This window comes from Schistocerca gregaria, chromosome 2, assembly GCF_023897955.1.
Source record: "Schistocerca gregaria isolate iqSchGreg1 chromosome 2, iqSchGreg1.2, whole genome shotgun sequence".
In the NCBI taxonomy this organism is placed as follows: domain Eukaryota; kingdom Metazoa; phylum Arthropoda; class Insecta; order Orthoptera; family Acrididae; genus Schistocerca; species Schistocerca gregaria.
Genome location: NC_064921.1, coordinates 54,245,593 through 54,464,685, shown reverse-complemented (window position 1 = coordinate 54,464,685; position 219,093 = coordinate 54,245,593). Strand labels below are relative to the sequence as shown.

General features: G+C 40.1%; 1 protein-coding gene across 3 annotated transcripts; it reads left to right on the top strand.

Annotated features, from left to right (window-relative positions):
* The first annotated feature begins 36,832 nt into the window (after positions 1-36,832).
* On the top strand, positions 36,833-202,520 carry LOC126336295 (F-box-like/WD repeat-containing protein TBL1XR1). Of its 3 annotated transcripts, none has more exons than XM_049999828.1 (11): positions 36,833-36,999; positions 108,699-108,844; positions 127,158-127,302; positions 139,421-139,562; positions 139,664-139,802; positions 147,198-147,359; positions 156,440-156,622; positions 166,743-166,945; positions 188,562-188,727; positions 196,923-197,024; positions 202,310-202,520. In XM_049999828.1, exons 1-11 carry the CDS (start codon positions 36,942-36,944, stop codon positions 202,337-202,339), a joined length of 1,476 nt encoding a protein of 491 aa, XP_049855785.1. In that variant the 5' UTR covers positions 36,833-36,941; the 3' UTR covers positions 202,340-202,520. The 3 variants fall into 3 exon arrangements, with proteins under 3 accessions (XP_049855785.1, XP_049855787.1, XP_049855786.1); XM_049999830.1 differs by lacking the exon at positions 36,833-36,999 and adding an exon at positions 105,264-105,574; XM_049999829.1 differs by lacking the exon at positions 36,833-36,999 and adding an exon at positions 105,264-105,639.
* The last annotated feature ends 16,573 nt before the right edge of the window (positions 202,521-219,093 follow it).

Here is a 219,093-nt window from a genome sequence, read left to right as displayed (position 1 = left end):
GAAGCAAAAGATGTTAATGAGAGGCAATTGCACTCGACGAGAGATGAATTTTTAGATTTCTGGCGACAGGCAAGTCATTCGAATGCTCGAAGTTTAGTTCTGTAACACCAGCAAGCAAATTAGCAAAATTCAATGGAAACCTGTGAAGCAGTTATACTTGCCTGGCAATGATATGTCTTCAGTCAAGTAACGTAAAACATTGTTTTCTTTTGGAAATAAACTGGTGAAACTGACATGCATTTCACAGATACGTTACTAGTCATTGTAGATATACATCACATTGTTCAAAGTGGGAGCGTTTTTCCTTACTGCTTCGTAATTCGCCGTCCTATACTATATTTTCTAACTAATAAAGTTAACAGTGTCAGTGAATTATCTACTGACCATACTAAAGTGGTATTAAGCTGCAATGACTACTCAAAGATTACTTGAAAAATTTAGTCTGGCATTTGATACGCACAAAAGTGAATTAAAAACATTAACACATGTCATGTGGTTGGTTCATGAAGCTCTATCAGCATCTGATGGAGAATATTGTCGAACTGTTACGTGTTCAGTATGTACTGTTTTCTGTCTCCTGATATCACACAGTTCAGAACTGGAGCCAGAAGAGAATTAACTGAATTAATAGAGCGGTTTCGATCTTCCTATCAGACATGCTTCTAACAGCTCGTCACTAGACGTTCAATACCATGGACGCTTAGGTCCTGGAAGTGTGATATACTCACTGTCAAGAGAGGGGAGATTCAAGCATGTGCATTCTAACTTCCCGCAGGAAGCAATAGCGAGGAGTAAAGGAATGATAGTCCACTTTGTATAATTCCTTTCCTGGAATAGTTAATTTGAGCTTGTTCTTTCATCCCTAACACACAAGCGAGCACTTGGTTAAATGAGCATCTAAAATAAGGACGCTAGGCTGGTGTTGTCACAAGACCATCACCGTTCGCTATGTGGCGCGATTTGTGTCTTGAATGCCGAATATACGAAAGTGTTAAACATTCTGTTCCGTCATAACATTAAGCGCCCGTACGTCGGCCTGGAACGTAACAGCAGAGAAGGCTGTGATACGACGTCAGCCAATACGATGCTGACTAGGTCGACACCACAACAGGAGCGGCACCTATACAAAGAGAATACAAGCGCCGCTCCAGCTAGCCTCAGCCGCACTAGAAGAGCCGCAATAGAAGATGAGCCGTGATCCAAACGATTTAGCTATGACTTGTGATCTGTATTAATTGCTTGCATGGAAATTGTATATATCTTAGGACATTGAATATTTGCATGTCGACAATTGCTTGCGACACCTTGCTATAAAAAGCCAAAGTTAAGTACAGGTTGTACATAAACACTTTCAGTTATTTATTGCACAAGAATTAAACATTGTACGGATGTCATACATATTGCATTTTGAAGATAAACTCTGAAAGTTTTTTATACAAACATTTTATATGCAAACCATGAGTGACCTGGCAATGTCAATACAGTAATCGAATTCTTGCCATACCCATCCCAGCATGGCATCGTCGACTGTGTCTGCCCCCAGTACCTGAGTGGTCAGCATGGCAGACTGTCAATCGTAAGGGCCCACGAACGATTCCCAGCTGGGTCAGAGATTTTCTCTACTCAGGGACTGCATGCCGTGTTGTCCTAATCATCATCATTTTATCCCCATCGACGCTCAAGTCGCTGAAGTGGCTTAAAATCGAAATACTTGCGAACGGTCTACCCCAACGGGAGGCCCTAGTCACACGACATTTACATTTTTATCGTCGACTGTGGCAGCTGCTTCCCATATTCTCTCCCGAAGGTCTGCTGCATCACATGGTAGAGGTGGTACATTTAATGTGTCCCCATAGGAAAAAGTCACATGGAGTGAGATCTGGTGATCGGGAAGGTCATTTCATGAAACAGCTATCCACTTCTGTAGCATGGCTGGTTCATAAATGTGGCAGCTGTTGAAAGATGAACAGAGAGTCCGATTGTATTTGAGGCATCAGCCATTGCTGCATCATGTCCAAGTGGGAATATCCAGTGACAGTGCTCTTGGCAAAGAAGAATGGCCCGTATAGTTTTCGACGTGACAAGGCACAAAAAAAAAAAAAAAAAAAAATCACCTTTGGGAATCACGCTCAAATTCAGTGTGGATGCTTTGTATCCCAGATTCGACAATTATGCCTCTTCACTTTCTCATTAGTGTGAAAAGTGGCTTCGTCGCTAAAAATTAAGTGATCAATAATGCCATCCTCATCCTCATTCAATTGTTGCAACTGCGAACAAAACTCAAACCACTTCTCTTTGTCGTCATCATTGAGCTTCGCACTAGCTCCAATTTGAATTGTTTCATTGACAGCTTCTGTCATAGGACTTTCCACGCTCTCATTGGAGCCATTTCGAGTTCACAGGATGCACGACGCACCAATTTCTTTGGATTCCTTATTAATGTCTGTCGTACAAGCTCCACATTCACTTCTCTCACACTGGGACGTCCACTTCTCTTTGCTGGGCACAAGCAACCTGTCGTAACAAATTTTTTGTGCCAGTGGTAAATGGCTTCTTACCATACTTGGTTCTAAACATTGGTTGAACAGCTGCAGCACACTTGTTTTGTCGAACTCCAACACACAGAAAGCTTGCTCTACACTTCAACTCGGCATGTTCGGCGACTAGTGCTGACTAGCGGCAAATTAACAAACTGTGCTGTGACGGTACACATGAAAAAACTTCCAGGGTTTCTCTTCAAAATGACATATGAGGGTAGAATGAAAGGAAAATTTCCCACTTTATCACTACCTTGCAGATGCTGTGTCCCATTGCTCGTGTGCTGACTATAACACAATGGTCAAACTCACTTCAGTCTTGATAAGCTGCTATTTTAGCGGCAGTAACCGATCTAAAAACTAAAAACAGTGCCAGACACTTGTAGTCTTATATAGGCACTGCCGACCGCAGTGCCGTATTCTGTCTGTTTACATATCTCTGCATTTGAATATGCATTCCTGTACCAGTTTCTTTGGCACTTCAGTGTAGATCCATATTTTGTTTATGATTGCCTTTGCTGCAGATTTCTGGACTTGCGGGTTGACTGTTGTAGGACTCCCAACAATAAGAAAGGGACGAACTATGCAAAGAAAGCAGCTACTCTGGCAGCAGAGCACTCGTGGATTGCATATGGTTTTATTTTAAGCTATGCGGTAGCTTGAGTCACTCTGATGTACACTCACCAGTCGTCATGCAGACAGTGAAATAACGTTCAGAGTAAATACACTTAGACTGTCAAAATTGTATCAGTGTGTGTGTATGTGTGTGTGTGTGTGTGTGTGTGTGTGTGTGTGTGTGTGTGTGTGTGTGTGTGTGTGGGAGGGTGGGTGGGTGGGTGAGTGGGTGCATTGAAAAATGCATATATTGTGTATGTAGTTTAATTTCTCAAAGTATTTGTAACTTTTGACGAAGTGTAAATGGATCTCTTTGATGCATGCAATGGAGTTGCATCTGGCTGCTGCAAAAACGAACAATTTATGGAGATAGGAACCTGCCTACTTTAAAATGGAAGTGTAAATGTGCCTGTCCACATAGAAAAAAGGCACATGGAATACTGCTGTGTCTACCTAGTGTAAAACTGAATACTTTATACAGCTATGTGACTGCATTTTGTGAAATTAATTACTGTTCAGGGTGTAAATGCACCTCTTGTTACCCTCTCTGTTTACCACACTGCACTCAGTCATTCACCAACCTGCCCACAGCAGATGTTTAACTTTCCAGTACACAGCCACATGAGAGCATCTGATGTACTGCTAGTTGGAATACCATATCATGAAATTTGGAATTTAGACACAATAAATGCCAGTTCTCTCCTGCTACGAACTTTGCATGTTGACTGCTCACAGCAGTGGTGTACATCCCATACTTGACACATCCTGAATACTCTTCCAGCGATATCCCTGAACCATGTCGTTTGCAGTGGTTTCTGTTTTCCCTTGGTTTATTTCTGTTTGAAGTTTCTGCACTTTCCTAGAGGCCATTGCGGAGCCTCTATGAGCGCACTGCTAGCGCGTTCGCTGCGAGGTGGCAGTCTGCCATGGGAGGGCGGACGAAGAGTGGAGACGAGTACTTGGCCCTGCACGTCCTTTATGGAGCGGGACGCTCGGTCCCTTTATGCTAAGTCTGGATGGGCTCAAAAACCAGGGGCGTGAGGGCACATGAGGCCATAATTCTGTGGATAACATTTGGTTTCCGTTCATGGACTGGGGAAGCTATGAAATATGTCTGCGGCTGCCAATAACCTCCAGAAGGTGGTGTCGTCACTGAAAGTAAGATTTTTCATCTAGTTAGTGCGACGGTCGTCGTCTGGCGGGGCCAATCTCCTGGTGTTGTGGGAGCTATTTATAACTGTGTGGCAACGTTTCTCTGCTTTGAGTTTGTGATCGGAAATTGCCTTGCATGTGTGTTACTGACCCCCTGCATGATCGTGTATTTGAATGCCATGCTGACTTACTTAAGGCGAGAGTCGTCAAAAAACCATTTAAAAAAAAATGGCTGTGGACCTTCTGCAAGCCTTTGTTTTCCCATAGACGATGTAGGTCACTATGTGGATAAGCACATTGTAAAATGTTTAAATAACCTTGTACGGTCTGGCAGAGAGATAGAGTGAACTGTGGCCAATTAATTTAATGGTTATCTGAATTGAAAGATTATGTTAGTGTTCGCTAATATCTGTTGTGTTTTAGTACGTAGGCATATTTAACTTTAGTCATTATTATTATGTATATATTCTGTGTTAAGGAATTCTATTTAATTACATTTAAGGCAGTGTTAGATTTTCTATTTGGTAATCCGCCTAGCAACGACTGATGTCGGTTGCTCGGTCTGTCTGAAATGTTGAGTCTATTGGGTGGAGACTGTTGTGGACTTACTCTCCTCAGCTCTGAATTCCCGTATTGATACTACAGTGGCAGTCCTGCTGGAATCTCATTTGCAGAAGTTATCAATCCTTGTGAGCACAAATAAAGCTACCTTTGCCTCTGTAGTTTTCGTCCACTGGCCAGCAAGCTTTGGTTAATGATGAAAAATCGCCAATTGGTCTTTGTCCAACCTAGTGGCTCGTGTTAGACGAGTTCCCTTTCCAATTCGGGTAAATTTTTCCTCCTCCTGGTGGAGCCATCATGCTTCCTGAGACCTGCTTGGGTAATAGTTCCCAGAGCGTCTATTGCCACTCAGTATTCCAGGAGAATGAAATAACAGGTTAATTATTTACTCTACCGTTATGCCCAAGAAAGGCGAATTACAGTAGTTCTGGATAACCCAAGTATTGTACACTATTAAGATACTTCTAGGTTTGGAGAAATTGCTGTTTGGTAAAATTTAGCTCTCTGTGTCGGTAATCCGGCATATTCCACAATCCGATATTCTTATAGAACTGAAAGATTTGATTTTGACACATTTGCAGACATGACTTAATTACTTGCTATTGATGTTAATTGCTTTAAATGAATCTTCTTTAATTTGTGGTTATAATTCTTAATGAGTGATCGTCATTAACGGTGTAACATTTAATGTACGTCTGATTATCCCCTATGTCACCTAGTGACTTCATTCAGAGGCTGAAAAGGCGATCCATGCTCAAGTTTATGGGACTTTATTGACCGCTGATCTTTATCGTTTATGGTCTCAAATATATGTTTGTTGAAAAGGAATAACCATAGATTGCTACTGTTTACTAAGTAATTCTTAAGTTGTATAGCAAATCTTATGAGTGCAAATATCCTCTAATAGTTACACTTGCTTGTTCTGTGGTTTGCACTGAAGGGTGTGATAATAAAGGCAAAAGCTAAAGTGAAGCATTGGGGCTAATTAATCATTTCCCTTATCATTACCTTTAAAGAAAATTGATTGTTTGTCGCTTGTTATTGAAATTGTCTGGGAGAATAGTTTATTGATTGACCCTGTAGAAAGAGTATATCAATCCCCATCATGCCCTACAGTTGTAAACTTTCAGTAAGGTAGTGCAATTGCATTTCTTCTTATTTGATATCTAAATTTTTCTGAAGTTGGTCACCACACCTATATCAAGTTAGATGTTGACAGTATATTAAACTGCTCTCATGCAAATCTTATAAAAAAGTAGATTAAAGTCCCAAATTCACACTAAGTAGGAAGTGCTCTAGTGTTCAGAATGGTTCACTTCCTATAACCCACGGTGAATGAGCAAAAAAAGTCACCTATTTAGAGTAATTGTTCTGAGATTACAGTACAAATATATGTGTGACTAGTTGATCTGTGCAAATAATTCACACTCTATCCTAAGCAGTTATCGATAGGCAATATAGTAATAGTGAAATAAGTAAATGGGAAGATTTATTAATAAAACATATTATATTTTGAATAGTAGTAACAAGTAGTAGTCTCCCTGTAAAAAGATTGTCACATTAATTTTACTTTTTATATGTTGTGATACAGTGTCAAAATCTATAATGAAGAGTCCAGGTAAGTTGGTGCAACTCCTGTAGGAGGATGTAAACTTCCTACCATATAATACAGCTACCTATGTTTCCAGAATGAACACTCTGCAGCTTAGTGTGCGCTGATGTGAAATGCCCTGGCAGATTAAAACGGGACATTTGCCTTTCATGAGCAAGTGCTCTACCAAGGTCCTGAGTTCGAGCCTCTGTCCAGCGCACTGTTTTAATCTGCCACAAAGTTCCATCTACTCATGTATTTTAAAACAAGATTGACCACTGCAAGGAATGTCTAGTGAGTTCACCTGAATTGAAGCAAATACCAAAGAACTGTTAAATTTTGTAATATTTTCTAGATAGCTTTTAGCATAGTCATCATTTCATCATTCTACTCTATGAGGTTTCGAAGCTCTTCACAAACTTTATTGGGGTGGAAGTTAACCTTTCCCTTGTGTAAAGACATAGTAGCTGAAATGTAACTGAACTCGCTCGCAAACAACCTTGCAGAGCCGTGAACATACATTTGGACCATATTAACAACACTGTGTGGTTGCACTTCATTGTCTTTAGGGAGCAGATGTGCAGAAAAATAGTTTCCTGAATTTTATGTAGTTGTCTTCTTGTACTGGTATTTTGATGGAGATGAACGGGGTAAGTTAGTGACAGAATGTCGTTGTCTTACACTAATACACTCCTGGAAATGGAAAAAAGAACACATTGACACCGGTGTGTCATACCCACTATACTTGCTCCGGACACTGCGAGAGGGCTGTACAAGCAATGATCACACGCACGGCACAGCGGACACACCAGGAACCGCGGTGTTGGCCGTCGAATGGCGCTAGCTGCGCAGCATTTGTGCACCGCCGCCGTCAGTGTCAGCCAGTTTGCCGTGGCATACGGAGCTCCATTGCAGTCTTTAACACTGGTAAAATGCCGCGACAGCGTGGACGTGAACCGTATGTGCAGTTGATGGACTTTGAGCGAGGGCGTATAGTGGGCATGCGGGAGGCCGGGTGGACGTACCGCCGAATTGCTCAACACGTCGGGCGTGAAGTCTCCACAGTACATCGATATAGTCGCCAGTGGTCGGCGGAAGGTGCACGTGCCCGTCGACCTGGGACCGGACCGCAGCGACGCACGGATGCACGCCAAGACCGTAGGATCCTACGCAGTGCCGTAGGGGACCGCACCGCCACTTCCCAGCAAATTAGGGACACTGTTGCTCCTGGGGTATCGGCGAGGACCATTCGCAACCGTCTCCATGAAGCTGAGCTACGGTCCCGCACACCGTTAGGCCGTCTTCTGCTCACGCCCCAACATCGTGCACCCCGCCTCCAGTGGTGTCGCGACAGGTGTGAATGGAGGGACGAATGGAGACGTGTCGTCTTCAGCGATGAGAGTCGCTTCTGCCTTGGTGCCAATGATGGTCGTATGCGTGTTGGGCGCCGTGCAGGTGAGCTCCACAATCAGGACTGCATACGACTGAGGCACACAGGGCCAACACCTGGCATCATGGTGTGGGGAGCGATCTCCTACACTGGCCGTACACCTCTGGTGATCGTCGAGGGGACACTGAATAGTGCACGGTACATCCAAACCGTCATCGAACCCATCGTTCTACCATTCATAGACCGGCAAGGGAACTTGCTGTTCCAAGAGGACAATGCACGTCCGCATGTATCCCGTGCCACCCAACGTTCTCTAGAAGGTGTAAGTCAACTACCCTGGCCAGCAACATTTCCGGATCTGTCCCCTATTGAGCATGTTTGGGACTGGATGAAGCGTCGTCTCACGCGGTCTGCACGTCCAGCACGAACGTTGATCCAACTGAGGCGCCAGGTGGAAATGGCATGGCAAGCCGTTCCACAGGACTACATCCAGCATCTCTACGATCGTCTCCATGGGAGAATAGCAGCCTGCATTGCTGCGAAAGGTGGATATACACTGTACTAGTGCCGACATTGTGCATGCTCTGTTGCCTGTGTCTATGTGCCTGTGGTTCTGTCAGTGTGATCATGTGATGTATCTGACTCCAGGAATGTGTCAATAAAGTTTCCCCTTCCTGGGACAATGAATTCACGGTGTTCTTATTTCAATTTCCAGGAGTGTAGTTACTGCTGAGCAGTGATTTGGTATTGTCTGCAATTGTGTTGAACTTCCCTATCTTTCTGAACTTGAAGCTGTCTTTGTCTCGTATTTCGTCTTCTGTGGTCTGTCACACATTCTGGTGCTGTGGATCGCCCTCTGATTGGTGGTCCGCCTGTCTGTCTGGATTTGGGCCCATGGAAATGAGGAAACTTGAAATACAGAAAAAAAGTTAGCAGACATTTGGAAGTATTTGGTTTTTTGAAATTGTACAGTTTCTAAGAAAAAGTAATAACAAGTAAATATACCTGGCAGTAAATGTTTGGTTTACCTTTTCTGTTGAGGCAGATTAATCATATTGATATCATTCAGTTTATTCGGACAGAACACACTGCTTGTTTGAAGAAAGTGAGCAACTCAACTGGTGTTGTTCATAATACTAAAATTAGACTGTCAGTAGATGGATGAAGCATCCTAAATATTTCACATCGACACCTATGAGGAAAATTTCATGATAGACTACCCTTGCATATGAAATGTAACCAATTGCAAGAGCTGTAATGTATGTTAGTTAATCAGATTACTTGTAGACAAAATGACTGTCGGTTTAGATCGTTGTGACATCTAATTATGCGAATTTTCTCGTGATCATTACATGAGAAGTCTGTGGGAGCAAGTACTATAACGATCAACTCCTCTTCGAATGTAAGCTTTCTAAATTTCGACAATAGACCCGTCCTTGATCCACAGCGCCCCTGTTGTAGCCTATGCCGCTGAAGTTCTTTGAGCATCTCAGAGAGGCTCTGAGAACGAGTAAATGATCTCTGGAAGATCGTATCTATTTCTCTTATTAATGCTAAAAGTCCCAAGCTGATGAATAATATTAAAGAATCAGCTGAAGAAGTGTTTTATAGGTCACTTCATTCAACGGCGAATTACACTTGCTTAAGATTCTCCCCATAAAGCCCAGTCTGACATCTGCTTTTCCTTGTATTTGTTTTATGTGCTCACCCCACTTTCGTTTCCTCTGCGTGGTTATTTCTAGGTACTTTACAGCAGGTACTGTTTCCAGCGATTTATTCTCAAAGGTGTAGTGCAACAGTAGTGGGCATCTTCTTCTTCTATTTTTGAGAGATACGTTACATTCATTTATGTCTTGGATAAACTTCCAGTACCCCAGCAAACGTCGATTTGTCACGGATCTTCCTGTATTTCACTACATCCTTCTGGCACAACACCGTTCCCATAAACAACAGCATCGTCCACAAATTGCTTCTTGGAAGGTCAAAAGTGATCAACTATATCATTGATATTCCGTGTGTCCGTAGTTAAAGTTCCACTTCCAAAACGCTGTAGAAAGAGAACCACTGCTCAGAATGACGTCAAATTTGAACAGTATATTATTGTCGCAGGGGGCACGATCATGGAACAACAAAAAATTAACGAAAATTAACGGAATCACTACCAGTAGATGTTCTAGTAAGCGTCTTAACATAAATAGGGGCGTCTCCAAATGTCAGACAAATCGCACTTAACTGCTATGATCTGAGTTGCACATTACACGATCCGAACTATTCAAGAACCATGACTGCACGAGTTCAGCAGTAACAGCTGTGGCACTGTTAGATAGATAAGCCCATTCACCACGCAAACTCGTACCACATCAGATGGAAAAAAATCTGTTTTTAATTGTCCTGAGGCCAAAAACAGCCTAAAAAGCAAACTGACATTGGTTTTTAATCGTCCTGGGGCCGAAAACGTTGTACAAAACGATATGACATCTAACTGTCATGAGAGTGGCGCAAGACATTTTCACTATGCTGCCACAGTTTTCTACCACAAATTGAAATCAAGAAACAACATTTTTAACAACAGATTTCCAAGTGTCTCAGATATGACATTCAGAATGCACTGTGCAGTGCGTGTCTTCAATTCACCTATGTTCATAACCAGGCCACTGAACACAACATTTCAGGTAACACCACAGACAAAAGTCAGGCGGATGAAGGACAGATGTTTTGTACACCCAAACTGTAGGGAAATGACGGCTGGTAATTCTACCATTTCTGAGATATCTCTGCAGCAGCCACTTCATTGGCTGTGCAATGTACGGAATAGCGCCATCTTGCTTTAAAATGATACTATCTGGACATCCAAGCTGCTGAAGGGCTGGAATGACTCTCGTAGTGTTTACTGATGACGTTACAGGTATCAACATGTGCAGGACGCATCTCCTCAAAGAAACACGGCCCTAAAATAAACGATGGCGTCAATCCACACTATCAGATCACCCTTCTAAAATGAAGTGGTAGCAACTGATGTGTGTATGGACTTACCGTTGCCCATATTCTGCAATTCTGTGCATTGACATGTTCTTGAGGATGAAAATGGGATTCATATGTCCACTAAATGTTCCATGGCCATTCATTGTCCATTTCCCTGCGAGCAAGATACTCCAGAGGAATGTTTGCCTTGTCGACAGGTCAGCAGGAAGCAACGTCTGACTGTGGGTTACCTTGTATGGATAGCAATGCAGGATGTTCCATAGGATTTCATGCACCATACTTACAGGCATGTCTAATGTTCGGGCATTTCCTGTGCACAACAAGTTTGCATAACACCTCTCATCTCCTCCTATATTGCTGTAGTTACATCTTCAACAGACATCATACCAACTACTTTCCTCTCTGCCACATTGCACTTTAAAATAACCTGTTATTTCAAATTTTGCAGTCATTCTCTCTAGACCCTTAGGAGGCACTGGACCAGTGCCTTTTTTCGTACCGTTGAGTGTCCAGAACTTTTCCAGTGCTACTGGCTTACAGTCACCAGTCTTGTAAACGAACCTTACCAGCATTGCGCAACCCTCCTTGGAGACATGGTCGGCGTCTCGGACGCAAGCTGAGAAACGGCCTATTGATGTGCACGTTCTGACGCTTACAGCACCATGTATTGGCAAAATGTTCATTAAATTTTTTCCATGATATTTTCGCCCTGCGTTAATAATATACTGAATTGGATGTCATTCTGAACACTGGTTCTCTATCTAAAGCCTCTTGAAACTGGAACTTTAATTATGGACACTCTGTATATTGTAAATAGAAGCAGTTCTGTAATACACCATTGGGGTACTTATGAAATTGTCTTTAGTATTCTCAATTGTTACAATAAGAACAATGTGTTGAATTCTATCCCAAATGAAGTCCTGTAACGAATCATTAATTTTGTCCAGTACATGGTACCTCGCATTTTTTTAAAAAATTTGGAAATTTGCGATCAGGTCTTATGGGACCAAACTGCTGAGATCATCGCTCCTGAAGCGTACACACTACCTAATTTAACTTAATCTAGATTACGCTAAGGACGACACACACACCCATGCCTGTGGGCGGACTCGAATCCCCGATGGAGGGAGCCGCACGGACTGTCACAAGACGCCTTAAGGCCATGTCCCATGTGAGCGACGGATGTGAGCGACAGCGCGCGACAGATTCAGATGACAAAACACAACCGCAGGTGTAGTTATGGAAGTGTCCTTAGTGAGCGTCATCTGTGTCGCTGTATGTCTCCCGCTGCAACTGGCGACGTTTGAATTCAGACGTGTTGGAATCTTGTCGTTGCAGCACGCACCACACAGAGAGACAGTCACATGTCTTCTTGGTAACGCAGTGGAGCGGACGCGACGGCAGTAATGAATTACTTGACATCCGATTTTAAGAAAACTATTTGGTGAAAAATTTTATTCTTCCGCAACCTATAGCTTGATGTCCTTAAATGATAAAGGTCGGAATTTATTTTCGTTATTCGTCATAGTTACTGTGCTGCACGAAATTGGGTACATGACTACACGAAATTTTGAACAATTTGCAGAGGTAAAATCACATTGTGTCGACTTTCCGTATAGTTCATTATTATGTATACATTATTATGTATGAAATGCAACCAATACATATAAATTATATTTAAAGTTGAGACCGGAATGATATCTCTTTTCGTTTTTGAGATATTGGTTGTTATATCCATGGACGGGTCGCTAGCGTCGAGTCCGAACCATTCCTGCGCTTCGGGAATCAAGTGGTCGTAAAAATCATCGTATCTCATAAAAGGTTCAAGATATCGAAACGACGCTTTTTGGGAATGACAGCACGCAGAAAGGACTATTTTATCATATGATTAACACTCGATATGTTTTTGTAAACGCGTGAGCAGAGCGAAAACAAGACTCCGTATAACTTATGCCATGAGGTTTTGTCCAAATTTTTATAGGCAAACGAAGTGATAGAAACAGGTAAACAGGGTATCAAAGTGACCAGAATGGGGGTCTAGTTTGGCAAGAAAATATTTAACTGCTTGAAAGTAATCACGGTAATGAACGAAAACTTAATTAATAAACTGAGGAAAAATTGAAATATTTCATGAAAAGTTCCTTTAAATGAAGTGTCAAAAATGTCATCTGTTCAAGACATAGCTATTTTGCACAAAAAAGATACATTGGTGCGGTATTTAAATGTCAAAAAGACTTCCTTCGAATCAAGTACGTCAGGATGGCAAACGAGGAGTCAATAAGATCATGCTTTCTGAATGAAACTTGAAACTAAAAATAAAATATAAGAAATCATTCAAATATTTTCTGAAAGTATTTGTGTTAAAGAAATATGTATACCAGAAAAACGTTCTATGTGCCTTTGAATGATGCTCGAAATCATGAACAGAAAATAGGTGCACCAAACGTTTCCCTAATATTTTTTATTTCATACTTTTAAACAAATCATTACACAAAACGTTTGACTTTCTTTTCAAAAATTTTGTAAGCTTTACTTTTACAGACTATTTAGAGTAATTGAAACGCTTGGTGTCAACACTGACTGCTGATGAATTACGTTCACAACATGAAATATCTGTAAAATTTCATGGTTCATTGTAATTTATTAGGAATTAAATGTGTGTGGTATACTGGGATAGGTGCGAAGATCAAGTTCTTTGGCAAGACCTTGAAAATATACTTAGCAATGCTGTGTAAATAGTATACATAAAACTTAGTATAGAGAATCGTAATTGAGTCAGTAAATATATAAGAATTTCCCAGAATCGAACTCAGGGCTTTATGCTCGCACATAATCACGAACAGTGTGCGCTACCCCTATTCTACAGCTATCTGTTGTACATATATGTCACACTTTCATCTTATGCTTGTATTCAGAGTAGTTAGTCATGTAATAATTATTCTTCTACATTTATTGGCTGTTAAAAGTTCTTGATCATGTAAAAAACATTCGTATTTAATTTATTGATGAGATAGTTGAATGCTCCTCTGCTAATTCACATGCATTCAAAGAACTTGTCTGGTGATCTTCGTAGTTGACGATACTTGTAAATTTCATGCAGAGCATTCCTTTTTGCTTTGTTTTCTTAAGTAAAACTAATTCTGTAGCCTTATTCTCCAGCTACAGTGTTCTGCAGGTTAAGGACACCGTTTTATAGAAACAGCTGGTTGGCTCTAAGCAGTCATCTTGTAGCGTGACATGATCGCTCGCACGCAGGACACCCAAGGTTCTCGCCCATTGTTGCTGCTAGTTGCTGGAGTGTCACGTATCCAGAAGTAGCTCGCTGTCGCTCGCTTCTGCCCCTCACGTAGGACACGGCCTTAAGACTGTGCGGCTCCGCGCGCCGCCCGCTTTTTGTTGATTCGAAGGCAATGCAGAAGTCAAGGCGTCAGCTTGGGCATCATCGTGTGCAGGTGACTGGCTCTCATTGGACAGGCAGAGAGAGCTGAGTCTCTCAGAATCCCTGTTAGCGAAATCCATTTTCGGTTTTTGCAGAGGACATTCTCGTTCTCCAGGAATGTCGCAACGCACAATTGTAGAACATGAGTGAAATTTTCACTCTGCAGCAGAGTGTGCGCTGATATGAAACTTCCTGGCACATTACAACTGAGTGCTGGACCGAGACTCGATCTCGGGCTGACGCCTTGTTCCCGAGTTCGAGTCTCGGTCTGGCACACAGTTTTAATCTGCCAGGACGTTTCATATAAGCGTAGAACATGTTTCAAAATTCTACAACAGACTGGCGTCCACGATAGAGACAGTACTTATATGCAACTATCCTACAGCCTTTCTAGAAAACAGGAATGACCTGCGCTTTTTCCTAACCAGTAGATACTCTTCAGTGTTCCAGCGACCTACAATACACTATTGCTGGTAGTGGAGCAAGTTCTTTGGCACGAATTCTATAGAACCCCACAGGTATTTCAGTCAGTCTAGCTGTGTTTCCACTGATGAACATTTTTAGATGATTTTTCTGTTCCGCGATCGCTTATCTCTGTATTTGAAATTTCGTTATTTGTGCATTGGTTGAAATGAGGAACTGTATTATGGTCTTCTGCAGTGAAACATTTTCAGAAGATCCAATTTAGTATTTCCTACTTCGTCCTTCTCCCTGTCATCTGTATAGAAGCCAACACAGTTATTGACTGTCTGAATAGATGATGTTGATCCGCTTACTGACTCCACATAAGATCAAACCATCTTAGAATTTACAGTCAGATCATTGGGCAAAATTTTGCTTTTTAATTTATCGAATGCTTTTCGCGTCGCTCTGCCCACACTCATTTTGGTCTTATTCTCAGTCTCTTTTCCCTGTCGCAGTAAATTTCTCACATAGCTATTGAACCACGATGTGTCTGTTCCATTTCTCACGAACTTGCTCGGCATATACTTGTCCAATACACTTGTAGAATCCTTTTGAGTTTTACCCAGTTGTGCTCTATACCTTCACCTTCAGAGCTCTATATTTGATGATAACTGCTTCGATACTCTGTAATTTGTCTCCTGACACTGTTTCTAATCGCCCCTTTTGGCATGTTACACATACCACAAAATCCTCACAAAAGTCAACATTTAGACCTGCCATTTTAGTTGAGGTGAAGAAGCAGTGACTAATGGCGGCAGACCAGAACAGCTGTTTCTGTACATATGAACCATGTTGGCATGGCATACTTGTAAGAAACATCTGAAACCGATAAGAGATAGAATTAAATAAAGCTTTTCAAAACTCAAAACAGTGGTGGACTCAACATTTCGTATCCTTTACACTGCTTGACAACTGCTAAGGAACAACTTATATTTGCTAAGGAACAATTGCCAATTGCTACAGAACAACTGCCAATTGCTTCGGAACACCCGACCTATGGCAATAAAAGGAAATGTAGAGGGAGGTAATTTTAACTGCTGCGAAGCCTGTACACTAACACTCTGTATGCATTCGGCAGTTCATTCAGTATGGTGCGTGAGGAAAATTGTTGTGGATCCAATAAATTCGGCATTCGGTCATTTGAGAGCCTACCATACTGGACGATCAGTTGGATGGCTCGAAGCCATTCAAAGCATCACTATTGTGACCATAGTAATGGATGTGAACAAAAGTGCTATCTTGAGATTAAAAAAGGCCACTGAAGTTGGAAACGCTATGCAAAAGCATATCGGTGGTCATGATGGACCATGACACTCCAAGAGGTTTAATATATAGCCCTAGTGCTGAAAATTTATTGACATCTGACTCCTAGGCACATCGCTACAGACCTTGCAACTGCCACCAGTACAGACGAGTGGTGGAACCATTTTGCAACAATTAAATTAGGCTAGTTTGTATGCTTTGAAGCCTATTAAATTCATCCCACCTAAACCAAGCCATCATCGACAGATAATGTAACACAGTATGTTAGATGCAATATGTGCTACATTAACCAAATCATAAGAATTGATTTACTACAAAATAGCTTATGCACACCCCAATCACAACTTCTGAAAATTCTACAATACGTACTTCTATTGCCGTCGATAATACACTAAAATTCTGTGTGAAGTATTCTTTGACAGTAATAGTAAATCATAAAACACTGATTTGCCACAACACTCGTTAACTGCCGAAAGTTATGAAAAATATACTGCTGCAAGTGTCCACAGATTTTTAAAAAATAGACTTGTATCTCCTGTAATTATGACATGAAATTAGTTAACAAATGATTTTAAACGAGAATAGGCCTAGTGTTGCCAAAAATTTCTAAAAGAGCACAATTAAATTTAGGCCTACAATAGTACAAGTTTACTGTGACACGCACAAACATTTGAAATTTTACAGTTTATCGCTATACATTTACACTAAAATATTAGAACCTTAAATTTCGAATTGGCACTCAAATCTGAGACACATTGACTCTTACAAAGAAGAATTCAGAGGTCGGTTTATATATGTAAATAAATGTGTGAATGGTATGGCTTTTTTTTTACTTAGTTGAATCTGTGACGACTTCTATAATTATGTCCCAAAGATTAACTCTGCAGCATCAGTTTGTCTGAGTTAAAATTGCGAAAATTGCAGATCACCAACAAAGTACATGTTATGCTTGGAGCAGCCATTTCAATGGAGCTTCAGAAATCAGATATATTTATTGATCACCCATTTTATTATATATAATGATACCACAAAAAATTTAAATAATACTGTCTCTATACAACTCATACATTAAGTACATAAACAAAAGTAAATCATACAGATAATCAAATCATAACCCAAACAAATTCTAAGTTTACATTATAGCCAGTGACACATGATTATATTTAACTTAAGTTTTGGATCTCCTCAGTCATAAAATTTATGTACTCATCAACACTGTAAAAGCTTTAACTTATAAGTATTTTGTTAAGCTCAATTTTAAAAATGTGCAGTATTTTTTAACTCTTAAGGGAAGTGCACTGAAAAGAATTTTGGGAGGATATATTACACTTTTTTGATGCTGGACTTTCTTATGTACTTCTCTATGGAAGTCAGTTGTTTGTCTACTTTCATAGTCATGGCAATCACTGTTGAATGAAAAAAGCTGGGTATGGGATTTAAAGAAGCATATACTTTCATAGATATAAATAGAGGGAAGAGTCGTAACTTTCAGTTCTATGAATATTTCCCTAGAGGACTTCCTGGGTGCAATCTCCTTTAGAATTATTATTGCCCATTTCTGAATAGTAAAGGAGTGTTTCCTAGACTTGAAAAACCCCAAAATATGACACTATATCGCAGTAGGCTAAGTATGAATGCATAATAGGCATCCATCACTGTTTCTTCACTGCACGAATTTTTGGGGGTTCTTAATATATAACAGCATTTACTTAGTTTATTGTTGAGCCATTGTATATGTTTATCCTATTCAAGATACTCATTTAAAGAAATTCCTAAAAATTTAGTATTTGAAGATTTTAGTATTTCCTGCTTGCATAACTTCACTATTATGTTAGGGGTTACTTTATTTGAAGTATGCCTGCAATTCATCAATAATGGTTTCTTCTTATTAACAAACAGATTGTTTTCTGTAAACCATTTCACTACTTCTTCATTCACTATTTCTGTTTATTTTGTGTAAGTCAGTCACATTCTGAGCTTTAACAAAAAGACTACTATTGTCAGCAAACAGTACGCCTTCAGCGTGTGTAAAATAACTTGATAAGTCACATATGAATATCAAAAACAACAGGGGTCCCAACACCGATCCTTGGGGTATTCCGTGAGTAACTTTCTCATGTCCAGAAAAGAAGGATTTACCATCATGGATTATTTCCACTTTCCGGTATCTGTCAGATAAGTATGATTTAAACCACATATGAGCAGTGCCACAGACTCCATAGCAGTATAATTTTTTAAGCAAAGTTTTATGATCAATAACGTCAAATGCCTTAGATAAATCTAAAAGCAATCCAAAGTTTATTTCATTATCGTCAGTGGAATACAGAACAAGTTTCAGAACATTACATACAGCAGTTATGGTTGACCAATTTTTTCCAAAACCATTTTGTTCATTGGCAAATATTCCACATTTATTCAAAAATGCAGAGAGTCTTTCATACATTATTCTTACAAAAACTTTGGGAAACAAGGCAACTTTGATAAGCGTCTGTACTTTTTTACATCATAAATATCACTATTTCTAAATACTGATTTTATTACTGACAGCTTAAGTTCTCTAGGGAAAGTACCAGTGCTGAAGGAAACATTATATCAAGGATGTGTAGGTATATGATGAAAGGAGCCTAGAGTGCCGTAAAATTAAGATTTATTAAAAAAACAAAAAATGAAGCACCGAGCAGCCAGAGAGTTGGCAAAGACGTTAATTATGAATGTGCAGTAAGGCACAGACAAATAAAAGGAAAAACACTCAATTTTTGTACTGTCTTTTTTTTGCTCTTACCCTCTCTCTCGTATGTAGAAGGATGATGAAGAAGTGCGATATTAACTATGAAGTACTGAAGCTCTCTGTATCGTCTGTGTGTGTGAATAATATTATATTGATCAACAGAATCAAGTATTTTTTTATTGATATAAGTGAAGAACATACAAAGAGGATTTTCTTGATAACGAGAAGCGCAGGTGTTCTTGGAGTCTCCCACCTGCAGCTAGTTGGCATATAAAGCTGTACTACTGTAGTAGGCATGGGCTTCGTATCTATCTTTGCCACAATAATGCATTCACTTTGCTGTTTGTAGTAGATTACCCGTATTCCTATTTTCCTATTCATTATTAAACCTACTCCTGCCTTACCCCTATTTGATTTTGTGTTTATAACCCTGTAGTTACTGACCAGAAGTCTTGTTCCTCCTGCCACCGAACTTCACTAATTCCCACTATATCTAACTTTAACCTATCCCTTTTTAAATTTTCTAACCTACCTGCCCAATTAAGGGATCTGACATTCCACGCTCTGATCTGTAGAACGCCAGTTTCCTTTTTCCTAATAACGACTTCCTCTTGAGTAGTCCCCACCCAGAGATCCGAATGGGGACTATTTTACCAGCAAAGGTAGGTTGGCTACGCAATTTGCTTGGATGGTTACGCTTGGTAGCTCCTCTTTTGATGTAGATAGAAACCTTTTCAACATGATTCCCTTCCTTGAATTTTATTTGTGAAAAATTTGCAGAAAATTTTCAGTGTGATACATACTGCCAGTAAAACATAAAGAACTGTGACACAATAGTTCACACATCATAAAAGACGTAAAACAGGCTTTGACATCAAGTGAATTGCATTTATCAAGTGTAATGGTTAGCATATGAAATTTTTAACATTTTGGTGAGAATTTTATATTTTGCATATTCATACAACAGGACCGAAAAATATATGCCAATTGTTGATAACAATAGCGAAAACGCAATCAGCCAAGATGTTGTAGAATTGGGAGACCGAACAATTGCAGTTCTGGCGCCCTACATGCCTACTACAGAGAGTTTAAGTAGATCAGAGATGAGTTTCACCGGAGTGACAAATGATAGTGACGCTCCACAGCAGAACAACCTTGATGACATGATGTTTACAATTGATGAGACAATGTCACACATCCCCTATAGTTTCATACCGCTCATGAATGAAATATTGGAGAGCGATTCCAATATGAATGCATTTCAAACACCACTTGGCCACAACACAAACATTAACTTGGGAAGTACAGTGGGCAGCAACGTCAGTGGTACAACTGAAGCACTACTATGGCTATTATTATCTAACATAAAGGTGAAATTTGATGACATGAAACACAATATGAACATCAATTTCAGTGATATGAAACAAGATATGAATACGAAAATTGATAGCTTGACAATCTGAACACCGCCACACAAACTCTAAATACAAAGAAACGACAACAAAAACAGGTAATCAAAGTTTTGGAAGATAACGACTCAAGCCAAAAATTTTCGCACTGAAATCGGCGAACACTTGAATGATACGAAAACATAGTTAAAGCATGAAGTGCTTCCTGAAATTAACAGTAACATTATGGAGTTACTAACCATCACGATCGAGTAGATCAACAGATAAAGAAAATCATAGATGCAAATACAAACCTTGAAGCCACACAAAACCAGTTGTGTTCCACAGTTAAAAAGGTAACCACTGTCGTGAAGGTGTACCGCAGGCTGTAGAAGAGCTTACTTTAAGGGTAGCAAAATTAGAAGTTGCCTCAGTGCTAAGAAAGAGAGAGGGAAGATCAATGAAAATTTGAGTGATATCATTCATCAACCTGAAGCAGGCACGTTAGATAAGGGTAATACCATTGCAAAGAAATTAATAACCGATTGCAAGTTATACACATATGTAGTAGAAAAGGCTATGGAGAAAAAAGAAAATGAAATCGTGAACAGGGTAAATATTAATCTACAAGCTGTGGAAAATAGGATATGCAATCTTTTAGAAGAAAATATTACCAGTTCTCGAAAAATGCATGTAAATAATACACAGGCTACAGTGAACAAAGTAACAGTGACAGTTATAGATTTCAAAATGTAAACATACCCACAACTCCAATACCGGAATAATTACCAGCCAGATTTACAGGTAACTACAATAACAACATAAATACGACCGAAAATGCCATGTGTATATCAACTACTCTAGCAGATGAAGGATTGCTGAGATATTGACAGTATCCTACATTCACTGCCAAATGAATCCCATAGTATTTATCAGTGCTTTTCGTCATGTATTTCCACACAACAGGTCGGATGTACAGAAAATCAGATTTGTCTTGGGATATACGCAAGGTGATTTGCTTTTATGGACAACTGAAATGGCTGAACGTTGCAGCACTTATATGCATTGCGAACGAGCTTTCCTCGACAAATACTGGTCTGAGGCAGTGCAAGAAAGACTCAGACATGAGGTTTACAACCCTGCACCATTCAATGGCAAATACGGTACTCTATGTGGATACTTTAAAAAATACCCGAACAAGACACGCTACTGGACGAACCCGATGTCACAGGTAGACATGTTAGACATATTGAACAACTCCAGATCATGAAAATGATAATTTTCTGTCACTGCTTCATTCTATCAACTTATTTTCTAAGGAAAGACCTGTACCCAATGGAGGTGGTCTTCAGTCCTGAGACTGGTTTGATGCAGCTCTCCATGCTACTCTATCCTGAGCAAGCTTCTTCATCTCCCAGTACTTACTGCAACCTACATCCTTCTGAATCTGCTTAGTGTATTCATCTCTTGGTCTCCCTCTACGATTTTTACCCTCCACACTGCCCTCCAATACTAAATTGATGATCCCTTGATGCCTCAGAACATGTCCTACCAACCGATCCCTTCTTCTGGTCAAGTTGTGCCACAAACCTCTCTTCTCCCCAATCCTATTCAATACTTCCTCATTAGTTACGTGATCTACCCATGTAATCTTCAGCATTCTTCTGTAGCACCACATTTCAAAAGCTTCTATTCTCTTCTTGTCCAAACTATTTATCGTCCATGTTTCACTTCCATACATGGCTACACTCCATACAAATACTTTCAGAAATGACTTCCTAACACTTAAATCTATACTCGATATTAACATATTTCACTTCTTCGGAAACGCTTTCCTTGCCATTGCCAGTCTACATTTTATATCCTCTCTACTTCGACTGTCATCAGTTATTTTGCTTCCCAAATAGCAAAACTCCTTAACTACTTTAAGTGTGTCTTATTTCCTATTCTAATTCCTCAGCAGCACCCGTCTTAATTCGACTACATTCCATTATCCTCGTTTTGTTGATGTTCATCTTATATCCTACTTTCAAGACACTATCCATTCCGTTCAACTGCTCTTTCAAGTCCTTTGCTGTCTCTGACAGAATTACAATGTCATCAGGGAACCTCAAAGCTTTTATTTCTTCTCCATGGATTTTAATACCTACTCCGAATTTTTATTTTGTTTCCTTAACTGCTTCCCTTTCATGTCCCTCTACTCTTATAACTGTCATCTTGTTTCTGTACAAATTGTAAATAACCTTTCGCTCCCTGTGCTTTACCCCTTCCACCTTCAGAATTAGAAAGAGAGTGTTCCAGTCAACATTGTCTAAAGCTTTCTCTAAGTCTACAAATGCTTAATCTAGCTTCTAAGATAAGTCGTAGGGTCAGTATTGCCTCACGTGTTCCAACATTTCTATGGATCCAAACTGATCTTCCCTGAGGTCGGCTTCTACTAGTTTATCCATTCGTCTTTAAAGAATTAGCGTTAGTATTTTGCAGCTGTGACTTATTAAACTGATAGTTCGGTAATTTTCACATCTGTCAACACCTGCTTTCTTTGGGATTGGAATTATTATATTCTTCTTGAAGTCTGAGGATATTTCGCCTGTTTCATACATCTTGCTCACCAGATGGTAGGGTTATGTCAGGACTGGCTCTCCCAAGGCCGTCAGTAGTTCTAATGGAATGTTGTCTACTCCGGGGCCTTGTTTCCACTCAGGTCTTTCAGTGCTCTGTCAAACTCTTCACACAGTATTGTATCTCCCATTTCATCTTCATCTACATCCTCTTCCATTTCCATAATATTGTCCTCATGTACATCGCCCTTGTATAGACCCTCTATATACTCCTTACACCTTTCTGCTTTTCTTTCTTTGCTTAGAACTGGGTTTCTATCTGAGCTCTTGATGTCCATGCAAGTGGTTCTCTTATCTCCAAAGGTCTCTTTAATTTTCCTGTAGGCAGTATCTATCTTACCCCTAGTGAGATAAGCCTCTACATCTTTACATTTGTCCTCTAACCATCCCTGCTTAGCCATTTCGCACTTCCTGCCAATCTCTTTTTTGAGACGTTTGTGTTCCATTTTGCCTGCTTCACTTTCTGCATTTTTATATTTTCTCCTTTCATCAATTAAATTCAACATATCTTCTGTTACCCAAGGATTTCTACTAGACCCCATCTTTTTACCTACTTGATCCTCTGCTGCCTTTACTACTTCATCCCTCAGAGCTACCCATTCTTCTTCTACTGTATTTCTTTCCCTCATTCCTGTCAGTTGTTCCCTTATGCTCTCCCTGAAACTCTGTACAACCTCTGGTTTAGTCAGTTTATAAAGATCCCATCTCCTTATATTCCCACCTTTTTGCAGTTACTTCAGTTTTAATCTACAGATCATAACCAATGGATTGTAGTCAGAGTCCACATCTGCTCCTGGAAATGTCTTATAATTTAAAACCTGGTTCCTAAATCTCTGTCTTAGCATTATATAATCTATCTGAAACCTTCTAGTATCTCCAGGGTTCTTCCATGTATACAACCTTCTGTCATGATTCTTGAACCAAGTGTTATCTATGATTAAGTTGTGCTCTGTGCAAAATTCTACCAGGCGGCTTCCTCTTTCATTTCTTAGCCCCAATCCATATTCACCTACTACGTTTCCTTCTCTCCTGTTTCCTACTACCGAATTCCAGTCACCCATGACAATTAAATTTTCGTCACCCTTCACTATCTAAATAACTTCTTTTATTTCATGATACATTTCTTCAATTTCTACATCATCTGCAGAGCTTGTTGACATATAAACTTGTACTACTGTAGTAGGCATGGGCTTCGTATCTATCTTTGCCACAATAATGCATTCACTATGCTGTTTGTAGTAGATTACCCGTATTCCTATTTTCCTATTCATTATTAAACCTACTCCTGCATTACCCCTATTTGATTTTGTGTTTATAACCCTGTAGTCACCTGACCAGAAGTCTTGTTCCTCCTGTCACTGAACTTCACTAATTCCCACTACATCTAACTTTAACCTATCCATTTCCCTTTTTAAATTTTCTAACCTACCTGCCCAATTAAGGGATCTGACATTCCACACTCTGATCTGTAGAACGCCAGTTTCCTTTTTCCTAATAACGTCTTCCTCTTGCGTTGTCCCCACCCGGAGATCCGAATGGGGGACTATTTTACCTCTGGAATATTTTACCCAAGAGGACGCCATCATCATTTAACCATACCCTAAAGCTGCATGCCCTCGAGAAAAATTACGGCTGTAGTTTCCCCTTGCTTTCAGCCGTTCGCAGTACCACAACAGCAAGGTCATTTTGGTTTGTGTTACAAGACCAGATCAGTCAATCATCCAGACTGTTGCCCCTGCAACCACTGAAAAGGCTGCTGCCACTCTTCAGGCACCACACGTTTGTCTGGCCTCTCAACCGATACACCTCCATTGTGGTTGCACCTATGGAATGGCTATCTGTTTCGCTGAGGCATGCAAGCCTCCCCACCAACGGCAAGGTCCATGGTTCATGGTGGGAAACAACAACATAGTTACCTAAATCAGTCAGTAAAATGTGATCTAAATACACAATAAGCCTGGTACACACAACAGCGAAATTACATACCCAGAGGTAATGAGTAAAGAAATGGGAACATAAAAAACAAAAGATTTTGAAGAAATTTCCAAAACAACAGGGATAATTTTAACAAATGAGCCAATTACAATTCACCATCAGAAGGCCAAATGCCAAACATGAATAGAAACGGTAGCTCAGTTGGTAGAGCACTTGCCCGCAAAAGGCAAATGTCCCGAGTTCGAGTCTCGGTCGGGCACACAGTTTTAATCTGCCAGGAAGTTTCATATCAGCGCACACTCTGCTGCAGAGTGAAAATCTCATTATGAATAGAAACAGTCAGCCGAAGCAGCAACCGACATGTGGCAACAATGCCACACCTTATGCTATACCGCATCCGACCTTTGGGCAGTAAAATAGCTGCACAGCCACTAACGACACAAACTGGCGAAGTACCCACACAGTGAAATTAACTGAAATTTGTCCATGTAACGGATTAAGTCACACTATGCCATCGGAAAACCCCAACCGGTCGTCGTTAAGCCCCAGGCTATTCCCCAGGCTATTGACCTCTCAGGGAGTGGGGACAAGGCAGAACTATAAACATGTTTTATCAGTTTTGCCAAACAAGGTGACACCAAAGATGATTTGTATCAGCATGAGTTACATATAGTAGACAAAGTCAAGGAAGAACAAGTACAAGCAATCATTAAGATGAAATTATTTAACATTGACTCACAGTTATTTTAGATACCAGTTAAACTACTAACCTAATGTCATATGTATTTTTTGTGAATTGAAGAAGAGAGGTAAGTTCCCAACATTTCCTGTCCAAAATGCAAGGTGCACACTGCTACAGGCAGTAAGACTAAATTAGATAAACATCAGGCACTTACAAATTGAACATTTTACAGTGAAGAGCGACTTCCTTATAATTGACAGACTTATAATTTACTGTCTTATTGGTATGGACACGTTTAGAATATAGAAGACGCGGATTGTCATATACAATGATAAATGCAGCTTCCTTTTGTAAGGGATCAGATAAAGCAACTACTACTACTCCTATTACTACTACTACTACTGCTACTATTACTACTACTACTACTTTTCTATTGATTTAGTCAGAACAAATTATGAAAGTAACAAAAACAAACTAGAGTCAATCTAGTGGTAAAATATTCCTTTCCAGTTATATATTTCACAAACAAATTTGGTACTGAACAAGAAGCAAACACTGAGGTTAGCTACATAATGGTAGAGCAGAAACGAAGTGAATCTCAGGTAGTAAATAAGATGCAACAACAAGAACGTTTTAGCTTGTTATTTAATGTAATGTCTTCAGTAAGGAGCCCGGATTAATCAAAGACTATGAATATAAATTTGAAGTCCATCCACATGAAATGTTTTGTGTAACATCATATCCTATTCCATGGGCAAAACGAGAGGCAGTAAGGGAAGAGATCAATTGTATGATTAAAAGGGAAATTATACAACCTTCATTTTCACCCTATTGTAGTGCAATATTACCAGTAAGCAAGCCAGATGGTTCTGTAAGATAAGATCTCGATGACAGATGTATCAATAAGATTGTAGTAGCAGTATACATAAGAGCAGACCATTTGGATGAACAGCTTAAAACGTTGTACAGTATGAAATATTTCGTATACTCAATGTCAAAATGTTATACTGGTAAATAAATCTCCACCAAGAAAGTCGAAAATATACAGCATTTGTTTGTGGTGGCATAAGTTACCAATTCCGTGTTCTCCGTTTTGGACTGAACATTAGTGCAGGAGTGTTTATATTGGACAAGGTTTTATGACTAGAATTGCTCAGCAAAGTCCCTGTTCATGTAGACGACATGATAATAGCCACACCCACTTGGTTAGAATATATCATGCTCACTGAACAGGTGCTTCAATGAATTGCAGATTACGGAGTAACAACCAATTTCAAAAAGTCTAGTTTTGGTAAGGAGAAAGTCAGATTTTTAGGACATGTTGTGTCAGAACAGACTACATTACCTGATCTGAAGAAACTTGATGCCATACACAAATGTTGAGCTTCAAGGAACAAAAAACAACTGAAGGCCTTTTTAGGACTACTTTCGTTTTTTTTGTTGTTCTGTACCACAACAACTGATGACCAGTGATGCATTGCTCAACTTGCTACGAAAAAATAGGCTTTGGCTATGGGATGATAAGTGTCAAGAGAACTTTAATAACATAACTTGCATTAGTCAATGCAAGCATTCTTAGCCACCCTTACATGTCCAAGGATTTTCGTCTATGCACTGAAGGTAAGGAAGTACCCAAGGTCATCAGTTTTGCAAGTCATGCGTTATCAGATGCAGAAAGATCTTACCCTGTGTCAGAATTGGAAAGTTTAGCGGTAATATGGGCATTTACGAAGTTTGAATATTTTTTGTGGGGCAAGAATACCAAAGTTTACTATGACCATGAATGCCTGTCATTTCTTTTAACATGTAAACTATTGCACCATAGATTAACTAGGTGGCATGTATGTTTACAAGAATTCAATTTCGAAATCATTTATATTCAAGGAAGTGAGAACATTATTGCAGATGGCTTGTCTCAGAACATTATTAATGCAAGGTACAGCACAACAGTCGGATTACGATAAGTTTTTGAAGCAGATGAAAATTATAAAACAGCAAGATCGCAGATGGAGTAAAGTCATGGAGAAGCAAAATGAAGGTGGAAAGGTAACTAAATGGTAACAAACCAGGGCATTTCGTTTCATAGGAAACATGAAAAATCTAATAAATGGTGTATGTGTATTCCTGAAGATTATGTCGCCGACTTTATAAGACACACACAAGAAGTATGGGGACATTATGGAATGAGCAAATGTACTGCAAAAATTGCGACATTTTCTTATTTTCCAAATTTGAGAAGGTAGGTCCTACAGGTATTAACAAAGTGTGCAATATGTCAAAAGTCAAAAGAGTCCAATGTGTCGAAATATACTGAGCTACACTCAACACTCATAAAAAACCCTCCAGATATAGTATTCCTGGACAGAGCTGGTCTCTGTCCAGGAAGTAAAGGAGGGGTAAGATGCATAGTAGCACTATATGATATTTTCTCGAAACATGTCAATATGTATTTCATCAAAAATGCAACAGCCACAAATATCAGAAGGAGAATTGAGGGAAATTATTCGAGAAGAATAGGTCAACCAAAGGTACTACTAACTTACAATGTTTCATATTTCGTTTAGCAAAAGTGGAAACAATTAATGACCAGAGAGGGTATAAAGCACATGTTAGTACGCCACATTTACCAAGAAGCAATCTCAGTAGAACGAGTCTTCAAAGAATTTAACCGGTTTATTAGGACATACACACCTCACAAACATACCCACTGGGTAACATATGTAACTCCTTTCACCCAAGTTGTCAGTAACTACATTCTTCAACAGGTTTCACACATAATGAATTGATGTTCCAGACAAAACAAACGAATGAGTGGGAGTCGCTCATACCAGAGGTACCCACTATAGAAATGACACTAAAAGACAAAGTCAAACAAGCTATAGATGCATTAGAAAACAGGTCCGAGTATAGAAGTAATATTTATAACAAGAAACTGAAACGTATTAGACAATTTTTTTGAGGGGCAACGAGTCCTCTTTTGCGTGCATCCTAAATCGACAAATTGAATAATTACTCTATTAAGGGCCATATTTACTTTCCAAAACACCATACTCTACGACATACAGATTAGCCTATGAGAAAACAGGGAGAGACAAGGGTCTCCACCCTCACAAAGGTATAAATGTCTTTATAGAATGAATAAGTGTGGTAACATTTTTTTTTATGACAAGATAATTGTACATAGTGCACACAACTCTAAGTGTAATTATTCTTGTGGAGCGTATTTTAAGATAAAGTAATTTGTATAGGCATAAGTGATGCTTTTGATTTGTGTATGTAGACACAAAATTAACAGGAATGAGAAGTAACACACCACTTCATGTGAAGGGAAAGTATAGACAAAATTAGCATACGGCTCATCTGTCTGCACTCATCAATACACGCTGACGTCACTAGCAGGAGAGGAGATATTGAACTGTGTGCATACCTGACAGACTGGCTGAAGGCGCAACCATAATAGGAATGCAATGTTTACCTAACTTTAATGCAAAGTAAACGGAAATACTACGCAAATACGTCTACTGTCTAGGAACTATTGATATGTATACACAGAGATTTAATTAAGTACTAAGCTGTATACAACATATTTACAACCAAAAGGAAGCATTATGAAAAATTATATGAGACGTGTAAGCTAAGTGCTAACGACAAAATACCATGAGAGATGTCAAATATGATCATAATGGGTAACAGAATAAACGAATGTCTATGAGTTTACACGAAGTCTGAAAATATCTGGGGATGTATGCAATGATCAAATGTTTCAGAGGCCATCGAGCTACGAAATGCAATTAGTTTTAAGTTAGTTTTAAGTTTTTTCTTTCAGTCACCAGTGCATCATCACGGTGCAGAAAAAGAGATTTACGCCGAACGTAGCAGGTACCAAGTGAAGAAATGGGCCGCACCTTGAGTAAACAATTTAGTTATAAGGGTAATAATACGAGGCATGTTTTTTAAGTAAGTATCGTTTTGCCACACTGTGGCTGCAGCGCTGCAGTTGACATTCTGTGCATGCACACTGGGTACCTACATCTGTTGTCAACGCACTGACGCCATTACAGTCTGATTCTCCCTTGTTTACGTTGTGTTCTGAGTGTTTAAGATACCTCCGATAATCGCGAGTCCCGCCGACTGTGAAGTACTGGCTGTTATGAGATTTCTTAGTGTTAAAGGCCTAAAAGCGATCGACATTCATCATGAGATCTGTGCAGTTTACGGACAAAACATTATGACCGATGGAATGGTAAGAAAGTGGGTGAGAGCATTTAAAGATGACCACACAAATGTCATGATGAAAATGGAGTGGGTGTCCTTCAGTCGTTAATGAAAGTTTGTCGCAGGAAGTGGACAATAAGGTGAGAGAAAACAGACGCTTTGCGATTTCCTCCTTGTGGGATGACTTTCTTAATGTTTCTGTGTGGTCAGCATCTTCAAGACGACGATGAAATCAAAACAGTGGTGATGCAGTTGTAAGTCGGGTGGCAGACGTCTATGAAGGAGTGTATTCAAAAACTGGTACAACGTTATGATAAGTGGCTCAGTATTGATGGAAATTATGTAGAAAAGTAGACTAAGGTACAGGCTTTCATGTAAAAATAAAATTTTTCAATTTCAAAACGGTACTTACTGAAATAGCACGCCTCGTAGAAAGGTCATAAGGCAAGTGAAAAATGAAATACATGTAGTCGCAGTGTGTCTTCATGACAATTGTCAATACCTGTTCGCTACAGAGTATATATAAACATTTAAGCATGAGATTTTACAAAAACCAGTTAACTTCTTTATCATGTCACACAAAAGCATGAACAATGACGTTTCCAGGTATTTGAGAAAGATAAGTATATGATGGTTAAAAGTCATGGTTCACACTAAGTTACATGTGAATTGAAGTAAACAGCACTAGCACATGAAACAACATGACACTTTGTCAATGATTAGTTGGTACACATTATCTTAGTGAACCAATGTTCCTTGGCAACTGATCCTTGACTGTACGAGTAACATTTCCTCATAAATTCTCGAACCAGTAGATGAGTATTTCCCTTCTTCCCTCCCAAACAAAGGAGGCGGCGCCGAGCATAGTTATTCCAGCTATGCGCAATGTTTTATTCCTATTTCCAATGTTTTTCTCTCTCCTCTACCTAAGAAAGAAATGAGCTCCCATAAGTGGTAAAAGCCTATCTATAAAATGAAGCAAAAATGCTTGTATTGTGTCATAAAAATGAGATATGTAGTTAATTTGTGTATGTGATGTGAATAAAGATATGCTGAAGCTCACAAACCAACTGTAGTAACAGAACCCAGTTAATGAAAAGTTTATGACATTTTAAAACTTAAGAAATCTATATTTAAAGTATAAGCGATGGATGGAATGTCAGCCATAGGTATGAGCTATCATGTTATGTATCTTGTTGTAACTCAGTACTTATATAAATTTTCATTGGAAGCCAAACTCTATATGAAAAAATGAACTTTAATGATAAGCAATTTACACAAATTTTAGGATGTCTATATGTGTCTTTAAACAAGTGGACAGTCTAGTAGGGTAACATCATGTGTGTGTGTGCAATGAGATAATTTTTGAGTATCTTGGTTCACAGCACTTGGTACATTGACAAGTAAAGTATAATTGTTCGAGCTGGTACTTACCTCAGCGACAGATGCTGTTGGACAGGGTGCCCTCCACTGAAAATGCTAGTATGGCAGGTATTAATGACGCCTGGACCGTAAAAGTGGAGATGTTCTGCTACAGCGTCGAATTTTGAACAATAAGCACACACCCACTGCACCCAGAATGAAGACAAACGACGTAGCAATTCTTCAATATGTGACACTCGGGTGTTAGTGTGACACTCCGTGTGAAATGAACACTAAGAAAGCGAGTGCACGCATGTGTGACAACAGCATCTAACATGTTGATTGTTGGTAACTAGTTCTTGCCGCCAAATCAGCCAGTGCGCCAGCACGAAACCTTTCAGCAAGAATGAAGCAAACTGAACATTCTTGTTAGCACACTAAATTTAAATATGTAATGGACTCTCATATTATGTATATAATCTTTTAATTTCTTTTACAGTTGTAACAGACATAGGATACGCTGATATGTCCATTCCATTAAACAACAGTAAATGGCATCGATCCCTATTAGCGAATGAAAATACAAGAAAACACTGAACATCTCCATACCATGTCAACGTACAGTATGGGGGAAATTGTATAAGTACTTGATGAAAGACCCCCAGGATGCTGCAAAGTTAACATTTATTTAAGAACAAAACAAAAATGAAACGCCGATTGAACAGAAGCATTAGCAAATACTTGTATGTTAGTTATGAATGTGTGGTAAGGCGCAAACAAACGAAAATACATCCTTTTTTCATTCTTGTTTTTGTACAGTTTTTTGTTTTAGAGAGATACTCTAAGACTCTCTTATATGTATAACGATGATGAGGATGTTCGATTTTAGATATGAACTATTACGATCTCGTTGTATCATACGTATTCATGAATAATACGATGTTAAAAAAGAGTATCAAGCATTTTATTTATTGAAGTGAAGAGGAAAACTATAGGACGAGGATTTTCGTGATTACTACAAGCTCCAGTGTTCCCAGAGTCAGCCGCCGCCTGCAGCTTCAGCTAGAAGGTTAGTAAAGTGCGATCGCTAAGAAAAATTAAGATAAGGACAGACATTTTAATAAAGCAATCACATTCAGTCATATTTGTTTAATATTTTTTTTATATTACACTTCATGGTGGATGGGTTTCATATCCAACTATTTTTAAACAATGCCCTAAAACGGGGTAAACACATGATTGATATTTAATAATTTCCCAATCAACACTGTTTTTATTCTGACATAAGGGCTAAAAGCAATGTTTGAACTGAGGAATGAGATATTGTGTGTTTTAAAGGAGAAAAGTCGCTCTCTGGCAGAATTCCAGAAACACAGATCTTCTATTCATAATCCCTTACCTCAGTGATATTTTTTAGAAACTAAATATCCTTAACACTTCACTTTGACGTAATCAGGTAACTGAACTATCTGGGAGTGAAAATATGAAGGCGCTCATGAAGAAGTTAGAACTGTGGCAAAACCGAATGGAAAGTGCCATGCTAGATAAGTTCTCTGCTCTAGAGTTACTGTTGGAGGACACAGATATTCTAATATTTCCAGTGAAGATAAAAGTCTACCTTCTTCATCATCCTGCAGCACTGACAATTTACTTCTAAAAATATTTCGTTGTCGATTTTGATAAACTGAATTGGATTAAAGGTCCATTCAAACATGCCCTTGGGCCATAGTGTCTAAATATAAAAGATCAAGAACAGTTTGTATTCTTACTTGTGATACTTCACTGAACAGCAGATTTAAGAATATGTTTCTTGGAATTTTGGACACATATATACAAGGAGTTCCCGAGTCAAAAAGCAATGACGATTCTGATTCATTTTGCAAGAACATACTCATGAAAGCCTAGTTTTTCAGCGTTGGTAGCTATGAAGTTGAACTACCTTTAAAAGCTAAATGTGAGCAAAGAACTGTGAGTCGCTGTATCCTCTATGCTTTGAGAAAATTTATTTTCAAAAGCAACCTTATCTGCAACAAGAAAAATTATAATTTGAATTTTTAATGCCCGTGTAATCATTATTTGCTGAATTGTAAATATTTTAAATGTTGCTCATTTTGAAGTTTTCAAAGAGATGGAAATGTGGTAAAGATAAAGAATATGTTCCATGTTTTCGTTATAATAATATATGTTGCATAAAATCCTTCTAAATTGAATTTGGTAAAACAGAGAACAAGGAAAACAAAATATAAGAAAAATACTATTTTTGTTATCAAAATCGGCTGTGGAGGCCCTTGATATTATTTTTGCACATGAAAGGGGGGGCAGAGGCAAAAAACGTTTAGAACCACTGCCATTAGTGGAGCAGCCAGCGAAAGACATGTGTACCCCATTTAGACATGGCCTGGGAAACTAGACTGCCAATCTGTTCTGAAGCAAGCGTGTTGGTTATGCTTCAAACCTATAAGTTTTATATAATGACTTATGCTACCCTAAAAAATTCTGGATTACTTCCCCCAGTTATCAGATCTCCAGGAGAGGGCTGCTTTGGCAGACCTATATAGAAACATACTAATGTTGGAAATGCCAGACCTCTGTCCATCCACACATATAACTACCAGTCACTTGTGGATCACCGTAACACTAAGTGAAACGGAGGAGCAATTAGAAAAAATCAAATGGTCTGTTGTTGACCTGAGTTAAGAATGTTTTAAAGGGGAACAGTGTGTAATACAGAACTCAGGTAGCGTTCTATACCAGTGAGGCGAATCTGATGGAAGAAAAAGTGTTGTAAGGTTCCTAATAAAGACGAGAATAATTTATAAGATATCGTCAATAGACCAAACAACAAGTAGAACAGCACCAACTTTTATAAAAATATCACAGACATACAAGTTACAACTATTGCAAACCTAGGGTCGTACTTTATGTTATTCTGAAAATGTATTAGAAGTGTTTTATGAGAACAGAAATTCTGAACATGTAGACAGGACTGTCAATTTTAACTTTGATTTTGGGGGCATAAAATCCCAATGTTCGGGGTGTAAATCACAAAGTTTGCCTATAAAAACAAAGATATGTTTATGTATGTTGCCTTGGAATATATGAGAGAAAGGAAACCTGCAAAACGCGTTTTCAGTTTGCTGAAGAGTAATTTGTTCAATATGAACACATCTTTGGGGACATAAATCTCAAAATTAGCATGAAAAACAAGGAGATATTTCTGTAGGTTGTGTTGGAATGAGTTAGAGAAATGAAAGATGCGAAAGGCTTCCTTAGTTACCTGAAGAGAATAATTTGTTCAAAATGAACACTCTTTTTTTAGAAATGGTGCAATAGATAGTAGATATCGTAAAGTCCGAATTTTGAGACTCTGAATGAAACTGATTTTAGTATCACAAACCAGAACAATGTACTCAAAAATATTTAAATTTTAAACCAATTTAATTCTGATAGAGACCATAGACTGGTAAGATCGAAAATGGTCATGACCATCGATCAAGAAAGAAGGAGACTAATATTTGTGAAAAAACAAAATACTAACATGTATAAATTAGGTGAAAAACAAAGATAATGCATTAGGTCTCTTCAGATGAGGTTAGAACAGCCACCAGAAGAAAAACTTGTAGCAATGACAATGAAAACTGGAAAAGAAATATAGGGATCAATAAAATTTACTAAACAACGACGGAAGTTATTGTCTGAAACCCGTACCTTACTGTTAAAGAGATGGAATATGAAAATCAAAACCACCGTTGACAAAATGAAACACTCAGATCTATTTAAGTGTATAATAAATCAAATCAAAGAAAATCTGATAAGATACAACGGAAAGACCACAAAATTAGCACTAGAAGGTAAAGAGAGCTGTTATAAAGTTAAGCAAAAGTTTATAATTGATGGAAGAGAAATAACTGCAGTTGACAGTGATAAATAATGCAGAACGCATAAGGAAGAAATTCTTGAGCATACAAAGCATTTCTGCAGTAAACTACATAAAATAATTCATGGACCACTTAGAAAAGACATACAGTTGGATATAATGAAGTACTGGAAATCCCAAAAGAAACAAGAATTGCTGTAAATGAAATGCAGAATAGTATAGAGGGGGTCATGGTGGTTCGACAATTGAAATACTTAATACTGACAAAGAAACGTAAACCTATCTGGCTAAAGTCTTTGAAGCATTAGAGATTTGAGGAATTATCTCCTTATAAGTTTATTCCCTGTTATGTACAAACCTTTCACTAAAGTATTGATTTATCGTACCACTGCTATTGTGAAAAACGTACAATACACTGAACAAGCCGTATTCCACAGCGGTTATAGTGCATTTGACCATATATGCACAATGCAGGAATTAATTAGTTGAGTTAATGAATATGAAATGTGATTCATTGGAAGAAGGTAAAATAGGGTGACCCTACAGCCCTGAAACTTCTTACAGAAGTCCTGGAGATGACTGTCTTCAAAATTATTTGGAAGCAGAAGTGAATTAGAATAAATGGGAAAAGGCTCAGTGACTTGACATTTGCTAACAAAGTACTAAGCTTAGCAAATCATATGATGGAACTGTAACTCTCCATATAGGATTTATAACATAAAACTTCCTGGCGGATTAAAACTGTGTACCGGACCCGAGAATCGAACTTGGGACCTTTGCCTTTCGAGGGCAAGTGCTCTACTAACTGAGCACGACTCACGCCCCGGCCTTCTGTGAACCTTGCAGAACTAGCACTCCTGGAAGAAAGGATATTGCGGAGACATGGCTTAGTCACAGCCTGGGGGATGTTTCTAGAATGAAATTTTCACTCTACAGCGGAGTGTGCGCTGATATGAAACTTCCTGGCAGACTAAAACTGTGTGCCGGACTGAGACTCGAACTCGGGACCTTTGCCTTTCGCGGGCAAGTGCTCTACCAACTGAGCTACCTAAGCACGACCCCATCCTCACAGCTTTAATTCCGCCAGTACCTCGTCTCCTATCTTCCAACATACCTCTCGAACAGCTCAGAGAGTTCTGGCAAAGGTCACTCCGCCGACTCACTAAGAAGGATCGGAAAAGAAGGAAAGACATAAATGCAATGGAAAGAGTTCAAGGTGCTGCCAAAAGATGAAGACTCTAAAATGGAAATGAGCAATACATCTTGGACGAAGAAATGAAGGAAGACGAACAAAGACAGTACTAGAGTGGATTCCAAGAGAAAGTCGAATACCGCCAGGCAGACCAGTCGATCGCCGTGATAAAAAGCTGAAGAAAGAGTAAGGATTAAAGAGGCTTAAGATTAAAGAGGTTACAGCTCATAAAGGCTGAATAGTGTTTATGGTATATATGGTCTACGGAACAAGTAAGTAGCTACAGAAGGAAAAATAGTTTATGTGTAACCTTGTTTATTTTTATCATGCCTTGCTGAGAATTAAGGAATATGTTTTTCTTTTGAGGCTTAATATTAAGAAAAATGTTATTTGATGAGAAATGTTTACGTAAACTGAAAAGTAGTCTAAAATTCATGATACATTAAGGAATATAATTCTGTATTAAGTAAAATAAATCTGTAATACCTTTACAGCTAGACATCTGCAAGATTTGGGCATACGCAAAATCATTTTGTGTTGAATAAAGCTTTATTGCTATTATTAGTGTTATTAACTTTAGCAGTGCAACTATTTATTAACTGATGCAAAACTCTACTGGATAAATACTTTTGTTGTTTTAGTAGGATTATTTTTGCTTATAATTTTACGTTTTGATGTCAGTTTTCTTACAGAGTCGCCCTGTATGACTTAAAACATTAGTATACCTTAAAATACGTGAATTTATATAAAAAGTGAATGAACTACGTATTATGCACGTTTTTCTGCAGTATAGGTCACCTCTTATGACTTTTCGGCTCCTCGAAATAAACGTATTGGTAAACATCTTTGGATTCAGCAACATTAGTAAACTAACTGACTCTTTGGCTCTAGTATTTAATGTTTGTGTTTATCGGTTGTGTTCAAATGAAGTGAGATATACGATACAATGAGTTTTTCAAGTGACGAAGTGAATTTCTTGGTGTACCGGTATCTACAGGAGTCAGGTAATCTTTTCTTATATTTTGAATTAATTTTCTGCAGCCACTGCTTAGCGGTTTGTGAGAGTATGACAAATGAAAAGAAAATCAGAGAATGGTTTGGTATATCTTCAAAAATCCACTAGGACGTATTACCATCGGAAAAAAAATCAAACGATTTATCTATATACAGAAATTTAAAGTTGCAACCATAATTTTCGACACACTTTCCTTTCATGTACCCATTCACGGCGGAATAAATTTAATTCAAATATAGAGTGAGAAGTAACTACGTGTGTAAAGGAATTGTTTATCCATGAGGGCAGTGGGGAGGTAAACAATCGTAGGGCAGTTAGTGCCAATAACAGCAGCGATACTGATAATTTATTTTGAATAAAAATTCTTGTAACTGGACCAGTTGTTATTGTCACAAATGTTTTCTTATTTTTCGCTTGTAAACTGACATAACCTGTTCAGGTGTCCTATCAAATATTGGTATATTGGCCACTTTTAACTACTGTGTAGAGGCCCGTGTTACACTAACTTAGCTCAAGAAATTGTCAAACTTATATTACAGAGACATCGATGTGGGTCAAAGATTAACAATAATTTTCAGCCATATATCCATTTCTTCAACTTAATTGCCCTTATTCATTAATTGTTGTACTACTCTTCGGCTGTTCACCATTAAAAAAAAAAAAAAAAAAAAATTACATTCAGTCACTAATCGTGATTAAAAAAAAAAAAATCAATGCACGGTACTTATCAAAACCCGGGGGCTCATCTTTGGCTGCTTAGCTATCAGCTTATGTTATTTATTTATTTATTTTTAATTCTTTTTTAGAGATAATCATTGCTCTATTTACAGAGTGGTTCCAAAGGTTTTAGATACAATGTAGAAATACTTAATTTGTTTCACAGCATATTCCCACAAAATATTTAAATGTGGTTTGTTGTCGGTTTTGTGAATGTGACACAGTCATGGCAGTATCTGACTAAATGGGCAAAATTAATAAACCAGTAACTTGTTTCGCATATACCGCACCCTTTACTTTGTGGCATCGAAATGAATTCAAGTATGAGTAGTTTGTAGGTAATTTATGTAATTCATTGTTCAAGATTAAGTTTGTGTAATTTTGCAGCAACATAGTTTTTTTGAACACACTGTTTGGGACAGGCAGTAACACGTGAAATTAAATAGTGGAAAATATATGCTGCAGGAACAACAATATAAAATAGGATACATTGCTATTTACCAAATAGAGGAGACATTGATTGGCAGGAAGTCGCATTAAAAGTACATTTCAAAGTAGACTAAGCTATTGGAGCCCCTTGCACAAATCCTCCTGGTGGATTAGTGTTGAGGTCTGGTGTGCCGGCCAGCCTGTGGATGGTTTTTAAGGCAGTTTTCCATCTACCTTGGCGAATGTGGGTTGGTTCCCCTTATTCTGCCTCAGTTACACTATGTCGGCAATTGCAGCATGAACACTGTCTCCACATATACGTACACCATAATTACTCTACCATGCAAACATTTGGGGTTACCCTCATCGGGGGGGGGGGATGGTGTGAGACGTTCCTGGGTTGAGGGGGGGGGGGATGCCCACTGGGGGCCGAACTGAACAATAACCCTGGGTTCGGTGTGGAGCAGCAGTGGGATGGGTGGATTGCTGTGGCCTGATATGGGGTTGTGAACCACTGAGGACTATGGTGGGACGAAGCCTCTCTATCGTTTCTAGGTCCCTGGTTTAATACACAGTACACACAAGCTATCGGACAAAGAGTTTCACAGACGTAAAAAAGTCCACACACACACACACACACACACACACACACACACACACACAAGTGTACATATAGTCACTGTCATCTCTGGGTGCTGTGGCTTAACAATGGTAAGCAGCAGTCTCAGCTTTCAGCTGAGGTGATTAGTGGGAGGGATGGGGTTACAGAAGAGACATGGGGTGGGTAGGGGGAAGAATAGCATGTCAGATATGGAAAATTGTGCAACAATGTGATGGGGACAGAATGGAGGGCTGTTATGTGCAGTATCAGGTGGTGTGGTGGGCTGGAGTGGGAGCAAGGGAGGGGTAGGTTAGGTTGAGTTGGGTCTAGCTGTCGGGGCTATAGGAATGACATCTGTTGTAATTATAATTCCCACCCATGAAATTCACAGAAATTGATTGATGTTGGTGGGAAGAATCCAGATAGCACAAACAAAGTCACACACACCATATTGGGTAGCATGATTGGCAACTTATTGGCCTTACTGTCTCTTGACCACCAAGGATGTTTCTCGTTTCAGGGACTGACCAAAGATAAGTCTCAATCCATGTAGATAACATGATTGATTTGCTTCCTGTCTTGAGGTATCTGAGTTATGTGTAGAATGCTATTCTGTGGCTGTGCAGGGGATGGGAGGTGACTGTGTGGGGGATATAATTTCTCGACAGTGTGGATAGTAAATTTCGGTCTGTGATTGCCTCAGCAAGAAGCTTGGTGTATTTAGAGGTGGACTGCTCATCACTAAAGGTATATGGAATGGACTTCTTGGTGTGAAGTGGGAGGAAGCATCTGAAATGGAGGTATTGTTGGTGATTGGTAGGTTTTATGCGGCCTAAGGTACTGATGTAGCCATCTATGAGATAGAGGCCGATATGTCAGATATAGCTTGATGGGCTGAGGACAATAAGGTGAATGGGGTAGACGATGTTGAGGTTCTGGAAGAATGTGGATAGGGTGTCCTCACACAAGGTCCACTGAATCTGAAGCAGGTGAGGAGTTTGGGATTGTGGGTGACCAGCAAGTATTCCTCTAGATGTCCCACTAATTGATTGACATAGGATGGTACCGTGCGTGTACCCAAGGCTGTAGTGTGGATTTGTTTGGATGTGATGTCTTCAAAGGGGAAGTGATTATGGCTGGGGATATAGTTGGTCATGGTGACTAGGAAGGAGGTTGTACATTTAGTTAGTTGGACGTTGGAAAAGGCGGTGTTCACTGGCGTCGGGGCTATGGTATTTTGCCACCCATCCTAACTACCCAGTTTCCTCATACATCTCTATACCATACCTATCCCAACACCTTACCCATGGCTCATATCCTTGCAGTAGACCCAGGTGTAAGTCCTTTTCCATATGTCCTTCGTCTACTGCCTATGCCAGTCGTGTCACAGGCATCTGATACCCCATAAAAGCCAAGGCCACCTGTTAAAGCAGTCATGTGGTCTACAAATTTAGCTGCAACCACTGTGCAGCATTCTAATTATGCTGTCTATCCTCACAGATGAGTGTTGCCAAACTGCCAATGAAGCAGCTGGACCATCCAGTTGCCAAGCATGCTGCCCAACATGGTGTACTTGACTTCAACAACTGCTTCACAGCCTGTGTCAGCAGAATTCTTTCCAGCAACACAAGTTTTTCTGAATTGTTCAGATAGAATCTCCTCCATTGATTCTTCAGTTTCTGCTGGCATACTTCATTATGAAAGAGTTCATGGGTGAGCAGCCGGGTGTTAGTGTTCAACGGGCGCAATATTTTTGCAAGCGACGACATTGCCTTCATCAGGTGCACTGACGAACTGATTGCCGAGGCGCTGGCACTAGGCTTTTATCTCCTACCCTCTAGGTGTTCCAAACGCGGTCCACACTCAGGTGCAGAGCTTCCACCATATGTTCCGTTTGCAATTTGCATCCAAGGGCATGTGATGGTGGCATCTTCTTAGGATATCTGCCTTTTCTTGATGTCAGTTCATGGTGGGATGTCTTCTTTCTCCTTTTAAATATGCCAAAATATTGTGCCCATTGGACACTAACACCCACCTGTCCACCCATGAACTCTTCTGTCATGAAGTATGCTAGGAAAAATCGAACAATCATGTCACATACCTTTACAGGGAGGAGAAGTATTGCTACATGAAAAGGCTTGACAAGCTGCATCACCAGACAAGCCATTTACTGAGTGCATTTGCATTACCATGAAAAGTGTGTGCTGTCGAACTTCGCCAAGATGACACATCACATTGATTCAGCAGCAGCCAGAAGAATCAAGAAACATGCCAGCCTAGGCATGGTTCGTGAAAGAATATGTTTTGCTCACTGTTGCCTGGACTCAACTAACAGAGAACTTCACAAACTCCTTCTACAGCTGGCCAACCAGGTCAACTCCTGAACGTGGGAGTGGATTGACTGTGTCACATGAGCAGACTCTGCACAAAGAAAGGCCACTGTGCGTCAGACATCAAAATTAGAGCATTTATCAGATCTTCTGAGGCTCCCTGCAAGACTATCATCAATCTCACGGACAGGCAACTGGATGAGGACACGCTCGCAGTTCTTTAGAGAGAACTCAACTTTGCACCAACTCCTAAATCCGCAGCTATCACAGATGTCATCAGTGCAGTGGAGCAGACGGCTGCATGACTTCCACCTGAAGTAGTTGAAGAAGTATGTTGTGAAACCTGTTATGCTCTCACACAAACTAAACCTGTGAAACCAAACATCTGTACCAGGGGGAGGCCGGTCATATGGGAGCTACGAGAAGATAGAGATATCATAGTTTTACCAGCCAACAAAGGCAACTCAACTGTGATCTTATCTCATCAAGATTACATTGAGAAGGTGCAGGGTTTGCTCAAAGACAGCGCATATCGGAAGATCAACACTGACCTTACCAAGCTACGACAGAGAGGATGTGTTCCACCGATATTTCAGTCTTCTAAATGTACACAAAGTGGGAGTGACTTGACACGCGATTGTCAGCAACATTAGTGCTCCAATGTACTCACTTGCAAAATACATGAAGGAAACACGCGTAGCCCTTATATTGGTAAATGTCCACATCATATTCGCATCTCAGTTGATTTTGTTGGGCGTCTAACAACTTCAGACTTTGTGATACAGACAGCCTTGTGAGTTTTGATGTTGTCTCTCTCTTCAGAAGGGTGGCTTTGGAGAAATCCTTTTAACTTATTGGTCAGAAGTTTGGCACAGAGATGACCAATCTTTTTACGCACATCCTGACATCAACATATTTCCTCTTCGACAGTGGGTACTATGAGCAGATGGATGGAGTGGCCATGGAGAGTCGACATTCACCAGTTGTCACCACCTTGTTCATGGAACATTTTGAGGAGAAAGCCCTTGATTCAACACAGTGGAAACCTATCTTTGTCTTCCACTATGTTGACGATTGTCATATGACCACATGGTAGAGACAAGCTGAATGGTTTCCTCATATGTCTCAGTTGTGTACACCAGAACATCAAGTTTACCATGGAAGTCGAAGTGGATGGAGTACTCCCCTTTCTGGATGTCCTGTTTAAAAGAAGAGCAGATGACACATAGGCCACAGTGTGTACCATAAGAAGATGCACACCGACCCCACTTACATGCAAACAGCTGTCACCATCCAGCGCAGAGGAACAGCATCCTCAAAACACTGGTCCACTGTCTGACAGTGAGAGCCTTAACCAATAACTTGAACATCTGAAGGTCAATTTTGTGGAAAAATGGCTATATAGAGAAGCAGATCTGGAAAGCTCTACATCCCACACTGATTGTGCAAAAGGAGGAAGCAGAAGAGGTGCCTCAGCAGGATGGGGACTAGCATTCCATTCTGTGGTCCTTTATAGGGAAATATAGGTCGAATTCTTCAAAAACATCAAGTAAAGACTGTCTTCCGCCCACCGATTAAGACACAAACACTGCTTGGTAATGTCAAGGACAATCCAGGACTACGGAAATCTGGAGTCTACCAGATCCCCCTGTGAATGTGGCTTGACTTACATAGGTCAAATGGTGTGCACTATCGAAGATCGTTGCTAAGAACATCAATGGCACACCAGACTGCAGCAGCCTAACAAGTCCGGATTGCTGAACGTTGCCACTTGGAATTACACAGTATGAATAATGACCGTACCAAGGTTCTGACACAGACGTCCAAATACTGAGACTTTTTCATTAAATAATCTACTGAGATTAGAATACGGTAACTCCTAATCAGTCGAGATAGCAGTTACATCCTTAGTAAGGCCTGGAAGCCTGCTTAAAATCTGATTAAAAGCAGAAAGAAGACATCCCACTTTGAACTGATGTTGAGAACAGGCAGCGATACTAAGAAGACTATGTCAGGACACGCCCATGGGTGCGGACCGCGAACAGGACGGATGCAGATGGTCCACACCTGGGCAAAGGCCACGTTCGGAGCACCTGGAGGGGGGAGGGGGGGCGGGGGTGGAGGATATAAAAGCCTGGTGTCAGTGCCTCGGTGGCACTGTCAGAGCACCTGATGATGGCAACGTGGTCGCTTGCTGAAATATTATGCCCTTTGGACACTTAACACCCGGCTGTTCATCTGTGGACTTTTCGTCATATCCTCCATTCTCAGAAACCCCATGGCCTCCTCAGTCCCTATTGCAACTTGCTCTTATCCCTATCCCCATTTGTGTGTGTGTGTTTGTGTTTGTTGTCAGTTGTTTATTTGAAGTCCAGAAATCTTAGACTGTATAACCATGGGGTTATGGGGCTAATTGCAAAATGTTAAATGCATTTGTATTTACACCTGCAAAGAACAGAACATGTTAAGTAATTGCGACAATAACCTAACATTTATCTTCAGCGGCTAAATAAACTGAAATATACATGAAAACAAAATAAACTAAAATATACCTGAAAAGTCATCAAACCTCTTGTGCCAAATACAATAGTAGCTAAGGTTTAGAATTGTCAAAAGCCTCATTCTCTATTTTAATATACTTAAATATAGAAAGACTCGTTTATTTCAATAAACTAAAATATAGAAAATATATCAAAATAGATCACATTTCATATGAATGCAAGCACATTATGTCTTTATAGCTCTATGAAACAGTGAAATTCTACCTTAAGCAGGGGGCAAGTATAAAAAGTAATTATTGGCACTGTTGACCACTGTGTACACAGTATTTTTATGACTTTTATTTTCTTAAGATTTAAGTTTTGTGTGGGAGAGGATGAGCTTAATAGTTAATGCAAGTGAGCCTTTAGGTACTCAGCAACAGAATGAAATGTATGTTTCATCAGCAAATCTTCCACTTTTTGAGTGAAGGTACTGCTTTTATTTATACCTGGTTGTTCCCAGCCACACATTGTTGTTGCTTAGTCTGCTTAAGTGGAAAAGAAAGAAAAGAAAAAGCAGACATTTCTAATATGTTTGAGGTATTTGTTGTAATCTCCTTCTATTCTCTCCCACTTGGTCCATGTCCTCCTCCTCCCTCTCTCTTTGTCCATATCCTCCCCCTCCCCCTCTCGCTCTTTGTCTGCATCCTCCTCCTCCCCCCCCTTTCTCTGTCCACCTCCTCCCCTCTTTCTCTCTCCATCTCCTCCTCCCCCCCCCCTCCCTTGACAGCCCATCACCTCCTCTCCCTTTTCTATGACCAGGCTCTCCCCCCTTCTCTCTCTCTGTCTTTTGTCTCTCTCTCTCTCTCTCTCTCTCTCACACACACACACACACTCACTCACTCACTCATCTCTTTCACTTTCTGTTAACATTTCCTCCCACCCCTCTGTCCATCTCCCTCCTGTCAGGGTTGGCTAGCAGTATGTTACTGTTACAGATGTGACATTGGTCTTGTAACAATATGTATCCACATTAAACATTTGCAAATGTAACTTCAAGGTGTATTGCAGCCAGAGCTATATTGAACATATCTATAAGTTATTTTCCTTTTCCACACTTAAAGGTTACTTTTGTGTAACAAATCTATAAACACCTTGTCTTAAAACTATGTAGCCTATATCTGTCCAATTCTTCATAAGAGTATTGCCTAATAGTAAATTGGTAAACTTTGCAAGTTACTTGGCAATAATGTTTCCTTATTATGTATTGCATATTTATTTGTATATTATATGTATTGAAAATAGGTTCATAAAAACAAATGCCTATTCGCATGCAACATTGTGTCAAAATTTCTAAGCAATCGGTGAAGAACTTTCAGAGATTTACGACTTTGAACAAATGACTATGTGGTGTTTTGCTAATATTGTATCCCCTTTAGTCTTATATATGTGTTTGGATGCCATATAGCACTCCAGTAGTTGTTGAAAAACACACTTGTGTTCAAATGCAACACTGTTTCAAAATTTCAAAGCAATTGGTGAAGAAATCATGGAGATATGTGATTTTGAACAAATGATCATTTACATTTTTATTTATTCTAGATTGATGAGGGGCAGTGCATTAAAAAGCAGGCTTTAGGCACTAGAAACTATATCTGGAATGTAAATATAGGGATCTGGCAATATATTATTTGAAAATGGGTCTGAGGGCAGATCGTATTGATACACTCATTATCATCTTCATTATTCTTCTTTTCCATGAAGACTATTTTTATGTAATTTATCTACAAGAAAGGGATGCCATATGCTAATACTGAGTACACTAGCCAATTATAAACAGTTCATTAGTGTTTATATCGCATATTGCCTGAGAATTCTGAATGCGTAACAGAGACTGCTGAGCCTGTTTAACAATTTTGCTTTGGTGGTCCGACTCTCAACCCAGTCTTTCAAAAACTTTTGTTTCCATTAAAATTTCTGTGCCATCAACTTATGAGTGTTCAGTGATGTGAGCTGATGGTCTCGGGATGGCTAGAAGAGCATATGAGCTGTCTAGTTTGTGTTTAGTTTGCAATGGAGCATGAGAGGAGTTTTTCAATTGTATCATTGATTTTGAGCTCAATTGCAGAGCTGAGTCCATCGTTTAGATCAAGTTCATGTCATCTGGAAACAACATAAGAGACACGCAGTGTCCGGTCATATTAACATGACTACCTGTCAGAAGTGTGAATAACCATCTTTTGCAGTGGGGACTGCTGGATTTTTGCAGGAAGAAAAGTAGTGGGGTTCTGGGAATTACAAACAGAGATGTGGAGTCATGCCGACTTCAGTGCAGTGGCCAGTTGCTCTAAGTTCCTTGGTTGAGGATCCATGGTACGACCAGCCCAATCGAGGTGGTCTCAAAAATTCTCGAATGACTTTAAATCCGGGTGTTTGGTGGCCGGAGGAGTACGGTAAACTCGTCCTGGTGCTCTTCAAACCATGCACATGCTCTGTAAGCTGTGTGCCACTTTGCTTTGTCCTGTTGGTAGATATCATTGTGTGAAGGGAAAACAAACTGCATGTAGGGATGAACAAGGTCCCCAAGGACATTCATTCTGCCTTTCAGAATGGCAATATCACCATTGGAATACCACAAAAACATTCCTCAGACTATAACACTCCTTCCTCTGGCCTGGATCCTTCAGAGAATTGTTGCAAGGTGTTTGTCATCTGTCTGATGGAGCATAAAATGTATTGCATCTCAAAAGCCCACCTGTTGCGGTTGCAGTACTGACGTGCAAATTCTAGCCTTTGTTGCCAGTGAACAGCAGTCAGCATGGGTCCATGAACCAGGTGCTGGCTGCGAAGTTTCAACAGTTTATCCTCAATGACCATTCAGGATATGCAGTAACATATCCTGAATGGTTGTTGAGGACAAACTGTTGGTAACCCCTTGGTTTACCAATGGGACTGCAGCATAGAAGATACCCCATAGAGACACTACATAAAAATCCAGATTGCTGCTGTTGTAGTTTAATGGTGTATTTACTGTGACTGATTCATTTCAGCGAGATTTCCATCTTCAGACAATCTTTGGAAGTTAATTTTTTTGTTAATTTCATGATAATGTTGGATAATCATATTATTGGATATACAGATTTGGTACTTATTTCCATATATCATCAGTGGTCAATGTCGCTCTGTATTGTATTACAGTGTGGTGTAGGTTGAGGATTCCTATGCTGTAAGCTGTTTTAGATCTTGCTCCTGTTATTAAATGGCCCTTTCTTGTAATTTTTATAATCTGATATTTTATTGTTAGATTTGACAGTTGTGGCAATTGGCCAAATTTGATATTTTTTTACCATTGCTACGGTATGTTGATGTTATCATTTTGGGCTGTATGCATAAGATATTGAGACAACACGAGCATTAGCAAATGTTCAGCCACTTAAAGAATGATAACAACAACACAGAACCTAAAGGTTTAACAGTGAATGTAAATGAAGAGATAGAAATCTACATTTGCATTGTACGATGCCTTGGTGAGATTTTAAATGAAGAAACAAATTTAAAATGTAACCATTTCATACTTTTTTTTTAAGTTACTGAACAGAGTTAACAGATAAACACAAACAACTCCCCACAGCAACGTCAGTTACAAATATTGGACATACAGCCTGAAATGATAACATCGACATACCTTGCGAAGGAACGTGCCCCCCTTCTTGCAGCGGTGTATGCTAGGTCTCTAGAAGAGTGTAGTGTTCCAAAAGATTGGAAAAGGGCACAGGTCATCCCCATTTTCAAGAAGGGACGTCGAACAGATGTGCAAAACTATAGAACTTTGTTCAGGTATAATGACTTTTCTGGACACTAGAAATCTACTCTGTAGTAATCAAATGGGTTTCAAAAAAGACAATCATGTGAAACCCAGCTTGCACTATTTGTCCATGAGACTCAAGAGGGCCATAGACACAGGTTCCCAGGTAGATGCCGTGACTTCCGCAAGGCGTTTGATACAGTTCCCCACAGTTGTTTAATGAACAAAGTAAGAGCATATGGACTATCAGACCAATTGTGTGGTTGGATTGAAGAGTTCCTAGATAATAGAATGCAGCATGTCATTCTCTATGGAGAGAAGTCTTCCGAAGTAAGAGTGATTTCAGGTGTGCCGCAGGGGAGTGTTGTAGGACCGTTGCTATTCACAATATACATAAATGATCTTGTGGATAACATCGGAAGTTCACTGAGGCTTTTTTGCAAATGATGCTGTAGTATATCGAGAGGTTGTAACAATGGAAAATTGTACTGAAATGCAGGAGGATCTGCAACGAATTGACGCATGGTGCAGGAATGACAATTGAACCTCAATGTAGACAAGTGTATTGTGCTGCGAATGCATAGAAAGAAAGATCCTTTATCATTTAGCTACAATATAGCAGGTCAGCAACTGGAAACAGTTAATTCCATAAATTATCTGGGAGTAGGCATTAGGAGTGATTTAAAATGGAATGACCATATAAAATTAATTGTCGGTAAAGCAGATGCCAGACTGAGATTCATTAGAAGAATCCTAAGGAAATGCAGTCCGGAAACAAAGGAAGTAGGTTACAGTACATTTGTTCGCCCACTGCTTGAATACTGCTCACTGGTGTGGGATCCGTACCAGATAGGGTTGGTAGAAGGGATAGAGAAGATCCAATGGAGAGCAGCGCGCTTCATTACAGGATCATTTAGTAATTGCGAAAGCATTATGGAGATGATAGATAAACTCCAGTGGAAGACTCTGCAAGAGAGACGCTCCGGTATGGGCATTTGTTGAAATTTCAAGAACATACCTTTACTGAGGAGTCAAGCAGTATATTGCTCCCTCCTACGTATATCTTGTGAAAAGACCATGAGGATAAAATCAGAGAGATTAGGGCCCACACACAGGCACACCGACAATATTTCTTCCCACGAACAATACGAGACTGGAATAAAAGGGAGAACTGATAGAGATACTCAAGGTGCCCTCCGTCACACACCGTCAGGTGACTTGTGGAGTATGGATGTAGATGTAGACACAGCAATTGTAGCCATATAGCTTATGTGGTCAGTCTGTTAGATCTGATGATAAAACACCAAATTATAAAAGTTACAATAAAGGACCATTAATAACAGAAGCAAACCATAAAACAGCTAACAGCAGAAGAATCCTGAACCTACACCATGTTGTAATACAATATAGAGTGACAGCAACCACTGATGATATATGAATGTAAGTACCAAATTTGTATATTGGAGAATATAATTGACCAACATTATAATAAAATTATAAAAAAAACCATGTTATGCAACTTCTGCAGATGGTCTGAAGATGGATCCATCACAGTATATACATCATTAGACTATGATAGTGACAATTTGGATTTTATTACATAACTGCACGTTTGTACAGCTGTCATTCATCCCTGTTATCTGTGTCCCATGGCACACCAGAGTTGCCTCAGCACTGGTTTTGGATAGCACCATTTTCCCATGCACAGTGTACTTTAACCACAGTGGCATGTGAACAGTTTACAAACTTATCCGTTTCAGAAATGTTTCAACCTTTGGCGCTTTTAGACATCAGATGCATTGCTCCATTTCCGCATTACAACAACAACTGCACTGCTTCCCGCGTTCCCTGACACGTTTGATACATCTCTGTATCCTCATAATTACTCGGCAATTCACTGTTAAGTGCCTAGCTGAGGGTTCATTGAACCACCTTTAAGCTACTTCTCTACTGTTCTGCTCTCGAATAACACACAGGAAAAATGAACACTCTTCCCGTGTGAGCTCTGATTTCTCTTATTTTATTGTGATTACCATTCTGTGGGTTGGCACCAACAAAATATTTTCACACTCTCAGGAGAAAGTTGGTGATTGAAATTTCCTGAGAAGGTCCTGCCACAATGAAACACAACCTTTTTTTTTTTAATGACTGCCACCCCAATTCGTGTTTCATATCCATGATACTCTCTCCCTTATTTTGTGATAATACAAAACAAGCCTCCCATCTTTGAACTTTTTTGACGTCCTCCGTCAATCCTATCTTATGCAAATCCCACATCAGAAAGCAGTATTCCAGAAGAGGGTAGACAAGCGTAATGTAAACAGTCTCTTTAGTAGACCTGTTGCATTTTGTAAGTGTTCTGCCAATAAATCACAGTATCTGTGTGATCGTCCAGTTTAGGTTCCTGTAATTGTAATCGCTAAGTATTTAGTTGAATTGGCAGCCTTTAGATTTGCGTGATTTACTGTTTAATGGCTAGTTCTGGCACCACTATTAGAAAACCTTCAGTCTCAAGATGTGCTGCACATTGATGAGTTGCATGGCTTTTGAGGTGGAACAGTCATTAGCGGGCAACCTTTAGGGAACCTGCAGCACCTCAGCTGTATAAGACTTACCTGAGCACACTGGGCTCTGTCTGAGTTAACCCTTAATTCACTAGCTGTTCGTGGGACTGACATGGAATCCTCAAAATCTTCTTCTTGTCCCACCTGTTCCCAAGGTGGACACGTCAACACAGACAATGTACATTGTGCCCGTATCCACCACAAGCACCTATACTTGCACGTATATGTACTAAGGGGAAGAGTAAGGACAAAGCAATCCAGGCAGCTGCAACAGAGGACCAACAACAGTTCCGTAGTGAGCATCTAGAAGGCATACGAAAAGCAGAGTGCCTCTCAACGCCCCTCCCCTCCCTCCCCCCTCATCCTCAAGGGGACAGGGTGCAGGGAAGGGGTCCTGATGGTCAGGTCGAAAGCTATTCTGGACACTATCAGACATCATTCTGGCAGGTCTGACTGATGAGGAGGACATTGTGGACTTAGATACCTCCAGGTCCAGGCAGTCCCTCCACTCCCTGATGCTCTACAAGTGCTTCACCTCCCCACTGCAAAGATAGGGGTAAATTAAAACCACACTGATGAAATGACTCCCATATTACAGTGGAACTTGAATAGGTTCATGACTCTTGTGGAGGACAGGCATGCCCCTTGTACTTGTTTTTACACATTTTAAAGATACAGGTGTTCCTGTGGTACAAGTCTATATCATATACCGCAAGGAGACCTATTGGGGGAAAGAGCCAAAGGAGAGGTTGCAGTGTTTGTCAATAATGTGCACAACTCCTCTGCCCTCCCTCTGGGTATTGACCTGCAGTCAGTCACAGTTGAAATTCGTGGTCATCAGAGAATTACAGTTTTCTCCCTGTATTGGCCTCTGCTAGATGCCGTAGACTCAGAGGCTCTCACAGATCTTATGGAACAATTCCCCTGACCATTTCCCCTCCTGGCAGATTTCAATGCCCATCGAGTCTTGTGGGGCTCGACCTCTACTTACCCTCGGGACAGGGTTTGGGTAGCTTCATGATGTGTCATGAACTGTGCATTATCAATACAGGTACTAACACTCATTTCTGTACTGCTACTGGGTCATTCTCAGCCATCAACCTCTCTTTCTGCTCTTCTGCCCTCATAGACTCTGTTGAGTAGGAGGTCATTGATGACGTTCATTCTAGTGATCACTTCCCTTTCTGCATTCACCTACTGGATGGGCAACTACATGAAGATAAGCCACTGAAATGGATGGTCAACAGGACCAACTGGATACTCTTCAGCCAGCAGGCTGTGTTTGAACACTGTGACAGTGTCTGAGGGCAGGTGGACCACATCTTACAAGTGATCCATCATGCCACTGACCTATCCATCCCAAAGATCATCTTAGGGGGCGACCCATGTGTTGATGGAGAGATGAGTGCTGTTCAGTAATCTGGGGCAGGTGTGTGGCTCTTTGACATTTTAAGTGCCAACTGACAGCAGACAACCCAGGGCCTTTCGAGTTGTGAGGGCCAATGATCGATGCGTCGTTAGGGAGAGTAAGACAAGGTCATGACAAGCGTTCCTGGACTCCATCAACCATTCCACTTCTTCAACAGAAGTATGGGAAACCACCCAGAGGATCTCCAGTTAACACTGTTGTTTACCAGTAACAGCAGTGCTGAAACAGGGGCGTCTCCAAAGAACGCCCGGAGACATTGCTCAGATGCTGGTCGAGCATTTTGCAAAAAGTACTGCCAATACCAATCATGGTCTGGCATTTAGTTGCTACCATGTGACCGTAGAGAGGGGAAAATTAGACTTCGGATCCAACAATTATGAGACTTACAACTACCCTTTCTCCACATGGGAGCTTGAATCAGCTCTGTCTGAGACTCATGAAACTGCGTCCGGTCACAACCAAATCTAGTATTGCATGCATTGTCATTTGTCAGTGGCATTAAAGGAAATCCTCCTTGGATGCTTTAATCTCATATAGCAGACAGGCAGCTTCCCCATCTTGTGGAGGGAGGCACTTTAGATATTTATCCTCAAAACAGGGAAGGACCAAGTGTCCCAATAATTATCGAAGTATCTCCTTAACAAGCTGTGTAGCAGGGACCCTGAAGTAAATTGTTAACTGTTGTCTGGTCTGGTTGTTAGAGACTAGGCAACTCCTTAATCACTCTCATTGTGGATTCCAGAGATTTCGGTCTGTGCTAGAGGCAGCTATTCAGCAGGCTTTCCTACTTAAAGATAACTGTATCGGCATATTTTGCGATATCAATAAAGCGCACTATACTACTTGGAGACACTGTATTCTCGAACAACTGCATCAGTGGGATTTTTGTGGACACGCCCCTATCCTCATATGGTCTTTTCTGTCTCAGCAGTTTTTTAGGACCTGAGTCGGTGACTCACTGTCAGATTGTTTTGAGCAGGAGAATGGTGTCTCTCAGGGCAGCGTTTTCAAGTGTTACCCTCTTTGCCCTAGCTATAAACAGTATCACGTCTACAGCAACGAGTTCTGTACACTGCTCCTTATTTTTGGACTTTTTTTCTGTTCCCCTGCAGTGTTGGAACAGTTGCAACTTACAGTGCGGAGTTTAGAGGAGTGCGCTGCAAAGATGGGTTTTCAGTTTTCTGCAGATAAATATGTGTGTGTGCGTTCATTGTAATCATTCTCATCGTATTTTAATTTTCCTGAGTTGCATATGAGTGACACCATCCTGGATTTTAGGTACTCAGTTAGGTTTCTGGGCCTCATTTGTGACTCCAGATTGTTGTGGTTGCCACACCTGAGAAACCTGAAAGCGAGAACCCTGAAGGCACTGAACATCGTCAAGTGCCTTAGTCACCGATCTTGAGGAGTGAACAGTGCTGTCTGCTACAGTTTTATAGGGCTTTCATGTGTGCAGGGATCAGCGAGGCCTTCTTAATTGAAAATCAATTATGCCATTCACCCTGAGGGGACTAGACTGGCCATGTGTGCTTATAGGACCAGTCCCATACCCAGTCTCTGTGCTGTGGCTGGGAACTGCCACTCACCACCCAGCAGCAGCTCATCATGATGTGTCAGGCATGTAAGTTCCTTACAGCTCTGACTTCACCTGCATTCCATGTTGTTACTTGCCCCCTCTGGAACTGTCCACGAGCCAAAATACAATTTGGGATTCACGTGCAGCGTGTGCTGGAGTCAGTGTGGAGCAAGTACAACCCCAAATCCAGAGTTTAAACCGTCTGCCCCCCTGGTTACTGCAGAGTCCCAGCATAGTTTTAGTTTTAGTGCAGTAGAGGAGAAATTGCAGTCCTGCCTCTGTTTTTAATTTGATATTTACTGGCATTTTATACGAGCATCTTTATATGAGCACCACAACTACGTAGCTGTCTTTACGGATGAGTCTAAAGAGTGGGACTCCATTAGTTGCTCTGTCATTTTCCTGGAGCATCTCCTCAAGGTCTGAGTGACTCAAGAATTTAGGGTCTTTGATGCAGCATTATATGCAATGTTGTTGGTTCTGGAGCAGGTGTGATGTTCTTCCAGTCCTAAATATCTTGTATGTTCTGATTCTCTTTGTGCCCTTCACTGTCTCCAACATTTGTATCCAGTAGTTGAAGTAAACCAGAATACCCAAGATGCCCTCCTCCAACTAAAAGGAAGGAAGTGCCTCTCTGCTAGAAACCAGGACACATGGGTATTGTGGGGAACAAAAGGGCGGATTGAGCAGCCAAGGATGTGTGTTGTGATCCTCAGGTATTCCGGTGCGCTGTTCCCCCCGCATGCTGTCACTGTGTTGTTGAGGTAAAAAGTCATACATCGATGGGAAGATGAGTGGCTGGAAGTGACTAACAACAAGCTCCGTGTAGTAAAACCCACAACTCGGCCTCGGTGTACTTCCTTCCAGCCACATTGAAAGGATGAAATCCTTCTTACTCGTCTTCGTATAGGCCACAGCCCTATGACGCATGGCTTCATGCTCTGGTGAGAGGACCCTCCAATGTGTGGTGCATGTGGTGTGCAGACCACTGTATGCCACATTTTATTGGATGTGTTTTATTTTCCGACTAGCAGGTCATGGCGAATTTGCCGATGGATCTGCTCTCCGTTTTAAATAAAGTTCATTTTCAACAAGATTTTAGAGATCAGCCAGTCACATTTCCCTATGCTTTTCTTTTAGCTCTTCTGTGTTTTGCTTCGTCTGTCTTTTAATTTCATGTATAGCTGCTTTCCTTCCTTCTAATTTGTTTTAGCACATGTGAAAGAGAGTGACTGTGTGATCATTTAGAGTTTATCTCCACATTCATTTGTTTTGATAAGTATAAGGGCGCTGATGGCCTCACCGTGTCCATAAGATCCAACCACATGTCCAATCACTCACTGTGTTGCCTGATCTCAAGAACACAGTGCTCAAAATTTTTTTAATGATTTTAGTGAGTGAACTGGTGACCTTCTCTGACTAATATCAAGTAACAACCAATTCCGGAAGTTCTGCGATATTATGAAGCCAGTACTGTTCTTTAGTTTGTAAAATAGGCTACTCTTATTTCATCAGCCCCCCAGAATTCTTACCACCCTTTTGTGAGTTTGTGCTTGGCTAGCACAGGTCCCCAGCCATTACAGCATCTTTTCCCTGCCATGCGGCATGTCTGTCCTCCTCCTATTCTTTTTCTGCTTACTGGGTGGGGGAGGGGGGCATGTTTGGCTTGCTTTTGGGAATGTGTTCTGAATTTTCAATAGCCTGACATCAGGGCAGTCCCTCCTCTGTTTTTTCTTTCTACCTTCTTTCATTCTGAATCTCCAATCCTTCCTCCAATTTGGCATTTTGTTTCTTCTTCCCCACTGTGCCCTCCTGGAGGCCGGCATGCGTGCCTACCACATGACAGGTGACAGGGTATCCCACAATTCCCAGTCCAGGGTCGACAACTAGGGTTCGCACATACGCCCTAGAACAGGCCAAGCCCAGGGAGGGGCTACTGGTTGAGCTGTGACCTTCGCAAACTGCCAATTGGTCCCTGTGTGTCAGGAGTGGGGATGTGTGTGACCTTGGTGTGAACAATCGAACAATCCCCTAAGGCCGATAAGTCCCACCTCAGAGGGGGGACCTCCAATTGTAAGGAGTGTGCTGTCGGAGACGCTGGCAGTCGTGGGGGATTTTCTCACAATGAGGATCAATCCAAGTGAAGTGATCCAATGAAAGTTAATTTGGTTGCTTGATCATTTTTAAATATTTTGGTTTTCTTATACGTGAATATCCCATAATCGAGAAATTCAAAACAGTTTTTAAAAAGTTTTACCTTGCACCGTTAGTGAATGGCGGCCATTTTTATTAGTAAGTGCACGACGATTTTTCGGTTTAATTTGAATATCTCTGCCCTGGATAAGTTACAACATTGCAATTGACATGATTGTTTTTAGGAAAGTCTCCTCTACAATAATGTTAATTACCTAAAATACCCTAAATTAAAAAACAACCAGTCAGAATGTCCTTCAAAGTTTGGTATTGAAAATTTAGAAAATCTGCTTTTTAGATCCTTTCACACTCCGCTATTTTTTCTGTACACTGTTTACTTGGGTTAATTATATGTTGCGAACAAATGAGATTAATTATTATTGTACTGGAATGGCTTTGTATTAAATGAACAGTTTTGTTACTGTAACTCAATAGAATGCACAACATATCCATCTCTGCTACAACTATAGTAAAAATGTTCTGAAATTATTTCTGTTGTCAAAAATAATGAAATTACCGTATGCAGTGCTTAAAGAACCTCAAACCTTGCAGTGGATTGATTATTCATCAGTGCCACGGCTAACACTAGAGCATGAGAATGTCATTATTAACCAGAAAATGATTTTTCTATAACTTTTACCAATCCAGAATTTTGCATCGCATGATTTCCTTTTGAAACATGAAAGTATTTTAACTTTGACACTGTTAAAGTTTACAATATTAGCAGTTCGCGTCCGCCTGTGAAAAACAACGTAAAATCTGCTGCTTCATACTCTGATCACGAACTGCTGTAAGAAATAAGTTTAAATTCACTTTTTACCTGACCATTTATTGTGGTATGATTGCCCTTATTATCAGATTTGAATCTGCTGTGGCGGCGGCCTGTTCCGCACCACAAATTCTACTTAAAAAGCTGAAAATGTCTTAAATAAATGGGTAAAATATCAGGCAAGCTTTCTAATAATACTTTGCTAGTTCACATTAAATAACTATATTTAAAACTCGAATAATAACAAGTTCTTGCACCTTTCTATATATTCAGCGCCTAGTGGTGTCCTGCTTACCTTCTTGACAAATGAAAGCTACCTATGTGTTAAACATTGCGTCACAGGTTCCTCCTCTCTATGTGACTCTAAGACGACGACGACAGTGACATTATTATCCTTACACTACTATTTATACAATGGCTGATTGTCATGAAATCTCTGAGTTTTCCTTTACTAATTCTTTTCTGTGGCAGTTTCAGAACTCACCGACACAGATATTATTTCACAAATCCAGTACTTAATCCTTTACAAATACAAAATATAACATAATTGTCTCTATTCTATTATTATTCAGAGTCCATAGACGTAATCAGTGCCTGTATATAAATAAAATTGTAATTGGTGATATGAATATAATAGAGGGAAACATTCCACGTGGGAAAAATATACCTAAAAACAAAGATGCTGTAACTTATCAAACGAAAGCGTTGGTATGTTGATAGAGACAAAAAACACACAAACACACACACAAATTACAAGCTTTCGCAACCTACAGTTGCTTCATCAGGAAAAAGGGAAGGAGAGGGAAAGATGAAAGGATGTGTTTTAAGGGAGAGGGTAAGGAGTCATTCCAATCCCGGGAGATGAAAGACTTACTTTACGGGGAAAAAAGGACAGGTATATATATACACACACACACACACACACACACACACACACACACACACACACACAGGTACACCGGCAGGCATATGTAAAGACAAAGTGGTTGGGCAGAGATGTCTGTTGGGGCCGAAGTACAGAGGCAAAGATGTTGTTGAATGACAAGTGCTGTACAAGGGGAGGCAACTTGAAATTAGCGGAGGTTGAGGCTACAAGCTATCAGGGTAGTGTTCGACAAATTTCAATCTAACTTGTGACTATTGATGAACGATTAGCAACGTACTGAGGAAATTGCCCTTTTAGTGTTTATATGAAGAGAAAGCCTGGCAAGTATGGCATTAAAATTTGGGTTTGTGCTGATGTGAAGACATAATAGTTATTACGGATACAAATTTACACAGGAATGGTGGACAATACTCGGGAAGTGAATCGAGGACAGAGAGTTGTTTTGGAGCTGATGGAACCATTTCTGAATAATAACCATGGTGTAACAACTGATAATTTTGTTACCAGATTTCCATTGGCTGCTGAACTCCTAAAGCGAAACACGAGATTTGTTGCTACCTTGTGTTCCAATAAGAAAGAGATTCCGAAGGAATTCTTGCCAAACAGAAAGAGAAAAGTACACTATTCAATGTTTGGTTTTACAAGTGACTTGACCCTAGTTTCCTATGTTCCAAAGAAGGGAAAGGCATTAATACTACTCTCTACTCAGCATATTGAGAGACAAGTGAGTGGTGAAGAAAGTGAACACAAACTCGAAATCATATTGCACTACAACAAATCCAAAGGTACTGTAGATAATAGGGACAAAATGACAAGAGAATATAGTTGCGTTAGAGGAACGAGGTGGTGGCCACTAAGAATCTTCATGGAAATGATAGATATTGCAGCACTGAATGCATATATTCTGTACATTCTAAGATGTCCTGAATGACAGAAGAATTACCAAAGCCGATGTAACCTCTTCACGACTGAACTTTTGGACTCAGCAAAGGCAACATTGAAGAAAGAGCCTAAAATATCAACGGTCTTCATAAAGATGTACAAAATGCACTGAAAGCTTGTGGTATTGCAATTCCTACAGCAGTTATCCAGATCCAGTGTTCCTAGTTACCAACGCCACAACGATGTGAAGATTGATAGAGAAACGAAGATCGGAAAACAAGATTCTGTTATGCAACGTGCAGGAAACCTGTTTGTAATATACACAGAGAATAAACTGTTACTGTGGTGTGCATGCAGTGAAAAAATGTACTTGACTGAAAAGTTGAAAAAAGTCTTGCATTATTTTATTGCAGTGACTGTTGAGGTACATAGATTACTAATTTTCTGTTCATTGAGTGCTGAATTTAGTGAAAGATATAATTTTTTTTGTACTTTGTATCTGTGATCTGATTAAATACTTCTAATAACCTGAAAAGCTGTTTTTCAATACTAAATAAACCCATTCAATGGAAATAACGAAATCTGAGAAGAAATATTACAATAAAACACAAAACTCTTTTGGGGTAGTCCAAATACCCCCCATGGTAAAATAGAGGTGTGGAAAAGCTTGGTAACGGGAGGATTAATTGTCACTAGCCAAGTTCTCGATTTTGGTTTGATTTTATTATCACGGGGTTTTTAGGCACTCCGATTTACCTCCATGCACACTTCTGTGGTCTCCCCAGAATTCGAATAGACCACTTGCAGTTCTTCAACAATGAGATTTGACCCACTGGGGTAATTTGTCTTTGAAAGTGCTGTATCCGTGTTGATTTATTTGGTCTGGGTTTGTGACTGAAATTGAGATTTCAGTCTGGTTAAGCTCAGCGTTCCACATCTGAGTTTTATAGATCAGTGGCCACTAACATGTGGAACAGACGCTGTAGGGATACCGCCACTTATCTGTGGAACCGTCGTGCTCTTTGTCCAAATAACCTAAGACGATAGCTTTTACAGTATTCCAAAAGCAACGTTGCTTCTTCTGCCAGTTCTGCCGTATTGATGTTCTTCATCTCCGTCTTCACTGCCGTTGAGGTCTTCACCGTATCTCTGGCAAGGAGCCCTCACAAGATACTATCACCCAGGCCAGGTGAACCAAGGTTTTTTTGCAAGGTGTTACTCCTCCCCCTGCTCCTCTTTCAACCGGGCTTGGGACTGCTATGCCGGAGTTTATTATTAAATTATTATTTATTTTTAAATTTTTAAATTATTTTAGTTAATTAAAAACTACACTCATGCAAAAGCACATAAAATATTCTACACTCTCTGTGAAGTATGTACAGCCACTCTAACAGAGGTTACTGAACAGACTGACTACAACAATCCCACACCCGTAGATGTAGTGGGGGTACACAGTTCCTGTAGAGACTTGCCACTGTCTGTTAGGCTCCTGTACAGACACTGTCTGCTGAGCTCCTGTACACACTTGTCTGGAGGACTAAAGTCACGTACAAATCTGTAGCCTTCTCAACAATAGAGAAATTTCACATGTTTATGTTTTACTTTTATCATTTTGAACTTGTAATAATGTAATTGAGAATAAACCTAGATGTAAATGAGCAATTTTTTAACGTAGAACTAAAGCAAAAGCTCCTATTGTTCAATATTTTATTACTAAAATAAACAGTACTAACAAAATATAGAATGATAGTGTTACATAAATATAGGTTACAACTAAATTTTAATACAGTGAAACAATAAACTATTTCAATAGGCCACAACCATAAGATCAATTGTAGTGTAATGTGAATTATTTCATCATTTTCAAAAATTCACATCTTTGTTCACAGTCAGATATCAACATTGAAATTTTTACTGTACTTTGCTATCATATAGGTGTACAAAATGCGCAAAAATGTAATTTTTATTTACGGTTCCACCATAGATAACTAGCCCCAAACTTTAAAATAAATAAAGGTTTTTGAAATTTCAAAAATTTGTAAGAAGTTAAGGAAATATTTGTCAGTGTTCTTGCTCTATTTAAGGTTAATAGTTCATGATATCCATCAAGAGAAAATAAATACACAATGATAAATCACCCCTTGGTTATTATTTTTGCATCTAAAAAGTAGATTTTCTAAGTTTTCAATACCAAACTTAGTTGGTCATTTTGACTGGTTAGTTTTGAATTTAGGGTATTTTGGGCAATAATTGAGATCGTAGAGGAGACTTCCCTAAAAACAATCGTGTCAATTGCAATTGTTGTGACTCAACTCACTGCAGAGATATTCAAATTAATGTTAATGTCTCCAAATTGAAAAACTGTAGTGTGCTTACAAATAAATGTGGTCGTCATTCAGTAACAGTGCAAGGTAATTTTTTTTTAAAACTGTTTTGAACTTCTCAGTTATAGGTAACCATTCGTAAAAAAATCAAAAGATTTAAAAATGGTTAAATAACCCACATTGAATCACTTTCTTATAGATTGATCCATGAGCTAATCACCATTTCAGTCTACATCTGCTAAATTTAAACGGAACGCGGCTAAAGATTCCAAGACTCTCCCAGCTGCACCTTGGCTCCACACAGTATCATATACTGAAGAAGGTCAGTCCTTTGCTAAGATTAATCCATCTATTATTCAGAAAGGTGCCGATGCAGTTGTGGCAATGTGAAATCCTATTCTCGTTTACACAATGGCACTTTGGCTTTGGAGACTAATTGTGATTGTCAAGCACAACAACTGCTTGCAGCTTCCCTCCTCCATGGCTATCCTCTTTATGTGAATGCCCATTGAACACTGAATTCTTCGCGTGGTGTTATTTATGCTAGGCTGCTCGATTACCTGACTGAGGGAGAAATCCATACCTACCTCTCTGATCGGGGTGTCACTGTAGCGAGTTGGGTCATGAAAAAGGTTAATGCACCCTTAGTACCTACATGCACGCTTTTTATCATGTTTGATAGAGTAGTGGCTTCTATCAAAGATCAAAGGCGGCTGTGAAGTCATCATCGTCTGTCCATACATCCTGAACCCAATGCATTGCTACCTGTGTCAACATTGCAACCACACTCTAATTTCCTGCCGAAACCTGCCCAGATGTGTTACTTGTGGTAGGAATGCTCATGAGGGTGATTGCTTGCCTCCTTCTCACCGCTATATTCATTGCAGTGGCAACCGTGCAGCCTCATCCAGAGAATTTCTCATGTTTCTCAATAACAATCCCTCCAGGAGACTGGCGAAGGAAAAAGTGCCTTACCCTGTTGCTCACAAGTTGTTGGGTAGTCGAAAGCTCTGTGTTTTATCATCGGGCACTTAGAGTGCCGTTCTTGCCACACTTTGCTCCACGAAGGACAGGGCGAGACAGACTTGCGACCTCAAATTCAGCACCTTGGTTGTAAAATCACCCTCTGTCACAGTAGCATCCCCATCTCTTCCTCCTCCAACTGTGTAACAAGCCCCCGAATTTTCGCTTCCGGTGGGGAAATCACATGCTACACAGTTGACAGGCTAGAAAGGACAGAAGGAATACTCCCATAAAGACTTTCTACATCCCTCCAGCCAACAAACATCTGGGTCTTCATCTACCAGTCACAGAGGCTCCAGGAAATCCAACAAATGCAAACAGTCTTTTCCTTCGCCAATTCAGAGACCCTTTTCAGCAGTGTCACCATGTGATACCCTCACCTGCTCAACCTCAGTTTCTCAAGTGCATACTGCCAACCAGTTTCTGCCGTGGAATCCACAGGCAGACCCAGTGCGAATGCTGACACCTCTGTAGATCCTATGGAGCAGGATCCTCCAGCCTCTGCGCCTTGTAGCAGTGAGTCATCGAAGGCTGGCATTCAGCAGCCGTCGATGTGAGAAAACTTCATTTTTTTCCCTCCTCCCCTTTCCCCATCATGACTCTCCAATGGAATGTCCACGGTGTTAGATCCAACAAAGAGGAATTACGGCTGTTGGTGTCGCAATATACACTTGTTTTCTGACTCCAGGAAACTAAATTGCTTGCTTGCGACTGCTTTACCTCTCTCTCATTTCTTTCCAGTCTGTATGCTCGGAGCTTCCCACCTTTGCTCTATGGGAATTAGATCATATTCTCACTTCATCACGATCTTCTGCCCCAGGGATGGATGATATTTGGGCAAGCACTTTCTCCTTTGCATGTACAATTGCATTTGGGAAGATGGCACATTTCCCAGACGCTGATGTGAAGCCACTGTCATACCCATATCTAAGCCTGGTAAGGACAAACACCTTCCTTCTAGCTACTGCCCCACTTCTCTCACCAGCTGTTGTTTACAAGGTGATGGAATGTATGATTATGCCCAGCTGGTGTGGTTGTGGTGGCTCGAGTCTTGCGATTTACTAACCACTGCACAATGTGGATTTCAAGCAAGCCATTCTGCAGATGACCATCTAGGCACTTTGTCAACCCATTCATGAATGGTTTTCTGCAGAAATAGCAGACTGTGGCCGTGTTTTTTGATTTGCAAAAAGTGTATAAAATCTGTTGGAGGACTGGTATCCTCTGTACTTTGCACACGTGGTGCTTCTGAGGCTGCTTACCCCATTTCCTTCAGGAATTTTTGAAAGCGTTATTAAGGTACATATTCACCAATTTAGTATCGGAAAGCAACGTGGAGGGTAAAAATCGTAGAGGGAGACCAAGAGATGAATACACTAAGCAGATTCGGAAGGATGTAGGTTGCAGTAGGTACTGGGAGATGAAGAAGCTGGCACAGGATAGAGTAGCATGGAGAGCTGCATCAAACCAGTCTCTGGACTGAAGACCACAACAGCAACAACATGGGTTTTGCCTTGTTGGACACCTTTATCCAGGAAAATGGTGTGCCTCAGGGTTCCGTCCTGAAAGTTGTCCTATTTGCTTTGGTCAGGAACCCTATAGTGGCCTGTCTCCCACTAGGTATCTCTGGCTCCCTTTTCAATGACAATTTTGCGATAGTGGTGCTTTTCCACTGAGAAAACGGTTTTTATGAATTTCTGGCAGCTCAGTGGTTTTCTTCCATCATATTTACACTTTGGGCCTGTTGATCTTCCGTTTGCCTGGCCACCCATCCTATGACTACTTCTTTGATGATTCCTTTAACTACCAGTAAGGGTGGAGGGGGGGGGGGGGGGAGGGTGTCCCTCTTCCCTGTTACCTCCTGGAGTTTGCTTTTGGCTATTGCTCCAGCAGCTTAACTTCGCACTATGTGCCCTTTTCATCTTGAATTTGTGTGGCGGCCCGTGTTCACCTTGAGGGAGCATTTTGATGCCTATGTGGGTCCCTGCTCATGTCGGACTGATGGGAAATGAAGCTGCTAACACTGCTGCCGAGGCTGTAGTGCTTCCTACCTTGGCCCGTTAGTTCTTCCATTCCTTCTGATGATCTCTGTGTAGCCATTTGTCAGCCGGTGCAGTCACTTTGGCATCACTACTGGTCTTCCCTTCACGGGAACAAGCTCAGGGGAATTAAACCTCTCCCAGCTGCATGGTCGACCTCCTCTCGGCCCTCTCACCTAGGTTGTGTATTGGGCACTCTCGTTTTGGCCATCGGCATTTGTTAAGTGGTGATCCCCACCACTTTATGCTCATTGTCATCAACCTTTGACAGTTCAGCTTTTTTTAACCATTCCTAACCGAATGCCCTTTTTTTAACCACTTAGTTTCTAATGTATGTTTGCCATCTGAATTATGTTACTTATTATACATTAGAGCAATATGGCAAAGGACATTGTCTCTATTGTGTATTTTGTGGACCTTCCTCCAAGAGGAAGTCCTTCTTAGCTCTCTTTCCTTCCATTGATTGGGCTTAATGCTTTGTCGCTTTTAATTCTTTTTTCGTATTAGTGTTCCAAGGTTCTGGCGTGGGCATGTAAGACCTTAGTTGTTTTTGCACCATAAAACAAAACAAAACTTATTTCATCAGCTATAATCCATTGTACCGTAAGCCATATTACATGTACGTTTTTGAGTTTGTTAAGACAGTACAGCAGGATTGCCCAGAGCTGTATGGAAACACATAGTTTATAATAAACATGCGGTGAAGAAAGGAAATTATGATTATAAGGCAAGTAATGGAATTCATTATAGCAGAACTTAAAAATATTTTTAGTGAATAAAAAAAGATAAACAACTTTAAAGATACTCTTAAGATCTCTAGCACTTATTAGCCTGCTTTTTTATTCTGGGATTTGTTTTGTTAAATCCAGTGTAGCCATTATTGTAATAAGAAAAAGCAATAATTGAGGAATATAAATTTCAGTATGAGCACGTCAGAATGTAAATGAATTTCTTTTATTGATAGCTGGCTGCAAACCAACCCATCAGTATGTCATTAATCCATCTGACTTCATTTCACACCATTAATACAGAGAGATTAAGTGCGAATCAACATATAAATGACATGTCATGAGATGTGATTAAATTAATTTGCAATTTTGACAATCCATTCTAGAATGAGTGAAAATTATGTTGCTGCCAACAAGCACAGTGTGCCTCACAAAGAAGGGTCATTCCATGTCAGTTCAACCAGGGGCTCCAGCTCATAGTCTCAGATTTGACTGAAATTCAGTACACTAATTCTACCATGTGTGGAACACTCGTGTAAAAAGTATAAGTTTCCCCTGCCAATTAGTTCCAGAATTATGACTTGTGGAAGAAGATGGCGTGACCCAGAAATTGCAACCCGCATCTGGCAGTCTACCTTCAGACCCAACTTCAGGTCTTAATAATTTTGGAACTATTCTACAAATTCAGTGAAATTTTTACAACCCAGTAACATCCATTTAGAGAACACACTCCATGAATCAAAACACCAACAACGTATTTCTGAGGGAAAATAAAAATTCGAAAATGTCATTAAAAAAATGGAATATGTTAAAAGGTACATATTGTAGGTGCCCAGTATACCAAATATAATTCACTCAAAAAGGGTATACATTTTTTGTGGTAAGCTTAATGTGGCCTAAACACACACAGAACTCATTGTGCCCATATCAGTCACAAAAACGGAGTTACATTCACACGAAAATAAAAAAATTTGAAAAATTACCTGAAAAACATTGGTTTTCGAAGTTTGGTAGCACAAAAGGGACAAGTGATGTCCAAACAAAATTACAAACACCGCATAAGTAGACCATATTATAATATGTGGCAAAATTTCAACTTGTTATTGCAAGACATTTGTGTACAATGGAAGTTGACAGATGCATTTGGTGATGTGGCCATTGTTCCACAACACAATTTTGTAAAAACATATTGTAAACTGTTCTGCCTCTTCTCATCCTCTCCCACAACTGTTTAATCACCAGGCAACAACATATAGACAAATTAACACAACCTATCATTAATGTTTACTGCACCTTAACTGCTAAAAACTAGTAGATTGTGCTGCGAACAGAAGTTCTCCCACACTTTAGCTACTGTACTCTGTACATTGAGTGGCAAATTGTACTGTTTTCCTGCCACTGTGGTTAGGAACTGGAACATGTCATAAGAATATGTTCAAAAGATATCCAACACCTGTCTGCCAAACGTGGCCAATGAAATGATCTTGCTGGTTCTGCTGGTGCCATGAAGTTCACAAATACATCACCTTCTGCTTCACAGCATTCTGCAACACATCCTAAGTACCACGTGTCATCATAAACAGCAATAACATAGCAACCTGGCTGTATGTTGCTGCTTTTGCTTCTGAATCCTGAGTCAGACACACTGTGAAGACACACGTTGTGCATGAACCTATAGTTATAATCGGACAGTCTGCTCATCTGCACATTGTCTGAGTCCATTGGGGAGAAGTGATGATGGCTCCTTGTGCCTGCAGCAGTTTTAACGTGTTCTAGTCTGCTTTTTAGCAACTCTTCGACTGATTTCACCTCATCTTTCGAAACATAGAATGATTGTATGCTAGAGATATTTTTCTGTACCCAGGTAAATAATTGAAGAGGTGTTAGAATGTGACCTTCTGTAGGGTGTTGCTGACTAGCTCGTAATGCTATGCGCTTAATGGTAGCACCCATACCATCACATACATTTTTACAATGACTTTTTGCAAAAAAATTCCATTCTGCGTGAATCTCAAAATCATGGTAATGCATGCATAAATTTTTGATTCGCCACTATAGTAAATCGCAAATGGCCCGAGAGTTGCTTGACTGTTGTGCCAATGATATCCTTGGGTGGCTTCTTGAACTATAAATGCATAATTTTCAGAAAAGTCTAGTCTTACTATAATTTCAACTTGTTTCAAATTATCATTACAAAACTGGAGATAAGCCAATTGTGCTGTTGCTGTGAAGCTGTGTGTGGTCAGTTTGTCCATTTTTTGACAACACATTTCAACAAAATCTTTCACTGTACTTTGCTTTGTTTCAAGACTTGAGTGACTGTAGGAGGTTACAAGATGACTTGGACAGGATTTGCAATTGGTGTAAATAAAGGCAGCTAACTCTAAATATAGATAAATGTAAATGAATGCAGATGAATAGGCAAAAAGAATCCTGTAATGTTTCAATACTCCATTAGTAGTGTAGCGCTTGACACAGTCACATCGATTAAATATTTGGGCGTAACATTGCAGAGCAATATGAAGTGGGACAAGCATGTAATGGCAGTTGTGGGGAAGCCGGATAGTCGTCTTCGGTTCATTGGTAGAATTTTGGGAAGATGTGGTTCATCTGTAAAGGAGACCGCTTATAAAACACTAATACGACCTATTCTTAAGTACTGCTCGAGTGTTTGGGCACCCTGTCAGGTTGGATTGAGGGAGGACATAGAAGAAATTCAGAGGCGGGCTGCTAGATTTGTTACTGGTAGGTTTGATCATCACGTGAGTATTACGGAAATGCTTCAGGAACTCGGGTGGGAGCCTCTGGAGGAAAGGAGGCATTCTTTTTGTGAATTGCTACTGAAGGAATTTAGAGAACCAGCATTTGAGGCTGACTGCAATACAATTTTACTGCCACGAACTTACATTTTGCGGAAAGAGCACAAAGATAAGATAAGAGATATTAGGACTCGTACAGAGGCATATAGGCGGCCTTTTTTCCCTCGTTCTGTTTGGGAGTGGAACGGGGAGAGAAGATGCTAGTTGTGGTACGAGGTACCCTCCGCCGCCACGCACCGTGTGGTGGATTGCGGAGTATGTATCTAGATGTAGATGTAGTAGATCCATGTGTGTCCATTGTTTATAAGAAACAAGTTCATTGTCATCCATAAGGAGTTCACCATACAGTTTGTTATTCATGTGTTCTGCAAGATTTGCCTTACCAAGACACTTTTCACACCTGTGTATCATGCACTGGTAGGAACTGATGTCACACACTAGCAGCTTCAGTGCACCTTTGTAATCCAGACCAGAATTCTTTATTGCAGCAAACATCAGTTTAGCATTTTGATGGGTCTCACATACACAAACATTGTGTGTGCCCTTGCACTTACAGGCACAACCCATTTTGGCTGAAGATTGAGAAAAGATGATAGACCTACTTTGGTATTGGGATACGTTTCCTTGAATTCTACATATAGTTCTGATATGTTGCATAGCAACAGCCTTTTTTGCGTCTGTACACGTACATTTCACGTTTTCACCATTACATAGTCTTTTTTTCCAGGCATTATTTGGCTGTAGTCATTATTTTCATAAGACTCCGACACTAGCACCTTTATTTCTGAACTCAATTGCTTACCCTGAGCCTGCTGAAGTTGTGGAAGCACTCCTTGGGTTGCTTTTATTTTCCTAGCTTGCTTTACTATATATGTAGAAACATTGAATTCTTTTGCAGTGTAGTCAATAGACCAGCTGGAAGGGGCAAGGGTAAGAATAGCTACTTTTTTTTCTGGCGAGTGGATATGGCACATTTTTCTTTCAAATCATGCACAATTTTGTCCAAATCAGAGCATTTCTGGCAGGATTTCTGTTCCTTTGGAGCAGATGGTTCTTCCTCTTCCACCATTAGTGTGTCAGCTATTTTGTGTTTTAATTCTGTTTGAGCTTCTTGTAGTTTTCTTCTACCATAGCTGGGCCTGTCCCTTTTCCCAACTTTGTGTGTCTTCATGGGAGACAAACCAAGAGCAGTCACTGAAGTATTTAATTGCTCACCTGCTGTGGTTGTAGGTGGCTGATACTCGTCACCACTGTCATGTAAATTATCAGAATATTCTTCATTTTACCGGGAAGATAACTTTTGTCCTGGTTTCACCTTAAGTCCCATGCACTGATTCACTTCTGATACTGATTTTATATCAGTTTCTCTGAGGCTACACTTCACTGTCTTCTTATGAATCCGAAATGGATCAAAACAACTTCTTTGTAGGAAAGAATACTTATCCAGAAACACTTTCATATGATGATAACAAACACTAAAGTTTCCTGGAACAATACTTCTTGTGCCCACAGGGTATATAACCCGGATCTCCATAGCAACAAATCTTGGCCCCATTCATCCAGATCATACATTACAAAGTGAATGACACATTTTGTTCCATATGTTGTTTTATGACATTCAGATGCTTGTACTCTACCAATACTGCAACTTGTTTGAACAAAAGCACCACTAGTACACTCTTCTGCCTCCATACTGACTTTCCACAACAGTACTGACCAGTCTGAACGAGAATCTTAAAAACATGAGTAAACTGTAATTGTTGCTTGTTTCCTTTGTTGTTCCTGCCTAACAATGACTCATTCTGTCCCTGAAAACTACCATTGTTTATTTTTCTGTTGCCTAATGGTTCCTAACAATTGCTGCAGCTTTATCTGAAACAAGCTGTTTGCATCATCACTATTACTTGCTAAATTGTGTTAAAAGAAACATAACAAAATACATCTCTGTCAACATTTATTGTACACAAATGCCTTGCAATAACACGTTAAAATTTTCCCACATATTATATTATGGTCTACTTACACAGTGTTTGAAATTTTGTTTGGACATCACTTGTCCCTTTTGTGCTACCACATTTAGAAAATCCATGTTTTTCAGGTAATTTTTCAAATTTTTGTATTTTCATGTGCATGTAACTCTGTTTGTGTGACTGATATGGGCAAGATGAGTTCTGTGTGTGTTTAGGCCACATTAAGCTTCCAAAAAAAAAAAAAAAAAAAAAAAAATCCCTTTTTGAGTGAATTGTATTTGGCATAGAGGGCACTTACGATATGTACCTTTTAACATATTACATTTTTTTCACATTTTGGAATTTTTATTTCCCGTCAGAAATATGTTGTTGGTGTTTTGATTCATAGAGTGTGTCCTCTAAGTGGATGTTACTGGGTTGTAAAAATTTCACTGGACTGTGTGGAATAGTTCCAAAGTTATTAAGACCTGAAGTTGGGTCTGAAGATAGATTGCTAGATGCAGGTTGCAATTTCTGGGTCCTGCCACCTTCATTCACAAGCCATAATTCTGGAACTAATTGGCAGGGAAACTTAAAATTTTGTACATGACTGTTCCACACTTGGTAGCATTGGTGTGCTAAATTTCAGTCAAATCTGAGACTTTCAGCTGGAACATTTTCTCAAATTGGTTGAATTGACATGGAATGACCCAGAAGCTACTGATATGTGGCGCAGTGTATTACTTTTACTCGTGGCATGGAAACAGGATAGACTATACCAACTGACCCATTGCGCGCAAATAAGAGAAAACTGAGTCATCATTGGTGCCATCCTTCCCAAGGCAAATGGGAAATTCCTGCTGGATACAGTTTTCTCGCGACATCTGTGATACATCTGACAGTCGTCATTTGCCATATAAAAATACGTGTACTGTCATGAAAGGTGCCTAACAACAGTATGCAGATGTTTTGTGATTACAAAAATATGTGTAATAAGAGTTATGAGGGCAACAACATCAGTGACCTTGAAAATAAATACTATGTTTATGTTGTGTGGGAATAATCTCCTAAATGGTTCTTAATGGTAGATTTACAATTTTCATTTTCTTTGTCAGAATTAACAAAGGACTGATTCATGTCATCTGCTGTAATATTGATGGAACCACAATTGGCTTCATTACTTTAATAAAAAAACGTGCTTCATAACTGTCCAGAACACCTTGCGTTTGTGCTGTTAGGACTCGTTGATGTGTCATTTACTGTTCGTGTGTTTTATGTTATCTGGCTCTATCTGTTTCTTGACTGAAGGCGCTTGCTAGTAATTGACCAACAATTGTCTTTCAAAGCTTTTTGACACTAGTTTACAGATGTGAATCCACTGTAACAGAGACAGATTCGGTGGTTGCTATGGAACTAGAAATTAGAAGACTGCGCAAAGGTACATCGAGACATATTAATCTATTAATTTAACTGCAAGAATAGTACAGTGATACAGGATCTTCTTTGTTTTGTAATTGGTGTATGTGAAGTAGCATCTAGTTTCTGATACTGTCAGCTGCAGTTGATTTATGACGACATTATAGGTCACCAGAAAAGCTTGGTACTGGTTGTTGGGTTTGAACCATAACATAATGATGTAGTGCGTGACATGTGGGTGTTATATTTTAAGTGTAGTATGTGAGAAGAGGACATTTTATAACAGGTTTGTTGCTTGGATGGTGCTCTTGAATGTTGAATTTTGATGTCAGAAGTACTTAGTTGTGTTGTTATTTGTAAAAGTTTGTTCTGTGGGATAAGACACCATGGATCCCAATTTTAAATATAATACTCATATGTTGACACTGGTGATGCCTGGTATGATCAGTTTATAGAAGAGTGCAGTGTTTTAGCAGGCTACATCAACCACAGTTTCAATGCATTATCAATTATGTATACTATCATCACAAAAAATATAAAGTTTTCTGGTTTTTGTTGACCATTATAAAAACATACTTTCTAAAGAGATAGTGGTGTGCAAATAGGGTCTAGAATCTAAAATCCTAGTTCAGCACTGTCTTGGAAAACGTATTTCATATTTTTAATGTATTGAGTCATTTACCAGGTGTAGGACTATGAAACTGGAATTTCCCTGTAGATGGTGCTCGCCATCAGCGAAGGGCCTGTGAGACCACATCTGCACGCGATCTGCTTCCTGTAATAGCTGACAACATATGTCAACACACGATAACTCAAGTTCTGCACATTGGTATATGTTTCAAACCCTAAACATGTTGAGTTTTGTGCCTACGAACTACAATTTGCGGACAGCGTTGGTTTTCTGTTATCATTTGAAGAAAACTGCTACAGAATCACATCAAATGCCTGTCGAACCTTTTGTTGAACATGCTCCTGGGAAAAAACAGTGTTTCAATTGGTTCAAAAAATTCAAAAGTGAGAAACAATGAGTGCGGGAAACCACTGAAAAAGTTTGAAGACAAGAATTGCAGGCTTTATTAGATGAAGGTGATACTCAAACTCAACAGGAACTTGTGGAACAATTGAATGCGATGCAGGAAGCCGCTTCTCTTTGTTTGAAAGCTATAAGAAAGCTGCACTAAGTGGGAAAATGGGTTCTGTGTGAACTGAATGAAAGACAGCAAGCAAATCGAAAAACCACTTGTGAAATACTGCTTGCCAGTAGCAAAAGAAAGCCGTTTCTCCATTGAATAATGACAGTTGATGAAAAATAGATATATTTTGAGAAAAGCGTCTTAAATTGTGAATGAATCCAGGCAAACCATTGACGTCCTCTGCAAGACCAAATCGCTTTGGAAAGAAGACAATGCTCTGTGTTTGGATGGATCAGAAGGGTGTCATCTATTATGAGCAGCTAAAATCTGCTGTTGACACTAATCACTACCAACAGAAAATGATCAGTTTAAAATGACTGGAATATGGAAAAAGGCAACGCAAAGTCATTTTGTTCCATGATAATGCCCCATCACACACAGTAAAATGGGTCAGGGAAATGATTGTGGCATTCAGCTGAGAAATCCTAGGGCATGTGGCTTATTTTCCATACTTAGCTCCACCCGATTATCATCTATTTGCATCACTGGTACATTCTCTTGTTGAAAATGTGCAAAAATGGCTCTCTGACTGGTTCGCTTAAAAAGAAGAACGTATGGCATTTATAGCCTGCTGGAGTGGTGGGAGAAATGTATAAATACCAATGAAGATTAGTTTGAATAAAATATTGTTCATAAGTTTCAAATAACAGACATGTAATTATTGCAACCAAATTCCAGTTTCATTCTTGTACACCTGGTAAGTTTATTTAATTTTATTATCTTGAGCAATATCTGTTTAAATTAATAGTAATAGTATGGAAAGGATAGTGTGCTACTTACCACATAGAGGAGGTATTGAGTTGCGGGCATGCACAGTAAAAAAGAAGATTAGAAATATTTTCAGCTTTCCATAAAGTCCTCCTGAAGGAGCTGGACTGTCACACATTCACACAATAATTCGCATCTGCGTGCTCCCCCCACCCCCCTTTCACACATACACACACACACACACACACACACGGCCAATGACCACTGTCTTGGGTCAACAGGGCCAGACTTTAACTGTGTCTGACATGAGAGGCAATCTAGTGAGGTGGGTGGGGGTGGATAGATGCTACTGCTGCCTGTGGGAGCATGCCTGGATATGGGACGGACAGGGCAGGGCTGCTAGATGCAGTAGAAGATAGTGCTGGGGAGGGAGGAGAAGGGGCAAGAGAGGAGAAAATTATGGAAGAGGGAAATACTTGTAGGTGCTTTTGCAGGACAGAAGCAGGGAAGGTGATAGGCAGTGGGAGGAAGAGATTAGCAAAGGTTGTGTAAGGTGGAGGGGGGTGGGGTACAAGAACAAAGGATATGTTGTAAAGAGAGTCCCCACATTTGTAATTCAGAAAAATCCCTGATGGCACAGGCTGCGAACCAATAATTAGAGTGAAGCACATCGTGTTGGCTGTTCTCCATAGTGGTAATAGTTTTTTGCCATTAACCTTGCCAATTAAACTCAGTCCAAAATTACTGTTGAACTCACCCTTGCTCAGTTTACTTCTCCATCCATCTGCCATCCATCCATAATGCCCACCAAATCTCTCCTTTAAGTTATCAGGATTTCTTAAACTAGAACCTTGCTTCACCATCAGTCCCCAAATCTCTCAATATGGAAACAAATCTCACATCTGCAGAAAGAACCACAACCAGCCACCTAAAAACTGATCTCGATCATATAATCCTACCTGCTGATAGAAACTCCATCACTCTGGTACGAACTACACGGATTATGTGGCAGAAGGAGTCCACCAGCTGTCACACATGTCCACCTACAAACTCCGCCATAATGATCCCATTCTTGAAATCCTGCAGGATCTCCAGTCCCAAATCCTTAAACCCAGGATGTCCCATTGTAGATTGTTGCCGTGTCCCAACGGAGAATCTCATATCTGCAGCCTATTACCATTAACCTACCCTCCTGTATAAAAGACACTGACCATTACCTGCACCAACTATTCACAATTCCTGTTCCTTTACCACATTGCTCTCTGCTCACCACTGTTGATGTGACTTCTCTCTATACTACATCCTCAGAACCCTTGGCCTCACAGCTATTGAACACTACCTTTCCCAATGGCCGACAGACTCAAAAACTGCAGTATCCTTCCTGGTCACTGTGGTCAACCAAATACTCATCAATAATTACTAGTGCTGTGAAGGCATCACGTACAAGCAAATCAGTGGTACAGCAATGAGCACCTACATGGCACTATCCTATGCCAACCTATTTGTGGGCCACCTTGAGGAATCCTTCCTAACTACCCAGAATCTCAAACCCCTCATCTGATTCAGATTCGATGACGACATCTTCATGATCTGGATGCAAGGTGAGGAATCCCTATCCACATTCTTCCAGAACATCAACAACTGCTCCCCCATTATCTTTGCCTGGTCCTCCCCAGTCCAACAAACCACCTTCCTCGATGTCAACAACCACCTCATGGATGGCTACATCAGTACCACAGTTCTCATCAAATCCACCAACTTCTATTTTGACAGCTACCACCAATTCCACACCAAGAAATCTCTTCCAAACAGCCTAGCCACCTATAGACATATCTGCAGTGAAAAGCAGTCTCTCCAAATAAGCAAAGGGTCTCACTGATATCTTCACAGGCCAAAATCAGCCTCCCAGCCTTGTCCAGAAACAGATCTCCTGTGCACTGTGTCAACAGTCTCCTACCATCTATTACATGCCCACCCTGTGGCCATCATGGAGCACTCCTCTCGTGACTCAGTATCACCCAGGACTGGAGCAACTGTGTCATATTCTGCAGCAGGGTTTTGGTTATCTCTTATTCCGTATAAAATTTAAATATCTACCCCATTCCTCCCACAATGGTATTGTGCCACCCACCCAGCATACACAATATTCTTATCTGACCCTACTCCACCTCTGCACCAAACCTATTGTCTCATGGCTCATCTCTGTACAACAGACCCAGATGCAAGACCTATTCCATGCATCCTCCTACTACCAGTTACTCCGTTACTGTCAGTGGCATTTCCCACCACATTAAAGGTAGGGCCACCTTCGAAAGCAGCCATATGATCTGCACAGTAATCTGCAATCACTGTACTGCATGCTACATGGGCGTGACAACTAACAAGCTGTCTGTCCGCATGAATGGGCACATCCAAACTGTGGCAAAGAAACAGCTGGACCATCCATATGCGGAACATGCTGCTCAGGATGATGTGCTTGACTTTACTGCTTCACAGTGTGTGCTATCTGGATTTTTCCCACCAACACAAGCTTTTCTTAATGAAGCAAGTGCAATATATCCTTCATTCCCATAACCCACATGGCCTCAACCCTTGCTGTTCCCTTCTGTCTGCTACACACCAACAAATTCTGTTTTCTTCTTTACTTCTCCCACTTCCCCCCTCCCTAGTACAGCCTCTCGATGCTGCACCTAACACCACAGCCTTACATGCTCCAAGAGGCAGCAGTAGCATCTCCCCCCACCCCTATGCTGCTATCCTTCAACCTCCCTGCGCTAAACTTCTTCCTTACCCCACTACCTACCCCAACTAGACTGCAGCTCACGTTAGATGCAGTCATATTCAGGCCTTAACACCTGCAGACACTGGCCATGTGTGTGTAAGTTGTTGCTGTTATTGTTGTGTGGATGTATGAGACTTCTACTTCAGGAGAAGAACTTTGTTTAAAAACTGAAAAGATTTGTAGTGCTCTTTTTCGTTGCACAATTCGGTGACTCAGTGCATCCTCTGTGTGGTCAGTAGTAGTGATTAGCAATATGTCTTTTTCCCTGTTGTTGTTATTCCATTGCGCGACCGCTACTCGAATCCTGCTTCTGGCTGTGGTGTCCATAGGTTAGTTAGGTTTAAGTAGTTCTAAGTTCTAGGGGACTGATGACCTAAGAAGTTAAGTCCCATAGTGCTCAGACCCATTTGTGAACCATTTTTTTGTTATTCCATCCTGGACTTTCCTTTGTTTAAAATAATAGTTATAGTCAACAGAGAACTGTTGAAGAAAACTATAGTACAGGTCAAAAACATTGCAAATGGTCAGCATAAACTTGTAATTAATTTACATCATTTAGTTGCTAAAAATTGTACATTATTTTCTTTGGAATCTTGCAACATAGAACAGTTTTCTTGTGGTGTTTACCATGTTTGTATCTTCAACAATCATTGAAGATTATTGTTCTTTTGCTCATGTTGTTGTACCTTTTTTTACTTTTAGTTGGCCTTGACTTGTATGTATATAAAATTTACCTTTATCTCCATGTGATTGCTTTGCCCTGAAGTTGTGTTTGAGAATACTGTCCATGGATTAACACACAGGCTACTGCAGTTCTGTGGTATTTGTAGCTGTTTCCTCAGTGTGACGCTTTATGAGCTGTAGTCCCAATTTTTGAAGATTTTCTTCAAAAATTGGGACTGCAGTTCACAAAGCTTCACACTGAGGAAACAGCTACAAATTCTTATTGGGCCATTCCATGTTAAGTGGTCAAGTTGTAGAGTTGCTCCCCACTCACCCACTTCAGATTTTTTTCATATTTGTTGTGTATATTTATTAAATGACCAAGGGAAGATTTATGAAAAGGTTAGCTAGGTGCTTATCATGCAGGGGATGCATTTTAGTGACAGATGGACTCACTGAAAGAAGACTGCGAGATATTATTTAGTATCGGTCTGAATTCGTTGACAGGTGTAGAAGATAAAACCCACACACTTTCACCCATGGCCAATATTATATGTAAGTGTTAAGGCTCAACTGTGACAGTGTCTGAGGTAAGGTGTGATCTTACCGCTTATGGGTGTTAGGGGCACAGAAGAGGTGTGGGGATGCTGGGAGAGTGTGCATAGATGTGAGAGGGACAGTATAGTGGACTGCTAGGCACGCCATTGGGACGCTGTGTTGGGGGAGGAGGCAGCAGGGAGAGGGAGGAGTGCAGCAACTGAAAGGACTATAGAGGCACACTGGTGGAATGGAAGGCTTGTGTAGTACTGGAGTGGGAGCAGGGAAGAGCGTATAGGCAGATGGAGGACAGCGAAGCGCGAGGCCAGGGGCTGCAGGAACGAAAGATCTGTTGGAAGGAGAGGTCCCAGCTCCGAGCTGTGTAGTTTCGAAGAGGTGATGATGTTAGGAAGGATCCAGATAGCACAGGCTGTGTACAGTTATAGAAGTCAAGCAAATCATGTTCAGCTTGGTCGGCAACTGGGTGTAACATATGCCTCATGGCCACAGTTGGACAGTGGCCACTCATGCAGGTAGACACTTGCTAGTGGCCATGCCCATGTAGAACACCACACAGTGGTTGAAGTCAAGTTGGTACATCACGTGTCTGCATTCATTCACAGATGGCCATACCTTAGTTGGGGCAGGAGATAGCTATGATGGAACTGGATAGGTGGTGGTGGTGGGGATTGCGGTGGTCATGGTGTAATGTTAAGCTCTCTCTATACAGGTTAAGTGTTTTCGTGGACTTACTCGTTGAAGAATGCTGGTTCTGCTTTCTTACAGTGCCGATGTCTTCTGCTAGCACCGGATGCTTCTGTGAAGATTTCACTGCTAGGAAGGGGAAATTTTCACTCTCTCGCTCTGTCTCTTCTTATTTAAAAATACGCTACTCTTGAAATATCATTCAATGCACCAGAACATATTTATTTCCACTTTTTGCAAAAAAACAACTCCACTTTATGACGTAAGCCCACACATTACTGGGCACCCAGGATCAGTTAATTTTTGAACACAATTAATACATAAGCTTTTATTGTGGCTGACTATCCATGTCCAGTCTACGTACTCTGAACAGCAGTTCAGCGTCTAATAAACAGTCACTATTTCGAGTCTCTCCATTTGTTTTTTAACAATACATTGCTACATTACTCTTTGCAGCTGGCCACTGAGCTTCCGGGCTGTATTTGCATATTTTTGGCAGGTCACGCTGAACACTTGCCAGTGCCGACGAATTATCTCCCTTCCAGTTTTGCCTGCACAAACAATAAATGGGTGCAGTATCCCATGCTCATCCTTACGCCCTGCTTTAAAATAACACGTGTTCGAAACGACTGGAACACAAGTGTCTCCAGACTTTCGTAAAATTCTGGGGCACTACAGAGTGTATAGAGCACATCTTGCATGTAGAAGTGTTGCATGCACGTGAGCCCTGGGGCAAGTGATTGAAGAGCGTAGGTGGAGCCTTACACATAACTTCTACTCATCTTCTGTCATGCCAGTGCACCTGCATAGTCCTTCCCCCTTCACCTGTATAGTCCTTCCCCCACCCCCACCTCTGCCCTCACCCGCCTCTGCCCCAGTCCCCCACATCCGTGGCCAAGGGGTTGCCACTCTGCAAGCTCAGGTTTTGTTCATGTTTGGAGTGCAAGTTTGCTAAACAACCAAAGGTAGATTTACAAATTTATAGCTCCCAAATTTTAATACTTTGTGAGCAAGTGGTTCTTATTGAAGGCATGCAAAAGTTGCTACGGCATTTCAAAAATTTTAGCACTGTTTGAAATACTGTAATTCAGTAGAGAATGGTGGAAAAGCTGCAGAACTTGGCAAGATAGCTGAACAGTTTAGTAGTTCACATTCTGTAAGTTTTATTTCATTTGACACTGTTTTTGCTGCAAGTGGCACTCAAAGCTGTCAAAAAATTTGGTTGTAACAAAATTTCTCCATAGTTGAAGTTGCTTGGCCTATCCACCTGGTTGGTTGAGAAACTTCTCCTCTTGTGACCTTATTGCCTAGTAGTTCATTTATAAAACTTGTAATATTTATCATTTTTGAGTTCATAGTTTTTGAGATAGTGTAGATGGCGTTTGGTATCCCCATTCCCAAGGAGTCACACCTGATGTACGGGCAAGTCTAGCCACAGGTGGGAAACTTTTTCAAGGTTACCAAGCCGGCTGTGAGGTGCTTCATTACAGGTTCCCAGTTCTTCTGAGGGCCTCTTAAACAGATTCACAAGCTCTTGAGGAATTTGACAGAGTTTTATAAGCCTCATATTTGGGTATCTTTAAGGCTCCCAAGCTGATATACTTACAGTCAATAAAAATGGCATTAGTAATGCAGTAATTTAATTTTTTGTCAACTGAAGTAAAAACTAGTTCTGAGAAACAGTATTGCCAACCCAATGTTGTTGTAGATGGCACCAGCAGATTTTTGATAATGTGCTGACCATAGATAAATCATGTTTTTTTTTTGAACTGGTTGGTGAAAGAATCTCAGAGGACCATAAAGATAGAAGACATCTGTAAGCGCATCATTGTCCTCATGTGGGATTTCAAAAGCATTGCCAACCTACTACCAGTTATCATATATGCATGGGACTGACTGCCCTCGCTTCATAGTTAAAACCATAAATTCTGAGTCATCACTTTTTGATAGTTTGGCAACAAACGGCAGGAAAAGTCCCCTGACAAACCAACCATTTGAATTGTTTTAAAATGAGTTGTAATAAACTGGTGATTTTCTTGTGCTCTAGCAACTTTTAAAGCCAAAGAAAACCTTTCTTTTCTGATAAGCTCTGGCTGATTCAATGTGAGGCTGAGGCTTCCCAGCATATATGAATTAAATTTTATTCACGTTTTCTCACAGAAAGCATGTGTAAATCCAAAGGTGTGTGAATTTAGTTTTCTGTGGGCACTATAGGCTAGCTTGCGTAGCCAGTTTTTATACAGTACCCCCACTTCTGTCACATGCTGATTTTCCTTGACTTATTGCAAAAACTTTGCTGTCTGCATTTACAGTGACATCTATGAGGTGATAATGTACTGGATTGCAGACCCATCATTGAAGTATACAACTTTCTGCAGATTTGTCACTTTTTGTTTCCATAAACCTACTCAGTGGCTTGACTATTTTCCCAATTGAAATGGAAATGAGCATTTGGCATCCTTGGCCGGGAGGCCCCTTATGGGGCAGGTCCGGCTGCCTTTGTGCAGGTCTTATTGCATTTGACACCACATTGGGCAACCTGCATGCTGGGTGGGCATGAAATGATGATGAAGACAATTCAATGCCCAGTCCCTGAGTGGAGAAAATCCCCGACCCAGATGGGAATTGAACTTGGACCCATAGGACGGCAATCTGTCATGCTGACCACTCAGCTATCAGGGCGGACTATTTTCCCTGTGAAAATCTTGTACTGCACCATTGGCAACAAAGGAGTAATAATTCACAGAATTTAGAAAAGCCTATTTTTTTGGCTGTGATTACTTTGATAAGCACTGGAAGTTTCTTCCACATGCTTAGCAACAGTCACTCTCTCTTTTTTTATGCATAAATTCTGACAGCAGTATAATCGTTCATCCCACTGAAGGGCCTACTTAACTCATAATCCTTAAAAAGTATAAGCACTTAAGCCTTTACTGCATCAGAAAGAACTTCTTTTTCACTAGTGCTGCTAGTACACCCTTCCACTTTTCACATCTAAAGCTTTTTTAACCGTTCTCTCAGATCATAGCGTGTAGGCTTTCACGGCCGGCATCGTCAGTAGTTAAAACTTCCGGGCTGAGAGGCCGTGGTCGAACAGTAGAACTTCTTCTCCCTGACGTTTCGTTGCCAGCTGCGGACAACATCTTCCGAGGCGAGTCTACGACTGGCTACCAAGCCGCGGAGGTCCTGTATATATAGAGCGGGTAGAGGGCACCACCACTCGTCACGTGATGTCAACAGTAAAACTATCTCTGACTGGCGTCATTACTCTCGATCGAAGGTAATCGATTGTCACATCTTTGATGCAAGGTTGATCGCCATATTTTATCTAACTTCAAGCCTTCTTCTTTCTTGTTAAAATCTCTATCGCCTCTCTATACATACGTGCATGATAATGCGATGTCTTAGCTAGCACGCTTGTCTCGCTAAATTTTATCTCATGGTCTCCGTCTTCGAAAACATGTTCTGCTACAGCTGACTTATCCGTGTGTCCCAATCGGCAGTTCCTCTTGTGTTCAGTCAGGCGAGTATTGATACTTCTTTTAGTTTGTTCCAATGTAAACTTTCCCACAACTACACGGAATTTTGTAAACACCCGGAGTAGCTAAAGGGTGTCGTGCATCCTTCGCCGATCTTAAACATTCACTAATCTTCTTAGTTGGTCTGTAGGTTGTTTCAATTCTAAACTTGGCTAACACTTTTCCGATACGGTCCGTAATATTATGGATGTAAGGAAGAAAAACTTTCCCTGCTGAAGGTTGTTGTTTTTGCATGTTTTCGGACATTTTCTTTCTAGGGTGGAGTGCACGATCTATCTCCTTATCAGTATATCCATTTTTCCGAAAAACTGTCCGCAAATGATTTAGTTCCTCTTGTAAATACGCTGGCTCACAAATTCTATTGGCCCTGTCCACCAGTGTTTTGATGACACCTCTCTTCTGCCTGGGATGATGATTTGAACTCTTATGAAGATAACGGTCGGTATGCGTATCTTTTCTGTATACTTTGTGACCAAGAGTACCATCTGCTCGTTTAATTACTGAAACGTCCAGAAAATTAATCTGTCCATTACTCTCTGTCTCCATGGTAAATTGAATTTTTGAATTAATGCTGTTCAAATGCTTCAGAAATTCGTTCAGTTGCTCTTCTCTGTGATTCCATATCACAAAAGTATCGTCCACATACCGATACCACTTCAAAGGACTTTTTCTGGCTGACTGAAGTGCCTGTTGCTCAAAAAATTCCATAAAAATATTTGCAGCGACTGGACTTAGGGGGCTACCCATAGCCACTCCATCAATTTGTTCATAGAACTCATTATTATACTGGAAATAAGTCGTAGATAGGCAGTGCCGGAACAAGGCTACTATATCAGTAGGAAATATGTCAGATATGTAAGCCAGAGTTTCGTTCACCGGAACCATAGTAAACAAGGATACAACATCAAAGCTAACAAGGATATCACTGGGGCTTATAGTAATCCCCTTCAGTTTTTCGATGAAGTGCATGGAGTTCTTAATATGATGATCAGTCTTTCCGATAAACGGTTGTAGCAATGAGGCAAGATATTTAGCCAACTCTTGAGTAGGGGATCCTATAGCACTCAAAATCGGCCTAAGAGGGACATTTGGTTTATGTACCTTAGGTAACCCATATAATCTAGGAGGGAATGCTTCCGTTTTACAAAGATCTTTTTTATCTGCTGCAGGAATAGAAGACTTTTTTATTAGTTGGTTAGTAGCTGTCAACACTTTTGTTGTAGGATCTTTGTTCAGCTTCCTGTAAATGGTAGGATCCAAAAGATCGTCGACCTTCCTGTGGTAATCCTCACTCTTCATCAACACTGTAGCGTTTCCCTTGTCAGCGGAAAGTACAATAATACTCCTGTCCTCATTGATCTCCCGTAATGCCTTCTTTTCTCCTTGGGACAAATTACTGCTAGGTGGCTTAGCTTTACGTAATATCCTTGCTGTCTCCATCCTAACTTCATCCGCAGTGTGTGATGGTATCAACCGAATCCCCGCCTCTATATTAGCTACAATATCTTCCGTTGGAACCTTCATTGGAGTAATTGCAAAGTTTCCTCCTTTTGAGAGAACAGAAATTTCATCCCTCGATAATTCTTTTCCGGACAAATTTACAACCGTTCGGGAGTTGTCTATTACCGGCGTTTCCTGTCTATTCCTCTGTAGATTATCAAACTTTTTCTTCTGCCTATTAGAGGAAACTTCTGCAGTACGTTCCATAGATCTAAATGTTAGCCCATCCACCTTATTCCAGTCACAAACTTGCATCGTATTACTAATAAATAGATGTAGATTTAATAATTGACTGCTGGTTACCGCTAGTCCCCAACGTGTTTGATGGATCCATTCTCGTAGAAATGCCAGTTCCATGCGTGCATAAATACGGGTAGCTTGCGCTGAGTGGAACAATCTTCTCACCTTCAGAAACTTCGGAACTGTACCGGTGTCACGGCAACGTAGCAAGAAAGTGAGCGAACACAGCTGCTGAGCCTACTTCTTACGTAGACTCTCCAATCGTCGTACCATAACCGACATGTCCTCCCCGTAGAGGTGTTGAATCATAGCGTGTAGGCTTTCACGGCCGGCATCGTCAGTAGTTAAAACTTCCGGGCTGAGAGGCCGTGGTCGAACAGTAGAACTTCGCTGCTAATATTTTTATGGAATTTTTTGAGCAACAGGCACTTCAGTCAGCCAGAAAAAGTCCTTTGAAGTGGTATCGGTATGTGGACGATACTTTTGTGATATGGAATCACGGAGAAGAGCAACTGAACGAATTTCTGAAGCATTTGAACAGCATTAATTCAAAAATTCAATTTACCATGGAGACAGAGAGTAATGGACAGATTAATTTTCTGGACGTTTCAGTAATTAAACGAGCAGATGGTACTCTTGGTCACAAAGTATACAGAAAAGATACGCATACCGACTGTTATCTTCATAAGAGTTCAAATCATCATCCCAGGCAGAAGAGAGGTGTCATCAAAACACTGGTGGACAGGGCCAATAGAATTTGTGAGCCAGCGTATTTACAAGAGGAACTAAATCATTTGCGGACAGTTTTTCGGAAAAATGGATATACTGATAAGGAGATAGATCGTGCACTCCACCCTAGAAAGAAAATGTCCGAAAACATGCAAAAACAACAACCTTCAGCAGGGAAAGTTTTTCTTCCTTACATCCATAATATTACGGACCGTATCGGAAAAGTGCTAGCCAAGTTTAGAATTGAAACAACCTACAGACCAACTAAGAAGATTAGTGAATGTTTAAGATCGGCGAAGGATGCACGACACCCTTTAGCTACTCCGGGTGTTTACAAAATTCCGTGTAGTTGTGGGAAAGTTTACATTGGAACAACTAAAAGAAGTATCAATACTCGCCTGACTGAACACAAGAGGAACTGCCGATTGGGACACACGGATAAGTCAGCTGTAGCAGAACATGTTTTCGAAGACGGAGACCATGAGATAAAATTTAGCGAGACAAGCGTGCTAGCTAAGACATCGCATTATCATGCACGTATGTATAGAGAGGCGATAGAGATTTTTAAACACCACAATAATTTTAACAAGAAAGAAGAAGGTTTGAAGTTAGATAAAATATGGCGATCAACCTTGCATCAAAGATGTGACAATCGATTACCTTCGATCGAGAGTAATGACGCCAGTCAGAGATAGTTTTACTGTTGACATCACGTGACGAGTGGTGATGCCCTCTACCCGCTCTATATATACAGGACCTCCGCGGCTTGGTAGCCAGTCGTAGACTCGCCTCGGAAGATGTTGTCCGCAGCTGGCAACGAAACGTCAGGGAGAAGAAGTTCTACTGTTCGACCACGGCCTCTCAGCCCAGAAGTTTTAACTACGTTCTCTCAGAGATACTAAATTCTTCCGATATTTTTGTAATGGTCCAACTCCTTGCTTCCAATGTAAGTATCTGAATTAGCTGAACATAAGTAGAATAGAGCATTTTTTTCTTTCACAGTGAGTATAGTCAGAACAGTTCATGCACTCCGGTTTACCTGAGCCTGCTGCAACCCATCAGGGTGAAGCCATTAGTATATGCTGCTTGGCTATGTATTAAGGTTTGTGCCTGAATAACGTTGCATTTCATATAGCTTTTTAAATTTTGTATATTCTCCTTACAAATTTCAAGAGATGAAGTTCTAAGAAAATACAAACTGTTATTGAACTTTATAACATGCTTCCGTTTGCACGTCTTCAGGTGAAGCTGAAGCTGCATCACTCTGATATGGAGTTCCATGTGGCAGTTTAAACCCAACGTTTGCCCAGTTTTACCCACCTTGATGAAGTTTTTCAGCTGGTTTTGGAATTTCATTAATGTGTGTCAATTATTTTCATGATTCTCCTTCAGAAAAGGATTACTACAGCATGATCTTTCCAGAGGTTCAAATTATGTCAGTGGGCTGGCTTTATGGTGACGGCATATTCTACATTTATCACTGGAAAGATTGTACAATACTTCCATTTGTGTAGAAGAATAATCTTCCAACAGTTAGTATCCTTTTGCTGGAATTATCTCAACAAATGACAATTTTAAACATCCAAATTATAAAAGAACTCTTTGGAAAATCTCCTTCACCTGTTGAATGCATCAAGTATTCAACAGTAGCATTATGTCACCTGATGAAACAAAGTTCGATTAAATTTTTAAAGTTGATTACTTTTTGTTGATTCCAAAAAGTTGAAAACTTATAATGTTTCATGAATATTCACAGTATTTTTGTTCCATATGAAACATCACATGCTTGAGGGTAGAAAAACCAAGACTAAACATAATTATCCACCTGAGAAATCAATTGATGATTCACATCTTATTGCAGTAGCTTATTGTTAATGATTATTGTATCGCCTATCTTACCAAAAACAAGAGGTCAGAAAATTTGGCTACCAACATCAATTATTGCTATATGATATTTTGGGGAATCCCTAAGAGCAGGCGTTTACAGTTTTGCTAGTACCACAGTCCACAAAACCTCACTGTGGCTATGTAAGGACCACAAGCGAAAAAAGAAAAAAAGACCTTGCATTATTATAGCAGAACCTCACATAGCGAGCATAATTCATTCCAAAATCTTACTTGTAGTGCGAAACACTCGTTAAGTCAAACAATTTATATCATATAAATTAGTGTAAAATATGATAAAGTGTTCCATGTAGAAAAAGTACTAAAAGTTTTATCATATTCATGCCATTTATTCAAAGAAAATTATACATACAATATAATGCACTTTATTATTTGTGATACATAACTAGTACTTTTTTACTAGGAAGCTACACTATGTGATCAAAAGTACCCGGACACCTAGCTGAAAATGACTAACAAGTTTGTGGCACCCTCCATTGATAATGCTGGAATTCAATATGGTGTTGGCCCACCGGTAGCCTGGATGACAGCTTCCACTTTGGCAGTCATATGTTCAATTAGGTGCTGGAAAGTTTCTTGGGTAACGACAGTCCATTCTGCACGGAGTGCTCCACTAAGGAGATGTATTTATGTCAGTCGCTGAGGCCTCGCTTGAAGTCAGCATTTCAAAACACCCCAAAGGTGTTTCTAGGATTCAGGTCAGGACTCCTGTGCAGGCCGGTCTATTACAGGGATGTTATTGTCTTGTAAACACTCTGCCACAGGCTGTGCATTACAAACAGGTGCTCGATCGTGTGGTTTGTCACTCCACACAACATTTTTCCACTGTTCAGTCATCCAATGTTTACGCTCCTTACACCAAGCGAGGCGTCGTTTGGGATTTACCGGCGTGATGTGTGGCTTATGAGCAGCCGCTCAACCATGAAATCCAAGATTCCTCTCCTCCTGCCTAACTGTCATAGTACTTGCAGTGGATCCTGATGTAGTTTGGAATTCCTGTGTGAGGGTCTGGACAGATGTCTGCCTATTACACATTACGACCCTCTTTAACTGTCGGCCTGTATGCTTTTGTGCTGTACGTGTCCCTTCACGTTTCAATGTCATTATCACATCAGAAACAGTGGACCTAGGGTTGCTTAGGACTGTGGAAATCTTGCCTACAGAAGTATCACGCAAGTGATACCCAATCACCTGACCATGTTCGAAGTCCGTGAGTTCCGTGGAGCACCCCCTTCTGCTGTATCACAATGTCTAATGACCACTCAGGTCACTGATATGGAGTTAGGTGGCAACTCAATGCACCTAATATGAAATTGCTTATCTCATTTACCCATGTAAGGAGCAATCTATCGATGTCATGCAGAATATGAAACCGTTGTTTAAATACTCTTGTCACTCATTTCTTTGAAGTATTGTCTCCTTAATCTTGTCCTTGTTCGTGTGGTTAATGTAAGAAGTTGATGTAGACTGATTGTTTGTGCATGCTAAATCGGCAATGATTTTACATTTCATTTGTAAGGCATTTTCTTTCTCTTATGATAGTCCTCGTCCGACTTTATCATTGGAGATATGTATATGAAGGTTATTAAATTTGCACACAAAAAAAACACTATGTGAACACAAGCTTAGAAAAAATGTGCCAGACGCTGCACCAAGATGTTAGGAGAAAGAGCACTAAAGACATTGTTCATATGCTGCTGCTGCTGACTATAAAAGTGTTCATATTGTTGAACGGTCCCCTAACTACACGAGAACTCCTGCTGATGTCACACTAAACTGTAGTCACTTGTTATGCGAAACATCACTTGTGAAGCAAGTCTTTTTTGTACAATTTGTTTTGCTCATTATGCAATTTGTGCATTATTAAACAGGGGGAAATTCAGGATGGAATGTAACAGTATAATGAAAAGTACCAAACAAGAAATCGCTGGTATGTTGATAGACACAATAAAAAAAACACACACACAAATATTTAAGCTTTCACAACCTCAGGTTGCTTCATCAGGAAAGAGGGAAGGAAAGGGAAAGACGAAAGGATGTGGGTTTTTAGGGAGAGGGTAAGGAGTCATTCCAATCCCGGGAGCGGAAAGACTTACCTTAGGGGGAAAAAGGACAGGTATACACTCGTGCTCGCGCGTGCGCGCCCACACACACACACACACACACACACACACACACACACACACACACACACACACACACACACACCTATCCGCACATATACAGACACAGGCAGACGTATGTAAATGCAGAGGTTGGGCAGAGATGTCAGTCGAGACCAGGCCTCAGCCTCCGCTAATTTCAAGTTGCCACCCCTCGTACCTCACCTGTCATTCAACATCTTTGGCTCTGTACTTCCGCCTTGAATGACATCTCTGCCCAACCTCTTTGCATTTACATGTGTCTGTGTGTGTGTGGGGGGCGCGCGCGCGTGCACACGCACGCGCACAGAGTGTCTGCCTGTCCTTTTTCCCCCCCCTAAAGTAAGTCTTTCCGCTCTCGGGATTCGAATGACTCCTTACCCTCTCCCTTAAAACTCGCATCCTTTCAGGTGCCCTAGATATCAAAACTTGTCAGCTAGTTCTGTCCTGTTGTCATTAATTTGCACAATTTTCCTTTTGATGTGGTGGTTGCTGCAGAATCCTTCAGCATATTGGAAATTTGAATATAACAAAATTCCTTGAGATAGAAAAGCTTCTGTTGGTGGATTTAAAAAGCATCACTTGTGCAAAACTCATCTTGCCCTTTTCTCACACAAAGGAAAGGGCAACAGGCAAGTTCCATTTTCATAGATTTCAGAAAACTTTTCTCACATTGCCATCCTACAGATTGTTAACAAAAGTTTGAGCAAGCAGAATAGATTCTTCAATAAGTCACATGAATACTCTCTCTCTCTCTCTCTCTCTCTCTCTCTCTCTCTCTCTCTCTCTCTCATTTTTTTTTTTTTTTTTTTTTTTTTTTTTTAAAGGTAATAGAAGTTGGTAAATTGTTCTGGGCTGTTAGTGTTCATCAGAGCCAAATGTATCATCAGATGTGCCACAGGGAAATGTGATAGGACCCCTCTTGTTCTCTTTACACACAAACGATCTTCTGGGAAGGGTGAGCAAGCATTCTTATACTGTATGCTGACAATGTTGTAGTGTACTGGAGTGTGTCATTGCTGGGTAGTGGTAAGAACATAGAGGGTATCTTGGATAGAATTTCTTTTTGGTTTGAAGAATAGCAACTTCTTCTGAAGGTGGAAAAACTTAAATTGATGCAGATGAGTAGGGAAAACAACCTGTAATGTTCAGTTGTTGTGTTGTGTGTTGTGACACAGTCACATAGATTAAATATCTAGTCATAATGTCACAAACTGTCACAAAACAGATTGAACTCACAGGTCAGTTGTAGGGAAGGCAAGTGGTAGACTTCAATATATGTGGCAGAATTCTAGGAAAGTGTAATGAGCTCCTGGACACATCCTGAAGCCTCTAGGGATGTGTCCCAGCCGCTGTGTCATCCTGTGCCTTCCGGCATATGTGGTCAGCACACATGTCCAGAACACTGCTCTCCTGGTCATTTTGTAGACTTTCCATACTGTGGAGCCGCTACTGCTCACTCATGTCGCTTCTCAGTTGACATCACGAGGCTGAGTGCACCCTGTACCATTCTGGCCACCAAGGAAAAATCCTTGGCAGCATTGGAAATCAAACCCAACTCTTCCTCATGACAGCCATCTATGCTGATCACTCAGCTGTGGAATTGGACACTCTGGGAAAGTGTAGTTCACCTGTAAAGGAGACCGTTTATAAATCACTCATGCTGATCATTCTTGAGTATTGTGTTTGAGATCCCCCAACAAATTGGAGAAAAGAAAAATGTCAAAGCAATTTAGAGGTGTGCTGCTGGGTTTGCTACCTGTCGAGTTTATCAGCACACGTTATAGAAGTGTTCCATGAACTCAAACAGGACTTGCTGGAAGGAAAGAGACTTCCTTTTTACAAAGCACCATTAAAAAAGTTAGAATATGCTAGCATTTGCGACAGACTGCAGAATGAGTCTGCGGCTGCCAACATACATCTTGGATAAATCGTGACTTTTATGGAAGCAAAAACACAAGTCACTTTTTCTCTCTCCATTTGTGTGTTGAACAGGGAAGGGTATAACTAGTAGTGACACAAGGTTCCTTCCGCTATGCACCCTGTGGTGGCTTGCATAGTATGTACTGTACCAGTACAAAAAGGTGAATATACTCATGTTTAAAAGAAAGGTGGGGACCGGCTGCCCCAGTTTGCCTTTCTCAGCACCTGTAAAAAGTTTCTCAAAAATTTTGGGTTGCAAATGTTTGCACTCTCTTTCAAATGCAAATCATATCTCACTCCCACAAGCTCTTGTAAATGTAACTCGCTCATATCCACTAGCCCAGTGCTGTAAGTCACTCAAACCCACCCACTCCCACTTGCACATTCTCAGTCACTCACTGATTTGTCCCCAACTCATTGTCATTATCTCTTCGGGTCTCTCTGTCACTGTCTCCTGTAAGACAGCCACCATCTTCTTCATCCTGTCCTACTGCTGCTGTCTACTCCGTATGTCACTGCTTGCATCCTGCTCTCTCTTATTGCTATTATCTCATTCATTCCTTCTCACTGCTGCTGTCTCTTCATACTGTCATTTTCTCTCTCTTCCTCATAGTCATCTCATAGACTAGGTCTCTCATTATCACTGCCTCTCACCCACTTTCACTTTCTCCTTCTCTTTATTTCTCTCCCACTGTCACTATCTCCTCCACTCTTTTCCTAGCATTATTCTGTCACTGTCAACTTTGTTCTACTACCTCTCTCTCTCTCTCTCTCTCTCTCTCTCTCTCTCTCTCTCTGTCTGTCTGTCTTTGCCTCCCTCGTTCTTCGTTCTTTCTATACCACAACAACTGTGTACTACCTTTCAATATTTATTACTTTTCCTCTCTTTCTCACTGTCACTGTCTCTTTCTCTTTCAGCATAAAAAAGTGCAAGTATGTTTACAATCGAAATTATTTAGGGGAATTTTTAAAGGTACTGAGGAAAGTAGAATGAGGCAGCTGGTACCTGACTTTTCAATCAGACTCTTTAAACAGGAGCATATTCTCTGATAGAACCATTTCTCCTCTGGTTCCCTTCTTTCCCGTGACACAACAGGACATTCACTCATATGAAAAGAACTTTACGGGTCAGAAAAATTTTGATAGTTTATGTGAAATTGAAATAATGCAAATCTAATTTTAACCTGACACCAGATTTTATGTGCTCAAAAATTTTGCACATGCTTCAGCACTACAGCATGGAGTTCACAGAACCCTTCTGATGATAAGGGAGACTGAAACTTACTGGCAGATTAAAACTGTGTGCCGGACCGAGACTCGAACTCGGGATCTTTGCCTTTCGTGGGCAAGTGCTCAACCAATCACAACTCACGCCCCGTCCTCACAGATTTACTTCTGCCAGTATCTAGCCTCCTACCTTCCAAACTTTACAGAAGCTCTCCTGCGAATATCATTCTGGATAAGGGAGACTCTTTACAGATATTTCTCCTTGCTACACCATTTTGTAGACGCATTACACTGGATTTTATGCACATATTTTACATTTACAAGCAGAATTTGAACCTCTCTGCCTTGGAAATGGATAAAGATATTGAGAAAATTTTGAAGCTCGTCTGAAGATTGGAATCTTAAGAATACCTCTTTGCTATGCATAGTTGTTTTCAAATATGTGGCTCAATTTTGGTCCCAAAAACCATGTTTTTGAAATGTTTCTTGATAGTTGATCAATATTTTTGAAAATGGGAAGATGGTGCTTCTAGGTAAATGCCTAGAGAATACAACATTAAAATTTGAGCAATTTGCTGCATTAATTTATTATTTAGTTTTTGCCTCATACCAGGTTTTACATACATATTTTACTTGTAGAAGTGGGTTGACTTTGACCATCTGGATCTCAGAATTGGATAAAGATATTGAGAAAATTTTCAGTATTCGAGATTGGAAACTTAGGAATGTATTGTAAAAGTTTCAGCTGTTTGCTGTCTACAGTCATATTGGAATCTACAGCTTGGTTTTGGTACAAAAAAATGGTAAAAAAATTATTTTTTTGGGGGGGGGGGGGGGGGGGGGGGGGAACGGGGCGGGGAGTCTCTAAGGAATGGCCCATGAACTAAAAGTGCCACCATAAGACCCATCGTAGATCACATCAAATGCAAAAAGAACCAAATGATTCTCTCCATTTTGCTTAAGCAGGAGGTAGTGTGTAACGTCCGTAATTTGACCCTGTACTGTAGGATAGTGACCCTAAGATGAACCTCCTGTTTGGTAACAAATGGTACCTAGCCCGAGGGCTAGCCATAACACTTTACCATATCTTTCTAATAACAACAGAATCTGAGGTATGCATCCTGGAAGAATACCTTTTTTATGCTCAGCATTGTGAAACGTGTTGGGTAGTGCATGCTGTCACATGCCTAATGATGAAGATGTACTTACACACTTTAGTTTTGTTGCATTGATTTTCATGTCACTTTCAGACTTACATCATGATGTTCTTCAACTAATTGTTGGTGTTTATCTGCACTTAAGGCAAATAGTAAAATATAATCTGCTAAACAAAGGTGACTTTGATATGGTTCAGGTATTCAGAATTTAGAACTACCTTGAGATTTTTATTATAAATTATGCAATTAAAGCATAAAGGTAAGTACAGTTTTATTTTCTGCTCATAACACATGAATTTACATGCATGAACAATTTCAATGAGGTAACAACATTATTATTGTGCACAGAGAAGTTTTTTGCACTATTCTACAACAATTTAATTTGTACAACAGGTCAGTAATTCACTCTATTGTGAAAAGTAGTTTTTATAGGCAAATTAGTACTATCCTTATTTGTAGGATAGGGTTGTTGCTTACATTTTTATTTGTGTTAGTTCCAAGTTATTTAGACATTTATGGATAATCCACTGCTTAATTCACTTTTCTAAAGAACCTCCAGTAAACAAGTTGAGATTGTTAAGCAACAGATTAAGAAAAACAGCTCCTTCAACATACAGGCTTTTTGCTGTTGATATGTACCTTCCACTAACCATGTGGAAGTCTGTTTCACACCTCGTATTGTGGTTGTGAATCTGTATATTCCTTTTTCTGATGTTAGAGTCTTCTTTGACTAACATAATGGTTTGTAACATATAGATGACATAAATTACAAGAATGTTAGAATTAGTAAATATGCTATTCCAGGATATGTCTTGTTTCACATTCACTGTGATCCTCAAGGCTCTCATCTGCATTCATATTAGTTCTGAAGGATCCACACACCGCCACCCCTACCCCCACAGTATTATTTCATAACACTAGAAAGACTATACTAATCCAAAATACACAGTCATTAATGTGTGGCAATAATCTTCATAATAAATAGACTGGATGTTATTCTGTTTGCAGACATGTCAGTCTGCTGCTACTGTGAAAGTCACACACATGTATAAACCCAAAAATTTGCATGCTGCATAGGTATTTGATATAGGCCCGTCACTCTCAATTTTTTTAACCATTTGCTTCAAAGTTAATAATATTTGCTTTTACTATGTTAAATGTTTAAGTTGTCACTTTCAAAGTCGGCTTTTGCTGTTTCAATAAAGCCTTGAATCTCTTCAATAAGATTGTGCTTGCTGTCAGCACAAGAGACACCAGATGTATCACTGGCATACAAAGTGATCAGATGCTTATTATGCAGAGAACTTGTAAAATCATGTACGAAACATATGAACAGGAATGTAACTAAAATATGTTCATAAGGGAAACCAAAATGTGTATTTCTAATTATTTATAGTATTCTCTCTAGTACTTCTTTATTACCCTACATAATATCTACACACTGCTGTCTGTCTTTTAAATATGTTCCCAGTAATTGCACGAGTTTTCCAGTTACACCACATGATGAAATGCGTCTTGATGTACTCTGTCAAAAGCTTTTGGGAAGGTTAAGAATTTGCTGCTGCTTGTGTCTTTTTCATTTATTTTTGAAGTACTTAATGGACAATTTGCACTATTGCTGATATGGTGCTCTGCCCACTTCTGAAACCATGCTGGAGATTGCCTAATATGTCAGCATTGTTGTTATGTTTCATAATGTTCCAAGAGGCTTTTTATCAGTAGCTTCTCAATCTTTGTGCTGAGTGTTGAGATTGGGGCAAAAGGGCTGTTACTCTGATCATACTTCTTTTTCTCCTTTTTGTGAAAGGATTTGACGAATGGCAGTTTCAGCTTCTCAAGGAACACATCACCTTCAAGGACACAGTTCACTAGGTGGATTGGGATTTCGTTTACTCATGTTTACATTTCTCTAATAGAAATGAAGAATCTCATCCAGTTGTGCTGGTGTTTTGTATCTGAGGCTATCGATAAGCTACAGTGCATCATCAGTGCGTATTGCAGGTAAAAAAAAAAAAAAAAAAAAAAAAAAACACACACACACACACACACACACACACACACACAGACACACACACACCTTTTTAAACTGTCTCATAGTTTGATGATGTTCACATCTGTCAGCACCTTCATTCTTTGTTGTTGGAATTGTTACATTCTTCTTGAAGTCCGAGGGTATTTCATCCATCTGATATATCTCATATAGAAGTTGCTTGCATTCAAGTTGGAATAGTTTTGTCACGGCTGACTCCCCCAAGGATCTCCAATAATTCTGGGGGATCGTCGTCTTCTCCAGGTGATTCGTTTTGAGTTTGGTCTTTTAGAGCTCTTTCGGATTCTCCTCAAAGTATCAGTCACTCACCTCATCTTCATTTACTTCCTGTTATCTTTCTATACTATTATCTTCAAGTTTGTTTTCCTTATATGTCTTCCACCCTTCAGCCATCCCTTCTTTGCTTAGTATGGGCTTGCCATCCGAGCTCTCCATATTTATGCAGGTACTTCTCTTTTATTCAGAGGTATCTTTTATTTTTCTTATACACTGCATCTGTTTTTCCTCTAGTCTAGCAAACTTGTACATTCATGCATTTTTGGTATAGCCATTCCTACCTGACTGTTTTGCACCTCCTTCCAGTCTCATGTTTTAGATGTTTTTGCTTTGTTCATTTTTAGATTGTCTGTTTTCCTCTATTAGATTCAATAGCTCGTATGTTATTGATTCTCCTGAAAACTTATTATTTTTGTCCTTGAGAGGAATGATCTCTTTAACAGTATTTATTTATTCCGATACTTATTCTGTCAGGCCATTATTGCTGGATAGTATGTGAACGTGGAACTATACCCGGGCTGGTGAAACATGTCACTTGACAGCTCGTGTGTGGTTGACTACACTGCGATTATGAGGTTGCAATAGCTGCCACCGCCCATGCCCACAACTCCGAAGTATGTTTTGTAAATGTAAGCTATCGTATTTCTGTTTTACAAGGACTGCTGTACGACATAAGCCCCTTAACTTAGTTTACATTTTTTGGGAATCTCTTGCCCAGTGCAAAATTCCAAGCAGCTGGAAATAAGTGTGCAGGTGACTCGTGCATGTAAGATGGGTAAAAGAATGGACCCACGCAGTTACAGACCAATAGCTGTAAAACAGCTTGCTGCAGATTTCATGACCGTTTCTCAGTTCAAATATAATGAATGCAAATGTCAAATTATGTTTATTGGGAGAATTTTAGGAAAGTATGGTTCATCTGCAAACAAAACCATATATAGAACAATAGCACGGCCCATTTTAGAATACTGCTTGAGTGTTTGGGAAACCTACCCAGTCAAATTAAAGGAAGACATTGATGCAATTCAGACGTGGGCTGCTAGATTTATTACCATTAGGTACGATCGACATGTGAATATTACAGAGGTGCTTTGTTCACTCGGGTGGGAATTTTGGAGGGAAGGTGACATTCTTTTTGCAGAACGCTGTTGAGGAATTTTGAGAACTGGTAGTTGAAGTTGACTGCAGAATGATTCTACTGCTGCCACACTTAAGCAACATGAAGCTAAGAAAAGAAAAATTAGGGCTCATATGGAGAAATATAAACACAAGAACCCTTCTAGGAAAATTTTTAGAAACAAAACAAAAGTTTTGAAAATTTTGCTTTTTTGTCTGTTGTAGCATTGTCCAGCAATTTACATGATTAGGTGTTACACTCAGTAAATCATTATTGTTGATGGTTGCACTGCAACAGGAGCAGTTTGTGAGATAGAGTGGGGAAGAAGACCTATAAAGCCACACAACAGAGGTACAAAGGGTTCTGGTTCATAGTGGCACAACTTATTTATTTTCCTTGGCAACAGAGCTGCAACTCCAAAATGATTAAATGCAATGTTTGAGATATGTTTTTTACACTATGCCAAAATGTGTTATGTACAAAAATTGTATTACATGAAAACATTCTTCCTCCCACAAGAATAATTATTAGTCCATTTTAGCCAGTTTCAGCCATACTGCAATTTCCAGGTGAGAAATTTACCATACACTTTAACTAGACCTACCAATTGGTACCAGCTTAAGAAATGAAACTGATGATTAGGGCACTAATTAATGTTGCCTCAACCTCTGGTATTGTACTGATGAATGTATACTTGCTGCATCCTCAATTATCAGGGTAGTGGACAGATTAGAATGGAAAGAGAAGTCAGCAAAGAACATTGCATATAACTAAAACTATTTTCAGTGACCTTTTATTATGTAGTTTGGTTACAGTATCCCATATTTTCTCCCATAACATTTGTATCTGTTATAGCGGGTGTTTCACTAGTAAGTAGCCACAGGAAAACTTAAAGAATTCTTAATGGAAGGGGATATGAATCCATATTTGTACATAACAGACCTTTAGGGTTGAGAAATGAATTTAGGTTACAAGAGATGCTGGAAGTGACCTCCCCCCAACTGTATGCACAGTTCAGTATGGCGGTGCATATTCATGAATGTTGGTGTCAGAGTGTTGGGTATTGAGTGCCTCAATTTCATGGTGGGTGTTTTCTCATAACTTGTCAATAGTGGATTGTTTGTTCTTGTACACATTACCTATAAGGTGAACCCACAGAAAATAGTCTGGTGGGCAGGTCAAGTCAGGTGACCTTGGGATGTATTGGAAGTCAGCCTGTCAATGGAAAATGATTCCTCCACAGCAATTCTAGCTGTAGATGTGTGGCACATTGCCCCATCTTGCAGATACTAATTCCTCATCATGTACATGGTTCACATATTCATTAAACAATATCGGATCCACTCCATTTCTGACAGCAGACTAAAAAAATTGATGATGCACCATTGTGATAATCCACAGAACACTCTAACCTTCCATGAATGAAGGGGCCCCTCAGCTACTGTATGGTGGTTGTCACTACTCTATAAACATGCGTTTTGTAAGTTCATGTATCCTGACAAGTGTACCATTTGTACTGCCATAATCCTGACCTTTCAGCGTTAAATTGCCAAACCAATGGCAATATAGTAGGTGTTTATTATGGTCAGACTGTATCATTCATGAACAGTTGTTAACTTTTAGGGATACAATCTGCTGCCTTAACAGCTCTCAGATGATGCTACATTATATTCCTGGTTCCTGTGGTAAACAGTGAAGAGACTTTCTGGCTGACAGCAACAATCATGCCTTTACCTCATCCACGCTCTCTTCTGATAATTGCAGTCATCTCCTGCCGTACAGATCCAACAATGTATACTTTACTGTAGCTTCGTTACGAAGCATGGATTCCAGTATTTAGATGGCTTAAGTCAACCATCGAAGCTTGTCGCACACATTTCCTGACATTTCATAAAGGATCACTGTTTTTCAAGAAACATGTGCTCGTCCACAGAATATCAATGCATCACAAGAAACAAACAGTATGGGAAGAAGCAAGCTAGTAGCATGGAACACTAAAACATAAGACCCACACACGGCTTGCAGAACCTCGTTGTTGGCGCATTTTGCAGATGCTTCCATGTTGCCAAGTTACGTGAGAACATTAGCCATGAAATCTGATAATGTGGGAGCAACATTCATGAACATGCAGCTGTGTATACAGATGAGGAGGAGATCACTTCCAGCACCTATTATAATGAGCCTTCATTCCTCAACCATAAAGGTACATCATGTACAATTTTGCTTCCATATTTCTTAAGATTTTTATAACACTTTTCCCACTTTAAGTGCAGGACATCTTGTACTTTCCCGCGATGGAGCTCTGATGATCCAGTGTAATGTTTTGTTCTGAGTGAGCTGTAAACTTGTAGGTTGGGTATTTGACACCATACCCCACATGATAGATTTTATTAACCCTCATCACCAGTTTTGTAACGACCTCGTCGCTAGTGCTGTGGAGGCCGAGTTGCCACTGTTGTTAAGGTAGGCTAAGTTTGTGAGTTCGTGATATGGCTCCTGATGCTACACTGCTAAGACAATTTCTCCCTGCCACTGTTAGACAGCTATGCCCCAGGGTCAGGTAACAGAATAGGAGAACAAAGGTTCTACAACACCCCAACATATTAGTGACAAAGTCTCACAAATGAGTTAAAAGGTTTACTTATCTTTGTGTCTTGATGTGCAGTTTGCAGGACTGCTTGTAATATAACACAAAAAAGGCGCTCAATGGCCAAGTGCAAATAATCATAGCCAAACTTCACAGTACATAGCAAGTGCAGTTTACAACAACTGTCTGTCCACTTCTAAGATTTCACTAAATGACATTCCCTGCCTAAACCAGCCCTGAATGATGGTCTATAACCAAGTGGGCTACAGCTGCTATTCTGAGTTCTGAGTAGGCTTCTGTCTGTTGTCGTCTGAGTAGGCTTCTGTCTGGACTGTACTTGGCTGGCAATTGGCTGAGGCAAAATTGATATCTTCATCCTCAGTGTTGCAACTGGTGCTGGTGGAACTCACATAAGTGGCAAGCCTCTATGGCACTGGCACCAGCTCGCATCTTCGCACCTGTGGTGCTTTTGGCCTGGCTGTGTCTTGTTTGGATGACACAGCAGTGACTGTCAGCTTGTATAGTCTTATCTTCGTTGTCATTTTCAAGTCTGTGCTGGTGATGAGAAGAGTGGTATGAGGGTTCTTGCCATTTGTAAACACTTCAGCATTTGCTGTGGTGTGAGTCTTCAAATAAATTTTTGTATTGAGGAGACGTGGAGATATTTGAGTTTTGGGCCACTGGAATGCTGTATTGTTGACATATAGGTTTCTTGTTAATTGTTTCTTGTTGTTGGTGAAATGTTGACTGGTTATGTTTTTTTGGCATTTAGTTGAACTTTGTTAAGTGGACACCATCTCTTGACAGCTGTAGATTGTCTTTGTAATGTACAGATTTTGATGAAGTACTGGTGCATACCACTGTACCATTGGTGAATTGAGCTAAGTTAACTCCAGGTATTAAAGGAAAATCAGTGATACAGAAATTAAAGAGTATTGGAGAGTAGACCGATTCTGGGGACATGCTCGATGATGTGGTCTTCACGTCCAAGATTTTCTTTTCACTTGTCGCCATTATTTGCTTGCTATCTTTATAGAGCAGTTGGGATTTGATGTTTGAGTGATCAGCTCTCTGATAACATGATTTCTCCTAGTCGATGAAAACAGCACATCCCACTTGAGTATTTCAATTTGAATTCAAACTGTTCCATGTGGATTATTTTATCTAATAGCAATGTTGTGTGTATGTGGGATAAGCTGAGTTTTGTCAGTATCTTGATCATGGTATTGTGAACCTTGTTGGCCTGTAATTTGTGGCTTAAGATCTTTGCCCGGTTTTGGTTTAGTTACCATCCTGGCTGTTTCTCATAGTGATGAGAAGTAGCATTGCTGGAGGATTTTTTTTTTTTTTTTTTTTTTAATTTAGATCCTTGTTACTAATGAATTAATGGTTGTTGCTTCAGGTGATAATTTGTAATTCTATCTGTTCCTGGGGTAGACTGTCATTTTTTTAATTTTTGACAACTCTTTCAACTTTTCCAAACATTTATAGTTAGTGTTGGTGTTGGCACTGACACAGACACAATTTCCCCATTATTGGTTCATCCTCTTTCTTCCTCTAGACTTCCTTAGACTTTTGTAGTGTTTCATGCCATCTCACAAAATCTGGTGTACTGCTGATGCTCACTGTCTTCCCAACATGATATATTGACATCAGAACTCGGCTTCATCAGCTGTCTCAGAAAACACCTGATGAAGACGTCAAGTTACAACATTGAAATATCATGTGGACCACCAGCACTACACTCGATCCTATGCAATGGTATTTGAGTTATTGTTAAGCAGTTCATAGGTAAGCATGTGTGGTATGAATATTGAATGTTTTTTGTTCTTGGGTGCATTAATGTCTTTTGCATACTGCCATTCCTCATTGGAATCTACCAAAAAAGAATCCATCTGATCTTCCATTTTCTCATGTGACTGTTTTGTTAGTTTGTGTCTTAGTTCCCACATTAGTTGGTGTATTTCAGATCTGTTTGCTGAATGTCCGTATCACTGCCATTATTTTCAGAATCAGTTCATCCTATGTTCTAAAAGTAGATGCGATAATTTCTTTTCATGTCTTATAAGAGAGTTCAGGAGTTCTGTTGGATATCAGCATTGTCCATGAACAATATTTTGACAACATAATTCATTGTCTTGTCAGGTTCTACCTGAGATTGCTAGTTGAGTGAAACAGAGCCAGTATTTATACTTACTGCCTTCCTCCTCTGTGGTCAGTTCTAGGTGTTACATCTGCTGTTCATTCCTACTAGAAACATCCAGAGACATTCCATGTTCAGCCTGGTGTATCTTTGCACAAGCAAGTGTTGTGTGTACAGTGCGATGCATCTCCATGTTCGCTTATAGGTGTTCTGCCTATGGTCCGTTCCCACTAGAAATGTCTCGAGATGTTCCGTCTTTGGTCTGGTGCAACTAGCTATGAGCTGGAATTCTGTTTTCAGTCCAGTGCACCTGACAGCGATCTGCCGTTCTGTCCTTGATGCACCTAGTTCTCTGTCTGGAGTTCATTCCTCATGTACATTGCGCTGTTCGTCTTTCTGTCCCGGTAAAAACTGGATGGACACCATGTCATAACTCTTTTTGTTGGTTGGCAGCTCTCTATGTTGATCTGTTAGAAGCTAATTTCTTCATGTCTACATAATTAGAAACTCCTGTATTATGTATAGTTTGTCTTAAAAATGCTAGTCACGTTCTTCCTCAGGTTATCTGCCCTTGTAGTGTTGCTTCTAGGACATCTACAAGTAAAAGATCGTGTCATGTTATGTCACCAATCCAAACATGTGGTTTTCATTCTGTTGCTGTCCTAAAAGACCTTTCTTTGCTACTTCTTTGTAGGACTTCCTGGTTGAACAGAAATCTTCAGCACCATACCCCAAATGAGTCAAGAGATCATTTCATTTTTGTCTATTGCCCATGTTTCAGAGCTGTACAATGCTGTGTTTCAAATGCAGCTCCTAATCACCTTTTTCCTCACATCAGTGCTTATGTTGTTTGAACAAAATATTTTTGCTTTATTCCTGAACATTATTTATGCTTCTCTATTTTTTTGTTTCTTACTTATTAGGTATGTGTATGATTATATTAATTTTGATGTTTACTACTTCTGGTTCCTTGGAGCATCTGACTTTTTCTGTCTTCTTCGAGTTAATTTCCATTTTGTATCAGTCGCTTAGCACTGTACCCATAACTTTTAAAATTCTTTTGCAAATTGTTTCATCTGGAGCTACCACAAACCTAAAATTTATATTTTGTGACTCAGATACCAGTGTGATTGGTCTCGGAAACTGACATGCGGACGGGAGAGCAGTGTGCTGACTACATGGCCTTCCATATCCACATCCGGTAATGCCTGTGGGCTGAGTATGATATGGTGGCCAGTCGGTACCATTGGACCTTCATGGCCTGTTCGGACGGAGTTTAGTTTAGTTTAGATACCTGTGCAGTATTCATTGCACTTGTTCATTGTAGGTTCTATGTAGATGTTGAATAGTGATGGGGACAGATTGCATCCACGTCTTAATACATTTTGAGAATTCTAATTATTTTTGCGTAATGTTATCTGTACTGTCACTATTTGCTTGTTGTATATATCTTTAATTATTCTACTTTCTCTAGAGCAGTTCCATAATCTTTAGAATTTTCATTAATTTGTATCAAATGCTTTTCTTAGCTCTGCGAAAACTATGTAAGCTTTTCTGTTGATACGATCTTCAGTTACAGTGTGAAGGTATAAGATAGCTTTTCTTGTGCAGGCATAGGATAGCTTTTCGTGTGCCTGTGCGTTCAGAACCCAAATTGGTCTTCAGCTAAATTGGTTTCAGTTTTGTTTTGATGCATCTATGTATTATTCTTGTTAATATTTACAGAGTGGTAGATAGAATTATCGAAGTCCTGTGATCTTCACGTATGGTTGTTTTGTTCTTCTTAGGAATCATGATATTTTCTTAGTCTTTTGGGATAATATCAAATCATTGCTTAAGACATATATCACACACTTTAAGCATTTCGTGTAGGATCTTCTTTTCTAGCTGATTGTTTCAGATTCTTATTTTGTAATTTCAGGCCCCATTTTCCAAGTGCTCTGCATTTCTTCCTCATATTCTTATTCTGTTCCATTAAATGTTCTGGCTTGTAGAACAACTCTTCAATATATTGTTTCCATCTGTTAGTTACATCCTCATTTTCTATAAGAATCCTTCCCCTCTTGGATTGGATTAAATTTCTGTATTGTTTTCATTTTCCAAAATGCTGTCATATCTGATTGAGTGCCTTTTCTGTATTTCATTTTTTGCAGTTTTCGTTAATTTTGTCATGTGACTTGCACCCAACCCTTTTAGGACTTTATGTTTCACTGTAAATTATGCTTCTTAGTATATTGTATTTCTGATTTACTTTTTCCCCTTCTCACTTCCTTCTTTGTGGCGTCAGTGCTATTATGTGATTATTAACCCATGGTTTCCAGGGTCTGTCATGTTGCAGACCAATAGTTTCTTTTGCTGCCGCTTTACTCGCGATTTTAGGTCTTTAGATTAGACTCAAATACACCACCACAAAAGTTGTTTGACCTCTTTAGCAGCGGCTTCTGCAGAGGGAATATGTGGCAGTAGTCTATTATGATCAAGATCTCGGCACACTTGTGTCGACTGTCTCTTCTGTTGGGAATCATGTGCTTTAGTGTGAAGGTTTCCCCATTCCGCCTTAATGTAATGTAAAGTAAAGATGGCTTGCTGTGGTGTGTCATAGGGGGCGTTCATACACGCTTGCTTTTACGGCCAGTGAGAGATGCATTGGTCAAAATCTGCACGTGCAGGTTAGCGAATTCTAATTACACAATGAAACCCAAAAGGATTTATAATAGGAGTCAACAACACTGAATTTTGTTTAAGCCAACTAATTATTTATAGAACAACTGAAAAATAATCGGCGAATGGTAACCTTACATCAATTCGAAATAATTAATATTTAATATCATGAAACTGTGTAGTACAGTAAGTCGTGAGGCAAGTGAATGCTAATTCCAATGTTAAATAATTATTACGAAATAAAAATTAAGTCCGTCAGTGCACCAAAAACTAACACACAGTGCAACAAATAATATGCAAGTTCACATATATTCCAAAATTAAAAGTCAAATCGATAACCCAAAATCAAATACCTGATCGCTTCTAAAATGTTCTAAGTCACGCGCAAACATGACAATGCTACAGAATAAGCCAGAGCACAGCCACAATTGAGATGTCCTGTGCTAGTACGTGAAAAGTTGGCGAATGAACTCAAACTGCGCTTTTGAGAAACGCGATAAATCCCTTGCCTCCATGCGAAGAGGTTAAAGCGTAAATGATTAGGATCAACTCGCCACCCAGAATGTAGTATGACGTCAAACACTATCGAACCCCAAAATTGTAATCGTCCACTATCCAGATGTAATAATGATAACTTTCTGGTGTATAAACAGAATGTCTATAGGATAGCTTTTCTTTCCCGGTCATTTCCCTGCTTCACATAATAATATACGTTTGACGACTTGAGTTACCAATATCAATATATGTTACATGTGCTTCCTCGAACGAAACAATATATATACATTAATAAAACCTTTCCCCCCTCCAATCATAGGCGTTTGCACTGTCTAATGCCCTTTATTTACGGCCGCTTTAATAATCAAGAAAGCTGTAGATATTCTTAAATCCCCTCTCCGCCTCCCCCTTGCCCACATTCTCTGGGCTGTATTTGAAGGCTAATTCCAGGAACTACTGTAAGGATTTTGATGCGTTTTTCATTTATAGGTAGACTGATTCACAAGTAGGGTCAGTTGCGTAACCATATATAGGTAACGGCTACGCCCCTACGTCGTCCGGCCCCTTGCAAAGCCGCAAGTTGCTACTAAAGCAATTCAATTTTTTAAACTTGCATTACCTGAAATCATACAAAATCATAGAAAATAGATATTTGGTATCTCGAACTACCTTGATTCCACCTTTACTGTGAACGCGATGTACTGACACATTTGCATAACCATACATTTAACATATTTGTCATATGGTGACTTTTATTATGAATGAGTTGTTAACAGCCTGACATTCTGAGTCATTAGCTGACTTACCAGCTACCTATGGATACCTCTTATGTTGTTGTAGCTTAAAGCTATTAATTTTTCTTTACATTCAGTTCTATTTGCAATTGCAGTTTGTGTGTATCTTCCGTAAAAGTTGTCGTATAATGATGAACTAAACTGCAGTGAACTTGTTTCGCCTCTGCGATATCTACGGTGCCTTTTTTTCCGAATACGATGACCGTAAGCTGTGGAAAGGAATTTGAGCAATCTTATTTCGGTCACATTCCTGGCTGCGTCGAGCGTCCGCCATGACGGTGCCATCCTTTTCGCCGGCGTAGTTGTCACCTGACTCATCAGCCCCCTCCACTGCGGGGAAAAACCCAGCCGCGCCCGGCTCGCTCTTTTGCTGCAGTTGCTCACCCCTTCGTCTTTCACCTCTGGGAAGAGGTGAATCTTTACATTTTCTTAATCTTTTCTGCCTGTTTGAAGTATAATACCAAACTGAGGACCGTTTTCACAAAATACAAAAACTACAAAATTTGCAGAAGTAATTTATGTATGTATTCAAAATGAGACACGTTCCACATCATTACGAAGTGTCGTATTCATGATCTATGGAACAAGTATTAATCTAATCTAATCTAGACTGCTACATGGATTTCATGCCCGTTTAATCATGCGCACATAACTGTGAAATTTTTCCAAGTCGATATCTACAAAAATGAGTTTTGCCAGTTCTGAATATAGTCATTTATTGTTAATTTTTGACAAAGTAGCATCTGCGTCCCAATCAGGGCTACAACTACATGTTTTCTAGTAATGTACTTGATACCATTGCAAAGGAATTCAGAAAACTTTAAACCATAATCTTACCACCACACTATTATGAGGTTCCGAGCCAGCATGGTAAATGAATGGTTCCGGAAAAGGGATGACATGCGTACTATTTCAAGCCCAGTGCTGCTAATAGATTAACAAAATATCCGAAGCCAGAGTTTTTATTTATTTTCTTTAAAAAGAAAAGGCAGTGTCATCGGAAACGTCGAAAGAACATACATTTCCTCTTGATCATTATTGAAACGAAGAAAACTAACATAGATAGTTTTTAAGGACATTGATCGATCAGCTGTTGTAAAACCATGATAGTGGCAAAGATGCTGACGATGTAAAGAAACTGAAGAGATTTTCTCATACATCAACGAAAGAAACCCAAGAGTCCTATGGAAGGGCCTAGTGTGAACATGACAGTTAAAGTGATGAAGTTCAGTGCCTTAATGAACTAATTTATTAAATTATTATTTGTTCAGTGGTTTAAAACAAACTAGAACATTTCATTCTGGAAACTAGAACATCACTCCAATGAAATATATTACAATGAGATATCTAGTGTCGGAAAAAAAGGAATTTTCCATTTCTTTTATTTGCAACTGAAAGTTGTTAGAAATGTTTTTCCTGTTTAAGTAATTCTATAATATGTGCTTCCTGATTTGTTGTTGTTGTTGTTGTAGATTTTGACTATTGTTAAAACGTTCCTCAGTTGTCTGATTTATGAATGATGTAAGTTTTAATTATATCCTTGAGGTTAGTACTGAGGACATTTTGTGCTGTTTCTTCAGTGTTATTTGGTCCGTTTTCTCTAGAAAAAGATGTCCAACTTTGTCTTTTCAAACTTCGTCATATGCATTTTCTTTATTTACGCACGCATGTTTAGACAACTGTGTGTGCCTTTCCGCGAGTATCGACACACACACACACACACACACACACACACAGAGGTGTCAAAACATGTCTTAATACACAGAGATAGAATACATGTTTTTTTTTTTTTTTTTTTTTAAGGTCGAGCTCAAAAAATTAGATTTATTTCTCAAACACGTCAACAGGATCTTCCAATCCCAGCAAGCAGAGATGACAAAGTCCGTTTGTTCTGCATTAGTTGTCTCAGATTTTCCGAATTTTGAAGTATGTTAGTGGTCCTTGGGTTCCCTGTATTTCTAGCGGTAGGTTGGTTCTGATTGTTCATGAGTTGTGTTGGGCTGGTAGTGGACGGTGGCTTTGTCGTTCCGTTGTTCGTTCCAATTGTCTGTCTCGACTGCATTCTTTTGATGCCTTCTTGGGGCAGCTGGCAACCGCGCCCAGAGCCTGGATGCACCCCGTGACAAAGGACGCATTTCGGAGCTTCGTATGGGCGGAGCTTGTGTTGTGACGTGTTGAGATACCGTAGTTTGAGGTAGTTCGTCTGGGTCAAGATGGCTGTCTTGTAGTACTCTGATGTGGCTCCGCGTTTCTTCGTGGTAAAGTGATTGTCGGTGGGCGATATTCGTATGCGCAAGAGCCTACAGTATTTAGGAGTATTGCAATTTTTTTAAAATCGGTGGATAGTGTGAGTTTTACGCTGTGAACATTTAGTTTTGAGGTGAGATCGTTCGCTGTCGCTCAACTTCCGGCTGCGGGCCTTGTCAGTTCTCGCACGTCAGACGCCATCTTCGCCTCAGTTGAAGCCTAGAGGCCCCCAGCGTCAGGAAGCTCGACCAGCTAGCCGCGTTCCCCGTCGACCACGCCCAATCTGGTGAGCGCCTTCGCGTCGCCGCCCTCCATTCCAGTGTTAACCGGTAGATTTGAGGAGCGAGAACTGTAAGTGCCAGCACTACTTCCTTTTAGTGAATTTTTGCCGTCTGCTAGCACGGCCAATCGAGACGACGACGGCAGTAATGCTAAGGAGATCATCTTACTAGCTGTAGCTTTAGATGTAGACCTGTGTGACTAGGGATTCAACCAGACCTGTTTTGATGACATGGTATAATTTATAGAGTAGAATTTAGGTACTTTCAAGAAAGTTACTCCAATCGTTTCACAAAGATAACAAAAGGCAGAACTTGAGTATTGTTTCAGTCTAAGTAATTGGAGACAGCCAGGACGAAAACAGAGGCAACAGCAGCAGAGCAGAGCGACACCGTTTTTGTGAGATCTAGAGACAATAAAGATCGAAAAAGAGACGAAAGAAATGTTTACGTTTGCCAAGGCTGCGAAAGATTAAAATCGGGACTGTGAGAACTGCAAACAGTACCTTTAGCATTACAGTTCCAGAAATTAAAAAAAAAAAAGAAGAAACTGTCAGAAGTGGAACGTGTGTGAATGGGTGCGTTGGGTAGCGTCTGAGAGTCGTGTATGTACATAAGTACTATTCTCTGCTGTGGATTCTGTCTCTTTGGGAAGAATGGACTCTGTCACAACTCGCCCACTAGACCGCGAGAGGCAACGCCTATGGTAGGGCTAGTTGCCTTGTACAGGAGAGACAGGAATTGGGTAGAACTAAGGGTGTTATACTGAACCATCTTACCAACGAATTTGAGATACTGTCTTTCACTGAAACTGAAACTGAGCCAGTGAGACTCGCTTCACGTGTTGCCCTGTGTCAAGAGGAGGGCGGCAGTTCGAAACATATGGTGAATAGTGGTACCCGTTAGGAAAATGAAACAAGGTCCACTTAATGTTCGTCTTTTGAATCTGCATCTCTTGTCCACTCTTTTCGCATTTGCAGTTACAGAATACGGGTTCCACATTTTTGCAAACACATTTTTTCTTTTTTACTTAACCATGTTTCAGCACCTCTATGCCATCGTCAGTGGGTTTTTGTTTATTGGAAACTGTAGAAAGTGAAAGTATTTTAACTCATAACTGATTTAACAAAGTGAGACCTAAGGAAATTTTTCTGCGTTTTGATTCTTGGCGTGATTTTACATTATATGGTTTTGCAGGACCGACTGTATGGTGACCTGCACTGATAGATTGTCATCTGCAAATCAAACGATGTGAATGTAAATTTCATCGGCGAGTTAACATGTATCTTGATTTTTTTTTTTTAAATGCGGTTTTGGCGTTTCGAAATGTTTTGCTTATATAATTGTTACTACTCAGTTTTTTTTTTTTTTTTTGTATCTGATCTTTCTTCTTTTAGATTCCAAGGACACACACACACACACACACACACACACACACACACACACACACACACATTAATATAATTTTTTGTGAAGTTTGTTTCTTTATAAACGCCTTTTTACTTCACAAAAGCGGTGAGCACTATAGTTGTGTTTCTTAATCCCGTTGGTGTTCTTTTGTTAGTAGTAGTAGTAACGTTTACAGCATTGTAGTACCCCTTATGTAATTACTGCTGTGTCATGCTATCAATTAATTCATTTATCTGTTTCGAAGTGAGTAAAGAAGTAATTTCTGAACTACTGCAGATACTATCTACATCACGGAGAAGATATTTTCTTCAGATATTTAGCATTTATTAGGTGTGTGTCTCATGTCTATCATCAGCGACGTATGGGACAAAGCATAACACATTTGTGCTGTGGGTGAACAGCGTGAGGAATCTGTAACTTCCACTGCATTAATGCTACCAATTGAGAAAAAGTGCCGGCTGATGTGGCCGACTGGTTCTTGGCGCTTCAGTCTGGAACCGAGCGACCGCTACGGTCGCAGGTTCGAATCCTGCCTCGGGCATGGATGTGTGTGATGTCCTTAGGTTTAAGTAGTTCTAAGTTCTCGGGTACTGATGACCTCAGATGTTATGTCCCATAGTGCTCAGAACCATTTGAGAAAAAGTAATGGTTGATAATTTATGTAATTATTATTAGAGCCTTATAAAATTATTATAATAGTAGTGATCTCTTGAAAATCATTTAGTTTAGTGACTGAAACGGAATTGACTCATTTAGTTTTTACATATCAGAAAATTTCATTTTAACCCTCAGGGGTGTAATCACCCCCAAGTTGGGAAACACTGTCCTAGGGGCTATATCGAGCAATGTGGCACAATGGTTTTTGTGGCACTGGACATGTACTTAAGAAGAGCAGGTTTAAATCCCTGTTTGGCTGTCCAGATAGTTGATGAGCTGCAGATTCTCAAAATTGCATAATGTAAATGACAAGATGGTTCTTTCAAAAAGAAACATTTGATTTATTTTCCAGGCTTTGCCCTGTTTTAACTTGTGCTTTGTCTGTAATGACCTTAGTTGTTCTTTCCTACACTGTTGAATGAGAAAGCTGTTCAGCAGTGGGACGGAGGGTGACTGGAAGGCAAGTTGTGGAAGTAGCAAGCCAGGATGAGGTAATGGGCGGTGGAAGTAGCAAGCCAGGATGAGGTAATTGGACATGGCTTTGTGCTCCCATATGTAGCAGGCAAATTTCAGTACACCACACTTAAATTGAGTAGGTTAATTGTATTCTGACTGCCAGTCAGTTGTATATTTAGGGGGGGAAACTCCTCTCTGTGACAAATGTGATGACACTTAAAATTTTGTGCAGTGTCTGGAGTAAACCTTACCCCTTTAGGAAGATATCAGTGTGTGTATAGCAGAGTGCCTGACTCATCCATTTATTTATTAATGATTGGTGTGTGTGTGTGTGTGTGTGTGTGTGTGTGAGAGAGAGAGAGAGAGAGAGAGAGATGATTTATTGATTTAAATATGAGACTATAATTTTCACTATTGTTACATTTGAATCACTGACTGTTACCTGGGCACAAATCACTGCAGAAAGCTTAACATTGATCAAAGTAGTAGTGAAGGGCTGTATGGGACCTCATATTTACTAACTAAATATGTAGTTCCAGCAGAGATTTTTGAAGTGTGCACCTGTTTTCAACAATAGTTTGTTAACTAAATGACATTTTGTTTTTGCAGGATTTCAACATTCCGCATACACCTTTGGCATTGAATCACACATAGCACAGTCTAACATCAATGGTGCACTAGTACCACCTGCTGCATTGCTCAGTATTTTGCAAAAAGGACTTCAGTACACAGAAGCTGAGATTAGCATAGGAGAGGTAAGCAGTATTGTGTTAATATGTGGATTAATTTCCTGGATTATTAAAATTATATAGTTCCCAGAAATACCTTTGTGTGTTTCTGATAATTTGTTATTGTATAAGCACTGTAAGGTATGGACAAATTTTTTCATTCTGTTCGTTAATATTTTTATTGAGAACTCTAATAGATCGAATGAACAAATGATAAATGATGAACATCTGAGGAAGCTCAACTAATTAATTCTGGCCATGTTGGCTTCTTTGACTTAGGGTAGGCATCATGCCACTCTGTAAATGTACATTAACCACTAGGCTGTATATGTACCCTAACCACTAGAAAAATTATGATGTACTTAACACTCAACTATTGGTTGTGTAAGTGACAAGAAGGCAGGTGGTTCACCATTTTAATTGTTGACAGTCCCTCACCTTGGCTAACTATCCCATACTTGTCAGCTGAAACAGGCTCAATTAACAACTGGGTAATGTCACCTCACTCTCTATCATTAATTGAAAATTGTGCTTGTGGTCCAGTCCAGCGTCGTTGAGCCACTAGAAAACTGTACCTTGTGAGAGCTTCTGGAAAGAGCACCAGGAGGTTGAGAACTTGAATATAATTAAAAATGGTAGATGATAGAGTACTGTGATCACAGAAAGAAGGACAAACAGACCATTACCTCAGAAAGAGGAAGAAGTAAGGGAAATGGAAAAAAAAATTATTGTAGCTACAGCCAAAGAGGAGCAGATAAAATCTAAAATACGAACACTTTAACCTGCCCATAACCCAGAATTTATCCCTGTTGGTGTTTTCCATTGGTGGCATGCTGGCCTGCATACTTCATGTTCAGACTCCAAAAACTGGTTCTGATCCGTACTTTGTTAATCTATGGCTTCGGCCCCTGGTACCTTGCTCCACTCTCCTTAGGAAACTGTCAGAACTACATCCATTCATTGTCAATAGTAGAGACAGTATACAGCCAGAATAAAATGATGAGGATGCATTTGTAATATCATACCTGGTGCATACTTTGATACCTAAATCAGGTATCCCTACCACATTAACACTACAATACCAGTACATATCAGCACAAACACTTGTTTGTAGGTGCTTGAGATAAAAATTAGTTATAGTTAAAATGATACCACTACAAATCCCTTTTCCTAGTCATAGCACATAAAACAAGATAAACACAGCACTACCCCCCCCCCCCCCCCCCTGCCACCAATGAATATTAAGTACGGATATACTCCGGTTTGACTTAACCAATACGGGAGGTTCCTGTACAATAGCTGCAGCCACTTTAGTGAGGTATCTCTGTCGAGAACAGACTAACATGATTCCTGAAGTGTGATAGCAGACAGACGTATTAGTTGATGCAGGGGAAACAGTCTGGTTGATTGCATAATCTGTCATTGTAATGTTAACCGGTAAGTCCTTGCTGTCTTGATACTGTGAATGGATGTAAGCATGGGGGGACTATAAGCATTACATTTCCTAAGGGAATGCAACTCTTCTTTGGTGATCATGGCATCATCGTGGGTAAAACATTCTTATGGTATAATGATCCTCTATTTGATTGTCTGGGGAAGTTGGGGGTGAGTTGTGTGGGCATGGGATATTACTCAGGAATTTCTTGTCATCAGGGAAAAAAAAAAAACAATTCCTGTAGATAGACTGAAGTGAAGTTACATACAGTGGAGATGAATGCAGTGTCAGGAAGAACAGTATTTCTGGCCAGGTAAGTACAGAGTTATTAACATAGAACAAAGTCGTGATAATACTGAAGAAAGTCTAATAATGAATAAGGAAATAGAACTGCAGATGTGCTACTATAAATAACATAGTGAATGCATTTTCACAGCCAGAATATGATCGTGTTGTGGAAAAGCTATGTTCATGACAAGTAATGGATTGTTATTGGTACTCTGTGACCTTCAACGATTTTCCACCCTAGTATATGCATCGTGCCCTTTACCTTCTGCTCTTTTGGTCCACAGAATAGAACAGAAATGAAGGCAAAATGGTTCATGAGGATTTGGAGGAGGAGGAGGAGGAGATTTAGTATTTAACATTCCATCACCTATGACGTCATTAGGGATGGAGCATGAGCTCAGATTAGGGAAGGCAATTGGCTGTGCCCTTTCAAAGGAACCATCTCAGCATTTGTCTGATGTGATTTAGGGAAATCCTGGAAAAACTAAATCAAGATGGCCGGATGCAGGTTTGAACTGTCATCCTCCCGAATGTGAGTCCATTGTGCTAACCACTGTGCCACCTCGCTCGGTCATGAAGATTTGCATGAAGCTTCATTACACCAGATATTTCTTCAAAAACGTCATCATACCTGAACAACATTTCTTTGTAACTACAGTTTGCATCTGTTATCTGAACAAAGTGACTCACTTATCTTGTACTCTTTTGCTATTTTCACATTTGTGACATCACTTCTGTGTGAAGTGGCATAAAATGGGAGCCCAGGAACAGTTCTAACCATTTGCTCTCTTATTACAGTCTGTAGCAGACTTAATGGAATTAGTTTCTAAATCTAGGTCCTCAATACGCAGAATAAGTTTACCTGCAAAGAAATTGATTTGTGCCTTTCCCCCCCTCAAAAAACTAGACTCCTGCAATGCATTCCCCCAACAAAGCCTATGATATGACAAATATAAACTTTATCCACAAATTCTAATTCCATCTAGGCCTACAGCTTGACTGTCTTTGATAGGGCGCTATCTGCTCCCACAATCCAGTCTTCACACAGAATAAAATGTTCAAGCTCTCTTAAATTATGACCATGACATTTGTAAGAGTTTGAAACTTTTCAGTAATAGAATATATGGGCTCTGTAACTATTCCTAAAATTTTAAAAAATAAAAGAAGTAATATGCAATTTAACTTGTCATTGTAAATAAGACAAGCTCCAGAGAAGATTCTTTCATTACGTACACTGATGCAAAATGCAGAAAGATAATCCGACAAGCTTTGTCGAATTTGATTACATTGCCAAATATAAGGATCCCAATTGCAGTTGGTTTAGACTTTTCAGTTAGTAGTTAATCTTGCTTGGAGTCACATTTATTTCTTGACTGTCACACATTATTTTCATTTATGACTCATTAAAGCACTCCCTAAACACACAATAGATTTTGTGCGTCGCAACTGATTCAGTCTTGTCTCCTTTACTTCTTTTAGCAAACATTAGAGTTGTAAAGCTATTGGTGGAAGAATCTTCGCAAAAATTTATTGGAATTGTTGAGATTTTTCAGCTTCAAAAAATCCCAAATTGTCTGTCTTGAATCTTATATCGAGACAGGTTACAATCAAGTAATTTGACTTTCCATTTAAGGAGCTGAAACAACTTTCTAATTCAGCTGTCAAAAAATTTCCCATGTGTGGTCAGTGCTTTTTGTACTGTCTCACCCTTGTCTAAATACTTATTTGATGCTGCAGCATCTGGTATTATTTGAATTTGCAGAAGGGACCAGATCTTGTATTTGTTGTTTGTTCAAAGGACTTCAGAAGATTGACAAAATGCTCCATCAAACACCACTGGCGACACATCAAATTCCTAAGCAGGTCATAATCAAACAACTTCAGAGACATACCCTCTTCTTGTTCCAACAGGTGCTCTGCAATATAAAGGGTGGAAATTACACGTTGTGCTGATACCTTATACCAACTGATACTCTGAACAATGTTCCTCTTTTTGAGTTGCCAACAGCGTTTCTTGAGAGAATTGCAAATGATTGCAGTGCGTTTCGAGAGATCTACCAGTAGTGATTATTCTTGTAACTTCAACCTGGACCTTCACTGACTCAATTACAGACTCCTGCAGTGAATGGATAAAGCAGCTGACAGCTTTCATGGTGTTTGCACCCGTCATGAGTGAGCAATTTGATTAGTATCCCAGCAGTCCATTTTACAGCAAGGTTACAGCAAGGTAATGCTTGTTCTAGGAGACTTGTAACTCTGGTCTGTTCTGTGATAGATAAAGGCATGTTGTCTAGTGCAATCATTTACGCTATTAAGTAACAATATTTGTGCCATTTGCACCTCAAAGTTCTTTCCTTTCAAACAGTTCTGATATAGTCAGTTGCTTTTCTATCAGTGCTGAAGGCAAACTAGTACGGGGGGATACTAGGTACAGCTAAAGATGGTGTAGGTGCGCAACAGCAGGATGTTTATTAAATTGCTTGGCATTTATCTAGATGTTTTGTTTTCAAATGTTTTTTCACAGCTGAAGTATCTACTACACAAAAGTAATATTTCATTGGGTTTAAGGTAGGTTAGGTATTTTCTATTAGTTTAAATGCAGGGCATTTCCATGCCAAGTGGTCTAATTTTGGAAAAATTTCCTGCACAACCATTACATATTTTTCTGAAAATTTTATGCGAACATTCACACATGTTCCCAGAGAATGTAAGTAAAGTTTTACTTTCGTAATATAAAACTTGCAGAAATAGTCATTTGTTTGAACCCATAGTGCAGCTTTCAACAGTGCATCCCACAGTTTTTGGCTACTTCGAAACATTACATCTCTGGCAATATTTTCTTGAAAGAACAAAACTTGTATAACTTTTTCAGCTCTCTTAAGCAAAGTAGTTAAAACAAAGATTTTTTAACCTATTTTCATATGGGTAATTTATTCAAAGTTGACAGGAAAAATAGATGCCTGAAAAAATGTGAAGTTTAGCTTTTTATATCTCTGGAAGTAATTGTGGGATAAACCTTAAATTTTAACCCTGATCACTTACCAATACAAGGTCTTTGATTATAAGATCTTATTCTCTTACTGCTTTCCATTGTTTTACAAATTAAGGGCAATTTGACAATGTTCATACATTCCAAGAATTGATATTTTTAGCCTTCTTTTACAAAAACCATTGTTGTTAGGAAGACCGTGTTTTAAACCACCTAAAAATCTATGCAATACGACCATATAAGCCACTAAAAGGCAATGACAAGGTGTAGGTGCTTTGAAAATGCGAGCATATTCTGCTGTACTCAAATTTTTCATATTTTATTATGTTCTACAATTGTTTAGTAGTCTCTGGGGAAGGTATTACCAGAAGTCCTGATGACTAGGAAGTGAAATTGAGTCAGAAGAACTTAAATAACTACAAAAAAGGGATGTCGTTTATCACGACTCATCATGACATTTCACTCTTCTTCTTCTTCTTCTTCTTCTTCTTCTTTTCTTTTTTTTTATTGTAGTAACTACCAAATAAACTGTTTATATAAACTTCAGAATTTAACTGTGCATTACCAAGGCACTGTAGATCATGTTAGTAAAAGTGTTGCATAATAGCTGCAACACACCGTGTATAAACTGCCTTCAGGTTTTACACTACTGTCACTTTGTATAAATTCTCGTCAAGTTCATAGCAGTTTGTCTGCAGTCTTTATGAGTATGCCTTTTTATTGTGCGCAGCCATTGGTTTAAAAGAGTTTGCAGAAGACTCTTTTTTGTAAAGGTGGGCTAAAAATACTCATTTTGGCATTTTTACAAATACTGTCAACTTTGGTCTCAATTTGTAAATTACTGGAAAGCAGGTGGAGAATGAATTGTATAATGTAAGATCTTGCATTGGTAAGTTATTAAGTGCAAAATTTAAGGTTTATCTCACAATTACTTTCAGAGATATAAAAAGCTAAACTTCACAATTTTCCAAGTGTCTATTTTTCTGGTTGATTTTGCTTAAATTATCCATCTGAAAATTGTGTAAGATATCTTTATTATTATTTTAGTAAAGAGAGCTCAAAACATTTTACAGGTTTTGTTTCTTTCAAGACAATATTGCCAGAGATATTATGTCTCAAAAGGTGCCAAAAACTCAAGGGTGTACTGTTGAAAGCTGTGCTATGGGATCAAATAAATGACCAAATCCCTGCAAATATTCAATTCAGTTTTTATCATCACATAACATGCCTTATACAATCAAAGATTGTGACATAGGTGATTTTTCAGTTTTACACTATATATAATAATACTAAAAATAGACAATAAACTAATAATATATATGGGGTAACATCTTCAAAGGGGTATTTTAATTACAATTATAATGCATTGTTGACATTCACTAAATCTTCTACACTATAGTAACATTTATCTTTCAGATGTTTTTCCAGGTCTCTTTTGGTACCTTTTACATTTAATTTCATGCCCATATAGTATGGGTTTTTTTTCATATGATTTTAAACGGTGGGTATGTAACATGTAGCTCGTTCTATATGTAGTATCCTATTGATGCAAGAAGAAGTTGCCCTCAAAAAGTTGTGGATTTCTTTTTGTGAAAGTGAGAGTTTCATAGATGTATATGCTTGGAATGCTCATTAGATCTAGTTTTACAAATAAAGGCTTACAATGTTGCTTTGGTTTTGCTCCCACCATGGCTCGGATAATTCTTTTTTGTTGTCTAAAATCTCTAAGTAAATTTGTTTTTTCAGACCCCCAGAAAATTGTGCTATACCTAATGACTGAAACAAAATATGCATTATATACAGTTTATCGTACAGCTAAATCAGTAACACTATACAAGATATTCATAATATATACAAGGCTATTCAGTCGACCCAGTATGTTGTCCACATGGCGACTCCATAACAGATTTTTATTGACTAATACGCCAAGGAATTTGACACAGTCTGCAGTCTCTAATTTTTTTGTCCTTATACCTTATTTCACTTATAGACTGTGCAGATTGTTTTGTGGAGAAATGAACAATTTCTGTTTGTGTAAAATTTAATGTCAAGTTATTGTTTTTGACCCATGCCTCCACTTCCCCAAGTGTTTGTTCAATATGACGAATTAGGTCTACCTCATTTTTACAACAAACTGCAGCTGTTGAGTCACCTGCATAGAGGGTAGTATCAGACTGGACCTGACATGGCATATCATTAATATAATACAGAAAGAGTAGTGGCCCTAATATTGAACCTTGTGGGACACTTAATTGAGTGTGTTTCCAGCCAGAGAGAAATTTCTTGCCGGTGATGTTAATAAGTCCTTTTTGTTTTCTGTTTGCCAAGTATGATGACATCCAGCTAAGAGATTTGCCTTGAACACCACAGCGTGCCAATTTTTGGAGAAGCAGGTCATGATTTACTGTGTTGAAGGCTTTGGACAGGTCACAAAAGATGTCTGACACACACATTCTGTCATCAAGACATCTGCTGACTTTTGTGACTAATTTGTTTATTGCATGGATTGTGCTGCGGCCTTTTCTGAAACCATATTGATTGCCTAAGATAATGCTGTTAGATGAATTGTGATTTTCAATCTGATCACATGCAGCTCTTTCAAATATTTTTGATAAAATTGGCAACAGTGAGATTGGTCTATAGTTGCCCAATTCACCTTGTTTGCTTTTTTTATGTATGGGCCGAACTTCTGCATACTTTAATCAATGTGAGAAACATCCCTCATCAAAAGATTGGTTGATTATGAAAAAGAGTGGATATGCAATCCTGTGACGGACTATTTTTAGTATTTCAGTGGGGACTTCATCCCACCCCGCAGATTTTGAATTTTTAAGGGACATTATGATTTTGATGACATCTGAGATGGAAACATGAGAAAACTTAAAACATGGGCAATTGCTGTCTGTCATATTGGGCGTTTTTTTTTTTGGTGGTGAACAGTCACCAAATTTGTTACTGTTTATGAAAAAGTTATTGAATGATTCACAAATGGCACTGGATTCTGTAACAGCTCTACCATTTATCACTATTTTAGAAGGGGATTTTCTCTCTGCCTCACTGCCAACTTCACTTCTTATAACAGACCAAACAGCTTTTGATTTGTTTTTTACATTTGAAATGAAGTTATTATTTGCAATATGTTTTGATAGTTTAACTATTTTGTCGAATGTTTTTTTGTATACTTAAGAAGTTGAGGGCTTCGATTTATTTTTGCCTCCATGTGCAGTTTCCTCTTAGTAGTACTAGACACTCTAATTCCTTTTGTTACCCAGGATCTACTTTTTTGGGACCTGGTCCTCACTGTTACAAAAGGGAAGCATTCATTGAATATACCCAAGAATTAAGTTAAAAAGTTATTGTAATTGTCACTTGTGGAAGTGTGTTTGCTGACTGTCCACTTGGTTTGGCTTGGTTTTTTGCAAAATACTTTCACATTTTCTTGACTGAAATTCCTACATGTTTTTGTTGTGCAGACTGAATTTAGCTTTGGTAGTGATACAAATAGTGCTTTATAGTCTGATACTCCTAAATCTAGAAGGAAATTTTCTTTTACATAATAATTATAACTACTTACAATATTGTCAATACATGTTGCAGAGGTTGCTGTAATTCTTGTATACTGATCAAAATTGAGATTTAGCCCATTTGTGGCTACCAGGTTCTTTAAGTGTGAAGAAAATTTGTCATCAGTCCTTACATCTATGTTGAAGTCAGCTCATATAACCACTTTCTTGTACAGTTTCTCACTTTTTAATTTATGTAGCAATGTATCAAACTTATATAAAAATACGGAGCTTATATGGTACCCAAGGGTGCAATATATGCTGATAATTAATATGTTATACACTTTAAGTTCTATACAACAACTTTCAAATGTACCTTCTTCATTCAGATGGCTAAAATTCTGTCTAATGTCATAGTCTGCCGTGGAATGAACTAGTATGCAAGAGCCTCCATACCCATTGGCCTTACAAAAGCTGGTAGCTAGTTTATAACCTGTAAGTTTATTCAGGAGACAGATATTTTCAAATTTTAGCCAATGTTCAGTAAGGCGTATTACTTTCACAGATTGTTTCACACTTTCTAGCAAAATTTCTATATCATAAAGCTTCCTGATCATTCCTTCATACAGACCTATGATGCTTAAGTGCATAATGAAATTACTACTGCATATATTATTAGGTAGAGGGTCTTTAAAACTAATGTGACTATAAAGTAATGGAACGTCCACCTGAGTGTTGACTGCTTATTCTGGATTCATTGTATTGGACCAAATTCAGAAAGAATTGGCCCCTTTCATCAGTTTCCCTGTGTGTGAGCATCTGGATGATGAGTAGGTACAGTTTTCTTGATGATAATTTCAATCTCTGCTGTATCTTCTGAGGCTGGTTCTGGCACCGTCTCATCTTCTGGATGGGATGTTCCTGTTTCAGCTGGCACTGTGGCTGTGACTATGTGTGTGAATTTGAAATTGTTTTTCCGTTTTTCATTTCCTTGGTCGAAACTGGTTGCATGGCAATTGATTTTCTTGTAATGTCGTCATCTTTTTGTATTAATTTCGCTAGCATTTTGCCAACATATGACTTGCCAGCGTTATTACACTCCTGGAAATGGAAAAAAGAACACATTGACACCGGTGTGTCAGACCCACCATACTTGCTCCGGACACTGCGAGAGAGCTGTACAAGCAATGATCACACGCACGGCACAGAGGACACACCAGGAACCGCGGTGTTGGCCGTCGAATGGCACTAGCTGCGCAGCATTTGTGCACTGCCGCCGTCAGTGTCAGCCAGTTTGCCGTGGCATACGGAGCTCCATCGCAGTCTTTAACACTGGTAGCATGCCGCGACAGCGTGGACGTGAACCGTATGTGCAGTTGACGGACTTTGAGTGAGGGCGTATAGTGGGCATGCGGGAGGCCGGGTGGACGTACCGCCGAATTGCTCAACACGTGGGGCATGAGGTCTCCGCAGTACATCGATGTTGTCGCCAGTGGTCGGCGGAAGGTGCACGTGCCCGTCGATCTGGGACTGGACCGCAGCGACGCACGGATGCACGCCAAGACCGTAGGATCCTACGCAGTGCCGTAGGGGACCGCACTGCCACTTCCCAGCAAATTAGGGACACTGTTGCTCCTGGGGTATCGGCGAGGACCATTCGCAACCGTCTCCATGAAGCTGGGCTACGGTCCCGCACACCGTTAGGCCGTCTTCCGCTCACGCCCCAACATCGTGCAGCCCGCCTCCAGTGGTGTCGCGACAGGCGTGAATGGAGGGACGAATGGAGACGTGTCGTCTTCAGTGATGAGAGTCGCTTCTGCCTTGGTGCCAATGATGGTCGTATACGTGTTTGGCGCCGTGCAGGTGAGCGCCACAATCAGGACTGCATACGACCGAGGCACACAGGGCCAACACCCGGCATCATGGTGTGGGGAGCGATCTCCTACACTGGCCGTACACCTCTGGTGATCGTCGAGGGGACACTGAATAGTGCACGGTACATCCAAACCGTCATCGAACCCATCGTTCTACCATTCCTAGACCGGCAAGGGAACTTGCTGTTCCAACAGGACATTGCACGTCCGCATGTATCCCGTGCCACCCAACGTGCTCTAGAAGGTGTAAGTCAACTACCCTGGCCAGCAAGATCTCCGGATCTGTCCCCCATTGAGCATGTTTGGGACTGGATGAAGCGTCGTCTGACGTGGTATGCACGTCCAGCACGAACGCTGGTCCAACTGAGGCGTCAGGTGGAAATGGCATGGCAAGCCGTTCCACAGAACTACATCCAGCATCTCTACAATCGTCTCCATGGGAGAATAGCAGCCTGCATTGCTGCGAAAGGTGGATATACACTGTACTAGTGCCGACATTGTGCATGCTCTGTTGCCTGTGTCTATGTGCCTGTGGTTCTGTCAGTGTGATCATATGATGTATCTGACACCAGGAATGTGTCAATAAAGTTTCCCCTTCCTGGGACAATGAATTCACGGTGTTCTTTTTTCAATTTCAAGGAGTGTATAATGTAGTCGATATTTAGTAAACAAATCTCTTGCATCAGGAAGATAAAAAAAAAATGTTACATTTTGTTGGGACTTGCATATTTTGTAGGACTGTCTGTTTACTTTTGCAAGCTTCAGATTTACGATGGAATTGTCTTGCAGATTGTCTCTGTGAGGCAAACTAGTAACTGTGATGTTCGGAACTTTCAGATCAAGTAATGTAGTTTTAAACACTGGGTCACATGTTTACACTCATTTCTGTATACATCATTACTTCCACCCATGATTATGATGGCATCATTGGTGAAAGTAAAACTTTACTTATGGTCATTTGGAATGTGTGTGAATGTTTGTACCAAATTTCATAAAAATCAGTGATGGTCTTCTGGGAACCTTTAGACCACTTTGCATGGAATACCCCTGGTTTCTTACAACAACATTGCACAAAAACATCTGTACATCCCAAGCAAGTTAAATTATACTGAGTATTTTACAAATATGATATCTACTTAATGATGTGAATCAGTAAACCTGAGGACAAACACCTTGATGATTGTCATAAAAAATTCAAAACAAAAGAATGAAAGACAATCTAATGCTTCAGTAGTAGTACATACCTCTCCTGTTTACGTCTCAAAGGAAAATCAGCACAACAAGCAAATGGCTCGCTTATTATTGTCACTATTTATATCAAAATAATCTCAAACAGGTGATCTTGCCTTTACTGATGAAAAATAAATTATCTTGCAATTAACAAATTATTTCTAGTAGTAGCCTCAAATAGCAAGAAGTGAAAGTGATAAAATTTGCAACTGTTCAAATAGATAAGTCAGGCAATCAATATGTTATTCACTCACTTCACTCATGAATGATGATGCTTGAATATACCTGAATCTATGTGCTTGACTCATCCTTCATGGCAATGTTTGGCTGGATATCTGGCTTATGGGATGGCTGGTATCCAGTACCTGGCCAGACAGCTACCTCTGTCTCGAGGATTTATTCACTGTGAATTGAACTACTTTTCTTTTATTGAGTAGGATTTTTTACAAGGCATCCAACTTCAGTTGCCACAAGTTCCTGGTAATTACCACCTCACCACAGTAGTTTCCAAGTATATCATCTTTTAAAGGTCATGCAAAATAAAGTGAAGTCTCTTTAAACTTCTGTACTCGTTTTTTGAGGTAACAAGAGCAGAAAATTGGGCAGCAATGACTTAAAAGCTTGAAAGGAGCATCCCAGATCAGGAAAAAATGGTAACTTTGATTTATAATTATTCATGAAATGTAAATGGGTAGATAATTTTTGTGGTTGGAAGCATTGGGCATTACCTTGCTTAAATGTGTAGTTATCTGTATATCCGTTGCTTGGATCAGATTTTGCACCAACTGATCTTTCACTTGTTCACAAGTTGAAGGAATATCCAGGTGGAAAGGCTGTTACAAACAGAGACTATGCTAATATAATAGAGAGAGTGGGCAAAGCATTTATTTGTTTGTGTTGCCATTAAAAATGGGGGGAAAAAAAGCTCAGCTTCTCAAGATGTTGGAAATTGCTGGCAATCAATCCTAAAAGTGATCAAAAGTTTTAAATATTGAAGTTAGTACAAAAGTATAGTGCTTTAAAAATGTTATCTATGTTTAGTCATTGCTAACTCAATGCAGCAGGTAAAACATCATAAATGTAGCAGGTTTTAGAGTGTTGTCAGTGTAAATTAAAAAGACATCCACTTGAAATGTTTTTACTGAACAAAGTTAATGTAAATTGCATCTAATTTTCTGTGTGAATCAGATTTTACTCTTGTCAGCACATAGTGAATAACTGCAATCATATACATTATTTATTTGTACTTTTTACTTGCAGCTGCAATGTGGTTTCATCAGTTGCGGTATCTCTAGAGAGTACTAATACCTATAGCATACAATGTAACACTAACGTACACAGTTAAAACAATGAACATAGATCCAGTATGTACATGGTTTCATTTTCTGTTTGGCTGCCATAAATGAGTTGTTTTTACTAAGGGAAAGGCAACCACTCACCAAAGGTGCCCCCACCAGCTGACAGGGAAAGGAAAAAAAATTGTGTACTTGTATGTTGTTCTTTCAAGAAAATGATTTAAAAGTCAGTATTAGGTATGTTTTTAACAGAGTTTTTTTGGCCTTTTATAAATCACCATATGTCTTACAAAATATTAAAAATTGCCCATACTCCGAGGTCTGTAAACCCTCCCGCTCCCTCCAAACTATTGTGTGGGTTCCCTTGTCAGTCATCCGTAGCAGATTGATGCGAGGAGCACAGTAACATGTAACAGAAAACAATATTTGCACTAGCAGCTTTTGAGCACTAGCACTTATTCCAGCAGTAGTACACACAACCACACACACACCTAAATGCACACTCTCGTGGCCACAGCAAGACTAATTATTGATATGTGATTATTGTTGAAAAGTTGCCTGAGCTGATGGAGGTGCAGGTGGAGAGTAGGTGGGAGAGGACACAAGGAGCAGGAAGTGGGGAAGAGGCTGGTCTTCAGGTAGCTGACTTCATGATCACAAAACAAGATGAAAAAAGTGCAAGGGGTACAACAAGCAGAAGTGTAAGAAAGAGCAAGAAGGCAAAAAAAGGGCAGGAGGTAAAGGAGAGAGAAAGGTGAAGAAAGGGAGAGGGGAGAGAAGGGGGCCGAGAAATGGGAAAAAAGAGAGAGGATGAGAAGAGGGGGAGAGAGGGAGTGGGAGAATGGCTGCATGAGCAGAAGTGAGAGAGAAAAGGGAGAATGGATGAGAAGAGGGGGGGAGAGGGAGAGGAAGAATGGCTCCATGGGGACGAGGAATGGTGGGAGAAGGCATTGCGTAATCTGGACAGCAGAAGAGTGATGCGGGCAGAAAAGAGTAGGGAAAAAAATATGATAATGCTCTGTCTTTTAAGTTCACTGTCTGTACTAGATAGTTTCACTTGAAAAGTACCCTGAATTTTTGCAACTCCGACCCAACTAATTTTCACGTTCTACCAGGTTCAGACATACAACTATTCATGAGTTAAACATTCTATCATTTAAGTGGTCTTCTTCGAAAGAAGTGCTCGCCAAAGTATTCTGTATAGCGCACGAAACATGCCTTGCGGAATTGCTACTATGACCTGAAAGTACACACACTCATACTTTCAAACTATTTAATTTAGAAACACTAAACTTTCATTAAAATATTCGTAACTCCAGTCACAAGGTATTTGAACTGCAATTAATTCACTATTTCTTCCATTTTTCAGAGTATTTTTACGGAGCTATGTAATATGGAGTTATCAGTAGGTCGGTTAGCAAGTGTCTCTCTCAAACTATTCTACTTACTGCCCACTCCGCTACATTCGCTTGGGAACAGCTTAATTCTGATTGGATGTTGATCCAAGTGACTAATCATAGTGTTCCTTCCAGATCATTCTCGCACCAATACTTGCCTTATCCAATCAATAATTTGATAGTAATTAACATCATTCAAACTTCAATTTCTAGTACATTGTTTAACCAAAATAAGTGAAGTAGGAATTATTTTCCGAATTGATAAATAAACTTATTCCTTCTCTAACTTTCATTCTGGCTGCTTTTATACAAAAGCAAGCTCACACCGCTGTACATCATGTGAATCATGGTTGCACCATAACTTTCCCAAGGTCTGTTTGTACAAGGTTTTATGAAAAATGATGTCTCAAGTTTTAACGTATGTCCCACATACACTCTATCAATCATTCTCACGCACTCACACAACAAAATATAATCAAATAATAATTTCGATCTATTTCTGTATTACATAATGCACAGTGACTAAAGTGTTAAAAAAGAAAATTCTAATTAATTGATTTTTATGCACTGATAACTTTGGAATGGCTTCAAATGATAATGCAAGTCAATCTTTATTTGTTCCTAACATGGTTTTAAAAAACAAGCATTTGTTTTAGGAGTTTTAGGTGATTTTCTTTATCTCTGGCACAATAATAAATAAAAATCTGAAATTTTGACAGCATCGCTCCATTAATAACAAAAGGCTGTGTACCAAATTTGAACAAAATCGAATAATAACTAATATGGATTATTTAGATTAGTAGAGGGTATGAACCTTCATATTGACTGACTGTTATGCTATGCAGTTCTTATGCAGGCAGTGTCAGCTGTGCTGTGAGCAAAGAAGGGAGGAGGGGGGAGTGGAAGAGGGGAAGAAAAAGCATAGCCATCCTGCAGCCACTGTACCAAACGGCTGTGTGCCTTACTGCAATGAATGTCATCTTATAATAACTTGCCACATTACAGTCTATCACCTGTTTCCATGGCAAAATGTTCCTTCCTTACAGCCTTGGCATCAGTGGACACCACATCTGTAGTGGAAAATAGTATTTGTTGAAATATACCAATAACCATAATAGAGCTTCGCAATCAGACAAAATCCTATCCAGCTTATCCATAAACAAGTCTCCCATGCCATATGCTCCTCTGACATCAGTAGACCTGTTAACCACCCATCATTAATACTCCTGATCACCCAGCATCAGCCTGGCCTTGGAAAACTCAACCACATCCTCCACCAGGACTTTGGCTGCCTCACACGTGCTCTGAGATGACCGATATCCTTCCCAAAGCGATCTTCACCCCCCCCCCCCCCCCCCCCCACCCAAAGTAGAGTTCTGCTCCTTGTCCATTCCTACTCTCTGTCCTGCCCGCCATGGATTGTTCCCTTGTGGTCAGTCCAGGTGCCAGACCTGTTCCATACACCCAACCACCACGTCCTACAGCAGTCCAGTCACAGGCAGTGCCAACCCAATAAGTATGGCCAAAAGTGAAAACAGTAATGTTACACAGTATTTCAGCTATGCTATTCTATTTGGGCATGACAAGTAACCAGCTGTCTACTTGCACAAATGGCCACCACCGAGCTGTGGAAAGCAACAGCACTAATGGCTTCAACAGCTGCTTGACTGTGCAGTCCATTTAGATAGTCACTTACAGCACAAGTTTTTCTGAACTATGCAGGTCAGAATTGTCTCTCTAGCATATCCTGAACTTTTACAACCCCCGTGCCCCAAATCCCCAGTAACCTCTTCCCACTGGTTCCCCTTGCCTTGTCCCATCCCTCTTCTGTCTGCACCACTCCTTCTCTTCCCAGAAAATGTAATGCCTTCTCCCACCCTTCTTCCTCCCCCCACCCATTTGAGCCTCCTCCATCTCCCTCTGTCTCTCTCTCCTCTCCCATTTTTCAGCCCATCTTCCTTCTCTGTCCTGCCCCTTTCTTCCTCTCCATCTTCACCTTTTTTTTCTCTTCTGCCCCCTCCCCCTTCCTTTTTCCCCTTCTCTTTCTTCCTGCATCTGTTTTTGTTGTACACTCTGTAGTTTTTGCTTTCTGTTGTGCAGCCATGAAGTCATGTCTGAAGACTGTGTGTGTGTGTGTGTGTGTGTGTGTGTGTGTGTGTGTGTGTGTGTGTGTGTGTGTGTGTGCGCGCGCATATGCGCGCGCATGTGTACTATTGCTGGAAAATGAGCTAGTGCTTGAAAGCTAGTGTGAATGCTGTTTTCTGTAGTGTGTTACTGTGCTCCAGGCATCAATCCACTCTATAGGTGAGTGCTTGCTTTTCCCTTATTTAACATATTGCTCCATCCAGGAATTTCCATAATTATTGTAAATTTTACCAAAGGTAAGTCTTATGCAAACTTTAGTAGTCTTAATAAAATTGTCTCTGCCTTCCAGCAATGTCAAGTAGTTTAAAATCCATGAGCTTTCGACTGAATGCTCCTCGGGTATAGTCAAATGGTGACTGCCATATGACTGCTGCTGCCATCCTTATACAGTTGCACCACCTTCAGTGATGTCACTTCTGCTCACTCCAGTGCTGTTATGGTAATGTTGCTGCGCCTTCTGATGGCTTTGTTCCAAGCCGTGCATAGCTGCAGGCTGCCGACTTTATTAAGGGACTGTTTTAACCAAATGGGTGGCATCATGATGGGGAATCCATTACTTCCTGTCAAGCCAGCTTGCTTATGGAGTATGTTGAGGACGTCACCCTGGACACGGTTCCTGCAAAGCCTAGTTGCTTTTATCATTACGTTGACGACACAATCATGGTCTGGTCTCATGGATGTGAAAAGCTGGGAGGATTCTTGGACCACATCCACAGCATCCATGACAACATCAAGTTCACGATGGAGGTAGAAACAGATGGTGCCTTGCCTTTTCTTGATGTTCTCATCTGCCATAAAGAAAATGGGTGTCTCAGTCGCAGTGTTCGCTGGAGACCCACCCACATGGACCAATATGTGGATGCTACCAACTATTGCCACCCTTTGCAGAAGAGTTCTGTTTTGAGGATTGTGATGGATAGAGAAGAAGTCATTTCCGACACCGAAAACCTTCCAAGGCAGCTGAACCACTTACGAAAAGTATTCAAGGGAAATGGGTACAACAACGGCCAGCTTTCACAGGCTGTCTTGCCAAAGAAACACAAGTAGAAGTTCCGTGAGGACAACACTGAGATGGTTGTGGTTTACTCATTTCTGGCTCAATAAGATGAAACATTAGCTGACTCCTAAAGAGGTATAAAATTGATTTTGTCCTCAGGATCCCAGCTAAAATAAGACAACTGGTGAGTCCTGTGAAAGACGATGTAGGTCTCAGAATGACAGGAGTATGTAGAATACCCTGTGTGAATGGACAGTTTTATGTAAGACAGACTATGTGCTGTTGAACACGTAGAACATGACAGATCTTTCCATGTATGGTATTGCGAGAAATTAGTGATAGGGGAATATGCTCTAGAAAATGGGCACAGTATTGCATTGCTGAGACATCTGGTATTACATGGATTAATAGTTTCTGGGACAGTGTCATAAAAGAAGCAATTGAGATAAAAATTCCTTACAACACTCTCAATAAAAATGCCGGCCTGTAGATACGCACAGCTTGGAACCTGACCATCAGAAGGTCAAAATGCGTATGGCAAGCACACAAGAAAAACATTACCATATGTAGCGCAGGAGCAAATGCCAGTGATGTTACTGAAGGCAGTGCAAAGGCAACAGCAATCATTAGACAATCAGCACTTGACAGTGGCCAAGGAACACTTTGCCGAATGTTTGTGGATTTTAAACCACTTGATACACCTGGAATTCTTAAGAGAATTTCATCAGCATAATTCACCACGAAACTACGCATTCATATATTTAGTTATCTTACTGTTGGATCACTTTTGTACATGCCAGTGGTGCCTGACTTTTTATATTTTAATTTAGTACAATTATTATTTTAAGCTTTCACACACACCACCACACAAACACCCAAATGTACACGCCTGTGGTAGTGACGAGACTGAGACCATGGGTGTACTACGGGTGTACCACAGGCATGTACATTTGGGGGTCTTTGTGGTCGTGCGGGTAAATGTGTACTCTACTTGAAAAAGAGCAAGAGCTCAAAACATAGTGTTAACTGTTTTCTATCACATGTTTCTCATTGCCACCCACCAGTCCTCTATAGGTAAGGTTGCTTTTCCTTTACTTTTAGATCGAGGAATTTCCATTATTGTTGTAGAATTATTTGAAGTTTCACATTACCTGCAATAATTAATTAGGTCTCAATTCTATGTTCAGGACGGGACTGAAAACCGAATGGTGGACAGCCTGTCACTTATTGATGCTGTAATGCCAGATATTGTTGCTACCCGCCAAAATCAACAGAATCAGCAGAAGCAACAGATTGTTAAAACTGAGATGCCTGACATGAATGGTGAAGAGGGTAAGTATACAAACTACGTATCTTATGAGCAATTTGGACATTATCATGACCAGTGAACTGGAAGGTTTTATATTGCGGACAGGGAGAAAGTGAAGAATCTGGTCACCTATAAGCTGCTCAAAAGTATTTTGCAATACACTCAAGACTTGCATAGTTTGTGTCTCTGTTTTTTCAGTACTTTTCTGACCACAGGAAATCACCACTTATAGCCACATGTGTAGGGGAATAGTAATCCTCAATTCTTAGTGCTGTGAACGGGACAAAGCGGTTTGTGTATGTAGTTCATTCTGCCCATGCTGCAAAAGGTCATTTTGAACTTACACAGTGCACATGTTGTCACTTTATGGCTATATGGTTGCCGGAATGGGACGTTGCCCATTAGGTTTGCATAAATGATGGTGCACCATTCGAACATGTGGTCACTGTTGTGAGACACGAGGCATTGGAGCGGTTGCCTGCAGTTGACAGCACCAGATGATGCCCACAGTTTTTAAATTATGGGTCCTAAGGTGTCCCAAGGATATGCAGCAGAACTGCAGGCAGCATTTTGGGGGGAAACTGGAAACGCCTAACTTACCGACATGATCAGTATAGAGCCTAGGCATCCACTACGAAACTCTCCTTGACTATGATGTGTGAAAGACAGTGAGCAGAGAATATCTTGAATGGAACATGGATCAGTGGTATCATATTGTCATTGACCGTGAGTGCAAGATTTGTCTGGTACCTGATGCTATCATAGAAGTGTGGAGATGGTCAGGTACCAGTACAACCCTTAGCAGGCACGTAGTTGTAGCAGGGAGGAGTGTTTAGTCATGGACTGATACCGTGTAAGGATGTCGGGCATCTTTCACCATTATTGATGTAATTAGATAACAGTGTGTTATCAGTGCAGGACCCTCCAACCTGTTGTCTAGCCCAGTATTCAACATTTGGCAAGGCTTCACCATTCAAGATGATGATGCATGATCACATTGGGTCCACCTTGTGTACACAAGTTTCTGTGAGGCAATGGCTCGCAGGATCTGCTCACATGAACACAGTTGAGCCTATTAGGACCAGCTGAAACTTGCAGTATAGTGCCACATTTTTGTAGTGTATTTTCTTATTTTAGTAAGAGGGCAACTGTAAACGTATCAGGAGATCTGCCCTGAATATTAAATGACACGGAGAGTTTAGTGTGTTGTAGAGTCTGACACATTCATTTTTTACTTTGGCATCCAGGCAGCACATACATCTCATTTAGTATTTATTGCATCTCTTTTCTACTCTTACAGTCTATACATTCAGCAAGCATCCAGAAACCCAAGCAGTTTGTGTTCAGGAAAGTAAAATAAGAGCTTCGATGTATGTTGAGGTTTGCAGACACGGCAAAGAACCTAAAAGATCAGTTCAGCATAATGGATTGTGACTTGAAAATGGATTATATGCTGAATTTCAAGAAAAGTAAATTAAGGTTAATGGATTACAGTTGAATTAAATCATGTGATGCAGGGTCATAGGTGAGTTTTACTATTTGGACAGCAAAATAACTGACATTAACTGAAGTAGAGAGGATGTAAAATACCCAGTGGCAAGAGCAAGAAAAATATTCTCGAAAAAGAAGTTTGTTAATATAAAATGTAAAGTGTAAAAAAAAATTCTTTTCTGAATGTGGTAGCGAAGTGAAGACAGTAAACAGTTCAGAAGAGAACAGAAGTTTTGTAATGTGATGTTACAAAAGAATGATAAAGATTCAATAGGTAGATCGTACAGCTGAAGAAGAGCTACTGAATTAGATTTGGGAGATGATAAATGTATTGCATAACTTCACTAAGAGAAGTGATCAGTTGACAGGACATCAAAATAGTTAATTTTTTATTGAGAGAAGTTGGGGGGGGGGGGGGGGCAAGAGGGCATAAACATTTTATAGACAGACCAAGGTGTGACTACAGTAAGCAGGTTAGAGTGGCCGTAGGTATCAACAGTCAGGTAGAGATGATGAGGCTTTCACAGGATGGAAGACTGTGGAGAACTGCATCAAACCAATCTTCGGGCTGAAATCAAGAACAGTAATGTTTGGTCTTAGTTGTATTCAATTTTACGAAGGCGACCTTTTATATTTTTTGTTAGGAGGCACCATGGGTGCCATGGGATATGACATATTTCTGACATCTAGAGCCAGTATTATCTGTCACAAAAGAAATTTATTCTGTGAACCACAGTCCATAGAGCACTTCAACCATCAGACACAAGAGGACTTCGCTAAAGTACTGTGACATAAACACATTTTCAAAGGAATCGGACACTCGAATTAATAATCTAGGATGAACTGCAGTCAGAAGTGATTGTGCCTGTGAAAAAGATAGAGACACAAGAAGAAAGAGGAAAACAATAGGTCACATATTTGTACTATACTGGCTTGGTCTCTAGAAAAATTGGTGGGCTTGTGTGGCAATACACAGTATACAGGCTTGTTACACATGAATTCATTACCTATATTTTTATACATATACGATTTTAGTTTTGAGTGCAGTGCTGTCATCTGTTAAAGAGCACTCAGTTTCTCGACAAGTATTTAAGGAATATTATTGGCATAAAACTTTCTCCAATTTCATGGAAGAATGTGGCTGGAATGATGAACATACCATCAAAATTTTCTGGTGAAAGTTTAAAATTGAGGTGGACATTGATGTTATTGGAAATGCATGGACCGACATCACTTCAAAAATGTATGACCATCCTATGGAAGGATTTTTGGCTGTTTCATTGCTAAATTTTTAAGTGCATAAATTTTGCATTAATATGCAATTCAGGAAAATAATGATTATTTTTGGTAAAGATACTGAGAAACTGTTATTTTAAGCTTAGTATGTGAGTAAACAAGAAACTATCCCCAAATTTAAGATAAAAAATGACTTGGGTACGTGCAGCAATAACTATAATGTGTAATGGGAATAACATTGTTAAATGATGTGCACTGTAGGAAGCTCAGCCATCAGTGATGATCTGCTCGTGTCTAATATAGGAGAGAGTAACACCAGTTAAATAAACCTGGGCATGCATAGGTGAGTGGTTATAAATAAGGGACACTATAGCATCAGAGTGGGCTATACTTCTAGTGTCAGTCATTTTGAAAAAAAGGGCATGTTGACTAGGTGCAATACACACAGAAGTTGAAAATGTGTTAACTTTTATAATGAGTAAAAATTTCTCCAAAAGAAGGAAGGTAAAAGCAAATACAGGAGGAAGTGTAATGTTTAGGATACCAGGCACATCAGTAACACAGAAAATAGTTTGACTACTGTTGGGTTTAGTCACAAAAATAGTTAATATGAGGCAAAACAGGATGGGTAACTAGATTGAAGGATAGATAAAGGGGTTGCCTTGAGTTGATGGTGAGTACATCAAGATGAGATTGGAGTATGAACGAGGCACGAAGACAGTGGAGGAAGGGACCAAGTAAAACTGTGCTGGCAACAGATAAGATGTGAGTATTGGAGAACTTGTACCTTTAGAGACCAGAGAACAAAGAGAAAAATGTCTATGGTTTGTTGACAGTCTCATTTATCCTTCTTCCTGCTTGTTTTCTTGTGTATATTACGCAACCTCCCTTGTTCAGTTAATGTGATCATTGAGCAATACGCAGTGGGGAAAGGAATCATTTAATTCACTGAATCCATTGTGAAGATAAATTCCTTGTAAATTTAGAACTGACCCTTCATGTGGTCTGAAAAATATGTAAGGCCTTGATTGTGGTGGTAGGAATGTCACGGAGTGAGCAGAGAAGAATGTTGTAGGAGGGAGAGACCTGTTGAAAAGTAGTACTAGGAAGCGGAGTTCAAGAAAACTGCTGATGCATAAAATTATTCCTCTTATTAAATGCTAACACTCCCCCCCCCCCCCCCCCCTACTCATCCCTTAAATTCTGCTTTCCATTTACTGTTTTTTCCCTTCCGCTCCTCTTGCATTTTGAAACCGAATTTTGCAATATTAAGCACATAATATGATATCCATTTCTCGCCTGCAGTGTATTAATCCTCTGAGGTCCTGATACAGCATATAGCTTAGATAATTTTTTGTGTATGTGCTCGTACTAAATAGGGTTAAAATTTGAGAATAGACCTGAAAATCCTTTTATTAAGGCAAAAACGTACAGTCAATACGTATAAAGGATATTTCTTTAAAAATGAAGTCTTAGAAATAGATGATGAGTTCAGTTATCAGTTTCTTAATGTTGTTCTCTGAATTTCAATCATAACTCAACACAGTGGCCTGTAAACAGAATTGTTGCTATGTGGCCTGTAAACAACAGTACCACTACACCAGTCAAGTTGTTCAGCCATATCCAGTTAGTAGGGAATGGTGAGACTTGTCATGCTGAAACATATATTGATTTTTTTTTACCACTGTTGGTTAACTGAAACACAGAATTGTAGCCACTGACACAAACTAGAAGTCACTTAAACAAAAATCACGAAAATAGTTGTTTTTCTTGCTTGCTGCTTGCAGTGAATTCTGATCACCTGTGGAAATCACGAGCTGTTGGTATGGTGAGTGTTGTGCACATGGTCAGGAAGTGCAGCTGACTTGTGGCAGCATTCACTAAATGGGAATATCGCTGCTTGGTTTTGGTGAAAAAGGCAAACTAATATTTGTTTCTCTGTGATGCACTTGCTTCTAATTTATGGTACATATTTTGAAACATATTGTCCTCAAGCTAGTTCAAATTATGAAAGATATTCTGTACATCTGCACCTACTCCACAAGCCACTTTACACTGAACATTGTCTCCCCTCACAGGTGATGGTGAACCATGTGTTTTTTGTGTGCTATGGACACACATAACAGATACCAAATGGAGCCATCAATAGAAAACTCGCATGAAGACTATGTGATATGCAATTAGCTTCAGTTAGGAAAATAAAGCAAAACAGAATGCTCTGCATGAAATTTACAAAGGGAGGAACCTTCATGGAGAATTTCATACTTTATATCATAAACTACGAATATCACCAGACAAATTCTTCGAATACATGTGAATGAGCAGAGTAGCTTTCGACTCTCTCATCAACAAATTAAAGACAAATGTTTTCTACACGATCAAGAACTATCAACAGCAGATAAATGTGGAAGAATGAGTGACTACTGTAAATACAGAGGAATGAACATGGTATCCGAGAGCTCTTTGTTGTGTAATGGTAGTGTGCCCTGTTTGCAATTGTGGTTGACATAGGGACCTGAATTCAGTTCTGTCTACTTCTTATGTTTTAACTGACTCAGCTACAATTATTCATACGAAGTTTTATGGGTACTCATTTGCATTGCATTGCTAAGTAAATTTTTAAGGTCCTGCCAAAGTACGAACATAATTCATCAGCCAAGCGTTTCAGCTGATCTAAGTAGTGTGCATAAGTAAAGAGTACAAAATTTTTGGAAAGAAAGTCAAATGTTTTGTGAAATGATTTGTCTAAAAGTTTGAAATAAAGAATATTAGAGAAACTTTTTATGCACCTCATTTTCTGTTCATTATTTCGAGCATAATTGAAAGGCACGTTGAATATTTCTCTCATATATTTATTTCTTTTACACATATCATTTCACAAAATATTTGACTGATTTATTTCATTTTTTATTTTCAAGTTTTATTCATAAAACATACTTTTATTGAGGCCTCATTTGACTTCCTAATGTCTTCTGTTCTCAAAAATCCTAACTTTGGTACTTGATTCGAAGGAAGCCTTTTTGACATTTAAATATCACACCAATGTATCTTTTTATGTGCAAAATAGCTAGGCCTTGAACAGATGAACTTTTTGACACTTCATTTACATAGCTTGCAGCAGCGTTTCGTGAAATATTTAAATTTTTCCTCAACTTATTAATTACATTTTCCTTAATTACCCTGATTACTTTCAAGCAATTAAATATTTTCATGCAAAACAAGACCTCACACTGGTCACTTTGATAACCTGTTTATCTCTCTTTGTTTGACTATGAAAATTTGGAAAATACCTCGTTGTGTAATTTATAGCAAGAGTCTTGTTTTCGCTCTGCTCACACGTTTGACAAAAACATATCAAATATTAATCGTATGATTAACTAGTCCTTTTTTGCATACTGTCATTTCAAAAAAGAAAGGAAAAAAAAACGTTTTCATATCTTGAGCCATTTATGAGATGCGACGATTTTTACGACCACTTGATTCCCGATGAGCAGGAAAAAACTCGGATGCGTGATGAGTGACCTCTTTGCAGATATAACAAGCAATATCTAAAGAACAAAGAGATACCATTTCACTTTCAACTTTAAATACAATTTAGATATATTGGTTACATTTCATAAACAGTAATGTATGGCCTAATACGACCTATACAGAAAGTTCACGCAATGTAATTTTACCTCTGCCAACTCTTAAAAATTTTGTGCTGCCATGTACTCAGTTTCGTGCAGCACAGTGACTATGATGAATCATAAAAATAAATTCAGACCTCCAACGAGCAAAGATATCAAGCTGTAAGATGTGGAAGAATCAAATTTTTTAACTGAACAGAGTTCTTAAAATCAGATGATAAGTATGATGCTGCATATCAGCTCCCCATCTTTGCTGAGAAGAAATCCCATAATGTAATGGTGTCTTATCCCTTTCGATGCTGTGGATGTATGTACATGGCCTGCTACACTTGGCCCCAGGTGCTGTGGATGTGTACGCAGGAACTGCTTGTGTTTTGCTACAATGCTATGGATGTCTTAAGCCGCCGACTTCTCATAGCTGCAAATGAGTTACTTCCATACATCGTGGAATAAAAAGCTTTTGAGTACTTATTATACAACAAATGTGTGTACCTTACTACATACAGTCATTTGCACAATAAATAAATAAATAAATAAATAAAATAAAATAAAAAAATTGCAATGTGCAAGGATGTGAATGAATGGGCATGTCGCATGTGACTGCCAATCAGATATAAAACAAAGTAACCTGTGAATGAAATTAGATATTTTGTTCTGCTGTCAATTTTAAATAAAATTTTGATATCTCATCTATGTTTCATTTGCTGCAGTCTGTGAGCTGAAGTCAACCGTAAACGAAGTTTACGGAGTTAAAATTTCGTGCATTGCTTTGCTAAATTTGTTGCAGAGCAATAACTATGGCCTGTGATGAAAATATAAATTCAGTTCTTGATTGACAAAGATATCAGATTGTAAGATGTACAACAATCTATTCTTTTTCACTTACTGGTGATAGTTTTTGTAAAATCAGATAAGTATTTCATTAGCAGCCAGCAGGCCCACATGAACAGAACTGGACACATCACATGCGCCCATCCTTCAGATGTAAAACCCAATAGTTCGAGAATGAAAAGAATTATCGTTCCGCTGTAAATTTTAAATAAAATTTCAATACTTTGTCTACGTTAAATTCACTCCAATGTCGAAGCAGAAATCAACCATATGCAGAGTTTAGGCAATGCGTTTTTATTTCTGCAAACTCTTCAAACTTATGTGCAATGTTTTACTTGATTTGATGCAGCACAGAAACTATGACAAATAACGAAAATAAGTTCAGTTCTTTATTTAGTGGAGTTACCAGTCTGCAAGATGGACAAAAATCAGTTTTTTTCACCTAATAGTTTTTGAAAAATCGGAATGTTCTCTCTCAGCACAGGCGCTAGCATTTGGCGAGCAGTACAGCCATAACAAAAGCTGCCCTTAGTGTGGAATGCAGAGAGCATGTCTGTAGAGGTGGAAGGGTTAATCCACATGATTATAATGATATAACCATTAAAGCAACTGAAGCAGTAAATAGATTATAGTGTAGACAGATTTTGACTTTAGTATATAGATATGTAGATGGCCGATAATGTTCTCTGTAAAGTTACATAAAAACAGCAGCCGGATAGTGTAACAGGAAGCGCAGTGGCGTTTCTGGAAGTATCCGCTTATGTAGTGATTAGTACATATATCAGTATGAATAGATTAGCAGCTGTAATAGTTCATTGTCAATATACAGAACTTCTGGTCAGGTTAGTACAATGTTATCAACACTGAACCAAATAGGGGGAAAGTGGGAGTATGTCTGATAATGAATTAGAAAATAAGAGTGTGGCTGAGCAGCTGTGAACAGCATACTGAGTGCATTGTCATAGCAAAGATAGAAACAAAGCCAAAGCACAGTAGCCAAGTTTACATGGATACTAACTCTGCAGATGACAGCGTGTTGTACTGCGGGCTTGACAATGTCATATCATGCTGCACTACATTCACAGTGGTAAATAGAAATCTAACATATTTTAAAATGATAGACATGTATTGTACACTATAAGAAAATTTGAAGTCTGCTGGACAATTACATTATCAAAATTACTTATAGTATAATATTTTTTTAAAAAAATTATCACCCTTTTGGAAAAGTAGATTTGGGTTGGCAGTAGGATTCACCCTCTAAGTTCCCTCATAATCATAGGTCTCAAACACAACACATGATACACACACCCATTACGGTCACCTAGACCTAACTGATACACTTAAGGGACAACTCACACACACTGTGAGGAAAGGGGCAATTGTGTGTGAGGAAGATAATCCCGTCCAGTTATGTGGCTCGTCATGGTCTTCCAGCCAACATTACCATATCATCATTTATATTCATTTTTGCTGGTTTAGTTCACTTTTAACCCACTTACTTCATTACAACCATTTGCCATTCCAGTGTTTTTGTAGCTCTCTCTCTCTCTCTCTCTCTCTCTCTCTCTCTCTCTCTCACACACACACACACACACACACACACACACACACACACATACATATATATATTGGGGAGTGGATGGTTGGCAGCTTAGAGGGAGGCAGCTGGTTTCCCATCGAGGAATGTGGAGGGGGTGGTGGCAAGCACATGTGCTAGGCATGGGAGCATGGTTGTCAGAACTGGTGGGGAATGACACACTCAGAAGATGACTTGGGGACATGGATTAGAAGGGATTGAAAGGATGGATGAAGGTGAAACTGTTGGATGAGGGGAAGGGGGCGGGGGCAGTGCGTTACCAGAGATTGAGGCCAAGCCAATTACAGGAGTGGAGGACATGTAAGGAGAACTGTCATGTGCATAATTCAGAGAAGCTAGTGGTGGAGGGAAGGATCCAGATGGTCAGGTGACCTGAATTGTGAAGCAGCCATTGAATTTGAGCATGTTGTGCCACCTGGTGGTTAACTTTATTCTTGGCAACAGTTATATACTCATCCTGGGGTCAGCCAGTTGCTATTTGTACTGACATAAAAAGCAGTGCAGTGTTGGTATATGACATGGCTGGTGTTATATAGGTGGTCTGGCCACTGATGGGATAGGATAAGCCTCTATAGAACGCGAGTAGGAGGTGTTGAGTGGGTGGATTTGGCATGTCTTGTACCTTGCTCTGCCACAGGAGTATGATTCGGTGGCAAGGGGTTGGAAATTGAGTGGCATAGGGATGAAATAGGACATTGTGTTTGGTTGGGCAGGTGACAGAACACCACTTTAGGAGGGGTGGGAAGAATCTTGGGTACAATGTTCCTCATTTCAGAGCACGATGAGTGATAATCAAAGCCTTGATGGAGGATATGTTTCAGTTGTTCCAGTCCAGTTTCCAGTCCAGTGTGATACTGGGTGATGAGGGGAGTACTCCTTTGTAGCTGAGTCTTGGTGATGGTGATGGGAGGATTTGAGGGTGTGTGAGGGTATGGCACAAGAAATCTGTTTGTAGGCTGTATGGCACAAGAAATCTGTTTTGTAGGCTATGTTCATGGGGCCTTCAGCATACTGGGCAAGGAAGTTCTCATCACTGCAGATGTATCATTCAAGGGTGGCTATGCTGTGCATGAGGGGAATTTTTTGGTGTGGAAGGGATGACAAATGTTGATATGCATGTACCTTTGGTGGTTAGTGGGTATAAAGTGGATGGAAGTGGGGATGGAGTTGTTGGGGAAGTGGATTGTCTGCATCTGGAAAAGTTGGCACTGTGGGTAGAGGAGGACCAGGTGGAGCAGTTGAGAGAGCTACTGTTGAGAGTGTGAAGGAAAGTGGACAGGGTGTCTTGGTCCTAAGTCCAGATCATGAAGATATACCAGTGAACCTGAACCAGACTAGGAATTGCGAGTTTTGGGAGGCTACAAAGGATTCCTCTGGATGACCTGTTAACAGGTTGGCATTGGAGAGTGCCACCCCTCCTTGCCATGTTCTTAGCGGGCTGCTTCCCCGCAAAGCTGCTGTCGAATCACCCCCAAACCTTCTCACTGCCTCCTGCCTTTCTCCTTCAACCCACCCCACCTGACACTACACCCACCACAACTTAGTTTACCTGTCTACCTGCTGAAATGCAGCACTTGCACTGTTTGTACAGCAGGCACCATCTATGGGCATTGGTGTGTGTGTGTGTGTGTGTGGGGGGGGGGGGGGGGGTTACTCTTGATTGAAAAAGGATTACTGTGAAAACTAGTAAGTTTTCTTGATTACTCTGGAAGGTAGTAAGTTTTCTTTCTTTCTTTCGTCTACTTGTTATTGCCTTCATGCTTTCATAAAGCTGTATGCTTGTTGTCATTTATGCAATGCATGATGTTTCCGTAACTGATTTGTGTGGGAACTGATAGTTACTTTATTCCCAAAAATGCACAAATCCATCTTTCCTTCCAGTAGCCTATACTTTTGCTATGAAAGCAGGAAAAATTGGAAATACGGACTAAAATAGTGTTCTTCGTGGTAAAGAAATGTTTTTGATATGGACCAAGATGTGCGGACAATGCACAATAACACAAATTTGTGCCAGATGACTTTTTATTTGACAGGATGTTAAGCACTTATCTCTGATGTGGGAAAAAGTCTAGATTCCTGACAGGTTGCTCTTTTGTCAGTGGGAAGGTTGTTACGTGTGCTTCAAAGCTCATGTTAACTTCTGACATGTAGTTTATTTTAAAATTGTACTCATACATTTTGTTTCAGTTGTACCATCTCATTTGTTCAATAGAAAAAAATTCTTATGTAGCTATCAAACCCACTAAAAATGAGTTTCTGGTTTCTGCCTGCCCCTGTCAGGATTGAGACAAATGAACCATAAAATACTGTTTGGTGCAGATATATTTGTATGTTGTTGGTGGTGAAAATTAGTGATGGTAGTGATGAAAACAGCATGAATAACAGTTACTACTACATCTATTACTGCTGTGAATACAACATCGACCTTCTAGTCATTCAGAGATAACTATGTTTGGAGCATAGCTTGTGTGGGTGTGAAACACAGATTATGGGGAAACAGAAATGAAAAAATTAGAAAAATTTGAATTATGTGGTATTGCATGAGACTATTGCAAGTCAGGAGGACTGAATGAGTAAAAAATGAAATGATGAAAGAAATCAGCACAAAAAATTATGTAATATAAAAGCTAAGAGCTGAAGAGAGGTAAAGTTTGGACATGTTGACTCAAGTTGCTGTGGAAAACTACAGTGGGACATATGGGGGAAGCAATGAACAGTGGTTTAAAATCTAAAGATGAACATATAAGGCAGATTGTTGATGATGTAAAACAGAGCAGTTTTGCTGATGTAAAGAACAACTCTCTGAAGTGACAAGTGCATCATAACAATTAACAAAACAACATACAGTTGGTGTAATTGATAGTTATGGGTAAGCTGTGGGCCACAAAGACCCATCCTGTAAAAAATCTTTCTGCTAAACACAGGAAACACTACAGCAACTATAACTGTGTTAATAAAAATACATATATTCATTTATTTTTTGGGTATTTGTTCATTTTGTAGCATGATTCCGCCAGCTCATTTTTAATGTACTTTTCGGCATGAGTGTTCCAATAACTTCCATTTACTTGTCTCTTTCTTCACAATACATTAATGTAAAGTTCACAGAACAGTCACTTTTTCTGAAACATCTGTTGTTAACTAATGTTCCAAATCTCACGAATGTTTTGTGTAGTCTATATGTAAAAGGACATGTCAGTTGTATTCAGGTCTCGGTGCACACTTTTATATTTCCAGAGATTATTTTCATTTTCAGATTTTAGGAATGGATCCTATTGCACAAACATTGTACTGTCTGAGATGTGATTTTTCAGTTTTGTTAGTTGTCACACTTGTCTAATTTTTGATTCACAGCCGTAACATCAAACGTTGCTGAAAACATGGAAGTTGATGGGAGCATTGAAATTCCACCAAGCAAAGCAACTGTATTAAGAGGCCATGAGTCTGAAGTGTTCATCTGTGCTTGGAACCCTACAACTGATCTTTTGGCTTCTGGGTTAGTGTTTTCAGTGGGTTACAATTTTTGGTAATAACTTTTCTGTCATTATGGAAATCAGTAATTTCAAATTTGTCATTAATCATTTTGTACCCTTTCAGGTCAGGTGACAGCACAGCTAGGATATGGGATATGAGTGACAACTCATCATCTCCAAATCAGCTTGTTCTGAGACATTGTATTCAGAAGGGAGGAACAGAAGTACCAAGCAATAAAGACGTCACATCACTTGATTGGAATGTATGTAAGACACATGCTCACTCATACATAAAGTGTGTATTTCTTACTTTTAAGTAATATAAAATTTTTCTGTTGTTACCTGTATTGAGCTGATGCTTACTGTGCTCTTCTACGAGATGCTTTTGACATCTTTCAGAACAATTTTTGGACTGTTCTATTGTTTGAAACTAAAGTTTTGTTGATGATACCATAATCCTTTCTGTCCATCTCCTCCATCCCCCACTCCATCTCTTTGCGCCTCTCTCTCTGTCCATTTCCTCCTCCCAATTATTTCTATAAATCTGCTCCTCCCTCCTCTGTCCTTCTGATCTTCCCACCTCTGTCCACCTCTTCTTCTCCCCTCTAATTCTACTTCCACCTCCCCCTCTAATTCTACTTCTCCCTTCTCTTTGTCACTTCCCTCCCCCCTCTCTCTGTCCATCTCCCCCTCACCCATCCATCCATCTCCTTCTCTCCCCACCAGATCCATCACCTCCTCTACTGAGCGAGGTGGTGCAGTGGTTAGCACACTGGATTCGCATTTGGGAGGACGACGGTTCAATCCCGTGTCCGGCCATCCTGATTTACGTTTTCCTTGATTTCTCCAAATCGCTCCAGGGGAATGCCAGGGCATGGCTGACTTCCTTCCCCGCCCTTCCCTAATCTGATGAGACCGATGACCTCACAGTTTGGTCTCTACCCCTCAAATTAACCCAACCCAACCCATCACCTCCTTCCCCCTCTGCCTGTTCGTCTCCTCCCCTTTCCTTCCTGTGTCCATCTCCTCTTCACCCCTCTCTTTGTCTACCTCCTCCTCTCCTGTCCTCCCTCTCTATCCATCCCCTCGCTCTCCTCTTCCCTCTCTCTCTCTGTCTGTCTCCTGCTCCTCTTGTCTGTGCCTGTCTCCTTCTTCCCTCTCAACATCTGTGCCCATCTTCTCCTTCCCCCTTCCCCCCCCCCCCCCCGCCCCCCCCCCCGCCCCCCCCCCCTTCCAGTATCACATTCATCCCAGTAGGAGCCTGGCGGTTCTTACCCCAACAGTGTTTCTTTCCAAGTTGTAGCTAATACGTGTACCAAATTTACTTGAAATTGTTCTAGAGGCTAAGGATTAGCTTTACCCATGGCTTTGCCTGCATACGTGCATGTAAAATGTATTTGGTATATCTTTAACACACTACACATGAATTTTTGCAAATATTTCAGCTGTATGTCTAGTGAATTTCACCCTGCAGTTTAATTTCCAGGCAGCTTGATATTTATGGCATCGTATCTTCTGAACTATGTGCTATATGAAAATATAAATTTGCAAGTACATCCATTGTTGGCTACTGTTTGCAAAATGTGTTGTGAATAGATTTACTAGTATAGTAATCGTGCTTCATGTGGCAGTTTTACTGCACGAAGAGCGGAAATGTAGTAAGCAATAGTTTGTCGTCAGTGAGTAAAAGTTTCTTAAAGATTTTAAATGATGTGTAAAGTTTGTTACAGATCTCCTGGGTGCATCTGTTCTTAAATACTGGATGGCTAAAGTATAATAGGTTTTTGTATGTAGTGGGCTGCACTGCTATGGTAATGGAGAGAGTTAGGGAAAGTAAACAGTTAAAAGAGTAAATGTTGCAGCTCACTGAATAATAGAAGCACAATGTAACTGTGCAGGTTTGTGTGGGGGTGGGCAGCATTGGCGGGAGGGGTTGTTGTGCACTCTGCAGCTCCAAAAAAGGATTTGCGTGAAATCTGTCAAAGTTCTCAGTATTGTTTATGTGCCTTTCATTTCCTCAGCACGTCCACTGCTGTACTGTTACTCCTTAAATGATTATTTTTCGTATTGATAGGAAGGTCAGGACTACCATCTCCATTGGAAATGTGGATAGTAAACCACTGTGAGTTTCAAACCACGCTACAATTCTTGACTCTTTTTGTTGGCATTATTCAGTGGGAGAATGAAATCAGTCTGCTGTCCTTTCAAAAGCATATTTAATGTGCCCTTGGGTATTTCAAAACACAACTGTAACATCAGGGCTTCAATTCACTATCAAACTAGCTCTACTCTTGTTGTCAACATGCCAGAAGTGTGTGTGTGTGTGTGTGTGTTTGGGGGGGGCATATTTTAATGCATTTTAATTGAAATTTGTGGGTTGATAGATAATAATTGAATAAATAGTAATCCATAACAGATTTATCCAATTTTCCAGAATTGGATCCATTGGCATTTTTGTCTTACCACTGTTACCTCTGGAATGACAACTTTTCATTTCTTTACTATGAAAATAAAGCTGAACTAATATTGTGAAACTGAACATGATAGAAAACGGTCAAATTTCAAGTAATTGCAGAAGAATGAAATATTGTATAACTGAAGTGCCTGAAGCCCCATCAAACTGACGACAAATGGTGCTGTTGTCTGTAGGAAAGTTGCAACACTAGATGACTGTCTTTAACCAAGATGGTATTTTGGCTGTTTCATACTTCTTGCTTATCTTGACTACTGTCAAGCACATCTCTTCTGTTGGACAAGTGCTTATAGCTTTTAAGATGTTCATTACAGAGGCCATGTTTCCTTTTGCATTGAATGATCGTTGCTGTCATATACCTGAATATTGACTATCCTTCTGGAACTTTCCAATGTCTCCATGTAGTCCACATATACAACTGTAGAGTCTCTTTTTATTTCTTCCTTGTTATTCTTATTATTTGTCAGGCATGGAGAGCTGGGCTACATGCGTTCTTCCCTTGGCTCAGAGGATGAGGTACAATAATACATCCCTTACTCACAAGAGTTATTTACTGACAAACATTTTCTTGACAACAGTGCATTCAGCGGACTTCAACTGGTTGACTTGACTTGCTTGATTCAGTGCTTCCATAGCAACACGTCGTAGTGGCCTCGGTGCTGGCGGCGGCGAGAGATGCTAACGTAGATTGTAAGGAATGCCCCAGAAACAGCAGCTGACGACGGCCGCATGTGGCGAGCACTGCTTACGCGACAAGACTGTGTGCCGGCGAGTGAATTGGCTTGCAATTCCGGGCGGCTGGCCGGCCACTGTGATGACGAAAGTTGCCCCGTGCTAGGAGCGAACCCGTGTTTTCAGATTCGGCGGCTCTGGGCGGCGTCCATTGAACTGGAGTTCTTCCCAATTCACTGGTGACTTCACTGGTTCGGCCGCATCCTTTCGTCCGAACCAGTCACCCGGGTTATTCACTATACGTCTCCCTCTGTTGCTATTGGTGAGACTTCGACTTTAATGACTTGACTCAGAACGAAGACTTGACTTCTGTGACTTACTGGCGAAGGGACGACATCTTCTTCTTTCTTCGTAAGTCGAGGTAACTAGACGCTGCTATCAGGTTCGATGCTATCCTAGACGCTGCTATCAGGTTCGATGCTGTCCTATGACCTCCATAGCTGCCGCTTCTTCTTCATGCGTACCGTCGGGAGTACATCAACACGCCCAGCAAACGTCACGAGGCTTCCGGAACATGACAAGCGTACTCCATAAGTTGACCAGCACTTCCAGCAGACTTCGAGCAGACTCCCAGCAGACTTCAGAAGAAGCTGCAAACTTCGAGAGCAAGCTGCCTCTTTCCGGGGTATTTATTTCGTGTTCCTGCTGACGGGGTGACGTTTGTAGCACAGTGACTGACCTCTGTGGTTCGATGCTAGAAGGTTCCCTAGTGTATCGTACACGTGACTTATGCTGGCTCCTGATCCGTCTGCCCTGCTTTCCAGCGAGGCGGGCAATGTCCTCCGGACGACACCCCCAGTAGACTGCTGACTGCTTGGTTCGCATACTCGATCGGCCGATTACCTCTCCACGGTCCTGCTCCACTTCCGTGTCTCTGCTAGCGTACTTGAGTCCCTGTAACTTCCTTCACCAAGTCTTTACTTAATTTTATAACTAATATGTACACATACAATCACTACACCTATTACACAACCAAGATTCTTTCATGGTCCTTAATAGAGTGTTAAGTGTTGAATGGTTAAATTTTACTCTGTGGAAAGTTCCAATAGGTATTTTCCTGTAACATTCCTTTGCCTCAGTTTCAGTTCTTCTTCTGGTTTTGTTTCACTTCTTTTTCCTAGTATCCACTCACTAAAAGAGCAGTTGCTTTTGTCTTATACATTTTTTCACTCTTATCATTTTGTATTGAGTGTAAGAGGCATATTATGTCATGCTGCTGTGTTGGATGTTGACCTCGTGCCTGTTTTGGCACAGTACTATGTTCACTACGCTATTCATAGTAGCTCATCTGCGTTCCTATGTTTTTAATTCATTATTAAACCTATTCATGCATCACAACCATTTGATTTTGCATTGATAACTCTGTACTCACTTAACCAGAAGCCTTCCTTTTCCTGCCACCTAACTTTTCTAATTCCTGCTGTATCTAACATAAACCAATCCAGACTGGACTCGCGTTCAGGAGGACGACAATTCTAACCTGCGTCCCGACATTCTGATTTAGGTTTTCCTTGATTTGCCTAAATCGCTTCGGGCAAATGCCGGGACGGTGCCTTTGAAAGGGCATGGCCAACTTCCTCATCCTTTCCTAATCTGATGGAACCAATGACTTCACTGTTTGGTCCCCACCCCTGAATCAACCAACCAACCACCCAACCTAAGCCAATCAATTTCTCTTTTTAAGTTCTCTAAATTACCTACCCTCACCTTTGTTTGTCAGTAGTGCAAATCTACACCTACATTTATACTCCGCAAGCCACCCAACGGAGTGTGGCGGAGGGCACTTTACGTGCCACTGTCATTACCTCCCTTTTCTGTTCCAGTCGCGTATGGTTCGCTGGAAGAGCGACTGTCTGAAAGCCTCCGTGCGCGCTCAAATCTCTCTAATTTTGCATTTGTGATCTCCTTGGGAGGCAATATATTTGATACCTCATCCAGAAACGCACCCTCTCAAAACCTGGCGAGCAAGCTACACCGCGATGCAGAGCGCCTCTCTTGCAGTCTGCCACTTGAGTTTGCTAAACATCTCCGTAACGCTATCACGGTTAGCAAATAACCCTGTGACGAAACGCGCCACTCTTCTTTGGATCTTCTCTATCTCCTCCGTCAACCCGATCTGGTATGGATCCCACACTGATGAGCAATAATAAAGTATAGGTCGAACGAGTGTTTTGTAAGCCACCTCCTTTGTTGATGGACTACATTTTCTAAGGACTCTCCCAATGAATCTCAACCTGGTACCCACCTTACCAACAATTAATTTTATATGATCATTTCACTTCAAATCATTCCGCACGCATACTTCCAGATATTTTACAGAAGTAACTGCTACCAGTGTTTGTTCCGCTATCATATAATCATACAAAAAAGGATCCTTCTTTCTATGTATTTGCAATACATTTCATTTGCCTATGTTAAGGGTCAGTTGCCACTCCCTGCACCAAGTGCCTATCCACTGCACATCTTCCTGCATTTCGCTACAGATTTCTAATGCTGCAACTTCTCTGTATACTACAGCATCATCCGCGAAAAGCCGCATGGAACTTCCGATACTATCTACTAGGTCATTTATATATATTGTGAAAAGCAATGGTCCCATAACACTCCCCTGTGGCATGCCAGAGGTTACTTTAACGTCTGTAGACGTCTCTCCATTGGTAACAACATGCTGTGCTCTGTTTGCTAAAAACTCTTCAATCCAGCCACACAGCTGGTCTGATATTCCGTAGGCTCTTACTTTGTTTATCAGGCGACAGTGTGGAACTGTATCGAATGCCATCCAGAAGTCAAGGAAAATAGCATCTACCTGGGAGCCTGTATCTAATATTTTCTGGGTCTCATGAACAAATAAAGCGAGTTGGGTCTCACATGATTGCTGTTTCCGGAATCCATGTTGATTCCTACAGAGTAGATTCTAGGTTTCCAAAAACGACACGATACTCGAGCAAAAAACAGAACAGATCGACATCAGAGATATAGGTCTATAGTTGTGCGCATCTGCTCGACGACCCTTCTTGAAGACTGGGACTACGTGCGCTCTTTTCCAATCATTTGGAACCTTCCATTCCTCTAGAGACTTGCGGTACATGGCTGTTACAAGGGGGGCAAATTCTATCGCGTACTCTGTGTAGAATCGAATTGGTATCCTGTCAGGTCCTGTGGACTTTCCTCTGTTGAGTGATTTCAGTTGCTTTTCTATTCCTTGGACACTTATTTCGATGTCAGCCATTTTTTCATTTGTGCGAGGATTTAGAGAAGGAACTGCAGTGCGGTCTTCCTCTGTGAAACAGCTTTGGAAAAAGGTGTTTAGTATTTCAGCTTTATGTGTGTCATCCTCTGTTTCAATGCCATCATCTTCCCGGAGTGTCTGGATATGCTGTTTCGAGCCACTTACTGATTTAACGTAAGACCAGAACTTCCTAGGATTTTCTGTCAAGTCGGTACATAGAATTTTACTTTCGAATTCAATGAACGCTTCACGCATAGCCCTCCTTATGCTACCTTTGACATCATTTATGTTCTGTTTGTCTGAGAGGTTTTGGCTGCATTTACACTTGGAGTGAAGCTCTCTTTGCTTCCGCAGTAGTTTCCTAACTTTGTTGTTGAACCACGATGGGTTTTTCCCGTCCCTCACAGTTTTACTCAGCACGTACCTGTCTAAAATGCATTTTACAATTGCCTCAATAAACTCAAAACAACAGGTCAAAGCACTTGGTAGACCAAGATTCAAATCAAGCAAATTATTTATAGGAAGTAACAAATAAGCAACACACTGAAAAGAAAGTTATACAGATTAAGAATCTGGTCATTGAGCTAGTTTATGTTTTTCTGTATTTAGGGCAGTTGAATGCAATAATTGGATAAAAACAGGAGTACAAATACCACATTGATGAAGGGGGTGGGGTGTGAGGAGTGTTTCATGGTATAAGTGTCTTAGGTTGATTTCTTTTAGTCTTCTACAAACTACAAACATGCCACCTTAATACTGCACAAATCTATGACAAGTGAGTATTTGAATTGTTCACCTTATATAAGCACCTCATATTATATCATACATTGGAGAATTGGGGTATGAGAGACCAGGGTGATGCAGATCTCAACAGATTCCTTTGTTGACACAATAGCCATTTTGCTGAGTCTCACTGTCAAGTCATACAGTTGGTTCACTGTGAACCATTTCAAATGTCATGTGTCATTACGAAAACTTTAACATATGGTGTGCAAAATCATACAATATAAAGTCGAGGATAGACCAAAAAAGGGAAGGAAAGGTTACATTACTACTTACCACATGGAAGAGGCAACCATAATGAAAAATAGTACTGTAGAAGAAAGCTGAAATATTTGTAATATTCTGTAATATATGTTGGCTGCATCTACCACATAACATTTAACATTTTTTTTTGTTCAAGTGATGAGTATTTGCTTCTGATCAAATCCTTTCAATTTTCAGTGTGATGGGAAATTGTTAGCAACAGGATCATATGACGGTTATGCTCGTATCTGGACTACAGAAGGCCACCTAGCTAGTACATTGGGGCAGCACAAGGGGCCCATTTTTGCCCTGAAATGGAATAAGCGTGGAAACTACATACTAAGTGCAGGAGTTGACAAGGTAACAGTAAAACATTGTTGTATGTAACTTCTGTCTTCCTCTCCCTTGCCCTTTTTTGCAATTTGATCTATAATTGATAATTCCGTCACGAGCATCTTCCGTGGATTGCTAGAACGCACATTGTCTACAGTGACAACGCACATTGTCTACAGTGACATGTAAGCTGTATGAAGCAGCCTTGTGTGCTTGACAAAACATACATTACAATGTGTATTGTATGAGGTATCGTTCTACAGCAAAGACTGGCAAAATACTGAAAGAATGAGTGCTTGTCTACATCTATGCATTGTCTTTAAATTCCCTGTGAGAAGGTTGCGAAGAGAGAAAGACACTAACATTCAATTGATGATTGAGAGTCAGTTTGGGCTTGACAAAAGTTAAGAAGGAAATTGGCCATGAGTTTTTTTATCTATTAATCCTGACAATTGATGTAAGTGATTCAGGGGAATTGTAGGAAACTTAAATGTAGATGGCCAAGATGGGTATGGTTCTGCAAGCCAGATACATGTAATAGTGTCGGGCACTGTCAGCAAGTGGGCCACTGTACGTGGATCAGAATAACAAAGTGATTGACTATTGAGCACGAAAGGGGAGAGATGGTGTCAGTGTGCCATTACATGACTTCAGTAGTAGCAGCTGTGCAGTTCCACACAGAATAGGCACATACCTTTCCCATTAACTTATAGCATTGAGTTCATTTTTCAGGATCATAATAGTAGTATCACTTTCCTAAGTAATTTCACCTTTTGCTTCCTACATTCTGTAAAATAAACATACCGCACTGAGGACGTGAGGTGTGACCAAATTCATTCTCTGATTTTTTCTTGCTACTTTGTTGTTCTGATCCATATATAGGACGGTAAGCCATTCCCCCCAGTAAAGTAGTATCTTGTCAGGGTGAGATCTGTTTTACAGATCTTGTCTTTGTCTCAACTGTTAACATACATTATAGACAGTGGTCCAACTTTGAGGAGCAGTTTAGAAGGAGGTAGCAGCATACAACAAAGTCATTGGGAATCCTAGCCCAAAATGATTAGTGGGGTTAGAAGCCTTGAATGTTAAGAATAGGTGTTGTAACAAGTCGTCACACTGGTTAAAATAATGCCCAAAATGACAAAACATAAGAAACAATGTACCTCTCGTAACATCCTTAAATGTTTTTAACTAATTTTAAAGAAACTTCGTTGCTTTAATGTTTTATACACTGATGTTGAATCAATAGTGGAAATATACCCAACAGATAGAATGCCTCAGAACAATGAAAATACTGTAGGACATTCAGAACAAGCCTTTGCATTGGCTGGTGAGACATGTTCCATGATTACCTTTGCAGACAGGAGGACCCACCAATACATAATGCATGCAATATAATTCTTGTCTGTAAAGTGTGTTTTAACTATATGTGTGTTATTTCAAATTAGAGATTTCCCAACACTTGCCATCAATTTTTTCTGAGTGCAATGCAAATTCCGCAAATGTTTAAAATGTCGTTTTGTGTCAGGAGTCCTCCTTATGCTGTTTGAACTAATATTAATTTACAGTGGAGTGAGTGGTTTATCCATTATAAAGTGATGAACCAGTCACATTAACCTGTAGTGCTGTTATATGTTTAATCTCTTTGTAATGTTCCCTTTTTTAAATATGAATTTTGTTTGATACATATTAATGTATTTGGTTATGCAGGAAACCATATGCAACATGATGATTCTAAGTTTACTCTAAAAGATTTTCAGAAATAGCTGCAACCAGTCACCTTTTGTGGAGCCTCAGTTTTTATTACACCTGGACCAGTTTCAGGTCACCCAGTGACTCATCATTGGATGTTATCCAATTTTAATATCACAGGCCAACCAAAAAAAAAAAAAATTTGAAAAACTTTTTTTACTTTGACAGTTGATCTTATTGATTTTTATGAGCTGAATCCAAATCTAGCCTTAGGTTTTTTTTTGTATCACCCATAGTTCTCGAGCTGTATTCTTTTTATTAAATAGTATAAAAATCCTATGCTATACGGTAAACAGGAATATTAATGAAACACTTTGTTACAATATAAGCATGGTTTGTATTTACAGTAAGCTACTTAAAACAATGATATGTGTAAATAGAAGTTTCACTTGTCAGCTGGAATTGGTTTGTATTTTCTTTCTCCTTTTTCTTTGAAGCTTCTTGAGTACCTTTTTCTACAATGAGATGCTTGCTGAACTTCTCGGTGAAGTGACTGACAGTAATCCCCCATCATATTGGTGTTCCAGAGGCCTTGGTAGCGTTTTTCCATCACATTAATGTCCTGGTGAAAACACTCTCCTTGTTCCTCTCTAACATCTCCCTTAATGTCGGGGAAGTGATAAGGTGACTGTTCAAAAAATGAACTTTCAGGCTCATTAAACATCCGAAAGTTTTAAACTTCTTTAACATTATAGCTGTAATTGAAACATATTCTGGGTCTTTTTCATGTACTAAGAACTTAGTAACGACTTTCTTGAATGATACCCTTGCTTCTTTCTCATTTAAGGTTATTGTGGATTCAAAGTTAACATCAAACATCAATTTTCTGATGTTAGGTCCGAGAAAGACACCTTCTTTTAGTTTAGCTTCTGAAAGGTGTGGAAACTTTTGACAGAGATACTTAAAACATCGTCCATCTTTAGGCAAAGCTTTTACGAACTGTTTCATTAGGCCTGACTTCATGGTGTAGAGGTGGTAGGAGTACATTTTTTGGCTCTACAAGGTTTTTGTGTAGAATGTTCTTCTTACCAGGTTTTAAGGACTCCCTCACAGGCCAGTTGTTTCTGCTCCAGTGGTGATCCCTAGCCCTACTGTCCCATTCAACCAAGAAACAAGGAAGTTTGGTAAAGCCACGTTGTTGACCAAGGAGCATGTATATTACTTTTTAGATCGCCACGTATCGTCCAACCACCAGCAAAAAGTTTTTTCATTGTCGGCCTGTGTAATCGTTTTTAGCATTTTGGGGGTGATGTAACTTTGGTAAGACTACAGAAATTTTATTGCAGACAACAGCTCCCACGTGCTTTGCAAGATGCAGACAAATTGGAGAGTATGACAAAGATGGTGTTCAAAGAATTGCATTGGAGCAAATTGTCTTTGGTCGACACTCACATTTTTTAAAAATTTGCTCCAATGCAATTTGTTGAACACCAGTCTTTGTCGTACTCTCCGATTTGTTTGTATCTTGTAAAGCATATGGGAGTTGTCTTTAGTAAAATTTGGTTAGTCTTTTTTGTAGTCGCATTGATGGCAGAAAATAAAAATAGTGATTAAATTACATTAACTATTACAACAGTAACATGTATTCAGTATTATAAAATTAACGTTCTCTTTTTTCAAAATCAATAAAACTAACATTGAAGATGTTATTTATTCTACAATTTTTGGCACCAAAATTACATTACACATGTTAATTCTTGCTTACTATATTTTGTTTATGAACTAGACACCAGTTATTAGTGCATTGGTCACTTCATTTAATGATAAATGTTAAGATATGTGGGCACTTGGGGGTGCTGGTATAGGGGAAATAGATTGTGTGTGTGTGTGTGTGTGTGTGTGTGTGTGTGTGTGTGTGTGTGTGTGCGTGCGCGCGCGCGCGCGCGCGTGCGTGCATGCGTGTGTTAGTGCTAACAGAGTAACTGCTTAGTTTTTTCAAGGTTAATAACTTTTTATAATTGTGAAAAGATTGGTTTTCTAAGTCACCTTGCACATTTAAGATGGTGTGTGGTATTTTATAATTATGGGTCTACATCTACATCTTCATGGATACTCTGCAAATCACATTTAAGTGCCTGGCAGATGGTTCATCGAACCACCTTCACAACTCTCTATTATTCCAATCTCGTATAGCACGTGGAAAGAATGAACACCTGTATCTTTCCCTACGACCTCTGATTTCCCTTATTTTATCATGGTGATCGTTCCGCCCTATGTCGGTCGGTGTCAACAAAATATTTTCGCATTCGGAGGAGAAATTTGGTGATTGGAATTCCGTGAGAAGATTCCGTTGCAATGAAAAACGCATTTCTTTTAATGATTTCCAGTCCAAATCCTGTATCATTTCTGTGACATTCTCTCTCATATTTCGCGGTAATACAAAACATGCAGCCTTTCTTTGAACTTTTTCGATGTACTCTGTCAGTCCTACCTGATATGGATCCCACACTATGCAGCAGTATTCTAAAAGAGGACGGACAGGCATAGTGCAAGCAGTCTCCTTAGTAGGTCTGTTACATTTTCTAAGTGTCCTGCCAATAAAACGCAGCCTTTGGTTAGCCTTCCCCACAACATTTTCTATGTGTTCTTTCCAATTTAAGTTGTTCGTAATTGTAATACCTAGGTATTTAGTTGAATTTACAGCTGGGTGAAAATATCCACTCCCTTGTCTACAATATGAAGGATCTGTAGGTGTATATTGTTGTGATTCTTCAGTTTCTCACAGGATATTTGCTGCTCATAATGTCTAATGGGCACTGTATTTCGGTGATCAGACACGTTGTTGTCATCAGATCATCAGATACACTGGTGCACTGAGCTCCTGAGGGTGCATGACCGACCTATATTCCCTCCCACCGTAAGTCATTTCCTCATGGTCAGACATTTGATGAGAAGACTACCAACCTTTTCAAGCATGTCCTATCCTCTATATATTTTCTGTTTAATGGAATATACTGTGAGCAAACTCAGGGAGTTGCAGTGGGTGGCTCACTCTCGCCTGTTATTGTGAATTTGCATGTGGAGTACTTCAAGGAAGAGGCCATGACATCATCCAAATGGAATACCACTTGCTTCTTCCATCATGTGAATGACTCATTCATCATCTGACCCCACAGAAAGGACAAACTCCTCAACATTTTTGTACATGTGAATCGATATATATCGCAACATCAAATTCACTATGGAGACGGAAGAAGTTGGAAGACTACCATTCCTGGATGTCATGGTCAAGGGAAGAGCTAATAGAACCCTCGGCCATGGTATGTATTAGAAGAAGACACACACTGATCTCTATTTGCATGTATGTAGCTGTCACGATGCTGTGCAGAGGAATGGGGTACTAAAAATGCTAGTGCATAGGGCACACATCATCTCAGATGAAAAGAGTTTGCCCCAAGACTGAACACCTCAGAACTGTGTTCCGGAAAAAGGGATACTCAGAATAGCATATTAAGCATGCTCTTTGCCCAACCACTACTGTTCAACTTGTGGAGATGGAAGGAAACACAGATGAAGAGAGAGCCACAGCCTTTATACTGTACACCTGCATGATATGGAGAAACTCGATGCATACTGAAAAAGTACTGCAGAAGAACTGTCTTTTTCCCACCCAATAAAACATGGTCAAAGATGACCTCAGTTTGTGGAAGACCAGGGTGTATCAGATTCCTTGCCAATGTGGGAGCACATTTGTTGCACAAACAGTGCACACTGTCGAAGGTTGATGCCGAGAACACCAGCGGTACACTGGACTAATGTACCCCAACAAGTCAGTGGTCACCGAGCACTATTTATCTGAGAATAGTGCAATCAAATGTGAATGTACCAGGATTTTAGTGCAGATTTCCAAATACTGGGAAAGTGTCTTTAGAGAAGCCATTGGAATTGGTGCCAGGGGTTATCTTATCAGTTGGGACTGCGGCTATAATCACAGCAATGCTCAGGAATTGGCATTGTGTCTTATTTAGATGACCCTTAGCGAACAATGATCTGATGACCAGGTTACTTAGAGCAACTGTATTGATACTACCAAAGACTCTGATACAAGAATGTCCCTGACTGCCGATGTGCACACTTGTATGTGATCCTCGGAGGTAACTGCTTATAGTGGGAGGGGATATAGGTCGGATGCACAGGCTCAAGATCTCAGTTCGTTAGCCCACCTGATGATGGCGATGTGTGAGATCAGTGAAATATTGTGATTGTTAGACACTGTGGACTGGTAGTGCGCCCAGGGACTGTACAAGCATCATATTTTGCTGTTTGTCTTGTGAAAACTTACTTCGACTTCGTGTTATTTAAATGGCTGTCTGAGTTCATATGTGATATTGTCACTTAGAAGAAGGTGTAATTAGATGAATGATGAACACTAACTTCACTCAATGAAGGTTTATTCAGCACTTGCGCATACAAGAGCACGAAGCGAACTGCCTCTGGCCAGAACACATGCAGTATATATACAGTTACAGAACATTTGTGGATACTTCTAGAATGTACTTGAACCGAACATAGAAGTTAAAATTTTACATTTCAGGTGAGTTTTGAACTCATGACCCTCCATGCAACAGTCTAGTATCATAAGCACTACACCATTTTTGAAGAATGGCAAGTAGCTTCTTCTGTTGTTCCTTCATCAATTCTGGTGATAGTTGAGGTAGAAGATATTGTCCTGTAGTGGTAGTGCTAATTTTGGCCACAGACACAGTATGGGAGGTTTCTATGACACTCAGCTGTTCGGCAATTAATGGCTCAGCATTTGCTACACACATGCATATTGGAAGGATCTGTGGTTCTCGATGACAGTTAACTATCCACAATTCACCGAATCCATTTTTAAATGAGATGATAGAGGTTGGGATGACCAAGTTATTCTTCAGTAATATGCTTCTCTTACATTCCACTACAAGATCCATGGGTTGATGCATGGCATGACACATGACAGTTACTTTTCTAGCGCTGACTGCAGGAATGATCATTTCATCCAGCACACATTGTCTACACACTCAGATGCGCACCTTCCTGTCCACAGTATCTCATCTCGTCTAGCATAATCTTCGAGCGACTACAATCTATAATTGGCTGAGAAGCTTTCAAAAATTCCCATCAGAGAATGACATCATGACTACACTCTTGTAAGACGATGAATTATAAGGGCTGTGTATGGCCACTAATACCCACATGAATGACACATCTTCCTGTAGGTTTTATCTATTTCCCATTAGCCACCTTCAGCAGAGATGTTTTGTTGTCAATGAATACGGTTTTCTGCAACTGGCGATGGTACTTCTCCGAAATGACTGAATATGATGCTCGAGAGTCCACAAGAGCTTGGGCTGGTCGGCCATCCATGAGGATATGTACGTAGTTTCCTATAATTTTTGTAGTGATCGACGGAGGATTTTTCTCTTCAGTAGCTTCACCTCCAAGGAAGGTTGCACTCTTTAGTTTTCCAGGTTACGGCGGCTAGGTGGTTGGCTGGAGCTTCTAAAAAGCGATGGAGGCATTGATCGGTGTGTTGGGGAGCGTCCTCTCCAGCAGCTAGCTTGCGGCAATGGTGACCTACGCCGTCCTGCACCCACATCTTCTTGTTTATCTTCATCATCCCAGAGTTGGCATCAGCTAAGGTCTGTCTGCTGGTTTGTTATCCTGGGTCCTCCAGACGATAGTCTTCCTTAGTGCCCAAACAGGTTCCTCACGCCACATTGTGGACATGTAGCTTTCCCTTGGTCTCAGCTTTTTCACTGTTTTGAAGGGAAATGAAGGATGAGAGATTTGGTTCAATGTCTGTTCCATTTCCTCCCTTATGACCTCTTGAAGTGTCTCTGTTTTTTGCTCGCCGTGCAATCCAAGTGCCTCCTGGACTTCCTTTTTCACTATCTGACAAAGAACACTTGTGAAATCAGTTCCTTCACAGACATTGATACAACATTTGTAAGCTGTTCAAACTTCTTGTGTAATTCTTTTTTGATGCAGTGTCTCGATATACAGGCACCGTTTTATGAAGTCATCTGCTGTCGAAACCTCCTTCAGGAGTAGGGCTTGATCCATGTCCTCAGCAACACCCTTCATAAGATGTGCAACCTTATCTTCCTCCTTCATTCTAGGATCCACAAGATGTCTTGAATGTAGGATACTGTCGTTTCTCCTGGACGCTATGCCCTTCACTTTAATTTATCTTCAGCCTTGCACTTATGTCATTGTGTGTCGCCGAAGTACTTGCGCAGTTCCACCTGGAATACTTCCCAGCTTGTGAACTTTTCCTTGTTGTTCTCAGACGATTGCTTGGCAGTGCCCTCCAAGTAGAAAAATAAATTAGCCAAACACACGGTGTCATCCCATTTGTTAAATTTGGCTATACACTCACATACCTTGAGCCACTTGTTTGGATCTTGGCCATCATCACCAGAGAACCTGGAAGGATGTCTCACGTGGTGACACACAGTTGCTGTCATCGTAACGTCCTCTTCTTCTTCTGTCTCCAATAGATTGTGATCTGTTGAATATGGCCACGTAAACGGCAGCTCTGTTGTGGCCTGATGGGAGCCACTGTGTCATTGATAATGTGCGCTATCACAAGATCCAATACCCAGCGTCTCCACCGGAATGATGTCACATAGAAGAAGGTGTAATTAGATGAATGATGAACACTAACTTCACTTAACGAAGGTTTATTCAGCTCTTGCACATATAAGAGCATGGAGCGTACTGCCTCCGGCCAGAACACATACAGCATATATACAGTTTCAGAACATTCCAGTTCAGTGATTCTTGACATTTGTGGATACTTCTAGAATGTACTAGAACTGAATATAGAAATTAAAATTTTACAGCTCAGGTGAGTTTTGAACTCATGACCCTCCATGCAACAGTCTAGTATCATAACCTCTAAACTGCAGTGACTTTGCTACTCAGCTTCTTCTGCGACAGTATTACCGTAGAAAGGCATAGAGACATATTTATTTTCTTCTGCTGCTGAGGACTGGTTTGCTGGTGCTGTTTGGCTCAAATTTTTATAATTAATTTGTCAGCTATGGATGGATTATAAGAATTGTTGCTGGATATTATTTTTAAAATATTTAGTTCTTTAGACTTTGTAGTGGGTTCACCTTGAATTTTGTTTATATGTTTGAATATTGATTTTAAGAATGCCAGTTTGTGTTTATTTAGGTGGTATGTTATGTTACACATTACATGTGATGTGGTGGATTTGCATTAATTTGGAGTTTGTGTTTGCTGTTGCACCATGTAATTAATTTAATATTGTGTTAGGTGTAAACTGCACTTTGCAACGTGTGTTATTAAGTTCCTCAGTTAAGCTCTGTATTTAAGTGGTTGTTAACATGTTTGCTCCACAGACAACAATCATTTGGGATGCAGCATCAGGACAATGCACTCAGCAGTTTTCTTTCCACTCAGCTCCAGCCCTCGATGTGGATTGGCAAACAAACACAAGTTTTGCATCATGTAGTACAGATCAGTGTATACATGTGTGCAAACTGAATGTGGATAAACCTATTAAATCATTTCAGGGACACACTGTAAGTCTTACAATACAATTTTTTTTATCATTGTGCATGTACAAAAGGAGTGTAGCAGAATGTCTGTATGGTTTTAAATGAATCATTGATACATTTATCGGTAAGATTTTCATCAATTTATCCAGCATTTTATGCCTTTATATCTTGCAAATAATATACAGTATAGCAAACTTCTATTGTAAGTATTGCTCAGGGCTAGTTCTATAAGATTATCTGTGTTTTTGTAGTTCTGTACTATGGCATCATCAAGGACACCTCTGTGTAAGAGGGCTTGGATATCCTCAGTTGCTGGTTTTAAGGGAAGACGGTGGCAGTCTTGCACTGATATTTTTGTAAATCCATATCTTTGCCATTTTTTGTTCAATCTCATTGAAATTTTGCACTCTTATGTATAGAGATCTAATATGATTTTTTTAAAAAATACAGAATTTTTAATAACAATCTAATGCAGTGAGATAATTTTGAATTTTTTATTGCATTATTATTTTAAGGTACACTTTTTCATAATTTTGAGGCAAGTTTGACCAATTTTTTTAATGGTAAAATAATGTACACTAATAGGTGTACAATTAAGTGCAGTAACTTTTTGGTAAATTAATGCTATTATTTTTTGTGATATTTAGGATTCGATCATTTTTTACAAACTTTTCAATATATTATCAACCACAAAACTGTGTATAATATATTGAATAAAATTTTGTTCCACGTAAATGTTGCTTCAAAGTAAAAGAATAGGCGTGCCAAATTTCATTACAGTCCTTCGAGTAGTTTCTGATATGTGTTCCTGAAAGCAGAAAACCTTAAGTTGCAGAAAAATCATTTTGAAGTGTGGAGGGAAAAAAAAAAAATCTATCATACCTTAGCTAAAACTGCCCATATCCATGTTCTATTTCTTCCTCGTCATCCTCTACAGCTCTTTTAGCTTCTCTGCTCCTTTGCCTAGCAATTTTTTGTATGTTCTGGGCTGAAGTCTCCGCCTTCGCGATTCTTTGCTTATTGATGATGTGCAGTATCTGCTGATTGAAGACTCCAGGTGTAAAGCCCAACTTGCTGAGGATGTGAAGTCTTGCAAGACTCCCATCATTAAACACTGTTGCAGCTTCCAAAGCAGAAATCTTCACCACCAAATTGGAAACAAACACAGTCTTTGGCCATCTTTTCCAAATAAGAGCATTGAAACTTTCATTTGGGTTCTGTGTTTTCCCATGCAGACGTTTTTTCGGCAGTTCTGGTCAAGCCAGTACTCTAAAAGTTGGTGTAATGGCCATTGAAACCTCATAAGGAAGGTTATTTTTATGGGTATAAGCTTCCCCATGTTCCTTAAGTTTCAAAAACTTGCACCATTCATTAGAACAGAGGCCATGTTGAGGTGTAGTGTCTGTCGACATGTAATGAAACCAAATGGCCCATACTGCTTTCCTCATACTGTCCAAGCTTGTGAGGTTACTTCTAATTGCAGCACCATAATAGACTTGTAGGCTGTGAAATCTCTTCTTTGTTAGTCTGTTTTTACTTCCCAGTGGCTTCCCATCCTCTAGTAGCTTGTCTTTTATTGTCTGCAACAAGTCTTCGGAGTCGTCCACCCATCCTCTTCAGAATATGGCCTAAGCACTCCAGTTTCTCAATAGTGCAATCTTTTCAATAGGGCTGACTTCCAACTACATTCTTGAAAGCACTAGAGTCTCCATCTGCTAAATACTGTATCTTACTCCATACTTTTTCAAAGATCTATGGAAAATGAATTTCATACCTGCAGCTTCCATCCCACCTCTGGAGCCTGCATAATTTCTGCTACAAACAGCTTTATGGGCTTCTTGCCTTTTTGTTTCTTTACCTACATCAGTATATTTCTTGTGCAAGGAACATGCAGAACAATATTTAGACATCACCTCTAAGTCTAATACTTCAGTGTTGACACTAATGATTGTTGAAACTCCATGCAGTGAAGTATGCCCCCTCTTCAGCCAGGAACTGTCACAGGAAACTGCTATATCATTGCTATTAGTTGCTTCACAATTTTCTTGAATTGCCCCCAGGACTGCCATTTTCATGCTCTCTTCACTTACTTCTGCAACTGCATTGAGGAGAGCAGTATTCATTGCAGAAAATTTTAGGGGAGGACCAGGCATGTTCATAACGCCACATAAAAGGCTTCCATCATCTCTTCCAATCACTATACTTCTTAGTCCATAAGCAAATCTGATATTGGCTTCATAGATTCTATTACTGACCTTTGATGTCTTGAATGGTCTGTCAGCATCACAGTTTTGACACAAAATGTGCAATGTGCAAACCAAATCACCTCTCTTTCCATCATCAACCAAATCCACATTTCCTCCACATACAGAGCACTTGCAGGCTTTTCTAAGTGCTTCTGCCACCATTTCCAGATCCACATTTCTGAAACCTGTATTTCTGTCTTGATTTGTTTTATCTGACACAATCCCTGTCCCAAGTTTTATTTTAGATGCACTTTGAGACAAGCTAATGTTTGCATCTGCAGGCCCGACCCTAACCTCAATGTCAATTGCACTGAACAGCACAAAACTTGTTTAACACTCCACAACCTTCTATACCACACTGATCGAACCAGAAAATAGCTCCACAACCTTCTTTACAACACTATTGTTATGTATACAAAAAATCACAACCTTCTAAAGCTATATTTTCTAGGTTCACAGGCCAAATTCTGCAATAAAATTTTTCCTCCATTTGGTGCATTGAAAAGGGGGCTTGACGCATTATACTGCTTAGGGTTTTATTTTTTTTATGCCATTTGTAGTTCCAAGTTTCAAGGAAAAAAATTGGGATAATAATCTCAATTATATTTACTAGCAAATAAACAAATAAAAATAATTTCTAACTTTTTCATTATTTCTGCCACTGTCTCCCCTTAAGTATTGATACAAAATCTCATCACACTTAGGTGACACAATATTAACCGTAAAGATTTGTAATTGTGTTGTGTCTCATTTCTGCTTCAGTACTTTCTGTGATTTCAGTGAAATATTGTTGCAAGATGGTATGCCGACATCAGTGTGTGCACAGTTGATGAATGAAATATAAACTTCCCTTGCTATTTGTTTCAATTTATACATGATTGACAAGGTAACAATTAATGCTAATTAATACTGTCTACAGTTAGACATCAGTGGCACTGAAATTCCTTAGCTTCTGGCTGACCAAACTGAGTCCTCATTTCATACAACATGTGTATGTGTCGTAGTCGCCACCATTCCACAGTATTTGTCTCGATCATGAGAATGCTGCAAGTCTCAGTAAAGAAGCTTCGTGGCTGCCAAAGTGAAGCAACCAGTAATGAGCAATCTCTGCAGCACTTCATTCCTACATTGTTTTCCATTAGACCTGTTTGGTACGCCTAGCACACACCTGAGAATTGTTCTAAGATATGTTGTATTTCTAAGCAATCTCCTTTAGAGACTGACTTTCTTTTCAAAGTATTCTACCATTGAACTGAAGTCTGTTTTACCCACGGCTAAGTCTATGTGGTTGCTACATTGATATCCCTACAATTCATTACACCCAAGAAACTGTTTGAGTTGACTGATTCCAACTGTGACTTGAAACTTGTTTTCGTTTTGTGAATTGCAAAATTCAAAGCAAGTTGCCAATCTTTGTACCACCTGGAATCTTTATCAAGATCCGGCTAAGTATTTGTGCGTCTTTCAGTTAGTTCCTCATTATAGAGAATTACAGCATGTGTGAAAAGTCTGTAGTCACCGTTAATATTGTCTTGAAAGTCATTAATATACAACATGAACAGCAGGGGTACCATCACACTTACTTGAGTACATGTGAAGTTCTAAAACTGCTAACACACTGCCGAATATAACATGCTTTGCCCTCCCTACAAAGAAATCCTCAGTCTAGTCACTTGATACCACTTAGAGTTGTAGTTTTGGTAACAAGCATATGTGTGGTACTGAGTCAAATGCTTTTCAGAAGTTAAGAAATACTGCATCTATGTGACTGCCTTGATATATGGCTTGCAGAAAGTTGTGAGAAAACCATGAAATAGTTTTCACACAACTGATGGTTTTGAATTCGTAATGGTTGGCATTCTGTTAGAGACATGTCATTGAATTTGCGCTCAGAGTATGTTCTAGGATTCTACAACAGATAAATGCCGATGAGATTGGATAGTGGAAGACTGTGACTTTAAAGTCAACTTCTGAGATGAGATCATCTTTCCCTTGACATCTTCCCCAAAACATTGGCCGACTCACAGCAGCATTCTGTCACCCACCAAATCTTTGTAATATCCTCGTAAAACATGACATTCTCAGATAATTATCCTATCCCTGCAATCATTCCCACTGTAAATTCTGCCCCATTGCACTCAAGTGCTGTTACAGTCCCACCATCTAAATATTTCAACATCAAAGGTAGAGCAACACATGAAATTATAGATGTTTACAAGCAACATGTCTTCACTGCCTGTATTTTTACCATATTTATAAGATGAAGTTTTTCCTAAATTTGTCTTTCAAAAAATACGTCTTATACTTGCAGATTAAATTATTGCTGCTGAGGTAAACAATTTTACAGATGAAGCTTTTGCTGTTGAGGTTTTGTACAAGTTTCTTTTGAAGAGAAATGAAGGGTAGAGATTAGCAAAAACTTTTGTTTTAACCATCTGCTGGGCATGTTGGAAAAGTTACATGACAGTTCATTTGACTGGGGCACTTTATTTATTGTTGGGTTTTGCCATTATTTCCTTGTTGTAACATCAAATTGTTATATTCCACACTGTTTTTATTATTAGTGGATCACATATATGAAATGAAAATTTGGTTTTTATTTTTAAGGCAGAAAATTCATCATTATATAATTTGCACACATTTTGTTTTACATTGCTTTTTGTTACAATAACATTTTTTTATTTTTCACAATTACATATTAAACATTATCAGGACATACCATTTTATTTTGTCTTTTTGAAGATAACTGATGTATTTTCTTATTTATCAGTTTTTGCTATATCTATAGAGATCATAAGACAAATAAAAGAGAATGAAAACTTCAGTTCAATGAGATAACCTATTGTAATTTTACTGTGATAGAAATGGCCTTGTCACCATGACACAGTAGTCTTATGTTGATGTAAGGATGTACAAGCTGTCACCCTAACTGCAACAGGAACTGCCGCCTCTTATGATTTGAAGTCAGACTTTGTGGGTGAAGATGCAACCTTTCTCTGCCTCGTGATGACTGGGTGTTGTGTGATGTCCTTAGGTTAGTTAGGTTTAAGTAGTTCTAAGTTCTAGGGGACTGATGACCATAAATGTTAAGTCCCATAGTGCTCAGAGCCATTTGACCCTTTTTTTTTTTTTTTTTTTTTTTTTTTTTTTTTTTTTTTTTTTAAGCGATTCCAGCAATGTTGATAATATTATAGAAGAGTACAAGAGGCCAGTGCTTGGTGTTGTTTCATATAGGTGCCCACAAGTTGACACAAGGTGTCAACACCCCCCTTATGTTTGTTGTAATGCTCTATTACTTTTGGCTTCTTTTTGTGACCAACTACAGTTCATGATGAGTGAAGAGAGGAGTCAAGTGTAACTGCTAATGACTTCTTTGGTACATATGATACTAGTGCTACGGAATAAGAGATTCCAAACACAGAGGGATTTACTTCTCTCGAATGATGTGGCTGCCTCTCCTTAGGAATTTTGATCTTGTTTTCCTTAGAGCTCCGACATAGGTGGTGTTCATTACCAGCAGTTCTCTCACTAAAGGTATGCTACTAAAAAAATTGTAAGCTGCAATGTTGTGGCCCTTAGTGAATCATTTTGCCGTTAGATCTCTTATGACTCTGGAAACCTGATTTACTTTTCTCTTTTGGCCGGGTTGCTTTCCCAAGTAAATTTATCCGTTCAGCGGAAATGCATTTTTAGAATCGCAAGCCCACCATATTTTTATACCGTATTTGGCAGGGTTGCTTTTCACATATTGTCGAAATGGACATTTCCCTCTAAATGTAACAAGCTGTTCATCATCAACAGTTATGTCAAAGCCTGAACTGTATATGGAAGAAAGCTGTGTAGTGAGCATTTCCTAGATGTCTCTAAATACAGCTAATTTACTATGTGTCCTACAAGCTTCCCTTGTTTCCTCACTGTCCAACCTGAGAAAACTTGTGATAGCTTGAAAACTTTTTAGGTGCAGTGTTGCTCTGAAATTAGGTCTGCCATATTCTTCGTTCCACTGATCTGTAGGCTCCAGAAGATACAAGCAAACCAATGATCGCCTCTAATTCTTCTGCATCTAGTTCCTTCCATACCTTAGGTGTACTACTAGGATAATCTTCATTCCACATTAGTACACTCGCCTAACCTCTCTGTTAGTTTCCCTTACCACAACGGACACTATTTCTGGGGTAATTAGATGCTTTAGGGCTCCTTTTATTGAGTTAGGGGTACGACTTTAGGACCAGGTTTATCATGAATTATGAGATGGAGTTTGGCACTTAGTTGGAAGCTCTTTGTACCAAATCATTCCATTTTTTCCAGTGAAATAACCTTTCATAGTGTTGTCATTACTTACAGTTATATCATTGTCACTGTGAATGACGTCATCTTAAGTATCTTCCTCTTCCCTTTCCATTACATCACTGCTTTCCTCCACTTCACTATCTGAGGGCAAGTATTTATCATCATTCAGGTCATAAATACTTTCATTCTCTACATAAACATCATCCCACATCTCAAGAAGATTTTATCAGCTTCTTCAGCCCGAACAAGTTTTTCATCAACCCTAAACAAAAAATTAATCCTATATTTAAATTCTAACGTAAGTTATATGAAAATAGTGTTTCCTTCTATTCCCACAGTTTTCATAATTTTGATTGACTTACATAATAATGAAAAGACATTTCTTTCTTTATATGAATACTACCATACATGTATGCAAAAGTGGAAGACTTGAAAACAAATACTGTGCTTACGTAATAAAGCCACCCATCATCCACTTCCTTCGCCTCAACAACGCTATCTGAAGCTTAACAACTGAGTAGCCTTCATTGTTAATAAGTTCTGCCAACTTCAGCCATTTTCTGGCAACACAAAGTCAGTTAAACCAGCTGGGCTCTTTGAAGACCCCAAGTGCCTATTTTTGTTGATTCCTAAATTAAGACATAATAAATTAAAGAAATATTTAATTAATGGTATTTAAGCATAGTAGCCATAATTATGAGAGAGATTCAGGGACCATGAGTGTTGCAGATCCAGTAAATAATGAAGTGCAAGAAATGTAAGTGGTATGGGGTCTAAAAAGACACCACATGCCCAGTGGAGGGTTATAGGCTTGAGATTTCCCAATACACAGAAGTGCTCGATACAGTATCGATCTCATTTGATCAGTCATATGACATTTGACTTGTGGCACTTGTGCAACTGATGGATATCTGAGAAACTATAAACTAGGCACTACAACAATCTAATGCTCTGCTTAAAAAATTGAAAATTGTGAAATACAGGAGAAAATAGCATTAAATTTTATCAACTCACAAACTTTTGAAAAGTTCTCATACATGTGTGGATATTGTATTTATGCTGCTTTTTAAGTAAAGGTAAAATTCAGAAGTGAAACTCTTGTCCATTCAGAAGTGAAACTCTTATCGTTCAGAAACCATTACATGATTCCAAACCCAAGTCACTGTTTTGTTTGGTTATAAGAAATTAATGATTTATGAAGCGTGTTTCAAATGGAAATTCAGTAGGTGTACACATATTGGAATACTGGGGGTAACACTATCAGCTTTTAATCAGCTTTACAGCAAGATGGTGACATTCGTAGGAAACGAGAAAAAAAATTAATGCAGAATTAAACGTCTAACAAACTAAACAAATCACATTAGGCTGACTGCAGTTGTTATCACAAAAAGAAATTATGATTTTAGGACAAATGAGAGTTCGAGAACTGAACTGAATCCTTACTGCAGTCTTTAATTTAAGTATTAGTTACTGGTGTTACATATGACCTGCCCTCTAGAAGATACAGCTATCTGTTTTTCACTGTTGTCAAAGCACAGCACTGCAGAAATCTTGTAGGGGGAACAGTGACATGAGCTTAGCTAAGAACTATTGTGAGTGTGGAGATGAAATTGGTGAGTGGGCAGCAAATTTTGCCTCGCTGCCAACTATGGGAATCTATGCTGTGTACTTTGGCTTTTTATGAACATTTACAATGTTCAAACTGCAGTTTGCTCAAATCCATTTGACTCAGAATAAAATTGATTGTAATATTAGCCAAATACTCAACAATAGCTTACATTTCTGCAGAAGATGCTAAAAGCTTAGACTGAGGCCAGTGGTGTATGTACGTGTTTTGTGCTGCAATGTTGTTAACCCTCGCCATGAGGTATGATGCAAATGATGGGGGTGTGTCAGCTGCTGGTTCTATACAGCCAGTGAGAGAGTGACAGACAGATGATATGTTTTTGTAGCAAAAGACATTGTAATATTCTCACATATGTATAGGAATGAAATCCACTGTGTGTTAAAACAACAAAACATATTTGGAAGAAACAGACAAATATTTGTGACAAAGCAGATAAAAGTTTCACAGCTGCCCTGTTAGGACGATGGTGCTGATGATTAAAAATAGTGGTACCACAGGTGACAGACTAAACAAAACAGACAGTGAAAATAAAAATTAATGTAAACAGTTTCTTTTATTTATTTTATTTCTCTTTGTATTATCAAACTGTAGACAATCAATAAATGGCATAAGGTTAGTATAGGTGTAATGGTAACTTTTACATCAATAAAAATTTGTAATTTTGATTTTTCATAATATGTTAAAAATAAATTTTTTGTACTCAGGTAAATACAATATATTGGAATGACCCCCACTAATCTGGCAGAGTACATTAATGGGCACTCTGTACCCAATTGCTGAATGTTTTCTACGTCATAATTCAAGGGACATGAGTACCAGCCCCTCCTGCATGGACTATTATGATTCTACCATCCTGTACAAATTTCTCCAACTTCCTGTCCAACATATCTTTGAGCTCAGCAGCTTTCTGGCCTTACCTTCCATGGCACTTTTCTGGACTTACATTCGATAGCACCTTTCTGGACTTGCCTTCCATTAAATGGCTAAATGCAAGTGTTGGTTTCAGTTGTAGGTTACTTGTTTAATTTCTTATATCTCTCAGCCTGGTGTAAGCATTTCCAATTACATATAGTACATACAGCTGCAATGCATGAATGAACTAGAGATTGTGGAAGTTAGTGTTTTGTTTGTATTGTTAAGTAGAAGCCTGGAACGAAGGAGAAGGGAGAGGACAAGAAACAATATCGGCACATGACTTGCTTCTCTTCAGGGTGTAGTTGAGCCAATGCACCTGAGGCACCAATCACTGTTGACAATATCACATGTTCACTAAACGTAACACTGTCGAGACGCTGGGAATTTAATATTGTGCTTTGACACAAAGTTTGTTGACAAGCTGACTGCCTCTGTGCTGAGCACCACCTCCCTGATTGTTTGTTAGCACTCTTGACTGTGGTGGTGGGTTAGTTCTTAGTAATATCAAGAAAGTGTTATTCAGCATTGTGTAGTACATTTTCAGGTAAAAGTGTACAATTTTATCTTTGCTTTTGATATATGGATGTTATTTTCATCTGTGAAAATCGGTAATAGAATCTGTACATCAGGATCAGGGAATATGACCTCCTCCGTGACATCTTAATACATAATATTTACTCTGTTGGTTTTCTTTCTAAATTTCTAATCATTTCTGCTTTTCAAAATTGTAGTACGCACCTCTGAAAATTTTCTAAAGTTTCCGGTTGTGACTTATCCCATATCTTCAATTAAAATAATTGTTCATTTTGGTGTTTTGAAGTACTGTTACATATGTCTGTAACTAGTGTGCCTGAGTACTGGAGCATCCAGCCTGTAGGATAGTTGCCAAATACTTTGTTGTGGAATATAGGAAAAATAAGTTGATTTAAACTACTTCTGGTCATTTTTGTACCCATATGAAATGTTCATTATTTATTTGCATTAGATATGTAAACTATAGTCATAAATATTTACTGTTACCAAAAAGTGTATGATGTCGTGTCTGTTCCATATTTTCTGATTTCAGAATGAAGTTAATGCTATTAAATGGGATCCTCAAGGAAACTTGCTGGCATCTTGCTCAGATGATATGACACTGAAGATATGGTCCATGAAACAGGACACTTGTGTCCATGACCTGCAGGCACATAGTAAAGAAATCTACACAATCAAATGGAGCCCCACAGGTCCAGGGACATCTAATCCCAATATGAACCTTATTCTTGCAAGGTAATTGCTTTCTTTTAATAATAAATGCAGCACTGTGTGTCAACTTCCTCAGTATTTTGTAGGACTTTTTGTTATATTATTTGTTTTAACAGTGTGTTTGAAAAGAAACTCTGATTCCAATGATGTACAGGGTGAGCAAAGCTGTTGCATAAAAATTAAGTCCCACAGTTTGTGCTACTCCATTAAAATCACTGTATTCTACCACAGAAAGATTCATACATGTGTAGTAAACAAGAAAAACTACATTTAGGAAAAATTTTATGATTTTTCAGATAGGGGATACAAAAATATCTCGTGGAGATTCAGTACATGTGATGGTCAGTTGTAAATCAAACTTCACAGTAAGGTGGCACTTTCACTAACTTGTAAATGCGGTAAATGGTAACCTTTGGTAAAATGTTGGAAGTGGCCAGTTTTCAGCTTATGTCACCTTAACAATAGTTATTCCTTTCTCAGTATTGTGGAAAGGAAAGTTGCCACCCACCATATACTGGAGATGCTGAATCGCATAAAGGCTCCACCACTGTTTTTTTGAACTGCAAGGATTATCTGGCAGAAACTCTCAGCCAGCTGTCAGATACATCCACTACAAACCTTGCCACAGTGACCCCATTCCAGAAATCTAGCAGAACTCCAATCACTCCTCAAATCCTGAGGCCCATCCCAGAACCTCTCCGTGGAGTCCATCTCTTAGCGCGCTCCTAAAGTCCATAAACCCAACCACCCACAATGCCCCATTGTGGCCAGTTACTCTGCCCCCATTGAGAGAATCTGCTCTCTTAGACCAACACCTTTAACCTATTACCCGGAATCTACCCTCCTGTATAAAAGGTACCGACCATTTCCTCTACCGACTCTCCACAGTTCCTGTCCCTGTGTAACATGATGCCCAGCTCATCACTATTGATGCCACTTCTCTTTACACTAACATCCCTAATGCCCATGGCCTTACTGCTATTGAACACTACCTTTCCCAGTGCCCAGTGGGTTCCAAACCAACTACCTCCTTCCTAGTCACCATGACCAACTATATCCTCACCCTCAGTTACTTTTCCTTTGTAGGCATTACCTACAAACAAATCCAGGATATGGCTTTGGGCATCCACATGACATCTTTGTGATTTGGTTTGAGGGTGAGGACGCCCTATCCACATTCCTCCAGAACCTTAACAACTTCTCCCCCTTTTGATTCACCTGGTCCTACTCAACCCAACAGGACACCTTCCTAGATGTCGACCTCCACCTCAGAGATGGCTACTTCACAACCTCTGTCCATGTCAGACCCACTAACCACCAACAATACCTCTGCTTTGACAGCTGCCATACCAAGTTCCATACCAAGAAGTCCCTTCCATACGGCCTAACGTCCCACGGTCGTCGCGTCTGCAGTGATGACCGGTCCCTCTTGATATATTTTGAGGGTGTCACTGAAGCCTTCACAAACCGTAATTATCCTCCCAACCCTGTACCAAACCAAATCTCCTGTGCCTTATCTTTCCAGTCTGCCACCACTTAACGAAGTCCCTCTGTCAGGCCACAGAATAGGCCCGCAGTATTCCTGCCTGTCGTAAGAGGCGACTAAAAGGAGTCTCAAACTTTTCGGCCTTGTATTTTGGTCCCCTGTTGGGTTTGACCTCCATCTCTCAAAATTTTCCGAAGAGCGAGCCGATTGGGGAAGGGCGCCTTACTTGGTACATTGTGTCCATCTTGCGATCAGACCTTTCGCCAGCTTATACATCGTTGAACTGCAGTCCTGTCTGCTCTCCATCTCTTGGGCGTGACTCTTTTTCTGCATGCAGATAACACCTTGCACTGTGCAGTGCCTCTTTCTGCACCGACGGCGACCATGGGCCACATGTTACCTAACCTCCAGCACGGTAGCCAGTCCATTGTGGTGGGGCCGCCATGTACCCTGTTGGTTGTAGCCCCCTGACAACATAGGGATCGCTCTACTGATGCCTGCGCTGTTAACTCCCCATGTATGCCAAGGAGTAGATGCCTATCCTCCTGGGGTATCGGGACTCCCGGCAACGGCCATCCTGCCAGGTGGCTCTTGCCGTGGCTGGGTGGCGCCCGTGGGGAGGGCCCTTGGTCGGAGTAGGTGGCATCAGGGCGGATGACCCGCAATGAAGCGTGGTACATCGTCTCTCGCTGGTGGCCAGCCGCCAGCAGTCTCTAAGCGTTCTCGGGCTCAATTTAACGCTCAGAAGTACGATCCGAAAACGTTCCCCTTCCTGGCCACACCGTGGGAGGAACGTAAGTCTCAGGATGGCAGTAGCAGTTATTCGCCCCGCTTCTTAGTTTGTACGAGGGTTGATGGGGAGTCTTTTCTCTCCACAAAGCCTCAGTTCTTCTTCGAGTATTTAGAGGACAAGTTTGGGGAGGTGGAGGTCTTGTCAAAAATGCGCTCTGGGTCAGTCCTGATACAAACGGCATCCTTTGCCCAGTCACGACGGTTACTCGCTTGTGACAAGTTGGGGGATGTTGCCGTTACGATCACACCCCATAAGAGTTTAAATATGGTCCAGAGAGTTATTTACCATAGGGATCTTCTTTTGCAGTCTAATGAAGAGCTGCGCGCCAATTTAGAGCGCCGAGGTGTACATTTCGTCCGGCGTGTTCATCGGGGTCCGAAGGAAAATCAGATTGCTACCGGTGCCTTCATCTTGGCCTTCGAAGGGGATACATTACCGGAAAAAGTCAAGGTGATGGTCTACTGATGTGACGTTAAGCCCTATATCCCTCCCCCGATGCGGTGCTTTAAGTGCTGGAAGTTCGGCCATATGTCTTCTCGCTGCACTTCCAGCCTCACATGTTGAGATTGCGGACACCCATCACATGCCAATACTCCATGTGCCCCGCCTCCCATCTGTGTCAACGGCGGGGAGCACCATTCACCTTGCTCGCCAGACTGCCGAATTTTCCAGAAAGAGTGTAAAATCATGGAATACAAGACCCTGGATCGACTAACCTATACTGAGGCCAAAAGGAAATACGACCGACTCCATCCTGTGAGAATGACATCTTCCTACGCTGCTGCTACAACACCTGTGGTAGCCTCGTCTGTTTCTCCAATTGTGGCCGGATCGACGAGTACTACAACTCCTCCTGACCCCTCGCCAGTGGGGGGCTCTACCCACTGGGTTGCTCCTGCGCCACCTACCTCAGGAGCAACACCATCCCACCCATCGGGGACGTCCGTCCCCACTTCTAAGCCGGAGAAGTGTCCAACTTCTTCGGCTTCTCACACTCGCAAGGGGTCCCTTGGGTCCCTCCCTTCCCAGGTTTCCGCCAGCGAGAAGCCTGACGACCGACAATGGCGTAAGTGCCCGCAATCAGCTGGTCGTAGGGCTTCACGATCCTCCTCCGTCCCAGAGACTGAATCGGTGAAGCTCTCCCAGCCAGTGTGACCCAAGGGACGGCGTGAGAAACCCAAGAAGAGCTCTCAGCCCAAGGAACTCGCGGTGGCAGCCATCCCACCGCAACCTTCCAGCTCTGCGCCTGAGGATGTGGTGGAGATGCTGGCGTCCGCTGAGGACCTCGATCTCGCCGGTCCATCAGACGCCATGGAAATCACTATCACAGGTGCTAAATCGGAGGCAGCAGGTGACCCAGCGGCGTAATCTCCCTTCCCAGTCCCGTCACGCCTTTCTCAGCCATGGACAACACCATCCTCCAGTGGAACTGCAGCAGTTTCTTCCACCATCTAGCTGAGCTCCGCCAACTTATCAGCCTTCACCCTTTCCTCTGCATTGCTCTGCAGGAAACTTGGTTTCCGGCAATGCGACCCCCGCCCTCCGTGGCTATCGGGGTTGTTATAAGAACCGGGCAGCCTATGAAAGGGTGTCTGGTGGCGTCTGCATCTATGTCCTGAACTCTCTTCACAGTGAGTCTGTACCTCTCCACACACCTTTAGAGGCTGTCGCTGTTCGGGTGTGGACGCCACAGGCTGTTACCATCTGCAATCTTTACCTTCCACCGGATGGTGATGTTGTGTAGCATGTCCTGGCTGCTCTGATAGCTCAATTGCCTCCACCTTTCCTGTTACTGGGCGACTTTAACGCCCATAACCATCTGTGGGGTGGGTCAGTGGCAACAGGTCGAGGCGCCATCGTTGAGCATTTATTACACGTGAGGCAATACTGACCATACGACTTATCTTAGAAGCTAGATTAAGGAAGGGCAAACCTATGTTTCTAGCATTTGTAGACTTAGAGAAAGCTTTTCACAATGTTGATTGGAATACTCTCTTTCAAATTCTGAAGGTAGCAGGGGTAAAACACAGGGAGCGAAAGACTATTTACAATTTGTACAGAAACCAGATGCAGCTCGATCTCTCGATCTTAAATGATGGTGCCTTCACACACTTCAGTGTGGCGCATGGCACATACTCCGCCATTGACCTTTCCATCTGTAGCCCTAGCCTCTAACCGTCTGTCCAATGGAGAGTGCATGACGACCTGTGTGGTAGTGACCACTTTCCAATCTTTCTGTCACTGCCACAGCATCAGTCTTCTGGGCGCCCTAGCAGATGGGCTATGAATCAGGCTGACTGGGACTTGTTCTCTTCCACTGCTGCTATTGAGCCTCTCTCTAACGATTCCATTGATGCAGTGGTTCAATCGGTCACCACCGGCATCGTTACTGCCGCCGAATCTGCCATTGCCCGTTCTTCTGGGTCCCTTCGGCGACGGACTGTGCCTTGGTGATCGTCTGAGATTGCTGAAGTGTTTAAAGCTCGCCGGTGGGTGCTCCAGCGTCACAAGCGACATCCCTCAATCGACCACCTTATCGCCTTCAAACGGCTGCGTGCGCGAGCCCGCTGCATTATCCGCCAACGCAAGCAGGAGTGCTGGGAGCGGTATGTGTCCACCATTGGCCTCCATGTCACTCCATCGCAGGTCTGGGCCAAGATTCACCGCCTCTATGGCTATCGGACCCCTGTCAGTGTCCCTGCGCTCTCACTGAATGGAGCAGTTTGTACTGACTCCGACGTCATTGCAAACCGCTTGGCAGAGCACTTTGCTATGAATACCGCTTCTGCCAACTACCCCTTGGGCTTCTGCTCCATTAAGGAGCGGATAGAATGTCGGAGTCTTTCTTTTCGCACTCACCATCCTGAATTGTACAATGTTCCATTCAGTGAGTGGGAATTTCGAAGTGCCCTTGCCGCTTGTCCTGATACCACTCCTGGGCCAGATAGCATCCACTCTCAGATGCTGAAACACCTTTCAGTGGACTGCCAGCGATGCCTCCTCGATCTTTACAACCGCATTTGGGTCGAGGGTGAGTTTCCGTCGCTATGGTGGGAAAGTCTTGTTGTCCCCATTCTGAAACCAGTGAAGAACCCTTTGGAGGTGGACAGCTACTGTCCCATTAGCCTCACCAACGTTCTTTGCAAGTTGCTTGAATGGATGGTGAGCCGGCGCTTGAATTGGGTACTGGAGTCTCGAGGCCTTCTGGCTCCGTCTCAGGGTGGGTTCCGTAAAGGCCGCTCCGCCGCCGACAATCTGGTGAGCCTGGAGTCGGCCATCCGTACTGCCTTTGCCCGTCGTCAGCATCTGGTTGCTGTCTTTTTCGACATGCGGAAGGCGTAAGATGCGACATGGCGTCATCACATCCTTTCTACGCCTCATGGATGGGGTCTTCGGGGCCCTCTGCCAATCTATATCTGCAATTTTCTGTTGTATCGTACCTTCCACGTGCACGTCGCGGCCTCATATAGTTCCTCCCAAGTCCAGGAGAACGGTGTGCCACAGGGTTCCGTTCTCAGTGTGTGTGTGTTTTTAATACTTATTAACGGGATCGCTGCAGCCGTGGGAAATACTGTCTCCGCTTCTCTGTATGCTGACAACTTCTGCCTTTACTACAGCTCTATTGGCATTGCAGCTGCTGAATGTCAGCTACAGGACGCAATTCGCAAGGCGCAGTCTTGGGCTGTAGCACATGGTTTTCAGTTTTCCGCAGCCAAGGCATTTCTGCCGGCGACGCACTGTTCACCCGGAGCCGCGGCTTTATCTTGACGGCGAGCTTCTTACAGTGGTGGAATCACATAGGTTTTTGGGGATTGTTTTTGATGCCCGGTTGACTGGGCTGCCTCATATTCGGCAGCTTAAACAGGCGTGTTGGAGGCATCTAAATGCTATGTGATGCCTGAGCCACAGCAGGTGGGGCGCCGACCGATCTACTCTCCTACGGCTTTACCAGGCGTTAATCCAGTCCCATCTGGACTACGGGAGTATGGCGTATGGCTCAGCATCTCCATCTGCGTTGCGGGTGCTGGACCCAATCCTCCACAGCGGGATACGCCTTGCCACTGGTGCCTTCCGAACCAGCCCTGTGGACAGCATACTTGTGGAGGCAGGTGTCCCTCCACTGCGGTTACGATGCCAACAATTACTGGCTGCTTATGCTGCCCATGTTTTTAGCTTGCCCGGGCATCCAAATTATCGTGTCCTCTTCCCGCAGTCAGTCGTTCATCTGCCAGAACGTCGGCCCCGGTTGGGTTGTCCGATCGCCGTACGTGTCAAACAGCTTCTTTCCTGGCTTGGGTATTTCCCTGTTCCACCTCCTTTCCGGGCCCCTCTGCGTACACCCCCGTGGTGTGTGCCTCGCCCTTGCCTTCGGCTCGACTTGGCACATGGCCCGAAGGACTCAGTCCCTCCGGAGGCCTTCCGATGCCGCTTTTATTCCATCCTGGCCACGTATCAGGGCTCTGGCATTGTCTATACCGACAGTTCGATGGTTGCTGGTCTAGTCGGTTATGCACTAACTCTAGGGGACCATTCTGAACAACGTTCGTTGCCGGCTGGCTGCAGTGTTTACACTGCTGAGCTGGTCGCCATCTTTCATGCCCTAGAGTATATCCGCTCCTGCTCAGGTGAGTCCTTCGTTATCTGTAGCGATTCCCTGAGCGGTTTACGAGCTCTCGACCAGTGTTTCCCTCGTTCTCGTTTGGTGATGGTAATCCAGGAGTCCCTGCATACTCTCGCCCGTAGCGGCAGGTCTGTGGTCTTTGTTTGGCCCCCAGGCCATGTTGGTATACCCGGCAATGAAACTGTTGACCGCCTGGCGAAAGAGGCCACCAGTGCGCCATCTCTGGAGATTGGCCTCCTGGCGGCTGATTTGCAGGCAGTTCTCTCGTTTTGGGATGCTGAATGGCGCGGTCTGACCACCCCTAACAAACTCCGTGCCGTCAAGGACACGACGACTGTGTGGCGGTCATCCATGCGAGCCAACCGCAGGGACTCAGTCGTCCTTCGTCGGCTCCGCATTGGCCACACCCGACTCACGCACAGTTATTTACTGTGTCGTGAGGATCCCCCTCTTTGTTGTTGTGAGGCGTCCTTGACGGTGGTCCATATTCTGTCAGAGTGCGCCCTTTTAATAGTGCTCAGGCAGACTTTTGCAATGCCTGACACGCTTTCTGCTCTTTTATCAGATGACTCTGCCATGGTGGACTTGGTTTTGTGTTTTATTCGGGCAGGGGGTTTTTATACTTCAATCTGAGTGTGTGTGTGTGTGTTTTTTTTTTTTTTATTAGTGTTGATTCTGGCTTTTTGTCTCTGATTTTAAACTGAGCTTTTAAAGTGTTCTTGGTGGTTGGCTTTTCCTCTTTCTCTACGGTCGGCCAACCACTGTCACACTGTGTGTTTTAATTTGCTTTGTCTGGTCTCTGTCGGAGTATTTCATGTCCTGTTTCGTCTGCTGTCTTTCCTGTTGTTCGTTTTTTATTCTCTTCGGGTGGTTTTAGTTTTTATGGAACAAGGGACCGATGACCATAGTAGTCTGGTCCCTGTAATCCCACAAACCAACCCAGTACCACCGAGGACTGGAGCAGTTGAATTACTTTTTCCGCCAGGGTTTCAACTACCTCTCGTCGTGCCCTGGAATGAGAAATGTCCTGACCACTATTCTTCCCTCCACTCCCACAGTGGTATTCTACCGTCCACCGAACCTACACAATATACTCGTCCATCCTTACACAACCCCTGCTCCCAACCCCTTACCTCATGGCTCATACCCCTGTAGTACAGCTAGATGCAAGATCTGTCCCATACATCCTCCCACCACCATCTACTCCAGTCTGGTCACAAACATCACCTATCCCAACCAAGGCAGGACTACCTGTGAAACCAGTCATGTGATCTAAAAACTAAGCTGCAACTACTGTGTTGTATTCTGTGTGGGCATGTCAACCAACAAGCTGTCTGACCGCGTGACTGGCCACCGACAAATTGTAGCCAAGAAACAAATAGACCACCCTGCTGCTGAGCACACTGCCAAACACAACATATTTCATTTCAGTGGCTGTGCCATTTGGATCCTTCCCACTATCACCAGCTTTTCTGAATTGCACAGGTGTGAACTTTCCTTGCAGTATACCCTTATGTTCCCGAGACCCTCCTGGCCTCAACCTTCGTTAGTCATTGTCCTCTCCCATCCAGCCCCTTCTCTGTTCCCATTCCAGCACCACACAGCTCTCATTTCTCAATCACATCCAGTCTTTTTACTTCTCTCCTTTTCAGCTATCCCCACCTCCCCACTGCTCCTCAACTAACCTCTTAGCTGCATTGTTCTTTTTCCAACCCCCCTCCAGCAACACGTCACTGTCCACCTCCCCCTTACCCATCATCCAGTCGCCACTCTCATCATGCACTAGTTCAGCTACTAGTAGTGTGGCCTCAGGTGCCTGAGACTGCAGTCTTGTCTATGAGTTGTGTTTGCGTGAGTGTATATGTGTGTTTGTCATCTGTTTTTGACGAAGGCCTTGCTGGCAGAAAGCTACATTTGTGACAGTCTTTTTGTTATGCCTGTCTGTGACTCAGCTTCTCTGATATATATGGTGAGTAGCAACTTCCCTTTTCACAATATTGTTACATTCCATCCTGGATTTTCCATTGTTTGATTATTCCTTTCTCAGCTAAATGAATCTAAAGATTTTTTATTTTTTTTATTTATTTATTTTATATATATATATATATATATATATATATATATATATATATATATATTTTTTTTTTTTTTTTTTTTGTCATCAGTCTACTGACTGGTTTGATGCGGCCCGCCACGAATTCCTTTCCTGTGCTAACCTCTTCATCTCAGAGTAGCACTTACAACCTACGTCCTCAAATTATTTGCTTGACGTATTCCAATCTCTGTCATCCTCTACAGTTTTTTCCCTCTACAGCTCCCTCTAGTACCATGGAAGTCATTCTCTCATGTCTTAGCAGATGTCCTATCATCCTGTCCCTTCTCCTTATCAGTGTTTTCCACATGTTCCTTTCCTCTCCGATTCTGCGTAGAACCTCCTCATTCTTTACTTTATCAGTCCACCTAATTTTCAACATTCGTCTATAGCACCACATCTCAAATGCTTCAATTCTCTTCTGTTCCGGTTTTCCCACAGTCCATGTTTCACTACCATACAATGCTGTACTCCAGACGTACATCCTCAGAAATTTCATCCTCAAATTAAGGCCGGTATTTGATATTAGTAGACTTCTCTTGGCCAGAAATGCCTTTTTTGCCATAGCGAGTCTGCTTTTGATGTCCTCCTTGCTCCGTCCGTCATTGGTTATTTTACTGCATAGGTAGCAGAATTCCTTAACTTCAATGACTTCGTGACCATCAATCCTGATGTTAAGTTTCTCGCTGTTCTCATTTCTACTACTTCTCATTACCTTCGTCTTTCTCCGATTTACTCTCAAACCATAATGTACTCATTAAACTGTTCATTCCGTTCAGCAGATCATTTAATTCTTCTTCAATTTCACTCAGGATAGTAATGTCATCAGCGAATCGTATCATTGATATCCTTTCACCTTTTATTTTAATTCCACTCCTGAACCTTTCTTTTATTTCCATCATTGCTTCCTTGATGTACACATTGAAGAGTAGGGGCGAAAGGCTACAGCCTTGTCTTACTCCCTTCTTAATACGAGCACTTCATTCTTGATCGTCCACTCTTATTATTCCCTCTTGGTTGTTGTACATATTGTATATGACCCGTCTCTCCCTATGGCTTACCCCTACTTTTTTCAGAATCTTGAACAGCTTGCACCATTTTATATTGTCGAACGCTTTTTCCAGGTCGACAAATCCTATGAACGTGTCTTGATTTTTCTTTAGCCTTGATTCTATTATTAGCCGTAACGTCAGAATTGCCTCTCTCGTGCCTTTACTTTTCCTAAAGCCAAACTGATCGTCACCTAGCGCATTCTCAATTTTCTTTTCCATTCTTCTGTATATTATTCTTGTAACCAGCTTCAATGCATGAGCTGTTAAGCTGATGGTGCGATAATTCTCGCACTTGTCAGCTCTTGTCGTCTTCGGAATTGTGTGGATGATGCTTTTCCGAAAGTCAGATGGTATGTCGCCAGACTCATATATTCTACACACCAACATGAATAGTCGTTTTGGAGCCACTTCCCCTAATGATTTTAAAAATTCTGATGGAATGTTATCTATCCCTTCTGCCTTATTTGACCGTAAGTCCTCCAAAGCTCTTTCTTCTAAATCGACTCCTGTTTCTTCTTCTATCACTTGAGACAAATCTTCACCCTCACAGAGGCTTTCAATGTTTTCTTTCCACCTATCTGCTCTCTCCTCTGCATTTAACAGTGGAATTCCCGTTGCACTCTTAATGTTACCAACGTTGCTTTTAATGTCACCAAAGGTTGTTTTGACTTTCCTGTATGCTCAGTCTGTCCTTCCGACAATCCTATCTTTTTCGATGTCTTCACGTCTTTCCTGCAGCCATTTCGTCTTAGCTTCCCTGCACTTCCTATTTATTTCATTCCTCAGCGACTTGTATTTCTGTATTCCTGATTTACCCGTAACATGTTTGTACCTCCTCCTTTCATCAATCAACTGAAGTATTTCTTCTGTTACCCATGGTTTCTTCGCAGCTACCTTCTTTGTACCTATGTTTTCTTTCCCAACTTCTGTGATGGTCCTTTTTAGAGACGTCCATTCCTCTTCAACTGTGTTGCCTACTGCACTATTCCTTATTGCTGTATCTATAGCATTAGAGAACTTCAAACGTATCTCGTCATTCCTTAGAACTTCCGTATCCCACTTCTTAGCGTATTGATTCTTCCTGACTAATGTCTTGAACTTCAGCCTACTCTTCATCACTACTATATTGTGATCTGAGTCTATATCTGCTCCTGGGTACGCCTTACAATCCAGTATCTGATTTCGGAATCTCTGTCTGACCATGATGTAATCTAATTGAAATCTTTCCGTATCTCCCAGCCTTTTCCAAGTATACCTCCTCCTCTTGTGATTATTGAACAGGGTATTCGCTGTTACTAGCTGAAACGTGTTACAGAACTCAATTAGTCTTTCTCCTCTTTCATTCCTTGTCCCAAGCCCATATTCTCCTGTAACCTTTTCTTCTACTCCTTCCCCTACAACTGCTTTCCAGTTCCCCATGACTATTAGATTTTCGTCCCCCTTTACATACTGCATTACCCTTTCAATATCCTCATACACTTTCTCTATCTGTTCATCTTCAACTTGCGATCTAAGGATGTCAGAATGTAATAAAAAACAAGACATTTTGTACATTGTTTCAGCTAAAAGTTTTATATTTTCTGATGAGAAGGCAGTTCATATCAGTTCTCTTTGGTAGAATATTCTACCCATTCTCTTCAGCAGTGGCCAGTCATGTAGAGTGATTAGTGGAGGATGGAACTCACATGAAAAAGTTGTATTGGCTGCAGCAAAGCAGTACAAAATATGGCTGTTTTCCACATTATTCGGGATAAGATATACACAACAAGAATAATGTGGGATGTACTATAATCCGTTCATCATAAGAATAAACCTGATGAAACTAAACACAAACGCGATGATTGGTCAGAAGCTGTAGCACAGGTACACTGGTGTTGTTATGCTCTTGGAAGTAGGTCCTACTTGTGTAAGAGGCATCTTATTACTAAGTTATGTTACAGATATTCAAATGTATTAACAGCCATCAGCATTTTTCTGAATCGCGCTTTAGCTACATTGTTTTTATTTCAAAAATTGTTTACAGTCATAGCCTCTGCATGGTTGTAATCTGATTTTCATGCTGTTAATGCACAGTATGAAAATGGCTTAGGCTTCTTTCTGTTTCGTAGTGAGACGCACGCGTGGAACATGGTTAAAAAGTACCGAGAAATAGGCTGTTCTTAATGTATTTCATAAATTTATGGAGATATTCGGCTTTGAAGTTTTCCGAGCGTTGTATACAATGCAGTTGATGAATTATTCATATTGAAAATGTAGTGTAGTCATTAGCATAATGGAATGTAAGCCAACTGTGGTTCTTTTCGTGCATGGATTGAAATCTCCCTGGTGTCACTTTTTATTTCTCATTCAATTTGAAATGCTTACATCTTGTAATTATAAAATTCATCGCAATTTTTTTATGAATAATGCACGTCTTCTTGTTTCTAATTACATATTGGACACTAAATTCTTGTTTCCATTTCAGATGTTGTTGTTGTTGTTGTTGTTGTTGTGGTCTTCAGTCCAGAGACTGGTTTGATGCAACTCTCCATTCTGCTCTATTCTGTGCAAGGTTCTGTCCCAGTACCTACTGCTGCATCCTTCTGAATCTGTTTAGTGTATTAATCTCTTGGTCTCCCTCTGCGATTTTTACCCTCCACGCTGCCCTTCAATACTAAATTGGTGATCCCTTGATGCTTCAGAATATGCCCTACCAATCGATCCCTTTGATCTAATCTTCAGCATTCTTCTGTAGCACCACAATTCGAAAGCTTCTATTCTCTTCTTGTCTAAACCATTTATCGTCCATGTTTCACTTCCATACATGGCTACTCTCCATACAAATACTTTCAGAAACGACTTCCTGACACTTACATCTATACTCGATGTTAACAAATTTCTCTTCTTCAGAAATGCTTTCCCTGCCATTGCCAGTCTACATTTTATATCCTCTCTACTTCGACAATCATCAGTTATTTTGCTCCCCAAATAGCAATACTCATTTACTATTTTAAGTGTCTCATTTCCTAATCTAATTCCCACAACATCGCCCAATTTAATTCGACTACATTCCATTATCCTCATTTTGCTTTTGTTGATGTTTATCTTTCAAGACCATGTCCATTCCATTCAGCTGCTCTTCCAGGTCCTTTGCGGTCTCTGACAGAATTACAATGTCATTGGTGAACCTCAGAGTTTTTATTTCTTCTCCGTGGATTTCAATTACTACTCCAAATTGTTCTTTTGTTTCCATTACTGCTTGCTCAATATACAGATTGAATAACATCTGGGAGAGGCTAAAACCCTGTCTCACTTCCTTCCCAACCACTGCTTCCCTTTCCATGTCCCTCATATCCATTTCAGATACAAATTCTTAATTATCAATGTTTTATGAAATTCTGTTCATAAAAGTTGTTTAAATTAAGAAAACATAACAAGTGATTCTTTAAGGCAACAATGAGAAACCAAATCCTCTTCTGTGGCCACCGTTTTATACTGCAGTGGAAGATAAGTATCGTAGAAACATGAAAAACAATCATTTTCACAACATTGAGCACATCATACAAATGCTGCATTTTTACATTTGCTACTTTACCATTACAATATGAACCCAACAGAACTGACTTGGAGCCAAGCTACGGGATTTGACCCGAGAAGTGACAAGACTGTTAAGCTACCAGACATACTGGAACTAACACACACAGCTTTTTCACACATCACTGGTGAATGCTGGTGGGATATAAAACAGCTCGTCATAAAAAAGAAAAAAATGCTGTGCCTGATTGGCTTAATGGATTCTGTTGTTGATGGGCTTGTTATCAATGTAGCAGGTAACACTTCCAGAACTGCAATGTGTTTCACAGATTCGGATAAGAAAGGAGCTAATAGATTACCAGATGACTGACTTGTAAGTAATACCTCCAGTGGCTTCAGTATTTAACTACACGGTGAAATCCTTCAATTCTGTCTTGAGCTACACACAGCTTATGCAGAAATTTTACTGTGTGGTTAAGTCAGGCATTTTCATCATTGCCGTTTTTAATTACAGTAGCACGTTAGATAAAAATGATAACATGTTGCAGTTTTCATCTAGTCATCTAAGGAGCATATTGTGGGAGATTCTAAGTGTATTATTTCATTCTGCTTAAAAATTAAATGTCATTCAAAGCTGTATAGCTCCTCTGCTCGTCTCTTTTTACGTGTGAACTGCAGCTGGCCACATCACTGCAGGCTAGCTGTACCCGCTGACCAGCCAGTGCTGTCCATGTTAAATGTGCCTGTATAGCTGTTGTCCCGTATTATCGCCAAGTCGATGTACACGTAACGCACAGCACAAAATGTACCCTTATTATCATAGTTGATAGTATTCGAGACAGCTTGGCTGCAGTCCCACGTGAAATGGAAATCCAATGAGGTTCCAGCAAACACAGGTTTTATCTTATGATGAACGGATTATAGTTGGAATCACTAAGTATTTTTCATACTTTGATCAATCGCAGGGATACAATTTGTGCAGCAAAGGTTGATGACTAGAATGATGTAAAAATGGTTCAGATTATTTTTTGGATAGTATTAAACAAAAACATCCAAACTATGTAAATAGGATGGTTGTCCTACGAACCACATTAGAACAGATTAAAATGTATTAAGGAACTGTTCTTGGCATATACTGTCTCACGCACTGATGATGGAGTAAATCGGAGATTGGAATATACTGTTGCACATGGTGCTTATAACACTATACCAACAGAACAAATAGTCCTGTCACTAGAAAAGCCATGTACAACACTAATATATAGGGAATTGCATGTAGTGTACACGTCATAAACATGCCTACTGTCCACAATTTTCACACAAAGTTACACCTTTTGCAGGATTTGATTATGATGTATGGCTAATGGCTATGGAAATCTGACTATTAGTTCTTTTCCTAAGAATTTTCTGGTTGTTAGAAAGAAACCCAGTAAAAATGGAATGATACTGAATGTAGGACCTTTCTGTACAAAGTTCAAGTTCATCAAGTGGTTTGTCTATGGTTGCCAACCTGTCTAGACAAAGAAATTGTTAAGTTTCAGAAAAGCAGAAGAAGTAAATTTGGCCTACTTTCCTGCCATTACCTATCAAAACTTCACAAATAAATATAACTTTTCAGGTGTGGTTCTGAGAAAGAAACAGGAATCTTTTAGTTACAAATTAAATACTGAAATATACTAATAGCATAATACACACATTTAAATTTATTAAGATACTTTGTTTATGCCTTTGTCTTAACAAATGATCTGTCAAAGCCAAAGGTAGGGTGTGGTCACACTATATTGTCATTCAGTAATTTTATAGAACCATTCTCCATCATCACTGAGCCACATAAGCATTTTTTTGTAAGAATTTATAACTTACTGATTTCATTTATAACTGAAAGAATTTTATCTTTACTTTACTCAAAACTTATGCACGACAAGTTCGTATTTTCAGCAAAACTTATTTACTTTCACTTTCACTTTTCTTATTACCACAAAGAGAATAAGAATATTAAAATCATTAAATTTGCCTGAAAATATCTATTTAAGTATTTAAGAGAAATTTCATCTTCGGACTTGTATTCAGTTATGAAAATTAGTGCTTGTACATACTGAATAAAGCACTTCAAATGTTTTACTCAGAATATCAAACACTGGGAAAGGGCCTTATATAGGTGAATGACTAGGAATAAAATAACAAGGTGAACCAAATTTTATGTTTAATACAATAATTATTCAATAACAGTTAATTGTGAATTAATGTTTCATGCTTCTACATTTCTAATTATACACAGTACGTAACCTGTTGGCTGTAGTCATTGGGTGTGGTGGATAGCAATGGCAGCTACTCTACCCATAGTACAGCATACAAGTTTCTTGAAGTATGGGCTAATTAATCCTTCTTGGCGACATTTTAATGCCCATAACATAGCCCAACATCTTGTATCAAAGTCGAAATAATTCAGCAGTCATCATCCGAGGCTATTGAGCAGTAATTTCCAGACAAGGCATCGCTCTGTCCGAGTGTTGCCTCTTTCACTGCTGCCCACAGAGTGTGTGCTCTCGGCCCCGCTCACTCTACAGGTAGTGTGCCAAAAATCCAAGCCACCTTTTACGCTTCTCACAATAACTTCCGTACAGTACAAAAGTACTCCATCTTTTACGTAAGACATATCATACACATCATCCCTAAGCATATACCATTTTATAGAAATGACAGCTTACACAAATATATAAAATTATTTACATGAAAATTTTAGTTCATTAATCCATGACAGAATATTATTTAGTAACTTATACATTTCACATATTTCTTTACATAAATTACAAACATAGCAAAGTGCTATAACATCACATATATCACACTTTCCGTAGTCTTTGCACATCAGTTATATTATTACAGATTTAAAACTCAAATTTTTTTTGTAAATTAGATGACTAGTTGAATAATAGTGTTATATACTGGATTGGAAATGTTTGTAGAAACACATTCAGTCTGAGTCTAGTAACTATCACAGTGTGGTGTTCATGGTGGATGGTTGGATGCCAGCAAAATGGTTCTGGCACAGAGCTAAAGTTTGAGAGAATTGAAGGTTGTGCTGGTCTACTGGAACCCTGGACCAACACTTGTGGATAAGATGTCCACCTGATAGAGTTTATCTCATTGCGACAACTTTGTAAACTTGTTTACTGTGAAAGTAGTCCATAGGTATGTTTGTAGTCTGTGAATAGTTGAAAGACTTGGCTGCTAACAACTTCCAGGGCATGTTAGTCTATATTGCTGACATTTTGTCTATGTCTTTGCATATCTCACATCCTTACATGTGCTTCCTCAACCTCCCCTTTTCATAAATGGTTTGTAAGTTGAGCACTGTAAACAGAAGTCTCGCATGAGTATGATTAATCCTTGTGCTGTGAGTTGAGGAAATATAGTGTGCAATCATGTTTCACTCTGAGATGGAATTTCTCTCATAGTTTTCCACAGTTTTCGGTAGTTACCATCGTACTGGCTGAACCTGATCCTTTCACTGCTTCCCAGGTGCGTTGCAGATAATTTTGTGATGTCACAAGTGAGGGTGTAAACGTGAAAATGTTGTCTTTTGTTTGTAGATATCTGTAACATCACTTTTTGGAAATAAGTTTTCTGCTGTCGTTAACATGAGTTCACCGTTTTTGGCACCATATCAAACTGAGTAATCTAGACATATGTAGTTCAGTCGATCACTCTTCACTGCTAGAGCAGAACCCTAACTTAGTCTAATTCAAGAAGAAAGCAAAAGTATGTGCACACATTAAGGCTTGGTCACAACAGTACAAAGTGTAGGAAGAGCAGTGTTCCACACCACCATTAGTCTGGCAGCAGCTACTAATAATATTCTGTTTATTTTCGACAGTGGGTGAGCAAAAGTAGGGACTGACTATACAATTGCTATCTAGCAGTGGGGACTAACTGAAGAGGAAGGAAGAGTTGTGCTTGTAAAATATATTGATGTGTGTAGGAGGACTCAGCTGTAGCATGTTGCTAGTAGAGTCTGCGTAGAATAAACCAGTAGATGCGTGGTCAGCAGGACACGTGGGGGAGCGGTAGTGGTGGGGCTTAAGGGCGGACGCTGCAGGGAAAATCCTGAGTGTCCATGCCCATAATTTCATGGTGACCATTCAGAAAGATGTGTCACATCTGCTTGGGTAAGTATCTGAAAAGAATTCCACTGAAAATGTAACAAAAGCAGTGATCTATTTTCACCTGATTTGTTAACTATATATAACTTTCAGAGAAGTGTAGTAGGTGGCGAATTTTTAGTAAAACGTACACATTTCTCTTGTTACCATTTTAAAATTTGCTGCTTCTGCAAAATCATAGTGGAGTTTACGCAGTTTCACCTCACTAACATGTTGTGCAAATCCAAATGTAAGAGAATTACTTTTATTTGGTGAGGGAACTGAGGGAAAGTAGGCTCAGTAGCTTATGAAAAAGCACATCCTCAGAACAAAAATAAAGGTTTAATGTCTACACTTATGTTGTTCCAAAATCTCTAGCATTTCTTGTTTCACCAGCTATTGATGGCCCTGTAAAATTACATTCTTTGATCAGAAAAGTCAGTAGAAAAAAAAAAAAGTCAGAAGAAAAAGTTAGTGGAATAACACAGTGGATAATGAAGTTTTGCATAGTAACCACATGGCAAAAGACTCTTCTTTTTGCATGATATAAATTGCCAAAATCTCATTTCAATATCTCAAACCGTTCATGAAACATGAGGAATGTTGTGGATATTGCACTCTGGCTTTATTGCTGTGTGATACATCAGACCAATTTTCTTGAGATTGGTGACAGAGATCTCCAGCCAAGTCTAAAGAAAAACTCAATATGTTAGTTATTTCATAAGCAGCAACATATTATGTAATATACATCAAATGCAAAATCATAGCAACACCTACTTTTCATTGCAAACTTTTTGAATTTTGCAGTGTTTGTCTTTCATGCAAATATCACAATAGTTATGAACATTAATGAAATGTTTGGCACATCATCATGAAGGACACATATAAAGCTATAAGTAACACAAAAATGAATTTTTTTATTACGAAATGGTTTCTGTAAAATCATTTTAAAGGGCAGGGTATGCACCTCAATTCTGTCATCACCAACCAGCCGAAAGGGGGCAAACTTTGTGGCCCTCCCCTCCCGAACAAATCAATGAACTCACCCAATGCTTCGGACAAAAATTGGTTACTGCGCATTGCACACCATTTCCTGTGCTGACTCTTAATAGAGGTAACATGACATGTTACACAAATAACTGTGTGTCAGATTATTGTGTGTGTGTTGCATGTTCATATCTCAAGAGTATGGAGGAATTCTGCAAAAGCCTGCACAGTTATGAGAGTTACAGCACAACTCTGGGGAAGCAGTAAAGGAATTCTTGGAATCAAGAGGCTGCCAGAGAGTGGTGTGCTACTTAGGAAGCAGAACCCTGCACTGTTTGGATGCACCAGATAGTTGTTCTAGCAGGAGATGAAAATGTAACTTTCCAGTGTGCTATAGAAATGTTTATTTTTGAAAAAATGAGCTTGCATGAAATAGATAAAAGCAAATGCTATAGAAACTGCTATTCACACCAAGCACTGTGAGACTTTTTCACTATAGACGAGACAGCAATGCAGTCCATCCTACCAAAAGGTAGCTTGTATGCTTAAGCGATACAGACAGCCATATTGTAGGGAGCAACTACAGTAGAGGCACTTATCTCTGCAGACGTCAGCCAAACCTGTGATTCCCAATGAATGACAATAGCCTTTTCAATAGTTGCAAGGTCAGCAGTCTGCATGATTGACTGACACATCCCCTTAACATTAGCTAACACCCTGCTGTGTTTGTACCGTCCCCTTAACATTAGCTAACACCCTGCTGTGTTGGTACTGACAACAACTGGAAGCATGGGGAAACCAGAGCTATTATTTTTCCCAAGGATTTACAACTCTACTGTGTGGTTTAATGATGGGTAAAATATATTGACACTTATTTGGTATCTGGGCAGGGATTACTCAAGTGGATATCGTCATCTGGAGGAACAAAACTAGCACTCTGAGTGTCAAGAGTGTAGAATGTTTGATCCTTTAATCTTACAGATTGGCTAGGGAACTTACAAATTTAAATGGATGGGTCGAAGTTACATACAATGACAGTGCGTGACGCATGGTGGCAGGAAGAGGAGACATGAGTACAGGCTTGTAAATACAAAATAAGAACAAGGGTTATAAGGGAGAACATCTAATAATGAGTGAGAAAATAGGGGTGCAGGTGAGCTACTATGAACAGCACGTTGAATGTATTATCATAGCCAAGATAGCCAAGAAGCCATCACCCAACACAGTAGCACAAGTTTATATGCCAACTAGGTCCACAGATGTGGAAGAGATTGAGAGAATGTGTGGATAAAATAAAAGGAATTATTCAGATAAAGACCTGTAGACATTGGGAGATTTCAGATTGATTGTAAACTATCTGATCAAAACCATCCATACACCTATTAGACATTAATATGATAAGGGGGGTTTCCACACTGCACATTTACAACGGCTTGAACTCTGGTGAGGACACTTTCAGTGATGTATCTGAATGTCTGTGAAGGCTTTCCAGGCCATTCTTCTTTTAGAGCTGAAACCGAAGAAGGTACTGATGTTGGATGCCTAAGACTAAAACAAATTTAAATTTTTAACCCACCCCAAAGGTGTTCCATTCGGTTCAGGTCAAGACTCCTCCAGGCATGCCAGCCCATTTCAGAATGTTACTGTCCACATACCATTGCCCCCCTATATGCTGCTTTTTGACAGTGTGTATTATGTTGGTGATACAATCAATCATCATCGCATCTAAAACTGTTCCTGTACTATAAGCTGTGCACAATACTGTAAAATGTGTTCAACCTTCCACGTTTAGCTTTTTCTTGAGTTTAGTAAGGGGTCCACACCTTACCCACAAAAAACACCTCTATACGCCAACGCTACCTCCTCCATACTTCATTGTTGGCATTACATGTTATGACAGGTAACATTCTCAAGGCATTTGCCAAACCCAAACTTTTCCTCTGGATTACCTCAGGATATAGAATGGCTCGTCACTCCAAATCACTCTTCATGCTGTCTCATGTGTTACTTCGCAGTGACTACAAAAATATGTGGCTGTGAGTAGCTGCTTGACTGTTATTTCTCATTGTGTTCAACCCCGTATCCACAGTCATTGTGCTAGCTGATCTGGTTGTAGCACATTGGAAGCCACAAGTGATTCTTTCTCCTTATTTCGTGCAATTTTTATGGTCACCTTCCTGAAAGCACAACGGTCCGTGCCCATCAGTAAATGAGATCTGCCTGGGTATGGTTTAGCTATCGTTGTTCCTTCTTGTTTTCTCTTCAGTGTCACACCACCAAAAAACAATACCTGAACAGCTCTAGAAGGGTTCAAGTGTCTTTTGACCTGCAATAGGTCCCATATATTTTGACATGCCGTCAAGTTATATGGTTGACGCCAAAGGAAAGAATGACGTAGGTGATCTTGCATCAGGAGGTGAAAAACACCATTTCCGTCATGCTTGCTTGCACAGCAGATGGACATAAATTACCCCCATTCACAGTTTTCAAGTGAAAGACTTTACTGAAATTGTGTTTCCAAAAACTGTAATTGTGCGAGCAAACAAAACTGGTTGGTTTTTGGAGGACATGGTGCTGGAATGGATTAGGCGTGTATGGAATCGTCGTCCTGGCACACTGCTTGGTTTTCGCAAGTAATCTCTGGTTTGCGGCGTACCCAGGCCATACAACATCTGCAGTAAAACGAGAATTAATGGAAAGCAAAACGGACTTGGCAGTAATTCCAGGTTATTTTCTTTGTTCTAACAAATTAACATGCAGAGATACTTTTGTGTTGTCTACATAACTTCTTGTTAAATAATTTCTTAATAAAGAAGGACAGCCTGCTCTCTCACCTCGCATCCCCACCTATTTATTTCAATGTGGATGGCATGGCCATTGTATGCACCTATTGTTTAGAGTTATTTTGTGAATCACTTTATAATAGCCACAATTAATTTATTATTCTTTTCCAGTGCTTCATTTGATTCGACTGTGAGACTCTGGGATGTAGAAAGAGGTGCTTGCATACACACTCTTACAAAACACACAGAACCTGTTTACAGTGTGGCTTTCTCACCTGATGGTAAATTTTTAGCATCTGGAAGTTTTGACAAGTGTGTACACATCTGGTCAACTCAGGTAAACAAAAACTTCATTTCTTATTATGTATAGTGAAAATACTGTTATTTCACTCTGTATCTGAGAATGCAGGCATTAGCTTGGAAGAAGGTTGAATATTCAAAATCCATACAATGTTAACTGCAGGAAATTTCCATTTTCTTTTCCTTTTTTTTCTGTTGGTGTCTGTGCACTGGCTCATCATCAAAATTTATTTTCTTGTTCTCATACCACAGAAATACTGTGACTTCTGAATTGTTTATAACAGTGCTCTTGTTTTTTAAAATCATTTTAATGTTAATTACAAAACAAGAACTCATTTTAATCACACCAGAATGTGAAACTTCAGATGTAGGTACATTTTATACTACATTTCAGTACTTTTTTATCACCCAAACATTTTCATTTTCGAGAGTATAGTCTTGCTCCAGTCAGTTAGAAAATAAATGTGTGCCTCAGCCAACCTGAGAATTAATCAGATACACATCTTTTTGTTTAGAACTACTGCACAGTGTCGCAATTTTGGAAGAACTTCCTACACAGTAAACATAAAATTGTATTGGATGTCATATCAAACACCTCTCAGCCATGTAATTTCCAAACTTATTTTATTTGCCTACTGTTCAGGGACTCGAAGATTGCATAGTAAATTGCCGAAACTGGTACTCTAATAAAATGTTTGAAAATTAGATGGCTGAAAGGTGTCTGATTTGACATCCTGTAGCGAACAGCTGAGTCCTGCTACCATCTCTGAAAAGATGGACTTAGAGAGACTTGAAATTGTATTATTTTAATCAAACCTATGAACCAAATAACAATAACACAATAATTCCGTTTTACTTAACAGCTTGGTGCAGATCTTTGTTGAAAGCCACTTCAGCACCTTGTGTGTCGCTAACCTACCCCATTAATGGTGACCTAAAATTTTACGTGGAATTGGAACCATGTGTTGATCCTGGCAAATCCTCATATCATTGAGATTTGAGGGCTGGGTTAAAAGTGACTGAAATATTTCAAGATCTGATTCTGTTCCATGACCTTTCAGTTCCCAGGCAATTGCCTTGCTGTTGACCACCAAGCCCTATTCTTCCAGATATTATATAAACAGTGTGGTGTTGTTGATCATGTAATATGGATGATTGTTAGTTATACATAATAGCAATTTGATGGTGCACTTCCCATGGGGATCTACTGTGCTCTAACACCAAAGCTGTGTCTATGCTTTTAAATCTGGAACATGTTATTTCTTCTGCAGTATATTTCGAAAGTAAACATTGTGTGCACTAAGTGATGTTTAACATGAATTAATTTGCCCGTACTTCATGTACATAAACAGCTTGTACAAATCAAAGATGTCACTACTTTGCAATTTAGTAACTGTTTTTTCCCCTGTGTTGTTATTAATATATATTTTCCTATTTTTCTTTAAATGTTGTGCATGTCCAGGGCAGCTTGTTGAACTGTGGAACAATTGCTGCTGCATCTGAACAGGTATTTCGTTTTGGCAAGTCACCACGACCACTGTCCCTCAATATGGTCCTGCTTATGCACAGTAAAGTAGATCAGCATACAGTATCTCACCATACATATATTAGTTTACACTGATATTTTCATAATATATAAATTACTGATGTTGGATTGTCATTCATCTGTAAGACGATGAAAGGATATGCTTCACTCCACTGGAGTTGTAAGAAGCTGAAAGGATATGCTTCACTCCCCCACCTAGACATATGAGCTCACTATAAGGTGTTAGTACATGCTCTAAATATGAAATTTTCTACCATTAAATACTTCATATGAGAGTGATAATACTTTTTAACATCTTTCTGTAGAGAATTAGACAGAACATAGACAGTATGATAGTGATTCTCTTCATGATCATTATCTTATATATTGATTGCTGATTTTACTTTTGGGAGAGGGATCCAAGTCTACAAACAATATTATTTTCCTTACTATAGTTTCCTAGTGTTAATTAGAAATTTTAGCAAATTAATGACATGTATATTGAGTACAGAATAACATACTTTACGCATCAACATAGCATGTTTTGACCGTAACAAATACATGCATGCTTGTCCACAGGAACAGGCACTGCGGTGACTATAGCCATTGTGAAATACATTAAATGAATTTACAATTGTGAATAAGGACGGCCATCAGATGTGTAGACTGGAATAACGAAAATGAAAATTTGTGCTGGACTGGGACACAAACTCGGATTTCCCACTCCATTGACATCATTCCATTCTATGACTGATAGTTGTCCTTGTGAATTCATTTAATGTATTTCACAATGGCTATAGCTGCTGTAGTGCCTGTTCTGTTGGACATGCATCCATGTCCATCATATTTATTTGCCGATACTGGGAAAGTGACTTTCAAGTACAATTGTCTGACCTGTTCGGGAATATACACAATGGATATATGAGTACAGCTTGTAGGGACATGGTTGATGACGTGTGGAAGTATGGGTCTGGCCATGAGTCATGCACGGGTATTTAAATGGTAAGGTGACCGCTTGCAGTATGCAGGAAAAATGGGTTCGTGTCCCGGTCTGGCACAAATTTTCATTGTCATCATTCCATTCTACAGCCGATGGTTGTCCTTATTCATAATTGCGAGTTCATTTAATGTACCTTCAAGTAATTCTCTCTAACAGCATGCAGGAAAAACAAATGCTCATTTCTTTCTGCGTGCGCTCTGATTTCCTGTATTTTGTTATGATCATTTCTCTCCATGTAGGTCAGCATGATAAAAATATTTTCGCATTCGGACGAGAAAGTTTGTAAGAGGAGCCCGCCCCATTGAGAAACACCTTCATTCTAATGACGTCCACCCCAAATCCTGTATCGTCCTTTACACTATCTCTCCTATTTCACGATAATACAGAACGTGCTGCCCTTCTTTAAACTTGTTCGATATACTCTGTCAATCCTGTGCGGTAAGGACCACACACCAAAAGAGGACTGGCAAGTGTAGTGTAGGCAGTCTCCTTAGTAGACCTGACTGGCAAGTGTAGTGTAGGCAGTCTCCTTAGTAGACCTGTTGCAAACAACCTAAGACAGCTGCTCAGATTGTCTCCTAAATTGTTTCTATAGATAAGGAACAACAGAGAGCCTCTAACACGATCTTAGGGAATGCCAGAAATGACTTTTGTTTTATTTGATTACTATCTGTCAGTTGCTACAGACTGTGATCATGAATCCAGTTGCATAACTGAGACAATATTTCATAAGAATGCAATTTGATTACAAGCTGCTTGCAAGGTATGGTGTCAAAAGCCTTCTGGATATCTAGAAATACAGAATCAGTTTGAAATCCTTTGTGAATAGCACTCAACACTTCATGAGAGTAAAAAACTAGTGCTTTCTAAATTGGCGTTGGCTGTATTTCAATAGACCATTCTGTTTGAGGTAATTCATAGTGATTGAACACAGTGTATGTTTTGTATTGCTTTTCTTGAATACTGGTGCGGCCTGTGCAACTTTCCTGTTTTTGGGGATTGATCTTTCATTGAGCGAGCAGTTATATATGATTGTTAAGAATGAAGCTATTGTGTCAGCATACTCTGAAAGGAACCTAATTGGTAGACAATCTGGAATGGAAGACTTTTGGTAGACAATCTGGACTGGAAGACTTGCTTTTATTAAGTGATTTAAGTTGCTTCACTACTCTGAAGATATCTAGTTCTAAGTTACTCATGTTGATAGCTGTTCTTGAGTCTGCGCTAAATTTTTAGCTTCTGTAAAAGATCGCCAATGGTTTTTAACTTAACAGTCGCATGCCTTCTAATGTGAACTTCAGTAATCAAAATAAACCCTTCTTACAGGAGTAATGAGGCCTATCATGCTCTGGCTGCCATGTAGTTCCATGAAAGATTTTATTTTGACTTTAAGCTTATTTGGTGAAATTATATTTTGAGGACATGGATATCTTAAAATTGTCTCACAACTTCTGTATTACTTTATTACTATTCAAATCACCTTTTTGATCTATATAATCTCTGCTGTACTATTTCAAACATTTCAAGCAGTATCTTTATTATCTTCATTTTTAAATTTCCAGTTATTTTACAACTGAGGCTACATTAATTTTGCAACATTACAGTAAACCACACAGATTAAACATGTAATTACTATTTCAAGCATTATATATAATTTTCACCACATTCCTCAGTCATATGTTGTTCACATTTGATGTATACTGTTCTTCTGACCTGACGGCTAATGGTAGGGTATTCCTGTATGCTTGGGCACAACAGCAGGTAAATGTGCACAATAGAATGATGACTCGCTATTGTCGGCATTTCAGCATTCCTGCCAATGGTGTCATTATCGCTCTTCTATGTTATGTCGGAAAGAGCTACATCTTTCACCTGCTCCTGGTTGCTTTCTGTTTACGAGTAGTTTGAATAGACACCATTTGATTTCCTAATGTACACAAGACAAATTACAAACATATACAGGGTCTGGCAGGAAGACCACCCGTTTCTGGAGAGGCTGCTTTTTGAGCTGTGATGGGGATACTCATGTGAAGGGGGTGTGTGCCATTTTCAGTACGTGCCATTGCTTGGCTATACGAGCATCATGTGTTTTTTTGGAAGGAGTATACTTGTAATGGTGGTTCTGTGATTGCTACTCAGTGGGCGCTTTGGATTTGGTGTGGACTTGGGTGACATGATTCTGTTCCTGATAGAAAAACCATTCGAGTTTGGGTTTCAAACTTTAGAACATCAGGTTCTGCACTGAAAAGAAAACCTGGCTGACATTGGAGTGTAACAACACCAGAACATGTGCTCCATGTGAAGCATCCATCCAGCAATCTCCAAAGTGCTCAGTACCTAAACATGCACCTGCCCTGGGATTGTCTAATAGAGATGTAAGAAGAATCCAGCACTGATATCTTCAAATGCAGCCATACAAAATTATGGTTACCCAAGAATTAAGAGAGAGATATTTTGAAACTCACTGAGCTCTTAGTGAGGAAATTCTTCAGAGCGTTCCTCATGGCACTATTTTGATTTCTTCTGATAAGGGCCACTTTCACTTGTCAAGTACCGTAAATAAACGAAAATTCCACTACTGGGAAGTAGAAAACCCTCAGGCATGACATCAGACCACTTAATGATTTGGTGTGTTGTTGCTGGATTTGGTGTGTTGTTGCTGGATTTGGTGTTTGAATTTTTTCGAAGATGATGGTGTAACAGTAAGGGGTAATTCAAAATATCACTGTCACATGATAAGAGATCTTCCTCTGACCTAAGTTAAACCAGATTTGTTTTGGGGGCTGTGAAGAGGGAGAAGCCTGGTTCCTGTAAGATGGCGCCACCACTAACACTTCTCGGCATTATCTAGAAGTTTAGAATGCGTTCTTTCCTGTATATGTTCTCTCTTTGTGAGGAGACATTCCCTGCCCCCCAGGGTCACCCAATTTATCGCCTTGTGATTTTTTTTTTCTTTCTGTTGAGACACTGACAGGCTCAAGTGTACATTGTAAAGACTCAAGCACAAAATAAGGCCCCAAGAGTAGATTATGTGCCCTCAGTATCATTGAGCTCCATGGGAGGATTGGCCATGACAAAATTACCCCACCTGGTATGCAGGGGCATATGAGACAGGTGAAATGACCTCTGCAAGACGTATGAGACATGGGAAATGACCCCAGACTTCAAAAGTAAGTTGGAGTGCTGGCAAATATTGACATAACCGAACCTTCAGCTTAAGGAGTCATAGATGAAGAACATAAACATGAATTATTTATGCAAGAATGGAAGAACTGGTAGTCACTGACTTCAGGGAGTATCAATTTTGATTTGAGAGAAATATATGAACACACAAGGCAGTATGACTCTGTGACTTATCTTACATAATAGGCTGAAGAAAGTCAAACCTATTTTTATAGCATTTGTAGTTTTAGAGAAAGTTTGAACTATCTTGATGGGAATGCACTCTTTGAAATTCTGAAGGTAGAAGGTATAAAATACAGGTAGTGAAACCTATTCATAGCTGTTACAGAAACCAGACTACAGATATAAAAGTCAAAGGACATTAAAGGGAAGCAGTAGTTAACCAGGGAGACAACCAGAGTAGTAGCCTGAAGCATTTTCTTTTTTAATTGTGTATAAATCTGTCAGGCCCATATACACTCCTGGAAATGGAAAAAAGAACACATTGGCACCGGTGTGTCAGACCCACCATACTTGCTCCGGACACTGCGAGAGGGCTGTACAAGCAATGATCACACGCACGGCACAGCGGACACACCAGGAACCGCGGTGTTGGCCGTCGAATGGCGCTAGCTGCACAGCATTTGTGCACCGCCGCCGTCAGTGTCAGCCAGTTTGCCGTGGCATACGGAGCTGCATCACAGTCTTTAACACTGGTAGCATGCCGTGACAGCGTGGACGTGAACCGTATGTGCAGTTGACGGACTTTGAGCGAGGGCGTATAGTGGGCATGCGGGAGGCCGGGTGGACGTACCGCCGAATTGCTCAACACGTGGGGCGTCAGGTCTCCACAGTACATCGATGTTGTCGCCAGTGGTCGGCGGAAGGTGCACGTGCCCGTCGACCTGGGGCCGGACCGCAGCGACGCACGGATGCACTCCAAGACCGTAGGATCTAACGCAGTGCCGTAGGGAACCACACCGCCACTTCCCAGCAAATTAGGGACACTGTTGCTCCTGGGGTATCGGCAAGGACCATTCGCAACCGTCTCCATGAAGCTGGGCTACGGTCCCGCACACCGTTAGGCCGTCTTCCGCTCACGCCCCAACATCGTGCAGCCCGCCTCCAGTGGTGTCGCGACAGGCGTGAATGGAGGGACGAATGGAGACATGTCATCTTCAGTGATGAGAGTCGCTTCTGCCTTGGTGCCAATGATGGTCGTATGCGTGTTTGGCACCGTGCAGGTGAGCGCCACAATCAGGACTGCATACGACCGAGGCACACAGGGCCAACACCCGGCATCATGGTGTGGGGAGCGATCTCCTACACTGGCCGTCCACCTCTGGTGATCGTCGAGGGGACACTGAATAGTGCACGGTACATCCAAACCGTCATCGAACCCATCGTTCTACCATTCCTAGACCGGCAAGGGAACTTGCTGTTCCAACAGGACAATGCACGTCCGCATGTATCCCGTGCCACCCAACGTGCTCTAGAAGGTGTAAGTCAACTACCCTGGCCAGCAAGATCTCCGGATCTGTCCCCCATTGAGCATGTTTGTTACTGGATGAAGCGTCGTCTCACGCGGTCTGCACGTCCAGCACGAATGCTGGTCCAACTGAGGCGCCAGGTGGAAATGGCATGGCAAGCCGTTCCACAGGACTACATCCAGCATCTGTACGATCGTCTCCATGGGAGAATAGCAGCCTGCATTGCTGCGAAAAGTGGATAAACACTGTACTAGTGCCGACATTGTGCATGCTCTGTTGCCTGTGTCTATGTTGCCTCTGTCAGTGTGATCATGTGATGTATCTGACCCCAGGAATGTGTCAATAAAGTTTCCCCTTCCTGGGACAATGAATTCACGGTGTTCTTATTTCAATTTCCAGGAGTGTATTTCATACCACAGTTGTGACACAAAACCTTATAAACTCCTGAGCATTTTTACTTGTTCTTGTTATTTTGTAATTTATGTCATATTTGTGTTTTGATGTTATTTGTCTTTTGGAAGGTAATTTTAATATTATTTTTTGAAATGTGTGTATTGTTTTGTGAGACATTCTTCCTATATGTTCTATGGCTGTAAACTGCACTTTGTTTTATGATGAGGTGCCCATACATTGTTTTTCTTGTTCATAATTTTGTGGCCTATAAAACCTTGACCACTGTCTGATGCTGCCCTTAATATTCTCAAAACACAATGGAGATCACTTGCAGCATTTGCCTTGTAGGTATAATTTTTGGGCAGACTTTGTAGTCTATAATGATGCTTTGTCTTCTTTTATCTATTAACAGAGACCTCTGGAGATAGATATTAGCGATCATCTCTAAAGTTTGTGTTAATGTTGCAGAAACACTAGTGTGTGTGTGTGTGTGTGTGTGTGTGTGTGTGTGTGTGTTTTTTCACATGCTTAATTTTTTATGTTTAGGCAGCTAGTGTAAAGCTTTCCAAATATTTCTTGTACAGTTGATACTGTTGGTATTCTGCCTGTTACATCTTACTGGTTGTTAGAAAATTAATTAACTTGCTGCTTTTGTTTTGCAGACCGGTCAGCTTGTCCACAGTTACAAGGGGACGGGAGGGATATTTGAAGTATGCTGGAATTCAAGGGGTGATAAAGTAGGAGCCAGTGCTTCTGATGGAAGTGTAAGTATTGAAGTTAATAGTTTTTGGTTGATACTATAGTACATATAAGGGTAAGAAAAATCACAATAGCTACACCTGTGAAATTATGAAAAAAAGAAAAGAAACAGCAAGGTGTAATTTAGTTCCCCAGCTTGTTACTAGCACTTTGTCATCAGAAACAATTTCTTATTTATTTATTTATTTGTTTTTAAGGATATATTTCTTGTCTGCTGAAAGGAAACTTGATTAGCCAGCTGAAAAGAAATTTATGTAACTCAACTTGCAGGTGAAAGAATCTCTTAAGATAGTAAAGTTATATCTGAGGGAAAATGCAGATATAACAAAATACCTGAGAGGCGAGAGTGATGGGCCTTAACCTTGTTTGCAGGAAGTATTTGGTCTAGATTGAATCATATTCATGAGTTTTGGTGTGCAGTGTTTGGAAGATTATAATTTTCTAACAAGTGCAACATATGCTTATTCATAAGCACCTCCTGTGTTTCAGAAGTTGACTGTATGACAACTATAAGACACACAGGAAATGGACACACATCAGTGGGCAGAGCATTTCTCTAGGTTTTTGACTCACATTACAGGTGCTCAATATGGGCACTATTTGTGACATGGGAAACAATAATACGGTAGTCAAACTCTTGTTGCACATGTCCCAACACCCATGGTTGATAGCAGCAGCCCCAGTAATTATTCATTCGTGCAGCTCTTCCAAATTAAGGCAGGAAAACATGATCTTTGACATAAGCCCATAAGAATAAATCCACGGAGTTAAGTCAGTTGACTATGGGGGCCACTGAAGAAGAGGTGAGTCATGATGATAAGCTGAGACAGTTTAGCATTGAGGTAACTATGAACTTCTGAAAAAGAGTGTGGTGGAGCACTATCTTGATGCAAAATGAAATCTCCACTGTGTTGCTGTAATTGTGGTACAAGCATTGCTGGAGCATGTCCAGGTACACAAAACGTGTCACATTTTTCTCCACAAAGAAAAATGATTCATAACTTTTTGAAGAGGACATTGCACAAAAGACATTTACTTTAAGTCAACCACACATGAGTTCCAAAATATTTTATGGATGTTCTGTGCACCAAACACCTGATCTAACCTAATCTTATGATGATTCACATTTCTAGACACATGAAATGGGGCTTTGTCACTGAAAACCTGCTTTGTGAAAAACCGTATTCCTCAAGTCGCCGCATCACGTCAGTGCAAAAGTTGAAACATAGCTCATGGTCTTGAGTAGTCATCATACATAGCATCTGCCTCTGCTCACATGTGTCATCAATGTCTTTGTGCTCCTAACGAGTGTTTTCCGGGCATGCTTCACCTTCTCTGCTGACAGTCCCAGGTAGACTGTTTGGGCACATAAGCAGTAGTCTCTTGGGATGCATTGTTCCACTCATGGATTGTTTTGTATGTTGAAGCTTTTACCTGAGTTTTGATAGGAAATTATTGCTGAAATGTCACAATTGACTCATATTTAATGATTTATGGGACACAACACATTCATTGATCTGTTGTGTACCACATTCTGGAATCTCAGCCCCCTGGTGGTGCACCATGGATCAATGCCATATAATATATTGTGAATCAAATACTGTGCTCTATCCACCAATAAGTGCCATTTTTTAATATGTCTTGTAGATTTTGTGCAGCTGTCTTCTCTAAACCCAGGAGGTATGTATCAGTCTGCTGCATAGTTCTCATAGCATTCAGAAAGTAGACTACATTGCACTTACAGAATTCTGAATCTTACAGTGCACAGTGTTCCTTAGTACAATGCCTATGAAAGTATTAGTCACTCAGCGTTTCAGTGTTTTTAATAATGCTCCTGATATTCTTTCATTAGATTAGTATTTGTTAATTTAAATAGCATATTATTGGGGCATTTGTGTGTCAAGTTTGCAATACAGGTCTGAGCACTCTCTAAACTAACCAGATATAGCCTGTAGCAGCCAGGGACTCTTAAAATATGATTCATCTGTTTTACGGACTGCTTCCTCTCTCCTTAATTTCAAATTTTTGTAGAGTTTTTTTCTTCTAACTGAACTGTAGAAGCACTCTTAAGAGGAAAAAGTGGCCAGTTTGAAGAGTGTTTCAAAACTGGAATTTGTTACACTCAAGGCACATTATTTTCCATGGTGAATATTTATCCTGGGTTAAAACAGTACTCCATATAGGATTTACCACTCAAGTTGCTAGAGTTTTCTGGATACCATTTTTCTTATAACCTAATCATTTAATTGCTGAATAATTTCTATATGTTAGTATATTGGTGGTCAAATGTGCATAGAAAACAGAGTAGGATGATTGTGTATTATGCGGTCTACAAGTATAATTAGTGATCTCAGATTTTATTCATATTTTGTGTGCAGATTCACTACACTATGAAAGGGGAAGATAAAAATTTCTAACCCATAATTTTTGCTATGTTGGAGTTGGAGCAGCATTTTCAGGGAAGGGTAACCAATTGCAGTGATAATGTTTCAGAAATTTTGATTAAGTTTTAAAGTGCTGTGTTCACTGAGTAATTGTGGTAAAGCTGCAGAGTCTTATAAGTAAATAGTGAAATACATTGTGACTCTATTAAAAAAATTGAGCAAGTTTTAAATACCTTATTTCAGCCTATACCTTGAAGAAGACATGATGACAATAAATGAAAGATTCAAGAGCGGTATTAAAATTCAAGGTTAAAGGATATCAGTGATAAGATTCACTGACGACTTTGCTATCCTTAGTGGAGGAAAGAATTACAGGATCTGTTGAATGCAGTGGTGTCCTAATGGGTACAGAATATGGATTAAGGGTACACTGAAGAAAGATGAAGGTAATGGGAAGTAGCAGAAATGAGAGTAGTGGAAATTTAACATCAAAATTGGTGATCATGTAGTAGACCAAGGAATTCTGTTACCTTGGAAGCAAGTAACCCACGATTGGTGAAGCAAGGACAACATAAAAAGCAGATGAGCATAGGCAAAGAGCATTCCTGGCTAAAAGAAGTCTACTAGTATCACACATAGACCTTAATTCGAGAAATAAATGTCTGAGAATGTACATTTGGAGCATAGAATTGTATGGTAGTGAATCATAGACTGTGGGAAAACCAGAACAGAAGACAATCAAAGCATTTGAGATGTGGTGCCACAGAAGAATGGCACAAATTTGGTGGGCTGATTAAAATTAGGAATGAAAATGTTCTCTGCAGAATCAGCGAAGAAAGGTACATATGGAAAATGCTAACAAGAAAAGGGACAGAATGACAGGACAGGTGTTAAAATGCCAGGGCATAACTTCCATGATATTAAGAGTGATAGTGAGTAAAAACTGTAGGAAAGACAGAGATTGGCATACATCCAACGAATAATTGAGGATTTAGTGTGCAAGTGCTGCTCTGCGATGAAGACTTGGTAGGGCCTATGTACCCATTGATTGAAAGATAGCATGAGTCACGTAATGAGGTATCTCAAGAGAATTACCACATTCATGCCAATGAGTGTAGATTATGAAAACAATAATCGTGTGAAACTGAACTTGCACTTTTCTCACATCACATCCTAAAATCCTGAAAACAATGGATCAAGAAATAAGGTGGACGCAGTACTTTTTGACTTGCAGTACTGCACTAACATTTATTATTAACACAAGTACAAGTATGTGGGTATAAAAAAATTTTGTGACTGGATTGAGTATTTCTTATAGAGCAGGACACATCATATTGTCTTGGCTGGAGGATTGTTGACACAAGAAGCGATATCCTCAGACATTTTTCATACAGTGACCTACTATATGAAAAAAGATGCACAAATATCCAATCAAACTTGCTTTAAATGGTCTGAAATATGCAAAAAAGCAGTATCATATGACTACACCATCAGTGAGTTGCAATTGGAATCAGACGATTCATACAAATATGTGAGTGTAATAATTTGTGGGACTATGAAGTGGAATGATCACATAAAGTCAGTCATCCATAATTCACGTAGCAGACTTTGGTTTATTGGCAGGATAATGTGCAAATGTAGACAGTCTACAAAGGATACTGCTCAGGTGTGTAGAATCAGGTACCAAATATGACTAACATGGAACATGTCTAAAGAAGAGTTCCATGAATGGTCACATGGTTAATGCTGTGGTTTCAGATGTTCTGCCAAGTTGTCATTTATGGTTTCTGTACAGTATTTTGACAGCCAACCAAGCTGACTTCACCATGTGCTGCAAGTTTTGCTATTATGTGAGCTCACTGCCTGGACGCCAACCTGGTGGAGCCATCCGGAAGCACACCATTAATTAATCACAACGAGACAACATGGGAGATCAGGTCATGTGTTTGTTTGACTCATGGGAGAGCATCACAGTAATGCTGAAAAATCGTAAAGTGGCAGACTTTTGAAGACAGGTGTCAGCTATCTTTTGAAAGCATCCTTCTAAAGTTCTTGGAACCAGAGTTGAAGGAAACAGTGTAAGAATGTAATACAGCTCCATACATATCATTCCCATAAGGACTGCAAAGCCAAAAGTAGGCTAATTATGGTACATGCCAGCGCGCGTGCGCGTGCCCATGCACATGTGCACGCACGCGCGCGCGCGCACACACACACACACACACACACACACACACACACACACACACACACACACACACACACACACAAAAGTAGCCACTCTTCTCACACCATAGGCACTTGGAATGGGCGAAATCTCTAATACTCAATACATTGCTAAGTAATCCCTGCCGTGTACTTAATAGAGGTTTGTGAATTTTTGGCAACAAACATCAGAACTACTAGAAGTATTCTTGAGAAGCTCCTCTTCAGTTAATGAATCTGTCTGATTTTCAGAGGAATAATATGGAAGTTTGTTTAAGTTTTTAAGAGTCAGTTACTTTTTCTAGTGTCAGATGACCAAAAAAAAATTGCAGTTTTGATCAATGCACATTGAATTTGTGATACATTTACTACTGCTTTCTACCAAAATATGCTCTGAAATATTGTGGTTTGCAAGGGACACTTTATTGGATAATTGCAGGCCTTCTCGGAAATATTTAATATTTTCTTGAAGAGAAAGCTCTTTTGAGATGAGAACACACATGTGGATAGGCCAACAGTTTTAGAGATTCAAGGATTTAAAATTCATTTAATTTGGTGATGTTGTAAATGAAATACAGGAAATGCTAACCTGATGAAAATTTTATATATAAATTGTGCTATAAAATAGCATAGTTAGTGACATAAATGTTTTTTCTTTGCTGTCAAGAAAAAAGCTAACAGAACTTTTTGGTTCCTTTCAGGTCTTTGTGCTGGACCTCCGCAAGCTTTGAGAGAAAACTTCTTTTTTAAATTAGGTACTAATGGACTCTGATCAGTGTTTTTATATATGTGCAAATGTCTGAACAATAATGAGAAACAAAAAGACTTTTTTATGTGTCAGTACGTTAAATGTTACATATATGGTTTGTGTACTGTCCAATTAGTTTACAAAATAAAGTACCTTTATTTTTAGATACATTTCTGATATTCTATTCCACCATCCTCCTTATAAACAGAAACAATAATGCTACAGAACTGAGAGGTAATTTCTTACGGGAAAAATCCATTTTAATACAATTCTCAAAGCGTTCAGAAATAAGACTGCACAGCACTTACAGAATTCTGTGTCTTTTCTAGAACAGTGACTCCAGTATGCCACTTATGAAATAATTATTCACTTAAATTATTGTTGCATTTGTGTGTCAAATTTGCCAACACAGTTACAATAACTCTATAAAGTATAGACATAGGCTGTAACAGCTAGTGACTCTTAAAATATGATACGTCTGAATTATGATCATCATATTAAGAGACTTAACTAAATTTTTCTGCCTCTTTTACAAGGGCAATGGTCAAGATGGTAGTTGTGATACAAAGCTGAAAATACTTCTTTAAGTGCTGATGTATATTTTCTCATTAAATTCTATATAGAGTATTGAGCATTTAAATTACACAATGTATCTCATTTTAGATGCAACTGCAATGTGCAAGCATTGGAGTCAAATGCCAAGCACTGCAAATTACGAGGTGGTGGACAGCAAAAAATGAAGCTGCTGAGAATTTACTACCCTTGTTACAAAACTATGTCTGTAATAAATTTGCTAAGGAAAACTATGTCTATAATAAATTTGCTAAGGATGCACTTGAAAAACATGAAGAAATATTCTTCACCTACAATATTTATTTTACAATAACACAGCTTGGTGCAGTGCCAAAGTATTTGTAGTAATTTATCAATAACATGTATGATGGAGAGAAATTACCAACTTCAGTAATGTGGCTCAGATGGATCTGCGACCGTGTAGGCTGCAAATTCCTCAACTTGTGCCAAAGGGTGGCTGGGTTTTGGGTTCTGCTGAATAGATCAGGTGTACACTATACGCATTAGGCGACTACGCGAGTAGCAGGGGCTCTGTGGCATGGACTGGGCGGTTTTTTAGGTTAGAGGGTCTCTGGAAAACACGAGAAGGGCTTCAACCACAAAGGGTGCAGGGCAAACACAGCAAGAACGTAGATACAGGAACCATTGGTATAACAGTTGTAAATTGTCGTAGCTGTGTTGGGAAAGTACCAGAGCTCCAAGCGCTAATAGAAAGCACCGATGCTCAAATCGTTATAGGCACTAAAATCTGGCTAAAGCCAGGGATAAGCTCAGCCAAAATATTTTTGAAGAACCTAATGGTTCCGAAAGGATAGGCTAAACACGGTTGGTGGTGGTGTGTTTTTCACTGCTAGAAGTAGTTCATCGTGTCACGAAATTGAAGTAGATAGTTCCTGTAAGTTAGTATTGGCAGAGGTCATTCTTGGCAACCAGAAAAAAAAATGAGAATTGTATCCTTTTACTGACGTCCAAATTCAGATGATACAGTTGCTAAAGGTTCAAAGAAAATTTGAGTATGATTTCAAACAAGTACCTGACTCATACTATTATAGTTGGTCGTAACTGAAATTTACCCTTGATATGGTGGTGCAAATACATGTTTAATTCCAGAGGTACACATAAAACATCATCCAAAATTGTGCTAAATGCATTCTCTGAAAATTATTTTGAGCAATCAGTTCATGAGCCCACGCGAATAGTAAACGGTTCTGAAAACACACTTGACCTCTTAACAACAAATAATCCTGAGTTAATAACAAGCATCAAAATGGATACAGGTATTAGTGAACACAGGGTTGTCATAGAGAGATTGAATATTGTAACCTCCAAATCCTCCCAAAATATACCTATTAAAAAAAAAAAAACAGATAAAAAATCAGTTGAGAGACAATCTCCATTCCTTCCAAATTAATGATATAAGTGTAGACCAGATGTGACTTGAATTCAGAGAAATAGTATCAGCAGCAATAGAGACATTTATACCAAATAAATTAACAAACGATGGAGCTAAGCCTCGTTGGTACACAAAATGGGTTAGAACACTGTTGTAGAAACAACGAAACAGACATGCCAAATTTAAACAAATGCAAAATCCCCAAGATTGGCGATCTTTTACGGAAGCTGAAATTTAGTGCGGACTTAAACGTGAGATGCTTATAACAGGTTCCACAACGAAACTTTGTCTCGAAATCTGGCAGAAAATCCAAAGAGATTCTGGTAGTATGTGAAATATGCTAGCAGCAAGAAACAATCCATGCCTTATCTGTGTGATAGCAGTGGAGATACTATCGAAGACAGTGCTGCTAAAGCAGAGTTACTAATCACAGCCATCCGTAATGCCTTAAAAGAAGATGAAGTAAATATTCCAGCATTCGAATCAAGAACAGCTGCCAACAAGAGTAACACAGAGGTAAATATCCTCGGGAGTAGTGACGCGTCTTAAATTACATAATACAAGCAAGGTTTGTTGTCCAGACTTACACCAATTAGGTTCCTGTCAGATTATGCTGATGCATTAGCTCCGTACTTGACAATACTATACAACAGTTCGTTCGACGAAAGATCCATACCCAAAGACTGGAAAGTCACACAGGTCACAACAATATTCACGAAAGGTAGTAGGGGTAATCCACTTAATTACAGGCCCATATCATTATTGTCGATATGCAGCAGGATTCTGGAACATATATTGTGTTTGAACATTATGAATTACCTCGAAGAAAACGGTCTATTAACACACAGTCAACATGGGTTTAGAAAAAATCATTCTTATGAAACACAAGTAGCTCTTTACTTGCGTGAAGTGCTGAGTGCTATTGACAAGCGATTTCAGATCAATTTTGTATTTCTGGATTTCAAGAAGGTTTTTGTCTCTGTATCACACAATGGCTTATAGTGAAATTGCATGCTCATGGCATATCGACTCAGTTATGTGACTGGATTTGGGACTTCCTGTCAGAGAGGTCACAGTTGGTGTAATTGATGGAAAGCCATCGAGTAAAACAGAATTGATTTCTGGTGTTCCCCAAGGTAGTGTTATAGGCCCTTTGCTGTTCCTTATCTATATAAACGATTTGGGAGACAATCTGAGCAGCTGTCTTAGGTTGTTTTTGCAGGTGACATTGTTGTTTGTTGACTAATAGAGTCATCAGAAGATCAAAACAAATTGCTAAATGATTTAGAAAAGATATATGAATGGTGCGAAAATTGGTAGTTGACCCTAAATAATGAAAAGTGTGAGTTCATCCACATGAGTGCTAAAAGGAATCTGTTAAACTTTAGTTACATGATAAATCAGTCAAATATAAAGGCCGTAAATTGAACTAAATACCTAGGTATTACAATTACAAACAACTTAAATTGGAAAGAACACATAGAAAATGTTGTGGGGAAGGCTAATGGAAGGCTGCGTTTTATTGGCAGGACACTTAGAAAATGTAACAGATCTACTAAGGAGACTGCCTACTCTATGCTTGTCTGTCCTTATTTAGAATACTGCTGCACAATGTGGGATCCTTACCAGATAGGACTAACGGATTACATCGAAAAAAAATTCAAAGAAGGGCAGCACGTTTTGTATTATGGCAAAATATGGGAGAGAGTGTCACTGAAATTATACAGGATTTGGGGTGGACATCATTAAAAGAAAGGTGTTTTTCGTTGCGGCAATCTTCTCACGAAATTCCAGTCACCAACTTTCTGCTCCAAATGCGAAAATATTTTGTTGACACCAACCTACATAGGGAGAAATTATCACCACAATAAAATAAGGGAAATCAGAGCTCGTACGGATAGATATAGGTGTCTGTTCCTTCCGCACGCTATACGAGATTGGAATAATAGAGAATTGTGAAGGTGGTTAGATGAACCCTCTGCTAGGCACCTAAATGTGATTTGCAGAGTATCCATGCAGATGTAGATGTAAATAAGAATGGTAACAAAATCTGGATTCCCAGGTGGAGATTTTATTTTATTGACAAACAGTTAATGACAAAATTTCACCCCTTATTAAACTGAGCACTTGTAAACAGATCACTAAATTTCTAAATTTGGCCAACATTCTTTACTAAATATAACAATATTCCTTACTTCAAACTCTAATTATGCTTTCTATTAGATATTGTTGTAGTCTTCAGCCGGAAGATGTTTGATGCAGCTCTCTACACTAGTCTATCCTGTGGAAGCCTCTTCATCTCTGCATAAATACTGCAAGTTATCTTGCTCTCCCTGTACAATTTTTAATCCCACGCTTTCCTTCTTTACAAAATGGACAAATTGTTGCTGTTTCAGGATGTGTACTATTAACAGGTCCCTGATTAATACTCAATTTCATTCAGTACCTGCTTGTTAGTTATATGGTCCATCCGTCTGTTCTTCAACATTCTTCTGTAACACCACATTGCAAAATTGCATTTGATTTATGTACAAGGCTACATTACAGACAAATACTGTCTGAAGAATTTACGTAATTTATGGTTGATATTAACAAAGTTCTCTTCTTCAGAATGATTTTGATCTTTTGCCACACTGTATTTTATATCCTCTCTACAGTGGATACCATTAGTTATTTTCTTACCCAAGTAGCGAAACTGATGTACAGTCTGTGTATCATTTCCTAATCTTCAGCATTACCTGATTTAAGTCAGCTACATTCTATTATCCTTGTTTTTCTTATATGTTGTACATCATATAAACTCTTTTCAAGATGCCACGCAATCTGTTCAACTGCTCTTCCAGGTACTGTGACATCTCTGACAGAATTGCCATACAGTCAACAAACTGCAAAGGTTACTTTTATCCCTGAATTATAATTCCTTTTCCAAATTTCTCCATAGTTTCTTTTACTGCTTGCTCAACATGAGGATGGAAAAACATAAGAGAGGCGCTAAAACCCTGTCTGTCTCACTTCTCAATTATTGCGTCTTTTTCATGACTTGTGACTTATAACTGCAATCTGCTTTCTGTAAAATTTGAAGATAAATTTTTGGTCCCTTATTTTACCCTGGTACTCTCCAGATTTCGAAGAGTGTGTTCCAGTCAACATTATCAAAAGCCTTCTTTAGATTTACAATAGTTATAAATGTATGTTGGCCTTTCAATACTATGAGAAGGAAAGTTGTCAATACGACTGCAGTCTCAGGCAACTGTTTGTTACTGGCTTGCCATCTTAGGTCATCTTATTAATACAGCTCCATGTTGCCCTTTCTTCATTCTAACTTCTAAGAAAAGTTGCAGTGTCAGTGTTGCATTGCTGCATTCTCTGGAACCTAAACTGATCTCCCCCGTCAAACTGCAGCATCTACCAGGTTTTCTATTATCCTGTAAATTATTCATGTCAGTGTTTTGCAGCCATGAGTTATTATTCTGATTACATACTTCTTGAAGCTTGGGGGCTTATCTTTCATGTCCCATATGTCTCACATACACTGTGAAATAGAATTTGTAGGTCCATGTGAGGACGAGCCATGACGAAACTTAGGGAATGTTGTCTACTCTTGGTGTCTTGTTTTGATTTAGGTCTTTCAGTGCTCTCTCAAGTTCATCTTGTACTGTCATATCTCCCATCCCATCTTCAACTACTTTCTCTTCTTTTTTTATAATACTTTCTTAAACTTCATTTCCCTTGTACAGCCCTACTATATATTCCTTCCACTGTTCAGTTTTCCCTTTATTGCTTGTTACTGGCTTGCCATTGCAGGTCTTGGTATCAATACAGCTCCATCTCTCTTATTCCAAAGGCCACTTAAATTATCCTGTAGTTAGCATCTGTCATTCCCATACTCAAGAATACTTTTACTGCTTTGCATTTGTCCTCTAGCCATTCCTGCTCAGCCACTTTCTTCTTTATGTCAGTCTCTCATGTGTTAGATTATGCACTCCTCTTTTCCTGCTTCATTTCATTATCTTCTTTTTTCAATTGAATTCAGTATATCTTGTTATCCAAGAATTTCTGCTAGACTGTGTCTTTTTAGCTATTTCATTTCCTGGTGCCTTTCATCTCTTAAAGCTACCCCTTCATTTTCTGTTGTGTTTCTGTCCCCTGATCAGTCAAATGCTGCTTAATGCTCTCTCTGAATTTCACAATAACCACTGGTTCTTTCAACTTATCCAGCTACCATCTCCTTAATTTTCTTGCTTTCAGCAACTGACTTAGTTTTAATCTGCAATTCCTAGCTAATAAATTGTCTTCAGACTTCATATTTGCCCCTGCAAATGTCTTACAGTTTAAAATCTGTTTCGAAATACCTCTCTTACTATCAAACGACCAAGCTTCCTGTGTTCCTAGGTCTTCTCTTGCATGATCCTTGAACCGAGTGTCAGTGATGACTAAATTATGATTTGTACGAGATTCTTTCCAGAGCTTCACCTTTTATTCATCTCCCTCAGTCCATGTTCCTCTACTATTTTGTTTCTCATCCTTTTCCTACTATTGCCTTCCAGTCCACCATCACAATTAAATCTTTGTCTCCTCTAATTCATAATTTGTTTTATCTCATCATACATCCTTTCAATCTCATCATCATCTGCATTAACTATTAGACACACAAACTTGCATGAACTGCTGTATTGAATGGTGGCTTTGTGTCTACCATAGCTATCATAATGTGTTCACTATGCTGTGTATGGTAACTTACTCATGTTCTTTTTTCTTACTCATAATTAGACCTTCTATCAGAAGGTTTAAAGAATGTTTTATTTAAGTAGTTGCACATCCTGGAGGGCTGTGTACAACCAATGATGTGTGTGTCTCAAAGGATACAGCAGAGTGCAAAAAAGACAAACCTGAAACTCGCCAAATATTGAAGTTTGGTATTAAATGTAACTGGTGATGTAATGTGTATTAACAGCAGGTATTTCATTATTTCCCTGCTGTGGCAGAGTTTAAATGTGGATCAGAATAATAAAGTGATTGACAGTTGAGCATGAAAGGTGGGATGTAGTCGGTTTGCTGTTATATGGAACTGCAACATAGCTCTGGTAGCAACAATAGCGTGGTTCTCTTCTGAGTGTGTTCATATGTCCCCCATTAATGTACAGTACTGAGTTAACATTGCAGGATCTTAATAGTCTTTTACCACTTTCCTAATAATTATACAGTCAGTTTCACACATTCAGTAACTGAAACATATCACACAGAGAAAGAAAGCATGTAGAAAATGAGGACATCATTATGTTGTAGACAGCAATTATCGTTCGCAGCTTGGCTGCCATCCAGCAGCTGAGCAGTGTGACAACTTTGCACTGAACAGACGGTGCGACCAAACTCATGCTGTGGTCGGTTACTGTCATGATAGCAGTCCTAAAATCAGCTAGCTGTCAGGCACTTTATTATTCTGAGCTGGGTATAGTAGCGTAAGAAAGAAATTTACACTCTAGAGTAATTAATTGGTACTAGGCTAGAGAAGAACAAAAACGGAAATAGGAGTAGAAAGTTGCAACAGATTCCACAAGTGGTCAAGAAAATAAGTACAATGAAAATGATTGGAAAAAGGAAGAACAATAATTTAAATAGAGGTAGGAATATGTTTCTCTGCAGTAACCACAAGTGAACTGTAGGCACTCAGTTGCACCCAGTAGCTAAAACTAAACAGAAATTACAAACATTGGATCAGAAGAAACTGTACAGGCAGTGAAGGAATCTAAACTTTACAGTTCCTCCAGTATTTAGAATTCTTTCTGTCAAGTTTCAATTTTGACCTTTGTTCCCAATGAAATGCAAGGATTAAGATCGTGTCTATGTCAGTCAAATGGATAATCAAGGATAAAGGCGATAAAAGCACAGCAGAAAAGGATCTTCAACATAATTCCAGGATATTTCGATTCAATGTATTCTACTTTGTAAGTTCCAGTACATGTTGTCACTGTAAGCGTAGACTGGAGACTAGCAACAACATGTTATTTGTACAGTAGCATAAAGCATTGTTCAACTGTGCTAATATTCTGTTTGGAACCAAATAAAATGTATCAAAGATAAGGAAAAATCAAACAAAGGAGTATTCATGGTGGACTAATGACAGCATCGCGAAAAGGAAAGATTGTTACTCACCTTGTAGTGGAAATGTTGAGTCACACACAGGTACAACAAAGACAGTGCTCTAACAAGGGAGCTTTTGGCCAAAAGGCCTTCATCTGAATTAGACAGCATACACTCACACTTTCACGTAAACATAATTGACTAACACATGACCACTGTCTCTGGTTGCTGAGGCCAGACTTTCAGAAGAAGGCCTTTTGGCCAAAATATTACTTGTTTAGCAATCTTTTCATTGTATCTGTCTGCAACTCAGCATTTCCACTATACGGTGAGTAGCAATCTGTCCTTTTCAAAATGTCGTCAAAGGAAAGGGAAAGGTACTTAGCTATTTTCACTCATAGATTGAGGTTTGAGAAAGAAAAGAACTTCAATGGAAACACGTGTTAACAATTTTGATATTACTTCAGGTAGTAAAGCCGAGTCAAAGACATTCATTATTCAGACAATTGTGAGAAATTTAGAACTTGTTTTTTAAACACAAATATGAAAGATTTTAAAAACAGACCACAATGTTTTATTGATTACTGCAAGATTTAGCTATAGACCGGCAACTATTTGCAAGTACAATTCAGTGATAGAACTTTGTATTGGATCTAAGCTTAACTCCACAAATGACAGAAACCTCCGTACAGAAGACATTGAGTGCTAGTTGATCTGCATGGTCCTGAAATGAATCTGTATTTGTTAACAGGTCCTTAATTAATGCATTCAGAGTAAAGACACTTTGACTGTCAAAATTTTAATAGTAAATTGTCGAAGTATTTGTAACAAAGTTTCCAAATTTACTGTTCTCTAGGAGAGTTCTCAAACTCAAATTATTCTAGACTCTGAGATCTGGCTGGAACTTTCAGTAGAAAGCTCTGAGATGTTTAGCAAGTCATGAAATATATATCAGAAAGTCAGATCAGATGACATAGGAGGCGGAGTGTTGATTTCATTGACAAAAATAGTGCCTCTCCTGTGATTTAATTTGAGTGTGACAGTGAAGTTATCTGGTCATGTATAACAGGTCTAAGTGAAGTCAAGTAAATTGTTAAATGTTTTTATTGACTGCTCGATTCTGCTGTGACAGTTTTACAGTAATTGAAATGAAGTCTAAGGTCACTACCGCATAAATACCCAAATCATGTAATACTTGGAGGCTGCTTGAACCTACTGAGTATTGACTGGATCATCTGTGAATTTACTGCAGGGGGTACAGGCAGTCAGTCTTGTGAAATATTTTTTGAACACATTTTCCAAAAACTGTCTTGAGCATGTAAGTTTAACAGTCCATATGCAATATAAATATTTTAGACCTTGTAGCTACAGATATGCCTGACCTTATTGATGGTGTCAGTGTAGAGTCGGGGGATTAGTGATCATGCTGTCATTATAGCGACTATGGTTACTAAATTCAGTAAATCAGCCAAGAAGGCTAGGAGAGTATTTATATTGGAAAGAGGAGATAATAAATTGTTAGCATCCCACATAGACAATGAATTGGCATAATTTAGTTCCACTGTGATGGACATAGAGGAATTATGGGCAAAGTTTAAACAGATTGTAAATTGTGCTTTGGAGAAGTACCCACCTTGGTTTAACAGCTAAATTTGGAAAATTGTGAGGAAGCGAATGCTGTTGTACCCTTGGTTCAAAGGACAATGTGCATATGATGACAGGCAAAGGCTAGTAGAGATTCTTGCATCTGTGAAAAGATCTGTCAGAGGCTTCTATCCAGTCACTCATTGACCAGTATATTGTGGCAGTAGATGATAGAAAAAGTAAAGGTAATTTTTTAAATTTCACATTCAAGAAATCGTACAAATAGACCATCATCTGACCATCGGACAAGTTCCCTTAGACAACATGGTAATAGGCATCCCTGATGTAGGGAAACAACTGAGAGTTGAAAATAAATAAGTCGCCAGGTCTAAATTGAATCCCAGTTTGATTTCACAAAGAGTACTCTACAGCACTGATTCTCTACCTAGCTTGCATTTCTCAGCTCTCTTGGTGAGCACGAAGTCTCAAGTGACTGAAAAAAAATTGCAGTTGACTTATGTATATAAGAAGGGTAAAAGAACTGACTCACAGAATTACAAACCAATGTTCTTGCTGCAGAATTCTTGAACATATCCTCAATTTGAATATAATAAATTTGCTTTAGACAGAAAAGTTTCTGTCCATGCATCTGCATAGTTTTAGAAAGTATCACTCGTACAAAGCTTAACTTCTCTGTTTCTCTTGTGATATACTGTGAACTATGAATGAAGGGCAACAGGAAGATACTGTGTTTTTAGATTTCTGAATAACATTTGACACAGTGCACCAATACAGACTATTAATAAAGTTACGAGCATGTGGAATAGATTCACAGGTATGTGAGTGGCTCGAAGACTTCTTTAGTAATAGGATCTAGTACATTGTATTCAATGGCAAGTGTTCATCAGAGACAAGGGAATTATCAGGAGTGTGCCAGCGAAGTGTGATAGGATTGCTATCATTTTCTATGTACAGAAATGATCTGACGGACAGTGTAGGCATCAATCTGCAGCAGTTTGCTGATGACGCTGTGGTGTACTGGAAGGTATATCGTTAAGTGACTGTAGTAAGATACATGATGACTTCCACAAAATTTCTAGTTACGTCAAATGTATTCACAGTTGCAAATATGGACTACCAACAGCTATATAGTGGAATGAATGATGACAGTAAAAATTTGTGCCAGACTGGGACTTGAACCTGGGTTTCCTGCATTTCGCATAAACCATGTATGTACAACCTGTAATCATATATCTGTTACGTATATTCCCATGCAGAGGAGACATTTTACTTGAAAGTTGCTTGCCTGGTGTTGGTAGATTAATATGATATTGCAGTGCATGTCTTAATCTCAATGACAATGTAAAGTTCCTTCAGACCTGCGTGCCAACACTGGGGAAGCAGCTTTCAAGTAAAATGCCTCCCTTGTATAGGAATACACATAATGGGTGTACAAATACAAGTTTTAGACATGTTGCTGACGACATATCGGAGTTTGGATCTGGCAATGAGTTGTGCTCTGATAGCCAAGTGGTATGGCGACCGCTTCCGAGAAGTGCGAAACCCGGGTTCGAGACACGATCCGGGACAAATTTTCATTGTCATCAATCCTTTACATATCTGATGGTGGTCTACATTCACAACTGCGAATACATTTCATGTGCTTCATAATGGCTTTAGTCGCCACAGTACCTGTTGTACATGCACGTCTGAAGGAATTTTACACTGACATTTAAATTAACACAAGTACTGCAATATCTTATAAATTTCTAGTTGGTGTGATGGAAGGGGATGGAAGTATCGGTAGTATGTCCCTCATGTCAGGGCATGATGATAAATAATCAAAGCCCTGATGAAGGATTTGGTTCAGTCATTCCAGTCCCATATGGTATTGAGTGGCAAGGGAGTTGCTTCTTTGTGGATGGTTCTTGGGGTGGAGGTGAGAATCAGGTGTGTGTTGGGATATGGCATGGGAGATATATGTATTAGGTCTGGGGGGGGGGGGGGGGGGGGGTATTGCCTGTCTGTGAAGGCCTTTTGAGACCTTCAGCATACTGAGCGAGGGAGTCCTCATGACTGCATATGCATCTCCCACAGATGGCCAGGCTGTACGGGAGGGATTTTTTGGAGTGGGAAGTTAGGCAGCTGTCAAAGTGCAGATGTTGTAAGGATAGCTCCCATCTGCAGCAAAGTGGAGTTATGCTGCCCACCCAACCTCCACTACCCCCAGGGGGCTCGCCACTCTTTATTGGGTTCGTCCATGGCTATCAATGGGCCCCAACCTTTGCAGCATCTTTTCTCTTCCATGCTGAATGTCTGTCCTCTTGCAATGCTGTCAGGGGTGTTATTGGGAATGTTCCACATTGTCTGTCACTGACATAAGAACAGTCCCATCACTGTTTTTCATTCCATTTTCCTTTGTTCGATTCTCTTCTCCTCTCATTCCTCCACTTTGGCATTTGAGGTTCCTCTTTTCCTTCTTCCTCCCTGTGCGCTCCTGATGGCTGGCCCATGCATCTGATGCGTAACAGATGACTGGGTAACACGTAATTCCCAGCCCTGGGTTGACAGATAGGGTTTGCATTTACCCCCTGGTACAAGCTAGGCCCAGGGAGGGGTGATTGCCTACGTAAGTCGCTACCTTCCCAAATTGCTTATTGGTCCTCTTCTGAGGGTGGCCCCCAGTGGGAAGGAGCATGCCATAGGAGACACTGGCAATCGGGGGTGATTTTCTTGCAATGAGCCAATCATCTTCACAATCAATGTCTACGAAATGTAAACAGAATGAGGCTAACGATTCAAATACCCTTCCAGCTGCAACATGGTTCCTCATGGTATCACATACTGAAGACAGACAGTCCTTCACAATGGTAAATCTGTTGATCATTCAGAAAGGTGTTGATGGTATTGCCAGCCCTGTGAAATCCTGCTCTCGTTTACAGAATGGCACTTTGCTTTTGGAGATTTCTCCTGACTCTCAAGACAACAACTGCTTGCCGCTTCACTTCTCCACAGTTATCCTATTCGTGTCGAGGCCCATATAGCTCTGAATTCTTCCCATGGTGTTATTTACACTAGACTGCTAGATGGTCGGACTGAGGCCAAAATCCAGTCTCAATCTCTGATCAGGGTGTCATTGCCATCTGTTGGGTGATGAAAAAGGTAGATTGCCTCCTTACTGCCCACCTGCAATCTTTTTCTCACCTTTGATAGATTGGTGCTTCTGTCCAAGATCAAAGCAGACTATGAAATTCTGAACCCGATGCGTTGCTACCAGTGTTATCATTTCAACCACACTAGAACATCCTGTCGACATCCAGCGAAATGTGTAACTTCCAGGAGATCTGGCTTACCTAGTCACTTGCAAGTTATTGGCTAGTCACAAACCCTGGGTTCACTGGCACTTACAGTTCTGTTCTTGATAACTCTTGCTCCATGAAGAACATGGCCACCCACACATGCGACTTCAGATTCAGCTCTGAGGTTGTGAAGTTGTCCAGTGTCAAGGCAGCTTTGACATTCCTCCATCCAGTTGTGCAAGAAGCCATCAAACTCTTGCCTCAAGGGGCAAAGCCACCAGCTACACAACCGGTAGGCTGAAAAGGACAGAAGGAGTACTCCCATGAAGACTTCCTATGTCCCTACAGCCAAACGACACCTGAGTCTTCATCTACCAACCAGAAAGGCTCGAAGAAGTCCAACGGTCTTCTCCTTCGCTGACTCAAAGATCCTCTTTGACGTTGTTGCCATGTGATACCTTAGCCTGGCCAGCCTCCGTGTCACCAGTGCACAACAACAACTGTTTTTCTGTGTTGGTCTCCACAGACCGACAGCACAAGTAGGCCAATGCTTCTGTGGACATCATGGAACAGGATCCTCCTGCTTCTTTGCCCTGTAGCAGTGAGTCTTTGCAGGCTGTCACTCAGCAGCCGCCGAGGTGACCCCCCCCCCCCCCTTCATTTCTCCCTCACCATGGTTTTAGCATTGCAGTGTCCCCTTATACTCTGCCTTCAGGAAACAAAATTGCGTCCTCACAACTGCTTTGAGCTTTCACATTTCTTCCTGGTTCGTTTTGACATTCCCCCTGAGGTCAGCATTCCATCTCATGGGGGTGTCACGCTCCTCATACAGGATGACATTCATAGTCAACCCATCTCCCTGACTTCCCATCTTCACGCTGTTGCAGTTTGTCTTTTCCTTCCTCACCTGAATTTTTCCCTCTGTACCATTTATGTCCCTCCATCATTCGATGTCACCAGGGCGACTTCCTTCAGCTTATTGGGCAGCTACCTCCCCCATTTGTGCTACTCAGTGACTTTAATGCACATCATCCCTTTTTGGGTCCCCCTAGAACCTGTCAGAGAGATGTGCTCTTGGCTGACTTTCTTAATCAACAATCTCTTCTGCCTTAACACTGGAGCACCCAAGGTCCTTTCGTACTTCTCACACACCCGTTTCCATTTGGATTTAACCTTCAGAACTGCCCGGCTTGTCCATCATCTTGAGCGGACTGTTCTTTCTGACACCTACTTGAGCGACTATTTCCCATGTGCTATCCGATTGCTGAGTCCTACCCCACCTGCACACACACTCAAATGGCAGCTTACTAAGGCTGATTGGCAGCTTTACTCCTCCCTGGCAACCTTCAAAGAACAAGATTTTCCCAGCTGTGATGACCAGATGGAATATCTCACAAATGCTACCCTTACTGCTGCAGAGCATTCCATTCCTCACACTTCCTCTTTACCACACTGTTTCCCAGTTCCGTGGTGGACTGAGGCATGCTGCAATGCAGTTCGCTGTGTTACAATGGGAAACTGCATTCATTTTGAATGGATGTGTGCAAAGTGTTGTCGCATTCTTTGGGAAAGCAAAAAAGCTCAATGAATGTCATTCTCTAGTTCTTTCAACAGTTCAACCCCTTCCTGTGCTGTGTGGGCCAACCTCAGATAGCTCTCTGGAACCAAGATCCATTCGCCAATTTCTGGCCTGACACTAGCAGACAAGGTGCATCATGGACCATATTGCTATCTCCAACAGCTTGGGCCACCATTTTGCACAAATTTCAAGCACTTCTCACTATCACCTTGACTTCCTCCATTGGAAATGAGTGGGGGAGGCTTGAGTGATACCCTTCTCTCCTCAGAATCGTGAGGTATACAATGCTGTCTTTACAACAAGGGAGCTAAATCATGCTCTCAGTTCATGCAGATTCTCCACCCTAGGGCCGGATGCTGTCCACATTCAGATGTTGCAGCACTTTTCTCTTGTGGGCAAGCACTTTCTGCTTAATACATACAACCACATCTGGGCAGAGGGTACATTTCCCAGATGTTGGTGTTCAGCTGCCATCATACCCAAACCTATGTCTGGTAAGGACAAAAACCTTCCACCTAGCTACTCCCCCCTCTCTCTCACTAGTTGTTTCTGCAAGACGATGGAACCTACAATTCATCTCCGGCTGGTATGGTCACTCGAATCTCACAATTTACTAATGACTGCACAGTGTGGATTTCGAGCCCGTCGTTCTGCAGTTGAACATCTCATCTCATGACTTTGTCCAGCCATGTCATGAATGGTTTTCTGTGGAAATCCCAGACTGTGGCTGCATTTTTTTGGTTTGGAGATGGCCTATGACACCTGCTGGAGAATTGGCATCCTCTGTACTCTTTACATGTGGGGCTCCTATGGCCACCTGCCCTCTTTCCTTCAGGAATTTTTAAAAGACTGAGTTTTCAAGGTGCATATGGGTTCCTCCGTATTGGACACCTTTATTCAGGGAAACGGTGTGCCTCTGGTTCTGTCCTGAGCATCGTCCTCTTTGCTATGGCTGTTAACCCCATAATGACCTGTCTCCCACTGGGAATCTCCGGCTCCCTTTTTGTTGACGATTTCGCCATCTATGGCAGTTCTCCACAGATTTGTCTTACTGAGTGGCATCTTCAGCGATGTCTCGATTGTCTTTACTCCTGGAGCATTGACAATGGCTTTTGTTTCTTCACTGACAAAACCATCTGTATGAATTTCTGGCAGCGCAATTGATTTCTCCCACCATCTTTACATCTTGGGCCTGTTGCTCATCCATTAATTGAAACTACGAAATTCCTGGGGCTCATGCTCAATAGGAAACTCTCTTGGTCCTCCCATGTGTCTTACCTGGCAGCCCGCTGTGCATGGTGTCTCTGTGTCCTACGTGTTTTCAATGGCACTTCCTGGGTGCAGATTGAACCACTCATCTCTGTTTCTACCGGTGTGTTGTCTGTTCAAAACTGGACTATGGGTGCATTGTTTATGCATCTGCACGTCTGTCGCTCTTACGTCATCTTAACACTATCCAACATCGTGGCATCCATTTGGCCACTGGTGCCTTTTACACTAGCCCAGTTGAGAGCCTGTATGCTGAAGCTACTGAACTACCACTGTCCTACCACCGTGACTTTCTTCTAAGCCAATATGCAAGCCATTTGTCTGCCATGCATGGCCACCCATCCTATGCCGCCTCCTTTGATGATTCCTTTGGTTGCCAGTATAGGGTGCGTCCCTCTTCTCTGTTACCTCCTGGAGTCTGCTTTCAGCACTTGCTCTGGTGGCTTAACTTCACACTACCTGCAACTTTCCCAGTGAGTGTGAACCCGTCACCACCTTGGCTTCGTGAAGTGGCACATGTTAACCTTGGCCTTCATTTGATTCCTAAGGACACTAGTCCAGCCTCTCTCTATTGCCTTCAGTTTCACAAACTTCGCAATAGTACCTTTGTGTACACTGATGGCTCTCAGACTGACCATGGTGTCGGGTGTGCCTTCATCATTGGCACCCACATTTTTCAATGTTGGCTTCCAACACACTGCTCAGTATTTACAGCCAAGCTCTTCATCCTGTATCAGGCCACAGAGTACATCCAGTGACACACACTTTTTGTGTCCTCAGCTCAGACTATTTCAGCACCCTTCAAAGTCTATCTCAAAGTCTATCTGTGCTGTACACTGCCCATCCCTTAGTGCAAAGGGTCCGGGAAAACTGTCACTTGCTCACTCTTGGTGGAGCTGTTCTGATGTTTCTGTGGGTTCTGGTCATATCGGTCAGCCAGGAAAGAAGGCTGCTGATGC

Coding starts and splice junctions, on each gene's coding strand:
- LOC126336295 (XM_049999828.1), top strand. CDS start 36,942: ATGAGTTTTTCAAGTGACGAAGTGAATTTCTTGGTGTACCGGTATCTA. Junction 139,803..147,197: donor TCACATCACTTGATTGGAAT/GTATGTAAGACA, acceptor TTCAATTTTCAG/TGTGATGGGAAATTGTTAGC. Junction 166,946..188,561: donor ATGAACCTTATTCTTGCAAG/GTAATTGCTTTC, acceptor ATTCTTTTCCAG/TGCTTCATTTGATTCGACTG.